General features: G+C 40.1%; 6 protein-coding genes across 27 annotated transcripts; 2 read left to right on the forward strand and 4 right to left on the reverse strand.

Moving 5' to 3' along the window:
- Positions 1–10,744: 10,744 nt before the first annotated feature.
- On the forward strand, positions 10,745–28,613 carry CPB1 (carboxypeptidase B1). Its single transcript, XM_066556709.1, has 11 exons — positions 10,745–10,829; positions 10,925–11,000; positions 12,771–12,895; positions 15,186–15,285; positions 15,848–15,949; positions 16,288–16,389; positions 18,669–18,779; positions 18,862–18,952; positions 19,623–19,825; positions 27,154–27,238; positions 28,426–28,613. The coding sequence occupies exons 1-11, from the start codon at positions 10,759–10,761 to the stop codon at positions 28,611–28,613; spliced, it is 1,254 nt and encodes a 417-aa protein (XP_066412806.1). The 5' UTR covers positions 10,745–10,758.
- Positions 28,614–39,868: 11,255 nt separating this feature from the next.
- NCBP2 (nuclear cap binding protein subunit 2) lies at positions 39,869–49,743 on the reverse strand. 3 transcript variants are annotated; one of them, XM_066556558.1, is made up of 4 exons: positions 49,460–49,743; positions 42,936–43,117; positions 42,082–42,220; positions 39,869–41,495 (listed from the first exon to the last, which is right to left on the reverse strand). In XM_066556558.1, exons 2-4 carry the CDS (start codon positions 42,983–42,985, stop codon positions 41,424–41,426), a joined length of 261 nt encoding a protein of 86 aa, XP_066412655.1. In that variant the 5' UTR covers positions 42,986–43,117; positions 49,460–49,743; the 3' UTR covers positions 39,869–41,423. The 3 variants fall into 3 exon arrangements, with proteins under 3 accessions (XP_066412655.1, XP_066412658.1, XP_066412657.1); XM_066556561.1 differs by lacking the exon at positions 49,460–49,743 and adding an exon at positions 43,197–43,346; XM_066556560.1 differs by lacking the exons at positions 39,869–41,495; positions 49,460–49,743 and adding an exon at positions 43,197–43,346 and having other exon boundaries at positions 41,808–42,220.
- On the forward strand, positions 43,572–44,263 carry NCBP2AS2 (NCBP2 antisense 2 (head to head)). The gene has a single exon (XM_066556771.1). The coding sequence runs from the start codon at positions 43,586–43,588 to the stop codon at positions 43,838–43,840; it is 255 nt and encodes an 84-aa protein (XP_066412868.1). The 5' UTR covers positions 43,572–43,585; the 3' UTR covers positions 43,841–44,263.
- Positions 44,265–48,856, reverse strand: PIGZ (phosphatidylinositol glycan anchor biosynthesis class Z). Its single transcript, XM_066556770.1, has 2 exons — positions 48,727–48,856; positions 44,265–48,305 (listed from the first exon to the last, which is right to left on the reverse strand). The coding sequence occupies exons 1-2, from the start codon at positions 48,842–48,844 to the stop codon at positions 46,744–46,746; spliced, it is 1,680 nt and encodes a 559-aa protein (XP_066412867.1). The 5' UTR covers positions 48,845–48,856; the 3' UTR covers positions 44,265–46,743.
- A 221-nt stretch (positions 49,744–49,964) lies between the features above and the next one.
- Positions 49,965–68,835, reverse strand: MELTF (melanotransferrin). Of its 2 annotated transcripts, XM_066556557.1 has the most exons (15): positions 68,723–68,835; positions 66,064–66,218; positions 62,377–62,476; positions 60,848–61,030; positions 60,381–60,537; positions 59,467–59,534; positions 58,669–58,856; positions 58,309–58,489; positions 57,216–57,367; positions 56,719–56,815; positions 55,668–55,862; positions 54,358–54,514; positions 52,298–52,365; positions 52,015–52,202; positions 49,965–51,210 (listed from the first exon to the last, which is right to left on the reverse strand). In XM_066556557.1, the coding sequence occupies exons 1-15, from the start codon at positions 68,766–68,768 to the stop codon at positions 50,932–50,934; spliced, it is 2,214 nt and encodes a 737-aa protein (XP_066412654.1). In that variant the 5' UTR covers positions 68,769–68,835; the 3' UTR covers positions 49,965–50,931. The 2 variants fall into 2 exon arrangements, with proteins under 2 accessions (XP_066412654.1, XP_066412653.1); XM_066556556.1 differs by lacking the exon at positions 68,723–68,835 and having other exon boundaries at positions 66,064–66,471.
- Positions 68,836–71,616: 2,781 nt separating this feature from the next.
- DLG1 (discs large MAGUK scaffold protein 1) lies at positions 71,617–212,574 on the reverse strand. 19 transcript variants are annotated; one of them, XM_066557020.1, is made up of 26 exons: positions 212,519–212,574; positions 212,127–212,258; positions 197,892–198,058; positions 161,998–162,162; positions 126,822–126,914; positions 123,404–123,457; positions 120,930–120,980; positions 119,840–119,964; positions 118,560–118,729; positions 117,912–118,048; positions 116,330–116,474; positions 110,417–110,543; positions 108,477–108,633; positions 107,281–107,383; positions 97,895–98,009; positions 91,697–91,873; positions 90,848–90,917; positions 85,641–85,674; positions 84,017–84,058; positions 82,444–82,479; positions 80,818–80,868; positions 79,310–79,411; positions 78,898–79,070; positions 75,260–75,369; positions 74,802–74,893; positions 71,617–73,347 (listed from the first exon to the last, which is right to left on the reverse strand). In XM_066557020.1, the coding sequence occupies exons 1-26, from the start codon at positions 212,535–212,537 to the stop codon at positions 73,241–73,243; spliced, it is 2,754 nt and encodes a 917-aa protein (XP_066413117.1). In that variant the 5' UTR covers positions 212,538–212,574; the 3' UTR covers positions 71,617–73,240. The 19 variants fall into 19 exon arrangements, with proteins under 19 accessions (XP_066413117.1, XP_066413115.1, XP_066413125.1 ...); XM_066557018.1 differs by lacking the exon at positions 85,641–85,674 and adding an exon at positions 86,366–86,465; XM_066557028.1 differs by lacking the exon at positions 126,822–126,914.
- Positions 212,575–252,245: the final 39,671 nt, after the last annotated feature.

Here is a 252,245-nt window from a genome sequence, read left to right on the forward strand (position 1 = left end):
CAGCCTGGGCTGTGTCCCAGCCCCAGCAATGCTGATGGACACTGAGCTTTGTCCCAGCCCAGCTCGATCTCCATGGCCCTGCTTGGCCATCCCATGCTGTGCCCCTCCCAGGTGCCCCTCACCAGGGGCTGTGCCCCTCCCAGGTGCCCCTCACCAAGCCCAAGAGAAGAGCACTGAGAGGTTTGAGGTAACTCTGGCAGTGGTCTCTGGGGCCAAGAGGGGCCCATAGCAGAGATCAGGAGTTTTCAGGAATAGAAGTTTTCCACTCAAGCTTACTCAATTGCATCCTCCACAAATCCCACATCAGAATTCATAACGACTGGTTAGAATTGTCAAAATAATTTCAGTCTCATCTTAGCTTCTATCTGTTTTTTAAGACTCAGTCTCACCTGGGGACAAGTTTGAGTTTTGTTGGATATTTAAGGTGATCTAAAGGTTTTTACCAAACCTAGGCAGTCCACCTGACAAGCATTAAAAACCAGGTAGGGAAAAAATGTTCACTGCAGACAGGTCTGGCCTTGTGATAAAACACCTTAGAGGAGGAACGTCAAATGGGTCATTGTATTGGCAGCCTGAACTTGCAGCTACACCCCTTTACCATTTTCTTCTTGGCTCATTGAATGAGAAACCAGACATGGGTTCATTTTAAAGTTCAACCTGTTTAATCCATTCATAAACAGCTTTTTCCCAATATAACCACTTCTTTTTGCAACACAGAAAAGGAGAAATTTTGGCACCTCAGCACTGGAAAATTTTAAGAACAGATAGTTTGGATACCTATCAGGAATGACACAGATTAGCTTTGTGACAAAGCCATGGACTAACTAATTGGTCAGAACTTTCTATGGGTTTAGAGACAATTCTGAGGCAGAGGAGGAGCTGATGGAATCATTCAGCTGTTAGACATCAGCTTCCTCAGTTCTTGCTGCAGTTAAACCAGCAGGCAAAACCCCTGCCTTTCACTACAAACAGTGCTGGCCTTGTGCTAAGGCTACAGTTCATTATACTGACATTAATTTATAGCAGAATACAGCCTGTGATAAGCTTGGAAGAACTAGAAAAGGCCTTGGCAGAGCTTCAGCACAATCCCAGCAGAATGTTTTTTTGTTTTTTGTCCCTTGGGATGGTATTCCTCTACCATAGGTGGTGTTTCACAGGAAATAACTTTAAATCTATGCTCTTGAATTACTTTGACTCTTTCAGAACTTGCAGTCTCTCCCACCAAACCATCTTCAAACACCGATATCAGGATATGCAGTTCAAAGGTGGCAAGAGGATCTGGTTTATTTGTAAATGCTGTTTTTCGTAAATTCTGAAAGAGCCATGAGTGCCTTATATTTATGATGAACCATTTGTACTGTGAAAGTATTGTTTTACAAAGTTCATCACTTTCCCCTTTTGTCAGCACTGGGCTACTTCATAACAAAATTATTACATTTTTCCTAAAAGATCATAATCCTTAAACAGCTATTTAATGAATATGCAATTTTTTACAAATGGAAAAATATTAATAAGTACCTGAAATAATATCAATGCAACCTAAAAAAACCCCAAACTTGTAACATTACACAGCTCCCAGTAATGATCTGCAAAGAGCTCCATATAATTGTATCCCTGTGGCTGTATTGGAGTGTGCCCTCACTTTGAGCACTTCTCAAAAAGGGGTCTCCAGGAAGCAGACACTTCCCTGGCAGTAAAAGTGTCATTTAAACCCTTTGTCCATGTAAGTAATTGGAAAACTACCACTTCTGTAATGCTAGAAAATTATGAAGGGAATGAAGGTTGGCACAATTTCTGAGTGATGGATATGGACTACATGAGGCAGTCCTCCTCTAACCATGTGGCCTTGGCCACAAGCTTAGGGACTCGTGGTGTAAGCCTATTTGAAATGCAGATTTCTATTGGAGTTTTTTAATACTTTGTGCTTGTGAGGTTTTTTATATTTGTTTCCATATATAAGCTTCAATTCTTGCAGTCTCTTAGTCTTCTGCCTGACTGCAGTTCCTCAGGGCAAAGAAAAATTTTATAAATCAAATTTTTTTCTGGATTACACTGCAGGGAAAAAAATAGACAGAAACACAATGCTCTTACTGCCTAACTCTCAATTATAGACAAATAACATCAGTGAGAAAATTACTACTTTCATAATTACTCTTTTCAAGAATTGTTTTTCAAAATTCCATGAAAAGCTCTGAATGCATTTCAAACTTTGAAGCAATGAAGTAGATCAAAGTATATGTATGTCTATTCTCTCTTACTAAGGAAGATGCACAGTATTTGACAGCTACAAGAAATATTTTTGTGGAACTTGTAGGATCAAAATGGCAATAAACTTAAAGCAGTATGTATCTTGACAGATTTAAATACAAAAGATGCATGTTATGTTGCCAGTTAAATGGATGGTGGTGTTTTTCTCTCCTTCTCAGGACAAGCATGGAATGTTTTAGACAAGAATCAAAAGAAAGGAAAATTATATTTCTTTTAGTCATTAAAAGCGTAGCTTTCCTGTATTTTAACAGGAAAGTTTTCCCCCCTCTGTTTGAAGGAGGGAAAAAAGGGTTAGGAAAAAAAAAGGTCTGAATCAAACAGGATATAGGACATAGTTAAATGCATTAGATTGCCTCTGGATCAGAGGTATGTGTATTGCCACATACACCATTGCCAGATCTTCAATACAAAGTACTTCTATGGCTAGGAATAAATCAGAGACAGGATTAAAAATAACAGTATCTTCTTTAACAGAGAGAACAATTCCAGAGAGATTAACAACAAGTTTCCTCTGTCATTCAATACCTTGACCAAAGAGTCCACCAGGATCTCTGTTTCTTCTTTCTTTGCTACATTTCCTAGATCTGTATCTGGAAAGAAAAAGGCCTCTTAGTGTCACTGGGCCAGGTTTGCAATGAAAAGCTCATAGAGGAGCAAAATATTGAGGAAGATACTTTGCTTGGAAACACAAGTTCATCCTCCCAAGCAACATCTACCCTTTGCTTTGTCCATTTTCCAACAGCAGCTGCTGATCATCTGTCATATGAATATGCTTTCAATATACTGGGCTTGAAGCAGCTGCACCAATTTGAAACTCATTTGAAAAACATGTTTATAGAGAAAGACAAAGGAAATGACCTGTAACATTGTAGACAAAATATGTTCCACATGAGAGCTCCATCAGTTGGGCTTTTACCAACTCAGTTATTTTATTGTTATTCAAGATCTTCAGTTTTCATCATGCTGCTTTTGTTAGTAGGTCTGGAATACCTCTTACTTCCAATCTGTGTTCCCATTATTTTCTGTGGTTCTTTGGTCCCAAAGAAAAAGCAGAAGTAAACCAGTCATTTAAGTGGAAGGCTCCACTAGACACTCCTGTGTAACTACAGCAAGGTGCCCAAAGTGGCATCGATGACTAAAGCAAGATTTGCTTTCCTAGCAGGTGTGTGAGGAAAAGGTACAAGCAGGTGCTTCCTATCTTTTGTGGCTATGAAGAGACAAGAATGTGTGTCAAAGGAGAAGTGACACAAAATGGTTTAAAATTAATGGTTTTTCTTCCAAGAAATTCCATGCAAAATCTGCCTTGAACAAAGTGATCCACCTTCCATCCACCTACCACTCAAGCCATTAGAATTTAGTGAAATGTAAGTTAGACCACAAATCTAACTATTGTGGATGTTAGGGTCACATCTTAGAGCATAATGAAGAGAAAGTTGATTAAGAGGGTATTCTCTCACCTTTTATTCTGCAGAAATCCTTGAATTGATCCAGAATTATTTCCAGTAAGCCAAAGTAGTAATTTTTGTTTCATGACAAAATCTCTAAGTCCAAGTTCCAGAAGCTTGTTATTCAGTGACAGGGAGATATTGAACATCGTGACCTGTTCTCATTTTCCTGATTGATAACAAATACCAGTTTCTTCAAACATGAGAGAAGTTTCAGCAATTTGCCTAATTCAGAAAATACACTGGGACAAAAGCAGCATTAATTAAAAACTGTATGAATCAAAACCAAGCAAAATCCCAAACTTCACATATTCTGTTCTAAGACTTCCAGTGAGAAAACAAAGTCAAATGTGAGCAACATACTGAACAAACCAAGAGGCAGCTTTGCTAAGGTAGGAAAATCTTTGGCAGCAAACCAAGAGGAAAAGATTCCCCAACCCTTCTAGAAGCTGCATAGTAGTAAAAATCAGCTAACCACAACAGGGAAGGAACATCACCTTTCACTATGAAACTTCTCAGGGTGAGGTAGGAGTATTATGGAGCTTTAAAGGGGAGAAAATAGTATTTTTATATCTATATCTAAAGACTCTATATTCCATATTTCAATTATTATTTTATCTGGCCAGGCTCTTGGACCAGATTTCTGGTGACTTTTGCACACAAGCAGCAGCTGAGCTGCTCCATGGCTGGAGTCCATAGTCACAGCACACCATGGGTGTGACATACAGGCTGCAGAATACAGCACTGGGCCTTGGGATGGCTTTTCAACCTTTCTATGAAGCACTACTACAGCAACATTTCCACATCAAAATACTTTTCTTTTCTTTTTTTTCCCCAGAATACATTTTAAATAATTCACAGAAAATGTAAGGATTTCAGGTAGCTGTGATGTTTCAGAAGGAAGTGGATCAAAGCATGGTCTCTCCTTTACTCCTCCTTTACCCCTTCCTAGTAGATCTGATTTCAGGGTTGGAAGGTGAAAAGTACACTAAAATATAATTAAGAAGCAGAGAAAAATTAGTAGCAAAAAGCCTGTGTCCAAAACTGGACCTGCTCAGTCCCAGTATTTGTGTATTACAAACTAGTTTTACAAATTGTTTCAAATCAAGTTGGTATAAGGAATATTTTCTCTCTATTGTGCTTTACCAAGCAAAAAAAGGAAATCATTTAAACATCTGGAGTTGCCTGGGTGTAATACAGAAGAATATGGATACTGAATTTAAAACAGTTATCTTATCTGTGATGCCTAACATCTCCATGTGTGCAGGCAAAAGTATTTCCCAAGAATGGTGCACTTTATGCTCTGAAGCTTGCTTCTCTTTTGCTTCATTGAGGCTCTTTTCATACAAGTTTAACAGACATTTCTCTAACTGAATTTATTTTCAGATGAATTCATGGAAATGAAATTTGACTATGGTGACAAGATTAAATTGTTTGCACTCTGTGGTTTCCTTTGTTCCATGAAAACTACTGCTTACTAAAAATAGCAAATTATTGATTTTTTTAAAAGTCCACTGTTACCTTTTGTAGTTGAACTCCTTCTTTGAATAAAAGGAACCTAGAAAAAAATCTTCAGTCAGATTTGGTTCCACACCCCTCAGTAGCATGGATTTGATTTGTTGTTCATTTTTTCCCAGTGATATCTCACAAATAACTAATACACTTGCTTAAGTCAGACAGGTTCTCTGCTCAGTTTGAGTTTTGTTTACTTACATGTTCACAGAGGAACAAAGAGTGCCAAGATTAATTCATTCAACATAATCTGCTACCCCATACTCTTGTAATGAGTGAGCTCTCACTAGTTTTTGCAATTAGTATGTTTTAATAAGGCTGTCAAAGTAGGGATTATTAGTCCAATTAATTGCTTTGAGAAGAGTTTTATGAATACTCGTGATCAATTAATAACTGTCAGTCTGTTTAAGAAGGAATATATTTTTACCTGAACAAATTGATGTGCAGAATCTATCTATTTGAACTTTTTTGTTTGGTATTTTACCATGCTTCTTTGTGTGGGTTTGGGTTTTTTCTTTTTTCTTTTTTTGTAGTATGTTTTTTGAAGTCTAATTCCAAACTCCTCTAGAAAGTAAGAAGGGAACTAATTGTACTGATCTTTTCATGTATGTTTTGTTGGGAAGGAAGCCAGAGAATTAGCCAAAGTTTTATTTGATTATAGCAGAGTTCTACTTTCATCTGTAGCTTATGAATTTGGGTTATTTCAGCAGATGTGAACAGAAAACTTTATTAATTTCCAAATAGTCTTGTTTTTCTGAAATGGTAGGACTCCCTGACCTTTGCTCAGGTCTAACACCAGTTGATATAACCTGTCTCTCAGCAAAGGGCACTGGATTTCAAAATCATCCAGAGCTGAAGGATCTGTCTAAGCACTGGGCTTCAGATTTATCAAGCCTGCAGATGAAATACAAGCTATGCAGGAGAAAAATGTTCATCATTTATATCACCCATGAGGGCCATCACATACAAAAAGCAAAACAGAACAGTAAATTACCCACCAATCTGTGAAAAGGAATTTCAGTTAGGCCCAAGGGTGGACTCAAGCTGCTCAGTCCACTCTCTTCCTTGAACATTTCCTGTTGATGTTTTTTATGCATCCTGGACTCTCCTGATAACTCTCATCTGCCTTTGCTCCCACTTGTGGTGATCCTGCTGTGCTTGGTTAACAGCAATAGAGCATCACTATCTGGATCAGATTTAGGGGGATGAAATGGAGATCCATCTGTCTGTCTAAATCCTTCTGTTGAAACTGGAGGTGTATGAGTGCACACTGACAGTCTGATTTACCTTCAGCCCCTGCAGGGCCCAGAATGGGAATTAGGGCAATACTGAGGAAGACAACATGCTAACAGTCTGAATTACACACCCTGGAGAGGCCTCAGCAGTGGGCAGACACTCCTGGGTCTTGTTACAGAATAATTCTAGCACCATCTCAGCAGCATCGGTTCTGGCATTGTTGGGGATATTTGTAGGTGAGAATGATGTGCTGATCTACCCCAGAAGAGAAACTCCTGAACCCATCAGATAGAACCTGCACAAAGATGGGAGATAAAACTGGCTTCTAATAGTAAGAGCACCGAGTGTCTACTCACTCCTGTACTTTCCTGGAGCAGGAACTTTTTGCTGCAGTTATGATCTCACTTCACACCACATGCTGATCTCAGTGCCTTAAATTTCTAAGAGGAAGAGCCTTATCCTTCTGTGTGTCTTTGAGGTGTCACTGAGTCCTGCCATGGCCCTGCCAGCCTCCCAGAGATCATGGCACAGGAATGATCTCAAGTGTGAGAACTGGCCACAGTCGTGTACACGACAGAAAGCTCAGCCCATGGACCAGCTGATTGAGCAGATGTCCATAACCAATGGCTGGGAGGTCAGTCCTTCTCATTGCTTCATTACACATCTTTTCTCTGTTTGGCACTAAATAGATTCTATTCAACTTCTAGCTAGGGTAATAAAATATTGTCTAAATCCTAAGCAAGCTGTGCATGGATCATACAATGAAGTTGCAATACTACAGTCAATCCTGATTCCTAGAGGCCAATAGTAAAAATATGATACTTATTCCACAGGAGATACATTGGCAAGAATCCACTGACTCTACAAAAAACCAAGTTACAGGTTCATATGTTCCTCCCCTGACAAGTCAATAACAAAAGTACAAACACATCCCAAAGTCATGAGTGCTCCCTCTTTTTTTGCTCCATACCCTTGATCTCATCACTTCCATTCTTTTATCTTCTTATCTAGTACCTGTTCACCTATTAAGTAGCATCGGCAAATGTGAAAAAAAAAATTAAAAATAAGATACCTACACATAGCTACCAAAACAGTAGGATATGAGCATGTCCCAGGGCCCTAAAGTTGAAAAAGTCTTTGATGAATTAAAAGAATATTAATAATATATAAATACAGAGAAAGTACCAAGAAAGCTTGGATCATATGCTGGGTAGCAGCTTCTGCTGATCCTGGCCTCTTCAAAGTACTCTCAAAGGTCTTCAGAATATATTCAATAGTTTTACTCTTCAAAACTAAGGTTAGAATATATTACCTTAGCAAATAAATGATCATAAGAGGGTGCCATACATCAAATACATGCGCCTGGTCTGGGGCACAGGCTAGGGCTTTGCTACATAACACACATAAGCAGTGTTAAAATTTGTACATTGCTGATCTTTTGGAGCATATTAAATATTAAAGAATATTAAGAAGATAAATTTGTCAATCAGGGATTGTAAGAACTGACTATATTTTGTGACTAAAAAATGGCAGACTTTTAAAAAATGTAGATCCACAAACTACTGGATTCAGGAAATCTCTTATCTACAGAAAATCCTATAAAAACAGACCTTATTTATCCTCAGACTTTTGGACTCAGTTTGATAACAAATGGGATGAAAGGCTTTGTAGGATAAAGGATGCTTCTGAAATGCTAACATTGATGTGTATTTTTTCCTTTTATCAGTCTGTGGTTAGCCTTGATATGCTTTTCAAAGTGGAGTACCACAGTAATTCTATTCCAAAAACTGAAATAAGAAATTACTACAAAGATGACTTTCACTGGAATGTAGCCAGTTATTTACAGGGAATATTCTTTGTGAGAGACAGCATCATAGGAGGCTGTATTTTTAATCATCTAAAAAGCAAACAACTACAACAAAATTGCAATTGCTGACACTGTTTTTATCCGCAGTTATGGTAAGTATAGGACAAAACGCCTGTCCTGAAGGAAATTACCACACATTCTCCTTTTGGATTTTATTTCCTTGATTACAAAAAATTAATTTTTCCTTCTGAATCTATTCAGAGATATAGGTAATGCTCTCCTCTCTGTGATAGGCCAAGGCTTACTCAACCACAGCCAACTGATGATGTTGGCTTGTAATCAGAGGCTAAAAAGAACAGATGGCTTAACCAAATCTGATTTGTTCTTTTATTTATCCTTATGCTGCCCCTTTATCAGGTATATATACAAGTATTAAACATTTATGCTATACAGTTAGAAGAACAAGACAATGCTTAGAGCTAATTTATGAACTAACCTGACAAATATCCATCCTGAGATGCAAAATAAATCACTTAAGTAGGATTCCAGGTCAGTGTTTGTTTCTGATGTAGTCTGGGATGGAAACTGCAAAAACTGCTATTACAAATTCTGGTTTTCAGTGATGCTTGCCAACTCAGTAGTCAATGCTGCATCGCTAATTGTTTGGAGAAAAAAAACCCAAACATAAAACCAAAAAAGCCCCCATCATCTCCAACTGCATGAATAAGGAAGAAATTTATTAAAAGTAAATAAACTCAGACTTTGAAATCTGGCAATTTCTATTTCCAAAACGCTTCTCAACAGGGAATGGTGACATCTGCAAATTGTTTGATTACTTCTCATGATCATTTATTCATTGCAAGTTCTGTGCTTGATCATCTCCGCATTATTGTGTTTGCAATTGTCTTTATAGGATCAGACCTTTTTATTTGATATCTGTAATGATGATCTCATCATCATAAAATTAAAACTTCTGGAGACTGTGCAGAATTGTTTTGACACTGTCAGAACAGCTCCTGTTGTCATCTGTCTTCAGAGGCTTGTCTCAGAAAGATTATTACTGGGCAAGAGCTTGTAGTGCTACAAATTAGGCCATTAATTGCCACCTAAGTTTAAATCCTATGGTTTGGCAAAGACAGTTTTCAATAAGTAGGCCCAGTAGACTTTTTGACTCTCCTTTTAGGCAAGTATTAATAATGGGTCATATTTATATGCATGAACATTGATTTAAAATTATATTTCTATCTATTCTGTATCTATGCTTTAGTGAACTGAGTCCAGAGAAGCTTATAAAAAATTAGGTGTCAAGTCTGATGCCAATGCCACATTCATTCTTAAAATGCTCAATGACAATTAAATTTTCTGTACCTTGAAACCATAACTACATCTTTTAATTTGAGATGAATTATACTATTTTTCTTAATAGATTTTCACATATTTGTATTACACATATGTGTAATACACAGTAGAGTTTATTTGTGTCTGAACTCCTTTAATTTGCCTGGTTACTTAGGCATAACAGGAGACAGAACTGAGCCCACAAATTCCATTTTTTGTTTATTTGTTCACTGATTCATTTAGAGGCTCCCTGTCGAAAACATCAGTCACATCAGGACACAGCATCAACAGACAATTAATGTTGCATTCAATGCCAAGTACTCATTAATGAAAACTAAACAGATGCAAGTGCACTGCTGCAAACACACCACTGTTCTTCAGAGTAGGCACAACATGAAAGTTAAAAATGCTTTAGTATCAGTACATTTCATTTGATCTTCTTAGTAAATTCCACAGTATTGCTTAACCTGTAAGATATTTACCTCTGATCCACACATGAAATTAGAGAATGCACAAGAATCAGCAGCTGTATCACATGCAGTATATGTACAACCCTACTGCTACTAGAAATTTCTGCTCTTTCAGTTCTGCAGACTCCTGACAAATTTCAGTGAGGTGTGCACAGAACCAGTTCAGTGTTTTCCTTCTCTGTTGGGGAAAAAAGAAAGCTTATTGGTATATCCCAATTGGTAGATTCCTCTTTGACAATAATAAGTCAAAGTCAAACTTATATTATTAATGAAGAGGAACACTGGGATTAACACCAGGCACACTGCAACAACATCTGATGGACATCTACCATTTCACAAAGTAACAATAAATTATTATAAAATTTATAATTCAGCAACCACCTTATTAAAAATATAAATTCACATAAAACAGAAAATAAAAAAGTAAATTAAATTCACTTTCTCATATCAAGAGTTTTTCCAGCTCAAATAGCAAGATTCTTTAGCCAGGCCTCTGTGAGACCTTCAGCTATTTTCACAGGTGTAGAGGAAAACACATGCTATAAATAGTATGCAAATAAAACAAGGCCAAAAGAGTAAACTATGAGTTGATCAGTGGGTTGTTCTGTGTATAACTGATAAAAAGAAGGAGAAAACAAGTTATAAAAGCAGCACAAAAAGAACAGAAAGCCTGTTTGAGAAAATGTGGGCACTCTTGGTTCTCATAGGTGCTGCATCTGTTTCTGCTCACCTGCAGGATCTTTCCTTTGATGGGTAAGAACAGACATCAAGTTTTATATCTGTGATTTCTTCTGCATGATCAAAAGGCTTTCAACTGTTTCAAATCGAATCTTTTTCTCCCCTTACAGGCAGAAGGTGTTCCGTGTGATTCCACAGAATGATGAGCAGGTGGAAATCCTCAATTTCCTTGCCAGCATCATGGAGGTAAAGGACTTGGGGAAGTGGTTATATTGTAGTTAAAATAAAAATTTCTCCCTTTGCTCTAATAACTGATTTTTTTTTAATTGTGCTACTGAATTAAAGACTTAATCTTGATTTCATTCAAGTCAGCTGTATTGTTTCTCTGGAAGGAATAGGACAAGTTGATAAAACAAGAGCTCTACAAAACATTCAAATACGTTCCAATAAAGTCTGGTTTACCCAATCTGAATGTCAAAGTGCCCATCAGAATTTATTAATAGAATAAATAAATCTTAAATGCTGTATTCAGTGTGAGATGCTTTCAAGAATGTGTTCGATAAATCATGAAAATTCCAACTACCAGAACTTTTACTATTACAGGTGAAACATTTTCCTCATGTAAATAATCTAAAAATTTATACTGCCAGCAAAATGAATTTTCCTTTGGCCTCTAATCTCTCATGTTATCTTTTCTTCTGTTGACTTTCCTTTAAAGCTTCCTTTCTCTCTAAGCTGCATGTTTCTCACTGACCTTGATGTAGATATATGATGACACAATGACACGATGAAAAACAACAAAGACAGCAAATGTGTTTTCAATATTTCTCTTCAGCTTTGATGTTGTAAAATAGCTGTTGGTGAAAAAGACACCATTAGCTGTAGGATGAAAGGATGGTATTTTTAATGAAGTACAGATGTGGAGACCTATCATCAACAGGCTACTACAGCATGCTGGAACAGTTTTCTGTAGAACAACATACTATTGGAGTGGTGCTGCCAATATTAAGGAAATTAATATATACCATGCTTGCTTTTAATTGTGAAGTATCAAAGGATTGTTTGTTTTCTTTTTCTTTTAAGAAAAGATCCCTGAACTACCATTGTTATACAAAGCAGTCAGTCAGGACTGATGTAATTGTATATTCTGAAACAATCACTGAATTTGATGACACATAATCATGAACAACCAACCCAAATTTCTTTTACCTTCGTGAGATGAAAGGGTGAAAAGGCATCAGGCTGGCAAATCATCTTTGTTTCCATTGGCCTTCAACAGAGCACTAAATCCAGAGGCTTGGATGCTTACTTCAGCAAAAATAAGTAAAGTAGTAATAACACTGTTGTTTGTCCACTTGAAATGAAACATCTTCAAAGGCACAAGTTCCTGATATCAACTTCAGTGATCTCTTTTAAAAGCACTTGTACAGACAACAGTCTTCTTCAGTTGATTTATGTAAAATATTCATACAGTTCACCCCTGATATTGAGGTAATTTCTCTCTAACATTTGTAGGCAAAAACCTGAGCAAAAAAAATGAAAGAAGCTGTAAAAATGAAAGAAAATATAAACATAGTTATTAATATAATAGTTATTATAATAAATTTATATAGTAATAAATTATATATATTGTTATATATGTATAAATAATATATTTATTATAATAAATGTAGATATAGTTATGTAAAATAACTATATATGAAATATATATGAAAATGTAAATATAGTTATAATATTCACAATTCTGTATGAACGCAGATACTGGAGACAATTTGTGGAATTGTCGCTGTCATCTCCAGAATTCTGCCATATAAAATGCAGGACCTAAAAAAATCTTAATCAATTTCCAGTTAAAATTTAGGTTGATACTTGTGGGAAGCAATGCTGAATCAGTGTAATAGGATAGGCATGAAATTCAGTATATTAATCACAACCTCACCAGCACACATACACCAATCTAAAAAATCACAGCCACACATATGCATTTGTTTATGTCTTCATTTGCTCTTCTTTCAGGTTGACTTTTGGCAGCCAGACTCTGTCACACTGGTAAGACCAAAAATGCAAGTTGATTTCCGAGTTGAAGCTGAGAAGTCTTTTAAGGTTGAAGACCTTCTGAAAGAAAGTGGAATGGAGTATCGGTAAGTTTGTTCTGACTACTGTACTTTGAATAAAAGGGGACTACATACCACGGAGGATGTGTTTGAGCTCTTCATATTGGTCAACTGAGTTTCCTGTTACAAACTTCATCCCTTCTATGGATGTCTCTACTGGGTTCAGCTTTCCTATGACAGTTCAAATGGACTGTAACTACTCTGCATTAACAGGGTGAGATGAAATATTGATAGAGGCAAGAGATAGGAAGCAGAGATGCAGTCCCAGAAATTTCCCTGAGGTGAAAGCTCACTGCAATACACAAGGCTGGAGTATGGATGGGGATAGAAATATTTCCTACCACAGACAAAATGCAGCAAAGGTCTAGAAAGAGCCAAAAAATACACCAGACGAGGGAAATGGACAGGGAACTGAAGCCAGAAAATAAAATTATGAGCCCCAAGGTTACCATGAGCAGGTCCCCAGTGAGTTGCAGAACAATAGCTAGAGGGCCAAAAAACCCCAACAGGCAACAGACAGAAGACAGCTGCCAGGTGAAAGGCCAAGGAAGCATGGAAAACAGATTCCCAGGATAGCCTTGGGCTGACAGAAGTCACACAGCAGATCCATGGCAAGGATGTCTCCAAAGAGAGAGCCGACCGACTATGACTGCAGCACAAGTGGAGAGAACAGAGCACACTGCCACATTACACACCCCGGGGAACAAAAGCTCTGTGGTGAGGAGCACTAACGGAAGAATAAGGAGAATGAGGAGTTGCCTGACCCTGTTCTTCACTTCATGTCTTCCAATGACTGTGCAAGCATTAACTGAGGATGAGAAATTGACTTTGAGCTGGAGTGGAGTGGGGTTGTCTGTCTTCATTTCTCCTTTCACTCCACTTAAACACTGCAGAATGGATGTGCTCAACTTCATTATCAGGCTTCTTTGATGTGTAAAGTATAGTCTGTCAACATCATGTACTCAGACACTGAAAGTCAGTAGTATTTGATCAAGTTTTTATAATTTCATTTGGCTGAGAGTAGAGTTTTGTCTCTCAGCCCCACTGTTGTTGCTATTAGACCAAACTCCTACATTGGACATCACACAATGCATCACAATGCATCCCTAAATTTACTGGCCTCATGTCAATTGTGTCTGATTTAGATGCCTCTACAGGAACAGAATCTAAAAACGCTCTGGAATAAATGGTTTTCAATAATCCCACAGTGCACATAAAGCACAGGAATCCCATTTCAGTGGAATTTCCTCTTTAGCCAAGGAGTTACTTTAATATGTTAGTTTTCCTATAATATTCATGAACTGCTTCAGGTCCATGCACAAATCTTTTGATTGCAACAAAAGGCCAGAATGTCTGGAAACTGTCCCTGACAAACCAGTGGACTGTCCTTGTGACAACTCAAGCTGTTATAATCCTTTTGAAGTGCAGCTGCAGTGCCATGACATCATGTCACTTGCAATGTTTGCTCTGAAGGCTGCTGGTGCCTCACAAACTGGCCTCCTATTCCTCTATCCAAATCACAAATAATCAAGGACATATCCTGGATGAATAAGATTTGTAAGAGTTTTAAGACAGGCGCTGGAAAAACAAGTGGACTTCATTTTTGATAGCCAAGGATGAAATATAAGCAAAAAGTCCTCAAGAGTATGCTCAGTGATAAGTCGTGCCTTTGTGCTTTGTGTCAGCCCCAGGAGAAAATGAACTGGAGAGATGCAACCAATCCAGACTGGATGTTGAGGTTTCTTTGCAATTGTGTGTTGTATTTAATAGCTCACCTCACATGCAATGAAGTAGCTTGGAGGCTGGATAATGCCACCTGAACAGAGCTGTCAAACCAGATCTAACATTTGGAAGCCTGGTTTTACAGGGAATTTCATCTGGCAAACATCTCTGGGTTGCTGCCTGGTTTTGAAACATTGCTGCAGTCTAGCTGTCCTCCAGCGCCAAAAGTTCAAGAAGGCCCTTTTCCTATTGAGGCAGAAGCAGCTGCCAACATAAGATCAGCCTAAAGCTCATTTTTAAACACACTCTGTCTCAGCATTGCCATTTTTCTGAAACCAAACTGTTGCCACCCTGGTTTGTTAGTGTGGGGGTGAGGCAGCTGCTAATTGGCAGGAGCCTGTTGCTCCCTGGTCCTTTTGTGGCAAGGTTGAGGCAGGAGGTGGAAACTCGATACTAATATATCTTATTTCCAACCTGCCCACCTTTGCTTTCAAAATCTATGCAGCCCAAAAGCTGGGCAGACCCTGAAATGTCTTACTTTCCTGCTGGACTGGTGTATGTTTCTCTTCACACTTTTCATGGTGCCTTCTTGCAGAGTTCTGATTGACAACCTGCAGGCTGCACTGGATGCCCAGTTTGACAGCCAAGCTCGTACTGCCAGCCACAGCTATGTGAAGTACAACAACTGGAACACGGTAAAGTCTAGAATTTACCACATTATCAGCTTGGTACCTTAGTTTCTGAAGTCAAAGTGCTTCCAGCCTTCTTCCCTTTTCATCTTCTGCTCCATCCATGACATGATAATGTCTCAAAACTCTCCTTCCTCTTCATTACTGAGCTAGTTTGTGTAACCTACTTTTATTTCCTCTGCTTTGCTCCCAATGCTGCAAAGAAACTCTGGCAGAAATCCAATGACCAGGCTGAGATGCTTCACTATTAATTTCCTTTCCTTTTCACTACTTCTCCCATCTCCTCTGCTAAACAACTCAACTCCATTCCCTGCTTCAGTTCTAGCTCTTCATGTCCTATCATAAGACCCCTTCCTCCTTTTTTCACAGCCATGCTCATTTTTCCTGGCATGTAATCATGGCCATGTTACTCTTAACATCTTCACAGCAGCTCCTTGGAAATCTACAAATTGTATTAACTATTAGACCACATTAGATGCTTAGAAAGACTGTTCTGGCTTGAAATCTGCAAATTAATCAGTCTGGACCTAAGGAACAGAGATTTAGACTTAATCTCTTTATTAAACAGATAGCTGATTGGACTGCTGATATTGCTGCTCAGAACCCAGACCTTGTCTCTCGTAGTGTAATTGGGAAAACATATGAAGGACGGCCAATGTACCTTCTCAAAGTAAGTGCCTTGATTTCTTCTTTTCCTCTATTTACAGTAATGTATCATTCAAACATACAAGATAAACTTTTAGAGACACTACAGGAAATAATTCAACCATGCAGAGTAATCAAATAATTGGGGGAAGCTTATCAACATTAATAAAAATGAAATTATTAAGAGTATTTTTGTAACTTGATTATCATGCTCAGGTACAGTTGGGAGCACTCCACAGATTTCCATTTAAACAAGGAATGCCATATTTGTATAAATAGGTCAGCAAGCTGACTTGTTCTGCATACAATTTATTTTGTTCAAGCCCTGGGGTGTTGTTTTTGTTTTTTGGGTTTTTTTCCTAGGTGGGAAAAAGCAGTGCAAATAAGAAGGCCATCTTTATGGATTGTGGTTTCCATGCAAGAGAGTGGATCAGCCCTGCTTTCTGCCAGTGGTTTGTGAAAGAGGTCAGTAAGAGTAATAATGAAAAAATATTTTGCAAAACCTACGTTTAAGAAAACCTTAAATTAGCAGCAAGAACTCAGGCCACTGCCTTTCTCCCTCTAAATACTGTCTGCTCATGCCTTCTTCTCACCTCAGAGGATTAAGGTGTAACTACTTAAACCAGATCTTTGTGCTTGGACCTGCAATCTTCAACAGCTTAAGACAATCTGAAACATGTCTAAGAGGTACTGACAACTACAATGGTTGCTCAGTTTGTAAATTCTTTTTGCATCCGTACTCAGAGAAAGGTGAGAAAAACAAATAGCTCAAGTAACACTATAAACATAGCCATGTTCTGCACAGAGATATAAGGAATAAGAAAATTCAAGGGCACATCAGAAGGCACCTGAATGCACTTCAGAACAGCTGACTTGCCAGGTGGTGGGTTCCTTGCAACCAGCTTTATTCAGTAAGGCAACAGGGAGGATGGAAACCTACCCTGAGCTCAGCACTGAGGAAATGTACCCAAGAAAGGAGGAAGACTAAAATTGAAGCTCCCTAAGCTCCAGTCAGGAAGAGGGAAATGCATATACATCCCTTTGAGCTACCACCTGAGGCTGTAGAGAAAGGTGCTAAAATATGAAACCATATTCAAGGGAGAGCTGCATAAGTGAAATTAGCTTTGCTTCAGTCTGGAATACTTTAGGTCTTGAATTAAACAATTTTATGTCCTTTATATTTTCTTTCTCACTACCAGTATAAAGCAGGTGGGGATCATCAAATGCTGCACAGTCATCTTCACAGAGACAGGTATATTACCCCTCATTGGGAGGAGATCAATCAATTTAGCAGAGCAATTTACTGACTGAATCTCAAATTTTGTAATAACTTCTGTTAGAAGATTTAGGAAAAAACACCAACAAAACCAACCAACCAAATAAATAAAACCACACCAGAAGCAGCAGCTGGAATCCAAAACCCAAGAAAAGAAAAGCCAATCTACATAAGCCAGCCATGCTGGCAGAGGCCTTGGTGGCAAGTATAATCTCAGTGTTATCAGACAGGCATGCAGTTTTGTGTAGGGAGCAGTGGAAATTGGAAGTGACATTTTGGTAGAGTCAATGGGAATATGATTTCATTAGTGCCTAATAAGGCTGCAGACAGTATGTGGTACCATTTTTCTCTCAGCAATTCACGTCACTGTAGCTGTCATTTTCACTGTCTGGTCACTTAATTCATGGGTGTACCTGACACCAGCAGTGCCTCTGCTCAGTGTGTCCACAGGCAGAAGTGCTTTAAAAGAGCAGACCTCTGAGCATCATCAGAATTTCACTTGGGATTGCTTCTAGAAATAAAATTTTAAAAAAAATAGAGAAAAACGTGAGCAAGGTGGATTGTTATAGGTATCTCAAAAGAGAAACCCACCCAGACATCAACAACAAAAAAACAAAACAAGCATAAAATAAAACCCAGGAAAAATTATTTCAAGTGATCTGAAACTGCTTTTCTAGATTTTATATCCCACCCTCCCACTTGTCAGTTACAGGACAAAAAATGCCTTTTTCCATTGTATCGGCCTGTGTTGCCCTTTATGGCTGTGTAAACAAAACATGGGTACAACACACTTAGAGAAATTTCTATGATCATTGTATGGTCTCTCAACACTGATATGAATCTGTGTACAAGCATAGCAAGTGCCAGACCATGAACAATCAGGATATAGAGGATATTGCAGGAGTTCCTGTTTGTTATTCAGTATCTGTGTCTGGAAAAGTGCAGGGAAAAATCTGTCTCCCTATGAATAAATGTATCCACAGAATTATGATTGGAAATGTGTTAGGATGTTACTTGGAAATATTCTCTATAATTCTGGTTGTTGATAAAATTTCTGCACAATATATACAAAAAATGGAAATAATGATTTCTCATTCTCACATAAATTAAACCCTAAAGGTGTTGGGATATAGGAATATATATGGACAGCAATATTGTTCTGCCTGTAACCAAGAAGCTAGCAGATGGAAATCTCTTTCCAGTGATTTATTATTCTGTTCAAAATAAACATTCTTTCATCTTATAATTTATCTAGCAGTACAAGATGGTTTTCTAACAGCAGTGTGGTTTGAGTCAGTGCAAATCTAAGCACAGGTCAGAACACGGGTGCCATCTCATGGGCTGGAGTGACCTGGATGAGTTTTCTACCACATTCATTAACCCTGACCCAGACCCAGGCCTTCATATGCACACAGGAGATATACATCTGTGAAGACATCATCAGCTTTTCCTACTTTTCTCCAAGTAGGCTGTGGAGACCTATGGAAAAGATACTGTCATGACCACACTTCTGGACAAGCTGGACTTCTATGTTCTGCCTGTTGTTAACATCGATGGTTATGTTTACACTTGGACAAATGTAAGTACATTTTTCTTTCTTATTGTTGGAAAAGTTGACTGTCAGAACTGACTCTAAGTTTTCACCTGTGATTCTGTTACAGGACCGCATGTGGAGAAAGACGCGCTCTAAAAATGCCGGGACCACTTGCATTGGGACAGATCCCAACAGGAATTTTAATGCTGGCTGGTGCAGTAAGTATCTCCTAATAAGAGCTGCAAGTAATTACACATGAGAGCAATAGCCAATACACTTAACTATTGGATTTCCCCTACCTGATGCTCCAGCTTCAGCTTGAGTGAAGCATTGTGGAGTAGCTTGTGTTTAATTTTTAAATTAGTTTTGGGAAAAAAAAAGCCAAACTTTGGCTCCTAGCATCATCAGCATGGTCACTTCTATGAACATATCTGCACAGACATGTGCATATATATACACATATATACATATAGACATACACACAGCTATGAGTTCAGAACAGAAACCAAAGGAGCTTGCTTTCATTAAAAGCAGTCTCTTTTGAGTGGTTTCCACTTTGTTCCACGGAAGTGCCTTAGAAATGGAGAAGATATGCAAGGAGAGGTCTGTTAAGTACTGAAGCAAATCAATATCCCAAAAAATTCCCATAATATAGGTCTTTACATCCGTATTCATGTTCTTCCAACTATGTACACTGTAAAGGCCATATTTATTCATTGCTATGGGATGTTTTCCAGCATCTTAACTATTCCATAAAATATTCCCTCCTCTGATATGGCATGTGTATTAGCAGGATTTCTAAGGCTTACCTACAAACGTGGTGTAACGTGACTCTCCTAACAATCTACTTCTTCATTAAGTACTCATTATATTCACCTTTCTTCTCAGCTCTTGGGGCCTCAGATTACCCCTGTTCTTCCACTTACTGTGGCTCTGCACCTGAGTCTGAAAAGGAGACCAAGGCTTTGGCTGATTTTATTCGTGAACATCTTTCTACAATCAAGGCATACTTGACAATTCACTCCTATTCCCAGCTCCTACTGTTTCCTTATTCATACACTTACAATTTGCCATCAAATTACCAGGAACTGGTAAGTCTCTTCGTCATTTTGACTTTATAAAAAGAAAAAGCAAAAATCATAACTTGCTATTTAGGTACCTTTAACTTCAGACAGTTTCTTTAATATCTGGAAAGAATCCATATTGCCAGTTTTTGAAAATATTTTAGTCTTAGCAAAAACAAGGGAAACCAATATGGTTTCAAGATAGCTGAAGCATCAGATGAACTCCAGAGCCTTATTTAATTTCCATGTGCACAATGAACTTGACACAAAAGCGTTCTGTCTCCCAGTCATGCCATCCAGAAATCCACTCTGCTGTTCAGCACTGCCTCTAGAGGCTGCCGTATGTGTACCTGTAATATTTTACACAAAAACACTATGGTCTGTAAACCAAGGTAGCAGCTTGACAGATTGTAATAACTATGAAATAACTCAACTGGTATCAACAGCAAGCCAGAATCTCTCTCTACCACTTTCTGCTGAACCTTAGTTCTCACTGACATAAAGTCAATGAGGCAGTTTTTGACTTAAGAATAATTGAAAACAGATACCAAAGACATAAAAAGTTTCAGTTTTGAGGCCTTTTCCAAGAGGCCTGGATTTAAACACAGACATTTTATTTAGAAGAGGAGAGGATGAATGTGGTATTTTAAAGGACAATTCCTCTTTTATCAATTCTAGAGAAAAACCACACTCTAATGCCATTTAAGAGAGATTTTATTTTGATCCTTAAAACCAGATAGAGAGTTTAAAACTATTAAATGTGTATAAAAACCGTAAACACTTCATAGGCCAAGAATCAACAATCATGAATAATAAAATTACTTCAGTTCTCTGGCATATTAGCAACTAGAATCTGTTGGCAGGGAAAACAACACAGCAAGACAAAACAAACACATTTTGATTCCCCCTCTTTCCTCGATGCTGCCAAAAGTCCAAGGCAACAACAATGTGTGTTGCTGTGCAGGTTTGACAGATTTATGAATACTCCCAAATATGTGTCTTGGTTCTGAACAGAAATACAAACTGGGGCCAAGAGTGAAGCTTCTTGTTAGATTTTTTTAAAGCCTAAAAGAGAAGATTAAATTAAAATGAAGATTTTGTTTTCTTAATTTATATCCCAGGAATTTTGTAATTGAAATTATTTCAGGGAGTGGTAGTAATATCTTGCCTTCATATTTTACAAAAGCTTCATAATTCACACATTACTGTTCAGTCTAAAGTAATAAACAGCACTAAACACTTGAATCTGCTTTGTTGTCAAGACCACAAAGTTCTTATTTGTCAAAAATTTGCATGAAGTTCTGCCCCCATTTTTTGAATGAAGAGCACATGTGATGAAATGTAACTAAAAGTACAGTGTGTTTCTCACAATATTAAACAGAGAAAGTACACTGACAACTCATTACTAAAGCAATCCCTAGCAGAAAGAAAGAACCTATCTGCTTTGCTAGGTTTTAAAATTCTTAAATTAGAATTTTATATTGTCACTCTTCTATTCTAATACATGTCTAAAAGTTCTGTCTAAATTTAGAATTTGGAGAAATGCTGAAGAATGAAAATCTTAACTTTTAATGGCTATTGTTTGGGCAAATAAAATAATCATAAATCATTTTTTAAATGAAGAAGCAAAATTTATAGTGCCATTATCTTATCTTAGATGTTATTTTTACCCTGACAGATCGAATAAATTAAAGGAAATATAGCTGCAATTTCTTATCTCTTTCGGTGAGCAACTGGACATGTGTTTAAACAAAACCTCGCATGTCTGCTGCTCATTAATAACATTTTGTTCCATTGTATTTAATGAAAGGTAACATAATACCATGGGGCTTATGTTGCATTCCAGTGTCCAAGATACAGAAAGGTGCAAAAATTGAGTAATCTGAGATTAAGATTTCTGACACTAAGTCTGCAGAAAAGAAAGGTCCAGAGAATGCCTGGACTTTCCTTCCCTGAACATGTAGTGAACAGTGTGTCCTTGGGGCTCAAAAGACTTTTTCTGTTTACAGCCTCAAGAAATCAGCAGAAGGTCTAAAACTGCTTTGGTTTGTCAGATAGAACAGAGCACTCAGAGAACCTCTTCACGTTCCACTGCATTGCTCAGCAAATCAGAACAATTTAAAGTTATTGTAACTGACTTAAAGCCAGGGATTAGAACTATCCTTCAACCATGCCTGGTCTTGGGGTGTAAAATGTGATGAAAGTCATGTATATCCATTCCTTCCCACAACCTCCCACTCTTCCCCTGAGATGCAAGAGGATCTGTGAGGTTATAAATCCCACAGCCCTCAAGGATTTTCCCCAAATTTGTCTCCCTTTATTCAGGGTTGCTGTTTTGTGCCCCTAACCTAGGAGTTGCACAACATTTCCACTGTTATCCAAACAACAAAAATAAAAATACCCAAGATAGGAAAATCTAGGTCAGGAATTTCTCAGAAGTTACACAATATTCTTGTGATGACACCCTTAAAGAAATATGTCCTCCTTTTGGAGAATCACATTTTGTCTGCTTCGCAATCCTCTTGGCTCATGCTTTAATATACCCTGACGTATTGCCCTGAACACAGAATACACACTTGGATCCCTCTCCTACAGGCAACAGAAGCATTAGCTTTTCACAATAACAAAATATGCTTGGCAAGACCAGCATCTCCCCACAACCCAAAAAGTCTACTTTTATCTTTATTTTACTATTCACATTTTGTCCTCCTGCAATAAAGAACTATGTATTTAATCAGACTTTTCATAAACAGTTCAGCCCATATTTATTAATCACTTCATATATTTGCCTTAGCCTCCCATTAGGCTTTCCTCATTTTCAGCAGACAAATCTAGTGTTATCAGTTCTTGTTTGTATTTGAATTGGCTCTGAACTGTAGTTTGAGAGAGCAGAGGAATGTGTATCGTGCCCTTCCTTCCTTTCCAGTTCAATTCCATCTCTCAGTTAAACTCAGCACCAAATACATGTGTGCAGCCAGCTCATATTCAGATTAATGTAGGTGTGTTATTACAGTTTCACAAGCTGCAGAATATTACATTAATTTACAACCCAAGATAATTCCAGTCTGTATTACTTGAATGCACACTGGCTGCATGGGTTGTTGTTTCAACTCACCAAAATTAACCTTCCATATTGGGTTGGTCTAGCATTTCACTTCCTCTTGTGTGCTTAAATAGGACATATTACAAAGTGTTAAAGAGATATACCCAGAGTCTGTGCAGCCTGCAAGAGTGAATTTCAAATACATAGCATGACTGTGAGTATCAGTCTGATTATTTAACTTAGTGCCTAGTTGTGAAGTCCTGAATATGCTTTAGACATAGGAAAACCTATGGGTAAGAATTGTTGGATAGCAAAAATCCTACATCTAAGAGACTCAGACAAGCCTATGAGGAGCTGCCATCTGCTGCTGATGTATCTGTGTTATTGCACAGATTGTATTACTAGGATTGTACTACTTGTTACATTAAATATTGTTAAAGCCAACTGGGAAGCACAACAAACAGCAATGTGGGCAGCAAAGCAGTATTTGAAATTTGCTTCACAGCTCTTCCACAAGAGTTTACCACAATAGAACTGTTCTGTACTGGCAGTCTTAAAATTGTGAAAAGGATGTGTTTAGTAGCAGCATCTTCCAGATGAAGTTGATGAGTGAATTTGGCTGATAGACAAGAGCCTCGAACAGGTGTAGGGCCCAAATGATTTGCAGTGGAAACCCTCTCACCAGGGACTAATTTCTTAAACACTGTAGAAACTGTCACAGAAAAACACACTTGTAAAGGAAAAGAACCATTCCACTGAAGTCCTCACTGGCTGGATTCCCTTGGCTTTTGGAGCATATGAGACACAACAGAACAGTGAACTAAATGACACATCATCATGGACCCTTGAGGGGGGCGTCTGTTTTTACTGGCAAAACAAGAAGGCTCAGAAGTTTCAATTCACTTGGCTAAAGCAAACAGCAAATCCACATTTTCAGCCTTTCATTACAAAGGAAGTTGAGGGTCCCTTTACTTAAAAAGTAAAGCATGAAAGACCAACGTGAAGAGAAAATACCTTGGGCAGATCAGCCTTGGGCAAATCAGTTGGCAGTCCAGTGAGGGAAGAGAGCAAGAGGTCCAGTCAAGCAGTGAAAAGGCTTCTCCAGACCACTTTCAGATTGAGAAGGCAAAGGGAGTTGTCCACAAACAGCAGCTGCATATCAAAATCTGTGGAGAGTTTCTAAATGGTCACAGTTTGCTGGAAAATTCTCCCTGATGATACAAGAGCAAAATGAGGGAAATGAGATGCTCCCATAAAAATTACCTATTAACACATAAAATATGCTTAGCCTGATAATTTATCTTGTTAGTTCAAACTTCCAACGTGGTGAGAAAGTGACACCAGTACCACATCTTTCATTAAAAGTTAATAACTGAAAAAAACCTAGGTTTGAAAGTTGTTAATTATGTCAGATAGTGACAACTGAGAACACAACTCTGCTGTCTCCCTGGCTCACGCACTCTGTACACGGATAAGTGAAATATTGGTAATTGCAGTGTAAACACAGATGGGTGATGAGCACAGGAACTGCTGCCTTCTGCTGAAATGACCAGCTCTGAGAGCTCAGCTGGGAGTCAGAAGCTGAAAAGCCATTTCTGCTCCCAGTTACACAGTATTACTCTGGAGCTATTTCTTCGACTGCAGGGCGCCACTTGTTTCTCTGCTACTATAAAGCTCAGCAACATTTTCCTTGCAAAAGAGGGATTCTTAACAGTATAAAACCCCAAACAAACAAACTCCAAGCAAACCACAACAATTCAGTTAAGCCCATTACATCAAGAGATGTAGAAAATAATTGAACAACAGAGAGTATCCTCAAAGGTCAAAAGGAAAACAATGTTTCTCCTTGCTGGTGTATTCCAAATAATTTACAGGCTTGAAAACCCTTTTGGAAAACTTTGGGCACTATTTATACACCTCTGCATTGACCTCCCTATTATTTCCTTCTTATGGATTGCTTTGAGTAATTGAGCTATTTTGAAAAAACAGCCAAACACATTTTCCTCATATTTTGTACTTATACTCACAAGTGTTTACTTAATGCATATTACTCCTGCTGATTTATATTATATTATTAACAAATTACTTTAGTAATTTGTTAAAAATATAGTTGAAATTTATTTTTCTACCTTTAGGTTTTGGACTGCAAATCTATTAAGAAAGTAAACGTTAGAGATTCACTTAAAGGAAAACAAAAAGATATCAAAACTTCTGTTATGCATGATGAAGTCATAAATGCTTAGGCATGTTTTTCACTTAGACAGGGTCATTTAAAATACCACCTTTATCTCCAACCTGGAGAGCTTGAGGAAGCTGTTTATTTGGATTCTAGGCTCTAAACAGCTGGAAATCTTAACTGCTCCTTCTACAAATTTCTGGTTTTTACAGCTTCCAGGCCAACAATAAAAAATCCCTCAGGTAAAAAGATCTCCTGACATACTTTTTCCGGTATGTGTTCTGGTATGATTTAGAGCCATCATTTGTCTGCTGGGTGGAACAAATGCCCTGGGTCAAACAGCCCCACAGAGCAGCTCTGCTGTTCTATTGTCCCTATTTTGGTTAACCAAAGAGAGCAAATACCAGTTACCAACAGGTCTGCATATTGAACCAGATAATCTTTCCAAATTTTATTTCCGCTTTGCATATATTTGAAGAGAGGAAGAATCAGTTTACATTTAAAAATTCATTTGCTATTGAGAGATTTGACTCAATCTCAGCTGCTGATTAAATGTGTACATTATAAACAACAGATGGCTGAAGAAAACATGGCATTGCTAGCAGACAGCAGACTCCACCTCTACAATTCCCTCAGCATGTGTTAAAAATTATTATGGATTTTAGAAAAATCAATTTATTGAGGGATTAAAAAAGAGAGGCAAAAACCCAAACCAAACAAAAAAGAAGATCAGAGGAGAGAGCTCAGCTACTCCAATTGCCCTGGATCCAAGATTGTGAAATGCAGAGCAACAACATACTTCCTTGCAATTGCTTGTCTTTGTGTGACAGAGAGGCCAGAAACCAAACCCCACATTCAGGCACAGTCAATGTTACAGGTGGAAAGACAAGCTTCAAGTATGCTTTGGTTTGTTTTGTTTAAATATCCTTCATATGCTAAAGAACCAGAATTTTCTAGAGCAAGTGCCCATAATTCTAAAATGTTCAAAGCCAAATATTTGGGAATGGGGAAACACTTGCAATTCTGCTAGAGTAAGCTGCTAGTGAAAATATAAACATGTTGTGATGTTGTTTTTCAGCAGCTGAGAAAGTTCTCTCAGTTTTCTAAATACTTGGTCCAATATGTCTTTTTGAGTAAATCAGAAGAACATTTAAGCATAAGGATGAACAGAGAATATTTTACAATATATCTTCCACTGGGATGTAAGCCAGAGTGTAACCTACAGAGAAGGAAAGGGCTTGAGGAAATTCCTGGAATTGTAAGCCATTCAGCTGCAAGCTATAAAGAAATATATGGCAACCCATTGCTTATACTGAACATATGCTTTCAAATATCGTTCATATTTATCATCTGTTAGTAATAGTTTTCATGTTTTATTACCAACATGTTGTATAATGAAGAACTGGAGAAGCCACACGTTCCAAAGAAAAGTCTGTAATTTTCCTTAATGCAAACATACAAAACTTCATAGTACTATTGATGAGCCTGATCCAACCCTCACTGAATCAGTGGGAGTTGAATGAGTCCCTCTGTGCACAGGAAATGAATTGAAATTAATGAGACTACATATGGTTTCAGGGTAATTTATGCCTTTTTTGGCTGTTGATATTTATAAGACCTTAATCTGCTTCCACTTGTATCAATGTTCAACTCCCCTGGCTGAGCTGACTCTACTCTGAATGTATAGTTGCATGAACAGAAGGAAAAGAAAGGCTATTGTATGTTTGCAACTTACCATTCTCTAAGATTCTCTTATCTCTAAGTAAGGTTCCTTGTTCCTTATTTAGTTTTAACCTTGTACAAGCTTCTTCTAAGTTTATAAAGTGCTGTTACCTCTTATCCCCTTATCTATCCAAATCCCCCTGGACTGTACACCAGGCTGCAACAGACCATACACAGACTAGGGCACACTCCATTAAACCTTTGAGAATAAGTTCTTTGCTGACAAGCTCTTTTCACAGCACCAGGACAAGCTGGGCCTTAGCTACTGACACCTAGTCACACTGAGAGGTCAACAACAGTTTTTCAATAAAAGCTTCTCCAGCATGGCTTTTGAGTTTATACAACAATGTAATGGCTTAGATTCACTCAGAAAGCTTCTGAAAATCTGCATTTATCATTCTTCTTTTCTTACAGAATTCCATAGCTAGAGCTGCTTCCAAAGAGCTGGCCAGTTTGTACAACACAGAATATACATATGGTCCAGGAGCAACAACAATCTGTAAGTATTGACCTAAATGTACTGACAATCTATATTAAGTACTACTAGGACTACAAAATGCATTTTCTAGTGATTCTTGTTCCTCTTCCTAAGTAGTCCCCTTCTTCCTTCACATGCATATACAAAGGGGTATATATGGGACCTGTCATTTCTAAATTATGGGATAATTTATTCCCCAGGGATCCCAGGAAGCGTGTGACCCCCTGGAAAGTCAAGTGATGTAGTAAAATGTTTATGAATTCACATGCATAGCATGAATTCCTAAATCATACACAGCTTAGATTTAAACATAAAAACCTTGACCTGAGATTTTCTGCTTTTCCAGTATCTCCAAGTCAAGGATAATGTGAATCCTTCAACCACTCTAGTGACACCAATTTCTTTTACTTTGCAGTACATTCTGAGATACATACTAATTATAATCCTATTTGCAATTTGTAATGACTAATTATTCTACCCTTCTTGGGAACTCAGCTGTGGATATGGCCTCTGCAGTGCCAAAAGCTTAGTCAAGGTTATCTCAATATCTCCCATATTTAAGATCTCTTAATTACTTAAATATGGAAGCTAATTTCTCTTGCCTGTTTCTCCTTCCTCAAATAGTTAACCACCACGTCCCAAACATTTTAAAAACCAGTTTCTTCCAATTTTTACAATATTTTTGGAGACTCTTCCTTTAGAAATGGCAATTTTGGAGGCTCCTTCCTTAGCAAAAGAGACTGATTTTATCATACCAGCTAATGAAAAGGGAGGGTACTATTTGTCCAGCAGAAAATGATGGAGCTGAAATCCCAGATATACAATTCTTTCTCATCTCTGTGAACCTCAAAAAGCCACTCAGTGAGAGGGCATTTGCTTCTTATACCAAGTGTTTCTAAACACATGCAACCATGCCATTCTCCTGTTCCTTAGACATTTCTCCCACGGTTTCCCCACAATAATAACAAGGAGGGAGCAGTTTAGCTTGTTTACATTTGCTTGCACAAATCAGCTGGAACAAAGCTCATAAAAGGCCTAAAATCACAGCAACTTTCTCATGAGCAGAATAAATCAATCAATTTACCAAATATTTTTTTTTATCTGTCCTTTCTGCCTTCCTAGCTATGTGACTTGACTCCAAAGTATTTCCAATTTGATGTGTAGCCACTCTTTCCCAGTTAAGCTTTGTTTAATTTCTTTACCAACAGACCCTGCTGCAGGGGGCTCTGATGACTGGGCTTATGACCAAGGCATCAAGTACTCTTTCACTTTCGAGCTCCGGGACACCGGGAGATACGGTTTCCTTCTCCCTGAATCTCAGATAAAGCCAACCTGTGAAGAGACTTTCCTTGCTGTTAAATATATTGCCAACTATGTCCTTGAGCACTTGTATTAGAATGGAGTTCTAAAAATTATTAAAGTAGGCTTTATGCAAAGATGCCTTCCCTTTTTTCTTCCCTAAAAATGACTTTTTTATTTCTCTATACTTAATGCACTTAAGTCATATTCTTAGTCCATTACAGGTCACTAGAACTACAAGTTTTTCAAGAGAAATAAAATATTTTTATTGAGGCAACTGGCATAGTTGGAGGGGTTGAAAAAGAAGGAGTACAAGATTAATCAACCTAAGGTACAGGTCACCTTATTGATTAAAATTATCTTTACACAGAGGAGATGGGCTGAGCATTAGGGCGTATACAGCCTGACTGTTAACCAGAATGAAAAGAACCAAGTGATTCACATAGATGGACTTTCACCCAAACATTCATTGCCTCAATGGCAACAGTAGCAAGGAGAAGCTCACATCACATACTTTTAAAATTATTTATCTGTGATGTGCTCTTGTGAATTTTCTCAAAATCCACCTTGGATCTGGCCCATCACTGAAAAATAATTTGGATCTGCAGTCACTGCTAGTCCAATCTGCATTCAGCTATGAAAATTATAATTACTATTAATGGCCAAAACTTGATATAAATCATGCTACCCTGCATTTAAGGCTCTCATGCTTACTACAGTAGCATCTCCCAAAGTGTTCTCAGAGGCCTGGTACTTCCTGGGGCCTCTCATGTTCCTACTGTCATGGGCAGAAGAATCATAAACAGCCCTAAAGACTAAGTCTGGTGATAAATGAGTAACTGTTTCTTTCATGGAAAGCTGTAGAGAATTATCCCCTCCTGATCAATTTTCTGTACAGGTAATGTAGGTCTGATTGGGTCAGAGTGAGTGAAAGTGATAAATTGCCACTCAACATCTTTCCCACAGAGCTGCAGAAAATGTGTTTGGCATCTATTAATGCTGTTTGGAGCTTGGCTAATATGGGACACACTCTGCACAATCATAGGGAAAAACCTTATGTCAACACAGAATCTGGCTGATCTCCCTGCCACTGCTGGAAGCTCTGAACAGAGACTTCCACTGTCCACTGATGGTCCTGGAATTAACCCCATTTCTGGTAGGTCCTTAGCCAATCCACTCAACACAGCCCCAGAAATGCATTTTACAGAAAATGCTTCTCCAAAGAAAATCATCAAATTCAAGACCTGTCAAAACTACATGTTCTGCTTTTTTGTCCCTTTTCAGTGGAAGGAAACAGGAAAACAGGGTCCAATTTAAAATTACACTTTCATTTGCATGTATAAGAGAAAGAAAGGCCACACATCCACTAGCCCACTCCAATTAGCCCAGCAGCACTCAAATTAAACTATTCTTCACACAACTGATCCATCTGGTTTTGATCACTGGTGAAACTGAACCCACGTGTGAAAGTAACACGTACCAATAAAAAGATGTATCATTCTGTTTTGCAGAAGAAGTGGGGGGGAAGAAATATCAACATCACTAAAAATAGCACAGGATGTGAACAGAACATACTGGCCAGAACCAAACATGCCACAAAGGGCAGGAAAATAAATTTATCGGAATATAAAACATTTTGCTAATTTTAACTAAGTGTTAACAACTGTCCAGGGACTATTCTGACTGTAACTATGTTATTTGGGATGATGTAACAGGTTTTACACCAACTGCAATGTGAACTCCTGATACTCAGCACTTTGTACTATGGTGCAGTTGACAAGTTCCATCACCTTGATGAACTTGGAGATCTTTTTCGAATTTAATGATTGTATGATTCCATTCTGTGATTCTATGATCCAGTACTAGGCAGGCACTGGGTAAGACTGCAGGCAGCAAATGCACAGCTACAAATGCAGTTGATGGCCAGGTCACAGCACCCAGCAGTTCCAATAACATTAAAGTTACCCCAATTAACTTAAATGTGTGACTCTGAGGCAGAATATAGCACACATTTGGTGGCTCTGACATTCACAAATCAAGTCACACCAAGGCAGTGATCTGCGGCTTTTCTGTGCCTTCTCCCCAGAAGTTCATATTTTGGCCTTAGCTTCCCATTAGGTCACCTTATGCTTTGCTCATTTTCAGCAGATAAATCTGGCTTTATCAATTAAATTCTCACCAGAAGGCACTCACTAGCACTGCTGATCAAATTACACAGATGCAGAGAAGAGCAATCAAATGTGGTATTACCATCCATGCAGCTTGGAATATAATCCAAAGAATATATGGGAGAATTTTAAGCAGGAAAGGACATTGTGCTAGCAGGTAAGCTTCTAGTGCAGAGACACTGAAAGAAAACATGGAGAGGATGCAAAAGTTCATCAGGAAGTCACATTGCTTCAAACTCTAGCATCACTTTCAAAAAACATGGAAATTTCACATGCAAAACTGATTGGTAACCTGTTCTCAAATTAAAGCACATGAAACTCCATGTGTACACAAGAAAATGCCTTCTTATCACACATGCCCTAAAACCAGAACACATTGCCCAGAAATGTTGTTGAGTCTCCCTCCTTGGAGATGGTGTTCAAAACTTGGCTGGACAAGGCCCTGGGCAACCTGCTTTGCGCTATCCTGTTAATGTCTGCCTGATACAGGTCAACCAAGGACTGAGATAAACAATTTCAGCTTTTCCTCTTTGATTTATACTGCTCCTTTAATCAAATAGAAAGGGAACATTCTGTTTTCTTGATTAAGAATCACTTCAAAAAGTTGCCATCTTTCTCATATGAAGCTATTGTTTAGTCAAATGCATTCAAACAGGCAATTCATTTCAGTGTTCCCAAACTCAAAAGGGATTAAGACCTGATGAAGTGCTTTAAAGACAATGTACTGTCCCTCTGCCAGGTCTCCCAGGAGTGACATTGGAGATACCAGACAATTCACAGAGGAAATGTCCCTCAGTACAGATCACAGCTGCAGAGGCCCATAACAAAGGCAACACTTAGAAATTCTTGATTCTTTAACACAAAAAAATATAGCTCACACACAAAAGTGAATGAAATGCAGTTAAGTCCCAACAGTTGTGTGAGAGTTAAACATGAGCTTCTGGGGACGGTATTTCCAAGTTGGCTCAAAGTTGTCAAACAACTGCTGACATATAATGGTAATTCAGAAAAGGCAACTTTTGCTGTTAATGATCCAGACACAACTGCCTCAAAACCTGTGCTAGAAATTAAACCTGTGCTTACAGTGCAGCCTGCTCTGAACTCTGCTTTGCTGACATACGGCCTCAGCATGCTTCCTGTCACTTTGAATTCTTCCAAGGACAGATGTGGGCTGTGCATTGAAGCAGGTTGTCTCTGTGTTCCCTGCTGCACTCGGAACAGCTGCATTACAGCTGCATACAGCATTTACTACAGGAGGAGAGTAAGCAGCCAAATGCTTTTGATAATGGGACTGTATTCCTGTCCTTTACAGGAAGGATGCCAGGCTACTTGTGGTAAACTTTGCAACCACAGAAAGCAGAAAATTTGCTATCAGTAAGTGAATATATACAGCTTAGCCAAGAAACAGGGAAATAGGGAATTCAACAGTTGGCAAGCACTAAAATCTTCTCTTTCTGCATTTAGCAGGAGACCTAAGATGCTTAACTGGAATTCTTCAAGGAAAGTATGAATCACACTGCTTTAATAAAAAAATCAACTTGCAATTTCCTGGCTTCATGGGGAAAAATAAAAGATTCAGGTTTCTTTTTAATGCATTTGATATGTTAGGGCATAATGGGGAAAAAAAAAAAGATAACAGTTCAGGAATAACAGCTGTCATTCCCACAGATCCCTGTGTTGTAGCTGCTGACTTGAGAGAGTGAAGCCACTGAGTACAGCTCCATACCACAATGACCCACCAGCTCATGTCCAGAAGTGACACAGCCCAGAGCATCTCTGTTCCTACCAGAGTGAGCCCAGAACCTAATCAGCCTTCCACACAAATCAAGAGATGCTAGTGAATGCTATAAATGGCAAACAAAACTCAAAAGACAGATGTGTTGTTATGCAGCACAGCAGTGATGTCATTGCTGACATGTATGTTGCATCAGCACTCATCAATATTGGGCCTTTTTCCCCATTGCAAAGGTGCAACATGCAGATTATGGAGTAGAAGTTAAAAGCTTTTTGTATTTACTGCAAATACAGCAGTAAATGCAAAAAGCTTTTCACTTCTAGGTTTATGTCCCTGTTCATAGGATGCATTTTCTTTATAAAAAAATAACCTCACACATGTGAAGTTTCAGAAGTTCAAGTGCTCATCACACTTAGGAAAAAAATGCTAATGTCACTCACATCTAGAAACCAAGATCCTTTTCTCTTAAAAAACTGTCCCCACATATGACAGCAAAAACTCTGTCTCCCATTCTCTTCCCTGGCCTATATACACAGTATGTGTGTGTATATATATATATATATATATATATATATATGTATATGTATATACACACACACATTACTGTGTATATACATATACACAGTAATGCCATGAAGGTCTCTGAATTAATTCTTCACACCCACTAAAAAAAAATCAAAGAAAAAGTGGGTCCTTGTGCTATATTTTCAAGCCAACTGAAAACAGCTATTTCACTCAAAACCTGAGCTGTGAATACTCTAAAAAAAAATGGAATTTCCAGAGGGTGTTTTATGTAATTTTACACATCGCTTTTATTAATTCTTCAATGATTTTTTAAATGTGCCCAGAAACTGAATTAATAAAAGGTTCAAAAGGATCATTCATTTTGTACAGATTTTCAGAAAACTATTCTGACATTTTTCTCAACAAATGGAAATACTGTTCATGACCTGAGGGCTTTCTTTAAGGATCATAAATAGAACATTTCCTATTTGAATGGAACTAGAATTCCTAATAACATAACGACATTTTATACTTTCCCTCTTTCAATACCCATCTTTGAATCATTTCTGAAAAGCAACAATGTAATCCTTACAAATGCAGAACACCTTTCCTCCATTTAAAAGGAAGGATGAATAGAAATTTATGCTTTACCTCTAGCTTTTGTCACCACTATTCCTTTGCAGTTTCAGTCTCTCACATCTCTTCTGTAAGTTGTACTGTCACTGATAGAAGTTCTGGCAACAACATGTTCAGCAATAAAAAATTGTTTAAAAATAATGAATTATTTTAATATTTTAACAAAAAATGCATTTTTATTATATGCTTTCTAGACTAGAAAATCAATTACATCTTAGAATTTTAAAAAAAATTAAAACTTGATTTTTAAAAAGCCTTATTACACTATACTTACACTTCACTTTGTTCAGGTATTATGTATTTGGAAATCACAAAGCTCATTTCCTAGGATTGCAATGATATGCAGTTAAGAGAGGAGAACTTCCTTGTTAATTGCATAGCCCAGTATAAACTCCTGGCTAATACTGAAAAAGCAATTCTTGATTTTATGTGCACTAGCATATCCACTTAAAATCTATTAAAATGTAAAATATTAAAAACCTGAAATACAGACTCCAGTACTCCCACATGAAGTTCAATCCAGACTAAACTTCATGTGGACATATCTGTAAACCTCCAGTGCAAACCAGCTGTCTGCAGGGCTGCCCAGCCAACTCCACTGTCAGGGCCCATCACAGCCCTGAGCACCTGAAAGCTTTGGTACTGGCAGCACTCAGCTTTGCAAAGGTTTTTTCCTCTCTCGGGACAACTCTGAGTTTGGGAATCATTAATTACCCTCAATTTGTGTGAAGCCCTGGCTCATTCTCTCATTCTCAGTTCCACAGTGTCACTAAGGAGGGAACTGTGCCACTGCTTAGGGAGAGCTCCAGCCTGCCCAGCACTTGGCCAAGGCAGGAGGACAATTCACAGAGCAGAGGAACAGCAGCACTCCTCCACAGACATCAAAGTGATTTGTTTTCTAACAAGGGAATGAGTCACTCTCACGCCTGTTAAAGTTCAATTAAACATCTTTAGGGGAAAATTTATGATTAAACACAGAATCAACACTGTTGATGGATACCACATATTTATCCAGGCTTCTGGGCCTCTTTTAATATTTAATTTTGCTTTAATGACCATTATGTGTCTAGAACCTGAATTACTGACAAATTAGCTAGAATCTTCCCTCGCTTTTCATATCCTTCCAGGTTTCTGCACTCTTCTAAAACAATGTCTTTCCTGTCAGACTCTGTAAACCAAGTAATATTTGCTGGCCATCATGGCCTTGGATTCTGAGAAAAATTCTGTCCTGCACATGATTATGGACAATTATCCTGAGCAATTTCTGGAATCCCTTCGAAAATGCTCTCACTACTTTTTGTGACACTGTTTTGCTCAGCTTCCCTAACTCACATTGAGATGTAACTCAGGAGTCAGTGCTGCTTCCAAAGGCATTTCAAGAATTCTCCTGGCATGCCACCATGTTACATGTTTAGTTCATGGAGAAATAAGTACATAAAGTTCATTAAAACACATTGAGTATTTTAGCACTATGCACACTGAACTCAATGAACTCCTTGGGAGATAAAACTAAGTTACTGATAAGACTGCACCCTATAAAAAATTGAACAAAACATCCACCATGACTTGCAGAGTGAGTGTGAGAGTTCTGAGTAACTGTAAAAAATCTCTGCTGAATCTCCCACTGGCAAGCTCAGACACCAGCACCCACCTGCTCCTGGCATCTGTGCAGGATGGACTTTGTAAGATTGCTACTTGAAGGCTTTTTCACATTAATATGTAGATTCCAAACAGCAAATTCAGCTGGGATTTTAAAGTAGAAGCAAAAGTGCAGATTTAATGGGAAGAAGCTCCTTCCAGTTCATGGAAACATACTCCTCCTCTTACAGGAGTAAATTCAGAGAGGGAAAAAAACCCTATAAACCCCAAACCACAAGCCAGTCCTTTTCCAGCCTGCACAACCTCTCAGTTCTACAGTGCTTGGTGTTGTGAGGTATCCTACATATCAACAACCTTAAGGCTCTCCTAACTACTGCTTCAGGGCATGTAGAAGACCATTTAATCAGTCACCAGACACCTTTGTTTCAAGCAGAATTCTAAGATGCAAGAGTTTCTTCAAGAAACTTTTTCAGACACTGCCTTAGCTGCACAGTGAAATGAGATGTCTTCAGAACACATCATTCCTTCCACAACAGCTCCTCAGCTGCCTGAGAGTCTCAGCAGCCCCCACCCATCCTGGAGCCAGACACGGTTTCTCATGACCCCTTGTGGCAGCAGCACCAGCTGACAGGGCTTTTGTCTTCAAAAAAGTAGCTTAAGATGTGAAACAATGATATTGCAGAAAATCAAACACAAACCAAAAAGCACCAGCTTATAATCAATTAATCTGAAGAATAGCAACAATCTTCAAAACAGGAATATTGCCCATAAAGACACAAAGCATAAAATTACAGAAGCATTATTTTAAAGTAATAAAGTCAGAAAACTGAAACAATCTAATGCAATTTGAAGTGCATGTGAGCGATAGATGTACAACTATAATAATAATGCAAGTATTAATTATTAACACTTAACATACTTAACATATTACATATGTAAACATATTATTACATATTATAAGGTAACTATTTCTTACCTCTTTCTAACTGGAAAATTAGAATTTTCTTCACACTTCCAGGAAATGCTTCAGGAAGAGACTGGTTGAGAAGGGAAAACTTCATTGTCCAGAAACACAAGGACAAACTGACTCAATTAGGCTAATTTATTCTGATATTTATGTTGCATGCAACTGGATAAACAGCAAAATAGTGACTCTTACTTCCCATTTGTTTTCAAATTATGTTTTGAGAAAATGCCTTTTAACTATACCTGAAAAAAAGAAAATTGTGGTTCAATACTATTCTACTGCAAACACGTCAGTCCCAGAAGAATTAATAGATGGCTCACCTTGAAAAGGAATTCAGAGATAGCTCTAATTAAATGAATTAAATCCAACAAAATTATTTACTATATAGTCTTATTTTCACAAATATCCTCATCAAGGCAGACAAGAAGAATGTTTTCTCAGTCATTAACCGAGTAAACACACTGGTTTTTGATGGAAGGTATTTCACTTTCTCTCTATGCAACTTGGTGCCTGAAATCCTGACTCAGCCCCTCATACAGCTTCTGGAACAGTGGCAGTTTTTCCTGTCAGGGCAGAAACAACTGGCTTTGCCTTGACTTGGTTGGAGGTTAACAGAATAAAATACAAACAGATTTTATGTAGTCAGAGATGAGCACTGGAGGACAAAAAGAAAGTTTCTGGGAGGAATATTCAAGCAGAACTGTAACTCTTACTGAACAATCATTAAAGGGTTCTCAAAAGCATTAGCTGTAGCATCCTCAAAGCAATAAAACCCTACACCAGGAATAACTCATATTTGTTCTTCAGATGTAAAAAATAATAATCTATATTTCGCTCATGTCATCTACACTGAGATTACTGCACCTTCTTGTGTGCCTTCCTTACTCTCACCCGTTACTGTGTTGGGAAACACAGTAGAGTTAGCAAAGACAGCCCTGCCAGCAGCAGGATCCACCCCAGGATCACACACAGCATCAGCACCCTATGAATCAGACAAAAAATTCCTAACATTAAAAAAATGGGCATTTTCCCAAAGGGATGCTCAGAAGCAACAGACAGCCTAAGTCTGCAAAGTTCCTGAAGGACTACTGTGACTCCAGAGAAACAAACCAGACATTTTAAGCCCTGCCTAACCTCTTGTCAAGCTGCAGACATTTACTTTGTTTGCAATTCAGAACTTTAATTTATAACCTGCTAGAGACCAAAAACCAGAATTTTGGCCCAAGATTTGTTGGCAGTTAACACCAACTACAATTTATGTGAAGTTGTGAAGTGTGGATGGGCCACCCGAAGCACGGATGGAGTCAAGCCCTCCTCCAGTATCACGGGTGTGCTTTGGCAAGACCCAAAGAGGCTGCTGGGAGCAGGGAGAGAAGGTACCACAGACACTGCAAATGACAATATCCAGTGGAAAAGTTAACCGAGCTAAACAGAGAAACAGCCATGGGCTACAAACCTGCAAATCCTGACCTCCATCCGCCTCCGCTCTGAGAAATGCTCTACAGATTTCTCTTGGAAAATCAGGTTTTTGGTCATTTCTCCAACCAAATCGAGGCAAAGTCTCCACAGCACAACCGCAGCCCCTGCCGGTGGTGGTGTCACCACCAGGGGCCATGGACACCTCACCTGTGCTGCCCCTGGGGGCTCCACGCTGAACTTCATCCTCCTGCTGCAGGAAACATTCACCACATCTCACCTCACCTGTTACTCTGAGCTGCAAGGAAGAGTTTGGCTTCCTTTTTTTTTTTTCTGTAAAGAACCCAAATAGACACTCAAATGGCCTTCAGGTGAAAACTAAAATAACCTTGGAGAATGATATTACCTCAGTGAAGTAAAGAACATCATTGTCTCAGAAAGCAGGTTTGGAAGCAGAGTGGCAGGAAGGTCATCCTTGTAAATTGTGGAACCCTGACACAAGAACTGATCTCTCCTGCTTTGAGAAAGGAGTTTCTAAAGATCAGCAAGCTTTCTTCTCATGTAAGCATCCTCTACTGGCAGGGATGCAATATACTTGTATCTTTGTGCAGTTACACAGTCTTAAATACAAATACTATTATTTGATGGATTCAAAACCACAATGTTTTGAAGCCCAGGACCCTTCTCTCCACCATCTCCACCAATTTTTTGATACACTACCTACAGTGGTAAGGCCCTAGACTTAGCTGAAATTGCCAAACACACTCAGCTAGGAGAGAGCGCAAAGAAAAATGCACACCCTAATTTGTCTTCATTTATATGCTTTGGCATAAAGTACAAGCTGTGCTTTAGAAACTCAAACGCACAAGAGTTTATGAGCAGGTCAGTCCTGCGGACTGCATTCCTTTGACTAAGATTGTCTTTCCTCCACAGATGAAACATGTACAAACCATGTCAATTTTATCCATTTTCATCAATTTTTTTCCTTCACAAGAAGCCTAATCTGACAAGATGTGGAATATGAGGTGCTGGATATTAGCTTAAATAGTTTCAGTATTTTTTTTTTATTCTCTGTGAAGAAAGGATTGTTAACACCAACAGCTCTTGTGCCTGCACCAACCTGAGCAGGAACTTGTCTGCTGCACAGGGCAATGTAGTAACACACAGACCACCTTGGAATGAGCCTGCCCTAGACACTGCTAATGGGATTTTTGTGTCAGTCATTGAAAAGAAATGTCTCTAATGCTTTTACACTCCACTGATTTTACCCTGTAATTCCTTCCCACACTCAAATGTTATGAATACAAATCTTATTTGCAGCCATTGCTGCCTAAGAGAGATATGTAAATCACCCCATGAGCCTGCACCAGTCTGAGGGAGAGACTGAAGCTATCACTGCTTTGATTCCCAACAGCCTGCCCTCCATCAAGGCATATCTAAATTTCCAGTCATATTCTTAGCTGCTGGGTTTTTTAATGGATACAATTCCATAAAAAGTAGGTAATTATGATGGACAAGTACTTAGAAATGCTAACACAGATCTTGAACTTCTATGAAAGTGTTTGTAATTGTGATGAAGTAGCTTGTCCAAGAAGCATGGGAGATTCTGTCCTTCCAAGACAACCTAATCATAATGCACCAGCGTGCCAGAAAGCTGAAGACATCCCCAGAGAACTTTCAAAGACTTGATTCAGTTCTTTCATTACGTACTAGGTTCAGCAGACCCAGATGCAATTTCAATTAGGGAAGGTAACAGTCAAACCATGTTCAATTCCCTCTATACTGAGCTTTTGAGATTCTAAGAGTTCACATGACATACCATGTGGTTTTAAATCCCATTGTGATTGGTATCTCTCAAAACAGAAAATCTTACTTTAAAACTTAAGAAATACTCTTTCCAGACCCATTGCACATAAATAGCAAAGAACAGTGATTGTTGTGACAGACAATCTTATTACCACTTCCATCTCACTTGAGAATAACTTTTTGAGAAGTACTGGCAGTACTTACAATAAAAAACAATTTTAGACCTCATCTTTATGGAAGATCAGCTTGAAAATTACTTCTTACACAGCAAAGACTTTCACATTTACTTCACTATCAAGAAACAATTTCTGTCCTGTAATGCAAAGAAATTCAAACCAGAATGAAGAGCATTAACCAAACACCTTTCAGAATCCAGGTAAAAACAGAACAAGCCAGAAAATCCAGCCAAATGGAAAGAATATTCATTCTTTCTATCTTAAAAGAGACTAAAACAAAGGACCAAGAGTCTGAATACAGCTTCTTTAGTTCACTGATTCTGTTAAAAAAGAAATGTAACAAACCATTTTAATGTTGCAGCTTTATTTAAAAGAAAGTGACTTTAGAATTTTTGGTAACATATTTTTTATACAAAATTGATACAACGAAAAATAAACTTCAGCAGTGTTCTAGAGCAATTACAGGCTGTAAACTCATAGTCAAATGTACTATATTGGAAAAGGTAATTTTGTTCAAAGCTTATTTGCAGACCAGCACCAAGTGATCCCGAAAGCCTAGTTTTACTTGACATGCCAAAAACCTCAAACTCACACTTCTAAGTAAGGAGTTGTTCAATCTCACCTGTCTTCCAATTTACAGTAACAGTTGTGATTAACTCTGTGCAAGAAACACATCAAAACTTCCTACAATACCTTCAGTGAGTGAAGTTCAACTTTTGTACACCTTTGAAAGTTTATAAGGAGTCATGGACAACAAGGTATTTGCCATTTACGTGGAACTCAGAAGTCTATTAAGAAATTTCAAAGCCCTGTAACAGTTCTTTTTAAACTATTTCATTTCAGCAGGTCAATTTCCTTGATCTTGGGATCACATTTTTTAAACCTACGTTTGCAGTACATCAACATTCCAACATATCAACAAGCAGTATGAACAGAATCCAGCATGGAAAGGGAAAAACCAAAACACAAGCTACACAATCCTGAAATCCTTTTACCGTTCTTATCACATGCTCAGTAGAAAGCAAAACTCCTCCCAAAACTCTTTTATTTCTATTTTTATTTTGTCTGAAATCAAGTTTCTCAAATAGAAAACCTGTTTTGGGAAGAAACTTTCTCATTATAAACCCAGTTCCTCAAACATCCCATTTTGGGGTAACTTGGCTTCATGCAATCCTTACAGGCACAGGGAAGATACTGCCCTCAAATATTAAAGCTGTAGAGATCTACTACTCAAACTGGGAAACAACAGTACTGCAATTCTTGTATTTGCTCTTCTCTGTCATGCAATCACAACTGTAATTTGTAGAAGACAGCAGGGGTCTGTTTCCTCTCTCTGCTTCTCACTTCATGATTCCTGAACTCAATCTGATTTGTTTTATTATGGCTGTTCATGTAAACCTTCTAGGAACAGCATCAATGGAAAAGGATGCTAATCCAGTAATGCCAGAAAATCTGCAACTTAGAAGTCTTCTCTTGAGAAATTGAAAAATTTCCTTATAAATTCCACATCCTTTTCAGGCTCCTTGCCTTTTGCTTTCCTCTGTGAAACATCCACCAATCATCCCTTATCACTGATCTCCACCCTGTGATCCCAATGTAAACAAAACCCAGTAGAATAATCAAGTTTTGCCAGAGAACAAAAATAGCACCATAACATTACATCTTTGCTCCTTTCAGTAAGTCATAGCAGCATTTTGAGACCAAAGCCTCAGCATTCTAATGCTTAAAGCCTTGCTCCCAGGTGCTCTGCAATGCTTTGGATCCTGGTATTAAAACGAAGAGGTATTGAACATAGGATGTGCTCACAGGATAGGAGTTTCTGTGAACTGTGTGTAACAGACCTGCTTTGTGCCTGGGGACATTTACTATGCAGATTTGGTTCTCTTGTGAGGCTGAGGAGTCACTGGCACTGAACAGTTTTGCCATAGCCACCTCTTCCAGCATCATAGTCTTGCCGATACTCATCTCGGACCTAACAGAGGAGGGAGAAAGGGAAGTCCAGAAAAGACAAGGAAAAACAATTTCTCAAAAACTGCTGCAGCATTAGAATACAGTCACACTGACATCACAACATCTAAGTGGCTACATGGAGGTGTCTGACCAAACAGAAGGTGAAGTGCATCATGCAGAAGCCCAGAATAGGATAAACCAACTTCTTCTTTCATCATGTCTGGGGACTCTCTAATCACCACAGCCCAAGCAAGGATGGCCAGCCTTGGCCTTTGGCAGTACAAGCCACTGCCACCTACTCCACTTGGGGTAAGCCAACTGCAGTCCTGTGTGTTCCTAACAACCCCTTACATTTTCTGGGCTTACTTAAAAGCATTATTATCTCTCTAGGCATCCAAGAGCTGGTTCTGCAAGTACTTCTAGTGAAATGTAGGAAGGAGTTATTTATTCCTAGTGGATTATACTGCCATTGATCAGATGTCCTCCAGATTTATCTTAAACAATGACTCCTAAGCTGCTATTTCTGAAATTTTTCTGTATTTATTCAAAATCAAGAAGTTTGGCAAAGTCACCATTCCCTTAAAACCCCAGGCTGTACAGCAACCTACCTGCCCTCCTGATCGTCCACGGCCATACTGCCTGCCCTCCTTAAACCCTGCATCCCAGTCTGTCCTTATGATCCTGTCATCCAGTCTGGTCCCGTTGATGTAGCGCATCGCATTTTCGGCATCTCCTCTAGCATAATACCTTAGGAATACGTTAATGAAAGAAACAGACTTCTATTTTCACCACGTGGGAAAATGAACACTGTCAAATGGGCTACAAAACCAAGTCTTTGCCTGAACCACTTTTATGAAGCTACACCATCTAAAAAAACTGCTAGTGAAAGGGTGAAACATGCAATAATTCAAGCATTAAAAAGTTTGTCAATCATTTAACAGAACAAAGCTCTATTGCTAAAGAGTGGGAAGCCCCAAGCATGCTCTGTTCATGCTGCAAACTTTCACCAGTCTGGTGAGTTCACTGGAAGCAGTAGCAGAATGATCCTCAGAAACGTGCACATAATGAAGTCATACGACAGGGATGAAAGATACCAACGGAAACTTTACACGTGTGTTTGTATGAAAAGAAAGATCTTTTTACCTCGGCACGGAGAATATGAATTTACTACAGAGGTCAACTACCCAAGAGGTGTCTGGGTTAAAGTACCAAAGTGAAAGCAATCTGCTAACCCCACTCGACATGCAGTGTATGCTCGAATACAGAATCACGGTTGGAAAAGACCTCTAAGACTATCATGTCTAACCGTGAGCCCAGCATTGCTCTCTCTCGCCAGGGTCTCCCACAGCCGCTTTAGCAAATGATTAATTTTATCCTCGAGGACTCCCCCGTAACTCAGAGCCTGCAGTGCAGAGCAGTTCACCCACACCCTGACGGCTCCTGCCGCGCTGCACAAGGATACTCCACGAAGCAGAAGCCGCAGGCGGTTTTCTTCACTTTGTCCAGCCCCATGATGACCTTCTTAATGTCGCCGCTTTTACCGAAGAGCTCGTGGATCTGCTCCTCCGTGGTGTAGAAGGAGAGGTTCCCCACGTACAGTGTGCAGCTCTTCCTCAGCAGCCGCTCCTGGTCGTACCGCGTCCCCTGGGCCGCAAGGACACAGTGTTACCTCCCGGCCCGGCCCGGCCGGACCACGCGGCGCCCGCCCCCGGCCGCGGCTCACCCGGAAATGCTGGTCTCGGTACTGGCTGAGTTCGGCGTAGGAGTCGCTGCGCAGAATGCTCAGCGTGCCGCCGGAGCTCATGGCGGCGCCGTCCGAGGCCAGGCCAGCCCAACCTCGCACGGCCCGGCCGTGCCCAGCACAGGACAGACCCGCACCGCACCACCCGACCCGACCCGACCCGACCCGACCCGGCTCGGCTCGGCCGCTCCTCGCCGCCTTCCCGCGCCCCACGCACGCGCCCCGCGGCCGCCGGGCGCGCAGCCAATGGCGAGGCGGTGCGCGGCTCTCGTGAGCGCGGCGGGGCGGGGCGTGCGGTACCTCTCGCGAGAACCGCGGCGCGCCCAGCGGGCGGGAGCGCTCAGGCGCGGGGTCTCGCGAGAGCGGCGGCCATGGCGCTGCTGCGGGCGCTGCTGCTGCTGCTCTCCAGCCCGCGGCTCGTGGAGCGGCTCTCGGAGTCGCGGCCCATCCGCGTCGCCGCCCGGGTCACCGCCAGCGCCCTCACCCGCGGCCAGCGCGATCTGGCCCCGCGCCTGCTTCGTCTGCGCGACGCCTTCCTCGCCGAGCTCAAGGACGGCGCCCGCGCGCGGGGGTGGCCGTGGCCGCGCGGGCCGGGCCGCGGCGGCCGCCCCGGGTCAGCGCCGTGATCGCCGCTTGGAGCGGGAGGCAGCTGCAGACAGCGCCGGGGAGGAGACGGGAACTGCTGCCGCCGCTTCCCTGCGCCGAGCGCCCGGAGCGCGCTGGAACCGGCGGGTGAAGGACCCCGGGAGCAGGTGACAGCGGGGCCCCGCAGCCGCTGTGGACACCGGCGGTGGCCGGGATGCGGATGGCGAGCTGCGGACTGGACGGTGCGTTCCTCATCGCGTGGCCTGGAGCGACTCCTCGGGAAAGCATGAACACGGGAAGCTGCTCCGCATCGGTTTCATGGATTTCCATTTCAAAGACAGTATACGCGTCCCACGGTTGTCAGGAACAAGCAGACTCACTTCCTAATCATCCACAATGCTGTGAAGATTGTCACTTTAAGCGCTTCATAAGAAACTTGAAATAAAATCACAATTCTCACAGGAGTACCTGTAACAATGTCTGTGTATACAGGAGTAATACTCTATATTTGATACAGTTTTGTTACAAAAAGGGTTTTCAGTGATGATGATGGACAGGATAACAGACATCTTACAGGAATGTAAAAGAGATTCAGTAGCTATCCTAAATGCACACTTTAAGTCTATTGTAGTAAGAAGGGTTTACAGGGAAAAAAATGACCAATAGAGGCACCCTGCATATAAATGGAAATACAGCTATATAATGGAAAAGGATGTATCCATCATATATAATGCCTAGGGCAGGTTTGCTTAAGACACTGTATCTGATGACATCTATGACACTACAGCAGTTAACCTTCCTTCAGAGCATGTTTCACTGTTTGATCCAGCTGAGTAGAGGCTCAGTTAACTGGGGAGAGTAATTTCCACTCCTTTTATCATCCCAGGTAAGAAGAACCTTGTACTTTGTCCGAGATACAGTTTTCTGCATTGCTGGTAAAGTTAAACCTCCAGCATGGATGGAGAAAGTGCATCTACAGTGTAAATTCAAAGGTCTGGCTGGCAAGACAAAAGCAGTATATTGTTAATCTGAGCTGGTATTTGTAGTCCAGGTTGTGTTTCTGGCTCTCTGCAGGTTACCTGTGCAGTGGTAGAGAAGTCATCATCCCATGGGAATGGTGCTCTGTTGCATCTCCCAAGAGTTTCAAGATATACCCCACTCCGACTGCCAGAATTTGTAAGTTTTATGAAAATAATGTTAAAGATTTAAGTTGTTTAAGAAAGCTGAAAATGGGAAGCAGGACATGGAATAACAGCTGTGGCACACAGTTGTGTCATCCCAGTGTAAGAGCAAAAAGAAAATTAACTTGGAAAATACATTTTCTGTCACAATGCTTTCACAACTACGTTCACTACTTTGTGAGTCACCAGTACAAAGACAGGCACCTTCCCTCTCCTGCCTCCCCCCAAACACACCCCTTTAATTTACAGGCAGGGCAGCAGTGAAGAGTGAAGGATGTGGGATGAACATACAGGCAACACAAGACAAAATGCTTTACAAGAGAGCGAGAGCTATGTTCCTTAAACATCTAGGTCATGCCTATAGCTTGGAAAATACAGGCAAATCATTCATACATTCATTTTTCCTAGGTTCTCCTTAGAGCCTGGCATCAACCTATATTATTCTTGTCTCTGTTGAAAGCCTGGCTCTTAAGACCTTACGTAGGGTTGTGTGGGTGAAGAACTGCCAAAAGCATTACCACCTTTGGGAGTGGAAATAATTCAAGTGTCAGATCTGTTTCAGAGAGAGAGGCTTGATCTACAATGCATGTGCCAAGGCAGGATGTTTTGGATCCAGAAGTACATGTAGGCAAAACCAAATACTGTAGGTCATGCTGTGCTATTGAGCGTGTACATCATTGTCAGCTGAAGCCCAGTTGTTGGTGTCCAGTTTAAAAAGAGGCTGCTCTCCAGTGGAAAGCCAGGATAGGAGCTGTCCTTCCCACTGAACTGATTTCATGGAGAGCAGTTAGTGCACGGGGAGGAGGCGCAGGGGATGCGGCTCCTCCCTCGAGGCTGCCCTCCCTCCGCGGCGGCAGAACCGGGGGTCTCTGCCCTGTGCTGAGCCCATTCAGAGATGCATCTGGTGAATCAAATCCCTCCCAGTTACCGCTGTCTGCGCAGCTCCTCGATCCAGCTCCCGCAGGACCGGCCGCGCGCTCGGCCGGGGTGACAGTGGTGACAGAGCAGCGACAGCCGCGAGAGGAGCGGCGGGAGCGCGCTAGGGAAGGAGAGCCCGACCTGCAGCCGCGGAACACCGCGCACTGCGCTTAATGCCATGGCGGGGCTGCCCCCCCGAGCTGCCCGGGGCGGTTCACCAAGGTGGAACTGTGGCAAGGAAGGCTAAACAGGCAAAGCTTGGATTTTAGGAATTAGCACAAGCACTTAGCCTGAAGCATCCTCCATGTTCTAAATCAGATTCAGCCAGATCAGGGCTGGGGATTTTTCAAGATGGACCCACCCAAGGCAGTGGTGACTGCAGTCTGGTCTAATGAATTTTTAAGAACATAAAAGATTACTGAGTCAGACCAGCTTTTGTCTTAACCCTGTAACCTCTCTCCAGCAGCTGAATTAATGCCTATTATCAGTAAACACCCCACAGTCCCCAAACCCTGTCAGATTATTAGAGCTTTCAAAAATAAATCTCGCATGGAAACAGCTAAGCTTCAATCACAGTTTTGGTGGGCTCTGATTTCATCCTCTCTCATGAGGAGAAGTACAAAAGTTCATATGAAATACCACAGGGCTGAGTAAGTCAAATTTTAAGCAGGTTCTATCCGGAACTGGCTACCCTAAGAGTGTGAGGAATGGGAATAAAGAGATGTGGGAGAGCTCCCAGTGCCATTGCTGATGCTGAAAGGGGGTGTATGAAAGAGAAAGGTCTCACAGCACCATCAGACAGTACCCAAATGAAGTAAAAGACTAAAACTTCGTTCTCCTGAAATCTAAAGGCTCTGATGATCTCTGTTTAGCTCAAGGATGTAAAGTCCTAACTGACTCCTCCAATTTCCACTGGATAGGACAGGTATTTGTGGTGGGTCTTCCATTGATAAGTGAGGAAATATCAAAGTCTCGTTCTTGAATGAGACATCACATTTTGTAATTGTGGCTCTGACAGTACCAGGGATTATAATAAAGATGTGACAGTTGCTGCAGGTGAAATTGCTTGCTTGCTGCTCTACTGTCTGGCAGAGGGTTTCTTCTCCAGCCCCAGCCATGTCAATGACTTCCACATGCACATCTGTCTTCTTGATATTGAGCAGAGACCTCGGAGGCATGTAGGTGTGTGCAAAGAGCAGAGTGTAGTGCTGCGGGTCGCTTGAGGATGCTGGAGAATGGATGAGCTGCTCCAAGTGAAACAAACAGGGAATGAGCCCTCCCTGGTGTAAGCACCCAAACAGAAGCGCCCCCAGAAGGTTGAACAGAACAATGAGGAGCTTCCATTTCACAGCTCTGCTTGGTGACGCGCTGAACAGGACCAATGGCAGGATGAGAGGGATGAGAAACCGAGGCTCCTGGTGACTGAACAGGGAGAGAAATGCCAAAGGAACAAAATAAAACAGCAGCAAAATTGGACTGCCCTCACAATGCACCAAGAGCCCAGGCAGCCCACGGCAACACCATCTGACCAGCATTAACTGATGGACATATTTCTTTAGCATTTTAAAGCCTGCGCCGATGGCCAGAATATGTAAGATACCAAACAGCATCACTCCATTGACTGTAAAATGTGTAACTCGTGGGTGACTTCCATGCAGTACAAGATTATGAGGATTAAGATTATAGCTGAGAAAATTGAAGGGGGTTACTACCATTTTGTCATGTAATTGAACGATTACATCAATTAGGCTGCTCTTGTTAGTGCTGTAGAGGTTGTCTAAGCTCACGGAGGTAAAATAGAAGGTGTCAGCAGTTATGAAAACAAAAGCGGTAAAACATGCACATAGGATAAACTTCAAAAAGTCATTTATAAGAGTTTTAATGCTCTTTTGAGAGTCAACAATTAAACTGGCCCAGTATAGCAGAGGCATTAGAGCAAATGCCAGAAAGGTTGGCCTGTTGAAAAACCCAGCAGCTGTTATGACACCTAAGAGAGAGCTGCTTGTAGGCTCTGCTGAGCGGCCACTGGACTTCCTTGAAGAAACCAGTACCATGAGAAGAGCAAAGAGAAGTCCTTCGAGTGTGTTGGTAAACGTCCTTGTATAAAACACCAGCGTGACATAGGATCCAGCAAGAAGCACCAGCGCTTTCCATGGATCTGCTCCCCAGAAAGGAGCCAATCGATAAATGCTATAGTCGAGAATGAAAGAAAAGATTGTAAAGAGCAGGCGAGGAGATACAAGGAGAGTGTAGCTGTTGATGCAACTTGAACATATGTCCAACTGCTGCAAAGACTTGATCACCCAGTATGTAACTCCTGATGTCATTAATGGGAAAACAACTGTTCTGCAAGGAGAGTTGGAAAGGAACTCCCATGGATAATAGACCTGTAGATTTAAAATATCTCCTACAAAGGAAGAGAAAAATACATATAGATAATAAAAAATACGTATAGATAGTTTATTTTATTTAGTAATTCAGCATTAGGGATATTACTTGGTATAAGAGGTATCACAATACAGAGCAGCTCCTAAACTTTTGAAACTGGTGTCAGCCTTGGGTGTTTTTAGGAGCGTACCATTCATTTTTACAAAACATCGAGAAGCCTGTCACAGTAATGTGATTCGAAGCGCCACTCGCTGTGGCCAGCACAGAGCAGGAACCCACCCACCGGGCCAGCTCTGCGGATCCTCTCCTGCCCGGCTTGCGGGACTCGCTCTGTGACACAGCGGGGATCCCTCGACAATACCCGCCTGGCCGGCGATGCCCGTGGCCGCGCCGCTTCGCGTCCCCTCGAGCCCGCGGGGCCACCCGGTCCCATCCCTTACCTGCCATGACCTCGGGCGCCTGGAAGAACTCGTCGGGGTGCAGGTACCCGCTCTGCGGCAGGAGGCACCAGCCCGCCCGCAGCGCCGCCAGCAGCGCCCACAGCGCCCGCGCCACCATGGCGGCCCCGGCCCCTCACGCCGCACCGCCAGGGGGCGCGCCGCGCACGGACGAGGCGCCGCAGCGGGAGCCCGGCGCGCATGCGCAGCGCCCCCGCCCGCTGCAATTGCCGGGCTCCCGGGATCAATGAGGCTGGAAAAGGCCCCGGGAGCACCGAGCCCGGGCCGCGGCCCAGCCCACCGTGAGAGCCACACCGCCGCACGGAGCGGCACGGCCGGTCCTCCCTTCAATGCCTCCAGGGACGGTGACTCCACCACCTCCCGGGCAATCCATTCCGGTGTCTAATCACCCTTTCTGAGGGTGAATTCCTCCTGCTGTCCATCCTGAACTCCCCTGGCACAGTTTGAGAGTATGAGTTCTATGAGTGTGCTCTCTCGTCCTGTCACGGCCTGGGAGAACAGCCCGACCCGCACCAGGCTGTACCATCCTGTCAGGGAGCTGTAGAGTGGGATAAGGTCACCCTGGAGCCTCCTCCAGGCTAAACACCCAGAGCCCCCTCAGCTGCTCCTCAAGGGACTTGGGCTCCAGACCTTCTCGGGTATATGCCAGCACTTCAATGTCCTTCCTGAACCGAGGGGCCCAGAACGGGACACAGCACTCACGGTGTGGCCTCACCAGTGCCAAGTGCAGGGGACAATCACTGCCCTGATCCTGCTGGCCACACTGTTCCTGATGCAGGCCAGACAGGATGCCACTGGCCACCTGGGCACACGGCAGCTCCTGTTCAGCTGCTGTTTCATAAATGACCAAAAGCACAAGGAGAAGAAACACAGTGGGGCTGCAGCTGGGCACAGCTTGCCCGTAGCCATGGGTTTGAGTGCTGGGCACAGCATCACAGCTCCCTGCACACACACTCACCCCTCTGGGCACAGCCGGGGCTGGGATCAGTCTGTGTCCCACTCCAGCCCCAGGAACTGGGAGCAACGGAACAGTGGGCAGTGAAAGGGAAAGGCAAATGTTCATATCCCAGAAAAGCAGAAGTTTAGCTACCAGGCTGGTTAAAGTGTGAATAAAGTTTTCATGTTTATTTGCTATTTTCACTTATTTATGTGATTGCTATCTGGCTTTACCAGGTTTTTATTACACTACATGTCTGTTCATCCCAGGATCATGAGGGGGTCTCTAAAGTCACAAGGCCAGTGCCTGCCAGCAGCACAGCAACATCTGTGAATAGTGCAGCTATGGATAAAAATAAAACCTGAATACTACAGCCAGTAGAAATGGCTACTCAGAAGTGAAGTATTTTGTTTCCCGTACAGCAAATACAAATTTCAGGCACAAGGCACTCAGGATTGCCCCCTGTGGAAGGAGGACAGTCATGAGGTTCTTGATGAAGGCTGCATCAAACTAAAGATCACAGGACATCTCTGGCCAGCCATGAGAGAACTGGGTGTGGAAAGTCAATAAGCTCAGTGGATGCTCACATTTGGCTTTGTTCTTTTATCTGTCAAAGATGGTAATCCCCCTTCCAGTCTCTCTGGGCTTCTTTTTCATCCAGTGATTTTTGAAATTTCCTGTACTTTCCTCTGCTGGAAGGTAGAAGACTGTCCATGGCAGAAGCTGGACTGGTCTTTATTCACAGCCTGTCCATTCTCTGTGCACTTAACCTCTGTGGCAGCAGAGCTCAGGAGAAACAGAGTGGGATGGGTAAAGCAGGGATGTGGAGTCTGAGCATAGCCAGCCAGGAGGCGACTAGAGAGAGAATTCACTAGACAAGAGTTTTGATATTGCCTTCCAAGAAATTCTTCTACGGGTCAGAAACCCAGAATCCATCTAACAGTTCTTGGGAATCCTGGGTGGTTCAATATCAGCAACAACAGCAGAGATGCTCCAGTTTTAGACTGATCTTGTAAAGCATGTTGATACTGTATTGCTGGTTTCTGCCCCAAATTCCACCCCATCCACACAGACAGGGGCAGCTTCCAGCCCTACCCCACTCCCTGATGAGCAGATGCTGTTGGCACTTGCCCTGCAAAGAGGCAGGAAGAGGCATTCACATGGTAGCACAGCATGTTATCCAGACAGCAGCTTTTCTGAAGAGAAGGTGGCAGGGCAGAGGTGGCCTGGAACTTCCCACTTGGACCATGCTAATCCAGGCCTTGTATCTGACACAGAGCAAGCAGGGGAATGACAGTAGCCATGAGGGAGTACTGTGTTATCCTGTTACCTGCCCCAGAGCACTGGGGTGTTTGCATCCCTTCAAGGGACTCAATATATTCACTCCCCAGCCATTCTGTGTATGTTCTCCTCTCTTTCACTGGCACAATCTCAACAGTAGAATCCTTAAAAATCAAGTCTTTTCCTTGAAAAGCTGAAGAATCAAACATTTTGAATCCATTTCCATTGCTGCTATTTCCAAAGTAGACCTGAAAATAATGAAAAATTCTCAGCATTTTGCAAGATGAAGTGCCATGTTGCTGTCATCCAACATGAAAGATGATAGGAACCGTTTTGTAGATTAAAAATTCATACACAATTGCAGAATCTCTCTTATGCGTTTGCTTTTAGATGCTCCAGTAGATCAGATACAGAATTCTGCCACTGGCAATTACATGAACAGCATTTGTGATTTTGTGTTTTTAGTTACTATCTGGAAAAGGAGCTGTAATTTTTAAAAACTCTCTTGCCCTCAATATTGTTATGCAATACAGGGTTTGGCTGCCCAGGAGTTACAGACATGACTGAAGCCTAGCAGAGATATTGCTCAGTCTTGATTTTGAATTAATTAACTTCAGGATGGAGAAGAAGGAACCTCACTGTGGCAGCCAGGCACACTCTGCCTGCGTGGCTTACCATGGACATGGCTGCAGCATAAACAAACCCAGCAAAGTCCTACTGCATTCCAATGAAAATTCCAGAATGGAAAAGCGTTAGTACAACGCAGAAACGGGGGACAGCCATGGGAAAACACCTTAAGCTCCAGGGAAATTATTACTGCAACCAGTGGCTGGGCAAAAGGTTGAAATCCCTTGAGTACCAGGGTGGTTTTACTGGGTGAGTCCTATGGGTAGTATTTCACTTTCTCTGTCACACTCCCAACAGGACTGTGCACTGTGCACATGCTGCCAGTGCCATGAGGCAGGATATGGCAGTGTGGTCCTGTTGTCTTTATCCTTGGACTGTGTAAGACCATTTATAACTCCCCCCAAAAATAAAAGGATTATTAGTACCTGGGCTCTGTCCAGTAGTCCATATAGAGCAAAAACATTGACATCTGGGTGAACCATAACAGCCTGAGCTGGCACCTGAGCCAGGTGACAATTGGCAAACTGGGTGACTTCAGCACGGGCACCATTTGGACACAGTAACTGGAAATCACTGGACTTCAACTTTTGGGCCCAACTAGCAGTGTTTTTACCTGAAAAAAAGAAACAGATCATTGTCAAGCAATGAATGCTTTAAAGCAAGAAAAAATAATTGAATTATAATAAAGAGACATGTAAAACCAAGTACCATCTGTGTTCTCAAACACTGTAGAGTGCTTCACAAAGGCCACATCCCCAGAATCCTCTACCAGGCACCTAAAGGAAGTCAAAGATAAAAATGCTTTCAATTCAAAGCATCTTTAGGTGAACCACATTTTTTAATAACTCATAGGTTCAGAATGCATTTTTTTTACAGGCATTCCTGCAAGCAAATGTACTGGACCCAAAGTTAGTAAGAAAAACCAGAGAAATCTTGGATGGAGAGAAGAGAAAAAAAATATTAAAAAAATATTCTGAATTACAAATTTCAAGAGTGGAATAGAGTAGAAAAAATTATTAAAAACAGTGTGAAAAACAACAAGAAAGACCAATACTAAATGAGTAAAGAAACAGGAGATCTATTATGTGATATTCAGTGTAGCATTTGCAGCCCTGTACATTGGAGATCTCCAGTTAATCTAAATGCAATTTCCAAAGTTTCTTCTAATTTTCTGAAGCAGAAGTAGCCCAACATGCCAAGAGACCCTAAAACCACCTCCTTTCCTATGTAGTTTATTCTATAAGTGTTTTCAAGAAGCATTTCCTAAAACAAAGTAACGAAACCAATGAAATGGATGTAAAGCTGTAAACTGCATGGCTTATGCAGTACAAAATACTGCATATTAGTTAGTTATGACTGTTATGACTGTTAGTTATGGTTAGGAAAGTTATGACTGGTAACAGTTACCCAAAATACATATATTTCAATTGCACCTAGTTTAACATCAACAGTTCCAATTAAAGGTGATAAGTCACGATGTGGCTGACACTGTCACACAGAGAACAAGGACTCAGTGGGGCTGTTCAGTACATTTCCCCATCAGAAAAAACTTTCCTAACAGATTTTTCAGTACTCTGTGCAGTTTGATTTGCTCCAGCCAGTGGTATATATACAAACTGAATGGCCTCTCACACCTCTATCAAATTAGTCTGAAGACAGCCAGAGTTGAAGGAATCTGGAAATCTGAATTTTAAGTCCATCTGAATCACCTTCCATAATTCATTCTTTTTTCAGAGGGGATCACCTAAGTGGCACAGATAGATCTACCCCTACCTTGTAGAAGACTGCAGTCCTCTGTTTTTTCACCCAAATTCTACCATTTTAAATACTTAAAACTTCCCACATCTCTCAATGAATTAAGCACCTTTTCCCTTAAAAACAAAAAGTGATCTCTATATAAAGTTTGACTGTATGGGCCCTTTTATCAAATGCACAATGTTAGAATTATGAGCAAGGCTCATGCAGCCTGTAACAGCATTTTTTGCTCATCCATCTCCTGACTGGGAGCTGTCTCTTTAATCCATGAAGTACAGCAGAGGATCTGGAGTTTGCCTGCAAGGCTTGTACCCAGCAGAGCAGCTGGACTCAACTAAATAGATTTGCAAAAAGTAGTTATCCAAATCTAACACTTCATTATTTACCAGGCAGCTGCTGTTGAAGTCTCCTCCCTGAAGGGAAAAGGTGGCTTTCTGCCAGCCGTTCCATGCAGCATTACCTTCTGAGGTGAAGGTCAGGAAAAGGAAGTGCTCCTTCCATATCTAAGAGTTTCACAGTCTTTGGGTATAGCCCCATCTGTACATGTACACTATTGCACAAAGTTCCATTTTATATTATTTTCTCCCCTCTATTTTTAACATACTTTGTTTTGAAGAGGATTTGGTAAATCAACATTGGCCACAGCTGTTTGTGCTGTACAGAAATCTACCTTCACCTACAGCCACCAATGAATCAGAGTAGTGAAGACACCCTCCAGGCTCCCTGTCACGAGCCTGTCACTCTCTGCAGGGACTTACAGCAGCCAGATCCTGGCAGCTGTGTACCTGCTTCCCTGCTTTCCCACCTGGCTGTCTGCAAGGCAGCTGGCAAAGGCTGTGACACGAGCCAGTGCAATGCCTTACACCATACCTGCACTGGTGAGGACATCTGGGGACACACATCCCACCTCATTTATAGCAACAATAACCTCTGCCTGCTGACTGGGATGGAAGGCAGGCACTTCCTGCATGTTGCCAGGCTGACACTGAGTCACAGCTGTGGGTACCAGTTACCTGAAGGCTCCACTGTAGCTGTAGTAACGTTCTTGGCTACTTGCACTGCATTTGTTGTTTCCACTCTCATCCCCAATACACAGCTGACAGAGCTTGGCTGGGTAATTGTCCTGCTCAGCTGAAGGGACACAGCTGGCAGAGAAAAACTCACTCACAGCTGGGGAAAGACAAAACCAACATAAGGAATGAAAAGTGTGGGCTCTTCACAAAAAAAGGGCAGACATCATGAAGTTATAACCAAGGCAGGTTTCAGTAGAACACTAGAAATAAAGTTACAGCTGCCTTACTGGAATTCACAAACTAGAACTTCTAAAATATTTTTAGAGCACTATTTAGCTGACTATGTAATGAAAGCAAAGAGCTTCCTAGGTGATAGATAAGAAGGCAAGCAAAATTAGAATGTGGAGTTCCATGTTTACAGATTTTTGTCTTGTTGTGCTGCATGTTTCATTACCTAATGCAGCTGAAAATAAATGCAATAAAATCCTGGACAGAGGCACCAGGATGCATCACCAGTGCTCAGGATAACAGGGTGTGCTGGGGGAGCAGTCAAGGAAGTGAAGGTTCTCCTCTGACATCTGTGGCAAGCTCTGAGCTCACAGTGTTAAAAGGACATGGACAGTCTAGAGCTGATACAGTGGAAGGACAGTAGGATGCTCAGAGGGCTGAAACACAACTTGCATTTACCAGGCTGAGAGCTGGACTTGGTCAGCCTGAAATAAGACAACTAACAGTGTATTGTTATCTTAATCTACATGGTAGGTTTTTCAGGAAGACAGAGCCAGATCCTTCTCAGCGGTGCAGAGCAAAAGGATGAGAAGAAACAAACCATAGTTACGAGAAGGAAAATTCTGATTAGATATAAGAAAAGAAATCCTTTGTACCAAGGATGGTAAGTAGTTGGACAGGGTCTAGAGAGGTTGTGTGTAATCTCTGTCCTAGGACTTTCTCAGAACCTGCCTGGACACAGCCCTGAGCAATATGAACTACCAGACCTTTTATGCAGTTGCTTGGAATAGATGACCTCAAACTGTCCCTTCCAACCTAAATTAGTCAATTATTTTGTGACAAAGAAAGGGAATACTTTCATGTTAGATGTAACATTTTCAGACCCCTCCACTAGTCCACACTGGTGGCAAACTTAAAATTTCAAATCAATATATTAAAAACACAATACCCCTTCACAAATAGGGGTATGATTAATACAGATATTATAAATACAGAGCTATGAAATATCAAAAACACTTCCCTAATTAAAGTTTATCATTAGACTATTACTATCTTTTTGATATGTATTACTGTTTTCTTACCTTGAGGAATATTACAGTTTCTGTTCTTAATAATCCCCCTCTTAATGAGTACACCAATGGGAATATTCCATCCAGCATTTCTCCCCAGTCCTGTGTGGCAGGACTTCTTCCCTCTCAGGTCACTGATGGTGAATGCATTGGACACATTTCGTTTCACTAACACCACAGCATAGTATGCATTGCTGCTGTCATCAGCTTGTAAAATAAACAGAAAAAAACACACAACACATTACAGCTTCTCTTATGCATTCCCACATCTTAGTGATCATCTGTGCATCCATTACACTTATATGGTGGCAACTTCAATTGCACCAACAATCTGCTAGTCAGGCAGCATGGATGTACATGGAATTGCTCTTCACTTCTGCTGCCTCACACTGCTGCATTCACCTCTGGTCTGTAAAATGCTACTGCTTACACCTGAACTGAATAATCCAGAGACAAGATGAAGAAAGTGTTCTTGCTCCCACCAGCTCTTATAAACACATCCCTCTGAAAAACAACATTCAGGGCCATTAGTAACTCAGCAAATCTGCTTCAAGAAGTTATTTTTATGTGAAAACTTCAAACCTGCATTAAAAGTTCTATGAATTTTGCAGCAAATTTGAATTCTGCCTTAGTGACACTGTGGATACAAGCCCTCTTTTAATCAGTGACTGAAGCAGCCACACTGAGAGAAAGAATTTGCTTGTAACTAAAATCTACTGTGCAATTTCTGTATTTTTGCTTCTCTTAAAAATATTTTGACTTTATGAACACTAATTTTTTCCAATGAAAATATTTTTTTTTCAGAATTCAAAAAACAAATGAAGAAGTACAAGACTCAAAATTGCCAAAGACTCAACCTGGTCCTGCAGCAGGACAGATGAAAGTAGCCTCACTGTAGAAGCTCATCTCATATCCTCCTCTATCTATGATGTGAGGGAAATAATTCTTATTTCCTTTGAAAACAGCTTTCCCAGCGGGGCTGGGAACAAGGACTGTGTTTTAGTGTTGTTTTCAAACAACCTGGGAAAATAAAGTCAGTATTTATGTTTTTGGATCTTCTTACCAGAGTAACTTTCTCCAGCAGCTGGTATAAGGCCATATGTCTTCCCAGCTGTGTAAATATCAGCTCCACCCAGAACTACAGCATCACTTTCCTTTTTCTGAAAAATAAAACATAGGATTTCTGTGAAAAAACCCAGCACATCCTTTCCCCACTACAATGATGACACCTTTATGGTCACACCTGTGGCACCCTGAAGGGCAAGGCTTACAGCAGAAGAGCATCACACTGCTAAAGAAAACCTCCCAAATGTGTACAGTGAAACAGGGACAGGAGATTTCACAGACTCAGGCTAGACTTAGCTGGGAAACAGTGCCCTCATCACAGGCAAAGATCATCAGGGTTCAGGCTCATCCAGAGCATCTGAGCTACAGATCATCTCCTTCAAATCCAGTGTTCCTGCCTGTCACCAAAGGGAGTGCACATATTTAACCTCACCTACCCAGCAGAGAGCAGCTTCTGCTCATTTGGTTTATGGCACAAGGATTGTAGCAGCCTACCTGGATCATCTCCATGCACTCTTCCTTTGTCTTGGCTGAAATACACTGAATTGCTGGCTTCAAATTCTTTTTTCTAAAGGCAACGGCCATTTCACCACATTTCCAAATCTCCTCAGTGGACACAACACACCAGTTCAGGCTTTCTGGCATTGCTGCACAAAATTGAAAAGCAAATGCTACATTCACTTTCTCTGCAGTACACAACAAGGATTCACACTGCCCACTGTCCCATGTGTCCCATACGTGTTATTGAAAAATATTTGCTTCCCATCCCTCCAGCTCAGACTTATACCTGACCAGGAACCAGGGCACTCCCTGATGAGCAGTGATGTCTGCACTGCAAATCTCTCCACAGCAAAGGAACAGTTCCTACAATTACTGACCATTAAACCCAGCTTAGTATGTTAGTGGAGTGCAGCAAAAAGCCACCCTGAATACAACCTGTATACACCCTGATACACCCTGTCACATCTGACAGTCACAGAGCAATGCCCAGAAGAGACAAATCAGAAAGGTGAAGGGCTTTGCCACAGCACAGATCACATCTGGGAGGCTCGCTTGCCAGGATTTTTTAGCTTCTTAAGGCAAAGACTCTTGCAACTTGTGTTTCTGACTTTCCCAGAATGTGTATCAAGTAATTTCTAGCTTCTTCTGATTGCAGGAAAGACCATAATGCTTCAATAAAGAGTAACTGAGGGGTTCCGTCAGCTTAGGGGGGAAATCCTCTGCTAGGAATCCATTCATCCATTTTTATAGACTACCTGGGGATTTGTGCAGCAGCACATTATTATTTCCCCTTGTCAGCAGGTAAGAAATTAAGTGCCAGGCAGCAGTAGCAGCTTACCAGATTAATGCCTCTCATACACCAAGAAAGGGTAGAAAATGCCTGCATCTTTTAACAAAGTTGGACAATTTGCACAGGAAAATGTTAATACAGTATTGTCTCTAGGTCAAAAAGTGACCTTTGCCCATGCTCAAAGATCAGACTGGCATCTTGCCATAACCAGAGAAGAAAATAAACCAGAATCAAGATGATCTGTGTTATCAGCTATCTTTTTTCTTGGTTATAAAGAGGAATCTACAGACAACTTACTATTGGGGTTGCAGCTCAGAGCTTGCATGGCACGTAGATACTCATCCCCCAGCCATGCCTGGTAATTCTGAGCTGTGATTGCAACAAGCTCTGTGGTGGCATCTCGGAACAGAAGATTCTGGGCGCCGTAGACGGCAGAGTCGAACATCTGAAACTTGGCACCCACCCCATTAAATCTTTGCTGCAATGTTAAAGAAGAAAGAACCTGTCACACATTGCTCTGTGTGGGATGTGTGACATCCCATACACCTTCAAACCCCACAGAGCCAAAGGAGCTCAGATATCCCATTTTCAGTCTGCTTAGACAGCTGGGAGAGCCCTTCTAAAACACAAAGGAGCAATGAAGAAATGGCCTCCTACTTGTCCCTGGTTGAGGAGCTGGAAGAGAACTGTCCCATCTGTGTCAGGCCGCACAACCACGGCCCGAGCAGGGACTCTGGCCAGGTGGCAGCTCCTCCACTCTGTCACATCAGCTCTGCTGCCATCCCTACACAGCAGCTGGAAGTCCTGGGAGCGCAGCCGCTGGGCCCAGGAGGAAAGGCTTCTCCCTGAAACCACAGGAGGGGGACAGACATCAGCTGGGGCTGATGCTTCTGGCTCCAAGCCCCACTTACACATGTGGAGCAGAACACACATCTCCTCTGAACTATTCCTGACTGCACAGCCTATCCTGTGCATCCTCGTGGTCCTGTAGTCCCATAACATTTGTGAGATTGCACTGAGCTGTGCTGGGGTCTGCAGCACTATCAAGAGCATCCCTAGTTTAGGATCACGTACAACATTTTTTGGGGATTTTTCCCCTGGGCCAGACATATTAAAGCAATGTTATGCTCAAGGTAGTTTTCACATAGTGCCAGATAAGGCAGGTTAATGCTCTTTTAGTCTCCACTGAATCCCTTGGCAGGCTGGAGCAATGTAACAGTCCAGATCTATACAAAAAGAGGTTTCTGCCGTTGAAGGTCTCTTTCCAGAAGCAGCTTAATATTCCACCTTTCACCTTATACTGAAACTATCAAGCATTTAAAAAAATTCTCTATCTCAATCTATTTGCTGATTCCTCAATCCAAAATACATCAAATATTTGATATTGTACTGTTATTACAAACACTGTATTTCAGATCTTGCAGCCATTATTCAACAAGCTTCAGGATTACTCACCATCTGTATATTCAGGCACTGTGCTGTGCTTCACAAAAGCAACTTCTCCAGCATTTTCAGCCAAACACCTAATAAATATAAATCCAACCACAAAGAGGCATTACAAAACCCCTGTGCTCTGGCCACTGCCAGCTGACAGCCCGAGGGCTCTGTGCTCCGTTCCATCAGCCACAGACACTGACCTATTTCCTTGTGCTCAGAGTTTTGCTCAAGGCAGAGACTAGAGGCTGTTGGAGCATGAAGTAAACTATCATTGTCATCTGGTGAATATGAACAACATGTTCAGTGCTGCCTGGGACAAACACCATGACCTTCTTTGTCCAGGACAGCTCTGTGTCTGAGGCAGTCACACAGTCCTTTGGGGAATACACAGAGAGGAGCAAGTGCTTCTCATAAGCAAATTCTGCCCTTGTAAATGCTATGACTTGGGGCCTGGGAGCTGCAACACAGCACACAGATGGGAAGGAGGAAAAAAAGATTAGTGTGCAAAAATGGAGGGCAGAGCAACTCGATAATTCAGAGCAGCTAGGTGGGATAATTGAAATAGCCAAGTAGGGCACCAGTTCAGCTCTCAGGCTCCAAGGATCATCAGGTTTCACTGGGAAAGGTAAGTCAGCAAAGCTTGCTGAAACACTCAGATTGTGTCAAACAGCTGCTGGACAAAGCAAATAGCAGTGGGCTTTCCCTGCCCAGTATATGTGCTAAATATCCATTTGGTTTTAATATTCAGATATTAATACCTGAAATAGTGAGTTAAGAATTACTTTTGATCAGTCAGGTTAAAAGCATGGCTATCCTAACAAAACTATAGACTTCTAACAAGATCAACTGGAAGCTCTGTAGATTCAATTTCTTGTCAGTGAAGCCTGTGTGGAGAGGGTACAGCAATAAAAAAATGGACAGATCATTTTTACCTGAAAGCCCCACTGTAGTCATAGTATTGCTCTTGGGAATTTAGTTCACATTTGTTCTGTCCTTCTGAGTCCCCTTTGCAGAGCTGACAGAGGGATTTGGGATAGTTCACACCATTTGCTCCAGGAACACAGCTTGCATTGAAATAGTCACTTACAGCTAAATGCAAAATTAGAATGAGGCATTTTTAGCAATGAATAAACAAGATCAATTTCATTTTAACACATCCACACAGTACATCTCTAAAAAGATCCAGAAGGCACAAGTTATTTTCTTCTTAAAAGATAGTTTCCAAGTTTAAAACAGCCAAAAACCCTGCAGTCTTCATCAGACCTACATTAGAATCCTACAGGGAGCATCAAAGTCAAAGAACAAAACAGCAGCTGAGTCACATTTCTGTACACACACAGAGGGTCCCAAGATCACTGGGAGAGCATTGCTGAAGGGATGTTTGCCCTGTAAGCCTTGCCTTGTGGAAGGTCACAGCCCATTGGTGCCAGGTGCCCGGTGTCAGTGAGGTGCCCCACGGGCACGTCCCAGCCTGCAGTCCTGTTGATGCCAGTGTGACAGGAGCGCGCTCCCTTCAAGCTCCCCATGGTGATGCTGGAGCTTCTCTTTACCACAGCCACAGCATAATAGGAAGTTCCAATCTCTGCATCATGGGAAGAAAGAGAAACAACCTGAGTAGCCCCACAGTAGCATTACAGTGACATACACTGATTTTTGGACTCCTGTGCCTGCCCTACCCACTATGTTCACATCCTTGCTGAGACCCCGCTGACTGTGAATCAGGGTACCCCGTAACTTTTCAGTGTGAAATGTCTTAGTCCACAGGCAATCTGCTCTAACTTTGGAGGTCACTGCTTTGAAAGTGAGGTTCCTTTCAGAAAGAAATTTTCTATTACTCTCAATATATTTTGATTGAATTGAAACCAATATAATTTATTCCACAGTGGATCCTAATTTTGTTACAGCAGAGTCAACTGATGTCTCTGGAGCATCCCAGCTGATTTCATTATCATTGTTTTACCGTTTAATATAACTCAGAGTCAAGAGCTGAGGGTTTGAAGTGATCATAAGGTCATTCAATCTGACTTTATTTAGATCAGAAATCACTAAATTTCTTCCACATTTCTCTGATTTGAGCTCATAGCCTGACTAATGGCGAAAGTCAGCCTCTGGATCCTGAGGCCCATTTGGTTTTGAGAAGCCAAAGTACAGGTCCCTCACCAGTCATGATGTGTTTAACAGGGTGGGGGCTGCTGGAGATGATCCAGGATCCTATGGACTGACCCCAACAGCCACTTCTGAAGATGCCTTTGGCCAGGTAACACTAAGACCCAGCTACAAAACAAATCCAGCTCCATCTCACAATAGAGTGATGGGACAGCACTGCCAGCAAACTTCTTCAGAGCTCTCCCCTCCCTTGCATCTTAAAGTTAGGGGGGGCATCATCCAGCTCTGAACTACACAAATGTGTTGATACTGAGCTCTTGGTCAGGATGACAAGCCACCACTGAGTTATTGTCTCTGCCTTGAACAGAAATCAAAGCTTAAGGTCACCCAGACAAGAAGCAGAATCTAGTACTTCCTTTCTTCCAGCAGGTTATCATACATTAGTAAAAACAAAATCTAATTATTCCAATGTATAGGACTGAGAGATAAACCTAGTGATTTATGCTTAGCAATTCATTCATCTATAAAGTATGGAACAGAGAACATAGAAAGCAGAGGGACAGTAAACAACAATCAAAAACCAACCCAACAAATTTATTACAGGAACAGCTACTCTGACCTAAATGCTTCAGGACAGGCTTGGCCACAGCCCTGTGTCCTGGTTCCCCAAACAGTCTGTTACAGGCAGGAGCAACCAAGAGGGAACCTGACCCCTACCCACTGCTTAGAGTCTTCAAGAAGACTCCAAATAAAATGCAAGAAGGATACAAGCTTTTTCTTATGCATTTTAAGTAAACTAAAAGGTATTTAGTCAGAATATACCTTGATCATATACTTCCCCAACCACAGGTTTCAGACCATGCTCCCTTCCAGCCTGGAAAATCCCACGGCCATCCAGGGTCACTGCATCTGCCAAGTCATCCTGTGCAGACACAAGGGCAGAATACATGTTAAACCTTAATTATCAGTAGTTATCAACAACCAGAGTGCCCATGCATTTAGAAGAGGCCCTTAGTTAATATGCATTTGTGTTTTCTTTTATCCAATTATTTAAAGGGCGCACAAATTTCTGAACAACTCTTACCAAGAGGGATTTTAGACCTTCAAAACAGCCTTCCTGCAGAAGCCATGCAGAAACCAGCCCTGCACAATGATGGCTTCATCAGTCTTTATACTACAAAGGAACCTTAGAAATGGATGCTGCAGCTCTCAGCTAGATCTTGAAGCCCAGCAATTTTAAGTTTCATTCTGCAGCTAGTGCCCCAAAGCTTGAAGATTTAAATAAAGTAGATACATTTTTAGATCATACACAGATAGTTCAAAATAATATTTTTGGGGCTACAAAATCTGAATGCCAAAGTGCACTCTAAAGCACCCTTAGAGCCTGCTGGCTTGTGGCTCAGCACAAGGCAGACATGCATTTTGTGAGTGGGGGAGCAGGTGGCAATGGCTTCCTGAGAAGGAGGAAAGTATCTAAAAAGACTGCTCAAACTGGGAGGATACAAATCTGAGGCATCCACTTTTGGGAAGGTGCCCAGCAACAGCAGGTGTTTTCTGGTGACTGTAACACCAAGCTTGCTGGGATGCTGCTACAGCTGCAGGATGCTCTGGAGAGCACAGGATGGGGATACCCAGCAGCAGGGCCAGCAGAACTGCTGCACACACCCCTGGCAGCACAATCAGCTCCCTCTGGCTACTGAACCTATGGGAGCCAGGAGAGGCCATTTCACACCCAGACAAGATATTGCTGAGAAAATAATCAGCAGTGGGATATTTTGCATTTCTAAGCTAATTCCAAGTTTCTTATCAGTTTGCTTGACCTCTGCTTTGGCCCTGGAGGGGGTAATTTAGTTTCTCCATGCCTTGGGAGCTTGCAAAGCATTGGCAGGGCAGGGCTAGGACTGCCTAGCACACCACAGCAGCTTCCCACAGGCTGAACCACATAAAGAGCTTGAACATTTTTTAAGGCGTTTTGTGAGAGCACAGGTAATATGCCAATGTTGACATCTAAACCAGATTTGAAGTTGCCATGTTATTTGAAATCTTTTGCTTGTTTGGCTTGAAAAAGAAAAAAGATTATATTCATTAATCAGCTGAAACAATAGTTGTTCTCATGAATGAGAGCTGAACAAATCCAAGGGAACCTGAGGTGGGGTTGGGATTGGGAGATATTTGCATCTTAAAGAACAGACACAATTCTTCTGAATAACTAGATGTAATATTCCACTGGTGAGGGTCAGACCATAGGACAGTGCAGGAATCAAATACAATCTGTGGTTTAGGAGGGACATGACAGGAGAGGAGGGGGGAGTTAGAAGGCTCTTACCCTCAGGGAGAACATAATGAGCTTCTAGAATTGGTGGGGGACCAAAAGTAGAGCAGATAAAATGGAAAGGGCTGCCTCAGAAACCATGAGGTATTATATGGCCATATTTTCATAGGAAATAGCACTTTTTTGACTGCAAAGCAGAAACTTTGAGCTCAGTTTAGACACAGAGTCTCTGATAAATAGCTTTTGTAAAAATAGCACAGGACAATAAAGGTCTATTGTTTTTAACATGAAGTAGTTTTCAGGCTACAGATCTCTCCTTTAAATAACACACAATTATTGCTGAGGTGACATATCAACAGCAGCATGGGCATTTTTATTTTCAGCAAGCATTTGCCAATAAATTTAGCAAAAGCACAGGACTTGGCTACAATTTTTTATTAAGTATACCTGTGATGGTAATCCTCTCTTCATTGTTTTCAGAGGAAGTTTATTTCTGTGTGTCACAACATTTGAGAATTACCTACATAAGTGTTTTAAAGACCTGCTGAAAATCAACTCACATTAAATATTGTCAGGTTCCCTAGTTAAATATTTAGGTATTTCTTAATTTTTACACACCTTCAATCGAAAAGGGTTTTTCCTTTATCCGTGTGCTAACACATACACAGGTCTAAGTCCAAGTTATGCAGTGTTACAAAACAGCATCTGCCCCTTCAGCCACTGTGTCCTGCTCCCTTCTTGGCCTCAAGGATCAGAGTTCAGTGCAGATGCCAACTCAGGGATTCCACACAGTCCTACCCAGAGTAGGCCAGCTTGAATATTTAGTAGATTATCAGCACAAGGGGAGAAAGCAAAAAGGAGATCTAAAGGACAAAGTCTTGTCTGAAGCCTTACAGTCAAAATTCATTTTATCAGAAAGCAACTTACTCATGCTGTCTGCCTGCTTGCTATTTCCAATGGCTTGCAAATGCAATTCTATGAGCTCTATATTTCAGAATCAGACACTCATCAGCCCTTTATATAATCTGCTTTGCAGAATCTAACAGCTTCCTCTGTGCAATGCAGCAATCAAGTGGTTTGGAGAAGATCTGACATTACAATGCCCTGTCTATTCCCAAGGTGAGATCCACATCTGTATCAGTATCTGCTCTCAGATATTCTTCAATACAGTCTGACACCCTTGCTCAAGAACAGCATTTATCAAGAGGCAATGAGGCAGTCTGAGTCGTCAGACAACCATTCTGCTCCACTGACTAAAATTACAAGGTATCAGTTCTTGAAATCTGTTCATTTTTTCTAGCCACATAATCATCAGCCTCATCTCCCTTCAAACTGTTCTTTCAGATCTCCTTTCCTTCCTCTGAACCTCTTGTCCTTGACAGGTTGCATCGCCACAGAAACCTGGTTCCCGGGCATATCTACAAAGAACATTCTTTATTAGCACAGCCAGCCCTCCCTTCCCCCACACCCTGCCAGTGATGACAGCCATGATTACCTGCCTCCACACTTCTTCCAACATCCACTTTTTACTTCCTACCCCCTCCAAAGGAGGAAATTATTTTGCATACATCATTTTGCAAATTCACATGTTCACAGTCTTTAAAGCCTTCCCCAGAAGCACACTCTTTTTGAAAGCTGAGCACACTCTGGGCAGCTGAATTAATGCAGTTTAATACAGAGGTTTGCCCTTTGCTCACCCCACTTACTGCTTTGCCTTTCTCTTGTCTCAGTATTGGAAGATTTGATTTGATTACACTCAGCACATCTGTTTATAAGCAATTTCCATAACAGGACCCTGAAATGGGAGTTTGATCCAGAGTTTATCGAAATACAATCTACTTAGAGGCTAAGCAGCACAGCTTTAACTACTGTCTGCATCTTGTAGCTCCATCCCTTCTTAAATATCTGCTAAATAAATCTGACACAATTCCCAAATCAAAGATTACTACTTGGGAGGAAATATTTAAGACCTTAGCTGTGTTCCTAATGACTGGCCATTCGTGAGCAGCCAAACAGATGACATGGGGTCATTCTGACATTCTAGTTCATATGTATACTTCTGTGCTTTTTTGAACAAAGATATGCCTTGATTTGTCAGAGCCATGAATGCCAGGAAGCAGAGGCTCAGCTGCCTGGAAGGCCACACGCTCACCATAGAACAGTGCAGCTTGCCAGGGGATTATTATTTGGCACATGGAGAAATTAAACTAGTGACACTGGTGTCACTCACAGCTCACCTTGATCATCTGGGTACAGTTAGCAGCTGACCCCCCTGCTGTACACTCCAGAGGGGGAAGGATGCCAGCCTCACTGAAGGCCTTGCTCATGTCATTACACTTGGAAAGTTCTGGTTCAGACACCGTGCACCACCGGACACGCTCCAGGCCGAGAGCTGCAAACACAGCACCAAGAGAAAATATTACAAAACCCATCTGAGCTTTTGGAATAGAGCTTACCATGTAGAGACAAACTTTCGTTCTGCTTTTCTCCCCAAACAGAAAAAAATCAGGGCTCAATTCACTGTGAGTCCTTAGAGGTGATTCCCACTTTCATTCCAATTACATGAATACTGAAATTTTTTTGGACTGACCACAAGATTAGACTCAGATACTGAAATCCAATGGCATTTGTTTCTGACATAAGAAATGCAGGTACCATGGAATAGGTCAGGGCATCCAGACTATTTTAAACACCTCGCAAAACACACCATCGTAATCAAGTTAAAACCATGTTAAACTATTATTTAAAATGATATGCTACAAAACCAAAGAGACTGTCCAAAGACAACTCATGTCTTGAGTATTGCTAGTTATTATCTGGAGTCCGGCATCAGCCCTTATTGGTCTGTATTAAAAAAGCAACCTTAGGTGCTCAAAAGCCTTGCCACTAGGCTTGTTATGAAAACTAGAAAAGTAAACTTGGCCCTTCAAAACAGTCTTTCATAAGAGATCGTAACCACAGTCAGGAAAAGGGGAGGGCAGAGCCATGAATGAAAAGACTGAAGTTGAGTAGTGGAGATTTCCATTAATTAGCAAAGAAAGGTGCCTTTCAGCAGCCCCAGACCTCACCCTCCTAAGTGCCAAAGCTACAAACACTTGGTTGCTTTTGTGGGGAGAGGTCACCGTGCGCAGACAGTGCGGTGAAATGGCAACACAGGCGTGGGACAAACAGGCACGGTCATTTTCGTCAGCAGGGACACAATATTCCACTGCTTGTCTACAATTTCCATTTTTAAGCAGGAGTCTGCTGTAAACCATTTATCATGTGGTTTTCTAATACCTGCAAGTGGCCCTCTACTTCCCCCCCAGTGCCATGGAGCCGAGATGCCACATCTGACTGTGCAAGCTAAAAATGACTCCGCTAGTGCCCGCCAGTGCTCCCTGCACATCTTCTGACTTCCTGGCTGCAGACTAAACAAGACTGTTGATGCCAAAAGATCCAACAGCGAAACTCTGGGTTTGGCTTGCTGCTCCTCTGTGACACAGAGCCAAATCTACTGCTGTCAACAAATACTAAGTCAGACTTGGAAAGCTTACGGGAAGATTTCATGGCAGCATATGCCAGCAAAGGGAGAAACAACTGCCCACCTCTGAGCTGCAGGAATTCTGAGAACCAAGAGGGTTGGGAGAAAGCTACAACAGGTCATAGTAAAAATACACCTCACAAAAACTTCATGTTTGTACTACCTCATCTGTCAGGGTGAAATTTCACCATTAATTCCTTGGGAAGGGAAGAAAACTCCTGTTTTTCATTTTGGGGTTTTCTTTTTATAAACATAAGCAAAGAGAAATTAATCTGGGGACTCAGCCTCTCAGTGTGTATGTATGCTAAGTGCCATTTTTCAGCCTCAGCTTTCTGATTTTACACACAGACACACAGGGGGTAAAGCACAAAAGTATGAAAAAATCATCAGCCATACACCTGAAACATAAAATTCTTTTAGCTCTATATTTCAGCCAGAATAGTGAAACAGCATGAATCCACTGGTTTTTTCCTCACTCATCAAAACCAAGGCTTTATTGGTCCCTTTCGAAATTGCTGAATTTTGTTGTTAGAGGAAAGTCAGATCTGGGCAATATCCTAGCTCCTTCCTTACAAGTTAGCCCATCTGAAATGGGCTTGAGCACAGACAAGGCCTGCAGTTAGCCTCTCTTCCTACTGCCAAAGAAAACCAGCTTTAAACATCAGGTCAGTGTCTGAACCCAAGTTTATTCTCAATTCTGGCCCTTCTGTGTATCAGTAGATTTATAAAGCTTAAAATGGCAGAAGCTGGCAACTTCCATCTGAAATATGCTCAGAATCCTAACACAGCCAGAACTATCACTGACAAACATCCCAATAACTCCTCAAAGTAATGGTACTACATTGTGTAACATCAAATGGTTATTTATACAGCTACTACTACAGCATCAAGGGCTTTCAACAGAAAAAAATGGGGGGAAAAATAATTAACTTGGATCATTTGTTTTCTGAAGAACTGAAGAGTGCTTCAGAAACAGTACTTACACCTCTAGTGAAATTAAAAGCACTCACCAATACAATTTGGGAGTGACAGGAAAAAGCCAACATGTTGCACAGAGCATGAGAAGTGAAATAAAGCAATTATTTCTATTTTTACAAAGTGTCATAGAACTGCTCCTTGTTGTGAAAAACAGACACCACTGAACCAGAAATTGATTTAGTGCGGGGGAAATACAACATTTGACACCAATGAGTCTAGATATATGCATGGTGTTCAATACAGCCTTTTCTACTGCTTTTCTATTACTTCCTTCTGTTTATTTCCTGGCCACATGAGACTAGCTCTGAAGTGGTTCAGTGGTTCTAGTTTCCTTCTGCCCATTCACATCACACAGAGTTCCCGTGGCACAGCAAAAGCTTTTGGAGGACACTTACCAGCGTGAAAGAAGAGAAGATAGAGAACATTTCTGGAGCTCTTCATGGTGAAAATTCTGTGATCTGCAATTTTTTCAGCCTTCAGAACTCCCAGAGATCAAGGCTCCTGCAAGAGTGCTCTCTCCAGCCTGGTCTTAGGTGTAAATCAGCTGCATCCAATTGCTGATGCACTCTGTTCAACAACAAGCCCTGCTCACCTCAGCAGGCGTCACCTTGTAATGACCACAGGAAAAGAAAGCATTCCCCTCCCCACACTGCCTGTACGCTTGGAAAAATACACCAGACCTGGAAATTGCAACATATCTCAGGCACCAATGAGGTCGCTACTGCCTTGGCACCACCCACAGAGTTCATTCAATAAACGGCTACACACCGGCACACAGGGGTGGGGCAGGGCTGTGGAACCACATCCTCACTGACATCTGTGCATTCCCTCTAGCTGGGGCTCAGGAAGCAGGAGGAGATTCAAGGTAAGCAGTTTATCTGGCAGAGTAGACAGCAATTGATGCCACATTCTCAGCATTGTCACAAATTGCTTAAAGCCATCATCAGAAGCCCAGGCTCTAACAACAGCAAAGCCTGTACACTCTACAGGTGGTACAGCACATGCTAAGTGCACATTTCCTGAAATTTAATAGAATTTTAATTCAGCTATAAAACAGCTGAATCATTCTGACTTATTTTAAGGTTTAAGAAAAGGCCCAGGAAGGATTCTCTCCAAGAAAACTGCTGACAGTAGATCTGTTAAAAGCTGGTGTGAATTCTAGTATAACCTTCACAGAGCAACCCTCATTTGTGCTGCCCTTTTATTAATTTCCTATTATTCAATGACCTGCAGCTGCCTGTAACACTTTGTTTAGATAAAAGTCATTGAGGGGTGCTCAGAAACAGAAGGGCTGTGTGGTGTGAGTCCTCACACCCAGGCAGGGCATGAGCCACACAGCTCTGTGCATCCCCACCAGCCTGTATGGCCGGGAGCGTGGCAGGATCCTGCAGCACTCCTCAGCTACCTGACTGCAGGTGGGCAGGATGCTAGCTCTAACTCTCACTAGCACCTGTAAGGCAACAGCTGAGTCAATTCATTGCTATTTCAAGTTTAGAATTTAAAAAAAATATAAAATGATCCCCCCAGACTTTCTTCCCAAACAAAACCTTACGGCTGAACTCTGATTCTTGGCTCCTTAGACAATCTGGAATTAATTGTCCCTTTGTTGTCTTAAGTGTTAAAGAATAACCTGGTGCCACTGGAGTATTTCCAAATGTTCTCAAGGACCCATTGCTCAGATCCTTCCTGTGCCCTTCCTACTGGCCAGATTAACATCTGAAGCCCTCTCTCCCTGATGTTTGCAGTAGGGCTTACATTCATATACAGATGACAAGACCGACAGTCCTAGCATCAGTTGCTTAAGACTGCAAGGGCAGGATTAGTAAGACATGAATCTGGTACCAGGGCTCTCCTGTGGATCCTCTGTGGGAATGGTTCAGAAGGCAGAGGAGCAGCCTTTTTGTACAGGAGGTCTGTTCTAAACACAGCCCCCTCTAAACAATCACAGGAGCACAGATCATCAGAATTTAGATAATTTTCCTATTTCATTCTTAACTCTGAGTATTTGTGCTTTAAGGAGACATTAAATTTCTTAACCTAGTTTTCAGCACAATTCAGCAAAAGTGCCAACAAGGAAATAATATAACTTACAATAATAATAGAGGGTAACAAATACTTCATCAAGCATGTGTCTGTACAGCAATTACAAATAGTTGGGTTATCAGGCAAGAAGAAAACCCACTATGCCTTCACTGGGCCAGCAAAAGAGTGTTAATACATCAGTGTGATGCCATTTGGACTTCCTAATTACTCTAGTTGTTAAATTAGAAGCCTTTAGCAAAATACATGTGTTGTAAAATGTAACTCTAAAATACTGAAAAGCACACCCAAGAATCAAAAGATCTATCAGCACCAGATGCTGGAAAAATAAGAGCCAGAGAAAATCTAAGTAATACAAAACCCTAAGAATTACACAAGATAAGACAAGAAGGAGCATCAGGGCTCTCAAAATCAGCTTTTCTGTCAGTGTTCAAAGGTAACATTGGAAACAAACAAAACTAAAAATGCAAAGCAAATACTCCAGAATCCCATGGGATTTCTTGATCCAAGACTTGTTTTCACTCCCTCATGACAACTTTGCAAGGTAACTGCTGTGGACTTCAGTCAGAGTGGAGTGTTTGGTGACACCTGGCTACTATAGGACAAGTGCCTGGGGGCAAAGTTTGGTGACAGCTACTCAGACACTCCAACATGGGAAAGAGCAATTCCTCACAGACCTACTCAGCTGAACAGGCTCTTTCTGATGGGTTAAAAAAAAAGTAAAAAGAAGGGTATACAATACAGAGATCTCAGATGTGTTTGCAGATTTGATAGAGATTCATATCCTACTGGGGTTTTTTTAGATTTACTCTTTTAAGATGTCTCACAAGACACCTCAAACAATCAGTCACTTTGAAAAAGGGAGACAACAGTACACTTCTAGTTGCCTTAAAAAATTATGACATTATTTATCAAAAGCTGCCTCATCAATCCATTACACCATGCACTTTCATGGGCAGGAATTCTCAGAAAGGCAGCACACCTGATTTCCCAGATCTTGAAAACCAGAAACTCTGCTGGGGCATGCACCAGCAGCTTTAACTTCCTGTAAGCTGCACTAGCATCCCATGTAACATCAGCAATAATTGTGTCACAAGTTTAAATCTGCTTTTAATGCAGTAACTTCAGTAGCCCCAGTGTGGCCACCAATGTTTCTCTAACACCTGATTTTTGTTTACAGTCTTGGTCAATTCTTCTAAAGTGCTACAACACTTGTATTTATCATAATTAAAAACACACTTGACAAATATATTGTACAATAAAGTTTATTAGCTGTTCTCCTCTTTCTAACAAATGGAATGGATAGTGTTGATAATTCTTTACAAACCAAAGCTGATTTGGTTGTGTGACTGCCCCATGGCTGCCATAAGTACATCCCTCTAAAAAACAATCAGTTGCAAACAAGCAATGGCAGGTACCAAATAATACGGGAATTGGAGAATTTCATTATTGAAGGTTTTGGTACAACGTATTCAGAACATTCAGCACAGAAGTTTGTGCATTGCAAATGGAAGATCTTGTGCCTGTGCAATCCGAGACGAACACGTACAGAAAAAAAAAATATATTGTTGGCTCTGAATTCTCCCTTTGGTTAAAACATGCATATTACAAAGGGGAGAGGGGAAGACAAACACCCGGAATTGAGTAGAAAAGAGGAGAACTTGCATGTATTTTTTTCTTGTACTAATATTCCCTGGACTTCATGCCCAGCCATCACAGCCCATTTGATTTTTCCATGATTAAGGAAGGTAAATTCTAATTTGGTTTTTTATTTTTATTCAAAACAAAAAGCTAGGAGTAGGTGGTAAAAGAAAAATATATATTTTATATATATATATTTATACGTGTGCGCAACTATGTAAAGAAAATAATTCCCATAGTTACAGAGTTTAGTTAAAGAAAGTTTAATATATATATATTTATTATAACAAAATAGGCAGTTATTGTGGGTAAAATATTCATTAAAATCTGACCCCTAAGAACACACACATTTTTAGGCTATGAATCATTCTCTCATTGCCCTAATGACCATCTCTGCAGCTGTTTTCTGAATTACTGCCAATGCAAATTTGGCATTCCTCTGAAAAATACAAGGTTTCCTAGCACCTAAACATATTTTTAGGTTCAAAAAGTGTGATGACCATTATCTATAAAGAACTTCTGCAACACACTATAAATAGTGTTTCATGAGGAAGATTAAAAACATTACACATCTTTGTCCCTAGCAATTTTATTGGCAAAAAATGAAAAAATAGATTATAAGAATATCTGTATGAAATTATGAAAATGAATATCCCTTTAAGAGTAGTAATGGGACTTAATGAAAATGCTAACTCAAAATTTAAAAGTTTCTTTCTAACTGCCTGGAAAGAAAAAAAGATACCATGACAATAGGATTGAACTCAGAAAATAAAACCTGAAATTGATTGCCCTGACCAAACCATGCTATTAAAGTTAAGCGTGCAAAGTTACTCATAATTTACAACTTCCTTGAATACAACTTTTCTTTCAATTGTTATGAAATTTTAAAAGAATGTCTATAAAGCTTTTTTGAAAAATCTTTGAAAGTTACTTTCCCTTAAACATTAAGGAATTTTACCCAGCAATTCCCTCCCACCCCCACCCTAAACTAATAGCTGGTCAGGCCATTCCACTGTCATGTTCGAAAAATGGCAAACCAACAACACACAATAATACAAATTATTTAAACTAAGAGAGACACCAAATGTAAAGCATTATGGGAACTGCAGAATGTGATGGTTAGGGTATGAACCACGCTGGAAGAACTAGAGGCAGGCTCCACCGGAAGGGCTTAAGAGTTGTCAGATGTAGTAGGTGATGTCAGTTAGAAAATGGAAAATAAAAATCTGTTTTCATAATTTTTCCTTTGCTGGAACCCAGATGTAAGGACCAGACTGTTCCTCTATGATCTGTTTCACTTGGTTGTAGATTTCTTCCAGAGTGTCTCCCTGGACAATAGCTGCAAAACATAATGTGGCAATCAGCAATCACCCCTCGTCGTTCCGTGCAGGAGCCAGGCTGCTCCTTGCCCTCAGAGTGCCACGAGGATTTCTGACTGCTGAAGGAACAGGCACTCTTGGACACCCCTGGCTTCAGTGCTGAAGCACAGAGTGGTACTGCAGGACACACAAAGCACCTCCTTGGGGACAGGGAACTTCCACTGTCCTACCACGTACATACATGCAACCGAGGGGTTTTTTAACCTTTTCCTAGCTACACGTTCCAATTTGCCTGAGTCAATTCACATCCCCCAGTATTCTTTTTGGCCCAACTTTCATTTGTGTTTCTAACACAAAGCAGGACAGTGCAGGGCTGTGTCCTCACAGGCTGGTGAACTCCTCTGCTCTATCCTGGAGCTGCACAGCAAGGCAGGCTGACCTCGAGATGTCTACCCAGCTCTACCTTTGCTTTTGGCTAAAATAAGGAGGAACTCATGGACTTTGTTGTCCAGACAAGAAATTCCAGTTTTATAGACAAGAGGCTTCCTTACACAGTTAAAAGCACAATCTATACTCATTCCTGTCATGTTGGTTGATGTGTTTTTGCCAATGCTAGAAATTAACTAGAAATGAGCCAATATGGATGTGTTCTAACATATCAGAATAAAATATAGTCTGGTGAAAATGAAGATAAAGTTTGAGCTGCTCTTACCAACACTTCAGCCTGGAAGAGAAATCACTGTGAGATAGCAACTTATTTTTAATTAGTCTCACAATCTCAGCATCAATAATCCAAGTAGTAAAGTTTAGCATGAAAGACAGTTTTGGAGGCAGGTCAGACTCACTCTTCTGTGCTTTAATAGAGTAGTGCTGCATCTGAGCTTTGCTTTCATGTAAACTAGCTTCCTTTTACTCCTACCATTCCATTCTTGTCTCTTAAAACCTTCTCCCCATCTGCAGCTCAATGCTGTACTGCCTGTGGGAGGAGGCTGCTCCATTGTTATAGGCCAAGTATAATGTCCACAGAAGAACAGTGCATGAGAAAGAGTTAGAAATGTCTTTGCAAGGCAAATAGGCCATAAGCTTCAGCATCTTCTCTCCAGCTAAATTCAACCACACCTCTTTCAAACCTCAGTAACCTCAAAGCTGAAGTAGGATGTGCTTTTCATCTACTTCAGTATAAAGTTTAAGTTTGTGGAAACGAACCTGCTGATGAAGTTGGAAAATGGCATTAAGTCCTAAGAGTTTTCAAAACCTAAATTAAGCTCCCAGTAAATTTTTGTTTATTTTTATATTAAATTAACTGATCAAAGTGAAATCAATGTAGAGATACTAAGATGGCTCTATACCTCAAAGTAATCACAGATCATCTGAAAAACAAAGCTCACTATCTCAGTGGTTAGGCAAGAACTATCTTTACAGCAAGCCATAAAATTTCAACTCTGGCAAGTGAGCAGTGACAAGGAGAACACACCTGTGAAGTGTTCAGTAAATTCTTGCTCCAGTTTCGTGGCTCTCTCAAATGTTTTCTTGGCTTGCTCTTCTGTTAAGCGTTTGTTCATTTCCCTGAAAGTGCAAATATTATAGCTTTTTTAAGCCAATACAAAATACTTGGTGTCTTTAAGGTTTTAAACTGTTGTTTGAATATTAATCCTAATAAAAGGATTAAACCCCAAAGACTCCAAGCAAAGACTGTAGTGGAAATGAGCTGTTCTGGCATTATGTTACATGGAATTTAACACAATGACATTTATTTTCAAGCACTTTAGTTTGGATAAGAAGCCCCATCTTAAAGTCCCTAAAAATTAAACTCAGGGAATTAAATATGATTTAAAACACAAACATTACAATTGTCTGCATATAACTTGCAGTTGGCTTTTCAAATACAACAGTCTCAAACAATTTCGCCTGAGGTACTTTACTTTTACTCACATGATATTTTCCACTGTTTTGGGTTTAATAAAAATGGAGATTGGGTACAGCTGGGCAATCTGCAACCTTTTGATCGCATTACCAGAAACATCAAGAATGCAATGTTTACCCTAAAAAGTGAGAGAGAAAGGAAAATGGCACTAAGCAAAGTTTAAGTCACAAGTAGCATAGCATAATAATTTAGAAGAGAAAACATGTCTCCACTGAAACCAAGAAAATGAGAGTATTTGCATCAACAATACTGTGATTTCACCACTTTGGCTCAAGGTCCCCCAATCTCCTCCCCACATCATTTGAGATGTTCCTGACCCTTCTTTCTTCATTCCTTTCTTCATCACAGCTTGCAGCCCAATCAGCAATGCAGAACTGTACAGTGGAACAGCTGGACTTCAACCACATCACCAACATTTTTTATTTTGCTTTGTTTTGGTACTAATTTGAGGATACTTTAGGGAGGTGGCCATGTCACAGATGTGATTTAGAGAAGAGCCAGATGACTTAACTGGCATACCTGAGGGAGTGCCCACCCCTGCTGGCAGGGAAATGTGCCACCATATTCAGGTGGAACTGCAGAAAAGCCCTTTCCTCTCCCAGGTACCAGCCAGTAAAAATACCACACTGGAGATGGTGAAAGCAATTTACTTGTGTTGATTTATCATTCATCTCTTGAGAAACAAATATAACTTGACCATTCCTTGGGCAGCTGGAAGACAGCGTGGTAAAGCTGCTTTCCTCCCACTCTCTATTCTCCCTCTAAAAAGAATTTTCCAGCTTCATCTCAAAGGCTCCTCCTGTTCTCAGCTCCTTTCATCTAAGATATGCTCATTTCCACCTCACACATTTTTATTTCTTTCCTTTCTGAGTAGCATAGGATTAATTTTGCAGACTGTCATTTTAGAAAGCTACAGAGGAAGAGGAACAGAAAACCACTCCTGGGTGACTACATTAAGAAAAGCTTTTTATCAGGACACCAATGTGCATTACAGAAATCTGTGAGCCAGGATACAAACCCACAAGTACCATATAACCAAGGGTTACTCATATCATACAACACCATTCCTGAACTCCTGGGAGATGATTCCTGGAAGAATGTCTGAAATTACTGACATGCTTCTGCTTCCTGGCAGAAGAAATCACTAGGATCATTTACATTTGGTCTCTTTCCTAACAAAATCAGAATTTTAATTCAGGAATTTTTAAAGAGAAGTGTTCTTCCCACATGAACAATATGTATGTCTGTTTGCTTTCAGCTGATGGTAGCTGTTTCCCAGATGCAGTCCATGGGTCTGGATGCCAACTGGTAACATTTAAAAGAGGTGTCTGTATGTCCTAGCAGAGCATTTTACAGGCGCTGATCTGTCCACATCGTTAAATGTGGCACATGCTCCAAGAGCTGAGAATTAAGAGCATTATTTGAAAAAGAAAAAAGGACCAACTAAAACACTATTTGCTGTGTTTGGCCCAACAGTTTAAGCCAGGAGCCAAAGGGTGGAGAGCTAGAGAGCCAGCACAGTACCTGTGCTGGACCTTATGGGATATAACCAAGACAGTTTATTCCAAATCAGCAATGAATATGCATTAACTGTGGCCTCGAGACACATATTTGCAAGCTGCTGATGATTCCAAAGGAAAGAAGATATGAAAAGTCTTTTCAAGTGACGATGTGAAAGACAAGGAAAAGAAACCCAAGTACATTGTGCTACAAACATGTTTTCGTGCAGGGAAGCCACTTTGCTCTTTGCACAGTGCATTTAGAATAATATTTAATACATTTTAGTTCCTTAGTTGCACTGCATCTGATTGAGAAGCACTGCACATCAGCCAGTGCCTTCTACAGCTGAACAAAAAGAAACATCAGAAAGCATCATTAGCTGTGTCCATTGTGGGTAAGGAAATGAGAGAGACAGGGATCAGCTGGAAGCATGGGCAAAGGAACACAACTGAAGGCTATTTTAGGAATACTGTTTCTGGTTCTTTTGGGGTAATAGCAGTCACTTCTGTTCTATCTTCTCCTAAACTGATTGCAGAAAATTTGGAAATGATCTTTTGTATCCCAGCAATAAAACCCACTGAAAAGACTCATCTTTTCAGCAAGATGGAACAGAATACAAGGATGGGAACAATTTCAGATCAACCAGTTTGCAGCCCTGTCATGATTTTGAAGTACAGTTCTGAAGGATAGGCCATTGTTTCCCAGAAAAACAATGTCAGCTGCAACTAAGAAATTGCTGCATCTACCCAAAGTCCCATGGTGCCTATGCAAGAGATTTGACTGCATGGAGACATCTGCTAATACTTTGTTCTTTGTGTCCATTTATGAAAGATTCATAGCAATTTTGTACCTTACTAATCCCCACAGATGGACAAAAGAAGAGAGTCAATTTCAGGTCCAGGATGGAACTGAAGGATTGTATTTGTAAAGCAAATGCCAACAGATTTATAATGTTTAAGCTATTCAATAATTTCATCATTTAACCACAAATTATTGTTTCACAGCTTTGTTCAGCCTCCAATACAAAATGCTGTTCAATTACTTCAACAATTCTGTAATTAATATTATTTTCTTTCCTTTTCTCACTCTGTCCCATGGGCCCAGGTTCCATTTCATATGGTGACAGACAGGAGAAGAAAACATCATTTGCCCCACAGAATCTCACTGTGTTTGCCCTGGTTTTGCTTCCAGTAAATTCAGTTGCCAGAAATAGCAATACTCATCCATTTGGTCAAAATGGGCTACAGAGTTTTCCAGAGGACTGAAGTGCAGCCCTGTGGCACATGGGTTACTACCCACACTTACCCTCTGCATGTCCAGACTGACAGTGCCCCCACTTGGGAGTTCCCACCTAGAAAATAGCTGGCCCTTCTTTCATATAGATCAGAGAACATTGGCTTCTGTAGATGTACTGGATTTGTCACCAGCAGAACGACACTCATCAACTCAACATGGAACATTTGCAAAAAAATTTTCACCACATGATTTTCTTTAAGACAAGCACCTTATTCTCAGAAATACACTTCCCTTTTCCCACTTTTTTTTCAGACAGATCAAGTCAACTTCAGTGAGACTTTAGAAATAATTAGAATTTGCAATAAATAGTTAATTCAAATCACTTTGGGATAGAAACAGCAAGGTTAATATTCAAAATATATGGGTAGTTATAGAAAAAATACTTACAAAATTGAATTCTTTACATTTACTTCTCTTCTTTGTTAGCTAAAACCATGAGGAGCCCAAAGAATAACATTTTTGTAAGTTTTCTTTTGCACAGGTCTATGTCAAGAGGATCCTCATATTAATTAACTGCACCAGCACTACTCTTCATTAGTTAATGATCTGTGTATGTGAGCTAGGCTAATTAGCCTATAATTGCAGTTAATTCTTCTGTATTCTCTCTAAATAAGAGGGTTTACAACATTATGGTTGCTTTTTTCCCACAATTTAACCATGACGCTTTCATTATTCCAAAGCTTCATTATTTCCCTAAATGCATCTGTGAAATACACTTTATTTCTAGCCTTATACAAATTCCTTTAAAAGTCAGAATGCTCCTAATGGCTTCTTGCCATTCTTCTCTTTCTCCCTGTCAGCAAAGGCACATAATCAGCTCAGCAAATGAAAGTAAGTGGCACTGATTTACCTTTTCTGCTACTTCTCGCACTGATTGGACACTTGTTCCATAGAGGTGATTATTGTACTGGCCAGCTTCAATGAATTTGTGATCCTGAATATCCTTCTCCATTTGCTCTCGAGAAGTGACAAAATGGTAATCACGTCCATCCACCTCATAATCTCGTTTTGGTCTAGTAGTATCTTTAAATATAAACCAGTAGTTTTAAAGCAAAACAAAAAACAGTGACTTTTTTTCTTACAATATCCAAAAAGCCTCCCACTTGTACTGCAAAATTGTTACAAAGAGATTGATATTAAGATAGGCCTATAAAGTTTAAACAATATATTAACTTTTTTTTAACCCAACATACAGAGAATTTCTATAAAAAATTAGGAGAAAAATATAATCTAAAATTGCTTTAGTATTTGCTGAGACTTACGTGGAACACATGAGCCAAATTTGTCTGGAAATTCTGAGATCAGGTCATCATTTATTCTGTCTTTCATGGGTCCCAAAACAATCACAGGTCGAGTGTAACTGACTAATAAATATAAAGGAATAATGTCAGTTGTATTTCACATGACTGTTACATTTTAAGAGTTCATCAAAATAAGCTCTCTCACATAGCAATGATTTTAATACTTAGAAGAATATGTACTTCTAAAGAGAATAGAAACACAGTGAAGAACATCAATCATAGTCATAGTAAGATGTTAGACTTTCACTCTCAAATCATCATTCTCAGCTATTGAAAATGAGTCTTAAATTATGAAGCCTTTGGGGAAAAAAAAACCTTCTCACAAAGTAACATCCTAAATTCTAATAGAGAAATGAAAGAGGAGAGGTTTGAAAATCTTTTCAATTCAAAGAGGCACCTAAGCAGCAGCACAGTTCATAAAATTCTGTGTCTGTGTTGAGATAAGCTTCTTTTCCTCTAAGGCCACAATTAAGCACTCACATACAAAATGACTCAAATATAAATAGTTTCTGTAACTATTAACACCCTTATAAAAGTAAGTGTAGTACCTTTTGTAAGTAGTTTAATTATTTATAATAAAGGGATTTTGGTTGAAAAGTAAGTTTAAGCAGATTATGTCTAATCACACTGTAAGAACCTTTAAGACAATAATGCCTAAGTATCTTGCCACCATCATGTAATTTCAGTAGTACAAATTTCAATTTTAGGTTCAATCTGTCTGCACAAGTAAGTACCAATTAATTAAAATCTGGCCTATTAAATATATTTTCATTTGACTTAGAGCTATTTCCTTTCTATTGCATTACTGTATTTGTAAGAGGAATGTCTTGAATCCAGTATCTATTAACTTATTAATTAAATAACAAACATCTCTGCTGTTTCTCCCTTTGTGAGCCCCTCTGATGAGGGGAAACCGTTCCACTGGAAATCAGTAAAAAGCAATTCTTTTAAATGCAAGTGGGAAAAAATATTTTCTCCTAGTGATTTCCATTTTTTCTGAAAAAAATCCCTTGGCAATTATTAACCAAATTAGCCATATAAGAAAGCCATACAGAAATGGGAGACGGATTAGAGACATTTCAATTGAAGTTGGTAAATAGACAAATGAGCTATTCACATGCTTTTTGCTGTGCCAGAAACAGTGAGAATGCTAAAGCACTATGAAACAGAAGGAAACTATCATTTATGAGGTTCTCACTGACAAAGCTGTTAAGCATACTGTACTTTCCTTCCACAATATAAACCACAAGAATTATTGAAGTAGCACACCTTTGGATTCTGCACTAAATAATTCAGAGATTTTATTTAATAATTTATGCCTTTATGATTTATTAATTTGAATAACCATAAGTTTCAACTTTTAAAGGGTGAAGAAGTTTATCCTGGTACTTAGTACATAAGGATGTAATAAGGGCATGCAAAGCATTCTAACAATTCAGATTATTTCTTACTGAGTGAGAGCTACAAACCTTCTTGTTGATTGACCGGTTCATATGACAACACATATTCCTCCTGGCCACCTAAAATGTAAAGGCAAAGACACATCAATGTATTTTTTTCCTAAAGGAACATATTTCAAGGGAGTCATTCCATGGACTATGATGATACAGACACTGCCCAGCAATATGCATTACAATGATGCTGATGAGGGACACCTTTTGAGAGCCATGAATTCTAGACCTCACAAAGCTAAGCCAAACACTGAGCTTTAAAGCATAAGACACAGAGAGTAGAAAGGAGTTCCTGGTGTAGCTGGCATGTCAAGCTGGCATCGAGCACAAGGAGAATTTTCAAGCATTGCTGAGGTGCTGCTCCCCACGAGTCCTGGATGCAATGCATGCATGCTGTCATTCACTGCTAGAGCAAAGCCTCCTGCAGTGGGAATGCTCTCCACACTCTGAGGGCAGCATTTACAAGAACATTTTTCCATATTTATACGTGGCTGGCAAGCATGTATGTCAAGGTGAACAGATCCTCCATTAACTTTATTGTGAATTGGCATATCCATAAACATCTTCAGCCACTATAATTCTACCAAGAAAGCTATGAATGTGTATACTAAACAACTACTATTTTATAAATTAATTTTTAAAGGCAAGGTTGAAAGCAAATAATGCTTTGGATTGTTCTCAGCTCCAGGAAGCACATTAGCAGTGAATGAAACTAAAATAACAGAATCTTGAATTTTGACAGCTGTAGGCTTTTTAAATGTTAGTGAAAGCATTTGAAATATACCTCAGTTGCCATCTCTCTAAAAGACTGCTTCTAGTCTAACATTATATCTCTGAGTAAAATTAATTTTAATGAAATAACTAAAAATTAACTGTGACAGCAGAGAATTTATAATTCTGAAGACACAAGCTCAAATTACATGACATTGCTTTGAACTGAAGAAAATACAGTCCTCCAATATTTCACTTGTCTAATTTTGGAACATCCTTTGATGTTCATAAGCCATACTTAAAACAGGCAAAGGAACATACCAAGGCTACACCACAGTTTATGTAGAAACAGAAGGCAGATGAACGCTTTTATAAATGCATATAGAGCTTCTATATATCTATCCTCTATTTCAAAGCAAATGCAAAAAGATATTTAAAATCTAAAAGCAAATGCAAAAAGATATTTAAAATCTAAATATTACTATTTCATTAACAGAAATATTTTTCTTATTTTGCAATAAATTTGCATTCAAACTGTCCTACAGCAATAGATGAAAGAAGACTTTAATTTCCTAAATTGTTGCAAGTGAGGAATACCTTAAGACAGACACAAAATCATGCAACTTGTACATTTTAATATCTCAAAAAGTTACTCATGCAAATGGATTTTAGGACAGTATATACTTTCAGAACCCTTTTTAGGCTAGGGAGAGGAACAGGGAATCACCAACTATCAACTCATCTATAAAAGATCCAGCTCACTAGAATTAGATCCTTCTTTGGAGAAGTCACATTGCTAAAAGGTCAAAGAATAGTTATGCAAACTACTAAAGAGATAAGAACAAGTAAAAAGCATCCCCTGATTGAGGGCAAAAAGTATATATTGTCACTGCTTTTCAATTCTTTGGAAAAATTAGTATTAATAGAATGAACCTTTTGAACAACCGTACTCATCTGTAATCAAGATAACTTTCATATTAGACAGCAGTAAGAAGAGATTAAAAGAATATTTTAATAAAAAGTGCTCAGAATTACACATTGAGACAAACAAATCCATGACATCCATAATAAAATCATGGCTTCTCAAGTAACAATAAAGTAAAAAATAGTAGTACCAATAACCAGCTTTAAATGTAAATAGCTAGCTCTCAGAAAAACCTTGGAAGTGAGGGAAGGGAGGGACGCAGCAAATTTATGAAGAAACAGACATGGTTAGATAGTTTTAATGGTGTGCCATTAAAAACTATAAAAAATTCTGTTTATCAAAGGCAACTTCCATATGTGCTCAATTCTGTGTTATTCTCAGGGAACACAGATGCCTCCCTCAATTAGTTTCTTTTCAATTACAGTCTGCAACAACACCAGCCTTTTGCATACATGTATACACATTCTCTCCTTCATTGTCATCATCTGGAAGAAAATATGTGGCTCATTACCTCTGAAAAGATCGACAGCCAAACAAATATATCTGTTAATGAACCACCTTCCTTATTATCCTGACATAAATTAGATATTTCTGCAGTGCCCATTACACAGCAGGCAGCCAGGAGCTGAGCACTGAACCATTGCATGACTTTCACTGCTCCTTCTTTTCATGTTTCTCTTCAAATCCTCCACTTTGCTATTGTCCTGCTCTGCTCTACCATGGCTTCCAGCTCTAGACTGCAGCCTTGCTGGGGATCTGCTCACTGGAAATGAATAGTGGGATTCCAGTCCTGGCTGTGGTTCCACACATGGCAAAGCACAGCAGAGCAGCACCATGCAGCCTATTACCCACCATGAGCATGGAGTGCCACTGCAGCTGGGGAAACAGCAACCACTGCTGGAGCTTATGCTAGCAGTAAAAGCAAACTGAGTGTAGTATTTAGAAGACACTATGTCTCCAGGAAGAGAGAACTAGCATGCTGATTTATCAAAACTGACTCCAGCACTGAATGTGTGTCGTATGCTTTGAAGACAGTTCATACTAAGCACCCACACTTGACAAAATAAATGAGCTGAAAGCAAGGGTAAATACATGTTTGCTTATCTGTACTTTCATTGAAGTATATACATATTAAATCTGAGTATCAGTTGTGAAAAACTTTGGATACTTATGGCATTATTTAATGGATTACACAGTTCAGCTACAGTTCCAGTATTAAGGCTCAGCTACATAAAATTATATTTGTCAGCGTTAAATTTACCTTTAAATTTAACAGATTTAGCTAGCTTGTGTAATTTTAAAAAAATTAGTGGATTCAAATTAAACTGAACTAAGAAAATCACGGACAACAATAAAAAATATCCATAAAGGAGGTTTGCAGCGATTCTAGGGAGTTTTTTAAAAACAAAGACATGGAACAATTTGCAGTACTCCACCAAATACACAAATACAGATTTCACCTGAAGCTGACTGGGAAGTTCTATTTAACATGTAAATACCCAGAAAAGACAGACAAACAAAACCAAAGAAAGAGCTGCAAAACAAAGGCTCTGAAGAAACAAATAACTTAAAAACACTTACGGTAACTACTTTCACTATCGCTGGCATTAGAGGTTACATGCTCTGAAATTGCAACACAATGGGAAAAAATAAGGAACATACACCAATGGCATGAGTCAAACAGAAAGAAAATTGACCAAAAATAATCCAGATGAAAGACAATACTGATATCAAAGTACTGAAATCAATACATACTGCATATAAAAGTTTTAACGTACTTCTCATAGCTCTCAGGATCAAGCTTAATTTCATATGAAAGGAATTGATGTTAATAAAAAGAAAAACATTAAATAGCACATAAAATAAGATTACAAGAAGTACACTAATTCATAATTCACATGTAACCCTGCAATTTTTAAGTTTTCACTTCAGGATGAATTTTGTTGTGTAAAAACCATTTCAACTTTTATGCAAGCAATTTATTGATTACATTTAGTCTCTTGTAGAGAAAATGCTGGATTATATTAGAGGAAATATAGTGCAGCATGTAACACAGTTTGCATTAGGTGTGATAAGGCAGTTTTTAGAAGTCCGTGCTGAAAAAAGACAAGAAACATGTTCTGTTTATAGAACAGAATCATCTAGAGATATTTCTGGACCATATTACATAGTTCAAACTAGGCATGATCATAAGGCCATAAAGGCTGCTTATGATTTTATGTTCCAAAGTATAAGGCCATAAATGTTGCTAAAGTTTTCCGGTCTAGACCAGGAATTCCTTTTAAAGTAGCCATTTCAGAATTGAGAAATGAATGTTACAGCTACTAGAATTTCTACTTCATGATTGAGGACAGGTACAGAAGTGCACTGGCCCTTACAAATAATTTCACAAACACTTTACCACCTTACAGTTATGCCTTGGGAAGAAATGCTACCCCTAATGACCCTTAGCCATATCCCCTTAGGGCAGAGACTCCTTTTCCTGTTGCCTAAGTGCCTAACAGTGTATGTATTTAATATCTGTGATAAAAGCAAGGTCTTGGCTTTTTTTATTTGTCATTTTAATACATTTAGTGGTGGGGCATATACACACAAACATTTCTGCCAAGAGTAGGCAGCAATACTTGAATCTGACTGGATTCAAATAGAAATACAAGAAGTGCTTCAAGTCACCCCTATCAGCCCTTCACCTGGTCTAAAAGCATCATAAGTGTTCAAAATAGAAAAACTCTCCTGGCATTTGTTAAGGAAATGTTGTGTTTGCTTTAAGTAGCTGTAAACATCAGTAGCCTAGAGAGAGGAGTGAAAACTGTTACCAGTTAAAGTAGCATGGCAATGGTGGTACTATTACTGTAAAGAGCCATAAGGTTATTTTAAATAAATAAAAATACAAGGACAAGGTATAAGTAACATTAAAAAATAATCACCAAATTAAAAACACAGTACTGTTAAGGACAAACAAGAAAGCACTGGTAAGCTTCTGAAAACAAAACAAAAAAAAATCTAATGTGACAGTCACATAAACTTTACATGTTCCTGAAAGCAAAAACTCCAAAAGATTACAAACTAGGAAAAGCTTATGAACCAGTTTTAGTTAACCTCCTTTTGCCAGTGGAGCACCAATCTCAAAGAGATCTGTCCAAAAAAAAAGTAGTAATTTTTCAGATGGAGGTTAAAATAACTTGGGAGTATTTTGATCACTTACTCAGGCCTTTTGATCCCATGTCGTCAGGGACCTCCTGCAGAGTAGTCCCCAGAGGGCAAGCAATAAAAAGACAATCACAAAGAAAATAATTGTCAGTAATATATAAAATTGGCGCTACGACAGGAGACAGTTCCTAGAGCATCACAGGGAAAAATGAGTCTATAGAATTTGACTTGACTGGCACATGAAGTGCAATCAGTAATGCAAATGGCAGAGAACACAGTTTGTTTTGAACCTGCTCTGAATTAGCAAATTTATGCAACTCTGTTTTGAGAATACACTTTTTTAAACTGCTGGCAAGAACAATGAAAATCAGAGTAACTTCTCTTCATTAGGAAAATCAAATTAGAATGAATGACTTTGATAAACCAGTCTAAAGGGACTGATTTGAGAAGCTGGTAAGCTCCATTATACTTCCATGAATACTGTGCTTTCTCCTCCAAGTCACAAACAGGGCAGCATCACTGACAGCACTGGAAGGCAGCTATCTCCTCCAGTTAGCCAACAGTATTGCCCAGTTTATTCCAAACTGGGATACTCTTGTGTTAAGTTTGATTTTGACAGCAAACAAAGGTTTGCCCTGGTTTTGTAGCCTGGTTTGCCAGTGGCACCAGGAGCTCCTCAGCCTGTTGCAGCTCATGAAACTGTCTCCATGGTAACACCCTAGTGCAGTCTAGCAGGCCCTTCTACTGTGCTTCGCTCTCCATGGAATGCCACATACTTACGGTCAATATCACTGGTTTCCTGCTCACTCTGGTCCTTGTTCTTGTAGAAGGGAAATTTTCGGGAAAAGAGGTTCTTTTTACGCTTGTCATTGAATGACTGCTGAAGAAGAGAAGGAGGGGCAAAACAAAGGATGTCTAATGTCTGTGTGAACAAAGGCCCAGAGCAGCAGCTTTGCGGAAGCTGACTCCTACAACCACATTATGCAGTGCACATCTCAGCTTAACACTCATCTTCCCAGCTCATTAGAAACAGAGACTGGGATCATGGCTTTGCTTGGATCCTCCATGTTTCACATGCTTAGTAGTGAGAAAACTGGTTCATGCTATAGAGCCTGACCTGTATTTCACAAATAGGCGTGCTCTGAGTGTTAAAAAAAGTGGCAAACTAGGCTACTGTAAGATGGCCAAACCATAATGACTCAAAGTCAATTAAATCACTGATATTATCTCATTTAGGGGTTACAGTATTAAAAAAAACAACCAAAAAAACCAAGCTGAGGCTTTTGCAAATGACTGATATTATAACAGAACAACAAAAGTATTGGGCAGTGTTACCATCCAACTAAAAAAAGTCCAAAACTTGTATCAGTGTTTTACTATTTCAATTCATTGCAAATTCACTGAAAGAACTTACTCTGTTCTATGTAATTTTGCATCCTAATACGAATATTAACTTGAAAAGACACCAGCTAATTTCTTTGGTTTATTGAGGCAATTATGTTTTTCAAGAGTGTACTTATAATTACCACATGAAAAACCCTGTATATCAAGGATCATGTTCAGCAATTTTTGACATTAACTGCTTGTGTTGCTGAAGAATTTCTGCATCTCAATTGCTACAAGCATTTCTAGAGTTACTTACATAGACATTTACATCCATATAAATATAAACTATTATTGTGCTGTTTGCTCAAGTGATGGAGAGCATCAATGCATTTTCATTCCTATATGTGTATGTCTATATGTAATTAGCACAGATTTTACTAATAACTGCCATATCTTCAGCTGAAGACATCATGTGACTACAGCGCCTTTAAATTCGTGTTCCAAGTCAATAAAAAACCTTAAAGTATAAATAAATCAGTAATGTTTTAATTGCAATTATGCCCAGAACTAGAGCTAATACAGCTAACTTAAAATCAGCAGAAATTCCCTTCCATCTTTAGGCATGAGTGACTCATCTGACCAGTTTTGGAAAGACATAAAATTTGTTGTATTTTTGTCATTTGGTTAGCAGAAAAAAACTACAGTAAAAAGGATGGTAAAATAGGAAAACACCCAACTTGGTCTTGAGACCCTGTGCCGTAGGGGACTATTTATTTCTGAGCCAAGCAGAGCCTATGTGCAGCAAGAAGTAAGAAAAGCGCCACAGAAACATCTTTTAAAAGGTATGGTAAAATAAAATAATCATGCATTCAAGACTCTGTTAACAAGTGGTTCTAAAATTTGGAGCACGTTACTTTCAAATAATTGTTTGTCTTTCCTCAGCCAATGTGAGCTCACATTCCTCTGTTACAGGCAATAGAGCTGCAGAAGGCATATTATCCTTTCTACCAGCATCAAGTATGGAATGAATGACAGTAACAAGTAGGGGTCAAACAGGACAGAGTTTTTTCAAATGATGGGCCATATTTTTTGGTACAATTGAAAACTAGCACTTGGCCTTCCTAAAGAGAAGGTCTACAGTTGTGCTCCTTTCCTACAGTGCAACACAAAAGCTGCATCCTGCTACAGGACTAACAATCCTTCTGGCCAGATGTGCTTGGCAATAGAAGATACTTAAACTTCCAGTGATATTTTCATTACCAATGTTTTAAAAAAATTACTTAAAATTACAAGGTGTTAAAGAGGCACATGGTACCATGGGAGCACAATCAGTGCCATTGAGCTCTGGAAATAACAATACTGTGCTAAGGAGGAAATCCATAAAACCTTTAATTGCCTTGCATCTGTGTTCGACTAAAACTGTTGTTCCACTGTAAAAATTGGTAAATTATCAGCCTGACACATAGACAAAAGATGAAGTTTCAAGCCAATCATATGCCTGCAGGAACCATACTTGGCACAGGCAGAATTTTATGTTATGGTCCTCCTGACCTTCTCTAACAGAAGTCACTGCAAATGATTTCTCACAACCAGGAAGGGTAATGTAATCTAGAGAATAAGGACAACAAATAAATATGTCCAAAGGAGATCCTTGCTGAGCATACTGAAAAATACTATAATGTGTTCAATTCAAAAAATAAAAGAACTCACATCTATAATTGTTTCATTTGGGCAAGTCTGTCAGTTTGGTAAAAGGAGACAAATGTGATAAAGCTAAAATGGTTCAGTGTAGCTGAGGTGGTGAGAATGGGGAATCTGTACAGTTAAAATTAAAGGACTAGCTGATTTATTGTGCTTCATAAAACATAATCAAGTTCTTCATTATAGTTGTGAAAATATTCCATAAAAGTTATTTTAACTTTCTTACAGTAAGTCTTCCTGAGCTAATATGAAACTTTATATACTGCATGTATAATGGTCAGAGTCAGTTCCATTGCCAAAAAAAAGAGAAAATAAAAGTAATATTATACTGATTTTGCATAAAAGATTAGCCAAAAGATTTCTTTTAAAAGATATAATGATTATAAAAAGAAGGATTTGCTTATTAGGTGAAAACGCATAGTAATTGCATTAAATTTTTCATAAGCCCACTGGCAATCATTCACAGCCATTATAAGCAGGAATATATTAAATCAGAAGCAGCACAGAAAATGAGATAAATGTGTGTATGAAAGGAACAAACAAGAATAAAATGTAACCATTTTTGCTCCAGATTTTTTAGGTTTCTTTACAATGAAAGGAACATGGCTTTTAATGTTAGCCATCACTAGGATTCTTCAAGGTCTTAATGCAGAAATTTTCAGAAACTGTATAAAATTGGTATTTCATCCTGTTTATGGAGAATTAGCACACACAGACACAGGAAGGCACATGGTCCATGAGGACATGTATGGTGCAGTCAACTTACTGGGAAAATACAGAAGGAATATTTCAAGGAGAAACTCTGATGTTAAAACATTTACAGCTGAAGCAAGAGACTGTGAACAGTGTAAGTGTTTGCAAAATGAAATGTTACTACAGAAAAGGAACTGCAGTTCTACATCAATGGCAAGCGTAGTTGCTTTTCCACTCAGTATTCCATGCATTTCTTTGGTGCTCTGTTAGTACACAGGGACTGTGCACCAACTCTGCTTTTGTCAAAAAGCTACTTCAAACACATCAGTAATTAACTGTTTGCAGTTAATTGGTAGACACCCTCTAAAACCATGCAATTATCTTTCAAAGAACATGGTAGCATTTGAAAAATTCCTTAGTGTATTGAAAAGAATCTGAAGTATTTAAGCCTCTCTTTATATGACTTCTAAAAAGCAAACTCAAATTACCATGTCAGTTGATAATATTTTATTCCAATACCAAACTACAAAAGCACCAAAACAGAAAAATACTGCCAATAATAATCCAGTAAATCAACCAGGGCAGTACCATAATTGTGAATCAGAAAGTAGTTAGAGATACTGGTTTTCTTTTAAGCAAATACTTATAGGGGAAAAATGTGACATTTCCTTAATAACTGAAACCTTTGCCATGTAGCAGAGGGATATATATAGGAATTTTAGAGTCTTTATACTTTGCAGTCCTACACTATCAGGATATAATACTGAAGCTTTACTATTTGATGTATGTGATTTCTGAAGTTATGAAAACATTGTATGTGAAATAAATTACTAAAATGCACTTGTGGGATTTACAATAATGAGTAACCAATGCTACAGCATTAGTGCAATTAAAAATATAATCACTATTTCAAAAATAGCTTCCTCAGGAGCTTAAAGCACACTTCAGATTTTTTGAAATGGTAATATATTATTAATTTAAAAGACTCTTACATCTCAAATGCACTGGCCTGAGTCTTGAAATTACTAGTCACATACTACTGGTAGAAATGATAAGGTTGTGGAATTGTTTCTCAAATTTCAGAACAGCCAAAACATTGCAAAAAAGCCTCACCCTCAAAACAATAAAAAAATTTGGCTGCTGTGCCATTATGAAATGGCTATAATTTTGGCTACAAACATTCCTATTTACTACCTAAGTAGCCTCACTTCTTTCTCACTACTCATTCCCATCACATGTACTGTGACAGAAATCACATCTGGTGCAGAGCTGTTAGAAATGGCACATTTCAATACTTGGTAAGGATATAGAGCTCCTGCTGCATTATAGTATTAAGAAGCATAAATATTTGTGTGCTAATCCTTTAAACAATTTGCAGTGTTTTGGCAATTAAAGTCTGCTTTGGTGCTCAGAATTATTTCATTTCTATTTGATAGAATTTACTCTTTTCACTCAAATCTGAAAGTGATTCTCCACACACAAAACCACTGAAAAACGTTACCATACACAATGCCAGGTGTACTTAGCACTAAATTAACTCACCCCTTTATCTCCTCTTGTTTTGGAATTGAATTTCACTGTCTTTAAACGGGCTCGTTCTTTTTTCTCAACTCTGCCACAAAAACACACACAAAAATGTCAGAAATCCGCAAAACTCCAGAACTTCAAGTTAGCTCTTGTTACAGCAGAAGCATACTGGTGTACCTTTTGTTGGACCTATTGTATTGCTTATGACACTTTCAGAAAATGGAAGCCTGCTAATGGAAAACTGTCATTTCTCAAGTGATGCTCTGTGGAATTATTTGTAAGTATATTATTTGGAATTATGTGGAAGTATTTTGTGGCTATACATGTTCAATAAATCCAGAGAGTGCAAAGAGGAAACACAATATAGTAAGTGAACAGCCTCAATTATCAATCAATAGCAGATACTAAGATTCAGAGCACCTAAACTCTTATTTGAGTCTCCAGTATGCCAACAAAAACCTCGTCTCCATTGGCTACCAAAGAATGTTTTTCCAGTTTTCCATGTTCTGGGTAGAAAGAATTCATTATAGTGTCATGACTTGAATAAAATTCATTCACACTTTGCACCTTTTCATACATAAATGGTTAATTATTTGATATTAAACCCACAGCTTACAGTGAGAACAGAGGTGGATGTGGACCACCTTTATTAACTTCAGCACACAACTCCTAGGGCTACATGGGGTTTTAATAAAGGTTTCATTGAGTAAATGAGAATCCTACTACAGATTACTTAAAAACAAAAGAATCAAACAAGTGGCTGATGTGGTACAGAATTAACAAGAAAGAGAAAAGCATATACAATATTTATATTAATCAGATGTTTCATAGCAGACATTTCCAAGTCAATGAAGTAAGCCATACCTCCGTTTGCTTGGGATAACTCCAATTTCATCACTTTCTCCATCTGGAGTTACCTGTCGTGCTTGCCACCATTCATCATCAGAAGCATTAATGACGTGGAGAATATCACCAAATTTGAAGTTCAATCCTTGACTTGGGAGGCCACTGTCTTTAGTCTTGTCATAATCAAAAAGAGCTCTACATTGGAAAGAAAGAATTAAACATATAAAAAAAAAGCAAAAAAAAACAGGAGACATATAAAAAAAGCAAAAACAAAATATGAAGCAAGCTGCCTGTGCTATTCATAAATGATTGCATCATTCTGACAGGTACTTACAAGAAGGCTGAACACACTCTCATACACGCACAGAATGTGTAGTACAGTACCCCCAGACACTTCTGAGCTTTAATCAATGAGAAAAAATTTGATCCAGAGCAAACCTTTAGTGCTTTACAAAAGCTCTACAGGAGACACCTACTGCAATTCAATAAGTACTTTGCACAGAGCAAGTTACATGTCAGCCTAGGATAAAATGACAAGTAAGTATTTAAAGCATAGAGCGCAGTCAAAAGTTCTGTAAAATACACTTCCATATCAAGTTATAAATTTAAATTTAGTAATTTAGTACAGTTTAGTACTGTCTTTAAAATAAAAGTCACTATCGTCAGTTCAGTGGAAAAAGAACCTTAGAAATATATCTGCTCACCACTTTGTACTGTAGTACCCAAAGGCAGAGAACCTTATGCACATTCTTTTAGGAATTTCCTGACCATTTTGAGAGAATATCACCCTTTTTCCTAAGGTAAGCCTGTTTTCAAATAAAAGGCACTCACGATACCTGAGCAGCAGCTGCATGACTACAGTTTTATTAACATTCCCTCTGGCAGCAAGACTGGTTTATGCAACTGACTCCTGTTCCCCTTTTTGCTTAAGAAAGCACAGTTGTCTGGAAAGGCACATGGTCCACCATGATATGGAACTGATCTGGTTTACAAGTCATATCTTTTCTGCCTTTTGGATCATTTTATACCTGGACAAGTTCCCTGAGGAAATGAAGATATCTGCAGTCTGTTTCTCCCTAGCACAGCTGAAGGTTTAATGAGGATGTGGAAATGAAAGATGACAGGAGTCTCTTGGCAAACAACAAGAGATACTGCTCAGGTTCTGCTTTCTGAAGGACTTCTTTTACATTTGAAAATAGTTCATGAACCTCACCTATGTGAAATAAATGCTTGTATGACACAGTCCAAAAAATCCTCAACATTATTTAATCTGCCAGCTCATGTGTTGTCAGTGCTGCACTTTCTGAACAATACCTGAATTCAACTTACTCGATACCAAGCCAAAGTAGTACCAAGAGATCACACTGTGATGATTTAAAAGGGTGTAATTTTCCTTGTCCAAATTCAGCTTGTTTCTTCATTCTGAACACTGGGCTTACATACCTTTTTCTGCTAGATTTTTAATATCACAGAACATCAAAACCTGTTTGCTCCAAAACGTACTTCAGCTTTGTGAATTTTGCTTCCTCAAGCACTGAGTGATCTGTATGTGTTCATAACCAATAACAAGGTTTTTTACAGGGAAAAAACTCAAAATATTCTGTTATACCAATTCATTTTCAGCATCTATTGCAAAACCAGAGCTGCTTAAGACAACATACCTTTCTTAGGCTATAAAATATTTTTTAAAAAAATCCTAAGGATTAAAGGTTTTAATAAAGATTTTTAGAATGTCTAAAAAAAGACAGAAATTTTTAAATGGCTTCAAAATATTGAAGAACCTTATACTTAAATCTGTAGTACCGTTAGTTTAAGTTTATAATGAAATTCAGACCTTCAATTTTGAAATACCTTGGAGGTTGAAATACCACTTTCCTTAGCAGTGCAACCTTCATAGTAAGATATTTTGGGTTAATTCCACAGCATACTTCAGATAGATATCCTGATTATTTTTAAAAAAATCAGAATGCCTTTTTTTTTTTCATAACCAAAATATTGCAGGTAAGAAAAGGATACAGATGGGAAGTAGCTATTATTCCACATTTATTCTGCACGGTTGTTCAAGAAACACTCTGGACAAATATCATTTCATATCTCAAAATAAACTGCACATAATCCAGTATGTACTTTCAATGCAGATTCAAGTTGTATACATTTTCACTGAATTAATTACATACATCGTGACATTTATTTCCTGAGATTTCTTGTTAGCATTCAAGCAATGATTTCTACCAGCTCCACTTTTTACTTCTATTTTTGAGTTTGCATATAAATTTATAAAAGCTGTGAGCTTGGCCTAACAGCATTAACATATATGTTGACTGCATGAGAAAAGATGCTCAGGAGTGAAATGGAAGCAGAAATGGATAAAGCCAGTATTGCCAACATTTGCTTTTCCCACAAGATAAATGGTTACACAGAGCAGGTTTTGCACAATTAAAGGCAGTTTCATCAAACACATTTTCTCTGGTAAAGTCACTTCAAGAAAAATAGTTTTATAGGGCAAAAAAGTCGAAGCTGATGAAAATAGTTGTATAAAAAGATCATTTAGGGTGTCACATAATAGTGACAAAACTATGCAGCTAACATTTATAGGAATACCAGGAACTGCTAATGATCCTATAAATGACCTCAAAAGCAAACAGAATTAACAAGAATTTCTTTTGATTCCAAGTGACTAACATGGCTTTTCCTGTATGCCTGGCACATCATCAACCAAGAAGTCACTTCACAGCCCAGATGATGCATTTATCTACAAGATGGAATATAAAAAATACATTTCTATTAACCTCCTGCATGGGGACTTTCATTACAGATTAAAAATGCCATAACTTACTTATTGTAAGTTATAAACACGAATTAACTTAAAAATAAATTTAGCAATCCTCATCAACTACTGCTTTGAATGCAGATCCATGATATTTACTGTAAAGTTCTATTTAAGTTTAAATGGGAAGTCTTAAAAAATATTTTCTACCGAAAGCACAAAGTCCTCCTCTTTATTTCACTTTGTATTACTCAGGAACCAAAGAGCACTAAAAAGGTATCTCAGCTCCTTCATCCACAAGTCTAGAGAAATTGAAATTAGGTTGCATATTTCATGAGTGTTTATGCTTCAAAGCCAAAAATGTAATGGCTGTGTAACAATGCCAAATTTTCCAGAGTATCTTTTTACCTGCCACACTCATTACTTTCAGTGTCATAGGCTGTTGACCAAATTCTACCAAAGCATTTCTTCAATAAACAAGCAACCAGGAATTCCTTCAGCAAAAGCAGCTCTATGTTTCATTTCATTAAAAAATAATTAATTTTACCACTTCACAATAAATGAAGGTCAGCTTGTAAAGGAGGTTCTCTTTTTCTGAGTTTTTGGGAAAGTTGTTTGAAACTTACTGTTTGAACTCTGAGAATACCATAAAGAAGGCCCAATTAAGCAGCAGACAAGTACACTTAGCCTGCTGCTAATAGCAGGTCTTATTTTTCCAAAGGACTTAGGTAAAATTTCTTAGTCATTGTAAAACTGTTACGTTTCTTCAACTTGGAGACATAATCATTTTTGCTGTGATTCAAGCACAAATCAGTGCCATTGTTTGAATTTGGAATGTATTGTGCTGATCAGAAAAATGCACAGAGGTAAATGTAATTTTTGACTTGGAATGCTGCACACATTGCAGACTGATACTTGCCACAGAAGATGAGATTAAATATGGAACAGATTTACTCTCTCTCCATGTGTTATCACAGAAACTTGGTACCATGAAGGCATCTCACATGTGCTTTTTGAATCTCCAGGTGAGCATATATATCTATATAGATATAGATCAGATGCAAACCCAGAACCATTATGAGAGAATCTATCTCAGAACAAAGACCAGAAGAAATATAAAGCAAAATAAGAGAAGACACATCAGTACATCTGAATGAGAGGGGACAGGGGGAGTGGTGTGGGGGGGGACAGTAGGATGTGCAAATGGAGAGTCAGCTGCTGCTGAATTGCTCTATTTGGATTGCCCTCCAAGGGCTGTTTTCCAAATTGCTGTGCCTTATTTTGTGATATAGATACAATTACAAAGAAAAATCTGCCATTTTACTCCAAATTGTATTTTTGGGCAAACACAATTGCCTTTTCCTTAATATTATGTAATACCAAAAAATGCTGTTTACAGGCAGACTAGTTTTAAAGATATCATGTTTACAGGGATACAATGATCTATCTGATTTTATTTCCTAATTTGATTTTGAGAAAGCAGCAGAGATGATTTTCATGGTATTTTTATTTAATAGCTTTTCTGAAATTGTGATTGAATGCCTATAAACATTTTACTGGTGGATTTACCATTCAATTCAGCATTTTGTTACATAACTGGCATCCTTTAAGGCATATCCAAAACCCAGCACTATTGAAAAAAGATATCTGAAGTTATTAAAGTTGGCTTTGAATTTAATTAAAAGTACAGTATGACTATACCAGAGTGACTTATAATAAGAAATAAAGTGGGTAAGTAACATGTTCTGTCAGTATCTAGCAATATGTGAAAATATTCATAAAAGTTACTTCAATGGGGTCAAAATTACATCAGAAACAAGACAGAACAGATGAGAACCCTTTCTGTGCATACTAAGCTGCCTCCCAGTATTTGGCAGCCTTTGGTGTGATGACACAAGCAGATCCCAAAAGCCCTAGCAGCACCCTCTGTAAAGGGATGTGGGTAGAAAAGTACTTTTGTTGGGAAAGTTTTGCATTTTAGATATTTGCACTGACTTATACCAACACTGAATACTGAGCCTCAAAAACTTTCAGTGAAACCAGTCCCCACATGCCAGCAGCCTGGAGAAGGCTGCAAGTTCTGCAGCAGCTGGCAAAGTCAAAAGCTCAACAACTTCCATCAGTAGAATTAAAGCTACATAAAGAGAAACTGCTTGTCAGTGGGTCAAAATATCAGATGTGTGAACATGAGCAGAAGCAGTTTAGAACCTAATCAGGCTATAGCTAACCAAGACAATAATGAAGATCTTGGCACAATATCTATATGGACATTTATCTACCTGTGGAAATTCAAAGATATGGATAACTGTGGTATCAAGCACTTACCCTTATTATTTAAGGCATTTATTTTTAGAGATTTAAATTTTGACCCCCAAAATATTTAAGGCAAACAGAAGAAAAAAAAAAGTAGGCTGAGATCTGAGAAAACAGAATCCAGCTGCTGAAACAGTAGGTCAAAACACAGAAACTACCTGTTAGAGTCAAGCTAAACAGAAGCCCTGTGAGTATTTAGCTACATTTGTGTCAAGCATTCAGAAATAGTTACAAAGGACAGTGACTTTCCTCAGCATCAGTGCAATTACCAGGAGGCTACTGACTCAATCCAGAGATGAGCTGATTTGAAGAACCCAAAACCCAATTTATTTTTAAAAATGCAATCCTTTTACCCACGTTCCATACTTGAAACATTATGCTTTATCAGTACACGATAAGCAATGTAGGAGTTGAGTGACACATGAATAAGCTGCACCCTGCCATAATTTCCTTGTGAAACCACCTATTTTCTCATCTGCTTCATGCTCTTATGTTTCCACTTCCTTTCAGCCTCCTTAATGTTTAATTTGATATGAATAAATTAATGAGTTATACTCAGTTCATTTGCTTTGCATTTTCTCTCTTGGTTACCATGGAAAAATATTCCACAACAAAATTTAATCAGATAGAGAAGTAAGGTCCTTTATTAAAGCCAAGAAAACAACTAAAGTAAGCTGGAAATAAGGAAGGAAAGAAGGAAATAAGATGGAAATCTGTCAAACCTTAAGAAAGAGAAGACTATAAATTTGAACTCAAGTACTGAACAAGGGAGAATATGAAGACTGCTGTCACAAAACCACAAACTGATCTAAGCAAGTTTTTAAGACTTCACGTACACTGACTTAAAGAAGAAATCTATGTTTTTGCTGAAGGATTATCATCTCTCTCAAATCAAAGGACAAAAAGCAAACAATAGCACCATTCTTCAAAGTTCATATAGAATTCTCAGGGATATTACTACTTTTTCAGCTATATTACATTAATCAGTCTAAATACAGCTTTACTTTTATTATATTTGCATATAAGTATACCTTTATTAATACTTGATAAATAAATGTACGAAAACCAAATACCAAAAGAGTAAGTCTAGAGAAAGCAGAAAAACCCAGGAGCAATGCCATGAAAAAGATGATTACCTGACATAGAGAGATCTCTTCTGGCTGGTTCGCAAAGATCCTGATCCTGAGCTAATGCTACTGTTCATCATCTGCTCCCGTAAATCATGGATTTTAGCTTCAAAACGACTGTATTCTGTAACAAAGACAGGCATGCCAATTAATTTCCTGCCAAACTTCAGCAATTAAACTGAAAGAAAATCTGAAATTATTTTGATTAGACAAAGAAAATATACAGGAATATTATACTTCAAAATTCTGTTATCATAATCTATAGTTCACAGTAACTATTTTTTTCAAATTAAGACAAACATTTCTACTAATAATTATCAACTTCATAGTAATACAAAGGCAGTTACAGATTAATTTTAACCCATGACAGAAAGGAAACTTCGGAACTTATATGTGAAATACACGTTTATAACCAAGAACCACATTTTTTAAATTTTAAATGTTAAGAAATAGAAATGAAAAATGTCTGTACTTCAAAATGACTGGATTTGATTGAGATAAAGAATTTAACACTACAAGGTGGGAAATACGCAAAACATCTTCTGAAATAAGACCATATTCCTCTGGAAGCTCAGGAAAGGAAAAAAAATATCCAGAATTCTGGCATGAATTTCAATCCACTTGTAAATGGCATTAGAGATTCAAATTGCCCCCACAGAATTATGTCCAATGTTAATCCTGGAAAAACGGATTGTGTTCTTAAGCGGCACCGTGTACTAATAAAACTATGCTAAATGCATTTGATTTTAGCTACAAAGGCAGCCAGGAAAACAGTAATTGCTTCTTCAGGCCAAACATCTCCTGAAGTGAGGTACTTACATGCCGTCAGCACAAAATACGAACTCAGAGCAAATAAGTTTTTCCTTCAGCTGAATAGTTTGGACTTCAGGATCAACAAATCCACTTGTAAACCCTTCCTAGTCAAAGGAAATGTTGTGCAGCCACCACCTTCCCCAGGAGACCACGTGATGCCAGATTATAACAAGCCAACACTGGCAGAGCCAGGGCGCGTGTGCCGCGAGCAGCTGCTGGACCGGGCACTGAGCTGCCCTCCTGAGCTGCACCCTCACTCCCTGTGGGCACCAGGTTATTCAGGAAGTGCATGACTGAGAAAGGACTCTAAAATAAAAAATCCTGAGAAAATGTCCAAACTAAGGTTCCTTCAACAGCCATCTAAAAACTGTGAATGTTTTATCATATGTTCTGCAGCCCTTTCTCCCCACATACTCATACAGTGAGCACCGATAGCATCTATAATTAACCCTATCCAGATTATGACAATATGAACAGTCTCTTCAATAACCCTAACTTTTGTCCTTTTTAAGCAAAAGCCAGTAGCTTTTAAGATACCCTAGTTTTTAAAATAGCACCAAGTGTCTGTTTACAAGTGAAGTTCAGATCAAACACTTTACCAGCACTAAACCAAGCTGCTGAGGTTGTTTGGCAAGAGAATCAAAACCATTATTTCCACCACTACTGATGCTATCACTAATAACAAAAGAATGTAAGATAACAGGACAGTAACCAAAGAGGAATGTGAGAAAACAACATTTTTTAGAAAGCAGCATTCTTTAAGGGGAAGGGCTCAGATGCAGTGAGAGAACAGCCCATTCCTGCTGTGCTACTGCTGCCCTGCAGGGCCTTGGGTAAGTCACCTCATTTTACTCATTTGTAACCAAGAAACTATAAACCTAAAAGATTTCTTTATGCCCCTGTGTGAAAGCAAAGTAAGCATGGAAAAGATCAGATAATCCCAGTGTCTTGTGCTACAGCCTGTTCAATACTAAAAATATCTGCAGCCCTTTGTAATAGCTACTGGGAAAAATACAAATTTCTATATCGTGTGATTTTATCGAAGAATCAGACTTCCTCCTATGAAGCACACAGATATAAGAGAGCTACCAGGGAGGCTATTTCCCAGTATTGCTTGACTCTATCCTATATTTCATCTGCAGGTTGCTGGTCTTGTAGCTTCCTGAACTAATTTAATTTTTCTCATCAGAACTCCTGGGAAGTAAGTGCTGAATGAGTGACAGGGACATCTGTAGGAGTAAGGAGGAGAATAATTTCACCACAGAGGCTCCTGCCATATGAATAAAGCAAAAAAAGGAAACTAATGGGCTGGGACTGAGAAGGCTTTATGTTCAAAAAGAAGGAGTGCCAAGAAATTTCATATTTAGGAGAAGCTTAAGCACTGTGCAGTCAGAATCTGGTACGCTTTACTGATGTAGAGCTAGCTAAAATTTGAGTTACTTTCCTCTTAACAGAAGGTTTTGGGAGGAACAGGATGAATAGAAATCTCACCATCATTTGGTTTGGAGCTAAAAAGTACACAGGCTTTTAAAAAAAGAAACCTTAGTATTAGGTATAGTGCTGCTGAAACTAATGCTGGAGACAGAAAATAACACAGCAGCAGGACTCTAGATAGCACCAGAAAAGCAGTGTTAGTCTGAAACCCAAAGGATCAGCACCTGTGCCCTGTTGACAAAGTAGGGTTGGTTCAACATCAGCTTTAGGAAGCCAAGTGTGAGCTCTGCTAATTTATCTAGAAGGGGTTATAATTTGTCTAGGACAGGTTCTATTTCTATCTCTGTGATTAAGAAGAGTTGGATATCAAGTGTCTTTTGCATCTTCAATCTCATACTTTCCTTCAGCTTATCATGCCTAGATTCCCATAAATCTAAAGAACTATTTTCTTTACAATGCCTTTCTTTCTTGGCATAATATATGCATAATAGCCATATATAGTGTATGACAAATTTGATATTTGTTCCCCTAAATCACAATGAACAACACAAGAAACCCTACCTGGCTGTGACAAAATCATACAATGCACATATAAATATTTAACTTTTAAAGAAAATTTTGTCATGTCAACATTCCAGAAATTTAGAGCTGGAACAGGCACAGTGAACAAGATGAAAAGGACACTCTGCTTTCTTGGTCAACAGGAAATGAAGAGCTTGGCAGGGAAGGAATGCATTTGATTTCTGGTGTAGTGTTATCAGGGTAACAGAAAAAGCATAAGCTGTTTAAATGAAAAAGTAAAAGTGATTTTAACCCAAATGAAGCAGGCTGGCCACTGGAAATGAGTGACAGGGACATCTGTAGGAGTAAGGAGGAGAACTCCATCTACAAATATGCGTCCAATTTCCACAGCCATCAAAACAATGAGATTCTGAAATACTGTTTTAATAAGAACTATGGTGGTACATAGAAACACAGACACCCACACAAAAAGAAATTCAAAACCAAAAGAAAACTACACAATCCAACCTCTCAATACTTTCAATAAGAATTTGGTCAGGCTCCAAAACCAGATGTAAATGCAACAGCAGTGAATGAAATCTCACTCAGAATCAACCTTTAAGGTCTCAATTTTAGGAAAGCTGCCACTGATATACATCAAATAAAGGATAACAGGCAGCAAAACTACCACAAAAGACAATAAAATAAGAGCATTAGAGTAAGGGCATCTTTTCTTGACTAGAATTTTCTTAAAGTTCCCAGGAAGTTTAGAGGCAGGGAGGGAACATTATCTACTGACATAACAGCGAGATCGGGGAAACACAGGCACCTCCTGCTTCAATTCATGGCATTTATCCAAGAGAACCCCACCATCACCAAAGGAAAAAACCCAAAGCCTACTCAGGTTGACACATAATCAGTTGTTAAGAACAGAGGATGAATACATCTGGGCTCAAGTTGAAACTTTAAAATTACACTGGATAAGCAGATGGTGCAAAACTAGACTAAATCTGCTCTATATCTGCATGTATTCCACAGCAAGAAACAAAAAGGAGGGAAGATTAGCAAATCCTAGAAGATTACTCTGATTCCAAGCTGCTAAAGTGATTTTACCTACAAGTTTGTAATATTTTTAATGTCAGTATTTACTTGAACAGAAAATCAGAACTCCAGAAAGGATCTGATCACTGAAACTCTCCTGGACTGCCCATCTGATGGGCAACAAAACACAGACCCACAGAAAAATTGTCTGTGCAGGCAGGGGAAGAGGAAAACACAGCTGCAATGGAAATGCATCTGGTCTGGAACACACATTCTAGCAATTGGGCAGGAGAGCAGAAGGCTGCACAAGGGATGGGAACTCAGCACACAGCACAGGAGGAGCAGGGACTGAAGGAAGCAGGGATGTGCACACAGGGAACAGATGGCAGAGACTCTTACATACAGTGAACCCACGTAGAGCTGAGAAAGTTCACTTTCATTAAAAAAGTATGCCCCTTGCTTCCCTCTTCCCATCTGTCTATGGAAAGCCCTCTTTAGCAGGGCCTACTGGATCTGTCTAAGCAGGACTCTTGTGCTGACAATTTTATATAACTACTGATTTATAGTCTATTCTCAACTTGCAGAATATTCAATTTTCCTTTTCATGGTGCCTCCAAAGAGAGAAATGGAGTCTGGTTGTTAGGATGGCCACCATCATACTGATCCTGTATTGACCTTCCATTTTTCTTTTAAAATGCATGGACCACAATAAAAATATCATAAATCATTTTTGAGGAGATATTTTACTGCAATGCTTGGTCATTTGATATGAACATTGCCAGAGACAGACCAGAATGAATTCCACATGCTGTTGGTGACTTTCATATACTCTAATGTTTAATGAGGTTGTATCTCATTAATCACTTGAAATACTGTGCCAAGGAATTTCAAAAGATTAGAAAAACTGCATTTGTATTTAGTTAAGAACACCTCCCACACACCCTGGAAAACTCAGAAAGAGACTAGGTCCAGTCACTGCTGAGGTGAATCCACTAAAAATGTTGCTGAAGGCTTAGCAAGCATTCACAAGCAATTTTATTTAGTATATTAAAGAGTAGGAGTGAGGTTTTAAAAGATTAAAACATGTGTAAGCCGCCTTACAGTGACTATCAGGGCTATATATAGCAAAACCCTTTTCCTAATCTTAATGGGTCCAGTTTTGAAAAGACTCTAATTGACTAATCTAGATTACTTGCAAATGAGTAGAACTAGGTACAAAACAAGCAAGAAGAGAAACCTGGAAAACCAGGGACCAGGGAAACCTGGAAAACCAGGGACCACCCAAAAACAAAAACTTTTTTGAGGTATTTTTTTAAAAGAATTTTTCATGTTATTAAATCAGGATGCACTGATCTTTTGAACCACCTTTATTTAAGAAAATCCATGTCCTCATCTAGATAGCAGGGGAATCTCAGCCTCAATAAAAAACAATTACTGAAAATTAAGTTTTGCACAAGCATTACTGGCTTCATGCTACCCCAGCTAGGCTTTTGCAGACAGAAGATGTACAATATATTTCAAGATTAATGCTCAGAAAACAGTCTTAGCTTATACATACAGAAATAGCACCATTTTCCAGAGCTTAGTTATTCTCTTTTGAATGACATAAATGCAGCATTGCAAATAGAAAAATCAGCCACACACTGGCCAATGAGCAGAGCTCTAACAAAATTTTTCTGTTTCCTCCTTTTTTTTTCTTTTGAGTCATTTGTTTTAAACACAAGAGAGAATGAAGAAAACACAGTTTCCATGAATAAAACTGAAAGAATATGTGTTAACTACCTATAGGAATAATGTAGGTTCAGAAACAGATGCTTTACAAAAATACTTTGAAATCTTCTCTTGATGTTTTGGTTCCACCTTCTCCTCATCTTACACTGATCCACCAGATCACCTAAGAACATGAAACTAATCTGATCACTTAAACATCTTACCACGTTCAGAAAATAAATTATAATTTTATTTTTGGTATGTCAGGTGAATCCTTGGGAAACAGAAAGGGCTGGTATCGTTTTCTTTCATGACAGGCTTATCTGAATTTTGCCCTGCTTTGGGGAAAGATGAGGTGACCAGTGAATGACTGCTGATGCTAACAGACTTGGCCTGCTGCCTTCTTCAAGGCCCTCCAAGAGCAGGCCTCACAGTTTACATAACTGCAGTTAATGTTGTCCACATCAGCTCAGTTCTGATCTTGCAGAGTATAACTACAATAGAAAGCTTAACCCACTAAATAATTTTCTATCCAATTTCAATCAAATATATTTTCATGTTTTTAATATATTTGTTTGGTTATTCTATTATTTTTAAACACTTAAATACACTCAAACTATAATACAGGTATGGCAGCCCACTGGCACCTCATACCTTTTTGGAATGGCAAAATCTAACTTTCCAGAAATTCTGAACTGTGAGGCAACATTATTATTACATTTCAGATGACCTTTTCATTTGAATGAATGTAACAATGGGTATCAATGTGAAACACAGAGCCCTCCCAGAACTGTAATCCTGTGCAGTCCCACACTCCCCCCTTGCTGCTCCTCCCCTCACTACATTCTCTTCAGGCACTCAGGTTGCTGTGTCCCTGCTATGCAGCACCATCACACTGCTGACCATCCTGAATCCCCACTGCCAGGAGATACACATATATCCAAATTGCTCCCTGCTTCCTCTCATTCCTCTGCACCAACATTACAATTCTCCCTTGCCATCCTGGCTCTGCAGGAACCCAGAGACACAGCAGTGTGGCACTGAGGTGTCTGCAGAGCCAGGGAGCAACAGGAAAATTAAATGGATCGGAAGCCACTGAATCAAAATGGCTTAAAAAAACATTTTTGTGTACTGAAGCAACATTTCTTGCTTTGAAACTGCCCCAGGTCACAGTATTTCTTTTCCAGTTGAATTCACAGTAAAGCAAAATCCCTTTTTATTCATGAGTGATGTCTTGAAAGGAGGTAGGAATTTGTAGTACCAGCAAAGGAGTAAGGAAAAGCTTCCAAATAAAGATGAAAATGAGAACAACATCCTGACTTCCCAACCACACTTCTACAGGATAATCCCTGTTTCACAAACTCTTGCTCATCTCCTGCTACAGATCCCCCTGCAGCATCCAGCCCCTACAGGTCCAAACCCACTGATGTGTCCAACAGGGAGATTCTGTATGACACCCATGACATCCATGTACCACAGAAGGATGCACCAGCACAACCCAACAGGTGACCAGTTTCAACATTAGCTCCAGGCAAGCTGCAAGATAAAACCTGGAGTCTACAAGGAGAAAGTCTGAGGTCAACTGAGTGCAGTTATGGGGGTGCCTGATGCCTGAGCCACTTCTGTAAACAGCACAACACACTCACATTCCATGTTTGGCTTTTACCTGTCCCAAATAGTGCTGGCAAGCTGCTGAAATTTAATTCAGGGGAGTAGAACAACTTTTTAAGGCATCCCTCAAATTTACTGAACACTCTTGGAAACTAAAGGGATGCTCAGAAAGACATTTGAAAGAATGTAAAAATGTTTCATAACCAAGGAACATTGTGGAGATTTAAGGGAAAGGAAATTCAGTGGTTACATAATTTAAACCCAAATTCAATAAAATCAATTTCATTCAGTCATAATAGCCTACCCCAAATCCAGTAATTAGGAGTTTAGTTACCATGGATTTGAAGAGAGAGACATGGAAAATTGAAGCCTTTGCATGAGAAGAGTTTTCCAGTGATTCATTTTTCTACAGCCTAACTCAGGCTTTCCTATGGGAGAACTGCTTGCAAAAATCCTCTTTTCTCAAAAATAGGAGGAGAAAGACAAATGGGAATTTATGATGGGAAAATAGGAAATGTGATAGGATGTAAAACCATAAATTAGCATTCCCCACCACATCTATGAACACACAAACTGTCACATACAATAACAGGGAGTGAAGTGAGCCAGTCCCAAGTGTCTTCCAAATGCTCCTATCATACTGAATCTCTTTACTTAGTTATAATAAACTCTGATGGATGTCTAGAATCTCCTTGATCTGTCCTAGCTGTCAGCATCTTTTACAAAATCCTGCTGGATTCATAAATATAAATAAAATACATGTGCAATACAAGCAGTTATAACTGATGCTCTCCATCTTCATGAAGACATTTGAGAAACACCAATAATTAACAACAACTTTATGAATATTTTAATACCTGTTAACCTGGTTCCAAATGGCAGAAATAAAAAATGAGGATAATTATAAAATCACACACATACACGTTTATTCATAAAAAGTTGACAACACTGAAGAGCCATGCAGAGGACAGACCAAATGTGTATCAACAGAAATATTTGAATATTTGACAATTCTAACACAAAGCCAAAGCAAATATTTCAGAGCCAATGCTGACCCTACTGTTCTTTTCAAAAGACAGCCTCAGAGTGAGCACTGTTAGAAAATAAATCCTGGACCACAGCAATGTACAGATGGAATATGTGACCAAGATACAGCCCCTGAGACAATACAGGCATTAGCAACACGGGCTGGCTGCAGGGATTTGACCAGGAAGCAGAAAAAACAATCATTTGGCCTTAGTATGAACAGAGTTCCTGGGTCAGGGCAGAGATGTGATGTTGATGCAGGTGGTGGGGTTGGGGAATATGAAAGCTAATGCTTCAAACATTTGAGTTAGTCAAGATGGAAGAAACATGACAGAAAAGAAGAAATAAAGAACAACTAAAGTGTGCTGCTGTCAGCCACCTAACAGATGAAGGCAGCAGTCCTGCTCCATGTCCACTCCTGATGGACACTGACACTTACCCCTTGACAGTACTGCTAAAGCAAAGTTTCAAACACACAAGTCTCTGCAAAGAAGATGCAGTGCTGGGCCAACCAATTCAGCAAAATTGGAGAAATTTGCTGATCATCACAGTTCAGAAAACAACAAAAATGTCTTAGTATATGTAACACCAATAATAGATGAGTTTACAGACTCAAGCATTTCATTTTAGACTATTAAATTGTTAAAGTTTCAAATAGAGGTATTTGAAATGTGCTGCAGAAATACAAGAGGACAAATATGTCTATTGATGATGTAGTGTTCTGCAGAACACACAAGGATGGTTAATCAGCATCAGCTGCAGTCTAATTTGGACCAGAGGAAACTGCTGGATAAATAGAAATAACATCTCAGTGTGAAACCAAAGAATGAAAACCTGATGGCCTCCAAAGGTCATCTGAATCAACACCACAAAGAAGGAATTAGTCTTCTATCTTCCTACTATTAAAGCATATAAAACCACCATATTAAAGCATGAAGACAATTGGAAATATGAAAGAACAATAGGGTATTTCTATTAAATTCTGGATTTACTGGATTAATTTTCATGTTATGACAGTGGCAATATTTACTGAAGAAACAGAAATTCTGCAATGGTGAAAGCAAGAAATGTAGCAAGCCATGGCAGCAACACTTGCAGATATTCCAACCTGGTCACTTGCAATTATGCTAACATATATGTGACAACATCCATAACATTATTTGTTTCAGAAGAGGTGTTTGCTGGAAGGACACTGTAGATTATCTTTCTCTGAGTTTCAAGTTGTACAAGAGAACTTGAATGTACAAAGCAGCCCTTACCTTCTGGACGGTACTGAGCTACAATAGTCACTGCCTGGCCTGCGTTCTTCAGGGCTGCTGCCGCCTGTTCATGGGTTGCTGATTTTAGATCTACTCCATTTACCTACAAGTAATACAAAAAAGCCCTTTATCAAAATTAATGCTTGTGTTTATCACCACAGAACACACACCTGTGGAAAAAAACTAACTGGATACAAACTAGTTTCCATGCCATGTGTATTTCCCCTGTTCCCAACATTGTTCCTCAAATCAAAAGTCAATAAAATCCTCTCTCACATATACTCCTCTTAAGAATTAACGAGACTATCACAGTATATCAGTGAATATATCAGTGAATGTTCAATTTTCTTCTTAGTTTTAAGAGTGCTTTTTTCCCTTTTACGGAGAAAGGGAGAATGTTACTTTTTGTGATGGTTCAGGGACCCTCTTAGCCAAATAATGCCTACAGACCATGCTGTCACCACACCCAGTGACAGACAACACCCTCTGTGAATCTGGCATTGTTTTCAATGCAGCAGATTTAAAAATAGTATCACCAAAAAAAATGAAGCAGAAATGTGTGTTCCACATTTTATACCAAGAGCAGTTTTCATAGCTCAAACTAAAATAAAGATGTGCTTTAACACCAGTTTTAGTAACAGCTGTAAAAACGACATCATTCCTCTTAAATAACTCCCAAAATACAATGTAATTGTTCAAATAAATGATTCTCTATAAATTAAGTAATTTCACAAAGAAACACAAAATATTTATGACCTTCAATAGTAGTATAGAAGAAGCCCTTAGAGAGGTATGAGATGGAACTTTTTAAGACTAATAGGAGGTTCAGCAGCTACTCCAGGAAGCAAAGACCCCGTTTTAGACACTACAGCCAAGTGTCTCCCTCTCATTAGAAGTGTTATTTCTGAAACCTGTATTCTTTCAAATGAGACACAGCCCTCAGGTACAAGACCAAGATAAGTTCATGTCTTCATTGAATGTCTCAAAGAGGGAAGTGCTATTTTAATCAGGTTTTAGATGAGAAACTGAGGCAGACTAAAGTCCTCAAAGGTAGCTTGGAAGTATATTGGCACCTGTTCCATTATCTCAAATTTAGCTCAGTTAATAACATTTTTTGCATATCATTAATTGCTATTAATATGCAGGGAGGGGGAAACTTTTATTGCTGTTTAAATAAAAGAAACAAAGAATCCTACAGAAATGATACGATCTCCTTTCCTAAGCTCTCCACTCAGGTCAGCTGGCCCTCCTGCAAGGATGAAAGAGATGAAAATTCCTTCTCCATCTTCTCCTCCAACAATGTTGAAACCAAGACCTGTTGATCCTCGATGCAGGACAACCTTTCTAGGCTCCCTGGAGGAAAAGAAAGAAATATGAAATCTTAGTCACTAGATATGAGTAAAAGTAAAATAAACAATTAGAAAAGCTCCTAGATGCAAAACAAAATCCCCTCCCTGTTGTTAGGTGAACTGAACAAATCTGTAAGTATGTACATATGTATAAATAAATATATAAATAAATTCCTATTATGCTACAATCCTATTCAGCACTAAATGTCATTACTTAATATTTTCCATATTGTTTAAGAAGATCAATATAGGTTGTGACATTTCAGATAGAATTTTCAAATTTAGCAAAGCAACTGCAATTGAAGAAGTTAAACTAAACCAAGTTGTTGCACTTTTTTTCACAGGATCCCCTCCTAACTTGGATGAGGGGAGGAAAGAAAAAATATTGATAAAGCCAGTCAAATTCTAATGCAGAAAGACTCCTTCCAAAAATCTATTATCCACTACTCAATTTATTACAAGCAAAGTATAAATGATCTCAGAAAAAGACATTTCGAATAAAGCAGAAAAACTGTGCACTGCATTTCAAAAATCACTAGAGAGCACTAAAGAACAATTAACGGACATTAGGTATTTAGAGGTATTAATTATTGATTTAAAGGATAAAGTAAGAAGCTGCTTTCTTTTCCAAAACAAAAAGTATCCTCTAGTCCAATCTTTAAAAGTCACTCAATTTTTGCACTAACTATTAAATCAGCTTAAGGTCAATTTCTTGAATTTCACCTCCATTAACTATTATATCCATTTTTTTAAGAGTACTATTCTATTACAAATAAATTACATTGTGAAAATCTCTATACATATTGCTCTGGATCACACCAATACATTAACAAAAACAGAAGAGAAAAGAAGAAGATGCAGTATCTTTAATAAAAACACAAAATTTATAAATCTCTTTTTGGGATGAAGAGTGTAATATGAGAAGGTAAGTTAAAGAAAATCTAAACATTTTCTGAATAGGCCTTACATTTCAGAAGAAATCTAAAAGCTGCCTTTTACATTAATTTTAAAGGAAAGCAATAAAACCATAATGATATCAACAGGACAGAATAATTTTGGCTTATATGTCTACCTAACCCTAAGTTTAAAATCAGTACAAAGCCATATCCTACCTTCCACTACACTAAAATCAATTCTCCAGCTTATTATGCCACTTAGGTTCCAATCCTGGGTGGACCCTGCCTCGGAATCTGAGTGACATTAGCCATATCAGATGATGGTGTGACACAGAATTCAGCAACAGCATACTGAAAGTGCAGTGTAACATCCCTATACTTGCAGAACAGAAGGGCAACAAAATTACAAGAGCTTCCCTTTATCATCAATGATGAACAAAAGATTAATGCAATCTACTGAATCAGTGAAGGAATGAAAGGTCTCTTAATGGGGAAGGATTAAGAGCTCTCCAGCCCTTCTGGATTTAGAATCCATCAAAACAAACCCTTGTCTGTGGGGGCAGGGAGGACCCACACACTGCTTACTTTAAAATAAGAAAATCTCTGGTCTGCTCATATTACCATCCTAAAAGTCTCTGTCAATGCATGCAGCATTTCTAGGGCTTTCTGCTTTTAATGCTATTCTTGGACCAATAAATAAAGAGTGCGTGTGTATATATATACACATATAAATATACATAGTTTTATCCTTACAACAATGTTTACAAGAGTTAAAAAACTAACATCTATTTCTTGAAATAAAACATAGCATTCCCTAGTATTTTGCCCACTATCACATTTGGGAGCTCCCCTGGTTAATCAATCTGGCACTTAGCTTTGGTTGTTCATTACCTGGTGATCTCATCATCTCCAAGCATTCCCTTGGGAACTGGTGAGTATCTCCCTGGGGATGCTGGGGGCAGGGCCTGTCCCAGGTAGGCAGATGGGCTGATATGGTTATCCACTGGCTGAGAATAAGCTTCACAGAGGGGGAAGGAAAACAAGAAAAGACATTAGGATAATACCAAAAAAAGAGCTGGAGGAAATGAAACAAAGAGGTGACCTCTTTTACAAACAAACCATAGCAGTTGAAATGATATATTATAAATATCATAGTTCTAAAATAGCGTGTTAAATCTATACATTCTCCAGTCTCCTCATTAAGTCAGAAAGCAATTTTTTCAGTTTCATTGTGTCTCAAATAAAACTTTTTAAAAAACAGTTACTGTGGATAGTTGAAGCCCATAGGAACAGTCTGGAGATTTATCTGTTCTAAAGCTGTTTTTAACTTGACTGAAGCAAAGTTTTAACTGAACCACAACACACATACCAGAAGAAATTTAGCATCTTAATGATTACAATTGATGGAAAATCTTCTACAACACCAGGAGAATTGTTCCAATAAATAATTAAGAAGGTGCATGATATTTCCAAGTTAGGCACATCCATTTTAAGTGCTCATTAAGGCACAGTCATACCCACAGTTTGCTATTACAAAGAATGTTCTACAATTGGAAATGGCTTTTTCCTGGCGTACGTGCTTCAAACTTTGAGGCTTAAACATGAAGGGTGGGGACTCTTCACAGATTCAGTATTATTAAAGCTGCCAGACTCTTTGCCCTTACTTGCTGTATCTGATGGGGTAGCTGACCTTTGAGGATTTATATAAACCCAAAGCTCTTTAACTGAACATACATGACACAGATTGATGAAGCAATCTGCACATTCTCCTTTTGTTTTTTCCTTTTAAGACATTCTACAAAAGTTTGGATCATATACAAACTTATCAAGAGTAGTCTTGATATATATATACACACACACATGATATATTTGCTATTTATATACATATATTCCAAACCACCCAATCTGGGCTAGATTGTGCCTGTATTGTTCTAGATTCCTAGTAAACCTGTGTGCAGTAAATTCTTCACGTGGCATCATATGCATCAGGACAACAATGCCAACATTTCAGCAAGCATTTAAATCCACTATTAACAGCTTCAGCAGTTCAAAAGCACACATGTTTTGCTTAAAACAAAACCACACAAATACAGTTATTTTGTTTTTTCTCAAAAAATTTTAAAGGTAAAGCACAAAAAATTAAATGCGAGACATCATGAGCTCTTTTCCAGCTACAGGAAAATGGGTGTTGATTAAAAAACCTGAACAACTGTTGCAAGTATAGCAGCTCTGTACATTCTGTTCCTGCACTAAATTATCTCATTCCACAAAATGAATTCGAAATTGCTTTTAACAAACCAATGGTATTTGTAATGATGCATATTTTATAGGAAAAGATTAGATACAAATTCTATATTCATTGGCTTACAGTACTTCTCATTTGACTGTTTTTCAGGCTCTTGCAGCTTTTAACTGCACTGTGTTCAGAAACATACACATCACCTATTACATGTCCTTATTTTTTTAATTTTTTTATCCTTTCACCCTATGACTAAAAGTCAGCTATTGATCAATATAACAGTTTATTATTTCAGACCTGTGGACAGTTCCACAACAGCACTGGCTGCATCCTTCCTAAAATTTTACATGTGCTACTTGCTTGGAACAGTCTGGTCCTCTCTCAGTGGTGCTCTCAGTGCTATGAAAGCAAACCTATAAAGGCACAAAGAGGCTGCTCTCTGTGGAGCTCCTGCACTAAACCAAGTCTGCACCTCTCCTGAAACTGGTTCAGATGGAAATTATAGCTGAAGCATTTTCATGAAGAACGTGACAGAAATAAAAGGCAAACCATCACTTTTTGAATCCTAAATGAGGTCTAAACTTCTATTTCCAGGTAAATATTATTACTGATGGAATAGATAAAGGAGCTGTCTTTCGGATGAACAGAAAACTGCATGCATAAAATCAACTTGCTTCGACAGGAAAAGTCAGACTCTTAAGAAAAAATTCCATTTCCAAATCCACCCTCTCCTTTATATAAGACAGTTATAGACAAAAAGAAAAAATGGAAGATTTCCTGTAAACTGAGGACACCAACCACAAGTATAATTTCTAAAATGGGCAATAAAATTAAAACTTTATTGTCTTTTACTGTTATTACATATTCTTCTCTTCCTGTACTTAGGACATTTAAGAAATGATAAGGCATCCATGTCTAGTGAACACACGGATGCCTTATCATCCCTCCCTTGCAATATTTTATTTCCCAATGCAGGGTGGAAATACTGTACCAACACACAAAAGCACAAAAATACTTTGACATTAATTAGGAGTCAAAAAGCATCACTGATAATGTCTTCAAAGGAGGCCTGTATTGGAAGCAGTCCTCTCTCTCAAAAAGCCATTTAGCCACTTTCAAATTCTGAATTTGTACTTTTGAATTAACTACCTAGTCCACAGAAGTTAGCACAGTGAGCAATCTATGGCATGTTCTGCACAGTACCAAGTACTGTGCACTGTGCTTTTAGAGATTTCTGATAAAATGAGAATTTAAAAAAAACCAAAACAAGCAAAAACCAACAAAACAAACAAAAACCACCCCAGAAATAAAATAAGCAAACAAAAAGCCCTCCCAAGCGTTCTGTAAGTGAGCAGTTCACATATAATAGAGTTTCTACCTTAACACCACTTGTAGTAGACATGTTCACAGGCAGCCTCTGTGCACATCTTACTTCTCCTTTGTGGTAGGACTGAATTCCTAAGAACCTGGCTAAAAGGATTCTCATGGACAGAAATAGGAGGGAGGATTGCAAATACATGTCTCAAAAGAGCTGCAGATGAGTAGGTGAAGAAAGAAGCTTGGTAAATGTTTCAACACTGACTCACAATCCAGATGATCCTAGAAAATACCTCTTTAATTTCTGCCAACTGGTAAAAGCACTTCAGAATCCTCAGTCTAAAGCTCTTGAGCCCTGTACTGCTCTGCTAAATGCAGTATAAAATACTACATACAGGTGCCACCACTTTTTGGTAGGAGTTCCATCTAACTGAGCAGTCTCTTGCAGAAAGCAGAGGCTTTCTGGTTGCAAACGCAGAATCAGCCTTTGAGGAGACTGATGTCTCCCTTTGAGATTTCCACTGTAAATGTGCAAATACTGAGAGGTACTGGAAAAGCTTTTGTTCTGCCCTGTATTAGAAAAATAGCATGTAGCTCAGAAACACACAGTTGTGTTTCCTAAGTGAAAGACTGAGGAAAAGACTAAACTGATTTCCTGGAATTAAGTCATTAAACATCTCAGCAAGACTTCTGGGTCTGCTTTGGATTCAAAATTCCAGCAGCAGGTTCAGTCTCCTCACCAGCTGCAATAACAGCCAGCAGCACTTTGATCAACAGAGACAGAAGCTCATAGACCTTTGAGTAGAAAAGGCTTTCCTGTTGTAAGGAAAAGAAACAGACTGAAGTTTCATCAAAGAACCCAGCACTTGGCAGAGGAATGTTCTTTGGTCTACCAGAAACAGTGAAAAACACAGTATCTTCAGATAGAGAACTCAAGGGAACTGTAGCTAAATGAAATAAAACTCAGAAAATCTACTCAAAAGTACAGACAGCCCACAAACCTTGTCAAGGGTCATTAAAAGACAAAGAGAGACAAGATGCTGGGAATCTGAGAAAAACTTCCATGATTTTTTTTCAGAATACTTGAGAATACTTGAGTTGGAGGAGAAAGGTTCCCAGAAGCAGCTGCTGGAGCTTGAGGTACATGACAGGGTCAGGAGACTGGCTTTTCTCTTCTCAGTAAAAGGAAAGAAATACACTTCCCACAAAGGATGGGATACTGGGCTGCACAGAATGCCAGCATCTCTCAAATCATCCTTAGAGGGAGAGCAAACAGAGAGAAACTCTGGAGGAAAGATGGCAATAGGACAAAAGAAGCCACATGTGTGACCAGGCCATTTATCTCTGGTAATGGATGTGACACCAAGTAACACTTACTGAGAAATTAGGACTCATGGCAAGATGGCAGAGGACATCCTCATGGCAGCCATGTGGGATTACCCTTGACAGAACCTCCCTGATCTCTCCAGCCACTGGACATGCTGAGAAGGTATTCTTGAAGAAGGCACTCTCTTACGGATCTGTGTTATCATGCACTTGCCTTCAATGAACTGAGCCTCCAGTTCATCCACCATTTGAGACAAATGAATATCTCTGCATGACAAGAGGTCCAACAACCAACAGCCACCTTTGCCACTGTCATAGATTTATCAGCACTGGGCAAATTACCAGAAGTCAGCTCCTTCTCTGCCTTCCTCCCCTCGAACTTTCTACAGGTTTTGTCTTTGACCCCACAAAAGATTAACATAAATATTCCGATGATTGAGTCAAGGTGCAGTAGTAAGAGATGAGATACTTCAATGTTTGTCACATCCCAATCCACAGCAGTGTAACTGCATTACTGCAACATTACCAGGAACATTAGGTAAAAATCAGATTTCTCTTTTCCAAAAAATATGAATTCTAGATGAAATATATGAAAAGACCAGTTATATGGAGAGAAAGCAGGAAGTCTACTTTCCAAGGAAACAGTGGGAAAGGTTATTGAACAAACTAGATACAGTAAGGGAAAATGGCTGCTCTCTAACCATAAAATATATGAACAGAACTGGGGAAGAATCAGTGGAGGCTGAAAATTAGATATGTCAAAGAATGGAGCCTTCCAGAGCATACCTCTAATAACACAGTGGAGATAAAACCTAATTAGCTCCAAATTGTAATTCAATAACCTTACAAATACATTTTAAGATACTGTAGCTATTGCCAATAAATGATGGGCTTATAAGGTACTTCAGTCTCTGTTGTGCTGCACTTTAGCTTCTTGTTCTTTACATACTGCTATCAATTACATCTGTCAGTCCCAAAGTGTTCCTTTCTTTCATATGAAGTAGTACCTAAACAAATCAGTGCTACATATCAATTGCACATATCTAATGGCAGGAAACAAAGCAATACCTAAAATAAGTCTCCTCTAGAACCATTTCATGTGACAACATGAGTAAAACTGGTCATCCAGAAAAGTCAGCCTATTCAGTCTTGGAAATATGCAGTTATATCATTATCTTCCATTTCTCCAGCCACTAAAACGTAATAACCCTCTTAAGTATACTGATCTCAAATATTTCTTTACATTGTAGTTCAACCCTGAACTTTCTGGATCTGTATATTTGACTTTGAAAATACTCTTGTCAGTAATACCCTTATGTCAAAAAGAAATTCTTGTAACTACTTTTTAATACAGCATTCACTGGTTTTCCATTCAAATTGTCAATAATTATATCAAAACTGAAGTCAGATTTCAAGTAAACTTACTGACATAGAATTTTTTAACACATTCACAGGAAGGCACCAGAGCAAGAACTCCTCCCTGTTCAGTTTATTCAAGTATATGCAAGTTCAAACAAAACCAGGAAAACAGGAAAAACATCAGAGCATCACCAACCTCTTAGTTTACAGGACACTGAATACCCTCACAGTGCACTGCTTTCTACTCTTCACACCCCAAGAGCATAAGACACTTGTTCTCTCCCCTTTTACTCATCAGCAAGTGATGAGTAACACTGAGTGTCTGGGACTGGGCCATGACAGCCACAGAAACACACCTGGAGCCCTGCTGCTGCTGTCTTTTTAGTATATAAGCTATAGGATGTTGTTCTGTATAGTATATAATTTTCCTCATTAATCAACTTATATCAGATTTTTGCCTCATATAATTTTTTTATGCTTGCAACAGGTGAAATACTAAAAATGAGATATGTTAATGCCTTAAAGGGAAAATTAATTAAATCAGAAAGATAAGATGAACTTACAGTTTGTGATGTCAGGAGGGGCATAACTGTCATTCATGAACATGCTGGTGGGTTTTGCAACCTTCAGATAAACAAAGTCAGATGTGTTTTTTAAGGCAGTCACTGCTTCTTCATGAGTAACTTCTTCTAAGCAAACACTGTTGACCTGAAGAGAAAAACAAACATTCTTAACCCAGAAAAATGTACTGTTTTCATAGGACACTCACTGAAGGCTGTTGGAACACTGGCATTGAGAGTCTTTCTTAGGACTCATGTGCCACAGACACACCTGGTTACATGAAATTATAGAAGAGATGCCTTGTTAAGTGTGAGAAGGAAAGGTATTTGTACCAAAGATTATTATAAACTGTATTGACCACAACATGTTAAAGAAGGCACACGTGACTTTGGGGAGGCAATGGGACAAATAGGAAACTCAAAATGCAATAAGTGTGCAGACTTACACAGTGTGTTACTGCAAGCATTACACAGAGAGAAGTTACTTCTAATAAGAATAAACCCCACATCAACTTGTCATGACATAATTATGTCCTAGATCTTATAACAGGACAATATATTCGGGCATGATGTCAAAAAGCAGGGGTCAGAACTTGAGAAAGTCCCAGAATAACTGATTTAAATGCCAAGTAACAAGAACTAGTTCAACTACAAACAGCAACTATTTTAAACTATAGTTATTTGAGTGAAACTCTAGCACTTCCATTAAAAAAATTCCTTATTGTGAAAGGAAAGAAACTTCTGCAGATAATTCCAGGCAACAAAGCAAATAAAGCTTGTTCTGCACTAAACCCAAGGGACTAAAGACACTTTCATAATTTAACTTCAAGTGTAAGAACAACCAGGCTTTCTCAATTGGTAATTGTGGGGGGAAAACTCTATTCTCTGCATCTGTATTCTCTAAGTTTCCTACAAGTTTTCTAAAAGTCTTTTGCTGATATCTTTTTAATAGATTTTAATTCCTACCACTCTTGAAGACTGAAAAGTCATTTTGCAGTATTTGGTAAGTGCAGTACAACTTAAACACAGAGATAAAAAGTTACATTCTGCAATGTATGGCTGTGGCTCTCATTTTTCTATCTGGATAAAAAATTTGTGGATTGAATTTCAGGAAGTTGAGAGGTTTTTTTTTCTTTGTGCATAGAAAAATTCAACTTTGAAGCTATTTTAAGTTTTTAAAAAAAAATAACAATGCCATTCAAAAGCATTACAAACACTGAAATGCAATATAAGCAGCAGCTTCACTACAGGCTGGCTAAAGGCTGGCCAGCCACCAGTACAAGGAGTTCCATTCCATTCTTCTATTTTCAGAAGAGAAACAATCCCATTGTATGCTTGTTTACAATTCTGTCACTCAGATCCCAGAAAAATAATAGCAGGCATCAGAAATAAACATGCTGATTTATACAGGTTTTGCATGGAACATTGGGCTGAGGAATAGATTTCAGATTTCCTGATGGAATGGTGTTGAATGATGCAGATTTAATTTTATCACTGATTTCCAGGCAGCTTAACCACAAATTGAATCATGCCCCTATTGAGTCTAAAAGTGAATGACCATTAAAAAAATGCAGCTCTTACTTACAGCTAAAAGTTTGTCTCCAATCTGAAGTTTGCCATCTTTATGTGCTGCCCCACCTTCAATGATTTTGGTTACATAAATGCTGTTGTCTCCAGGTATATGCTGATTTCCTACACCACCAGCAATACTGAAACCAAGACCTGCTTGAAGATAAAGGCATTACTCAAGAAACCTTTTTTGCAATCATTGGATTCAAATTCTTACATAAATAATAACACTCCTTATAGAACACAAATATATATAATCAGGGTCTGGCTGAAGTAATTCTGATGCCTTTTCAAGTGAACTCCATAGTTTCCTAGAAAATAAAGCTCTAGAAGAGACATAACACATACACAATTCTGAAAACTAAAAGCTAGATCATTTACTTCATGCTTTGTGAAGTATGGGCACAGCAGAGCTATAAGCATCTCCATGCTATAGTATCTATATATTTATAGCCACATTGCCCAGTAATTAATTTCCCTAAATTATTTTTAATCTCTCAAACATCCTTACTAGGTAAGCCAATTAAGTATTTTACTCCAATTTCAATGTACTTCATTACTAGATACAATCAGAAACATTTTATCATTTAAAAGAAACCTTGGCATTCTACAAGAACAGTTTCAATTCTATCCTTGTGAAACAGAAACTAGATTTCCAACATACCTTTGGGGCCTTTCACAAGTTTGATTTCCACTATTTTTTCTGTGACTGGTTTTCTCCTTTTGACATACAATCGTACAATGGATCCTGCTTCTTTCAGCGCCTCCACGGCTTTGCTGTGTGTCACATCCCGAACATCCACCTCGTTTACTCGCAGGATACAATCATTGACCCTGGAGACACCAACAGTCATGCTCAGCTGTTGTGTTACAGCAGAGTGCACACATCAGGAGCCCAATATTTTATCTATAATACACTAACATACATGTTAACACATTAAAATACAGAGATTTATCTTCAAAGTTCTTCTCATTCAAGACAATGCTCTAAAATTAATTATTAGTGCTTAAAAATAAATCAAGGATCACTGGAAAATATTTAAGAGGAATATTTAATTCACGGCTGAAGAGGGCACCTTATTATATGTATCTCATTTTGACAGTGTTTTTAACAGATGTCTGCAAAAATTACCTTTTATTTACAGCTATAAATCAGAATGTAAAAACCCAAAACCTGGAAGGCACACAATGCAAATACACTAGTTTTAAGCCATGATATGAGCAAGTCAATCTTGCTTTTCACAAGCAGTTTAAGGGCTGGCCTTCCAGTCCATTTAACATGTTGCTGCAGTAACACTGAGCCCTCATTACACTAAGTGCAATGGCAGGCCCACCTGTCACCGTGTCCTGCCAGATGTACCTCTGACAATGGCCAACGAGCTAAAATGAAGCCATGAACTAAGCTCATTAGGACTAAAACCCATAATACAGCAGGTATTTGCACATGACATGATGGGCCGAGTTCTTGGCAACACGAGAGAAACAAGTAGTCCTTAAATCAATGTGGATGGCTTTCTTTGAAAAATTAAGACACTGAATAATTACCAAGCATAAAAAAAGGCTGTTAATAAACTCAACTACCTTGTGGATCAGAAAATCCACATATGGATAACCAAGAGTTACCCATCTTACCCGTCTAAGCTTTTTCTTGAATTAAGAACTATGAAACATATGGCATAATAAATTTATACCACAGAATAGAAAAATTTCACTTAATTTTCCAAAACTGCAGATATTATTAGTTTGGGAGACTCATATTGATCCACTCAAATATTCTTCATTATTTACAAAACACCTCCGTAAGGAAAACCCATTTAACATTTACTGCAGGAGGATAAAACCATTAAAAGTAACAGAAAATTTTCTATTCACTTTTTAAAATACAATAACAGCACTTAGTTACTGTATTTTACTGTAACAACCCAAGCCAGAAATCCATCCTACCGTAATCTTCCATCCTGTGCAGCTGCACCCCCGGCTATAATTTTTGTAATGAAAATACTTGCATCATCCCCAATATGTGGGTTGTCTGTACCACCTGCAATACTAAAGCCAAGTCCTGAATTTCCCTAAAGATAGAGGAGGAAAAAAATTTATTGGGAAAAAGGCATTCTGGTGTATTTGATACACTACAGAACCAAATCGACATCATTTTCACTGAAAACAAAAAAATATGCTTTAAATATAAGCAGTATGCTACATATATAATTTATTTATATGAAAATAAGTATAATTACAACTTACTTACATACATGTAAGGAGAACATAAGTCACTGTATAACTGTAAGTGACAGTTCCAGCCCCACAGCTTTCTCACTGAACTTGATAAATTACACAAAATCTCTATCTCTAAAGTGCTAGATATTTCATACAAATATTTGCTCCTCATTAAATTATTAGTGATATATCTTTCCAGAGAAAAGCCTTTAAATAGCTGTGCCCCACCTCTAACATAGTCCCACAGATGTAGAGATTCAGACTGACATTTTTCTCTTCAAGGATTACTTGCCCTTACCATCAACTGCAAGACCTCTTCACCCTCTCAGTAACCACCAGAACTGCACAGGTATAAAATAATTTCTTTCTGTCTTTTTCTGTCTTTTTGTTAACAGTGCATCTCAAGTGAACTGAGCTAGATCTCAACGTAGAAAACCTAACAAAGAAATGCACGTGACAAGATGTCACTTGTAATCTCAATATAAAACTTAATAGTATATAAGCCTATGAGAAAAATAGCAATACAGGAGATTAAATCAGAATCTCTGTTGTTAGTCTCTACAAGTCTAGGTAGCAACATTAAATGCAGGACATCTTAGAAGAGATCACTCCCCCATTTTACTCTCAATTGGCAAGGATATTAATAAAACTTTCAATTCCTGCTTAGCAACTGAATGTACTTTTTTTTAAATTAGGTTAAATAATCTACCTAAAATAAAAAAATAAAGAGTAAGAATTAGTTTGGATTGCCATTTTTCATATTAAAGTATCATAAATTCCATTTCAAACAGAGTACAGAGGACATTTAGCATGTTACCCTTTCAAGAGTAATTTCTTCATACTCGTAGTCTGCATCGGTGCCATTGACCTATTAAAAAAGAGATAAATGAGACTGACAGAGAATCCTACACTTTACACAACCCATTTTGCTTGGTTGGAAGTTCACTCCCATCAAATCTCAGCTGATTCACCGTGATCACTGGGCTCAGAGGGGACATGTGATTTTCCCACCACTCTGTGTTTATGAATCAGACAATCTTTTTGTATGAGTTTAAAAGGTGCCTGTTCAGAGAGCAGACGGCTCCACACAACTACTGTAGGGCACAGGCCCTCTGCTTCTGATTGCCAGAAAGGAAAAATGCTCTGGAGATCCTCAGATGTTCCTCAGGCTATACAGCAACTTGAAACTGAGAATAAAGATAGAGAATGTGGGATAGAGAAGAATTGTAAGGAAGAACAGAGCAGCATTTTCTTCTTATTGTTCCACACCAAGCAGAGAAAAATCAAAGATTGATGCTTTATATAATCTCATGAGAAATAGGCAAGACCCTTCTAAAGTAATATTTAACAACTGTTTGTACTACTATTTATCATGTCACATACAAATTAAAGTTCAGCAATTAAAAATAGGGACAAAAAAGAGTAAAAGACTTTAGAAGAATACTTTATAAAGCTTGATGAAAAACTGAAATGCTAGAAAGAAGCCTTGTCATCCTCCATTTAGAAAGGATACCCACATTCTTTGCTACCTACAGAATAAGGAAAGAATCAAATACCAGAAGCAAAAAAAAATCAAAACTAACCAAAATCAATTAAATAACAAATTCTCAATCATATTTTTATATTCAAGAGTAAGTTTTTTTCCAAGATACCTTGGAACTCAAATTCTTTCCTCCACAGTTACCTACAGCAGTTACAGACAACTCCCTAATCCTAGCCTTTTCAGATGAAATATTTAACAAGGTAAAATATAGCATTTATACTACTACTTTACAAAGGACCTTGTCTACCCTTAAGATACAGAATATCTGGAAAGACTTCTGTAGTCTTAACACACTAAAGATAAAAAACATATATAGAAGAAAGCTTTTTAAAAATCTGACCATTTCCTAGCAGAGACTTTAAAAAAGGAATTTAATTCACCCCAAATAAAATTAAGACGAAGCTACTTCCTTCCTCCTATGTTTATTAAACATATTTAAATGCACCAAAAGCTGGCAATGCCATGACTTCTACAGGCTGTCTAATATCAAGCTCTTTTATCCCTCACTCCCTAATTATATCTCCCCTGACAATAGAAGCCATATCCATTCCACACATAACAGATTCATCTTTGCAAAGTACCTCAAAAATGATTATGTCCTTAGCAGTTTGTTCAGTGGAAAAGATACAGTGGTTTTAACACATGATATTTCTCTATTAAAAAGGGATGAGGTCCTGACCTTCTGAATCCATGAAACTGGATCTATTGCTACACCAACACAAAAGAAGCCACTGTGATCAAGAAGTTTTGATGGTAGCTTAGTCCTTGAGCTATTATCTACAGGAATGACAACATGTGCTAACTGAAGCAGTCATCCAGCATTACAGTACCTGCAAAAGGTTCATGATGATTGATCAGTGTGCAGTGCTCTTTTCTTTTTTATTAAATAAATAACAAGGATGATTAATCATTTCCCTATTCACTGCCATTACACAAAACAAAGCTGATCCTAATATATTTAAGCAGTCTCTTATTTCCATGTACAAAGGTCTTTAATCCAATTTAAAATATCTTCTACATAAACAGGAGCAAAGACCTCCATCACTTTATCTTCTCCTTTGGCTTAGTTCTATACTCTCTCTTTTTTTGAAAAATTACCTTTGAATTTATTCATTTAACAAACCAAACATTAGCAGAGACAGAAGCAAGAATATATCACATTATAAAAATCACTGACCCAGTCTATCTTTTCCAAGTTTTCAAGGGATCTCACACCTATTAAGCTAAGCTTTATTCCCCTAGATAGAAGACTTTATAAGTAAATGTTGTAATTATGCCTGACAAATGAACAGCTCAGCCTCCACATAACTACACTTATTACCTTAACATTTCAAACAGAACCAACTCATTTTTATGAACATTTATAGCACTAAAACCTTAAGTATAGCCACTGCATGAAGAAATGTTTTTATGAGAAGTGCAACAGAAATGGCACATTAAATATTAAAGTATCTGCCTGCACAGTTGAAGAAACAGATTGTTCTCTGAACACTGAACCTCTGGGATCTCAGTTGTGTTTTGCACTGCCATACACTGGTACACAGAAAACTTCCCACCTGAAATCTGCAACATGTTTTTTTTCATGAAACAGCTATTTAAGGAGTTTAAGTGACCATCATGAGAGCTGACAAAATCAAGCATCATTCAGAGAGATAAAATAGGTCTTCTTAAACAGCAACAACAGGTGTACCCAAATACATTCATAAAACATGATTTAAAGTTATAAGTGAAAGCAAGTGTAGACTTACATATGTTGAAGTCTCCAAAGAATCTGTATTCACCAGCACTGGAGGGGGATTTGCCTTTAAAAATGAAAAAAAAAATTACAAAGCATAAGAAAATGTACTATTACTGATAATTTTACAGCATTTAACTTGCTGGCTTTCTCAAAGTTCTGTTAAAAGGCAGCCTGACCTTGAGAATCTCAAAACTGACCTTCTAAAACACTTGTTACTATCCTGGACAAATTGCTTCCCTGACATAAACCTACACCATTAGAGAAGTCTGAGATCATATTTAATATCTAAATTCTGACATTTATTACCTTGTTTTTCAAAAGAAAACCTGAGTCATGCTACCATTTGACATGATGCCAGTTGCCCCAGTACTTGTGGTATGATATGCAGAGGTTGTTTTACCATTCAGTATCTCAAAACCAATTTTCAGTGGATTCAATTTCCCTTTCTTCCCATCAGGAGCAGTGAACCACCACCTTCAAAAACTGCAAAATGGAAACCTGCAGAAATGCAACTTAAGCAAGAAAGGACCTACAGAACTGACTTGCAAAAGCAAACCCACAGCAGACATTCATTTACCCCACAGCAGCATGGGCTTCCATAGAAAATTGTTAGGGATTTACAAGCATAAGCAGTCAGAGATTATTGCCACAGAAAGCTGAAATAATATTAGCATTTTTACAAGCCAGGAACTAGTAGAGTAAGTTTACACTTTTAGTCTCATACACTGAGAATTTTTCTGTGAAAAATGTGGTTTCAACTAAAAGAAAATCCATAGGAACTAATGGCATTTTGTTGAAATGTTTCCAAATAAACAGATTTCCCAATTATCCATCAACTATCTGCCTTTAAAATGTTCCTAGAGCATCTAGCCTGCTCTAGGAACGTAAGTCAAACAAACAAACAGTGTCCAGATATAGAACAGACTCCAAATACTGTTAATTATTAAATTCAGTGGCACTAAACAAAGTTAATCTCCTTATTGCTTTAATTAATCTGAGGGGGGTTTAATATGTATAAAAATACATTATCTTTAAAATTATGACATTCCTTTTTTTAATCTCCTAGGGGGGTGTGTGTGTATGGAAATAAATTTAGGGATAGTTTAATAGGCTGCAAAAGAAGCCAGTATTAAACTCATGCAAAGGCAAAGTTATGACCTGCAAAAACATGACAATTGCATTAACCTATTCATATTCTGCATTTTTGTTTCATTACTATGACAGCAACATACTTCTGAAGAATTTATGATTTTTAAAGGCTCCTAAACCTAGGAAGTGATGATTCAGAAGTGCCTTTCAAAAGGCTGAGATGAATAATCTCCCATCATTAGACAGAAGCCATCAATCTGCTATCGAGTGTCAGAAATTAAGCCTGTGTGACTTAATAAGTACTAAAATCAGGTGGGACCTACACATGTTAACAGAGCAGACAATTAAAAGTAAGAGGAAACAAAAAGGATGACACATATGACTGTCAATATGCAATCAAAAGCCTTTCTCACCCAGCAGTTCTCTCAATAGAGGCACTGGCACATTTCATGCAGTAAAGACATTAAGCACTAGTTATTAATGTCACAATAAAAATCTCTGTCAAAACAACACTATCCTTCACAACCATTTTTTGCCACTAAGTTAAATTTCCTTTTCTGCTTCTTATTCAAGTGCAGGTTCTATCAAAATAAGAGTAAATTAAAATTAAGATCCTGTACTAAAAATCCCAACCTATTATTCATCACCATAATTTATTTTTAAGGTTACAATAAATATAACCATATGTTTTAATAAAAACATATGTTTTTATTGTTTTCCTCAGAAGAAAGCAAGGTTTAATTGCTCAGTCATGTTCTTTCTCTCCATTTTGGAATGTATTTTTATTTAATACCAGGATTCTGTATTATCCAATTATATTCAACATACACAGCTCCAGTGAAAGCTGGTTCCCCATTAATTTTATTTTTGAGGCAGACAAGTGTTCTTATTTTCATGTTAAAAAAAAGGACAACTAAAGGCAAAGTTGCTGTTAGTAGGTGAGCTTTGGTAAACAATATGTTTGAGATACAAATCAGCTAACCAATGTAAAACCCCTTCTGTAAGTTAAATCATTGTTCCTAACACTCCTATATTTATCCAAACTCTCCATCAAGCAGCAGCAATTTACCATCTTTTTCAATGATGAATGAAAACAGCTGTGCCAGGCTTTCCAAAGGTACCATCTGGACATGGTTGCACTGGCCTGTGCACCTCAAATCTTGATGTGGGCAGAACCCCTCTATTAGAAGGGAGTATTTCTAAAACTAATCAAATTTCTGGTCTTCATGGTGGAAGAAGTACAGGTGAGAGATTCAAAAAAACACACATCTACTGGAAATTGTCCTATAAAACAGGGAACTACAAAAAGTTTTTCTAATTATGGATTATGCAAAAAATAAAAACTCAGCAAAGACAAAGATTACCACCTGTTGCAAGGTTAGTCAAATAGCCTAAAAGTAAAAATTAAAAAAAAATACTGATGTCCATACTACAAAAATTTTCCAGTAATATTCTGGATAGCTTAACTTCCTTTTAAAGTTAATAAATATCTGTCATCAAACGATTCCAAAAATTAATCCATCTTTTCAGAAGGTGTGGACTCATCATTTCAGATTTCTGCACTGAAAGTTACAAAAAAAAAAAAGAGCAGGATGACAATCTATTTGCAGCAATGTAACTGCTGGCTATCTTGGGTTGTTGCATAGCTTGCCATGCTGTGGTCTCATATTCCAAATTACATGGAAATACTAACATTAAGTTATGTTACTGCCTTCACTCACCTTGACAGGGTTTGGTTTCTGTTTTGGGGGGTGTTTGGACACTATGGGACCTAAAGGATGAAGGCTCAGAAGGGAAACATTTTACGAGTCAAATATGTTAGGAATGGCGAGGTAAAAAATCTCTTTTGTATTCTAAATGTCCCCCAAAACAGTAATACCAATAAATGGGTGGAGAACATGAGAAACACCATGCAAGTGCAACCAAAGAAAGACATATATGAAGTATTTATAGGAGATGAGAAAACATTTTCTTTAGAAATAAATTAAGCAATAACGCTTTAGTTCGGATGCAATGGCTCTGAAGTTACTATGTGAACACAAAATATCCTATCCCACAAAATATCCAATATATATTGGTTTTTTCCATTCTTCTGGTTATTTTTTCTTTAGTTTTTTTCACAACTTACTAGTCACTTCTATATGAAAATATGAATATTTTAATGTACTAAAAGCTGTCATAAAATGAACAAAAGTTAGGGCGAAATTCTAGTTATTTAACACTTCACCTCAAAACTGAGTGCGGAGTAGCAAAAGGCGTATTTCAGCAAAGCAACAAAACAAATTAAAGAAATAAAAGTTGAACAAGTTTAATAAAACAAAACAAAACAGCATAAAAACCTGTGGTATGGTGGATGGGATGGTCTCAGCAGGGACTGGTGGGACAGGGATCACAGGGACAATGGGAGAAGAGGAAGGAACAGCTTCTGTGGGCTAAAAATCACCAACAAAATGTCAAAAATAAGGAAAACTAGAAAAACAGTTTCAAACAAACAAGACTCAAATGTAACACCATAAATGACTATGAACTAGCATATCCATGGATTTGGGGCCTAACTGCAATGCAGAACAGTCCCCATGAGCCACACTGCTCATGGCAGCACATTCCCAGCACTGCACTGATGGTGAGGAGTCCAAAATAGCTGGACATGCCCAGGTGGTTGCACCATACCCCAAGGGACTCCCCCTGCAGCACTGAGACTTTGGGCTCCAACAAAAAACCTGCTCAGCTCAATGAACAGACTCAGGCTTTTTGTGGGCTGGTTTCACAACAGAATCCCTTCACCAATATACAACACAGTGCAAAAGCAGTGAAATGGGCTGAATAGCACTCAACAAAGCTAATATTCCTCTTTGATAAAGAGGAAAAATCAGAAGTACTTTATGGTTTCTAAATTTAGCAAAAATCAATGAAAACCTTTCAGTCAAATGGGTGGAAGGTGCTAAAACAGCTTCAATTTATCTCTCACAGATCTTCACACAGGTTTACCAAACATCTGCAGACTAGGACAATTTTGGTCTTAAGAATCTTCATTAAAATAATAACCAGGGAACCTAGTGACACTCAAGCTGCAAAGGAATAAGATTCCAAACAGCATTTTGAGCAAAACATTGACTCAAATGTCTTTGAGATGTTCACATACTGCTTGTCAACAAGCTGTCAGCAACACAAACTGCTGGCAACTATCATCAACATTACAAGCTGAACAGCAGATTAAAGCTGTTTAGATGTTCCAAGACATTCTTGTGATCATTAAAAATAATGAAGCATAATGACAAAAGAAAATACTAAATCCCAAAAGTGAACAAAACCCCCAGAACATGAGCATTAAACGTTTTAAAAGTTTGAGATACCTTAAAATACAAAGCACCATACATCAACAGCAGCCACCAAATTAAAGAGTAATAGCAAATAATGCTATTTGCATTAAGAGTCCAAGAACACCAACACATATTAAATGTACATATGGTATTTCTACAGGGTTTTTTCAGCTCAAAGTCAATCCTCCCAAAATGAAAGCTGGTGAAAAACATTGCAATTACTGAAAGATGCAAGAACAAAATAGTTTGGTATCTTGAGAGTTAATCCTAATGTCATAAAGCATTCTTACATCTACAGACTAAAGCACAGTATTTCAAGTGCTTAAAAAGAGGAAGGTAGGGGAGAATCTAAATTGGTCTGGAAAAATATTAATATGCCTTTTGCAAAGGATGCAGGAACTGCTCAGTGCAATTAACCTGTGGCTCCTGAAAGAACAGCATAGGCTTTAGATGACAGATCAAAGTAAACAGCTCAAGCACCAATTTGGCCCTACCCATGCAAAATATGAGACACCCCTTTAAGTCTGCCTTGTTCCAAAGTAAGTGGATTTTTGTGTTTAACCCACACACAGTAAGTCCTTCAGTGTGGAAATACCAACTAATATGTAGGTAAATCAGAGCACCATACACATCCTCAAGGAGGCCAGCTAAGCCAGCAAATTCTGTAAAATTCAGCAAATTCTGTTCTTAGGAAACAACAAAGAGATACACTTTGGAGAGCAAAAATCAAGCAAAATGAAACTTTCAAGAAATTACTGTAAACCCCCATATTGTATAAAGTACAGCAACATTCACTGGAAAACAAGAGAACAAGTATTCCGTTGCCAATCTGATTTCAATAATCACTACTTTGATTTCTAGAAATAAAATACAAAAGAAAAGTTGGTAAGAAAGTCATTAGAAACAGAAGGGATAAAACTACACAAAGAAAAGAATGCAACATACTTCCTACAGTTTGCACAAAAATGCTCATCTCCAAACACACAGGGCAGCACCTACCTTTCCTAAAGAGCAATTCGAGCAGGAGCCATCAGACACCCAACCACTAGCAGCTTTTACTTTTGCTGTGCTTTTTGTAGGGCTCTTTTTTACACTGTCCCGTAGGTTTGTGAATTTCCCTCGGTGTTTGGCAGCTGCTGGCAGCGTGCAGGAGCTGAAAGGTGCCCGCGGCGGGTGCCGCAGCAGCTGCCTTGGCTGCAGAGGAGCAGCTTCGTGTATTTCCAGTCTTGGGCTCCTCATTGCATCAGGGTGCTTGAGCGTTCCCATCTCACCACCATGAGCACTCATCAAAGTCACAACACTGAGAGTCCTTTTTGAAAAGAAAAAAAAACCAACCAAAAAACCCCAAAAAACCAACCCAAATGGAAAAAAAAACAAACCGCCAAACAGCCAACCAAAAACACCCAGCCAAACTATGGAGGGAAAATAAAGGAAAATATTTCTTCCTGAGGAAGTTAAAAATATGTTTTCTAGATTATGGTCATAGGAAGAAGCCCTACATGCTCTGCATTAGCTAGGTCTGCATGTTGTGTGCTCTCTCACTCTATTTAAAGAGCACCATTGAACCACCACACAACAGTCAATTTGCTGGGCACAAATAATCAATGCAATGCACAAATTATTGAATAGAAGGCAAAAGTCATCTGACTATTATAAAGAAGCTCCAAAGGTTATTTCTCCCAAAACCTCCTACAACCCCTTCATTTTTCTCCATTTAACCACCTCAAAACTTTTCCAAGGCTTACATCCAGAAATTTTTTAATCCCTCTGCTGTTCTGAATGCTTCTTGGGGTGGAAAATTAATGAATTTACAAGCAGTTTATGATGGAAAATACATGACTTATGAGTGGGCAGATACATTGTACAAGATTTCAACATTAAAATGTCAAAGAAAATAAATTTTTAATACCATAATAATAACAAGAACTACTTTGTGTTAACAACTTCAAGAGTTGTATTTCCTTGAAATGCAGCAGTACCATGAAACAACAATTTTCAGGCACACACTGTTTAAAATATTTTTTTTTAATTTAAGATATTTAAATGAACATTTAAATGTATATTTAAATGAGGATTTTATTATTAATTCAATTTTTAATGCTAAGGATGTATGACCTCTACATTACATTTTTATTCCAATATTCAAAACAAAAAAAGCTCCAAAATTAATCCTTCCCCCATTCCCCCCAAAAAATACAAAAGGAGGAAACAGCTTGATTTAATCACATTGTTGAATATTAAACTTTACCAGCCTATTTTAAATTCTAGAAAAAGGAAAGGGTCAAAGGTGATTTCCCAGCATCTATATGAAAATTGACAGCTAAATACACCTATATTCCCAGCCTGACAGAGGAAAGAAGTGGGCTCAAATCAGCGGCCACAGAGTTCTCAGCAGGTACCCACAACCAGCACTGGCACAGTGTGCAGCACCTGCCTCTTGCCCAGTGGGTCTTCTCCAGGAATATTCTGTGGATCTGAATTTCTGGTCCTGGATATGATGAGAATGAAGGACACCAGCCCATAGGAAACAACTTGATTAGGTCAGCTGTACTGTATTTAGCTAATATGGAGAGGTTTCATCAGGTCACAGCATTAAAACATGGTTATTCTCCATCTCACATTACACCTTCCTACAGCAAATGTGAATATTTAAATTATGAGTCAGCAGAATTTTTACATGCAGAAAAAAGGAAGAGACATACAGACCTAAGCACAAACATTTCCAGTTATTTATAGCATGAATATTAGGAGATAAATAGGTACTGACAGATGCTCCTCTAATCACCAAGAGCTGCCATGTCTCATCTTCTATCCAGAAGGGATGTAATCAAGAGCTGCCGAACGTTTCATTACTGCAATATTCATAACGCAGAGACAGAAATGTCTCTGGCCAGTGACAGGAAACCAGAAATGTGTTGGCCATGCCAACATTCTCAGACTTGTGCAGGCACACAGCAGGGATGTCTTCGGTCTGTGAAGCATTCAGGAGCTGGAGGACTGGGTCCCCCTAACACATGTGGGCAGGTGCACCCAGGTTGTTCTGTTCCAGAAAGCCCAGGAGCCTGTGGGGTTTGATACTGAAGGGCAAAGGCAGAGATGAAGACAAGCATGTTGTGGATGTGCATGAAGGTAACTAGCTCAAAACCAGCACATCATAACTTCTCCTTTGAGAAATGTCCACAGATGCTTTAATACTGAGCATCTCTGAGGCACACTCTTCAGCCTGCAGCGGTTACTGGGATGGAGCTGTCCTCTGTTGAAGGCCCTGTATCAGAATCCTCTTTGGCAACAGCCTGCTAAATGGCAGATTTTGGAGACCACAAACATTTATTTTCCAGAGACGTTCAAGACTGCTTGAGGTTTAGCAGGGTACATTTATGCCATCCATTTTACTTCCATATCAGTACCCAGCATGACATTGCCTAACTACTAATAGACAATACTAATGTCTATTACATTAAAATGTAGAAAAGAAGCAGAAGAGGGGCTTGGGATATAAGGCTTTTTGTCATGCATACATAATAAAGCCCAAAACATGTGATGTTCCAGATTCAAAAGGAACATTTTATTCCTGGAGACATCAACTTTGTTGAAAACACATAGACCAAGTAGTGTGCTGACTAAAACAAAAATAAATTAAATTTTAAGAGTGCTAAGAAAATTGAGGGTGAGGGGAAGAGATGCTGAATACCACATTCTTGGAAATTCAGCTGTCTGGCTTCCTCTATTCTCCTCCAAAAAGAAAAGGTGAAGACAATGCAAAAGATGAGGCAAAGGAATTCACATATCTGCAGTGTGCTTTCAGACCTTTTGATTTCCGTGGCAAAAGAAGAAACATTATGCAGCAGAAAACTGCTAAGAGCATGATTTTTTTTCTGGCAGTCATCATGCCTTTGGTCCCTGAGGTGATATCAATAAGATATCAACAATTAAAAGAAAACAAAACCTTGAAGGCAATTGTAGTTCCAAAAGCAACAGTCCAAGCACCAAAACACAGTCAAGGAACAGGCAAAAAAGAGGTACAGGCAAAATACTTAATCCATCCTGCATAGTGTGCCTTGAGATCTCCAGTGAAAAAGCTCAGGCTGCACTGAAATTTCAGTGGTAGAAATGTCAGTATAGAAAGGGACTACAGCATAATCAAAGTTTAGTAATGCCTATACAGAACCACTATGGTGTAAACAAAATGAAAACATAATGAAAAAAACCACAAGAAAAGGCAGAGAAGACATGAAGAATGTTATTAAAAGAGATTAATCAGATATTTGAGAGACATGGGGATCAGTCTGCCCAATTATATTCACATGTGAGGTAAAGGCAGAGCCTGCCTTGGAGTCACATTGGTAGAATAAAAAAACTTGCTGATGCCTTGAGAGGCTAGCCAGGACAGAGGCTAGACAGTGTTAAAGGAATAAAGCAGATATTTATTAAAAGGCCTTCTAAGGATACACCTTGGGCAGTACAAGAGCCTGGCCATGGCTACACCCAGGATGGATGAGGGTCACGAATTTTCACACTTTTATAAGTTTTGGTCCATTTCCATATTGGGGTTGATTGTCCCATTACAGCTTTAGGTTATGCAGTCCCATCCTCCCAGATTGCTCTCCTCAATTCCTTGTTTATACTTTTTGGGGCCAAAGCTGCAATGGTGTCCTTGGTTCTCAGGCTGAGGAAGGATTGTTTTGTCTGCCTCAACTCTGAAGAGAACTTGCTAACACTTTATATAAAGTTCAGAGTTATACACTAATGCAGTACAAAATCTGAAAAATATGAAAGCTACAACTTAGACATCATTGCAAAGCAGTGGAACACATGCACAACCCAAAGCCAGAAAATGCAGTTGTGTAACTGAAGCTGCACAGGTTTGGCAGATCACCTTTGACTGCAGAAAGCAAGTGTTCTCCACAGGCTGCTTTGATTAGTAGCATGAGCTGCTCTACTCTAATATCAAGTGCTAAGTGATTTTTCATAACCAGAGAGGGTTCAGGATCAGGTTGTGCTTTCATATTAAATACCAACTCTGAACAATTTGTTGCTAACACAAAGCTGAATCATCAATATTTTATTCTTTAAATTACCGCATCAAATATACAGGGCACACTTTGCAGCAATCTGTTAAAGTACCAGCAATCTTCTCTAAGTAGTTTTTCTTCTTTCCACATTCTCTACCACCCACTCAACAGCTGAGTAACAACAATACTCATAGAAAGGGAAAATAGTACTAATATTTCACCAGCAATGTCTTCTGCAAAGGTCTTTTTTAAAGCTTTGATGACCACTTTCATGACTTCAAAAAGCAATTCTAATAGCCAGAAGAATACTCTAAAAATAATTTTGTACTTCACCCTTCCCACTGCCTTCAAGCAGATACTCCAAAATCAGTAACTTCTGTTAATGTGACTTGACTGATGAAAACAAGTCCATATTCATCATCTCTTCTTGAAAGCAGGAAATAAAATATCTTCCAAAGTGCACAAAAATTCCAAAGTGCTAAGAAACAATTTTTGGTCCGATACCCACTGACAAAGCTGACTTTAAAAGGCATAGATTCTTTCTAGAGATATATAGGTTAAGGTCTGCCAGTGCAGTTTTGTATCTTTTCTCTGAACTACATCCTAGAATGCCACAGGACATGTCACTAGTGAAGTGTGCTATTTCCAGAACTTTGCATCCATCTTCCTCAAAATCACAAAAGTCAAAACTCATCTCAAAATACCTTCAGGCATTTATAGACTGTTTCATGAAGCCTGACAGTGACAAGAACAAAGCACAACTGCCACTCATCCTCATTCCCAATCCATGCTATCCAAGTGTGCTGCCCAAAGGTTCTAACTGAACACACAATTAGCACTAAATTCATGAACCACCTCTGCTCTATTCCTCCCTAAATCAGTGCCAGCCTGTGGCCTTGGCAGGTCCTTAGTACCATGATGTCAGTGACTTGTGCTGTTAAGCTATAAATTTAAAGACATGCATATTTTTCCTGAGTGTATTTCTGCACTACTTCAAACAAAATGCAGCTTCAAGAGCATTTGAAAATGAAACATAACACAAGTACTTTTCTACAGCCCCAACTTTGGAATTCCAAAGAAATCAAATCAAAATTTCCAAGTTTCACAAGATCTAAAACCATGTAGGACTATCTGAACATAAGCAATCATGTTTCAAGTCAGGTATTGAAGAATCTATCTGAATTTTGAGAACTGCACAGACATAAGCCCTAACTCAGGCCAGGCAGGAGTCCTGTCATTGTTGACAAGCCAGTCTTGAGAGCAAAATATGCTGAATACACAGAATGGGAAGCAGAACTGCCAAACAAGACAATAGCATTAACAGAAGAACAATTCACTATTACCTGACCAGGGAAATTATAAGTTTAATCAGGATGGCACCAAGCCTGGGTGGTTAGGATTAAGCCTTCCTAACATTCTTCACTGATGCAAAGATAACTTTGGGGTTCTGATTTGTGTTACTGACTCCTGCCCCTTTCAGGGGCTCTTGTTGCACCTTGCCATGACAGAGCAAAGACCATGGTGTCCCAAGGATGAAGGAATAAAACCCTAGACCTCCACCTGGATAATATCCAGGTCTCTCCAAAGAGAGTTTGGACAGAAAGCACAGCAAGAAAGAAGCTGAGTCTGAAGCCTGTCAGGGTCTGCCCACATAAGGAGGGGTAAGTTAGTACACAATGGTTTAACAATGAGACTTTGAGGACAGTCAAGTTCACCTTGGAGCTGTAACATCAGTTCAAGTTCTGTAATGAAGATATGAAGGTTCAAAGGTTTTTGGATCCCCAAAAGGAAAAGACAAACCCACCCAGACCTTGTGGATTAAAAGTTCTAGTCTGAATGCCTGTGACATTACCTTGGCTCTCATCTTTTTCAGAGTGAACCACAGGCTGTTGAAAATCTTATCTCTGTGAGCAGACTATTTTAAAGACTCACCATTAGCATGCTAGATATTCTAAACTGTAGGGGTTATCTGGTTGCTTGATTTTGTGTTGTTGGGTTTTTTTTAACTCAGTCAACAAATTGATTCTCTAACCTAGTTTCCTCCTCAAACCCCACAGCATTTTACAATGAACTCAAATGAACTTAAATCTCTGAACTAAAAATATAAATAAATAGCTTTGAAGGGGGAAAACAAAGACAGCAGAAGATCAGTAAAATCACAGATGGTGAGGATGACCTGAACTGATTTAAAGACAAACATAATGTGTATTTACTCTTTCAATTCTTCACTGCAATCTTTATCTACAAAAACAACCTAGTGAGGAGCAATGAGCCCCACAATTACCCAAGCCAAAATAAAGCAGCAGTGACAAACAGACTTTTACCTGCTGAGGCAGACTGTAGCTAAACTAGAGTTTTGTGTATGAGACAAATGAACAACCACAGGGCAGAAATTGGCAACCTGGTTCTACAAAACTATCACCAATGCTACCACACAGTATCTTATGGATGTTCAATGAGTAAAATTTTCAGGTGCTAAGAATCTCATGCAAATACAAACAGTCTCAATAGAACAAAAGTTCCAGCAACCAACCTGTTCTCTCTCTGTTAAGATCAAAAACTGGACTCTTGAAGCCTTGCCTTTTTATGTGAGGTATTCAGAAAGACTTTGCTCAAATTAATTTGTCCTGTCACATCTCTCAGGGACTGAGTTTCATCTCAGTCATATTCCAGATCCATAACATAAAAAATGTACACAAAGTCAACATTAGCTTTAGTAAAACTAAGTTGTGCCTTTTGTTTATCAAATACTCAGCAAAAGTCCAATACTGAACCCTTTGCAGCAGGGTCAGTCATCTGTATTCACCAAGCATCTCAATACTCTCAGCTCAAAGCAGAATTGCAAGGCTCCTCATTAAATTCATAAGTGCTATTGAGAATGAATTTAATGCATTTAATTTGCAACTTAAAGCAAGGCCTAGAAAGCTCCTTTTAAATAACATGAGCCTTAAGAATAATAGCTTTCATTATAATGCTAATGCATCCACAAAGAAGCCCAAGCAGGGTTTTAGCATCAAAAAGAGGCAAGACAAAGAAAAAACATATTCTAAGACTTTATTATAGAAAAATAATAGCAGCTCTCAGGTGTCAATATTTTAGTTTTTGATATTCACAGTAGAAAGGGTACACTATGCTAAGAAACTGAGATGTGATAAACTGTTCACTCCTAGGAGCATTATTAAATCAAAATACTTTGTTAAAGGCTGGGTACTGTTTACATGTTTCTCAGAACACATAATTTGCAATCATTTTTCAATTATTCAGGAAATAAGCAAACCTAGAAAGAATCTCATTCTGTTATTTCTAGTTAATTTAAAAATCAAACAAGTCCTATACCTATCTAGCTCTGATACTGAAAAGTGATCTCACTCAATACTAGAAACATGTCAATTACTCGTCAAACTATCTCACTACTCTACTCCAAAAGTTAACAAAACTTAATTAATTGGATTTTTTTAAATTGAGTAAATCTTCAAGAACCATTATTCATAATATATGAAAACTTTGCATGTGAATGTCATCTTAATTTAAGTACAATTAGATAAGAAACATTCAGGTTCACTTACTTACAGCACCCCACCACCCTCAAAGTACTTGAAGGACAGTCTTAAAAGTAGGAGTAGTGAAGTGATCTGAAGCAAGTCAGTGAATCAGAACTAGAGTTTCCAATTTTAAGATAAGTATTTATTATTTTATTGAAAACTGTAATAATCTGTGAACAATCTATTATCTAAAAATATTTTTAGAATAGATGTATTTGCCCTAGAACACTAAGCATGAGCAGAACAGAATTTACCTCACATTAATGAACAGCAAACAGAAAACCACACCAGGAAAGTCATCTGTAACAACCCATTAATTGAAATCCATTAGCTTTCAGGACATAAATATCAATTTTAAAAGGCAAAATAATTACTTGATTTACACTTAAACTGGCTTTATACTAAAGCCACTCCTTCATTTACAAAAGGATTTGCACATATCAGTGACCAAATTTTATCTTGACACATGCTGAATTTTTCACAAACGTGCACTGCTACGCTCACTCCAGCCCTGATGGCACAGCTGCCAGCTCTGCTCCTCAGCTGGTTTCACTCATTCTACACCATGGAGACCCTGCAAGCTGGGATGGCAAACTCAGCCTTTTGTGCTCATATCAAACTGTCCAAAAGATCCATTTTGCATGGCACTTCCTTGACTTATTTACTCTGGATAAAAGGAATATTAACTATACTGACCTGAAAAATATAAAATATATAATATAAAATATATATTATAAAATATATATTATATTTAATATATATATAAAATATATATTAAATATAACTGACCTGAAAAAAGTAGGGAACAATAAATATTACAAGTAGAAGCTTAAGTTTCTCAGACTATCATAAAATACATGAAACAATGCAAGTGTTTCTTGAGCTATGACTTCACTTCCATTAAGTTTTGGACTAATTGTGACAGCATACTAGCTTACACAATCATTTCTGCCTATTTCCATTTAGTTAAGGTAATTAAAGCACATAATCTGTAACACGGTTGAAATTTCAAATTCTTCATTACAAAAAAAAGTCTGTAGAAAGGACTAAGACAAGGGGTTTGACTTCTGAATTTATGATTCAGAAAAAGCAAAACAGGATTAATCAGACCCTCAAGAGTCCCAGCTATTGCAAGAAAATTCTGCAGTTTCCTTTTTTATATCTCTAACACCAACAACACTACACAACACATTTCCACTAATGTTTCAAGTCCTTTAACATTGAGAATCTAATCAATTAAATCTTTCAACAGTTTAAAGGAAAAAAAGAAGTGAGGTTATGGCCTGCATTTATTTACCTCCTCACCACAATTACTGAAAAAGCACTTTCCTGTATCCTCAGAACAAGAAGACACCAACCCTTAGCCACACTGTTGTAACATTGGTGAGCCCATGAGAGGAGTTCTGAGGTTCAGGCTTTGACAAGTGATGCTCCAAAGTTTCCACTCCCAGGCCACTGTCCAAGCTGCTCCTTGCCAAGATGCTCTAAACTGCCCTAGTCCCTGTCTGCCACTATGGAGTAAGGAACTAAAATAAAACAGAGGTAACAACAGAACAGAAAAGACAAATCTGACTCTTCAATCCAAGGGAAGGCTATTTCCTAAAAAAATACACTGAATTCTCTTTCCACCACTGTCTTGCATTTAAAGGAACTTTGAACAAAATGCAGAAGAACAGCTCCCATAACCCCTACTCTGCTCCCCTTCATTAGGCTACAAACAAGCAGAAGCTGCTCTTTGACTGTTGAATCCTTGCCACTAAAACAATGCTTTCCAAGTTCATGAAAACTCATGGATTCAGCATTATGAAACACACAATTCAGCTGCAGCTCTGGAATCCCTGTACTGGAATAGGCAGCAATCTCTGAAAGTTCTCAGAGGAAATATCACAGCTCTTGGCCTGGGTTTATATCCCTCCTCAACCTCTGCTCTGGCTGCTGCTGGAACCAGGGCACCAGCTTGACAGACAGGCCAGTAGCTCTCTTCTGCAGTTTTTCTTTTCCAATAAGCAAAAAAGCAAGTAGAAAATTGTATTTTACAGTACATTCTGCTTCATCTGGTTATGGTTTCTGAAGTAAAAGGACAAAAATTAATTAAAATTGAACACTGCAACAGAGGTAAAAATGAATAGGTGAAGAAATTGGCTGAAACAAGAGAAAAATTAACACTGAAAACTATGAAAGAAGAAAGTGAACTAACAGGCAAAAACAAATTAAGTGATCATGCTATAAATATATAACTACTTACTTGCTTTGAATTTCAAGAACCAGAAAACAAAATGTATCTTTCTGTTCTGGTTTCTGAGGCTCAAAGCCAAATTAGCAATTGTCAATTAAATCTTTCAAGTCCTTCATTACTTGAATTTAAGTGACAGCAGTAATGTATAGTATAAAAATTAACACCAGACAAAACCCAACGTGCCAGCACTCCTGCCACTTCCCAACTGCACCAGAACACAAGATGAACCATCTGTGGTTCCAAGATGGGCAGCATTCTATCTTGTATTGTACATAGGAAAACAACTGTATAGCAAAAAACCCCCAAGATTATTTCTAATTCAGAAATGCCTTAGGGCAGCAGCTGGGAATTCACCTGTTACTTGTATCATTAATCACATTCTCTGAGACTATTAATTTAACCATTAGTCCTTTCCAGATACATTTCAAGATTAATTCCTGCCACTCTGATCATCTCATGACTGACACATAACTCAGGGGATGAATCTAGCAGATTGCATTTCCTTAGGAGACTTGGAGATTTCCAGCTCAGGTGATCATGATTGCTGAGTGACACCTAAAAGCCAGAAACTGAGATTCTATCCCTGCATTTAACTTGCACTCTTGCCAGGCTTCCAAACATCCTCTAGACATTTATTCTCATTCTTTTTTTTTTCCTAGTGTAATTTATTCAAAAACATCAAATAGTACAGTGCTCTACAGAGAGAGATAAATTATTCTGATAGCTCCACACAACCAGTAAAAGTTGCTACACTGGATGAGAGCAAAGGCCCAACTGGTCAAGAATCTTACCAGCAGTAAAAACTGACAGATGGGCAAGTAGGAATTAGACATATGCCCAGTAATTTTCCCAGAAAACCATCTCAGAACCTGACAGTCAAGGGCTTCCTGAGCCACTCTCTGTAACAGCTCTGTGCCACCTGCTCTTTGCAAATCCATTTAACTCTGCTTTTAAGTAATTTTCTTCTTGAGTCTTCAAAAAGAGCATTTTGTCCACAGTGTTTTGTGTCAGTGCCTTTTACAACTTTAGAAGAAATTTTACTGGGCAGATTTAAAATTAGGTATCTAATGCAGAATTTCTAGTTGAGAACCCTCTTAACTTCATTTGCATTTTATGTCTTGATCATATTTTCCCTCAGGCTTTTTCTTCTGGTTTATTTTAAGTTATCTATCCTTATAGATAACTAGATTGTTCTTCTTGATGCTTTGTTACTCTTTTCCTTTTTACTTATGCTATATCCTTCCTAAGACAAGGAAAACAGAACCTCCCCAAAATTAGAATTATACACAATAAATATACTCAGATCATGTTCTATGTTACTTGCTACTACTTCTTTAACAATACCCAACATTTCATTTACCCTTTCCATTATTGCATGGTACTAAGGTGACATTTTCATACAATCATCAGTGATAACTCCAAAGTCTCTTTCTGGAATTGAAATACTTCATTTGTAGCCTATCATATCCCTTTTATCTCATGGCACCATTAATTTTAACAGACTTTGATGCAAGAGCCATAGTTTTCAAAGACTTCTGTAATTATAGAAACATTCTGATGACCACGTGTTCCCATGTAGATTTTGATCTGCATGGTCTCTGTTTTCAAAGATGTCTGGATGATCTGCAAATCCTTATTTTCCTATTATAAAAAGAAACTGACTTGTCTTAAGAATACCTGTTTATCCCTCTACCTGTTAATTATTCTGTAATAATAGAGAATTTCCCAGAGTTCATACAATAAGGAAATCAGACTGCTTAGGTGCAGCCTACAAAGTACAGCTTTGCTCCTTTTTAAAAGAGAATCATATGTGCCTCTTCAAAATTTTTGTTCTAGTAACTAAGTCAGTTTAAACAAAAAGGCCACACAGAACAGACAATTCAGCCACATTAAATGCAAGTATCATAAGAAATCCTGAATAAAGATCAAATCTCCTATTGATTATGTGTTCCTCTTAACACATTAATCTAAGTTCTATTGGCATCTGAATCTAATTTTCTGTACAGTAAAATGACTAATAGGAAATACTCTGAGTTCAAAGCTGGGACTGCCCTAGCTAGTTTGCTGCTTGGAGATAGGCATCTACTTTGGCATTCCACACCTATCTGGGAATATGGTTTTAGGTCTGTACTATCACCACCTTCATCAGAGTATTCCATGGTCTCTTTGCATAGCACTTGATTTAGCATCTAACTGCAAGTGCTGCTCTGCAACGAGGCTTAATGGGCTCAAAGTCTAAAAAGCTTTTCTGTACACAGAATTCTGTGAATTTTCCCTGCATTCATCTTTTTAAATTACAGAGTTTAAAGGGAAATTAAAAGCAGTAGCAAAGGAGTGCAATAAAGAGGACTTTTTAAAAATATATAAATTGCTTTCCAGCAGTTTACAGCTTTCAAAGAGCAGTTTAAAGCTATTATATTAGATGATGGATCAGAGATTGTGATGTATTTTGACATTCTCAAGTAGAAACTTTATTTGTCATTATACTTTTTACATAGGAAACACTAATTTATATACCCTGATTTATCAACTACATCATGTCCCACTAAGCTTCCAAAATGCTGATTATATTAGTACCAATCTTTAAAATTAAGTTTTCTATCTGACTTGGAATACAGATGCCTTTTTCTACTAAATATACAAGCTTTCTAGTTTCTGAAATCAATCCCTACATATTTATAGTCTGTGACAATATCATTTCCTGACTTTCCTTCAGATGAACTAAGCAGAGGCTCTTGAATTTTCATATAAAGCAGGTGCTCCTGAATATCATCTACAGTTATAGAACACTTTTCTGAACACTCCAATCACTTATCATGATTTCAGACTGATTACCCTCACACTACAGAGAGAATCCAGAGTTTCTTCTCTCTCCAATGGGAAAGCTGACTCCCTTCTCACCTGCTACATCACACTGGGTATTCAGATACAGTTAGTTACCTAAGGAAAACAAGTACTATTTACTTAGTAAAATAAATTTGCTTTGAAGTAGAACTGTACTCCAGCAGCACAAGCAATCTTTACTCCCCTCCCTACTTTGTTATGAAAGGCAAACATTACTACCTGAGAGCAATGGAGCACAGGCTCCTCAACTGACTTCTGCAGGCATCAGTCTTAGAGAAGCAATTTAAATAAGCAAATACACACACTGTGAGGGAGCACTGATAAAGAGAAGAGAAGACCAGAAGCCAGCAGACCCATCCAACACATTCCCACGGTACAGCAGTTTCCAGGAAGTACCACACAAAGCAGTGGGAAGAAAGTGAAGATTCCATCATCAATGAAAACTCCTGAATTATACCTGCATCCCATAAAATGTCTGAAGTCCTACTTAGAAGACTGACACAGCTGCATAGATCCTAGTCTCCAATAACAACAATAATATACTAACTTCCATACAGATAAAAAAATGTTGACAACTTACAAAACAACCCAAAACTTAAGCTGATTACAAGGACATGAAAAAAATTAATAAGCAATTCTATTTTACCAGTGTTCTGGTGTACCTTAAACTACTTTGTCCTTTTTCTTTTTTTTTTCCTATGGAAAGTATGCAAAAGGCAATCTGATTTTAAGGAAATCATTGCTTAAATGTATCATTTCCAAAAAGACTGTTGCAAAGGACAAGAATATACAAAGGAAACACTTAATAGAGCAACAGACTGAAAACTCATAAATGCCAAGATCAGCTTACAAGAGACAAAATGAGTCATAAGTGTCTGTTATGTGTCTGGAGAACACGTCAGCTCAACTACATCCTAATGTGCAGTTAAACACCAACAAAAAGAGAAGGGCAGCAAATGCACAACAGAAAACAAGCTGTAGAGCAAGGCTGATGTATTAGACAAGTGGGTTATAGGCAATGAGATGAAATTCAATACTGACAACAAGTCACATGGAACAGCAATAAACGGCACAGAGACACCCTGAGGAATACCAAACAAAAACAAGTCCAGAAGTGCTTTGGTTGGTGGCAAGGGTTTTTTTTTAAATCATACAAGATAGACAGAAGGGAATCCTTGCTCTACTTTCAGAGGATTCTTTTAGTCCTTCTGAATGTGCTCTTTTGATATTGAACCTTGTGTGTGCAGCCACAAAAACCTAGTACATGGAAAGGGGCCTTAGGTCTTTCAAAAGGCAAGGGTCAGAACTGCACCAGTGTGGGCATCTTTGAGTTTCTTAGGGAATGAACCATCATGTGGTCAGGTGACAAGGCTGGTCAAGTGGGGATTAGAACTTAAACAACTTGAGCAGCAGCAGTTTCCAGCAGGTAACGTTGGCAAACCTTAATGAGGTCCAAGAAAACTGCTGTGGCTCAGGAGAGTCAGGAAGCATTATTGGTTTGTCTTGGAGTCCAAGCAGTTCCTGGAAAACTCACAAGAGGTGGCCACTTAAGAGGTCAGTGGATGATCCCAAGTAAACAAAGGTATAGTTTAAAAGATATTGCAGCTGAGTATATCAAAGATTAGGCAATATTTTTTCTCTTTTTTTCATGACAAACTACTTTTAGGGAGAACATTGATGTAATTAATTTTGACCTGTATAGAATTGACTGCTGCTAGTGCTATTTTGGGACAGACCAGAAAAAGTAGATCCTCAAAAGGATTCAGGGACGCCTTGCTAGGTGGTGTGGTATTAACAAGTTGTCAAGTCTCAGTACTAAATTTGGCCTCTGCATAACATTTTCTGAGCTTCCATGGCAGATGGCACATGATTATCAGCCTTTGCTGTGGAACAGGAGTGCTCCTATCCATTCTGTAAGGAATGAAATGGAGGAACAGTGCCAACTGATCAGAAGGATTTCTCCTAAATTCCAACTGGAGAAATCTGTAGAGTGTTCCTGAAATCATCTATAGAACTATGCAATCTTCATTTGAATTGAATTTGGAAAGACATTTTAGAAACAGCTTTAAAGGAAGCATCCACTGGGACCCCTCTGCTACAGAGCCATTACATGATAAGCAAAATGTGAATTATGTGGTTATACCAATAAACAAGAATGAGGCACTTCATTTCAATTGTACATGAGGAGGTTGATGCTTTCCTTGCATTGTCATCTTTTGTGGATCTGTCAAAGTAATTCAAAATTGAACTGTCTGGAAATGCTTCACAGTAGGATTATGCTTGAAGTTTAATAATCAGCAGCATGTTGAAATTAGTTTGAATTCTCTCCCAGGGAGAGGAGTGATGGACACATTCTTCACTCAGGCTATCATGCCCATGTTAAAAAAGGAAAAAAACAAGGGAGTTCAAGAGCCTAAATGCTTCACTGAAAATTTTTTAAAGTAATTGTTAATCATCAGGAGAAATTTAAATTCCTTCTTTGCTTTGGAAAACAGATAAAAGCAGTGGCCCCAGCAGAGGTTCTAGGAAAAGAAACAAATCTTTCTCAAAAGATACTGCATAGCTGGTGTGCACATACTGATTTCAATTTCTCTTTTTTAACAGAACAATTTCTCTCCTTGAGTTACTAGAAATCTCAGAAATGCTGTGGACACAACATTGACCAGGACTCTGAGCTGGGTCTAAACTAGAAGTCTTAAATTGCACAACAGGATACCATGTCAGCCCCCAAACATGGATGCAGAGATCATTCTAAAGGACAAGGTCATGTTTTATAAAAACATCTAAGAAGCTTCTGTTGTATAGTCTTCAAAGTAAAGGAAATATCCTGCCCATCTTAATCATAATTGAGAGTGCTCTTGATGTTGTGGACCAAAATAGAAGAACAGGAAGAAGATGATTTTCACTTTAGATTCAGTGGTTCTGTCAGACAGTAATTTAGCTAATAATTGTATTAACTGAAACATGTGCAGCAGCTTTGGCAGCAAAACAGAAATGCTATACTACAGGAGCCATGCTAGAGCTGTTCAGTAAGCTGACAGCTGGTGAAAGACAGACTGGCCTGCAATTGACTTTCAAAACACTTTGTCAATCAATACAAGCCTCAACTGTGAGGGCAACTATCACAATATAAAATAAATTAGGAAAGTTATATAAGAGCCCTAAAGAGTCCTACCTTTCTCACAGGCTTCCATGCACTGGGCTTCATACAGCAAGACCTTGTTAGTCCACCTGAGTTATCAGCTGAAGACAATGGATTAAGAGGGGATCCAGTGTCTGCCTTGCCTGAGGATTCAGACTCTCGAGCACAATGCAGGCAGAAAGCCCCAGTAGTAGCAGCAGCAGAACTCCAAAAGCAAAAAATTCTGTGTCTCTTTCTTTGTTTACCAGATTTCTGACTCATTCTGGAAAAGTAACTTTCTTGAGATACAATGCAACAGAAATATGCAGAAATTATGTTACCAACTCTGAGTGAGACAGAGCTGTGAGAGAACAGGAAAGAGAAATGGAAGGTGAACCCCTCTGGAAGGAAGCAGTGCCTGCAGGTAGCTGGAGCACGGCTCAGCTCTTATCACCACTCCCTCGGCTCTTATCAGCACTGCCTGCTGCAGGTGATTAGCTGAGGTAACAACGTGCACATGCCAGCACTGCAGGCACACACAGGGCTTGGGGGACACAGCAGAGCCCCATCACTGCACAGGCCTGACCTCAGCAGAGGAGACCGCTGCCCACAGCCGGATGCTGACAAAGTCTACATGGCTTTACATGAGTCATGCCAGATATTCCTAACATTTATTGATACTCTTTGGATTTTAAAATTGCCTATCTCTAAAATGTCAAGCAAATTCCACAGTCTTGAGAAGTTTTCATCTCTACTGTACACAGAAAATGTTTACAAAATGAACCAAAAGTTCCAGGGAAAGTCCTTTGATGCTTTGGTTAAACTACCAAGAACTTCCTGCTTTTTGGCCTATTGACTGGAACACATATTAATGCATTCCTCTAACAGAATAAATTCATACTGCTTTTATCACTGCTACAATGCCATCTTACAGAAAATGCAACCAGTGGCAGAACTAATTTGCAAAATAAACTCATGCTTCTACAAATGTGTGATTGTACATAGCTTAAAATCAAGAATAGGAAGGAAACTTAGTACAATAAAACTCATGCTTCAGTTTCAGAAGGTGCATTGTTATAGAGAAAATCATCCAAAGCACGTACTATTTAAAGCTGCTTTCTTCTGCATTCATCACAATATTAGCAGCAACAATATATAAATACTTTGGTATATATCAAAATACAGGAAGGCTAATAAATATTGCCCTAAGAAATCAGTTTTTCAAGAAATACAGTAAAAGAGGGATTAGGGTGGAGACCTGACTTTTTTTTAAATCATTATCTTCTTAACTGCCTTACAACACCTCTATGTTGTTGTGTGATTAGACATAGCATTTTGTACATGCTAGAACTATGTCCATAATACTCCAATGACTCTGAGAGCAATAGTCTAGGACTAATGACACAGTAAAACTTTTATCAAGGACTTAAAAGGAAGATACACTAAGTCGAGAAATGACTGGGTTCAAGCAACTCACAAAAACAGTTGATAAGCTCTGAAATTTAAAATTAAGTTTTTGAAATGGCTAAGTGGATTTAGGATGATTTTTCTGTCCTGATCCTTTTCATCTTTCCTAAAATATGTCCTAGAAAATAGAAGTAAAAATGAGCCCAGGATATTCAAGGAGCTAAACAATTTTCAGTATCACATGCTGCAAGTGTATGCTCAGTTACATGCTAAGAAAAGCCTCAGTGATTGCTGTTAGAACCAGTTTAATGACATGTGGAATTCAGACAAATCATTCTGCATTTGTAGCACACCATGAGCCAAATACCAACAGTTAAAATGCTTTCTGAGACATGAGAGCTGGATTGACTGGCAAGAATAGGGGCTTCTCAGAGCTCTGGAAAGACTTCAGAGAAAAGCAGTGATCTTGATACAGGTATCATCCTTGATGCACTGGGCATATCTCTTGTTAGGACAGCACTTGAAATCACCCAGTATTTGTCATTTGCATAATGGTATATTTACTAAGCTCATGGCACAGTTATTCACCCTTGTGACACTACAAATTTGTTGTATGCTTGGTTTTACTGTTATCTTCCATTTTATACCACAGATTTGGCTTTTATTAAAGAAATTTTAAAATTTGCTGACAAAAATTGATATATCAGCTCCTAATCGAATTCCTCAATTCTTCTATTTGAGTGACTAACACCACATCACAGAGAATGAGAAAGAAGAAACAATAAAGGCCTCGAATTCCTGAGCATGTTAAATCTGCTTCCAGGACTCATAAAGAAGTCTGGTGTGGTTAGCTGGGCACCATGCACTTAGGCATGTGTGCATTCTTTTGGGCATAAACCAAGGGATAACTACAGCAAAAAGCAGTGCTGCCATATCCATCATCACCTTCAGCCTTAGGATACAAGACCCTACTCAAAAAATACCCTACCTCAAAATCCAAAGTCCTTTTAACCACCTTGCTGGGGCGAGGGTGACCCAAGCAGGTCCCAGAGGACAGGCATGTCCCATCTCCAGAGTCATTTCCCTTTCACTGGAGATGGAAGGAGCTAAGCTAATATGGCCAATTAATGCCATCCAAGAAAGCCAAGGAAATGAAGGGACAGCTAAAACTGGGAGCTTTGTAGCAGATTCACAGGAGAAGCAGGAGACAGCCACTTTAAAAACCATCAAATGATTTTGTATCTGTTGAAAATCACGAAGTCACAACAATAAGACTTGATAAAGCCACGATCACCTGCAGAATTTCTACAGGCCAGGCTAGAGAAGTACTTCACACCTAATTCTTATCTGGACTCTGCAAACAGGATTACATTCAAATGATGGGGATGCATCTCAAACGAACGAATAAAAGGTAAAAAAATGTTCAGAATGCTACAACACAGAACACAAACTGAAGAGAACTGGAAAACAAAATTGCACACAATGAACAACCTCCAAGTGCCTTTTTCTCTCCTGAGGCTAGAACAGCTGCAATGGGTGGATAAGGTGCAAGCACAGTACAGCATCCTTCCAGAGGAAGTGGCTTCAACAAGCTCTCATGTTTTTAGTGCATGACTTCTGAATATGCTCATTAAGGTTTTTTTAACAACCACTTCAAAATATTTTATGTTTTTTCCCCTCCTTCTGGCCATGAACATGTATAAGCAGTTATTTTTAATTATGAACTGTCAGAGCTATGAAAAAATCTGGCAGGCTTTCCCAGAGGTAAGGAATCTTTTCCATAGCAGAAAAATAGAACAAACACTGGGATATTCACAGAATCAATGCTTTGGATTGAAGGGATCTCAGGAACTTGACCTGGTCCAACCCCCACTCAAAACAGAGGGTATTCCGTATTTTATTTATGACCAGCTTTCTAGGCCTGACTAGTCAGTCCAATTGTAAGCTCCACACATTCCAAAATTACTTCCTCAAGCTTTAAACAAATGAGAGCAACTATAATTTTTATTCAGAAGGTTAATACTATATATTTTTAATTTTTAAAACCCCCCAGTATTTAAAAGCTACTGTGTCGACCAAATACATCACTTGGAGTTGAATAATGACCCATTAGGGAAACTACAGGATCCAACTTCCACATCATGTACAAGATGCAACAAGAAAGTCAAAATTCCCCTCTATGCTCTCCTATTCATTGTTTACTCCAAATTCATAGGAAAAAAATAGGTAATAATAGGCAGACTTCAGAGGAAGTGCCAGTTCACCATCTTTGAACTACTAACAGATAGAAATTATCCTCATAAAATTACAGTGTCTGAGGGTAACAATTTTTTCCTTCTTTTGTAAGTTTTTGTAGTATTTCAGGTTAAATCATTCAAGACATCTTGACTAATGATGAATTTCACTTGACAGTAGCAAAACAAACCTAATCTCCCATGTTTAAATAATTCTGACATTTCAGCATTGTTCCATAGGTCTTAGTCATATTTTCCCAAGAGATACTAATTTTCTAATGCCAGTAAGTTTAAACTTCTCTGTGTCAACCTTAAGAAGTCATTCAAACGCTACACAATTAAAATTTAGCTTGCTTGCTTTTACCTGACTTTGAATGATGATTAACACAAACATCACATAGAGCAGATGGACAGCGAAGTTGAAAAATGTCATGTTTCTCTTACAGACTGCACTATTGAATGTATACCCTGTATGTAAGGGAGACATTCCTTCATCTGTGTATTATTAGCAGCCAAAAAACCTAGAAAGCTGTTACAGAATTGAATTTGTTGTGTTACCTAGAGTTAAGGTTTTAAACCATTTAATTCTTTAGATAAAATTCCTGAACCATTAAATACGTAGTCTGTTTGATTTGACATCTTACTAGAGCTATGGAATTGATATTTCTTAACTACGTTATTGCCCTCCAGAGCCAGGCAGCAGAATGCAAACTACATTTTCAATATTTCACTGTTTCATTAGGATATCTCACATTTAAAATTGCTGGAGGCTCATCACTTGCAAAATAAATAAAAATCAGACCTCATTTAGTGTTTCCATTTTCATGCTTTAATGCTAGAAATTATACAGAGCTCTTTAGAATATGAAAATGAAAGCAGACAGAAAACGCCATCCATAAATAAGAGATTATATGAAATCATGCATATATAAATAATTGCTCTTTCTGACTAGCAAGCAACCAGAAAACATGCAGACACAATCACTTGAACATGTGGCATATTACCTGGGAGGAGCTGGCAGCGACAGAAATGCAGTCAATGAAGCCATGTCTGCGAGTGAAAAATGCCACAATCTGCTGCCAGCGGGAAGGCTCAGCCCGTAACTCCTCTGAGGAGCCTTTCTTTGCCCACTGCTTCTGCTTGGGGCCTACCGAGCTGTGGCTGGAGCCAGCGCTGCTGCCTCGACTGGCGCGAGAATAGAGCAGCGTGTTATTTCCGAAAATGTAATTCATCTCTGCAGCTCTGCAGGTGGTTGCCAGGCAGTCTTAATTCCCTACCAGCTGCTGAGTGGTGAATGAGCAAGAAAAAAAAAAAAAAATGCAGATAGAATTACAGCAGCATCGTTTACAAAGCAGGAAAACAAAATTCTTGCTAGCTGATTGCTTACTTGCTTTTCCTCCAAGGATTTCTACCTCTTACATTCCCTCTCTACCTGTGATTACGATGAGGAGTATAATCTTGAGCAATTTAAAAAAAAAAAAAAGGCAGCAAGCAAAGGTTTTCCTTATTTTTCCTTTCGGAACGCACAGGATGAAAGCCTTGCTTTCTCTTCCTAGCTGCCAACAGATATTTAAGGGAAACTGGGTAGCAGGTACAGTACAACGTTACAAATTCACAGCTATGAGGATGGTGGTGGATGATAACAGCTACTGGGTGGAGAAAGCACAGATCAAAAATAACCAAGTTTCAATCACTGCCTGTAGAAATATCCAATAGCATCTTTTCACTTCCTTGCCTGCATAAATTATGAACCTAAAGCAAACAAAACAGGGAATATAAAGCAGAGCTGCACTTTTTACTGATTTGGTCTTTATGAAAACATTCCACAGAGCAAAATTACTTTAACCCCATGTTCAAAATAAATATTTAAGAAACAACTATTTGCCAATTTCTTCTTGGTTTTCCCTGTTCTTTTGTGCATAAAACTATAGAGGGTGTGAATCATAGTGCCACAAAACAATCATTTTGTGTTGTAGATCAGAGGATTCCTAGTGAAGTTGTTCTACTGTGGTTTCGGGCTTGTTTAATCCTCAAGAAAATCAGAGACTAAGATTAAACAGAGTCCACACTCTGTTCTTATTCTGTGAATAATGTGCAACATTCATAACACCTACACCCAAATTTCTGTGCCTGCTGTAAGCATATTATGAAAACAATAAATATATATATATATTTCTGACTCAACATTACTTCTCAAAAGCACAAGAATAATTCAAAACAAAAAAATTCTTATTATTCACTAATGACTTTTCAGTAAGATTATTTTGATCTCCCATGTACATGACGAGTATTACTGTTAGAGGCTTTCTCTGCTTTCTTCGTAGCAAAAAAGTATTCAGAATAACTAGCTGAAAGATTATATGGAACTCAAGTTATCTTACAGAACTCACCATTCAAATTTTGGTAGCAAACTATTTAAAAAAAAAAATCCTCTAGCTCACATCAGAGGGATTATTTTGGAAATCAGTTAAATGTCAAGCTTTCAGTAGCAGCTCATCTCTGGAAAGTTATCCAAACAATTTGTGGTATATTTCTACAGTCGTGATCATAGCACCAGGAAAACATTTTAAACAAAAAGAGAAGTCTTCATATGACAAACAAAGACAGAAAAATTCCTAACAACACAGCCACAACTTACAGCCACATAATTCTAAAAATCCATGCTCCATGATGTGCATTTCAGTGGAGTTACTAAATTTCTTCACATACTTCTTGGGATGCAACATAATCTGCTGTTTAACAATTTCTTACTGACAGCTATCCTATTCTGAGTTACAGTTTTTTTCCTGCAGGCTTCTATTACAAGCAGAAATAAGAAGTACATTAATTGAAATGTGTCATAGTGAGATCAATGCACCATTTACTTCTAGTCACTAGTACAGCTCAATAACACACCACATGCCAATATTCTGAGCACACCTTTCAGACAGCCTTCATTAATATTTATAAAATACAATGGCTTATCACTGTAAGTCATATGAAACTGGATCTGACTTGTGCAGTGTCCTTAAAGCTATGAGCATAAGATAGATAATGGAGGTTGAGAAATGCCTGAGTTACAGTAGATAGGACTTTTCAAATGGACAAGCTTCTCATAATGGGAATTTTTTCACAGGAAGACTGCAGCACTTCCTGAGCCCTGCCTTTTTCCAGACACAAAAAACATACCTAGCCTGAAAAATGCTATGAATTTATTACCAGAGAAATTGATTAATCCCTGGCTATCACTGAAGGTTTTTGGAACAAGGTACAAATGATATGCTAAGAGTACCAAGTCTTTTTTATAAAGAGTCAAGGTGAAAATATTTTCAATCTTTTTCTACACATGGCATTGAATGTCAACACTGCTATACAGTTTATTAGATAGCCTAGAGAACAAGAATTTGTCTAACATTCAAAAGAACTTCTTCAAGAATTCATTTTTCTCTCTGTTTGTCCCCATAGGCTCCAAACAAAGTCATAGAGAAAAATATTGTGCAAAATTCTGGAAGAAAACACCACAATATATGGACAAGAAATGTACCAAGCAGCTTTTTTTTTTACTCTTATATCAACCTGTCTGAAGATAAGAGATGTCTGCTGTGTTTTAAGGCAGTTTCTTTCAAGGCTGATTCCCACACAGCCAAAAATCCAATATGGCATCAATTACAAAGTGATTTTAGAAATCAGCACTTCAGGAAAGCATCACATGGAGAAAAAGCTTCCTGAAAGTGAAGCAATGATGATTTAATTTCAATTGAGAGAGAAATCCAGAAAAGTACTTAAGGAAGAGGTTATGCAATCCTGCTGGTGATGCAAGGCAGCAATCTGTGTCACCTACACTCCATATGGATGCAATGATATCGAGCAAGATCTGCTGACGCCTAAGCAGATACAGTTGCAGTTATTTGCAGAAGGAGCTGGTACTGCGGTGATGAGAAAAACTCTGATTTTTATGTGCTACAAAGCAACCTGAAGATAAAGGCAAAGCACAGCTCTGCAGATGGCACAAAACCAGGATAGCACAAAGGAGTCCAGATTACACAAATGGTCATTTGTACAGTCGAAAAAACAGTAGGAGGTTGTAAAAACAAGGGTTCATTCCAGTCTAAGAGCATTTCAACAGAGGGTCAAACCTACAAGTAGAAACTGGAAAAAGTTCTATTTGCACAGAAGAGGCAATATCCAGAGAAAGGAAAATCATCAACACAGATGTCACAGCTGGAATTGCATCTGTGAATGATTGCCTCCAGAGTCAAAAGGCAGAATAGGGAGGCTCATCTGGAAACTGCAGGAAGTCCTAAAACGACTTCCATCCTAAAGGATTTCCTAAAAGGAATTCCAAAAGAGCTTCCATCACCTCTTTTTCATATTCTGGATATTGAACTGATGGGACTAAAATTAAAAACAAAGCAGACAAAAAACACCACACTAAAACAAAACATAAAACACTATTTACTGTTAGGCAAGAATTGAGAATTTGCAGATTTGAAAAGGTTCCTGCCCCAAAACAAAACAGCACATAATTAAAGATTTCTACATCAGTACACATATCTCTACAGGTTAAGAAATTTACTGCAAAATTCGTCTGCATTTGTAGAGGCTGCAGAGTAACATTATTTGTGTTGTAGCAAGATACAGTAATGACAGTGGTTACTAAATGTAAAAATCAACATCAAATACTTGGACTAGAATTCCTCTGACTTTATATCCAAGCAAATTGGTATCATCAGCTTTCTGAGACAAGTCAAAACATGACATAATGCTGTATTTTAATCTCTCAGATAAAGGTTTCCTGGGCATAACTTTACAAGCAGAATGCATACCTAAAATTAAAAAGGCACAGCAACAAAAATTGTTTGTGAACAGAAAGACCAGTTATATCTCAATTACCCTTTCTAAACAAAAACCAACAGTCCCCCTGAAGCATTTGAAAAGTGTCTTATATTAGTTTTACAACCATTTGGTTAAACAGAGTATTGGCTAAAATAAGCACAGACCCTAAAGGAAAAAAAAACTGATTGTCTTAACAGAGAAAATTCAAGGATCACCTAAAACAATGGCAGGGACTTATTTTATTTTCAATATCAGTTAGGTTTTGACCAAAAACAGAGGCAAAGGAAATGTTCAAACTTGGATATTCAAATATAAGGCTACGCAACTTAAGCTCTTCATGGGAACAAAAGGCATGGGAACAAAAGGCATGGGAACAAAAACAATACTGAAAATTTAGAAACAAACTCATGTTTCTTTCTTACAGTTTTCAGAATTCTAGATTTAACAAACTTTAACTGGCGTAAGTCTAAGTCTCATAAACAAGTATATGCAGCATCCTAAACCAAAGCCCAGGAGTTCAGGACACAAATACTGTGGAAGAAAAAAAATTGTTAACCCTTTCTGCTAAGAGATGCTATAAAGTCTATCTTAACTTTTAGTTCAGATAGGACTGAAGGATAGTTCTTGACCAAATGGCATTTACATAATCAATAAAAAGTACATATCTTACTGCTGCAACCAACTTCTAAGTAAACATCCCAGCACAATTATTCTATAATGAGCTATTTTAGTATAAATATTTAATATAAAAGATCATTACCTTCTTACTCACAATACACCTCAGACAACCTACCAATCTGGGCAGATTAAACTGCCTGGTCTTCCGCACCCTGCTCATGAACCTCCTGCCCATCTTTTTGGCACGCCAGACTGACAAAAACATCTTGTGTTTAATGCAAGTCTCCTTAGGTTTGCTTCAGTCATCAAAATGAACCCTACTGCACCGAGAGCTCAGGGAAAATCTTGGGTGAAAACAGTGCAACCCCTTTCTAGGACGACTTGATGTTGATTACTGCATCGTAGGTTGTTCTAATGTTTGGATTAATCCACAGTCCATCTGTTACAGTTTTTCTTTCTTGTCTCTGTTGACAAGAATTTATTGAGCAGATCCTTACGGAGAACCAGGCAGATTTGGTCAACTGCTCCTTCCTATAAAACACAAACTGACACCTTTGCATGTATTTCCACATTCTTCAATTACAGGAGTTTAAAATCAGTAACCTATCAAGAACTTGGGTAATGCATTTTAATTAAAGACTGCCTAACAGCTCCTCTCAAGTGTGACCACCGAAGTATGATACTAGTCTAAAAATAAGTATGCCTGAGAGTATCTTCAATTTTTTCCTTATGATTCCCAGCATTCTATGTATGTTCCTAACACCAGAAGCACTGACTTTCTGCTGAAGATGGCAAAGCTTTACAAAGTTCTCAATTTAGAAAAAAGTAACAGATTGCAACCTTTTCACAATCATAACCCAACTTGCAAATTACATGTCAACTGATCTTTGATTTCTAAATAGAAACAGTATCTTCATCATCAGGTTAACCTCCCCTACCTGCTCAGACTGGAGCAGGACAAGAAAATCTACTGGGGCAAAGAGGCTGTTAAAATTACTTTGACTGTTGGCTAACCCTGAACCCACACAGCTCAAATCATAAAGACCATTAGCCTTCCTGAGAGCAGAAAAACTCTCCCAATTAACAGAGAAGGCTGGTTTAACAGCAGCTCCAAAGACTTCTGGGGAAGCACTTGAGAAAACAGAACCGATTGGAGAGAAGACACACCCGGAGATAAAAAGAAGGGGACCTATCAATATTATCAGCACAAAATTTGGATTCACGTGGAAAGGAGATTTTTAGCATTGAAGCAAGGATGTGTAAATATGCACATTTATATAACAGCTATTTCCATACAGCTTAATGGGAAGGAGTTAAATAAAGGTGCTTGTTTGCAGTTGAAGAAACAAGCAATGTATGCTGTGATACCTTGGTTGGTATAGCTAGAAACCAAAAGACTACCAGCAGTTGAAAGATTATTTCAAAGTCAGAGGCTGACTGTAGATCACTGTGTTTACAGGCTATAAAACAACTATTACCTGCTATAGTTTTGAATATAAGTTTTAATTTCTAAAATGACCATTCCCTAGTCATGTTCATCATTTTAAACACTCAGCATTACTGACTGTAGCTTCATTGGTATCTCCTGAGTCAACTCTTTACCAAATGGAGGGGTCAAACTAGTTCATTCTTCATTCCACAGCAGCTGCCCTCTATCTCTGACCATTCTTGTTGTTCTTCTTTGAGTATCTAAATTTGCCTTCTTAATCAAGATAATGAATGGTGGAGATTTCTGGAGTGATAAGATAATGCAGTTTTATTCCCATTTGCTTCACTGATTATTCCTTGTATTCCATTTGCCTTTTTGACTGTAAATTGAGTACTGAGATGATTATTCCATTAATCTGTTATAACCCTGAGCTCTTATTCCTCTTAGATGATGCAATGAGAACACAGGTTCTTCCGAGATCCTTCTGGTAACCTCTATCCATGATTAGCAATCTTCCTCCTTACCCTTTACTTTCATTCTGTTGTTGCTTTGGTTTTGGTAGAGAATTTTTGTTTGCTTTGGTTTTTTTTAACAACTAAATCCCAAAATAATTTTTTTTTTTTTATTTCATGACAGTTTAAGTTTCTCCATAATCTTTTTTTGAGTGCATCCATTGTGTACATCTAAGGAAACCTAGAAACCTACATCAACAAGATGATCTTTAAGCCCATGCTTTAAGGGATTTGTGCAGCAGAAATTGTCTTTGCAATGTATTCATTGCTTTCTCATCTCTCATTTCACCACATGCTCATTGATTCTGCTCTTCAGAACAGTTTCACCGTGTTTTGGCAGTACAGAAATGAGAGCAAGTTCCAATTTCCTCTCCCTCCTGGAAGCTATTTTAAGAACAAGTACCACCTTGCCACATCTCATTGCTGTGATACCACAGTCAGGGTAAGTGGGCTATTACACAGCACTGCAGCACTAAGAGATAAGCAGTTTCAAATCAGGGTTAATTTAAAACCATTAAGCTTAAATACCATTAGGTCCTGGAAATACTTTTCCAAAGATGACTAAACATGTGAAAAAAGCAGGCATACACCGAGTGGGCACAAGATATTTATTTCACAGACAGTGCATGCAGTCAGCAGAACTGCTGTGCTAGGATTACCAAGCCTGCCTCTGCAAAGGTTTGGGTAACACACTATTAGACACAATTTGCTGACACACTGTTAGACTTTTTTTTCAAACTATGTGCCCACTTCACAAAGCTCAGGATGTGGGGCACAAAACCACAAGCTGCTGCTTCTAAGCAAGAGGAGAGGAAGGCTGAAGGCCATACTTCTCAGCCTACAGGCACACAGCACTAGGTCAGATAAAACACCCAACTAACCTACTGCTCTCTCAGCAGTGAACTGTGAGGGTGTAGAGTGATCCCTGCTCAATACACCACCACAAGCTCCAACAGAGGTTCACAGAGCCAAAGGAGGTAAATTCTGTCTTACTGCTTTTATTCTAATAAAAGACTACTTGCACTCTAATGCAAACTGAGCCTGAATATTTCCTCCCAGATCTGACACTGCAAGGGGTAAGCAGAGATAAAGCACAGGGGCACTGGCACTGGGCACAGCTACTGCCTCAAGGGTATTCCCTGGGCAAAAAGATTCCTTTGATCAGAATTTGGGGGTAAAACGTTAATCTTTTATTCAATAGGGAACAGCATTTCACCTCAGTTTGAAGCATTTCATTGTTCAGAGACAGGAAAACAGTAACTCATTTGCATTTAATGTCATAATATTATGAAGTCATAGTTTTATTCACTGACATAAGTTTATGTAACCACAAAAGAGTCCTCCAAGTGCTTTAAATGGATAAACAACATTAATACACATGTTCCCTTTGGTAAAGGGAAGTGGGATTTTTACTGCATCACCTGAAGCACAAGTGCTGTAGCAGAATACAACAGCCTCAGCCAGAAGGACAGGTCTGTGCAGGAGGAGAACAGGCAGCCAGCAATGGGAATGCCAATCCCTGCACTGCCCTGTACAGGGATGACCATTCCTGGGAACATCTGAGGACAGGGAAGTGGCCAACTGTGCTGCATGAAATACAGACAAGAGTCTATGATTATGGAACTACAAATTAAAAAGTTCCCCCACTAACCCAAACCTACTTCTCACAATTCCTAGTGTTCTGCTACTTCACTGGGGGTTGCACAAAGCTGTTCTAGAGATACCAAATATTCAACCAGTAGAATGTCTTTAGCTCCTTACAGATGTTCGATTCAGCCAGTAATTAAAGTTTTCATGTATAGCATGAATAAGCAATTTTAGGCCCCTCACTAGACTAAAGCCAGTACAATGTTCCAACTAAAACACTTCTGTTTAGCTGTCCATATCTGTGACACATGAAAGGAAAAAAACAGGTGCAGGCATTTTCCCCATACCCTTGGAAGACTGGTGCTACAGCAAAAATCTCCAGAGACAGATCATTGAAAAAGATTTGATTAAAGGAACAAGAACAGCAGAAACTTTTCCCAACCAGTAAGTCTAGCTTCCTGTTACCACATGCAGCCACATGAGAATATTATTTATAAGCTTATCAACTACTTTGAAAAGTTTTTAAGAACTTATGCAAATTGCAAATGGGAATTATGGATAAAATAGAAATGCACTGAATATTGCAATATTTAGAATTTGTTTCAGAGCAAGATAAAGATTTATCATGCTAGTCATGGTATTTTTTCCAGTACAAGCTATATTTAAGAGCTTATAAATTATTACAGGTTTCCTTTAGAGCTTCTGCACTAACAGTGAAATATCAGCCCCAAATACCAACACACAAACATATTACAGAAGTATATGGAAGCCTCAGTCAGGTTCTACACTTAAATACTGAATTACCATACTACATCATATATATGAAATAAATAATCTGTAATGCCCAGGCTGCTCTAAATAAAGATTACTGGGGTTTTTTGTCTTATTGCACCATGATCCACTATTTTGTAGCCCTGTAAAGACCTGTTATTCAAAGCTTTTTTCCTTTATAGAAAACTTCAGCTTCCACTCCACAGCTTAAAGGCTTGCTTGGTCCCATACCCTCCCTGTGACAGCTCTCCCTGGACGGGAGCTGTTCAATAACGCCGTATTTTAACTGCAAACCGGTCCCTCCGAGGGCTGCGATCTCACCGCGCTGAATGAGGCTCCCGGCGCAGCAGAGCCGGGGCAGCAGCGCCACCTCGCGGCCGATCCGCAGAGCGCAGCGTCCGGAGCTCGGCACCTCCCATGGGAACCCCACACTGAGCAATTCCTGGTGCCAGTGCCGGCCTACCTGAACAGATTCTTCAAAAACTTTGGGACAGAATATTGCTGAAGGATTTGAAGTTTGACCGTTTTCACTATTTCTTCTTGATTCTCTACCATTAAATATTTTTTTAAAAGCTTTTTTACAGCATTAGCGTTGCATTTCACACAGTACTAAAGAACAGAGGACACACAATCTCCCGGGCCAAGTTCACTTCTTTGTCACTTGACACACAGGAAGTAAACATTTCTTCTTAAATGACAAAGCTCTTCTCTAACAAGACAAAACCTGTAAGCCTCACTTAAACTTGAAATCAGAACAGCTAGTCTCTCTTATTTTATGCTTATTGCAAACATGCAATATTTTAATCCAGTCTGAATCTGAGGTAGCCCATTCCTCTGTCAAGAAGATAAATCACCTTCATTTACTGTAATACTTAATATTTGATAAATAGCAATCACATACTCATCCATCTAAAAATTTGGGATACACATTTGTATTTTTGGTCATCCAAAACTACTCTTTGAAATAGCATCCACCTGTTCAAGCAAGTTATAAAAGCTGTTTTAAGTCCTAGAGTATTTGAAAGCTTCTCTCAGGAACAAAATTCTGCTCTTCTTCTGTTCTTTTATATAATTGCTCCATACTGAAGAGACCTTGCTATAGCAGAAGGTATTCCTCAAAATCCAATTCTACTGGCCTCTGCAACATTGCTTATAAAGCAACAAAATAAATCATAATCATAAAACCACTGATTTCTTCAAACTACTAACTCTGTATTTGAAATTTTAAGTGCATTTAACATTTATATTTAAAACAAAAAACAAACTCCTCTTATTATTTTATTCATGTCATAAACAAAACATTCTCTATTATGTTTAGTTTCCTTAATCAATAAACTATTCAAGAAAGCTGATTGAGCCCTTGTATATCAGCCAAGACCTGGTCCTTGCACAGTGCACCAAGCCAACCTACCAAATAAATCACACAAAGCACTCTTAAATCAGAGCTGTTGTTGCTAAATTGATCTTCAGCACAAGCTGTGCTAAAACTATGAACACCTGGCAGATCATCAGACCAAAAGCAGAGCAGACCAGCTATGCTAATAATACAACAGCAACCTTGGGTTTTTTCTTCAGGAGAGAAGCAAGCCAGCAGTCAATTAGCATCAGAATTCAAAATTATACAAAATGCTGGTAAAACAACTGAACACCCACCCCATCAGTTTTCAGATGAACAAAGCTTTGAACAATTTCAATTGACCATACATTGCTTTGAAATTAACAGAGAGCAGTTACCTGAAAATAGTCATGTATATGCTAAAATGGTAATACAAACTGACTGGTAATACTTCCCTTATGAACATTCTTCCCTATTGAATGATAATTTCCCAGCATTTAGCAATGTGAGATACATAATGGTAATCCTCCTCAGAGACCTAAGACACAGAGTATTTTGAAAAGGCCTCACCCTATTTTGTAACTATACTAAACTCTGCCTAATTCTATTTCAAAAATAGTTTTCTTTCTTCCAGACAGTTTTAGAGCTCCCCTCTTTGCCTTTTTGATCCCCTTATGCTTTTTAAAAGGCAAGATTTACTGCTCTAGGAATTAGGAAAAGCTTGAATAAACGGAGTTGTCCTTAAGCCCCCAAAGAGGACTTTTATTTATTTCTAATGGTTGCACATAAAAGGTGTTCCATTGCTTTCTGAACATCAGTAAATTCAGAGAATTAGACACATGAAAGTGTGTTACTGTGTGTCTAACTCCATAAGCAAGAAAAATTTGAAGCTCTAGTCATTCCCAAAAATGAAAGCTTTGTCACATGAGTATTCTCAGAAGGCTCTTCAGAGGGCAATATAGCCCACTTCTAAAAGGTTATTCATTAGGCCTTCAGGAATTCAGCTTGCCTAACTGAAGACTATGGAAAAATACTGAAGAGTTCATTATGGAGATACAAGTAAAGATCACTGGTTCAATACCATCATATACATTTTAAAACTTTTAGAAAAGCTGGAAAACAATTACTAAATGCTCTCACACACTACAGCTGGCTCTTCTACAGAATCCTTACAAGTCAATGACAAAGAGGTGATACATTCAACAAAATTTTTCTTCATAATTGAAAAAAATGGAAATATAACTAGGTTCAAAGCATTTTTTCTTGTCATAGAATGGTTTGGGTTGGAAGGGGCCCTAAAGATCATCTAGATCAAACTCCCTGCCACAGGCTCAAAGACCCTGCACTAGACCAGGCTGCTCAAAGCCCCATCCAATCTGGCCTTGAACACTTGCAGGGATGGGGCAGCCACCCCTTCTCTGGGCAGCCTGTGCCAGGGCCTCAGCACTCACAGGAAAGGATTTCTTATAATACCTAATCTAAATCCACCCTCTTTCAGTTTGAAGCCATTCCCCCTCTTGTCCTACCACTACATGACCTTGGAAAAATTCCCTCTGCAGCTTTTTTGCAGCTGCTTTATGGGGTTCTAAGCTCTCCACGGAGCCTTCTGCTCTCCAGGATGAGCTGCCCCAACTCTCTCAGCCTGTCTTCACAAGAGAGTTGCTCCAGCATTCTGATCATCTTTGTGCCCTCCTCTGGGCCTGTTCCAACAGGTCCACGTCCTCCCTTTGTTAGGGACCCATCCCAGAGCTGGATGCAGCACTGCAGGTGGGGTCTCAGCAGAGCAGAGCAGAGGGGCAGAATCCCCTCTGTCCCTCCCTCCCCTGCTGCCCACTCTGCTTTGGATGCAGCCCAGAGCATGTTTGGCTTTCTAGGCTATGAGTGCACATTGTTGGGTCATGTCCAGCTTCTCATCCAGCAGCACCCCCAGGTTCTTCTCCCCAGGGCTGTTCTCAAGTAACAGCATTTGTTCTTTGCAGCTGCAAAGGACTGTACAGCACACAAACAATTCATGCTAAAAGTACCAAGCTGTAAACCTACCACAATGTAAGCCCATCTCATCACTCTAAAGCACAAACATTCCCCAGTATCAAATAATTTCTCTCCCTTTCCCTCAAAACCAGCCATGAAGACTCAGAGATGTTATAGAAAACAGCATTTAGTCTGACACACAAAAACACTGTGCTATTCAGAACATGATTGAGCTATGTCCGTGTACTAACACTGTACATAAACCTGCCTGTTAATACCCCCTCCCAAACCTCACACTCAGTTTGTTGTCTAAATCTTTAAATCTGTCTTCAAGTAACTGAAGCAATCTTGCAAATAATGGTGCTGCATGCTGAAAAACTCCAGAGACATCTATGGCACTAGGCTTATGACATATTGCACATAGATCCTCAATAAATATTTACTAGAAACAAAGTCAGGATTGATCTACAGGTTTCTGACTGAAAATCCAAAATGAAACCAACAGCCCAAGCTTCAGTGCCCCTCAAAACTACATCCAAAATTTTAGTTACCTTTATTTGTTTTCTGGTCATTTTACTACCATGCACTTCTAGTTAGAATGTGTGGAACTAAAGCAATGCTTTAATGTATACTAAGTAAATTTCACAATTGAGCAGTTCCATAAGAAATAGAAAGAGGTGTTTTGCACACATTTTTTTGTCCCACAAAATTCAGTTCTGGAGGAGCATTCCAAAACAGTTCACTATTTGAAAATGCCTACCTTTACTGGTGAAATATGAGAATGGGAAACAAATCCATGGACATTCTCAATCTGGGACAGATTCTTCTCTGATACATGAACCAGCTCTGGACCTGTCACCTCATTGGCAATGTGTGGAGAGCTGTGTTCCTGGGGGGGTGTGTCTTCATCCTGATAGCGGTATTTCTGAAAAAAAATTATAGGAAAAGATCAGCAGAACTCACCACAGAAATGAGAAAAGAATCCAGAAAACCTAAGTCAGACAGAAATAGTTGTTTTTCTGACCTTGCTAACTTCAAAGCAATAAAATCTATAAATAAAAATTTTAATTAGCATTTTTATTTTAAAACTGGTCCCATCCAAAAATGTTCCAGCCCTTTTAGTCCCACCTGGGATTACTATAAAGCTACCTAAACCCCAGCAGGGTTCACTGTGTCCATAAGAAACATCCCAACATTTTCTAAGCACATCCACTTTCACACATTACTATACTCCCAAGTACATAAATAGTTAATAATAGTTTATAGGGAAAGCATGTCATATTATTAAAGGTACAGAAAAACTTTCTAAACACATACTCATTTTAATGGAGTTTAAAAAAGTTATTCCTGTTATTGAAGCATATTTAAGATAGAAGCTATTTCCTTAGGGTCTCTTTTAAACAAAATTCCAAGATCTACATACTACAGCCAAAGTCAAAATAGACATTTTCCTGGTAATTCTTTTATGTATCATAACCCAGTAGATAACTGCATGTAACCCATTTCTCTGTAAGCACAGGAACACTACAGCAAGGCAGTATCTGACAAACAGTGCATAACTTCTAACCCCCTCAAGAGTTACATGCAATTTCTATTTCAGGTTACCACAAAGATCCATTCCCTCCATCAGAAACACCTACAACATTACAAAGTTAAGATATACAGGATAAACTACAAAGAAACTGCTTGAAATGATCTCTCAGTTATCAGCTCCTTAACACACCCTTAAGCCAACTGTAAAGTAGAAGCAATTCAAGTGTATTTTCTCTAAAAATACTAATTAGCAGAGAAGCACAAGACTTAATAGCTCACTACTACAGAATGTAGGACTTCAGTGAGCTTAAAGCAGCCTGCTCCACTAATGAAGGCTGTACTTGGCTGTACTTGTGATCCAAAATATGCCTAGCAGACCTTGAGCTTTGATTTAAAAACATTTAACACATACTTCTGACAGAGACACTGCCCCAGAGGATTCTGTTGCGTAATACAGGTGTGTCAAAATTAATTTAAAACATTTCTTTTCTGATGCAACATAGTTAACAGGATATTTTCAGGCTAAATTATACCCTCAACAAGTTTTGAAATGTCACCAAACTCTATGTTCACTGGTGTAAACTACTGAAAAATCCATTTACTTTAATAAATCAGTGCTAGTTTTCATGAGATGAAACTCAGAAATGAACCCAATTCACCACAGTGAAATAATTTTTCAGGCCCCCAACATCCTTGCTTCAACTCTCAGGCCTAGTAAAGTTGGACAAAAAATAAGTAGAAACAAAGTATCTGAAACAATATGCAGGAAAAACAAGGATTTTCTGTCCATTTTATAGTGCCATTTATCAAAACAGAGAACACCTGTTCATAGGAAAAGCACAGAAAAGTTTTAGGAAACCCATTCTAAGAGATTCACTTGAGTCTTCCTAGTCTCTTCTCTATATTTTTAAAAGAAAATATTTCAAACTCCCTTCCTTCTCCAGACTTTAGTCCTCCCCACCCACCAGCCATACAAGTCCCAAGTCACTGCTCACTTCCAACAACAATGCAACAAATCCCAGGAAAGCACAGTCTGACTTACAGTCTGTCCCTGGGGAAAGTTTTCATTTTCCCTGTACAGGTCCAACCATGGTTACAAAGAGGTTAAGAATAGAAGAAGACTGGAATAAGTAAATCTAACAATTTGAATTTGATAAATATGCAGAAGCTCACAGGGCCAGACCCTTTCTGAGGCAGTATGAATAGGCAGCATGATGAAACCAAGTAGTTTTAGATCATTTGCACACAATTCCCCTAGTTTAAATACTTGGTTTTTTTAATCATTTCTCCATTGTACCAGTTAAACTAAATCTGAAAGGACCCTTCCAAGGATCATTCCAGCAACTGAAGTTACTGTGAAGCACCGTTTGACATGAAACACTCCCACTCCTGCAAAAAATGACCTGGATGCAATGTCAAAAACAAACAGGTAGAGAGGACTGAATAGCTACAGCTCTCACATCTCCCCAGCTTCCACAACTCTTGTCACCATTCAGCAGAAAATAACTTCCAACAACTCTAATAACAAAAGCAACAATAGAGAAAATTTTACATACCTTGCTAAACAAAATTAATCAAAAATTAATAATATATTAAAGATGCTAATGCATGTTGTAGAAGTCTTTCCTGTAGTCTAGTGCTAAACTAGAGACTAGTGCTTAGAAAAATAGTAGTGCCTTCCACCCAAAGGAAAAAAAGGAAACAAAACTAAAGGCATGCCCCACTATTGCAGAACTGAAGCCAACTTGAAAACTTCTTATTTGTAAAAAAAAAAAAAGAAGACTATGAAAGCCAAATAAAATATCTTTGCAGGTAAACAGCAATTCAGACTGGTAAGTTAAAAGGCTGTGAAAAACAAAGGAAACTTAATAAAAGAAAAATTTTAGTGTTCCTGTCTTTTTAGAACTTCTTCACTGATCATGGAATAGGACATTCAGTATTATTTTCCACTTAGGCATCAACAAATGATAAACTGAATGATCTGCAATATTGGAAGAAGGTGTTTGATCTTTGGGTTTGCTTTTTCAAACATAAGTTCAGTATTTGGAGTAACTAACTGCTTCATTCTCAAACAAAAGCACTAAGTTTCTCTAGTAACTAGAGCTATGACAAAGACATAAGGCATTTCACCCTTCTTGAATAGTGTCAGTTTGACATTGTATCTTGAATATAAGTGCTCATAACATGGTTATTTAGGTCACAGTGTTCCATCATATGTCAAAATGCACAGCTACTGTTAAACTTATTTATGTAATGCTTCATGTCATGGACATCCAGAAACAATAAAACAGTTGAAGATTAGTATATACATTTACCAAAACTCTGAAATATTTGTAATAAAGTTCACCTATTCCAGAAGGCTGAGGAAAAGAGAATAAAGAAGGAACCCTCAGATTGTGAATGTTCTTTTCATGTGGCCAAAAGGGAAAATTGAAAACACTATTTTGTGTGATTACTTGTGTGAGATTGCTACATTACGTGAAGGACTGGTACAGGTACCCTGCATTACTATTTCACATTGAATACTAAGTAAATATTTAGATGACAAAGGCTGTATCTTCTCAGAGGACAAGAACATTTTATCTTAGTACTATCCAGCCCTACAACTTTTATTCAAAACTTGCCAAGTGCCTGGTGCAGTATCTCCCTGTCCCTGTTCAAACAGAAACCCTTCGTTCTCTGGGATGCGGGCAGTGCAGAGGAACGATGGAGGCAGCACGCAGGGAGCGCGGGCACGCACTGGGGATGGGCAGCGAGCCGTGTTTATCCGCAGGTGCCTCGGCCTGGGCACCAACAGCCCAGGGCACTCCAAGAGGCCCCTGGGGAGCGCTCCCCGCTCGGGAGGCCGCGGCCGCCCTGCCCCTGCCCCGTGCCTCGTGCCCGCGGCCGGCGCGCAGCCCAAGGACGCCGTGAAGGCGAACACGGCGCCTGCAGCGCCCCCCGGCGGCCGCCCCCGCCCGGGCAGGGGGGGCGCGCAAGGCGGGGACGGGGGGGCGCCGCCATCGCTCGGCCCCGCCGCTCCATGCCCCAAGTGCTGCCTGCGTGCTCGCTGGATATTTTTAGTTTGCTCTTAAAGTGAACAGCATCCCTGCTCTGCAGCTCAACGGGCAAAATCCAGCCCCGGAGGATTTTCATCCCACGCCTTTCTTCCCAAGTTCACTGTTTAAACATGAGCATATTGTAGAAATAAGGAGTGTGCAGTTCCACAAAAAGAAAAGAAATCTTAGTGTTATATGAAGTAGTTTCCAAATGGCAGCAATAAATAGGTACATATTTCCAACTTAAAAATGCTTGGGACACAGGAAGAAAAAGCAAACTCACAACAAGGCAAAGTCTCCTTCCTGGAAACAAAGCATTCAACTTGAAGTTCTCTAATATTTATACTATCAAAAGAGCCATAAAAATTAAATTCCTCCCTCCTGACATTTATTCAGCATCGAGATTTTGTGATACGTATATGTATATATACATGTGAATATAAATGCATCACACATGCATATATGTGAGTATATATGTACACACAGAACTGATCCCACTTCATAAAATAAAATCTAGTTGAAATATTCTTTGTTAAAAATAATAAATATGACTTGGAAACCCTGAATATATAAATAAAGTTTTAGAGACAAAGATTTCCTAATTTCTACCTCAAAAGTAACTTCATACATGTATCCCTTTAATTTTCAAGTGGCTTTCCAGTACTTAACAGTCTCCTCATATCCTTGACATTGCGTGTTAATTTTACTGAAAAGAAATTTTTAAAAAAGATTTTTGACACAACACTGAATATAAGCTGTTTACCATTCTGGTGATTACCAAATTATGTATGTTTTATTCTTCTGAAACCTAAACAGTTGATGTCGTCCTAAAATGACTAAATGCCCGAGGGCACTGTTAAACCCAAACCTGCCACTAACAATTGCTTCCATCAAAATGATGTCAGGAGGCATTTCCAGCCCTGTATCTCAGTGCAAGTCTCTTGTGTATTTAATTCTCTACAGCTGAAGAAAATGAAAGCCAAGTGCAATAAACTGATTACATGATGATTAATGCTGATTAATGAAGAATGACGACATTTTACATGCGGCATTCAGTAAATTCAAAATGTTGTTCAAAGGGATCTTTAAACAGTAGGCATGATAATTCATTACTTATGTCTCCATCACTAAGAGCTCGGATAATTGAGTAAGGCATGGAACAAAACACACACTTATTTAACCAGAAATTTAAGGTACAGTTACATTAGACACAAAGGCAATCATTCATTAAATGCAGCTTACATTTCCAGGAAAGTCCTTTTATAGACCCACCTTACATCCAAACATTAAAGATATTGTGTTGTTGGTACACGCTACTTTACAGTGGCATAGCATCGGAGAAAAACAATCCAAGTTTTTTATGCTAGGAGACATTTTTTCAGACCCTGTGCACTTCAATCGATCCGTGACTGAGATTCCAGAAAAATGCCTCTGTAAGCGCTGCTTGCTGCCTGTCTTTGACATTTAATCTAGGTCCATAGTGTTCAAAAATAAGCCTTTATATAAATAGGTTGAATCCTTCAGGAAAAATGTTGCTTCACGTTAGAAACCAGACCTTATAAAAAAAGCAAAGCAAAAATCCTGTGTCCATTTTTAAAATTTTTGAGTCAGCTTTAAATTTAATTACGTTAGCGCCAGCTTGAAGCGACAACTGTCTCCCGGCCCAAAGTAACACTCAGATGCTCTCAGCCAGAAGCCCGGGTTCGATCCAAGGCAGCTCCACCTGCTGCAGTGCAAGGATTGCTATCTCCTCCATGAAAACAGAGCAACTCCAGCAGAGCCCCTGCTCTCTGTGCGCTGCTTGCTTAGGGGAGGGGCGAGATGGTGCAGCAAGGGACTCGTTACACGGCCCGATGGAGAGAAAGCCAATGCTTCCTGCAAGGTGCTTTCGCACTGCACCAATGAGCATGTGAAAGCCCATTTTGAAATCAGCTGGGTGCAATTATAAAACCAGGGACGTTGTAAGATTAACAGCAGGGAATTTGCTGATCTGCAATTTACACTAGCTTTTTCAAGGAAGTGTCAGCAGACCACAAAATGAATGGCTCTGGGATATTTAATCCTCATTTTCAAACATTAAAAATTCAAGGTTATTTGACACATCAAACAAATGGTCTTTAACCTGCTGAGTAAAATTCCTAATGGTCTACCAAATGTTATAAAGAAACAGTACAGAAATACATGAATACTCTCCAACTTCAACACAATAAAATCAGAAACTGCTATTTTTACCCAGTAGCATTGTGAAATCACAAACAATCTGGACTATGCATCCACTTGATTATAAAGAACCCTTGGTAAAGCATTTCAAACAACTGTACATGGGAACACTTAAAAGAGTTCAAGTAAAAAGCTTTTTCCTTAGAACTGAGGTAAATACAGTCATAGTCTCCTTAGAGAGAGAACAACTCCTAAGAACAACAAAAAGAATTTGTTGTTCTTTGTTGTGTGCTAACAAATTTAAGATGCAAAAATTTTTAATGGGTTGTTTGGGGCTTGTTTTTTAATCAAGCCCTATAAGATTCAAACTTTATTTCCCTTTTTACACGTCCAGGGGTCTCTGCAAGATGTCAATCTATTCATGTATTTTTAATAAACTGCATTACAGAAATTGATGAAATTGATCCAAAACATGCCCTCTGCAATTATGCTGCTCTTGTAGCATAAGCTAACATGCCTTTGCAAAAAACTTCAATAAAATAACAATAGCCATCATTTCTATTTTATATTGCATTAAGCAGTATTGTAAAGAACTCTCTTTAGGACATAACTGTTCACTTAAGTTTTCACCTGTAGCAGCCTTTTGTCATCTCCCTTTTACTTCCTTTGGTTTACCTGATAAGCACCCCTGAGGTAGCAAGTTTAGTGTAGTGTAAAACTGCATCCACACTTCCAGCTCACAAACTAGTAACTTCATGAATTATACTGAGACAGTGTTCTTCATATAAATGTGCAGATTGACGAAACCAAAACTAAGGCAAGATGTCTGGAGAAAAAATGTGTAACTCAGCCCACAGTAAACCTCAAAATAAACTTCATTTGCATGAGGACCTCGTTGTTGGTAGACTCTCCAAGGATTACCAATGACAGTATTTCCACATTAATAAGCATAGTTTTCTTTCCATTGTGTGCTGTGACCTAAAATTTTTCACCACAAAGCCTTAGACATGATTTCCCACTGCAGATCATCTTCTGCATGTGAGTGCAGCAATATAGGCAGGACCAAAGGAAAAAAATCCAACCCTGAACTTAAGTGTCACAAAAAAAAAGAAACAAAGAGTGTAAAGAAACCAGAAATGTACCTCCTTTGTTAGAATAGTCTAAGTTAGATTATGGTTTTGTTGCAAGAATATCCAAAGGTAGCCCTACGTAGAAAGGCTGACAGAGGAACCTAAAACCCCTTTATGTCCCTTTTGCTGGCTGGGGGTCCCAGTAAATGGACTCCTGACTGAACAAACAGGGCAGAGCACAACTGAGCTCATACTCAAACACCACACGTGGAACACTTGCAAGGGCAAGGAACTCAGGCACAGAGTGCTGTCTCCTGCCAAACACAACAATGTTCCTATCCCACAAAACAACCTTTTCCATGCACTTTGGAACAACAATCCATCTTACTTCCATACCTCTAATCACATTGTAATAACATAATTTCTCACTGAAATAACACACAGCCAAATGCATGGCAATTTCATGACAACAAATAAAGTCAAAGAGCCAAAAGCAGTTCTTGAATGTTGCAGAAATAGCTTTTTGTGATGCAGAAAATATAAGCTCTAATGTGCCGTGGGCATAGAAGAATCAATAAGAGGAAGATACAAGCTACACATCCACAAAGGATTCCATCAGTAAGATACAATAAGGAAGAGAAAGCTTAAGTAACTTCAGGCAATTACATCTACATTGTTGATGAAGACCAAATAAAACATCTGAATCTTTCAGCCATATATTTGCAGCTGTAGATAAATAAATTGGTTACACTAGAAAATCATTTTGGCCTTCATACAAAGATGAAATTTTTACACATTTGCCTGCCCACAAGCTTAAAAATACAATGTTTAAACTTATAAAATTAAAATATATTCTCACATATTTTGCTGACTAAATCCTGAGATTTAACTGTAATGGTTTCACTTGTTCAAAACAATTATTTGTGCCCAAAAGCTTTAAAAAAAGTTGTTAGCATAAATCTTTCTGAAATATGAACATACAGTATGTTCTCATATGGAGAAACATATGAAACAGAAGATTTCCAAGTCTACTTTTGAGCTCTACAGAAACATATCCACACTTAATTATTGCTCTGACTCAAATGGAAGGTTGAATTAACATTTCAAAACACAAAAAATAATGTATTAACACAATGACTAAGCCATTAATTAGAAGAATATGGCCTTAACTACCTATCACTTCTCATTGCCAATTCATTAGTCTGTATTTTGTATTATCACATAAAAGCTCCTACAGTCAGAGTTCACCATTTCCATGTTTCCTCAGAAGTGTTCTGAGTGAAAATAACTGGTTTCATCCTTACAAAAACACTACCTAAAATGAATTTTCTTTATTTCAGGCTTTGTTTGAATGTTTACTTGACAATAACCTATCTTTATGTATGGCTCCCACATGCATAATAAAAATACCCACATCATTATGATCTTCATTTAGTGAGCAAGACTAATTTTGTTGTCTTAATATAAGAAAGCTCCCTGAGCGCTAAGAATATTGGATAGAGAGAAACAAGAGCTATATAGCATCAAAAAACCACACTATGAGACTTTCATAGAGACTTAATGCTTCAGTTCAGCACTTGCCAACTATTCTTGAGGGAACACAAGTAGCACCAATTTCATTGATCCATGTGTTCCACCTGTATCCAACACAGGTTAGGAAACAGCAATCTCATAAGCAACAAGGCCAGGAGCTTTCAATGAAATGAGTAGTGAAGGTCTAACTTGACAAATGTACCAACTGTTCAGACTGCCAAACCAAAGGGGAAAAGGCTTCATAAGTCTTCAGACAGAGCATGTCCTCAAATACCACTGCAGGCACCTGTCAGGCTGCTGGGACTCAAGCTTAGGTGCCCTTCCCCAGAAGCCTGAGCTGGTACACTTCTGGGATATGTAATACAAACCAATTGTTTTTAAAATGCACTTCTTATCATTAGAATTACTTAAATCTAAGAAACTTATTTTATCCTGTTTTCTGCATAATAGTAGTCTGTAAGGTCTTCAAAGGGTACACAGAATTCCAAAATGATAAAGAGCTCTGCAGAACAGCTTGGATGCTGGTTTAAGATTACCCCATACTAGCACAGAGCTCTAATGTAATGCCTGTACTTATTTCTTACTCAAGGAATAGTAATTTTATAAGCAATTTCTATAAGGCAAATGAAATTTGAGCACTAGTTTGAGAACAACTGATGTCTGGTGCAAAATGCATCCATCAGCACCGAGGAAGCTCTTTGGCTCTGCAGTTCTTGCTCCCTTGAAGTATCAGATGACCATCCAAGCCATTTTTCAGAGTAGCCAAAAAATGTACTGCTTGTTCCTGCATGCTCCTGACCTGCCAAAAAATCATTTGCACCATTCTTTCAGGCAAAGGGGTTTATAAACTCAAAACACTGTGAGCTGAAATTCTCCATCTAAAGGGCATCTTTAACAGGTCTCCATCATTTAGAAACATGTTTTTGTCAGCTTAGCAGGTTTTAAACCAGCAGGAGTTAAACCAGCAGCCACTACTGCACATCCAGTTCAGAATGCTGATGTGTATATGTTCTTTTCAAGCTTAACACTCATATAAAAATTTGCAGAATACACCTGTCTGTGTATTAAGTTTCCAAAACCTTGAAGAATACCACAGCCTTATTAACTTCAGAAGGAATGTGAAATGTTACTTTGGAAAGAGGAAGCTGAATAATAGTTGCCTTTTTTGTTTTTAAACTTGCCCTGCAATGGCATTTAAGCCCAGAATAGGTCCTATGAATAGAAACTTTTCAGTGGGTGTTTGTGATTCTTCTCCCAGTTTATTCCAAGTCTTAAATTGTTACATATAAGACAGATCTGGGACATCACTCCAATGAGGTCCTTCAAAGGCTTGATAAGCCAAGCCAAAAAAGAGACAAGACTGTCTCCCTTCCCAGCTGAGTGACCATCACTATGGGCATTTGTATAAGCTTGCTTTAGGAGTTTTCAGTCCAAAACAGAGAAGGAAAATATAATGCCATACTGGAGATAGAACCAAGAGGTGTCTTCATTATCATGTCCTCTATATGCAAAAATAATCAGACTTCAAAATATGTGGTGACAGACTGAGGAGTGTTCAGAAGCAAAACTTCATGAAAAACAGACTTTCCTGACAATTACCACTGAATAAAGGTCCTACATATTCCAAGTGTGATTTCAAAGATATTTAGTCATATCATTCATCTGTCAGTTCCTGCCTCTTAGTAATTCTAACATTACAGTTTAACTTCAGCCAAACTGACTGGAGGAATAGAGGTCTCTGAGGATATCAATCATGTGCAAGTTTCTCAGAAGTAGGTTGCAAGCATAGAATAAACACCAAGAAATCCCCACCACAGGAACAGGAAACAAGTGAGAGGGTAAGGCTACCTAAGCAAGAACAAGCAGAACGTATATAATGAGAAAAAGAAAGGATTAAGAATATCAAAGGGGAGAAAGTCTAGCAAAATGCTATATGTTTCTATTAAAACAGCATACCTTGGCAGAAAGTTACAGGTAGTCCTGTTTTCTAAGACAGGCATGAAGCCATTGCATGTTTTGGAATTAAAAATGCCCTGAGTGAAACATCTTTCTTTTCTTCTGATGTTTTCAAAGTATTTTAGCACTACTGGAGCATGCTTTACATCTTTGGTTTTCACACAAGAAGTTCCTGAGAATGAGAGAGGTCACAGAATTGGATAGTATGACTTCTATGAAAGCCAAAAGTCAATGTTATTTTTTCCTAGATGGAAACCACCACAGTCAGGAGAACATCTTCAATACAGACTAGGAAATGAGTGAAAAGAAATGGTTCCTTTTACCATACTTGAAGCTTGATCCAATAAATACACTGTACATGCAGCAGATAGACACCTATCTGACCTTCTGTTAAATTCACTGCAGACAATTATTTCATTGGCAACATCTCAATGAGGAAAAAAAGCAAAAACATTACTCTATCTTGAATAAACTGTACTGTGATTAGAATAGAACTCAATTAGAAAATTCCTAAAATCAGAATGTACTACATTGCTTCAAACATATTTAACATGTCCAGAAACAGTCTGTGGTAGGTTGATGACAGGTAAGGATCTAACCAGCCACTCACTCACTCTCTCCCAGAGTAATGAGGGAGAGAATCAGAAAGGCAAAAATCAAGAGGAGAAACCTCATAGGTCAAGATAAATAAGTGAAAGGGGAAATAATTAAAAAAAAAACCCAACCAACCACACATACAAGTAAGGCAAGCCAAATCACTAACCACCAGAAGATTAATGGCCAACCTCAGCAACAGCCACTTCCTCCTAAATTATTGCTGAGCAAGAGATTTTAATATATGGAGCATCTTTTCAGTCAGTTTGGGTCAGAGGCTCCAGCTGTATCCCCTCACAACCTCTTGCCCACCCCCAGCCTACTTGCCAGGGCAGGAGAGTGAGAAAGTGAGAGGCCCTGACATGGTGTGAGTGCTACTCAGCAATAGCTAAAACACTGGCATCTTCATCAACAGTTTGTCACAATCCAAAACACAGCACCATATGGGCTGCTGAGAGGAAAATTAACTCCATCCCAGCCAAACCTGCTACCAGTCTGACCTGAAAAGTCCTTTAGTATTAAAAACTATGAGATCTTCGCATTCAAAAAAACACTACTACTGAAATCATTCTGAGTCAAAGCATGTGATTAATCTAAAGCTGCCTTTGATGTGTTGGTTCCATCTGTCCATACAGGAGAAAAAGTATTGATATATAGCCCTAAATGGTTCCATGGGACTCTCAAAAAGATTTCTAGTGAGCAACAGACACTGAATCACAAAGATAAAACTGCTAAACTATAAAAGCCCTCCTGAAAGACCCAAAAGCTTTGCAGCCTTGCCTCATCCCTTCCCCACACCTTCAATGAAGATTTCACCCATTCACTATGTGATGTGGATGGACTCTAATCTTGAGTGGCAATTATCAGCCAAGCAAGGTTATATTCTCAAGGCTATACTCAGTGGGAAAGATTAAATCCAGCAGGGTGTGATTAGCTGGAACTGCTCTCCACAGTGTCAAGACCAGGCTGGAGCAAGGATGTGATTCCACTCTGGATTGTTCCCTGTAGGGCCCAGGCTGACTAGGCTAAGCATAGCCTCCAAAACATGGTTTTCCTTCTGCACCTATTGGGTTTTAACAGAGGGCTAGTTTGATTAAGACTGTCCTGCAGAACTCTTGGAGGGGGAGTGTGATGGGAGGAAAGAGGGACAACACCTTTGAGATTTATTCCAGTATGGATAACATGTAAAGATCCTTCAGTTATTGTAGAATTGCTCAGAATCTGATTCATCCCATCCTATCTGTTTGAACAAGTCCCTTCAGGAGAAGCAGTTTTCAGTAGTGGAATACTTTCTAAATGGTCCGTGCAAAGTAGCCACAAAAAGTAGATCTGCTGCTGAATAATTCACAAAGAATTAACAAAGCATCTGTGCCTCCCCTGAAAAAATAAGGGCAGACTGGTAAAAAAACAAGTGAAAATGAGTGAGAGAAAATATATTAATAATACATGTCTTTTATCTGGTGAAGCCTCAAACTACTCCAGATTCATCTCAACTGCTGTTGGGCTTCTTAACACCACATCAAGAAGAGACTGTGATTTGACATATTTGGTGCTACATCAAAGCAGCAGAGCAGAAAAGAGATGAGTCTAACAACCACTCATAGCCAGGAGATGCAGTGCTTGCACAATACTCGTACCAGTGGGGGTTTCCCCCCCTGCAGACAGTGAGAAGGTTCTTCCCAGAGACAAATGCAACTCAGTCCTTCAGTCCTGCTGTTTTAAAAACAGTGAAAGCTGATCACATCTCAATTATAAAATAATCTGCTGAGATCAGGACTGAATCTCAACAGCAGTGCTGTTCTGTGGATGCTCAAATACTTGCCATCCATTTCTGAATACACAGAAGACTGTCTTAGGTTTAGAACAATTGTTTTCAAAAAGACTTTTTCATACAACAAAGTTGGTACAATGCTTAAAGCAGAAATGCCAATGGTTTATTTCTTACATCATTCTAATGAATCTAAACATTTCAAAACCAGAAATGTTTAGATTTCTTCCTCTGAATGGGAAACAATTCATAATGCTACTTTTTGACTCCAATGGAAAAAAGCATTTGCTAGCTTACAGTTTTAATTCACTGCAACTCTATCACTTTCCCCATCTTAAAATGCAAATCCTCTTATGGGCAAGGAGTACAATTGTCATCTCTATCCAATCCAGATGCTAAGGGTGCTGGTGATTTACACTTTGTAATTAACTGATAACAGGTAAGGAGGGCTGCTATTGCCTGCAGGTCACTGACTCTACTGCCACTTCCTGGGAAACTACAAAGTAAAGAGGAGAGCTGAGGAGAAGTCATAAGCAGTTCAGTGTAGCACTGACACTGCTAATAAGTGAGTATCACTTGTCTCCAATTCTTCAAAAGTACTTTTCAAAGTATTTCTGCTACTTTTAGCAGATTCATTCTCCTATGGAGTGTTCACTAATACAGTAACCAGTACAGTAACAGTTTCAGAACTTACAAATAAGGACGAAATACCTTAATTAACAGACTGAAAAATAGAGTTGGGGGGTGAAAGTTATTACTTAAAAAAATTGAAACCACAAATTACAACTGAATCACCATGACAGAACAGCTTAAGCAAGAAGTGTGAGGACTGTTACTTGATCTGAACTTGAGCTCCACAAAGGAATCTCAAATCACATTTTCTTATAGCAGGTTGAATTATCTAAATGCTCATTAACATAATGAGCATTTAGATAATTACAGTGAAAATTACTGTCAAATTAGAGCCAAACTTTGCTAAGAATTCAAGCAATGATGTATTCAATACTATATTATTACCAAGTGCCATTTCCCTGACCACAAGCAAAGTTTCAAAATATTGATCCTGGACTCAGTGTTACTTATTGACCCCGGAGCTTCTGTGTATTAATACAGATTTCTAAATCACAGCATTTCAGCAGGAATCTAGGGCAACAGTCCTGGCAAGCACCAGTCCTTAAAAAACACCAGCAGCTGTTGGTAAACTAATTGCACAACTGTTCAAAACAGAGTATTTCTTCTTAGTATGTTTTAGCAAGATGCTACAGAAAATAACACCCTACTTCAGCTTTGAAATTTCTTCAGTTAGGACCCAAATACCTGAGTGAATGTGACAGCATGTTATAGCTAATGTAGGTCATTCTCCACTTCTTCCTCCCCTCTGTTGCCTTTAAAACACCTAGAAAATAGAACCTCAACTAAAATTATAGAAGGTTTTAAACCACCAAGTGGAACAAAACTACTAGCTTAGAAAAAAAGAAAGAAAAGCAGAAAGCATTACTTTTCTGTATAATTTTGAGAGAATCATAAATCTTGCTAGTTGAAACATTTCTGATCATCTCATCTGATAAAAGCCACAAAAATAAAAAAATTATAGGGAATAACATCAAGGATAAAGATACTCAGTGGCTTCTATTTGAGAAGCTTAACTGACAAAGCTCTTCATCTTATAAAAAGCAAGCAGCTGAGTTGGGAATATGACATTCAATCTTTGAAAAGATGAATGGCATAGAAAAGGCACATAAAAGGCAACTACTAACTATTTAAGACAACACAGGCATTAGCAGACAATTAAGTTACCCAGCAGATGTTGGAAAGCAAAGAAAAGAAAGTACTGCAGAACTCATTGCCAAAAATATAAAATCAAAAAGGAACAGAGCAAATCAACAAGCCAGGGTCTAATAAAAATATGTAATCACTATCTCAGGAGTGGGACAGCAACCGAGGTGGGCACTTGTCCTTCATTTACAATCATCAAATACAATCACTAGAGCTGCAAAAGACCTCAAGGTTCATCAGGTCCAACCATGAGCGAGGCTCTGCCATATTCAGCACTAAACCACATCCCCAAATGCAACATCCACGTGCCTTTTGAACACTTTGAGGGATGGGGACTTCACCACTTCCCCAGGCTCCCTATTCCAATGCCCAGCTGTCCTTTCAGTGAAGAATTATTTCCTAATGTCTAACCTAAGCCCCACCTTAAGATGAATTACCAGTCATAGTTGGAAAGGATCCACAAAGCTTACCCACAAGTCCAACTCCATTTTTAATGAGTACCTATACACTGAAGAATTCAATTTGCATCAGCTACTAACAGAGCATCAGAGATTCAGATCAACTCAAGGCTTCCCCTGGGCATCTTAACTACTGGTTAAAGAAAGGCTGATATAACAACAAACAGAAAGGGGAAAGGCAAAGGGAATGGAAACAACAAAAAACTTAATGCCCTTGTACACTGCAGTGCTGGGCAGCATCCTTGTTGGATGCCATACAACACCAAATGGAGGCAAGAAAGTTTTCACATTCCTTTTATGTTTATTTCATGCTCTAAGGGAAGTCATCACAGACAGCTGAAGTCATAGCACTTGGATTGCTGAGGACACACAAGTTTAAATTAAGAAAGAAAGAGCTACAACCAATACTTGCCAGAGTTCTCAAAAGCCCTTTAAGACATTTCATGAAAAAAACAGAGAACACCAAAATAAAAATGGTTTAGTGTTGCCCATTCTCTTATTACAGAAACCATTAACTAAGCTAATGAAGGCTGGGATAATCCAATTTTAATGAAAATTACCACATGCATATATTTGTATGAGGGATGTGGATGAATATTAACTTTATAAAGGAATTTCCAAAATAATACAGGACTGTAGAAAAAATACATAATACCAACAAAATTTTACAGCTTCATGATCAGCAAGTCAACAAATTACCATCAGCTCTGTAACCTGTAGTTAACCCTTCATTTCTTCCTACCGTTCAAAAGAGCATCCTCACATACTCCAGAAGTGAGAGGGGCAGGGCAGCGCTGCAGATCTGGGCAGCAGATCCCGCATGCATTGTCCCGGCTGCCGCCCTGCGCAGAGCACTCTGAGCACAGCAGAGGGCAGCAGCTCTCCACCGCCACGGCTGCCTCTCCCTGCTGGCAGCAGCAGCCTTGGCAGGCAATGCCAAGCACTAAAAAGGAGAGTATATTCCTGCTTCCGAAGTCCTCCTTTTACAGAAGCACACTTCACTCTCTACAATGACAGAAGAAAAATCACTCTGATATGCAAGCAGCAGATCTGAACTAAAAACAAAACCAGAGAAGAAACAAGTTGACTCTATCAGAAAGGTTTCATTTCCTTCGTTGCAGTCACAATCTGCTGCCCAAGTTGTTTCAATGTGCCGTTTATAAATTGCAGAACACTGGTGAGCCAATGCACAGAACCTAAATTTTATTTGAGTCCCTGAATGAACAGATGAAGAAACATTTTAATTAGTGGTAGAAAAGGTAAAGGTTTTCAGATTGCCAGTTAGCAGTCACTGAGTTGAAACAATCCTATTTTAAAATTAACTTTCCTATTTAGAGTTACCAGATATGTACTTTTACAATCCCTTTGACAGCAGAGATACATTAGAATATGCTACAAATGGTGCTTAAAGGATTTGAGATGACTAAAAATCCTTCTTTTTGGATCCAACCCAATCTGATGCTTTTTGTTCAAAATGCCAAGTGAGACATTTTTCTGCTAGGTCTCTCACACAACCTAACACATAATGAACAACTTAATATGATCTTTAAAATCATCTAGCTACATCATAATGAGCTTGTGTTATGTACATTATTGTTATAAAAGTCTTTAACTAATTACTTTAGCAGCAAGGATCCTTTTGATTTCCAGCTTTAATTTATTTTGGCTTGATTCTTATTGTTCCCATTTCAGCATCATCTCATTTGAAAAGTCACTACCATCTTTTGAATTTGGAAACATATTCCCTAAGCCATCAAGACGAACCCTTCAAACTTTTTTATCCTGCCCCTCCCTCCCAGACAGTACTTCCCTCACCAGTACTTCCAGCTGTGTATGTGCAATTTGCAGCGGCCCTTATATAACACACTGTAAAACAGAACTTTTCCACCTCCTCAGAATACCCTGATGCCCTCCAAAGAGTATTTCAATCAATCAAAATAAGATCAGGAACAAAGTTATAGAGACCATGCAGCTTCTAGCCCACCTACAGATTTCTTTCCAGTCACCTGAATTATAGCTCCTGGCCTAAAACCAGCTGTGTACATCAGATCCTGTAAACAACCTATTAGGAAGTTAGGAAATAAATAAATGGATTCATTTTTCACCATACAAGTGACATTTCTTTCCAGGAAATTTTCTACAAACAGCTTTCAAGATGCATTTAATCATAACAGATCACTTAGTTAAACCCTAAGTTAAGTACTTAGATCACTAAGTTAACTAAGTACTCCCTTGCCATTTCCTTAGCCTGAAGAAAGATGAAACCCAGCAGGTAAGAAAGATTTCATGTAATAAACAGTTCTCCTTTTGCCTTCTAGAGTAACTGTTACTATACAATTTAATTACAAATAGCAGCAGAAAGGTGGTTTGGTTGGGGATTCTTTTTAAAATGAACTGCAACATCATCACCTCAGACTGCAGAATTATTAAAATTATTTCAATTTCTTCTTCATTTTGAGTCCAAAGTTCTTTTGAGGAGAACTGTACCTGAATTAACTGAACTAAAGCTAAAGCAACCAAAGCAGTAGATTTTTCAGACTCAGTCATGTGATATACTTGCATTTTACCACATATGAATGGGTTTTGGTTTTGTTTTTTTTCAAAGTAGAAAAACAGCAGACTGAACAATCAGACAGAGGTCTCTTTCAGGGTAAAACATTTACAAAAACATACAGGAACATACGAGATGTCAAATGTGTACAGTTTTGAATTGCTACATATTTTCAAAGAAATAATAAGCATACAAAAGTGAAAGGCCATCTTTTAATTACAGGAGAAAAATGGACCAAGTTCATCATTATAATACACTATCTACAGAGTGTTAGCAAAGTCCAAGAACCCTGCAAGAATGCAAGAAGTGACTGTTCCATTCTGGATTCAGTGCTACCACATTTGGTCAGCCCACCCCAGCAGCTGGAAAGGAAGAAGAGCCTTTGGAGTTTGCTTAAGAGAAAAGCTCTGGAGATACAAGATGTGCAAGTGGTGTGTCACCTACACAATATGCAAAGCACTCCTCAGCAGTGGTGTCCTCACCATGTAACCAAGGCACCCCAAATGCAGGTGGTGGCTAAATGCAACCATCACACAATTTTTCCAAAAGGCAAGAAAGAACAGCCAGAGGAGTGAGAATTCTCTGCAGTGGTTCTCCATCTCAAAGGAACATTTCAGAGAACTGTGAATGAAGGCTGGCACAGGCAGCCCCACCAAGGCAAGAGCAAAAATGTCTCAACAAATCTTATTTGAGGCACAAGTAAATTCACTGTTAGAGCACAAAGATTGAAAGAAGGAAGTAATTATTGTTCTAATGCTTTCACAGCATGGAGGGTAGGGAATCATTCTTCCAGGCAATATGGGTTTGTCACTAAAACCCCCTAAGGTCTGTTCATTCTTTGTTGGGCATTTAGATGAATTCAGAAAATGCTGATGATTCCTGCCCACACTGACCTTTAAGACAGCAGCTCTCAGTTATATTTTAAGTATGCATTAGAATTTAATTAAAGAATGTCCTTCCCTCCTCCAAACCAAGATATGGCAGTATATGGTCTTCAAAGAACATATCTTACAAACACACTAACCTAACAAGGTTGAATATCCCTTAAATACTGATGTTCTGCACCTGAATATGTTTTCAAAGTTTTACTTTTTCTGGTCTGGTAAATACCAGTCCTAGGAATGAGATTCAAGTAATGTTATTCCCACTTATGAAAGTATGAGTAATACCCCCTGACAAAACATCAGACTATGATTAAGCCTCAAATAAAGTGTAAAAACACCCCTCATGTTAACAAAGCCCCGGTGCAATGCACTGCATTGACAAAAGAAGTGATCAAGCACAGTGCTGGCTGGCTAGTAAAACAAATCTGACTAGCAGCATACCAGATAATCAGCCAGTGAGCTCAGCCATCCTAAAATCTCACTTCAAATAAGAGAGGAAGCCTTTTGGGGTTTTTGCCATCAAGAAATCCAAATAGCTCTGTCTCCTGAAGGAATCGTGTTGGAGACCATATGCCCAATGATGAACAACCCTACATTTATTCACCCACTGTTTTCTCCCACTGTTTTCATTACAACAGGAAACTATGCCAAAGTTGTTCACTCAGAGGGTCCAGTTCCATGAGCAGCAGCCAAACTGAGCAAACAGTTTGATTCTGCTGCAGAGAGAATCTCTGCTCTTCTCACCTTCTCCTTCCTAAAGCGTTGAGCTGTTAAGTCTTACCATTTTACCTGCCTTTCCCCAGGCATCTGAATCACTTCAACTGCTCAACAGTTAACAGCTCCCCATCCCAGCAGCTATCTTCCAATTGGTTTAGTGCTTGTTGGACTTTTCCATGAGCTGTTTTCACTCAGTAGCCAGCAGAAAAGCATACAGAGTTCTAGCAGGTTCCTAGCAGGTGGGCAGTGAACAAAAAGGGGTAGAAGCATTCTCAGCAGCACCAGCAACTGGGTTTCACAGTCACTCGTGCAGCCACAGATTGAATTCTTTTCCCAAAGTAAACAAGGTCAGCAAAGCAGAAGGGATCAGGAATGAATGCTTCACCACTCTGCCGCCATTAATACCTGGAAAATTACTCAGGCTATGATGATCAGCTCCTTTGAAATAAATCCACACAGTTCCAGGTAGGCAAACAGAGTTACAAAGATGCTTTGAAGGGGTCTTATTTGTAGGATTGATTTCAAAAAGTTATTCTCCTTTTTTACTATGGTTTTCGGCATCTCCATTCTCAACACGTTCCACACCACGTTCTCAGAGTCAGTCCAACTCCCTGGTGCAATAAGCAAATATAACCCATTTGTCATTTATTTCTAGTATTAATTAGCAGCTTTTTCATTTAAAGCAGAAGGAGAAATAAGTACAAACACACACAATAACACAAGAGCTTCATGTTAAATTCATCAGCTTCATATAAACATCTCAGGAGCCTGATATTCAGTTTCTTGGAGCACACAAATTCCAATAAATACCAACATCACTGATGCCAGCATGAATAACTACACAATCCTATTAACTTCTGGGTTAAACAACCCTGTATGCTTGCAGCCATTTAGAGAGAGCAAGCAAACACAAGTAAACCAGGATTAACTTAGAAGATGTTCTGTATAAAAAGCAAACACCAAAGATTTATACCTTTGGTCTGTATTCTATGTACATTTTGATGAGACTAGATAATCCACCTAAGGGAAAGCCAAAGAACACTACAGAGCAAGTGCCTCTGGCTCAGGAAGTTCGAGTCTTAAACTGCTTAAACTCCCAACTGTCATTTGGGAGAATACCAAATACCATGTTAACAGAAAGAGAACTCTGAAATCCAGAGAACTCCCTTAGAAAGAAGTTAAATGCAGACAGCTTATTATATCCTTGTAATCCATATACAGTAAGAATGTAAACTTCTACTAATGATTTGCTTTAAGTTAGTCAAATTTTTCTCCTACTTCCCTATACAGCTTTTCAGATTTTTGCATATCAGGTCCCTTCATCATTTCCTCCATCATCACTCTATGCCACCTGCATCACTCTTGGTGTCATCAATAATCACCTTGAAACATATTCATCTTCAAAACTCTGAGAAAGCACTTTCAGTTCCATCCATAGAATCCCAAACATAATATTTCTTAATTTCTTTAGCTACAACCACCAGCAATCTGATGTTGCACTGGGTTTCTTTATTTGCCCTGCAGAGATTAGAAGCATAACCCTCTGCCTAAGTTCATTCTGTATATTAAAACTTCAAACTTTTTAAAGGGCTGTTCCCAACCACAAATACAGGCAGCTGGGACATCGTTTCTCCTGGCATGACCACCAGGTCAGTGTTCTCAGCATGTATTCCTCACTGATTTTAGCAAATACCCCTTAAACCCAACATGGCAAACATTTCTCACACTTGGTCTCCTATTCCACATGAAAGCTGGCCAATCCTTTAGATTGCAGACAACCATCCTTGATTTTGACACTTCCCAACAATCTAGTAGGCAGCTGCTTCTTTAGCATTGCATTATACATCAAGCTTACATGCAAGAGCAGTATCATACCATCTGCAGATGCTGCCAACATTAGAGCTGCACCATTTTTTCACTTCCCAAAGCTTTTATGACTGATTCTGCACTCTTTTTTTCAACACTGTAACCAGATGACATAGCAAAAGCAAATGATTTATTATTAGTATTATTCAACTGGCTCACCAGGTAACTATGATTTATCCAATCAAATATGTTTGGAAAGCAATTTGCTTTTTAGTGAGGATATGGAATGTCAGCAAAATTAAGTCCTTGGCCAAAACCCATTCTGACATATCATTCACATGTGCCAACTTGGCAGAGCTGTTGTGTACTACTAAGTACTGAAAGTATTTCTTAAGCTTTCAGTCTAAAAATTGCCCATATAACTCATTCACATCTTATCAACAATTTTAAATTCAAAATTCTGTATTTTGCTCCTCCACTTAAGAAAACAAATTCCTTTGGGCCCACCAAGTAATTTCTCCATCAAGTTTATACATAAAAGCTTAGCTTTTATTTCTGTTTTCACACAATTTCCTCTCACATTTTATTTCCTACCAACATTGAAGTTTTCAGGTTTTATGCAGACAGTACATAACACAGAAGGCTAAAACTTGCATTGCAACCTCTCTATGTTTCTTGAAACACTCGTTAGACCTGAAATATAGGATCAAGTACAGTGGAAAATCACCAAGATGGTCACTTGGCTTACGCACAATGAAGAAAGGTTCAGGGAACTGGGCTTGTTCACCCAGAGTAGTGAGCTGGAGCTGGTAACAGCCTTCTCATGCCTAAGAGGAGACACTAAGAAAACAAAACTGGGCCCATGTTGTGCACAGCAGGAAAACAAAACCAAATCAAAGCCCTGAGTGACCTGGTCTAAGTTGATGCTGCCCTTCTTTAAGCAGACGGTCGGACAAGATCACTTTCAGTGCAAATTCCATTATGCACAAAATCATTTAAGCTGAGGCAAATTCCAAAAACTGACTGTAACAACAATGGGACTGAACTACAGTGAAAGGCACAGCCAAGGAGGAAAGCTGCAGGAATCACACAAACTCAGTGTCACCTTTCCCACTTGAGCCATGCCAGCAGTAACTGTGCTCCTGTGGTCAGGCTCCTTGCAGCCACATCATGAGCTCAGACCCCCACTTTATGAGGTCTCACAGCTTAGGTTTTACAGCTTAGGAAAAAACCCTTCACCTTTGTCCTCTAGTAACAGGTTGATGCATTATACATTTCTCCTCTCCTGAAATACTGGAGTTTGGTTACTGTCAGAAACAAGGACTGCACCACACTGATACTGCTCTGGAGCAGTCCAAGCAGGATGCTTCTTAGGATTTTGAAATAAAAATGGTACAAAACAATTGTTTTTTCACACTTGTCAGGCTAGATATATTATTTAAAGCCATTCTAGATCATTGTCATTTTAAATTCAACTCCTTCACTGGAAGTATACTATGGAACAAAGTTAAGAATGACTGCTAAAAATTGTTTTTTCTGGAAGAATCAACGAATTTTCATATTCTGTATTTTTAAGTGCCATGAACTCATTTAAAACTGTGACTTAAATAAAAATCATTACTGTAAGCTCAGCCCACGTGCCTGCTCTTAATAGTATCCATGGTTGCAGTGATGCAAATTTGCCTACCTACATCAAGCCAATGTGCCCACATAAGGAGGAAAAAATACTGTATTAATCAGTATTCTTTGCACTAGATTTGGGAAAGTAAACCAGCTAGAACCTTTGAAGACAGGACAGAAATTAGTTTTACGACCTGTTCATCTATTGTGACTAGATCTGAATTTTGAACTAAGCAGAACAGAAATATCAAAGACCAAATTACAAAAGACTTTTGAAATCCACTAGAAAATTCATCTCACTGGCCAAATTCTTCTCTTTCCTACTCAGAAAAGAGTAACACTGAATTGTTTCAAATATGCATCCACTCAAGGTAGAGAAAGGGGAAGAATTTAACATTTTTACTAATCCTATCATACATTACATTAATGCTGATTTCAAAATTGCCTTACATGCATTGATTTTTCTTGAGATTTGAAATACAGGTTTATGTACAAAATCAAGGAATGTACTCTTCATTAGGCTACAACTTCTGAATAATTAGATACACACAGGTACACAGGGAAGCCCACAGTTCTGTTCTAAGCCCTACTTTAAATAAACTACTTTCGTTGAAGCTACAAGGTATTACAGTATCATTTAGTTAAATGAGGCCAAGACTTCACAAGAAGCAGGCAGGAAGGATGAAGTGCTGATAACTCCAGGTGGAAATGCACCAGTCTAACCCTTGTAAGTCTGTGCTGTGCAGAGCTGATCTCTCCCTCTCCTGTGCAACATTTCTGTGAGCAGTCTTACTTTCTTAGCAGCACAGAGCTAAACTAATCAGACTAAAAAACAACTCTCTTTTTTCACAGAATGTTTTCTGTTGGCTTAACTTTCCATATAAATTGTCTTTCTGCTCTTAGACAAGTAGATATGTGAAGGTGAACAAACACACAAAATAAAACTAAAGGTAAGCACTTTAGTCATAAAAATGACAGCTCTACCTCTGCCTTTTTTAAAATAAGTACAGTAAAATTAAGGTACATATCAATATAACTAAAATGAAGCAATCAATATCCAATCCCACTCTCACTGTACAAAAGAGAATATTCCAAAATAAATAAAGCCAAAATGCCACAAATTAATATCACTCAAAAGTGATTTTAAAGGGTATATTTAACTTCCAAAAGAACTGTGACAGTTCAGACACCAGAAAGACTCCTTGGCTAGTGAGAGACAAGATAATTTCATTCATTCCAGTCAGCCTTTGCTTCCTTGTGTCAAAAAACCTGGAAAGCATCTTTTCTTTTCTAAAAGCTATCATTAAATTCACCTAATATTCTTAAAGATGTTCAATTTCATTCTACTTCTTGAGAAGGAGAAGTTTGTATAAGCAAGTTTTAGGGTTTCAAATTATCCAGAAGAATGCTAGAAGTTAAATCAGTTTGTCAAGAAAAAAAATTAAACTAGCAACTATCTCAACATCCAAGGAAAGGAGAGCAATACAAAACAATTTTACTACTTAAAGAAAGATAAGAGCCTACAAAAAACTGAGCTCAGCAAGTCCATATTTCACAAGCACAGAACTAATATATTACGTTTATGCATCAGATTTTATCTTTAGCAGTTACAAGTGGACTGCATTAAAAACAAACTTACATAAAACTTTATCCTAGCACAGAAGTAATGACTCTAAGTTATCTGGGTGTCTTCATCTCAAAGCAGCAAGATGTCAAAATAATAAAGCATCTTGAAATATATCCATCCCTAGCACAACTTGCCAGATTCATCTTCTCTTTGATGATTATTTTAAACATGTCCTGATAAAGGTTACGTAAAATATCATTTGGAATTTCTTATTCTAGAATAAAAAGCAAACTACTATTTTGGCACATTTAAAGACAGTGAATTTTTACAAAAGAGTGCCTTACTGCAGAATGAGAGGGAAAAAAAAAAAATCATTCTACTACACTTTTCAGTATGTGCATAATTAGCTCTTCAAAGCATTAACATCTATGATTGTTCTTAGCAACAACTACAGAATTTATTTTGACGATCTGTGCAGTTTAAAGTTTAAAAAAGATCAACACTAGAAAACCATCAAGGCATTTTCATTACAGGCAGTAAAAACTGGAATAAAGATTCAATAAGAACTTCCAAGATGTAGGCATTAATCAAAAGCTTTATCGTCTTACCTTTGTTGTTACAATGCATAAGCAATCCATCCTTTCAGCATAGCAGGTATATTTCCAAACATTTAAAAGGTTTATTTTCAGTCACAGCTAAACACCATCTCAACAGAATGAGAAAAAGCACACTTATTTAATAGTCAAAACATCTGAGTGACTGCCAGCTTTCCCTTTGGATTCATTCAGAGGTAGAAACACCATGGAGAAAAAGCAGCAGGCTAAAATACAAATGCTTTAACTTTCATGAAAAATTCTTAAACCTATTTTGGTTATCTATGTCTGAAAAAGTTAAATATATCCTTGCAAATATTCCACAAAAGATGTCAAATCCTGTTCCATACCAGTTAAGTACCTCTTCGTATTCTATTTCAAATACTCCTCTGTCAGGATTACCTAACACATGAGCATCACAGGGAATCATTTGATGAAATGCAATACAAAACTATTTTACAGCAAAAAAATCTCAATTCAGCTTTTCTTAGCTGGCTAGAATTTCTAAAATGAAGCGTTTGTTCAAAAATAGTTTTGGTTGCAAACAAGTATTTCTCCCCTAACGTCATTTCAGCATTTGCAGACTGCAAAATAACTGATTTCCTAAGCAGCAATGAATGGAATATTCCATGTAGATCAGGGAGAGGAGAAAGTGGCAAGGAAAGAGTAATGCATATTGCAAGAGAAATGCTATTTTGAGCCTTGAATTAACCTAGAATTTCATTTCCTTTTGTAAGGCTGTAATGCTGTGACAAGGCAAAGTTTGAATGCGCAGGCATTGTCTTCTGTGCCTAATTAGCACAGCTGGGAAAAGTCTAACTCTTGGGCACAGAACAACCTCCTGTGCACTCTGAAACACTAACCTGACAGTTCCATCATTGGTAAGAACCTTATTACATTAATTTCCCACAAGAGGCATTGAAAGCAGCTTGTAAACTCAGCTCCCACTGTCTTGTCCTATTAGGTCCCCCACTAACACCTTTGCTGCAAACACCATGAAGTATATATTGAAAAAACTCAATGACTAATTTCAAGCCATTAAATCTCATCTGTATCATTCTGCTTTTATCCCAAGATGTACAACTGACTGTATTTTGCACCAAAACACTCTAGAATATACTGTGTATCTGGAGCACTCCCTTTAAACTTTCTGCAACTTGGCTCCCAGCTCTTCCATACATACTGGGAGAAGTGGTGGGGTAGGGGGGGCTATTAGAAGGGGGGAAGGGGGTATATAAGGAAACTAATCTTTCCAAAATCACACATTTTGTTTTATGGGTTGATGATATCTTTATAGGACAAACTTGAATGGAATTTTAAGATAAATCTTACACCATTCAATCACTAAGATGATGATTTTCACCTTGTATGTTCAAGTCAAACCAGAGATATTTTTCATTTTTACACTGTCTATAAAATCTGTGCAAATTTTCTGCTATGACCACCTAGGTGAAATTCTCACTGCTACAAAGCATCAGAGGAAAAAATATGCATCTTTCAGACTGCTGAAACTGGCTGAACCCAGGCAGAAGGCTAGAAATTCTAACTTCAAAAAACAAAAAAGAACAAATTAGGCTGATGAAACATTCCTGTGTCAGAAAACAGAGGGAGGGATTACCTTCATAGCTGAATGCACACAAGGTATCTCACAAAGAAATTCTTGCATTTCCCAAGTACTCTACTAGGAAGACTATAAGGTTCAGAGAAATTAACAAAGTGCAAGTATCCAAAAAGTTAAGGAAATGCATTTTTAGGTAACTTGGCACATGTCCAGTGTCTAGGCCAGAAACATCTTCAATGACTAACACAAGACATGCAGTCAGTCCAAATGTACATTTCTTGCACAAACAGCTCTAGGAACGCCAATAGCACACGGAAACTTGGCTTGTCCCTCATGCTCTGTCCATGAAGGACAAAGATTAACAATCCTGCTCAGCACTGAAATTTCTCTCAGCCACCTTGGCACAAGATGAAGCTTTTGCAGATTAATCCTGGCTACAATTAGCTTATGTCGAGAATCAATCACTTTTAGTCTCAATTTTTTGTTCTCTTGCCTTCTTTGGGACACTTTTAGAACTAAGGGTCATTATAATTTCATTTTTCTCCTCTCCCACTTGCCACCACCCTTCCAACAAGACCCAGGACCCATTAGTCCCATTAGACCCATTAGTCCAAAACAAGCAAGTAACTTCCTTCAAGTTCCAATGCAGACTATGAGATGTAGAAGAGACATATCCAGAGAGGTGAGGAAAAGGCATTTCTTTGCTCAGGATCTGTCATCAAGCTGCTCATCATGAACAGAGACCCAAAACACTCCAGAGCAGACAGAAAGTCATCCCATAACAAGTGTGTTTGAAATGTAGTAATGCATGCACTGCACAAATCAGAGCAGGATGCACAACCAAGGTACATTAGAGCCCTTTACCAAGCACTGCACCACTATGATGGATTAAAAATCCTCCTGGTAACTGTACATGCTTCTCTCAAGACCCATCTTCAGCTAACAATGTCCACACACAGGGGAAAAAAATCCATACCAGTAGACCAAAAGATTTTGTGGCAAACACCAATACACATTTTCATAAGTATAGTGTACAGAGAGATAAGCACTCCAAGATAAGAGCACTATGCATTAAAAAAAAGAATTTCCTAGCCCAAAAGCAGTTTCTGCAGCCCTTTCACTGGAAATACTGTATATAGAAGAAATAAATGTTCAAAAAATATTGACCAATACTCAAACATTCAGGAGGGTTATCATTTTCATAAGAAAAAAACAATACAGCTTCTTGAAAACAAATCATAAAACTCCTTGAATAAGCAAGTATGTGTAAATTTTGGAGATGAGAAGAAAGTTTTTCAAAATGAGATATAGGTTAAAAATCCAGAAGTAAAACTACTGTAATTAAACAATTTCATGAAATAACTTTGAACCTTCTTTCAATTGTATTGTGAGAAGGAACAAAAAGGTATTAAAGAACACACCAAAACCTGAATCATAATCATGAAATGCATGAAGAGTCATCCTTTCATGCACCAAAAAGACGTTTTCACATAGTGCTGTTAGTCACTAAAATAACTATTATTCTACTGAATTTGTGAGAAACATTGTGATTTCTTCAATGTCATTCATTCTTATTAAAAATAAATCTTTCTGTCCTGTCAGCTCCAAGTGATCTCAGTAAAAACCAGTAACAACTGTTCTATACAGCTTGGCCAGAAGGCAAAAATGCATTTCCATTCACCACTATTCACAGCATTAATATTAAAAACAACAAAGGATGATTCTTTCTCACACAAAGGTAAGAGATGGGTTTTTCTTTCCTTGAATTACTTATGAATTCTTTCAGGTTATGTTTGGCAGTCACTTTTTGTGCCTTCAGAGGCTTATTCTTTTTCCAGTGTGGCAGATTCTATCTACAAAGCCACCAGATAACTAAATAAAGGAAAATTCATGCACAGATAAACTATGCATAGAAATAAATCATGCAAATGAGAACAATGCGTTGGAAAATACTGATTTTGCAGATAAATAATTTCTTCATCTATCCACAAATCTAAAAGTACATGTGGTTATTTAAATGCTAATTTGCTCATGGATTCTATAAGAAAAGCCACACAAAGCAGAGCTGTCACAGGTGTGACCAGAGAAGCAGGCTCAGCTCAGCCTCACAAGGGAATGTCAAATGCTCAACCTCAGCATATTTGAGGAGACATATCAAAGACTTAGTAAAGATCAAGTACTATCATATCTGCAAGCATTTTCTCAGCTACTTTAGTAATGAAAGCACTAGAAGTGTAAGATGTCATAATTTATATAGCTGCCTTTGAATCTGGCTGCAAGACGTAATTATTACAAGTTTATAAAAAACAATTCGATTTTTTAAAAGTGAATTTGTAAGTCGTCTATTTACTTCTAAATTGAGAAATTTAGAAACAGCAGGGTTTTATTGCTTGTGTATACATCCTGAACTGAGCATCTGGATGTCATTTATTTGCTTTTGAATTCACTTTGCCCAGGAGCCTGCCCCGGAAGACTTTTTCAGCTTTGGTTCAAGACTTACATTCTTTTCCTTGTACAAACAGTCTGGATTTCAAGTATTGAAGGCAAAATACATAGCAAGCCAAATACCATTTCCTCACTGTAAAGTTAACAGAGAGAAAGCCATGAAGCTCCTGAGTAACCCAGGACTATGCTAGCTGCTGAAATAAAACAAGCACATCATGTGTGCAGAGAAGGAATTGATATAAGTAATGGGCAATACGCACATGCAGCTAGAGGCACAAAGGACCAGTGCAATATCAAGAAGCACAACAGTCAGACATAGCATATCAGCAAGCTAACCAGCATTGAATCTTTATAAATATTAAAGCAAAGAAGGTATTTGAACATAGTACAACAGTCAGGGATTTTCATCGGAACAGCTTGTTAATACAACAGGTAAGAATGACTTTGTAAAGTGAAGGTGAAGATAATGGAGTTGAAACAGAAAAACAGAACCAGAGCATCTTGCACTTTAAAATTCACTCTACATATGCAGGTATCTCCTTACAAGACTTCCACTAAGATCCTGATAAACTGCTTGAGGTACCATTCCATTCTGAATACAAACTGCTACTGATTCAACACAGATTTTTTTCACTGCACTAGGAACCAGACATCCAAAATTCTTTCCTCCAGACTACATCAGCTTATCTTATAAGAAGTCATACAAAATTATCACAATTTTTAAAAGGTTATGAAGACATTAGTGGTTGCTTTGTAAACAAAGACAATTTCCATATTGTAGGTTAAATTTAGATTAGTTTAATTTTACCTATTTTCAAAATATTCACATTGACAGATATTGAGCAAAGTGAACACAAGCCTGCAGCAGACCTTAACAGCAAAGGAGGTGAACAGGAGCTGCAATAACAGAAACACAGCCAGTAGTAACATGTAACTATGATTACCCTTTGCTTGACACTTTAATTAGGGCATCTGGAACACTGCATTCCATTTTGGAGCCTCAATATAAGGATTTTGATAACCTGGAGCAAGGGCCATTAAGATGGTGAGAGGGTTTTCAGAAGCCTTGACCCTTAAAGAGAAGATGAGGGTACAGGGCTTGTTTAAGCTTAGATAAAGAGTTCAGAACCTAAAAGCAGCCCTCCAGTACCTACACTGGGGTTAGCCAGAAGACAAAGCCACGTGCATGTTGCATGATGGAAAACCCCTGGAAACTACAAATGAATTGAAACAGAAATTTCAATCAAAGACAGGGTGAAGTTTTTTCACCATAAGGATAGTCAAGCATTGGAACAGACTGACCAGAAAAGTTTTGCATTTCCAGTTTTTGAGATTTTCAAGACTTAGCTGGTCAAAATCCTTCACACCTCATAGGTAATACTGAGCTATTTTGTAATTGCAAGATGTTTAGTGAGTTTCCTTTCCACTCTGCCTTGGCATCAAATTTTAGCTGAAATTGCAGACATATCAGCTGTTTCCTTACTTCCTCTTTTGCTTTCTTTGTACGGAGAAAAAATTTGGCAAAAGGCCCTAGAAGAGAGTGAGCTAGCCAGTCTCTACATGTCAGACACTAAACACACAGGCATGTGCAGATAGATGGGAAAACCATAGGTCGGACCAAAGTCCTTCAGAAACCATTACCCACTAAATACAAAGGTCTCCTCATCCAACTGTAAGAGACTCCAGATTGAGTTCCATGTCCTAAAGCAAAAAATGTCCTTTGAGACATTGTTCAGTGGGTTTCTTTCCAACATCTAAAATCAAATTATTGTGGCTATTGTTAAATTCAAGCTAAACAGCAAACTTCTCTGGTTTAAAACAATTAAAATACTAAAACAGATCCTATACAGATTTAAAGATAAAAAAGAATGCCACAAGGCTATTTCCTTAGCAACACACTACTCAATGAGGTGAGAGGTTTCTTCCAGCGATTCGAGTTCCACCGTGTATTTGTCGAACCCGAGTGTCGCACCTACAGATGGCAGCACAGATCACAGCAAGCGGCTCCCGGGGCCGCTCCCGGCGCGGCTCCGCTCGCACACAGCGCCCGGATCCTGTTTCACATCTGCTCGCTTTGCCAGGCACACTTGAGCCCAGTCTTTAATGTACACAAGGAAAGGGATGAACCATTCGTCCTTTTCAGATTGCATACATTTGGTTTTTTAAACTAGTTCCGAGTACTGAAAGGATTAACATTCCTTTCCTGCTCTATCACTGTCTTGAATCACTCTTTTTTTTTTTTTTAGTGGTTTTTTTCCCCCCATCATTTTGTACTGGAGATTGAAACAAAACTGTTAAATAATGTTCCAAGAAATATAGAGCATGGAAAAGAAAACAGATTGCTGTGAGCAGGAAAACTTGTAATCTGTATTTCCAACTTTCTCTAATACTCAGCCTATGGGGATTTCAAACTCCAGTCCTTGGATTCAGGAGCAGGAAGGGAAAAACAGAAGTAGGCTACGTGCCATGAGAAGTCCTCAGGCAACCTAAGCTTGTATACCACTATTCTATGTATATACACAAGCACACATTGCTAAAAAGTCATTCCTAAAGTCAGCTGTGTAGAAAGTTCTTGTAATTCAATCCTTAATCTCTTTAGGGGGGCATTATATTCCCACTCTCAAGCAACTCTCACATGCACCATCGAAGTGTCAGCTGGAATATTCATTTGGCCCACAGTAACAACAGCAAAACAATATCAGCAAGGTAAAAGAAATGGGATTGAAATACATTAATTCAAAGGCTAACAATGTCTGAGCAAGAAAAAAGCCATTCCATTCATATCACTTGTGACCTCACCAGCCTGGCAAGACACAGAATAGATTTAAAATAATCTCAAAGTGCATACAATCTTCTTGTGTCTAGTTAATGAACTAACACTGAACTGGGCAGCAGCCTTGAAAGTCTGAAAAGTGAGAATTTATTTTTTAAAAGGTAGCTATGAACAAAATCCAATATACTAAGTCCCCCCAGTCTCTAGTAAATTTCAGCAAGCAAAACAAATCACTCGATTAAACACATGCTGTACTGGAATTATTATGCCCTTGGGTTTATTAAAACCAAATACAAAATCAATTTTTTTTTAATATTCTAAGTAGCTAAAAAAAGCATTACTGAAACCAAAATGCATTAAGCATTAAAACATAAATTTTCACATAATATACATAGCAAGTATGTGGAATATAAACTGTGAATACATAAGAATTTCTCCTTGTAATTTTAAATAAATTTTGAAATATTGAAGGAAAAGTATTGCCTAGCAGGCATAAAATGAAAAAAAAAAACAGTCATTGAAGAAGAAAGAATTAAGGTTGATAAAAACATACGTATGCTTATGTAACAATTTTCATATTTACTTGAAAGCTAAACTAAGACATTCAGATATATTAGAAACACGAAAATGAAACCAACACCAAACTAACATTTTTCACCTTCCAATTTGTTCTCCTTCCAATTTAACATGGAAACAGTAGTCTAACTAATGAAATACAAGGTAACATTTACTGTAAGTGTCAGAGACTGGGAGAAAAGCTTGCTTTCAGTTTCACACGAACTGGGATCAACACCAATACATGCAGCTATGTTTTTAAATACTGGAAGCAAATCTAAAACCTGACCTTCATATACTGAAGGTCAAACAACTGATTTTCACATTATACTCAAGACAAAAAATATGAAGGAAGACAGGCAACTTTGTCTTAAATGTTCAAGTCCAGGCCACTTGGGAACATAACAAAGTAATCCACACCATATCAGGTTCTGTTAGGTAACACCAGCATGGCCACCAGACTGGACTGGAGAAGCCCACAGTGCAGCTGACAACAGACACTCACATCCCTGGTGAGCTTTCCCAAATCAGGCAATTCTTCCTTTCAATGCATCAGTGACAGTGCCATGATAATGTGCCTGCTGTCATTGGTGCAGTGTCAAGGACAGGGCCTTGTGCTCCTGGCAGTGCAACTGCACATGAGGAAAAAAACTGAAGATTTAACTTAATTACAAAGTTACACCTTCATCTACAATACAGAAAGATCCAAGGACAACACTACATTTGTATAGGGCTTGAAACAGTTTCTACAGGGGGCTGTCAGTGAATAATCACAAAGCCTGGATTTAACATCACACACTATTCCCCACTTCAGATATTCATTTCTCTACAGGGGAGCACAAACATCCTACAATGGCAACATCATAAGACAAATCTCATAGCAACAAATATGTGCTTCAAGCCCAGTCTGCTAGAATTTGGAGTAAATTTACTAATAACAAAATGTTTTGGTAGGGACATGAATCCTCAATTCCATTACACTGTTCTTAGGTGCGTTACAGGGATGAAAAAAAACCGCAAAATATTTTAGACCACTATGCTGCCTCAAAAGACCTTCAGTAAGGGAGACTGGCCATGTACTATGCTATTCTGGTGCTCAGGAAAATATTCAAAATGCTTTTGTAAGTCTATTTCCATAGTGTACGTCTAGCACACCTTGTAAAAAAGCAAAATATTATATTTTTCACATTCTGTAAATACAGGAAAAACTTTTCTTTCCCAATTAAGTGTTCAATCCCTTCAAGCAGCACCAAACCTTCCCCATCTTCACTTCTTTCCAGGCTTTAGATCCTCCATGTCAATCTCTTCTAAGCACTGAAATTAAACATCTTTTTCACACCATGGTACCTCGAATTTGACAATATCTCCAGCAAAGCCTTATGCAGACCAAGTAGAGGAGAAGAGTTTTATACCATACTTATGTCAATAATGTGTTTTTTTCATCTATTAACATGCCATGGTTGACTCACCTTAAGATTCTAAAATTACCTAGACCTTTTCTGAGAAACCAGTTGTTAACTATTCAAGCTCCATTAGTTTAGCCAAAATGTAGGACATTAATTACTTCATGAATTATTTCAACTGCCCAAGGCTTCATTCTACTCTTAGCTGGTGAAGTAGAAACATACTGTTCTCTTCCCATGGTTCAATTTCTAATTTAACAGAATGTTTTCACTAATAACCCAAACTAGGATGCATTTTTTGAAAATTTTAACGATATATTATCTCAAAAGACAAATAAGTTTTTGACCTCTTAAACCATGCCAAAAGCTCTACTCAAGTCAGAAGTATCACATTTATGTTTTTTTCCTACCACAAGAATTATTACCACAGTAGAAAGAAACTGTTAGACAAAACTGTCATCAATAACTATGACAGCTATTATTTGGCTCATTTATGACTTTCAAGAAGCTACCAAAAAACTGTAGAATCATTCCCTGTACCAGTTAAACCTAAATCCGCCTCTCAGGGCTTACTCTTATATATTCTGTTTTTAAAATATAGCATTTGGCCATTTGCCATTTTCAGGAACTTCATCCATCCACCATGACTAAGGGCAACTGCAATGACTCTCAATTTGTCTCATTAAGTTCTCTGCACATGCAGACATGAAGTACATTAAGACCAACTTATTTCAAAACAGCTCAGTAGACAAAATAAGCCTTGCCTCTCCTTGCCTGCCCTCGTGTCTACAGCTCCTTTTTCCTCCTGCTTCTAAGAGATGCCATTCCCACCATACCTGCAGGAAGGGACATTCCAGAGCCCTAAGCCTTAGATGTAGATGATGGCATACAGGCAAATACCACCATAGCCTTTTCCATGCTATTTCTCATACACCCTAGCATTGCCCCATTTCCTCCAAACATGACAATTCATTAAGGTGATTGTGATGACAGTGGCCCTCTCCATGCAATTTCAGGTAATAGATTCCACAGAGACATACAATTTTAATAATAATCTTGTGTTACCAAGATTCACAAATAATCAAAGAAAATAATCTATTCCCACATTGCAAGTTCAACTAGAATTTTAATTCGTCAGTGTTCAATTACTTACAAACCTGAAAAATACAGTATGCTTAGGCTGCTCAGTTTTTTCATGTAAAGATACTTCAATGGCTGTTCTTTGTAATATGTAACTCATGCCCCTGGCTTGACTGACCTTTAATCCACTGGCCACTTTTTATTTTCCAAAAGAATACAAGTTTTGGATTTCATCTACAGTTTCCTTTAAAGCATTTCTGATGCATTTCATACTAGCTTCAATATGACAGATTTGAAAGCTAGAATGAGCACATGCATTTTCTTTTAGCTGTACAAACTCATTAGCACATCACACACACATGATCTGCAGCTAAGTGAACCTTCTTCCACAGTCCCAACAGCCCCTGATAAAGATTCACTCATTAAGGCATCCCAGCCCCTTTATCTTGCTGAGCAGTGCAAGTTCCTGAGCTTCCCTACAGGCTCCAGTCCTTCAGCTGATCTCTCCCAGTCCTCCTCCTGAGCTCTACAATCATTTCATGAAAATGGATCAGCAAAGCACACTGCCTTCAGTTACTGAGAAATCTGCACTTTTTCCAGGGCACACTTCAAACTAGGTTCACCTCTCTGGGGACAAATAATAGCTGTAATGAAAAAATACTCAAGGAACATTTTAAGTTTAAACTGAGCAGGGAGATTTTGTTTTAGTCAAAAATGTACATGAATGTGCATTTTCCTGATCAGTTTTCTCACCACTCACTAGTGACAACTGGCTGCATATACTTTTCAAAAACAAGTCCTTCCAGAACATAGATAAAGAAGTAACAGAGAACTTCTTGTGACCAGACTGAAAAGGTTACTAATCAGAAAGACACAGCCTCAGATTTCCCAAATAATTAATGAAGTAATGACTCGAGAGTCACAAGTATGGATAAGTAGAAGCATACTAAACCTGTCAGCGAGGTTCCAAAATCAAAGCACAAATCCATTTTAATGGTCACTTAATGGTACATTTGACAAATGAGTTTATAAATTTTTGACTAAGCAAAATGCATACGTGTTATTAAACATTTCAATAATTAAATCCCCTATGACTATTGATCTTAATAATGTACATTTTCTTAGAAAATTAATATTTTATAAAATAAAGGAAACTTAGAGAACAATGTTGAACTAATAGTCTCAACAAGAAAAGAAGATTTCTATCTCATACCTCTACACTGGGGCTAAGGCTGCTCGGCAATGTTTCTGATGTCACTGTTGTGCTTGGAAGGCTGGAGAAGTCCCAGGTATTCACAGGCTGTATTGGTTCAGATGGCTGAGAGTGATCAATGCATTTTGGATTGTCCAATAAGGTCACTTCATAAAATTCTTGAATATCTAAACATGTAAAAAAATTGTTGTTAGGCATGATAGTTACTCTAACATTCTGATTTTAACTACATCTTCCTCTTGCAAAACAAATGAGATATGGCTTCATCTGTCATGAGTAAATTCATAGAGATCACCACAATCACATGAACCTCCCCCACTGCACACACAACCCACTCTGTCCCCACTCACTCTGGGCTTCTGCCACAGACCCCAGGAGCACAGGCTGCAGCAGCAACAGCAGAAGTACATGAAATAACTGCAGTGGAATAGTGGAAGGGATGGGTGCCTATGTTTCAAGTTCTGGTATACATAATTTTAACTAATGTAGCCCCCTTTGGTTAGCTGAAATCTACTGTTCAAGGGCAATATTAGAAGGTCTATTTTGTACAGGTTTCAATTAAATGGCCACAGAAATAGAAGTACACTGATGAAATCAGCAAGAGAGAGAGAGGCTGCAAGAAGTTAGGAAAGGGAAAATTGATTAGGATAGGTCATCATCTGCTTTTTCACTCTAAGTACCAGAAATAGGATAAAACTTAACAGTATGAATTACCAGTCATAGTTATGAACTAATTAACAGCTTTCTCTATAACCCTGAAGACTCCGCTGGAAACTTCTGGGAAACAAAAATTTGGCTGTATTATATTGTTTATTGACATCCTACTCACTCCATGAAGCATCAATAAAAATAACACACTATAAAGTAGCACCAAAGGTGTTCCTATGAAGTATAGGTGTATCAAAGTTGCTACCACAACTGCAATCACATCCATAAACATATACATTAAAAAAAAATCAGAAAAGGTATAGGCTAAGGGAAGGGCAAGAAGTTGTCCTGTAAAGCTTATAGTCTCTTATTCAAAGCAAAAATCTGCTAAACAGATTTGCAAATTCCTGATTTTTAATCGCACCAACTTCATAGAAGATAAACATACAAGCACAGTAAGCCAAAGGAAATAAGACCCAGCCATGAGTAAGGAGTCTAAGCTGCAGTTTTGTAGCTTTCCAGCAACAGCCCAGAGTTAGTAACAGAGGCACCATAACCAATTCCTTTATAGAGCCACCCCACAAAAGAAAGGCCACACAACTAAGAGTTGCAACTACTGATGCTGGCATTACAGTCCTATGTGTTTTTATAGTCACTGCACTTCTGCTCTCTACCAGTTCAGAAAACTGAAATTCTCAAATTCCATTTGTATCTTTCCTCTGAGCAAGAGTCAAATTCCTACCAACAGCTTACATTAATTTTTAAAGTTATACTTGCTCTTAGAGCTGCTGATTGGAAGAGCGAGCAGCGAGGGCTGCAGAAGACGTTAAGTGACCTAGATATACAGGAGCAAAGCAGCCTAAGAGATACAAATTGCCTTTAAATCTATCTTTCACATTAGCTCCCTCAGTTGCAAATTTGTCTTGTAGCTGCATTAACATCAATACATCAATCAAGCACACCCAGTAAAGATTTCCCCCCCCCCGACAGAGAGTACTTTGTGTATTAAAATAGGCAGTGGTTTAAGTTGATTCTATAGCTGCAATCCACAGCAACCAAGCCAGGAAGATCACTACATTATTTATGGGAAGGGGTTATTTGTGCAACTGTTTTGCAACAGAAATCTAGGACACTGATTTTCAATTCTGCTACTACTCTTTTAAGTCCCTGCCAGAGGAGGTAGCCATTTATTCCTCCTGCACAACTCTCATTTCAAAAAGCACACCATTTCCCATACCTCACCTCCACTCCTCCACAGAGGACACCACAATAGATTTGCTATTGAAAGATGGCAAGACATAATATGCACCACTTAATGAGGGGATTAGTTTATGTTTATCCTGGAGTTGCTCCAAATCCACAAAGTTTCTAGAAACTTGGTGTCTATATGATAATATCTACCTTCTTAAAAAAAAGTTTCCATTTTTACTACTCAGAATGCAAACATTAAGTATGTACAAGTATAGGCAAGCCACCTAGGAACCCTAAACAGATTAGGTCCACAAGAATAAAACCTGACAGTTACACTCCATAAAGCCAGAAAGCTAGACCCTACTAAATTAAACCTAAAAATTTCTTCCTATTGTCTACAGCTATATATCAGCTCACCAAAATATTTCAACACACTTGAATATGTACTTAGCACACATTAATGATGTGAGAATGCGTTAGCACATGACAAGTTCCAACATTTTTCTGATTATTACAAATAGCAGGTAGTAAAATACTAAGTTTTAGTTGTATTTATGGTCAGATTCCCTCTTCAAGTTAGGATGTGCTATTTTTATATTACAGCATTTTTCTTACATATTAATTCCAAGAGAGATTATATCTCAAACTAAATTAAAGAAAACTGATTCAAACGAGGTATCACACAACACTAAAAGGAAACACAGATGGGGAACATTTAGAAACTAGAGGGGAACATTAAAAGGAGCATTGAAAAATAGGAGCACAGGGTTTTAGGAACCCAAAGTGACAACAAGTGATGAATGGTAGGCAACAGAGAAAACCATCCTGGAATTTGGTCTGCCTACAAGTAAAACCACATTAAATAGCCAAATCAGAAATAAGTTTGACAGCACAAAGAATAAAAGCCTATACAAAGCAAGTGACAGACCACCAGTTCTGCAATGGAGAACTCCTACACAAAAGAAAATTCTATTTCTTGGCCTATTAGTAGTGTGAAGAGCTAAGGAATGGTGACAAACTGCAGTTTTTTAATCTAAAAGAAATTCGCTGGTGTATTGTTCACCCCTTCTCATATTCTCCACTCATCTTAATTCTGCTCTTTGAACAGGCTTGTTCACCAGTAACATGATACACCAGAAGCTAAAACTGCTCACTTTTAAAGCAAACAAGAGTTATCTGCCAAATACAAACTGAAACCCAGATCCACTTTACAGGGGAGATCTAGCTTCACTAAAAACCACAACACAGTAATTAAAAGAAGAGCATAACTGCAAAACCAAATCCTTTTCTTTTCTAAAGTACATTTGAGGGCACTTCAAGAGACTACATCAATTCTGTCTAAAGAATCTGCCTCCAAGGACAAGGATTCCAACAAGCAACATGACACCACTCTAAGATCAATTTCTTCCCTCCTCCTTAGAAATCAAACATCAGGCCTCTGCTTATCATTTGTACAGGTATGTGCAGTGTCTGCTACTTTTTCCTATAGATTCAGTGGGAAGTACTTGTAATCAGGATAACTTAAGATCAGTGCATGTTCTAAAAAATCTCATTGTGTTCACTTATGCATGAACCTTTTGGTAACTGTAACTTTGCAAGTGAAAGATGGGATACCTCTAACAGCATTTTCTTAAGGGAATGGTGTAAACCTACATACAAGGCATTGCTGCTAACAGGCCACTGTTCACTGAATAACCAGATCTCTGCACTTGTCCTGGCCTGCCCAGAGCTTTGTTTTAGCTTGTCCAACTCTACCACCAACTATCTAAAGACCAGATGATTGGTGACTCATCTAACTTGCATGGCTTTTATTTAGCTTCAGACAATTGTGTGAGCTAACACCTATTTCTATAAATATTTTTATATATAACACACAAATAAATATCTGCTACATATGATCCATAAATAGTATACATAAATAGATGTGAAATAATTCAGTGTTACATCACACAATTGTCCAAAGCTAACTAAAAGCTGTACATGAATACAAGTACACCTACATATACAGACTGAATGTACAAATTGACATTTGTGTGTGTAACAGCTAATACATACCAATAAAAATGGGTTATTCTGTAGGGAATGGATTACCTATGATCCCAGAACAAAAAGCTGCATAGAAGAGCAACAGCATAGCATGACGAGAGAGGCCTTGCAAACAAAGACACAGGATGGTATCAGAGGCTTTAAGTCTACAAACAACTCAGCAACTGCTAATTACTGGTTAAAGGAAGGCAACCTGAGAACTGGGCAAAAAAAGTTCAGTGTAACAGAAAAAAGAACATCCAGTATATATAAAATACACAGTATATATAAGAAATTCAAATGCAACTGCAAAGTAAGAAGAAAGAGTGAAGCACAGAATGTCAGCAAACAACAATAACTTCAACAAAACATAACAGTGAGGAGAAAGAAACAGTCAGTACTGCACACCTCCATGGGAAAGATTCCCTTTACTCAGTCTCCCACTCCCTGTTCTTTTCTGACCAACTTTTAATATGTTCTGGTTTTCAAACAAGCATCAAGCAACTCCATGTAATTTTTCTATATTATGTTAGTTTCAGACCTGATACTGAACCTTTGTATTATGGTATAGAGGGAACCAATTAAATGTCATTGGCATTTACTATTTACCTGAAACAAGGTTGTAGTTGAGATGAGTGTCTGCCTCAAAGTAACGAGCAATAGGACAAGAGGAAACGACCAAGTGGTGCCAGGGGAGGTTTAGATTGGAAACAATGAAAAATTTCTTCTCTGAAAGGGCTGTCAAGCATTGGAACAGGAAAAATCCAGGAGAATGTTAGAGTCCCAAGAGGTGTTTAAAAGACTTTAAAAGACTTGTAGGTGCAGTGCTTAGGGATATGGTTTAATGGTAGTGCTGTGTTAAAGGTTGGACTCAATGATCATAAAGGTCCTTTGCACCTTAAATGATTCTGTGGTTTATTCTTTTTTACATTGAAAGCATTCCTCTAATGATCACAGTAACCTACTGGGTTTGGGCTTTGCATTTTTACAGTTTAAGCATTTTGACCATTTGTGGGTTATAGATGGTTTTTCTTAAATAAATGCCAGGAAATTCCACACAAGCTTAGCATTTCATGAACTTAAACAGTAACACATTTACTATAACAGACTGCTTTGGACACTGTCCATGTAAACCAGTGAACTGTTGTCCTTACATCATGCACCACACAAAGGTATAAACTGCTACCAAAATATATGTGATTTAACAATCCCATTTGTGTATGCTGTATTAATTGTATCCTGATCTGAAGGTTCTCAGCTTTGCTTATGAGCAAGAATTAATTTAGGAAGTTATGTTTCTTTTCTGTTTGTTCATTTTTCTTATAAAATCTAAATTCATATTTTGCATTCTAAGATGCAAAGTGGGGGGGTTTACCTGCTGGCAATTCTAATGCTGGCTGTGTAATGCAGCCCAGGAGACTATTCACCACCTTTGCCCCAAGGCACACTTATAGTTCATGGTCAACTTTTTGTCACCAGGCCGGCCACATCCCTTCTTGCAGCACTGCTTTCCACCTGGGTGACACACAGTATGTATTAGTATATAGCATTGTTCCTAGCCAGGTGCTGGACTCTGCATTTCTACTTCTTGAACTCCATGAGGTTCCCATTTCCTCAGTTTGTCAAGGTCCTTCTGCATGGCAGGCAGCATGGCCAGGTTTTACATGCTTCAGCTACTTAGTAAATCCTGCACTCTACAGGTGTTCCTTTTCTTCAACAGCAGAACAAACCATTACAGCCAAAGGTAACAAAACACTAGATAACTCTGCCTCACCATACAGTCTTTACCACACAAAGTTTTTCAATACCAGCTTTGTTCAGGAGAATCTCTCAAAGCCACTGCCCTCCCTCAGACTTGCAAGCAATGAAGGAGCTTATGAATTCCATTAGAAATTGACCTATTTCTGTTTAGTCCATGTAAGCAATTCCTTTGTCATCTCTCATTGGTCTGCCTCTTCTCAGACATTTGTTCATCTAAATGGAGCACATGCAAATGCCTGGTTTTGTTTATGATGTTACCCATATTTGAAGAAATAGGTTTGTTAAGAACTTGACTACCTGTGTGTTGTCCAGGAAAAGGTGCAATCCCATTATAAATGAAGTCCTTCTCTAAATCAAGGAGGGGACAGAAAGACAGCTTTATTTCTTAGGGCTTCCTGCCAAAGCACCCAAAGCACTTCAAAACTTAAGTCTTAAAACTACTAGAACGAAAACAAAGGTCAACCTGCTATTTCAGTTCAGAGCAATTTGAGATAAATGGTATCTGCCAAATTCTTAACAGCCCAACATAATGAATATATAGACAAAACAGAGTCATGATCACTGTCAGAACAGGCAAAGGAGTCTGCCAACACTACAGACTTTCATTCTTCAGTCATAAAGCAACTCCTACTAACTCCAAGGAAGGCTCAATCATGCATGCTTACTTCATCTGCTATGTCAAGCTAAGAATATCCATTTAATACAAGTAAAGCTCAGCCCGAAAACTGCATAATTAGTGATCAACAAAAAAATACAAAGACCAAGAAAAGCTTCATGTCCATTTACCAAGCCAATGACCACAGTTAAGTAAGCATTCTCTTTGTGTATTTAATGGTTGTGTTGTCATGGTGTGTGTCTGATCAAAAATAAATGTTTGCATTTGTACTATGAGAAGTGAAAAACAGCCTCATCACAACCCCTGTAAAGCCCCTTTCAGGGTTGGCTGTTTGGAGATCTGTTTCTTCTTTAAAAGATGATTGCTGCACACAATCAAGACCTCTTAAAAATTTGAGGAGCAACTCATGGTGCAGCTTTCTCACTACACATTCTGTTTCACAAGATCCTTTGCCACAAGCTGCAGCACTCAGCTACTGATCCCCAGCTCTTTCAGCAGCTTCAGTAAGTGTGTCCTACCCTTTGAACATCCTTTCTGCACACACTTCTTTGCTTAACTCAAATTCCAGATGTTATTTTCCACTTCTCACTTCCAGTTCTCATTAATTGGTGCTTATCTAATTATTTGCTTTTATTCCTCTAGCTGCTTTTTACACTCAGACAAATTCAACTCTTTACCAGTCTGACCACTTATACTTCCCAAACTACTCATTCATATTTTCCTCTTTGGTTACTAACACCTCTTTCACCATAATTTCACAGAATCAATTGGTAAAAAGAACTCTGAGATTAAGTCCAATCTATGACCTAACACCACCATGTCAACTATACCATGTGTCACATCCAGTCTTTCCTTAGAAAGTGCTCCACATTGCCTCTATCCAATTTTCCTTCAGAAACCCACAGCATCTTCTATGTCCAGAATTAAAGTAGGAAAAACTGACACACAGATGAAAGCTGACAGAATATTCTGCTGTCTAAACTTTCTGATTTAATATTGCCTCATGCACACTTAGTCACCAGCCTAAGCCTAGAAAAAAAACCCCAAGAACCTCCCAACCCCCCCAAACAAACAAGTATCCAAACTAAAAATGAACTCCCAACTGTCCACCCTCCCCAAATATCTCAACACCAGTTGCAAACCAGCAGCCACTAGAACAGTGTAATTTTTTCTTAAAGGAATGCATTTACTACTGTTTTCAGTGGCAACAAAAACCTCACTATTAAGCTTGCAGTATGTCCCCTAGATAATGGCAGTATATAGGACTGATGATGTTTCTCACCAGATAAATGTATTAAAAAAAAATCAAACAAGTTTTGGGATGAGTTGACTTAACCCTTCAAGCTGAGCTTCCATACAGGGGGACAGCTTTCCTCACATGAGACTGCACAAGCACTGGTTTCTTCTACCTGCAGCAAGCTCAGGCTCCAAGGAAATTACGTGGCAGTGGTGGCAACACAAGGCTGGATGTGCCACAGAGCAGCATCTCCTCCAGCACTACTAACACTTGTGTGTCTCCTGCAGCCAAATTTTAACCCAAGTTTCTGAAAACCACCTAAAGCCGCAGCGCTTTTACAATTTGCTCACATGCTGTCCTTGCAGCTCCTCTGTCTTAGGCTGACTTTTTCATTTCAAGCCAAAATAAGTCAGCTGTTTTGAGGGCATGGCTGGGAAGATATCACACATGACAAGATTCCTATAAAAGCTTTACCAAAGAACTCTAGAGCCTCCCCTAACTTGGGGAAAGAACATGAAGCTAAGGAGGTTATTCTAGTGTCAGCCCTACACCTTCCGCAGTCTTTTAACAATCTTGCAAATTTGGCCTAGTTATAATTCAGGAAACCATCTGTGCCAGGAGACTCCTAGTCAGCTGCTACAGTTCAGTTTCCTTGAATATTCTTTCCCCCTGCACCAAAACAAGCTCCATCTCTCAAAACACAGGCAAAGCAGATGCACAGGGGGCACATGGCATTCCAGCTGCAGAGCTGAACAAGGTGTTCTGCCCTTGCTGCTAGGACCACCATGGAAGCAGGACTAAGATCAGGACAAATATCCTCTCTCATGCTTTCCCCCTTCCCCTACACTGTACCCAGCACTGAAGGAAATGATGAGGGAAATGAGGAGCAAATCCAGGAACACAGACAGAAGCAGGGGAGGAGTAAGCAGCACACCTAGGGAAAAGAGGTGAAATAACATGGAAATAAAGCAAGGACAGGCCAGAGGGCAAACTTTCCCAGAACCTGGAAACTACACCAATTATTCAAAATTTATACTGTCTTTTCAGCCGCTGGATGAACAGTAGATTTATTGAAAATGGGTTTTTTTGTCAGCAGATCCTTTCAATGGTAACCCTGGGAAGAGAAAACTGCAATTGATATATTCTACAGTGCAGCAATTCAACACTGAATACACAGTCAGTGAAATACCACAAGGATAAACTTTTGCCACAATACTATTTATCTGCATACCAGTAGCTACTCAACTTACTACTTACTTGCTATTTTAGGCTACCAAAAGCAGCACCTAATCCCAAAAATTCAATACATTGCCCTGTCACACACACATGCAATACAGGGTGGAAAAAACTTTAAAAAGCAAGCTAGCCATCAAACTGAGCTACATACAAAACAGTAAGTAATTCTTAAAAAAAATTTTTAAAAAGAGGAGCAATGAGACTGCCTCACTTATTATTAGGTTTCTTGAAGTGTAAGACATGAAGTTCTTCCAAAGACTGGGACATTCAGACAAACTGCACTGAAACATACTAACAATGACTGAACTAACATTCCAGTCATCTGGACACCAACTAAAATATTTATCCTCCCTCCAGCTGGATGAAAGTAATCAAGAACTTAACAACCTTTGTAAACACAACCCTAAGTCAAATTTCTGTCAAACTGACCAACTTCTGTGTATTCAAAGGAGACCAAAGCAAGCATAACCACAGTATAAGCCTTAGGAAACTTGTCCAGAAGTTGATGAACATCTCAAAGTTGCAAGGATTATACTGTATGGATGCTTCAGCTTCAAACATGAATAAAGATATTGTATCACAGAAGCTGCAGTCTGGGAAAAAAGTCACAAAAATGCAGCAAGGATAAGATTTTGAGGTGAGAATAACCTATTTAGCACCTGCAGCAATTTCAGTACTATGTAATGTTACAGAAGATCCAATTGTCCCTAAACCTTCCTCTAATAAAAACATAATAATAAACCCCAGCAATATTCACTGACTATAACAAGATCCTCAACTTACTGTCTAGAATTTCTGCATTCTTGATGTAAATCTTACTCAGCAGAGTCTGAAAGGCTCTAAGGCTTCAGTAACCTCTGAAATGGGAAGGCCTGAGCTGACTGGCAGAGTTAACTGTGCCATCATGGCACGTGCTCTATTAACATACTGCTGAGATAGAAGTTCTAACTGAGGCTTCCCCAAAAGCAAGTACTTTTGGTTTCAGTTCAGAAGAGGAGTTTGTGTTTAACTGTGTTTGATTTCCAGTTAGCCAGCAAGTAGAGGAAATATCGCCAAGGTGGCTTAGTGAGGAGTGAGAAGGGCTCCAGAGCTGCCACACACAGGTGAGCTGAGACCACACTCCAGGCAGCAGGAATGTGGTCAGTCCACTCCAAAGTGGACCAGCTTTGAGGAGTGTTGATCCAATCCAATCTACTTCATTCTAAAATCTAGGGTTGTTTTCCTAATTTAGTTCAGAAAGCCAATGTAGGCAGAGATGAGAAATCTGCAGACTGAGTTTTATATTCCTAGAATTTTCAGTCTGAATCACACTGCTGAGAAACATGAACAAAGAGCTTTCATGGAATCATGAACTTTTTTCAAAATTTTCAGAGACAGGACTTACTTTTCTAAGGTGTAAAAATGTATTAACAGCATTTGTAATATGTTTTGTTCAATTAATAAGGCTCATCCAAACTATGGTTAAAAGTATCCTCATGTTCACTGGGAGAAGCTGCTCTTTGGTTTAGTAAGGATTACTGAAAAAACTACATTTTTTTAAATTTAAAATTTCCTACACTGGATGTTTAGTGCTAGGAAGAGCCAGCACATAAGCACAATTTTCAAGGCAGGTCTTCATGCAAAAGGACTATAAGTGAAAAAATTGAGACTGCTTACACAAGAAAATTCAACACATTGAACCTTCCCTGGTCAGATTTGCCATTTTATACCAAAAAGCCTGTATATTCACAGTTACAAAATTAGATAGATAGATTAGATAGATAGACAGAGAACCACCCTACTTTAGGCAAGAAGGGTAGCACAGCCAACTGCATTACCAGCATATGTAGAGACTCTGCTAGAATTCCCTTTTTCTGGCACCAGTGCACATGGAGTTAGTTCTTGTCAAGAAAATGAATGCTTCTGAAGTAGCAAACTACCTTATGTCTCTAGCTATAGCTGTAATATTTTTAATTTTAGAAGTCTATTTTAATATGGTAAACCTCAACATGACACCCATTAAAAGCAGATCTTAATTAAGCAAAATATTATGTGTATAAACAGAAGTCTGCTTCATATGTTTTTATGTCAGAAGTGTTACTTTTGCATGGAAGGGTTTTTCTTCCTATATTTTCAAAAAGATAAATATAACTGTACCTTTTCAAGAACCTGTAGCTTCTGAAAAGGTAAAAGAGTATCTAAGCTGAGAGGAAAACTCACCTGCAGAATAATTATCTCCCTATTTGAAGAGAAATATCAAATGCCTTACCAAAGTGAAATAAGTCTAAGATATTTTCCATTTATAGAACCATGGGGTCTCTTCATAATTTGGCTCACCAATGATCAGAATATTGGGAACAAGCTGTTTTAACTGAAAACAAGAAATCAACAACTAGAAAAGATACCACACGTTTTTGAGCCTGTACTAAAGGAAATTGACTTGAAACTGACACAATTCTCAAATTGATTTCAATTACAGGCCCTTGGTATTCATTTAATTAAAGTTCTAGACATTATTATACATAGTTGGTTGAAGCAATGGAAAATAGCACATTATGGAAGATAGAAAATATAAAAATTTTTCAGAGACTGTTTTAAGGAGGTCACATGTGGTTACAACTTTTGTTACAGATTCAAAGTTCTTACAGTTACATCACTTAAAATGTAACACTTGCAATGTGGATCCAGTGACACTGGCTGTTCACACTGCCTGGTTACTGATCTAATTCAAACCATTTAAAGTCATAATTTAAGAACAAGGTCAAACTTGTAGATTGCTAAACTAAAACTTTACTGAGAGGACTAAAAGGAGATGGTAAGATAAAGCTTCAAATTAAAAATTAATATTACTTACTCTTCAGTACCCAAATGGACATCATTAAAAAAACCCTTTTAATCATGAAAACCTTTTAATATCTAAAAACATGAAACACTGCTAAAATCTGTAGTTTTCAGGAATATTTAATTTCCTCCATTATAAACTCAAAGATGTATTTCTGTGCATAATGCTATTTATTGCGTGAAAGAACAGCATTTGATTGCCAAGTCAAAAATTATACTAAAAAAGATACATGAAGTTGACAGCAGATCCTGACTACAACCTTCACAAACCTACCTACTATGGGCAAACAAGTCTTGGATATAGTGCAGTAACTTGGCAGAAAAAGCAGAAAATAAATAGATGAAGTTTGGTGGGGATTTTTTTTAGGGTTGTTCAATTAAAAAAAAAAAAAGGACCCAAACCAGAAACTAAAAGTAAAAACACTTTCTGGAAGAAGCATCTATAAGAGCAGTAACTTGGTATAGCTGAGCCTGAAACTTGCTGCCAGAACAGCACTGGCTATTTCAGTTGGGAGCACATCACAACTTCTATAAAATGCACACTTCAAATTCAGCCATAAAGCAATGACCAAGAGAGAATTCCAGGTAAGTCTAACCCCCAGCACAACTGAACACTTCATCCAGCCTGCTCCCAGATCTTCATGGAAACAAGAGAAGCAGGAGCCAGCTCCAGGCCTTCCCAGTAACTGCAGCCATGCTCCAGATCACATCTTTCCAGGGAGTCTCCCCACCCCTTAAGCCCCTCCTGCAGCAATCACACCATAAAAGAAAGCAGGAAAACAGCAGCCAGGAGCAGCCTGCCAGGAACAAGAACCCCCCTGACATTTGCACAGAAAGTAGCAGGTTAAAGGAGAAAGACCCAAGTTGACAGCATAAATGGCTTGGCAAGTACCAGCCTTCTGCCAGATGGTTTGGGAACATATGTATGCAACCTAATAAACCATCATACAGGGACCCAGGAAATGCAAAGTGAATGCAACATGCCCAAGAAGCACCTGGTGTGCATGCACAGATGAATTGAACTCAACAAGAACAAGGGTCCTGTGGTTGCAAAGTGCAGCTTCTTACAAGCCCAGAAAACAGGTCACACAGCCCAGCCAGGCAACAACCCACTCCTCCTTTCTGCTCTTGCAGAACAAAGCCAGCAGACAGGAGGCTGCCTGCTGCTTCAAGTCCTCTACACTACTAGGTGTAGAGTTATAAACAATGAAGATTCATACAGGGATTTGAGGAGAAACTACATCTTGCAGTTTGAATATCAAAGGCTAACAGATTGGTATCTTTTCAATGAAGGGGAGAAAACAGAGTACTGCATGGACCTTGTAGAGTTTTAAAATAAAGAACTCACACATACACACTCTCAGAACAAGAAAAATGGCAGTCAACACTGAAGTTTTCTGGGTGAAAATAAAAAGTGCTGCTGCTGTACATTAAATATTTGACACAAGATTTCAGCATTCTGATCTGCCAGAGTGAATCTGTCTACACGTGTCCCACAAGGATTATGTTTAGCTTTTCATCATGGAGTTGATCAGCATCAGCTATGTAGTAAAGGGAAATGCAGACTTCCCATAAGGAAAAGTCTTTTAAGTGACCTATTTGCACAACTACCCTTCATATAGTCACATGTTAAGAAAAGAAACCAGCACAACTACTGTCTTTGAAAATCTACACAAGATGAAATAAATACTCCAGAAGAAAGCGTTCAGCATGTTTATGTTTTACCAGTCCCCATGCTTTCACCACAACAGAGGTTCAAAGAAGCTGCAGCCCTGTGAAGGAAGATGTGCACCCTGGCACAGTAACCATGTAGTAAGTGCAGTAACAAATATAGCTACAATGTTTGCCATTAGTCCAATTCAGACACTGGTTACTATTAAAAGACAAGGATGCAGAACAAATTTTATTCTTGAGGGTAAACTAACAGTAGCTGTCATAAAGATAGTGACAATCAATCAAGAAGAAACCACTTCTCACTGTTGCTCTGCAGAAGTTTCCAAATAAAGACAGGATTCTGCAAGTTCTATTTATGCTCAGGGGTTTTTTTCCAAACAGACTGGCAGGAAATTCAAAATTACATGCAAGTGCTTCTAAGAACTTATGGGAACATATCAAGTCAAGCACTATAAGGACTATAATCTGAGATTTAATAGTGCTTTCACTATACTTTAAAATGCAACAAAGGAGAAGAGATGACTGTAGTACTCCCTGAAGCATTAGAGGCTTCTTCTCATTTACTTTAGGTTAAATCTGCACTTGAGTTATACACTTTGTGATGTTTGTAGAGACTCTTCAACAGGAATTGCCTGATTCCTTATACTAAACACATTTCAAGTAATTCACTAACCTGTTACATACAGACAGAAAAAAACCCCACCCTCCTTAGAAATTTATCAGGTGAACAAAGATGCACGGAAAAACAATCTAAAGAAATCCAGGACAACGTGTCACAACTAAAAACTATTCCACAGTTTTAAGCAGTTTGGACCAGTTAATAGCCTCAAATAAAGAAAGTACGTGTAACAAGTGAACTGTTGATCTGTAACAACACGTGTGTTACTATGCAAAACAAAAACACAACGACAAGAAGCACATGGCTTCTAACTCACGGGTAAAACACCTTTTGCCCTTAGCACCACAAGTGACAGCATCGGCAAGACCCGACCGGCTCGCGCACAAACTGAAAGGAGCCGAGCTTTACCTATCAAAGCCTGGAAAAGGTTACTTTGGAAGATGCTGATGACACGCTCGATGGAGTTCCGCAGCTGCCGATCCTCTGCCTGGCTCAGCTTGGAGCGGTATTCCTCCAGGAGGCGCAGGGCTCGCTGGGTATCTGCAAGCGGAGAGCAGACACACGACTGACCGGGGCGCACCGGGCACAGCACCGGGGATGCAACAAGCCCCCGGGGCCGGGACCGCCCCGGCGCGGCGGCTCCTTTGTTCGCAGCCGGGAGAGCGCGGGCGGGACGGTGCCCTCGGCGCGCCCGCGGCCCCGCGGCTCCCGCCGGCCGCCCCCCCGCCCGTCCAGCCGCGGCGGCGGCGGCTGTCAGCCGGCAGCCCCGGCGGCTCCGTTCCCGGCCGTGCGGCGCTCACCTTGCTTCCTGACGGGCATCGCGCCCCGCGCCCCCGCCCGGGGCTGCCCCGGGGCTCCGCCGCGCGGGCCGGGAGCGCGGCCCGGGGCAGCGCGGGGGGCGGCGCCCCCTGCCGGCCGGGCGCGGGGGGGCGGCGGCCGCCCCGCCGGACCGACCCCACCGCCCGGCGAGCGAGCGGCTCCGCGCGGGGCTCCCGCCGGCGCCGCCGCGGCGCCTCGGGGCGACGCGGGGCAAGCCGGGCCGGGCGGCGCCGGGCCGGACCGGGCGGGCGGGACAGCGCGGTGCAGGCGGCGCGGCGGACCGGAGCCGGGCCGGACGGGGCTGGGGCACTCCCGCCGCCTCCCGCCCGCACTGCTCGGAAATTCCAAACTTTCCAGCCAAAATGGCGGCCTGGAGGCTGGGGGAGCGCGCCCCCCCCACGTGACCGGGCCCGGCGGGCGCCCAATCAGGGCCCGGCGCGGGGCCGGTACCTTGGCGGGGGGGGGAGGAGGCAGGTGAGAGCTCCCCGCCTTAAAGGGGCCGCCCCGCCCCGCCCGCCGCGCCCGCACCGCGGGGCTCCAGCGCCGGACACCGGCACCGGGCACCGACACCGGGAACGCAATGGGAACCGGCCCCGGCGGAACCCGCCCCGAGCGTCCCCGCAGCCGATCGCCGCCGTCCCCGGCGCGCCGCTGGCGGTGCCCGGCGTGGGCTGCGGGAGGGCGGGGCGGTTCCAGGTGTGCCGGGTACCTGCGGTACCGCTTGTCCCTGTTCCACCGCGGGAGATTGTGGGCAACTCGCACCAAAAGCCCGTGATGGGACTGTGGGAGTGCCGGGCACGGAGCGGTCCTGCCCTGGAGAAGGGCGGATAGAGCCGTGCCCGGCTGCGGGGAGCCCGGAGCCGCGTTACGGCAGGGCAAGGGACAGACAGGAGGACAGAGATACCTCCTCCATGAGTAACACACGGAGCACTGGCACCCACCTGTTGCTGGGGCTTTTTTTCCCTCAGTCATCCTGGTGAAGACTAGGATGAGGAGGAAGGACTCGAGGAAAGATAAAGAAATAGGTTTGCCTCAGTTAACAGAGAGCATAAGGTCAGCATAAGGACATAATGGGAGAAAACATGAAAAGCCTTGCTTCCTGGAAAGTTTCAGCAATGGGCTGTATAGGCTGACATCGGAGACTGGTCAGAATCATGATAGTTCCTTTCTCAAAACTGGCATGGAAATGGCAAGGAGTTACCTCCAAAGGAAAACAGCTTGTTTCTTTGTAAGATGGCAAAGAGCTAACAGAGCATAGAAATGGGTGCCTTGAGTAGAAACATGAGCTAAATGGTCTTTGCAGCATATTCTATATACCCATTAAAAGGAAATGTATATTAAGGCTGGTGGATGTAGAGGTAACTCTTGTTCTAAGAGGGAATGTTAACTTATCTCTCAATCAGACGGGCAGAGCCTCTGATCTGATACACTTCAAGCCCTGTATGTATACACATATGAGAGGCAGAAAGAGACTTGAAAGTTCAAGGCAAATACTGCTGATATGATTTTTTTTTTTTTTTTTTTTGATCCAAGCTCACATTTCCATTTACACTTTTTAGACTGAAGCACAACTCAAAGTTTTCAAGAACTTACCCAAAGAACCTAAAAAGAGTCTCTGGGCAACTCTCACAAATTTGAAGTCAAAAATCAGAACCAGGTTTCTCTTTGGCAAAAACCTAATCTTAAGAAAACTTACACCATGACAGATCTAACCCAGATCTAGAAAAGGCCTCTCTCTTTCTCCCTCCCAATTGTCCTGTGTTTTGTTCTTTGATTTATGCCAGGAGTTTCTCCTGCTCCCAGAGCTATGTACTGTGAAAGTGTTCACACATCTCATTGAAGCAAGCAGAACATACATTTAGTGCTCACACACATTGCCCATTTTCCTCCTTTCTTGTTGTATTTTCATATCTCAGAATTTTGGCACCAGCTGGTACCAGTTCAGATATTTTGAAATGAAAGCAGGCTAAGAAGGGACATTGGCAGAAGCCTCCATCATCTGGCCTCATCAGTTTTCAGTGTTTACAACAGCAATAAATGTGCTGTAAAGGGGCAATAGCCCTCTTGATGTCAGAGGAATATATATACAGAGGGAGAGGAAGAACAATCTAAATTTAGCTAGCAGAAAAGAAACATCTGCAGCATTTTGGTTGGTTTTGCTGACTGACAAAAATGTATTATTACAAAACAAAAATAAAAGGTTGTTTTGGCTTTTTTTACTATTAAAGGAACCACCATAAAGAAACTACTTTTTCATACACAATATTTGATGTTTCCAAGTCTTTTTTTATTTTAAATAAGAGATAATCCCATTACATACGGTCACTGTGCTGGGGATAGAGAAATAATCCCATATATAACACCCTGAGACAGCATTTCTCACTTGTTACTAATGCTCTAGAAAAAAAAAAAAAGAAAACATCAAAGAGGGGGTCAGGGTGATGGATCAGCAAGTCAGGAAGCAATTAGGTGAGCTTTATTGTACCTCAGAGAAACGATGCTGGTTCCTGGCACTTCTGTTTCTGTTCTAGGAGTGTATTTGCTGATTGAAAGCAGTTGAACCAGAAAGCACAGAATTAAACTTCAGAATGAAAAGTAGGCTTGAAATTCCAGCACATATAGAAAATATCCCATGAATGGCAAATTACTTTCCTACTAGCAACATTGCAGCTACAGCCAGTGTTGCAAAACCATCCTGTGTTACACATTGTCTTTTTCAGGCTCCAGCTTTCAGGAAATTGTGTAGTTCCCTTGGAGGAAGGGAAAACTGAGTATGAAGCAGAGCATCATTTGTGCCACAACTTGAACGATATCATTTAAATCAAACCACTACAGGCAGCATACAGAAAAGCTTGTACTTAAATTGTGACTGATGTGGTCAGTGTAGAAGACAGCATCATGCTGTGCTTAACACGCCCTGGCTGTGCTCCAAAATGACCCTTGGCAGAGGAGCTCCAGGACAATTACACAAGGCAGCAGCCCATTGCCACTTTAGTCCTCAGGTGCATCTGAGGATGTGACCAATGGCCTTTTCTCGCTGCCCTCAGATTTCCCTTTAAAATCCCCTTTGCAGCTGCTGCCAGGAGCGTGTCTGGGGTGTTCTGCCTGGGGTGGTCTCTGGCAGGGACAGGCAGCTTGTTACAGCACTCGTACTGCTCAGGGGGATGTGTGATACAGGACCAGGCAGCTCTTGGCAGCAGGGAGGCCAGCACAGCACAAGCTTTTTCCCTGGAAAACCTTCTGTAACAGCCACCTGATCCTAGCCCATGCCATTTGTACATGGGGAAAAAGCAGCTTTGTGTCAGAGCCTCAGAACCCCAGTTTCATAAACTGTAGTGAAACAGAAACGATGTTTTCCCACTTGGGGAAACTGTGCCAGAACTTGTTGGCAGCTGCCTGCTCTGGCAAGTGATCATAGCAGTGAGCCCTGCCACAGATTTGTACCTGATCCCACAGCAGCTCCTACTCCTCAAAGCACTCCAGCTGCCACTTTGAAAATGGCTCTTTCTGCTTTAGAAATATCACCTGGCCAGCTGGCACCACACCACAGAGAACAAGAATGCTGTCAGGCTTCTTATGTTTTGGGGCAGTCACACTTTGGCCACAGGCAGGGCAGCAGGACATGGAGGGGTTTGACTTCATGCCAGCTACCTGGTGAACCCCTAAATCCCACTGGAGGCAGCTGACAACGTGGACTTCTCAAACTGGCAATGGCAGTGGATGTGTGGCAGATGATGTCCCACACAGTAACTGCAGAAGGATAATGAACTCAGAACAGGAGACTTCAAAAAACATTCCCTAGATTCACACACAATGTCAATCAACACAAGAACACCAAGAAAAAAAGGACTGCAGACATCATCACATGGCAAGAATTTACAGTTATTAGTATGGCCAAAAAAATACAGTAGTTACAAGCTGAGACAAATTCCATTACAACAGAAGGTGAAAAGATTATTAAATAAATACAGGTACATCTGTTCATAATTAAAGATGGACACTGGTGTATAAGGTGGAATGTTTCTAGAATACTATAATTATAGTATTAATTTTAGTAAAAAGAAATGCTGACTGTTGAAGAATAATGAGTAAAACTCAAGACTTTTTTATGTTGGGCTTACTAATGAAAGAAAACATAAGAACAATAAAATTGGTGATCTCTTAATTGTCAGATTTAGTGTCCAAAGTTACCAAATACTACTAGCAGCCGCCATATAAAGTAGATGATTTCCCTTATTCATTCAGAACGGAGAGTTGATGCTCATGAAAGGATCTCTGACAGCTGCAGAAAAGCTTTCACCTCCCTGCAAACTCAGTGCAATGCTTCACAGCTAACTGGGGAAGCAATGAAACTAATGAAGCCTCATTTCCCCTGCTTAACAAGGAATGAAGCCTGAGTGAAGTTAGCTTGCTCATTATGCCTCCACTCATCTGCATTCTCGGATATCTGATAAGTTTGTATCGTGTGCCACAGCCTCACCTTCCCGGAGCTGTCCTTTCAGAAGAGCACCTTTTCCTTATCATCTGTAATTTTGTGGGTTATCAGAGATGCAAACAACTTCTTGTGGAAGCATTCTACTTGAATGAAAACATGGAATGGTAAAGTGTCCTTTTTTCCCTGCAAAAGCTATTATATATGGAAAATTTTCATGAGGCCACAAAGACTGAAGGTACTCTGTGCAATACAGTCTGCAGTTACTCTGTCCCACAAGCCAATGAGACACGTGCCTGTCATAGGTGCTGCTAACAGCTGAAATACCAGCTCACTTGTGTCTATCAGCTTCACTCTCATAAATTAAAATAAGGTAAAATAAGTTGCTGCCTATTACATGGGGAAGGATCTGATCTTCAGTTGTTAAAATCAAAGTTTTATTTTAAAAAAACACTGTTCAGCAAATTTAATTAAGCCTACTCAATGGAATTCTTATGGGATCCTCTTACACATCTCTCCTTATTTAATTTTAATCTTTTTATTTTTTAGTACAGAGAAGTCAGTTTCCCCAGTAATACAATCTTCATAATTTTCATTTGTGAACTGTGTATCCAGTTTGTCCTCATAACTGAAACTTGTCTTAGGTTAATTTGATCTCCATCAGAACACAAGGATGCCTTTATTCTTAGCATTAGAGAGTCCAGCTGGGCATGGCTAGTAGATGAACGTGTTCCTATTTACAGGGAGAGTAAGAGAAAACTGGACTTCTTTTTGTCTAAAAGCCTATGTTTTTCCCCCATCATTGTGCAGTTTGTGGGTGCTGATGTTGTTTGAGCTCTTGTTCAATTAGGGATTGTATGCCACGTGTATACAGCAAATTCTTCTTTCTTTTGCTCTATTAATAACATTTATCTATTGGGTTTGGGACAGTTCACAATCCTACAGAAGAGTGAGTTTTACAACTCAGTCTCCAGTAACCTCAAGAACTAGAGCATTATGAGAAATATGAGACTTCTATTTCCTTATTTAGAATGTTTTCTTTAAATATATTTACCTAATGTATAGAAGAGTGCAATTACAATTTTTATAAACAATTAAAATTCAGTGCCTGTCTGCTAATGCTCCAACACCTTCTGGAAGGCTGCAAAACATCAAAAACAAAAGCATACAAAACAATATTAATTACAATTGTTAACAATTACTGCCAATATAACATGCATAAACCTAGACCATCTTCCTCCACACTTTCTATAATCAGGGCTGTGTTATATAATATCAGCTTAACAGCTTCTTAGTTGACTTCCTGATGTAAAGATAAACATCATTATATAACCTGCCTATTTTAACTTTCCCAGTCAAATTAAGCAGAGAGGTTGGTGTGTTGTATGAAGTGACTTTGTCTGTGTGAAAACCTGATGCAAGAAATAAACCTTCAAAGAGCACCTTAGAGGCCCTTGAGAAGTGTTTTCCTGGGAAGAAGGCAGCAGTTGCTGTGGGGTTTACCTTACCAAATGCTAAGGAGAGTGTTAAGAAAGTAAATGTGTGGATTTTTGTATGATCACATTACCCGATTAAAACAACAGCTACTAAAAATAAATTAAACTCCTCACATCCTATGAAAGTGTAACAGATGCCCCCAAAATAGCAAGGCACTCCAGACAAAGAACAAGAAAGGGCTATTAAACCTCACTGTGGGATTCAGACACAGGCTGTGTTTTCCTTTCTCCCAAAAAGGGCAGAAGCCCTTTCTATGGAAATAGAGTAAATAACATGCTTTTTCTTTATTTCTGTGGCACAGTCCCAGCACGCCTTGAAACAGAGCTGCTATCCATGGCTTGGTTTACTCTGCTGATTTTCACCACCCCTGGAGTACAAACTGTGTGCCTGAACCACGGGATCCAGCAGCCCAGCAAATGACATCACAGCATATCACATCAGGACACTTTTGTTTTCCCACCCCAAACAATGCAGTGTTTGTGGCAGGAAGAAAGGGACTGTGCCCAGCCTTGTGCCTCTTGCACAAGGGTGAGAGGTACGTGCTTTGCTCCCACCACATTGTTCATCATTTGTGCACCTGAAAAGACAAAGTCTTTGTATTTTGGGATTACAGACATGTGTACCTAGATTAGGTGAATGTGAAAAATAAAAAGGGAGTTAGGCAGTGATTTTTATAGGAATCAAAATCATACTTGTCAGAAAGTACCTTGTTTCAAAGCTAAAAGTCTCTCTCCAAATAAACTGTTTTACTGCAATGTATTGACGTTCTACTTCACACCAAACACTGAGTATTTCTGAACACTGCAGAAACACATGGAGTATGTGGAGCTCTTATAGTAACCCCTCTCTCTCCTGGAATGACAGACAGCTAAACTTGTTTAAAATTCCTTCTTCCTGTGCTAACACCTACATTTGAGCTCACCCAATAACTGGAGAAATACATTTCTGAGGATGATTAGCAGGGGCACAACCAGCAGACTGCTGGCTTGCCCTTCACAGATCGTGCCTCCATCTGTGGCATTGTCCCTGTTACTGGCTACAAGCTGGGCTATGGGTACACAGGGCCCAAGCCTCCCATTTCCTGCCCTGCCACACTCCCTGCTCCTTGAGACTGTGGAAGTTTTCTGCAGAGATCACTTGAGAGGAGGAGTTACTGGAGTCAGCATAAATTTGCCCTCCTGGCTCACTGGTGGTGAGCAGGTAATTGAATTATCAGGCACACCTTCCCTTTAATGGGTTTTTTCTCCTTGTTTGTGTAGAAGCTTTGGGAGGATAAAAGCAAATATGTACCACAGATATGTGAAGGAAAAGAGTGGTGTTGAAATGGAATCCAGCTGGAAAATTCAAGAAAAAAAGTTAGCCTTGTTTAGAATTTTATGAATAATTAAAGGGAGAGGCTGCCAGTGACTGAAGCTGAGGGGTGAGTCCTCCAGTGTCCCACTGAACAACTGCAGAGCTGGAACAGTGGAGAAGCCTGGGAAACTGTCCACTTGCAGGGCTCTGCTGATAAAGAGGACCTAGGGGCTGCAGGAGCTGCCCACAGTTAATGGATCCTGCCCTTCACTCCAGGAGTGAGCATTCAGTGGTGCTGAGATCCTGCAGTGTCCACACAGCTTTTCTGACATATTTTATTATGTGTTTAGGTGAAGAATATCTTCGTAAACCTGCCCTTTTTTCACAAAAGGCCTCTGTGCCTACTCTTACTGACTCTAAAAGAAGTTATCAGAGTTCAAAGTCCTGTTATTGGCTCACAAGCAGATTCTTGTTTGTCCTTTCAGTAAATTCTCTGCAATAGATAACTCATTTAAGCTTTGTTGCTTCTATATCACTTATCTTGCCCCAATTTCTTGATCAAACACTGTTGCAAATTGAGGTCAATGAAAATTTTTACATTTGCTGGTTGTAAGTTCCCAAGGAGCTTACACTAGATTCACAGAATCAGAACTACTTCTGAATACACTGAATGTTCTGCTGCTGCTGGCAAAGCTGCATGGACAGCTTGACTTCTCCAGATGAGTCTAAGGGTTCAGCTAGATGCTCCAGAAAGCTACAGGGAGGCTGGCTGCAATAATCAAACATGCACACTCAGAGACAACATGTACTGTAAGGCTATTTACTATTGATATTCCAGTGCTTCTATTCCTTTTGTTTGCTTTTTGTCCTCAAAATACAGCATTTCTGGAAGCAATCCATGAACCTTCCTTATTTTCAGATTTTCATTACTGGGGGAATCACAACTGTGATTTTTGGAAGGTAAGAAGTGTCACCACCAGAGGCTGTACCCCATTCCTGCTCAGAGCTGCTCCAACAGCAGAGAGGTTTGGGTAACGAGTCTGTCTGATACCAAAACTGACTCATAAGGACAAGGAAAGCTGGAAGACAGGTCTATGCTTGCAATTCTTGTCCCATTTTCCTGATAATTAGGAAATGTGGCCAAATAAAACATTAACTTGGTGGTGTGCAGGCCTCTGTCCTGGAATGGTTTGTATTTATGTATTTACTTAATGCTGAAATCAGCAAAGTTTCTTTAAATGAATGCAGAGACTATGTGGACTAAGAGGTAAAATATTTTCCTTTTTCTTTCACCAGTAAATATTTTATACTTCACAGAGACAGGCTTATAGAAGAAGCATGGGATGACATGAAAAGCTACGGCAAAAAGAAACACTGTGAAGTTGGAATAGTGTAGAGATCAAAGTCATACCAGGCAGAAGAGAGAGGCAAGAAACAAAAACAGTCAACAAAGGACAACTGTGAGCCCTTCCTAAGGCCATGAAAGGGGAAGATAATTGACAGGGAGCTCAGCAGTGAGATTTACAGCAGACAGGGCTGTACTAATAGCCCTGCACAAAACCTTAGTGAGACCTCACCTAGAGCTTCACATAACCATGGCCATCTGTGTTCAGCTAAGGTGAATTTGCAGAAGGTGGCAGAGCAGGAAATCTGGGGTTTCCAGAGTGGACAACCTCACAGGTACCTTCAGGTCAGAAAAGCTATTGAGCAAAAAAGAACAAAGGTTTCCCAGAAAGCTTCCTGGGACAAGAGCAGTGAGGTTTGGGGCTGCTTCCAACCAGAAAAGTGAAGACAAGTCACTGAGCTGGTTTCAAGGTAGGACTTGATGCAGTCACACATCACTATAGAGTGAACAGAGTAAAATGTTCCTCCCTGAGCACTTGGTGTCCTTTCACTTCCATCTCCTGGAGGCTTGGTGCCTTTCATCTCAGGTATTCACAGACTGGGCCATGTATTTAAACAGAAAAGCCAATTTCACAGCCAGATTTGGGCTGCATTTACATTGAAATTGTCCTATAATGAAGGAAAACGGTGTACAAAGACTTAGATTTTTGGGTTTGCTTCATTCCAGCACATTCTTTTTCATAAGGAGTTTCTCTTGGGCCTTTATTCTTGGCATTTCTGGGGTCCTCTGGTAGGTGGTTTGGACAGTGTTGTAGCAGCTTCAAGACAACTTGTTGAAAGTCAGGGGTCCTGAGGACATCTCTAACATATAAAACACTAGATAAGCTCCTCCAAGGTGAATGGGAGGGGACAGGATAAACCTTCTGATAGGTTTGGGCTTGGTTTTTTACTTCTTTATATTTAGTCCTATCAAAGATAGAACAGAAATCAGCTACTGACAAAGAACAGTATTCTGCTCACCAAAGCTGCTGAATTTACATTTCTGCTTTAGGACAGCTGAGAAATTCCAGGCTTCTGCACTAAGGGTAGGCTTAAGAGAAGAACTCAGTCCACCATCACTGGTCTGGATTCAAGGCAACTTCTCAGCTTCCTAATCAGAAACAGCTCAGTATTCTCACAGATCTCCTGGCATCATGCAGATGTAGAGCATGCCTCCTATTTCAAAAACTCACTAAGGATTTATTCAATTATTAATTAAAATCTCATTTGGTTACGATTATTGCATGCTGGAGGAAGCATCCAGTTTCATTGCAAACAGTTCCTTTAATCTCTCTGAAGACATTCCATCATGGAAAACAAAACTAGCAGTCCAAAGAAAGAAAACCTTATCATTATGTATGGCATTACAATACAATTCAGAAGGGATTATCTCTGTTTCTACTCTCTAACAATACTATGAAACATGCTGGCTGTGTTAATTATTGTTTGCTAAGGCTATTTATGCAGGGTACAACTTCAGTGTCGTTCCAGTGAATTTCTGATGCATCTTTGCCTCGGCAGATTTTATTTTTGCCTGCTTTGGCTAAATGTAACTAAAATGAAAATTTTGTGGCTAGTCTCTGCAGAGCAAGCCACATGCTCATATTTACATCAGAAGCAGCCCATACCTTCAAGGAATTAGCAATTGAGGTGCGCTAGTTTTTGTATCTGTGGCTAGAATTAGCTGCTAGATACCCATTGTGTTTATGTACAGGCCCAGAGAACTGGAAGCATCAAAGCAATGTTGCATGAGTACAAAGCAACCTCAGCTCTCACTTGATTCCTTAGGTGAACTCCTTGGAGTTTCTGCAGTTATTCAGGAAGAATTCAGTTCTGCTGCTCCCCTGCTCCTCACTGCCCCAGCACTGTGCTGTCCATGCAGGGCCACAGCCACAGGGAGGGACAGGAGGGCATCCAGCCCTCAGTCCTCCCTGTGCTGCACAAATGTCACTCCCCAAGCAGGATGGTGAGCAAACTATGTGGTCTAGCTCCCTGTAAGTTTAACTTTTCCACACAATACAAACACTTGCCGCTTTTTAAAATTTTGCAGAAGGTTATTTCTGTAAACTCTTTGGATGGGTGCAAAGTACTTTTGAGACTGTGGAAAACATAACACTCCCCTGCAGATTTTACCATCCCACACATGGACCAACTCCATTTCATTGCTGGTGGCTGCAGGGGAAAGCAGACTTCAGGCCCAGGCAGCCAGAATCCAATGCTTCACAAAGCATCTCTGCTAAAGAGAATAACTCCAGGAAAATCACTCCACAGCACCACAGTCAGAGTGAAATCATCAGCCTTGGTCCATGACAGTTTCAGCAGTGATATATATTGAAACCAGGACCATGGTTTTCATTTTATAGACCCCTAAAATCTTTTCAATATCTGTGCAGACCTGGGGAGTCATCTCTAAGGTCATTAAACAACAGGTTTGGTTTCTTAGTGCACTTTTATCATAAAAAATTTACAAAAGCAGTCCACCCTACAGAGGTCCACAGAGTGTTTGAGGAACACCACTCAGCTAGAAGGAAAGATGAGGTGGCATTTAGGAAGTGCAAATGAGTCCCTGCTGGTCTGTGGATGGGGTAGCACAAGCCAGCAGGGATCCAGAGTGCCCAGCCTTATCATTTCTATCTCAAGCTCGCTGCTCCTGGTAGCCTCTTCACCTTGGAAAACTGTAAGGAGACACCACCATTCCCCAGGAGTTACTGAGAGGCTCAGCCGGAGACCAAGCTCCCCTAAATAGCCAAGATCAGTTAAGCTCTGGGCTGACCAAGAAGCAGCTTCAGGAGTGCCCCTGAGGCACAGGAACAGCTGGGCAGGGAGCAGGTACTGAGATGTGCTGGGTGACACAGCTGGGAGCAGCTGGGCAGGGCACAGGTACTGAGATGACTCAGACACAGCTGGGCAGGGCACAGGTACTGAGATGACACAGACACAGCTGGGCACAGCTGGGCAGGGCACAGGTACTGAGATGACACAGACACAGCTGGGCAGGGAGCAGGTACTGAGATGACACAGACACAGCTGGGCACAGCTGGGCAGGGCGCAGGTGCTGAGATAACACAGACACAGCTGGGCACATCTGGGCACAGCTGGGCAGGGCGCAGGTGCTGAGATGACACAGGCACAGCTGGGCACAGCTGGGCACAGCTGGGCAGGGCGCAGGTGCTGAGATGACACAGACACAGCTGGGCAGGGAGCAGGTACTGAGATGACACAGACACAGCTGGGCACAGCTGGGCAGGGCGCAGGTGCTGAGATAACACAGACACAGCTGGGCACATCTGGGCACAGCTGGGCAGGGCGCAGGTGCTGAGATGACACAGGCACAGCTGGGCACAGCTGGGCACAGCTGGGCAGGGCGCAGGTGCTGAGATGACACAGACACAGCTGGGCAGGGAGCAGGTACTGAGATGACACAGACACAGCTGACACAGAGCTGCCCCAGGGCTGGCAGGGCAGCAGGGGCTCTTGGGAACTGCCAGAGGCTTGCTGGGACACAGGCAGCCACCAGAGCATTCCTTTTGCTCTAAGCAGCAACAGACTCTGCCAGAAACAACCTCTAAACTTTCTTCTTCTCACTAAGGAGTACATTACATGGGCTTAGATCTGTCATACTGATCCTTCCAGCAGCCCTTGCAGAACAAACCTTCCTAAGAACAACCACTCAGCTCGTTTCTGTTGCTTGTGCAAAAACATACATTCAGATAGGAAATTTTGTCTCTACTTATTCATCTTCTTATTCCTCCTCTTATCAGCTAGCACACTGCTGCCAGGATTTCCAGCAGCTGCCTTTTCAGTGGTGAGTTTCCATCTGCAGGCAGAACAGCAGTGCTGTGTCAGGGGCTCACCACCCCAGAATCCCGAAGTAGCTTCCAGTGAAGCCTTCTCTTGAAGCTCTCCTGTCCTCTCATGCTCCTTTAGCTCTGCTCTTCACATTCCTGACCTATTTCTATGGAACACACCTCCTACATTTTGCATACATACACGTGTATACATATACATGCTGCATACACTACCTACCAGTATATATACCTTGTAGCTCACTGAAATATTATTAAAACTCATATTTTACCAATAGTGTTTGACTAAACACTATACAGCAAGTTATCCAGGTTTACTATTTTGAAAATATCATGGGGTTCTTTTGTTATTCTATAGAGTGAATTTTTTTAAACAGAACCAGTCAGAATGAAGGGTGGGAGGGGTATAAATTAGCAGTGCTTTTGTTTGCAGCTTTCCAGGTCACACATGCTTCTCAACAATGCAGAAGCAGGAACATCCCTGCCTGTACAGAGCAGCATTTTGGGATGGGTGAATAAAGCAGCACATTCTCTCACAGAGGGTGAAGTGTCCTGATTGTTTGTTTTAATGAACATTATGGGCAATTTTACTAAGGTAAATTACAACAAGAAGTTCTCTACAAACTCACAAGCTTCCAGCTGTACAAAACACTCATATGTACCTCTGGCAATTGTTCTGGCTCTACAAGGCCACAGAATCACCATTTGGTTGCAGAATACTTCCAAAGAGACATAGATGTTTTTAGTGCAAACAGCCAGCTCACACACTCCATGGCAGAACAGCCAATCTACACATTCCTTCCCCTTCAACTGCTTGTGAGATTATTCTGTTAAACACCCAACACTGCCTGCATTTGGGCTACAGCTGCAAAAGTAGCTGTTTCAGGCAGGCTGGTTACATCATTCCATGCTGCTGCAGCAAGCCTTGGGGCTGCTGTTTTTAATTTGGGCTATAATGCATCTTCAGGGCTGGCCCATCACAGAGGAAAGAGAAAGAACTGTCTTTTCTCTACTTTTGTCAGCAAAAGCAATAGGCAAAGTTTACACATCACCTGTGCTGTCCTGAGGCAGCAAAATCATCTTGTCACGAGATGGATAAAGGGCAGATAGACTTGTCTGAGGCTGGATCCCTGCAGCTGAGGAGCTGAAGGCACACGAAGGCAGACATCTATCCTGAGCCCTTCTGCCCTGGGTCAGCCCCCAGAACCCCTGAGTGACCCAAGTGTGCTCCCTCTGTGCCATTCCTCAGTGCTGCCAAGTCTTGTCAGGGGCCCCCAAAGTCCTCCCATCCCACTGGAGGCAGCACTGCAGCTGCCCTTGGACACAGAAACAGCCCAAGGTCAGCAGTGATCAGGTATGGCCCTGCCAGAGCAGAAAAAAGGGTGGAAGCCCAAGTGTGTTGGACTTCCTGCTCCTAAAGCCCTTCTTTCAAAAGGGTCTCACATTTTCAGTTTAATCCCATCCCCAGACAGCTGCAGCCAGTGCTCTGCTCTCATCAAGATTCAATTTCCTTCAAAATAAGAAGTGTCAGTGTATTACCACCCATGAAACTAAAAACAGACTTGAAAAAAAATTACATATGTAAATCCTCATATATAACTGTCTAAAGTTCTTAAGAGATTGCATGGGAAAGAGAGGTGGAAATTTCACAGATTTTCAGATGACTCAAGGGGCATCCAAACAGTGAATGTGACTCATGGAGTGCGTGGGCACTCCAGGTATGTGGGAAGGACTCTGGGAGCCATATGGTTTCCTGCAGGAGCTGAATATCAGCACAAGCAGTGCTGGGGAGAAAAAAAAAAAAAGTGATGTTTTATCACATAACAAGCTACTTAGGCACTGTCTGTCCAAGAATTGCTAATGCAGGGGAGCCTGGGGAGGGCTGGCTCCCACCAGCACTGCAGAGTGGCATGGCTCCTTTAAAGAGTGGGATCTGCTTACAGGAAACTCTTTAGAACACAATGAAATTTAAGGGGGTGAGAGGCAATTATATTCCAAAATAATTTGATTTTGTTGAAACTGGTCTTTGAAGACCTCTCTATAGGAGGCCACAATCTGGCAGGAAAGGAGCATTATATGGGACCCTGGCAATATTTAGGCTTTGTGAAAGCAGCTGGAAGCAATTCCATCTGAACTCTAATAATGTTTAAAAATGCACAGCCGAGCTTGGAACCAGAGCAGGACACCTACCCCACAGAGCCAAAGGAGCTGTACCTGCTTAGCTGTGTCTAAATGTGCAATTCTACAATTAAATACTCAGGTGAGCTCCTCCAGCCCAAGAAGGGACATGCTGCAGTTGTCCCTTCCTGGCACTGCACAGCACAGACCCCCTCTCTGCTGAGGGTGAGGGAAGTATGGAAAGCTGCTACACCACCAGGGAGGTCAGTACCCACCTCCCACCTCTCCCAAGAGCCACAAGAATTTACAAGGTTGTTTCCCTTCAGGGGAGAGGAACAAGGAGGTAAAGCAGAGACTTTGTGGATTTTGTGGCTTTACGCAAGGAGCATGAGCAGAGCAGAACCTTGACAACCATAAGTGTGAAAGAGTGAGTGTGTCTGAGTGAGTGTGATTGTGTGAAAGTGTGTCTGAGTGTGTTTCAGAGTGTGTGTGAGTGTCATGTTGACAGCTGCAGCCTGTCATTCATTTCCAGCAAGGCAAAAGGAAATTGAAGAAAAAGAGTGGATATTTTTCCCAATATTGTTCCTATAGCAAATTCTTCCCCCATTCTGGAGCCCAAAAAGAAACTGAAAAGGAGGGGTTAAATACCAGCTATGGTTATGACACTCAAAAAGGAGACTATTTTTAGTTAACAGTCAGTTTCAATGCAGCACAGAATCTGGTGGACATGGTGCATTTGCTCATACAGCTTCAGTCTCACTTCTGACATGAGCAGGAGAGAGGTGAGAAAACCAGAATGAATTCATGTTTATTTTGTCAGCCAAAGGTACCTGGGGCCTGAATCCTGCTTTGGATCTAATGGCATTGAGTGCCAGGAGATGGGACATCCTTACTGATGCTCACAGCAAACCTGATCTCTGCAGAGCTGGGGTCACACCTTCCCTGCACAGCACAGGTCCTTGGAGTCCCTCTCCAAAGAAAACTCCCACAAAACATGGGGCCTGTTCTACCTGGAAGCTTGAAAAGCTTGGGGAAAGCCTGTGGAGGGATGGAAATTGCCTTTTGAGATCTGTGCTAAAGAGAAAATCAGCCTGTGGCATTTACCCAGGGCATGAGCATCTCTGTGGCTTTCAAAGTGGAAAACCTCACCAAAGTGGAGGAAACCCAGAGAGCATAAAGTAATGCTCTGTTCTGGGAGTGAGAATATTCCTGATAAACACATGTAGAGGAGGTGAGTGCTGCTTTTACATTATAGCAGCTTCAGTGAAGTAAAAGACAGAGACAACCATCTTGATCTAATAATACATGGGGAAAACTGGAATGACAGAAATAAAACACCAGTCTCTGGGCTGTCAGAATATCTATGCTGATATGGGAACAGGCAGGAAGACAGCAGAGAGGGAGAACAGGCTACAGAAACTGTGATCAACCATGAAAATCTCCTTCCAGAAGCTGTTCAGAAAGTACAGACACTGAGTAGTGAGCTCCATGTTCAGAGGCTGATTTGGATGCCTATCCACTACATCCTGTTGGCCTCTGCAGGAGCAGCATTCTCTACTTTGAGATTCATTGCTGATACTGCACTGGCAGGAGTCTTTCAGAGCATTGCTGCTCCATCTTTAATTAGTGGATGTAGAGAACATGGATTAGGGGGTCTCTCTTCCAGCTACCTGGACAACTAACTATGGCACCTTAAAACCTTGAAATTACTGGACAATTAAGGTAAAAATGGAGACATTTTCTCACAGATCTGCTTGGACCTGACCTGTCTCCCAGCAGTGGGCAGGGAGGGATGAGGGAAATACTCTGGTGTGGGAAAGAGATATTGTGCCATGTATTACCCCTTGTCCTGTCCCAAAAGGAGCTGCCTCCTGGCTGCCTTTCTCTGGCACATCACAGATGCCCTTGTCATCTGCCATCTGGGCCAGTTTATATCCAGGACACTTCAGGCACACCAGCAAAAACAAGGCAGTTGCCAGCAGTGTGTGCAGTGAGCACAAGCTCAGGTGCTACATGCAGTTCACTGGTAGTGAATGCACTTTATGCTTCATTCTTGACTTGGCAAGATCAAGCGTTGTGGAAGCAAGTCAAGCACTACTAAATAGACAAGCCCTGAAAGTCTTGTGTAGCTTTTAGATGTTAATCTTTTCCCAGAATAAGCAATTAATTAATTTGAATTTAACAAGGTAAAGATGTCTGTGTAAGAGCTTGAACATAACTGATCATGAAATAAATGTAATCTAATTCTGTCTCACTGATACTGCAATTATGTGCACAAGCAGCTGGCTGGTCAGCTGGATCCCTGCCTGCACTGGAGGGGCAGAGCACTGAGCTCTGCTCCAGGGGTGCCACATTCCCTAAGCAGAACCTGGAATCCCAGAGACGTCCCCAGTGCAATGAGGATCAGCTGGAGGGGTTTCACTACAGCAGCACAGCCCAGGAAGGGCAGAAGTGGAGGGTGAGAAGGGATGTCAGATCTTTGTAAGGGAAAATTCAACTGAAGTTTAGTAGGTCCCTGGATGGAGGCTCAGGTGCTCTAGGTGATTCCAGGTGCTCTTTCTATCATGAGGAAAAGTGAGAGAAATGCCAGGTTGGGGTAGAAAGGCAGTGGGCATGCTGTGATCCTCCCTGGGGATCTGTGGGGGGGTCAGGCCGGCCTGCACCTCACTGCTGGGAGCAGCCCAGGAGCACCCACCTTGCAGCTGGTCAGGCTGGCACAGGGGTCACACATGGACAGATGGCAGCACACAGAGCAGGTTTCTGTGGGACACCAGGACCTCTGGGCTGTCTTCTTCTGCACTCCCAGTGGTGACTTTGCCTTGGGGAACAAGCCCTGCAGACACCCCAAGCCTGCTGCTGCACAGAAAAGTGCTCTCTGTGTGTCTGTGCAAGACATTGCTACTGTGGCTTTGGGTGCTGTGAAAAAGATCAGAGGAGCCTGTGATGTGGGCAAAAGATTTCTCTTGCAACCTCTGTGGCAAGTTAATTGCTGTTGATTACAAACCCAGTGCCATCCTGTTAATTTGCAACACAGGACAACAGCCATTAAAGAGAGCAGTGCTCCCCAAGCACAAAATTCTCACATTATTGAACAGCATGGGATGGAGCTGTTTAAGAAACAAATAGCATGCACACCTGGTAAGAGCCAGGAGGACTGGAGAGACAGATAACAGCTACTTGATTAGAAACAGGAGGTGTTACACTCCATCAGATCTTCTGCAGCAGCAGCTTGCTCTCACAAAGGCCAGGTCCCTGCTGCTCTGGGCAGTGCAGGCAGAAGAGCTGTGCCCTGCTCAGGAGCCCATGGTGCAGCTGAACCTCTGGGCTGTCTCTCATCTGTACTGCAGGAGCAGGCCTGTCCCTGTATGTTGGCAAGGCAAGGAGCAGGAAGGAGGTGACCTGAGTGAAAAAGTGATTGGAGCAAGGCCAGCAGCAGAGCCACTTGCCAGGCTCCATTGGATGCATGACCAAGACCTGGACACAGTGCCCCAGGTTTCCTCCAGGGCAGGGACAGTTCACTTGTAGCTGGGCAAAAGTTTCCAGCCTTTATGCAAAACATCCTTTCAGGTAACACCCTTCAAAATTCTGTCAGAGCAAGAGAAAATGCTGCAACTCCTGAGTTAGAGCCTCCAATAGCTCTGCCAGAAGGACAAAAAAGGGGAATGGGATAAATGCAAGCTGCATCAAAGGAGGACAGGAGACATACATTGTCTATAAGTTTTGATACCCTGGACATATGCTCAGGCAAGCTTGACAAGTTCTCTTTCACCTCATCTTGTGAACAGGGACATTTCCTACTGCTGAGAGAAAAACAATCACATCTATACAGGCTGGCTGACAGCTCCTTATTCTAACACCACAATAAAGGATTGCTTTATATAACACTCATATACTCAAAGGTGGGGTTTGTAGCAAATGAGTTTTACATTATTTTCTGTGATTCAAATTCATTACATCACATATGCAGCTCTGCAGCATGCCTGCCTTCTCCCTAAACTTAGACTGTCCCTTTCCAGAGGAATGTGGGCAAGAGCAGCTCTACTGATCTGCAGATTGCTTTGTGGCTGTCCCTGATGGATGATGGTGACATAAGCTGCCTGTCTTGGGGATTTCACAAAGCTGAAGCTTGGAAGGCTGAGCCACACAGAGGAAGCGTCAAAGCACCCAGGAGCCCAAAATAGGAAGGAGAAGGAGGCGCGTGGACTGAAGTGGCTCAGAAGCACCAGATCTGGACAGCAGATTAAATATAAATTGCTGTGAATGTAAGGTTGGTCTGAACCAGCTCCAGCAAGACAGGAATGAGGTGACCTGCAGAATACTGCAGGCACAGAGAGCAGAGTGCTCATAAGTAAAAATACCTCCCCCCTCTTTCCCCTGCAACCAAAGCAAGAAATCCCAAAGCAAAGTCTCGTTCAGTTGAAAGCTATTGTACTGAAAATATTTTGGAGCAATTGGAAAAAGTAAGTTTTGAAGCAGTAAAACACAGGGAACAGTAACCAGACAGGAAAGAAGCCAAGTGAGTAGGAAGGGTCCTGATGTATTCTGAAAGCACTGATTGCTACGTTCTACACAATCAAAGGGATCTGGAGTGACACCCAGATACAAACAAGGCTTGCACAGCTCCAGTGGGAATCAAAGTACAGTTTCATCCTCAGTTACAGACATTGCTAAGATTACTGCAGCTGGGAGTGAGGGCGTGCAGCTGCAGAACCCCTGTAGGGATGGATCATCAACCTGTTCAGGTTGACATTCAGAAAAAAAACAGAAATATAAAAAACCAGAACATCCAGATATCAAAATTCAATATTGCTACTATATTCTCACATGAAGCTGGGGCGACAGCATGCAGGTGTGTTTTATGGATGTGTGTGAAAAGGGCAGGGAAGAAATCACTGAACTGCTGTTGTCACGTTCAGGGATGACTGACAGAGTTCAGGAAGAGGAAGTGCTCATCATCCCTGCCAAGCTGTATGTGAACAGCAGTGAGAAATGCTGTCATTCCAATGCTAAATCCAAAACAACACATTCACCTTTAATCTACTGCATTTTAAAAAGCATTAGTCAGATTGGCACATGACGCTGGTTACCCCAGGAGGAACAGTAAGTAAAGCTTAGAGGCTTCTAAGCAGTTTATGGGCTGCACGTTATGCTCCAGTGCCTCCTCCAAGTAAAAACCCACAGAACCCTTCATCCCCAGCACCTGCAGGAACAGAACTGACAAGAAACCTCTAAATAAAAACCCACAGAACCCTTCATCCCCAGCACCTGCAGGAGCAGAACTGACAAGAAGCCACGCAAGGAGCTGACACAAGTCACAGGGTCAGCACCCAGCCCAGAGGCAGTGCCTGGCAGCAGAGCAGATGTCCCTGCCAGGCTGTCCCACCACCACCACAGGCACTTTAACACCTTGCTTGCTGACTCTGCTCCTGCATCAGCATGTGACACCTCCAGGACTGTACATCTATCCCTGCCCCACACACCACAGTCACTCTGGACTCTGTGGTTCACTGCCCCTGAGATCAAGGGAGTTCATATCTGTGTGAGATCCTGGGTAAGTAGGTAGAAGTGCACAGTCACAAAAGCATGGTGGAGAAAATAATCCCAGTAGGAACTGGGGGAGACTCCCAGCATGGAACCAGCTCCTGCCTGGCTCCTCTGTTGGGGATGACTGGACACAATTCCCTTTGCAGATCAATGTTATTCATATGTAAATCAAAAGCTGTTCAAAGGCTTCTGTTGAATTCCTGATTCCCCCTGACTCTGGCTTTCACTTTTTCCTCTTTATGCCAAGAGCTTAGTCAGAAGTCTTTTAAATCACTGGAAACATCTCAATTAAGTTATTAACCAGAATGTGAATGTCTGCAAACTGCAGCAAGGGAAGGCTTTGGCTGTCCAGGTTTGAGGTAGCTGGTGTGCTATTAATTTTTGGCTAAAGCTGACAAGAGAGGAGGCTAAAACCAGCTGTGATCCTCTCTGCCAGCCCTTCCAAGGACACAGCAGCCACTAAGGTTGCACTGTGCCCACATAATCACAGACACCACATGGCTGTGTGGGGAGGCTTGAATTCCCTCTGTTAAGGGAAGGAATTACACAGGAGGTGGTTTTTACATCCTTAGAGGCAACTTGGCAAGCCCCAAAAACGCTTTGTTCTGCAGGCAAGGCTTTGTAGGAGTGCCCCATCACCTGATCCGCATGAATGGGCCTTTTCCTCCTTAAGCTTCACTCCCAGCTGCTGGACCATGAACTGCTGAGCCCTGGCTGAAGGGGCAGGGCTGATGGAGGCAGGAGAGCCAAGGACTTAAGCTGTCACCAGTCAGTGAACAGGAGAGCAGAGATTTATCTGCCTCTGAAACAGAGACAAAGGGAGGATGATTACAGAGTGAAGGGAGTGCAGAGAGACAGAGACAGGAGATTGCAGTGCCATGGGATACATGGAACCCTTCAGAGACACACATGGTGATGTATGCTCCAGCATACCCTGGCAGAGCTTGTGAAAAGGCTGTGGATAGCAATAAATTACCATCAATTGAGCACAAACTAATTTACAACAAACCTCTAAGAAACATGGTCCCAGATTCCCAATTCCAAAAGGCAAATTGATCATCTCTAGGAAATGAGAGATCAGCTAAGCTGAGGAATTCAAGACCAAAAGTGGAAGAAGAGCTATTATTAAGCTGCTGTGGTACTTGTATCTCATGCAAAAGAGGTAAAGGGTCTGAAGCAGCACAGCAGCCAAAGGCACACTTAACCCCCTCAGAAGAGCAGTTGGAGCATGCAGAAATTCCAGTGGAATAGGGAGTAAGAGCAAAGGCACCAATACACAGGGCAGGTCAAAAGCATCTGGCTATCACCTCCGGCAATCCTCAGACCAAATGACACCTCACAGGAGGTAATACACAAACAGACAAGTTTAGTCAGCTACATGAGAAAAAGTAGATCAAAGGAAGGAGGAGGGAGGGTCTTTCTACAGAGAAAATGGAGTAAATGCTAATTTCAGGATGGCCCCAAGCTAAGTTAACTCTTTGCCTTACTATTCAATATAGAACCAATAATGTTGGATATGATGTAAGAAGCAAGATGGATAATGTGATAAACACTCATTCACCATTTTTCAGCCCATTTTCAGGGGGAAATAAACATAGTTTTGCTTACTGGAGTGGACTGACATAAGAGGCTGCAGAAAGAGCAAGGTTTGAGCACATCTGGGACATTGGGATGCGATTAAGGAAACGCAAAACAATATCTGATCTTAAGAAGGGAGAAGTGATAAGGAAAGGTTGAGGCTTGGTAGTTGAACTGCAGTAGAAAGCCAGACCTTAAAACAAATTTTGAAATAGTACAAGATAATGAAGCACACAGTAGCAATAAATGTGGACTTTGCAAAGAGGAATTTTGTCAGACTTTGTTCTTTCTTCCTTTGAAAGTCAAATGAAGACTTGGAGCTCATCTCTTTGGACTTCAGAGAAGCAGCTGACATGGCGTCAAAGGAGGATTAACAAACTGAAGAGGCTTCTGCTAAAAGGCAAAGAACAGAAATGAACTGGCTACAAGGGAGGAAACAGAAACAAGTGTTGAGAGAGGCAGGATGAGCCTGAAGAGGAATCACTGTCGCAGGTCCATAAGGGTCTGCTGTCAAGTCTGATATGTGGTTTGTGTCTCTGGCACAAGAGAAGTCTGCTCTTGCTGCTCACATTCAGGAGAGCTGGATTACTTTCAGCAGACATGAAAGAGCACACCAGCAGGAAACCAGCCTGCTCTAGCAAGGACTACATGACTGGACAGTTCTGCAAAACACAACAGGAGAGACCTCATTCCTCTGTAGAACACACCAGAGAGGAAACAGTTCAGCCACCAGGAGCAGCAGCAGCCAGGCTGGCTGGGGTGCACAGCAGCCCTCCCAGCACTGGGACAGCAGGGCAAGAAGCCAAACTCGTTTCCAGATCAAAAGGGATTCACTTGTGAGGAGCAGCAGACAGGGCAGGATAATGGGTGCAGTCCAAGACACCCACACCAGCAAAGCCCTCCCTCTCCCTAGAAACGCCACTCCTCTCCTGCTGCCTGCTTCTCTCCTCCTCTGGAGCTCCACTTCAGACTGTGCCAAGTGCTTGTATGGCCACAGTACCTGCAGCACTGCCAGGAAGAGCTGGGAGCTGGCAGAGGTGCCCTGGTGCTGCCAGGACAGACCCCTGGTGACAGCAGGTGCCCCAGGAGCAGCAGCTCAGGGTAATTCAGGAGCATTTCTAGCAGCATTAGTCACCACCCTTGTCCTGACATATTCTGGCTGTCTGGCCAAGTTAATGACACAGACATTGCTTCATGGTGGTCAAATCTCTTGGCTCATAAAACAGTAGTTGGAGAGTTGGAGTTTCCTGCCTTTCATAAAAGCCAGGAGCCCTTCACCCTCCAGCTCATTCATGGAAGATAAAAATCTTTGGCACAAACTCTTGCCTCACTTGGAGGGTAATTACATTGTTCAGGCTCTGCAGAGCACTCGATACATCTCTGCCCTGTTAATCTCCAGCAAAGGCTGTGACTGATGTGGCTGAGTACCAGCCAGGCACTGCCAGCTCAGGTGGAGAGGAGGCTCTTCACCCATGTGTTCTTTTTCTCTGCCATCTCCACAGCCAGCAACATGCAGTGAAATTTAACAAACCCAGCCTGTCATTCTGCCTCTTGCATCTCTACCCTGTCTCCTCACCACTGGAGGCATGCCCAGAGTTCTGCAGCACCGAGGAAGGCCGTGACTTCTTCAGCAAGGGTGGGAAAAGCAATGGGACCCAAAGGTGCCTTGGCTGGGTGCAGAAGGTGAAATGAGCATGTATCAGGGAACTGTTCCCAGAAACACCAGTGCCTGTAAGCACTAAAAGTGCCTGGACCCCCTGGTTTTCCTTGGGGACTGCACACAGCCATGGTGAGAGCCAGCCAGAATCAGGTGTGTCCCTCTGTTCTGTGAGATAATGGCACCACGCCACTGAAGTCAGTACAGTTCAAAGAAATTAAGCAGCACAATTTTAATTAAAATTGTAAACTAATTAACTAATGAACTAATGTTCCCAAGGGACATGGTAAAATATCTATTGCTGAGGCTTCACAGCAAGGCTAATTGCATAGCCAGAAAATTAAAAATCCTTGGTTTGAAACAACTGTGGGAACTGTGCAGAGAACTCTGTGTCTCCTTCAGACACCAGACTTCCCAACACATTTACCCACCCAGTCCTTTTTCCTCACAGCTTGCTGCAGATATTCACCAGCCATTCCCCCATCACTATTTAACTAATGAGCTCATAGAGTCTGTCCAGCCCTCATCCTAAAGCTATATCCCCTTTGGAGCCATCACCTTGTCCCTGGGAGTCTGCAGAGTTCATTTTAAGCTGCTGCTGCCTGCTAGTGGTGCAGTGCTTTGTGTCAGGCCAGCAGCAAAAAAGACTTTTGCTATCACAATATTTAGAAGTGTAGTCAGTCATGACTGTGCCTTTGTGATTCAGAATTACCAAAATGAGCAGAAAAGCAGAGTTCTACAAAAAAACCTCAGATATTCAGAAAGGGATTTGATCTAAGCAGGGCCATTCTGGGTGTCCCCACACAGTCCTATAGCCACCCCAGCAGTGCCACAATGAGAGCAGGAGCACCAGCCCCTTGGGTTTTTGCTCCACCAACACTGGTCCTTTCAGAGGCTGAACAGTGCAATTCACTGCTGGTAATAACGATGAAAACATCAGCACCTCTGCTCTATTAGACAGCCACAAGGACACCAAGTACTGCTCAGCCAGTGTGGCTTTTGTCAGGGTAGCAAAGAACTCCTGCACTTCTCCTACAACGTTGAGTTCTCAGTGTCTGCAGCTCAGCCAGCCTGGGCAGCAATACTGGCACCACCACATGCCCAGGGAGGGGAGCTGAGCTTCCCCAGCCTTCCCTGGTGCTGCCCACACCAGCTTTCTTCAGCTCTTGAAGGCACAGGACATAAATGGAGAGGCTGCATTCAGCTCATGAAGCTGGTGGGAGGTTACCCACAGGGTCTGAGCACCAGGACATTTTGCCCTTGCAGTGGGGCAGCTCAGCAGAGGAAGCTCTGGTCACCACCTGTATGTGCCTGTGGCACTTGGCCTTCAGTTATTCCGGGCCTTCAAGCCCTTCAGTTCAAGCAGCAGCCCCAAGCTGTGTCCCCCAAAGCTCTCAACATCTGCCAAAGCTCTCCATGCCTGTGATACCACTCAGCTTCAGCTCTTCCAGGTAAAAGAATGAAGCCACAGTGAAATCCATAAATGAATGCTGCTCACAGTCTATAAACCCAACAATCTGGAACAACTTTCCTACCTCCCAAATCCTGTCTCTTGGTAAAGCCCCAGCTCCTGCAGGCTAGCAGTCTCCATCCTTCACAGTCACTGTGAAACTGCCAAACAACAGTTTTGGAAAGGTTGCAGCAGGGATCAGAGGAACCCAACAGGGACACTACAACCAGTGTTGATAAAGTGGCAGCTGGACATCCAGGGACATATCAGAGGAGAGACACCTCTGTCCCAGCCATTACTGCAGAGCAACACCCACCCTGCAGGAACAGTCCTTGGAAAGGCAGAGGGGAGCTCAGGCATGCCAAAAGGCTTCCACAGGGGAAAAAAAACACCCTATCTGCATTTCTGTTGTGTACTTGTTGTTGCCTGTCATGGATCAAGGGTTGGAGCGTCCCACCTGCTCCATCTGGACTCCCTGGGGACAGGACTGGAGGAGGGGAAGATGAGCATTATTGCAGCAACAGCCAGAAACCAAAGCAATCTGGTCCCCTGCTCCCCAAACAGGACGGAATTTTTCTCACAGAAGGCTAGGGCAGGAGGGAACTGGAAATTACAATTTTGGTTCTAAATCCATGATGAGATTTCTTTCACTTAGAGGAGCAATTACATAAACACTTCTCAGAAAAGACTAATTTGCTGCTCTTTTCAGGAGCCAGTAGAGAGATGCATGTGCAGCATTTGGGGCAGAGCAAGGGTTTGTCCTGGCTCATCATCCTCCCCTGCAAGCACCACAGCCTTTCTCTGTTCTGCTGCCCATTAATTCCCTGCAGCACCTGCCTTGCACTCAGCAGGAATGACCTCAACAGAGACCTCTGGAAACATCTGGGTAGCAAAATGACACATGGTTGTTCTTTTTGGTAAAAGAACAATCTTGAGAAATAATAAACACTCAATTTAATTGAGAAGCTTAGTTTTATATTCATGTCTCCTCTAGTAATTGTGTTCACAGAATTGCATATCTCAAAGCATCTTTGTTCTTCTATTTCCCTTCTTGTGCATGTACTTCAGCCATGGTTATAACTCACTGCAGTGCCAGCTGAATTAACACTGAAATATTTGCACAGTGTCAAAACAGCAAACCTCCTGGAGAAGCAGAAAAATATTCAAATGGGTGATTTTTTCAAGTGACCTATTTATCCAGTAAAAAATTTTTGTGATGTGGAAAGTTATTAAAAACAAGTTTTCATATGTAAATTCACATTAATAACTTCAAGTTTTACCCCCAATTCTCTTTTTAATTTTTGTCTGAAGCAGCAATTCCTTGGCATAATCAGTACAACTTGATTCTGGTCTGTCATCTACATGAGAAGGGAACAGGTAGAGAAACAGCTTTGAGTGAATCACCAAAAGCTTCCTGATTTACCTCCTACCAGAAACACAAAGAAAAACCAAGGACATCATGAGCACATGCAAAAACTTTTCTACCAGTTGACTTTAAAAAACACAACAGGATCATACTGGTTCAGTGGGACAGATCTTAAAAGTAGAACCTAGAAAATACCCTTTAAATACATGCTAATAATACTTGAAATATGAGTCAGTGTACCAAGCAGTAAAAAAAAAATCTCAAAACAACCACATTTGAAGGCAACAGGAGCTGAGGGTTTATCATCTCTGAAGGTGGATGCTTTTTGAGACTACCAAGTGGGTACACAAAGCCAGCTGGGGACCCAGGTTAGGAGATGGTGCCAACTGGCACAGTCTCCAACCAGATAAATCTGAATCAAGACTTAGCTTCACCCCATAGTCAGCATAACCTCATCTTTTTCATATAAAACATCTCCCCCCTCCAGCCTTGGCTCTCCAGGGCCAAGAGCAGCGGCAGATTGTTCACCTGCACTCCTACAGCAGCATCATTTGGGTGTTTACTGCCCACCTCAGCCCCCTCCCCATCTGACTTCCAGAAGTGAAGGCTTTCTTCTAAAAAGTCAGAGCATCTGAACAAGGTTTTCCTTCTATTGGAAATCCATAAGCATCACATCTCTTTTCAGGAAGCAAAGAGGTGGGGACAGATCTTCCAACAAAATGTCCTGCTACAAGACTGTCAGCATTCCTGCTCCTGGAATTTGGCCTCATGATCCCACATCTTAAAACTGTTTTCCAGATGACATGCATTTGCTGAACTGCTTTATATTGTGAGTAAAACAGGTTTACTCAGCTGTTCTGAGTACAGAAAGTAGCTGTAGAATTATCTCTTAGAAATCTCTGATATGGCTTTTTCATTAAAAAATGAGTTTTTGCAATCCACAGCAAGGGCTTTTTTCTGGGTTACCCAAGCCATAGCCAATAGTATAAACCCTGGCTGAAGAAAAACATCAGCAAAAATTCACATATACAATATTATCTTATTCTTACTCATATTGAAATTTGTTTGCTGCTGTACCTTTGCGTATTTATGCAGAAACCATCACATTCCTCCAGGTATGAACACACAGAGAAGCAACTGAGGTGGTGTAAAGAATTTTCACAAAAGTCTCCATTGGAGTCAGGTTTTCCAGGGTTAGGTTTGAACAGAACCTTCTGGACTGCAAGTCAGTCACCTTTCTTTTTTGTCTGTGTCCATACAGCTGTGCTGCCTGCAGAACCCTCAGCACTGCTGTGCTGATGGAAGGACAGGTCCTGCTGCCCATCGGTGCCTGTGGCCATGCAGCAGGTCAGGACAGCCCTGGATTTTGGGATGCTCTCCCCAGGGCTGCCCCCAGCAGCTGGGGCTGCTGCAGTGCTGTGAGCCTGGCACCATGAATGGGGGCAATAACGAGTGCGATCACGCAGGAACTAGAAGGAGGCAGAAAGAGAAGCTTTGTGTGGGTGGTGCGAGAGAAAAGAGGCTGATTAAGGAGACAAGGATCAGAATCTGCAAATCACGCAAAACCAGTTCTGTGTCAAGCAAGGAATAATTAACTTGCTCTTTTTTCACTCCAGACAAGCAGCACTGATGTTGATTTAAAAACTCCCCTTCCAGCACCAGGTGAAACTGGACACCCTTCAGGATGTTTTGCTTTGAATTTTCAGTGCTGTTCATGGACAGTTTTGCCATTCACTGTATATTAATATGGCACTGGAGAGGGATGGGAGGGGCTGCCTCCATTCAAATCCAAACCTGCTGGCAAAGACACAAGGCCTTGGAGAGGGTCAGTGCCTGGGAAATGGCTCAAGCCAGCTCTAGAGACAGACACCAGCCCCAGTGACACCCAGGGTTGTTCTGTGAGTTTAAGAATGCATGAGAGTTACTCCCAAGAAATATCTTACTACAAAGATTTAGTGGAGTTCCTGCTACCTTATTCATTACTTGGATTTTTTCTTTCACAAAAGTCTTTTGAACTATTACACCTGTGTAACTTTGAGGTGGGATCCAGGAACCAGACATGAGGGAGGGAAATATCAGGAGCAAATACCTGCCATGGCAAAGCACAAGCTAAACCCAGCCTGCTGGCAGGTGAGCTCCCTTTTTATGGATCAATACAGACCTGTTGTTTCTGCATTACTGCCTAGGGCTCTTTCTTGGTAGGATGAGGCATTTTCTGAGGCTGCAGTTACACCCCACAAGAACATTGTCAGTGCAGGCTGGAGTGTTGTGCAGATCATACCTGCCCTTTATGAGCCTGGGTCCCCCAGGCCATGGCCAGGCTGCAGCCAGCTGTGTTCTGCTGGCTGTAGCACTGGGAAGGAGAGTTGGCTCTGTTCATCAAGTTTTAAAATACAATCTCACTGTTAGGAAGCAGAAGGCTGCACCTCACACTGCACACTGCCAGCATCAGCTCTGAACACAGCACCTGGGCTCTGCTGGAGCAGCCCCATTCTGCCTGGGCTCCCACACCACCACCAGGACAAGAGAGCAGCAGCTGCTTGCTCTTTATGCCTGCAGCACAGGAACCCCAGCTTCTGCAGGGCTGCTTTAGGACATGAGCAAAGTAGGCAACTGTCCCAGGCATAAACAGGCCCAAAAAAGGACTAGAGGACTTAGCTATGTAATCTCTGCAGAAGTCAAAATCCAGGAGCCTTTCCACCCTGCCCTGCATGCTAGGAGTGGAGGTGGAATGACTCTTTGCATGTCTTCACACACCAGAGAGGACAGAATAATCCTGCATGTAGAAAAGGCAAAGACATTCAGAGCTGTTCTGAGAAATAAATTGTTCCAACTCAGGGAAGGGAAGAGGGAAAAAAAAAGCCAAACCAGAAAAGCCCCACAGGCAGCCATTATTCTGTCTGCACAGGACTTATTTAATAATCCAGTGTCTGCAAACCATAAGTTGAAAATTTTCCCTGTCATACAGCATGCCAGACCACAGCTGCATAAAACAGAGAAAACCTGTTATAAGTGACCAGAGAAATTGGAAAACTGTGGAAATATTGCCTCAGGCTGCAAGGCCCTTTCCTGTGGAAAGAATATTTTGCAATTGTCTGTTCCTTGCTGACAGCTAGCACTCATACATTCTGGGTTTCATCAAAAAGGCTGTTCAAAACTCTCAACTGCAAGTAGACAAAAATTTCTTGCTCATTATTCTGATTTATTCATCTCTCCCCCTTCTCTCCTACATCACACATCAGATACTGAAGAGAATGAAAACTCAAAAGCATGGGAAAAAATGAATGTGCAGGAACAGGATGCCACATGTGACAGAGGCACCAGCACTGGATGCTCCACGTCATTGATTTTTAACTAGCATGTGTCAGCTGATGCTGGAACAATTTTGTCACTATTACATCAATACTTATTCTTCAAGCAAAACAGCACTCCATATAATATTTCTTTTCCTCAATAGCTTCTAAGATATCAAGTGAATGAACACTCATCTCTGACTGAATATCAGAGCTGCAAAATCCTCAAACCCTGTAAAGTTTAAGCCTCTATTCAGGGCTCCACTCATCCCTCCTTCCCAGACTGCTCCCTTGAGGGCTCCAACCCAGCACTCCTTCAGTATGAAGTGTGAAGAAGCTGCCCTCTCCTCCTGCCTCCCAGTCTCACCTGGGATGCTCTGCCACCCTCTGCTCTGGCCATGAGCTGGTGTTTGCCAGGAGCCAAGGTTTGAGCTGCCAGAAGGGTGCTGAGGAGCTCCTGGCACACATGGCACAGCTTTGCCTTGCAGTAAACAATTCCCCTGCATTCAAAATAATGTGAATTCCCAGGACAGGTCGTGGAGGGTGTCAGCACCAATGGTTTCCATGGAAAGGTTTCTGGTGGCAGGTTACAGTGGTCAGGGTGGAAAGATTCCAGGACCAAAGAGAAAAACATGACCAAAGGCTTTAAAGGGCAGAACTATTTCCAGAGCATATCCTAGCCACTGTTTCCATGTGCCTTGCTTGTCAGATCAGAGCAGGATTAAAGAAGCAGAGTGGGAAAAAGCAGCAGGGGACCAAAGCTAATGAGTCTGATTAACTGGGCTGGGAGGGGATGGCTAACCTGAAAGTAACAGAGCATTTTGAAGGGTGAGAGCTGTAACAAAGCCAAAAGAGTATCAGGGCACATAGGAGTCTTCACCAGGGCAGGAAAAAGAACAAAACAAAACATTGTGCAGAAGGTAACACCTGTGACAGCTCAAGGTGGTTGCACAACAAGCCACCCACTACAATATACCCTCGAGAGAGTTCTTGTGCTGCCATCAGGGACAGGTTTTCCTGCTTGCAGGACAGCACCTACAGCCATATAGGACTGCAGAGAGAAAGAGGAAAAGTCCTTTGACAGTACCTTATGTCAGTAAAATCTGAATAAAGCTGATGTTTTCACAGGTCCATTGCTACACAGTGTAGATTTGCAGAATTCTTTAATTTGTTGTTATTTTGAACCCCAGCTGTGTCCTCCCATCCTTCTTGCTGTCAGCCTGGCTGCTCTTGTGAGCCAGACTTCTGATGGAGCCCCAGACCTAGGGCAGTGCTCCCCCTCACCAACACAGAGCAATGCTTCACACCTGGGCAGCAGCAGCAGCATTTGCAACATCTGAAAGCTTTCAAACACTTCAGCAAAACACAGCCTCCAACAGCTCATCAGAAATTGAAACACAAGTCCACAAAGTGCAGAGAAATCACAATGACCTAGAGATTTTGATTAAAAGGCTTAAAAAAGGGAACACTCACTAGTGTGGGCTGCCAAAGGGGTGGCCAGCAATAAAACACATCCTAGCCCAGAGCCCCTCACTTATCTGCTCCCAGCAAACCTCCACCCTGGAGCTGCCTTATCCAGCTCATTCACAGGCCACAGTCAGCCCCAGCACACAGCTGGGCCACCACTGTCCTGCTTCCTGGGACCAGAGGGAAGCCTCTTGCTTCCCCAGGCAAGGGAGGCTCCTGGCAAAGCAGCAGGAGCTGGGAAAATTCAGAGTAATTCAGGGGAAATTCAGGATGTGAGGAAACCTCACACAGCAGAATGGCAGGCAGCTCCAGACCACAGGGACAGCTTGCAGCACCACCAGCAGCCAAGCAGCTCTGTGCTGCACAGCCCAGGGAAAGCTGAACCACACACAGAGAAAAACAGACTTGCTGGTAGCACAAGAAAATCCACACAGCCTCTTCCAGCTCCTGGGGGAGGGAGCCCTGAGAAGCTGCTCAGCCCAGGGCCAGATGGAGAGGTGGAGCAGTGGGAAGTGACAGCTAATCAGTAATTAACACCAGGAGTTTTGGCCATGCAAGTGAATGAGAGCAAGGAAAAAAGTGATGCTGTGCCACACTGATGCTGGGGCAGCACTAGGAATCTTCAAAGTCCCTGAGAAGGAAGCATTTTAAATTACTTTTTCTCTAAAACAACAGTGGTATGTGTGGGAAACAGCACAGGCTGTTGAGCAAGGAGATGATCTCACTGGAGGCAGAAGGAAAGCCCTGTGGTTCAGCTTGCTAGAGCAGGGAAGGCCAAACAGCAGCTGTTCTGGACAGCTAGAAGCCAGAACATTGAATCACAAGTCAAACAGCAAAGATTTCCAGCAGAAGCATGAACATGAATCCCCTCAGAGGGCTGGGAAAGCATCATTCCAGGCTAAAAGACAGGATAAAGTCAGGATCATGGTGGATGAGTGTCTTCCAACAAAAAGCCTGCATTACCCTGAAGTTCCCAAGATCTGTGGCTGGGGATTAGCACAGATGGTGCTAATCCAATGGCTGGGCTGTTCTGCACCTCCCTAACCCCTCTGCTTCCCCAGCAGGACTGGGGCAGAGCTGTCACAGAGGCAGCCCCAGGACAGGGACTGGAGGAGGCCAGGGAGGCACAGGGGCACCACGGGGTTGGGCAGGGCAGGATGAGCCCCTGCTGGCCCGGGGAGGTGCAGAAGAGGCTCAGGGAAGGGGGACAACCCTGGCACTAGAGCACAGCTCTGCCCACAGCCTGCAGCTGCACATTCCACAAAAGCAGATAAACAGTATGGGGGGGATGCAGTCCCTGGGACACAGGGGCTTCACCAGCACTGCTGGGAGAGGCAGCCCTGCCCTGGAGAGGAGCTGAGCCCTTCAGCCTCAGAAAGCTTTCAGGATGAACACAGAGCAGGCAGAGAGTCAGCTGTACAATCTCCCAACTCATGATTTGGTTTAGGAGACCCTGAGGAAGAAGGTAACACTCACAGCATAAAACAACCAAACCCTTCCCTAAATATGGAGCAGGAAAGATATTTTCTAGAGAGCCAGAGAGCTTATTTCAGAGTTCTTGCAACATCAGAGGACAACCCAAAATCTACTGAAGTTGAAAGCAAGACTGGGGTTTAATTGCCTTCTACCATCACTCAGGACACAACAAGATGTGATAAATCAAATAACAAGGTCTAAAATGAATTTGCTCATGCAGGAGATCTGTATTGATACTGTTTGAAGGACAGCCTCACCCTGGTTACCACAAAGCACTGGTTCTGGGACAGAAAGCTTTTGCCACATTCCCATTACACACAGCCACCCCCAGCTGGTACAGAGACCTCTCTCCCATGGTACTTACAGCATGGCATGATGCTGCTGTCAGCCTACCACACAGGCACACAGACAGCAAACCAGGAGTCCAGAGAAAACCCCACTAACCTCATATCCTCACTTATAAAAAAGCAGAGGAGAGCAGAAGTGATTATATATTGACAGGAACCTGATGAGCTGGGAGTGAGAGCAGCTGCCTAGGCTGGTGCTGCCACAAATTGATATCAATTGGCCACAATTAAAGCTTGGGCTGTACTTTTGGGTACTTTTCTAAAACAAGTTTTCTATCCATCAGAACAGTGGGTGTCCGCAGCAGCTTCCATGTAAGAGGAGTGCAGTCCCACTGTTTATGAAGGTGATTACAGTATCTGGTTGGGTGAGATAACAAGCTATCAGATTGGAAGATCCATGAATTTCCTCCTGACCTATTTTCTGTGATCCAAGGAGAGGATGGTTTTGCCTTCCTTTTCAGAACTGCATAATTCAGAGAACACCTGTAAAGAGACCAAAGAAACCTCTCCATCTGTAAAGTCACTTGTGCTGGCTCCTGGACTGGAACAAGGGTTGTGCAAAAATGCTGCAGAAAGTCCTGAGCAGCACCTAGCAGGTGCCAGGTACATAGGAAGGGAGAGCTCCATCCTTCCCATGGCTTCTGCACATGGAAAGCATAAAAACCCCATGCTCAGAGTGAATAATTCATTACTGATGCTGCAAAGCCCTAGACCAAATAGATGAAATCAGCTGGCAGTGGACAAGGCATCCAAACATCTGCTTGTACACGTATGGGGTGTGGAAACAGGGCTGTGTGTTCTAACATCTTAATGGTGTGACACTAGAGCAAAACCACATGTGAACAGTTAAAAGGTGCTTTTAGCTTATGGAGAAATTTAAACATATCCATGGCTCTTGTGTACAGGAAGAATCTGTAAGTCCCTAGAAATTATAGAAAACACACTTGAATGAAAGAGCCATTTTGGTTTTAATCTTTAGATTGCAAGTTTAATTGAGAGATCAGTGCTGACCTTCTGTGCACTCTGCATCTCCCTGTGCCTGCTGGATCTGACAATGAGCCTGATGCTTTATTTCACACTCATACACTTCATGGCCCAGGCAAACTTGGGGTGCTGCTGTCACTGGGCTGAACCAGGTGGTCAGGAGGGGGGAAGGTTCCCTGCTGAGGTCTCAGCACTGCCCAAAACAGTTTGCATCTTCTCCCTGCCCAGGCAGATACAGGCACTGCCTTCCTCAGGGTTGTTTTGATATGATCAGGCAACAAATTATTTTTATTCCACCAAAATAAAGCCTTTTCCTTGAAGCTGTTGCAAGGGTGGCTGCGATCAAAGGTGACTGGGAGTGCTGCTGGTGGGGACAGCCATCAGCAGTTTGCATGACCCAGGGGTGCTGTAGACTAGGGAGAAGATAAAGAAGGTCCTGCAGCACCTCCTGTGCTCTATTGTTCAGGACTTCAAAGAGCCCAGGATCTGTAATAGCTGTTATCTTCCAGCAACAGTAATTAGGGACTGAAGGAGACTCTGAGACAGTGACTATAAAAAGCCAATAAAGCTACACCTTTTCTGCTTCATTTACTTGATTACTCCTGTTCTCATTATATTCACCCCTCTAGGATGTGGCTTTTAATCCTCCAAGCTGATCTATCCCTATGAATATTCACTGTCAATGATACACATATTGCTGCTGTCTGAATATCCTGAAGCTGCTATCAGTCATGCATTAATCTGACATGCAGCTCCTTGGGCTTCATCTAAATTGCAAGTACAAAATGAGCAAAATGTAAATAACTGGGAGAAGAAAATGCTAAAGTCAGTAAAAGATGATTTATGGTTTTCCAGTTCAACTTCATATTAATTTTGCCATGCCAGATTTTTGAGCATTTGTTTAAAGTCCACATATAAGTTATGCAAGAACCTATAAATTTCACACATATGTTGGTCAAAGGTATGTGGAAACAGTGAGTCAGACTGGCAGAACCTCTCCCCAGTGTGTGCCAAGGGGAGGGTGAATGTCCAGGGGAGCTTGCAAACATCACCCCTGCATCTCCTCCCCACATATAGTGACATTTGCTTCAAGGAATTCCTAATTGAGGGGTTGTAGTTGAAGTAGTGAGCACCACATATTATTTTTTCTTAATACAATGAATCACTTTTTAAATCCTTGTGAAATTTTCATGGCCTCTCTGCTGCGCAACAGACAACAACTTAAATACAAACTTTGTTAAGTTTTAGTTTTTCCTCATTTGTTGTGAACATATTTCTGCTAGTTTCACCTGATGCCCTCAAACCTCATTTGACAAGAGGCAGAGGATCACCACTCCCTGTTGGTCACAGCACTGGGGTTTTAGCAGACCTCACAGATTCTGTATTCTGCAGAGCTGCCCAAATCCCAGCTCCCGTTCTCAGGGCGAGGCCCAAACCCCTGCGTGAAGGGGACACTGGGGTGTGTCTCCAGGGCGCTGGGTGACACACACACACACACACACACACACACACACACACACACACACACACAGCGGCAGGGACTCGCTGATGGCTCCGCAGGAGCAACTGGCGTGGCACTGCCTGCGTGGGCTCACACGGACCGAGCCAGCCCTGTCCCTTCTGAGCCCGGGCCAGCCCCAGCCCACGCGTGCCTTGAGCTGCTCCTGGCACCGGCAGAGCAGCGACCCTGGCAGGAGAGGGGCAGAGAGCCCATGGTGCAGAGACCCCGGCAGGAGAGGGGCAGAGAGCCCATGGTGCAGAGACCCCGGCAGGAGAGGGGCAGAGAGCCCATGGTGCAGAGACCCCGGCAGGAGAGGGGCAGGGACCGCACGGCTGCTGGCACAGCAAGGCGCCCTGCGTGCAGCGCAGGCTGAGAGCCAGAGCTGCTCCCGGGAGCAGGGACATCGCTCATCCCTGTTTTACACATCACTCTGTTCATATCTCTTCCTCTACAATGAGAGGGGCAAGAACACTTTTGTGATCAGCTGGTGGGGAGAAACAATGGCTCTGCTCACGCTGCCACCGCCCCGCAGGGCTGAATCACCGTCACAAGGCGAATTCGCCTCTCGCCTGTTGCTCACTCGGCTCCGTCATCCCGGTGACTCATTCTGGAGCGGGGACGGGAGCGAAAGGCGGACGCCAGAACCTCCTCCCCTACACCAAACCGGGAACCCAAGAGGAATCTGTGGCTGGGATCATCTCGGGGCAGGCGAGGAGGGCCCGGGAGGCAGCGCGGGGCTCAGGGCGGAGGGCGCAGGAGCTGCTGCCGCGGCCCCGGGCACGCCGGTTCTGCTGCTCTGCAGCCCCTCGGGGGTGGCTTCCTCCTTGTAAACCCAAGCAGGGCACGAGAGCTTGGCTTTCCTTGCTCAACAAAGGTTCCCCTTAAGCAGCGACGTTTCTTCTGCTTTCCCTGGGCGAAGAAAGGGAGATGTTTGGTTTCCTGTACCCGGCGTCAGCAGAGCACCCGAGCCTGAGGGATGCTCCGCTCCGCAGACCAATTCATACAGGTTTAAATGGGCTGTAGGTGCCCACAAGGGGAAATGTGCAGTGTCCCGGTGCGGCACAGCTCTCACAGCCCGTTCTGGAGCATGCAAGCCCCGTGTGCCCCTGTGGGCTGTGGGGCTCGGGCTGGACCCCAGGCTCAGCTCGCCCCTCATCCCTGGGCACATCCATCCGCCCACAGAGCCGGAGCGGCCGCATCTCACCTGCCGCGAGAGGCTTTGTAAAACGAGTGCTGGGGACTTCAAGAAAGCGCAAAACAGCCTGGAAACGTCTCCGGGAACAGGGCACCATATGTGCCTGCCAAGCAGGGCGGCTCTCGCCGCCGCAGCGAGGCTCCTCGCGTTACTCAGCGGCAGCGAACGCGCTGCCGGGCTGGCGGCGGGGACCAGTGTTACCAAGATTAGACACAAAATGTATTTTACAAGAGGGGTAAAACTAGTCTTAAGGTAATGAATCTTACAGCATGCTGCCTTTTGGAACAAGAGGCAATTAGAGGGCAAATCCTCCTTTCTGGGGCTTTGCCGTTGTCAAGGGAGTCCCGAGATGGAGATGCTGCAGGGATTGTGTGGCCACCTGGTCCCCCCAGGGTTCAGGTGAGCAAAAGCACCCTTGCAACAGGGTGAGGAGGGTGCAGCCCTCTCTGGCCTGTGCTGAGCAGCTGCAGCACCTCCTCTCCCTGCCAGGGAGCCCCTAAACACCAGCCCATGGGCGCTTTATCACTCTCTGAGTGGGTCACTGTGGCAGAGGAATTCACGCTGGTTTAACTCTTCATGTTTATGTCTCCCCTGTACTGCTGCTTGCCTCCCCAGTCCCCACAGCCGCTCCTCCCATCCATCACCACCCACAGCACAGCCCTGCAGTCCGTGCCATGCCTTGGGGAGCCTCACAGGACAGTCAGCAAATGCCCTTTCCTGAGCACACAGAGCTGCTGCACACAGGTGCTATAAGCTGCTATGGAATAATTATCTGTTGAGGCAAGAATTATCTCACTGCTAACAAAAATGATCAGGTAATTAAGCTTTAAGACACATTGGAGTTACTAGCAGTGATTATAATTGTCAGACAAATATTTTTTGGCAATAAATAACACATGAACACAGATTTTTATCAGGCTTTTTAAGCTTGGGGAAAAAGAAGATAATTTTTTCCTACAAGCCTCCCCTCTGCAAGGGTAGTCAGTAAATCCCATGTACAAGTATTTGCTGGGAAGGAGAATCTCTTCAGCTTGCACCCCTGTGTAGGTTCCTCTGTGTACCATTCTATCTTTAATCATGCCTTTTGTGCCTAGATATCACCCATGTTTTCATACAAACCATAAGGCACAGGGATTCCAGGTGCTGCTGAGGAGCAGAGAGGGTTCTGCAGGCAACATTTCCATTACAAACTGACTATTCCATGGCTCGTGCCAAGTGCTGTGTGTGTCAGACCAGCTGGTGCAGAGGGGTGCAGGACCCAGCTGCCAAAACCAGGACACCCCAGGGCGCAAGGGCAGAGAGGAGCATCCCTAGTGGCCCAGCTGTGCCCCCCAGCAGGGCCCAGGAGCTGGCACAGGGGCTGCAACACGGACTGTGCTGCTGTGAGGGCAGGGCTCAAGGTGCTCCACCCAGGAAGGTTACCTGGGATCACTCCTGTGGGGAACCACAGAGGGTCAAGGAGCTCCCTGAATACCCATAAGGTGTTGATGAGCTTTTGACCTCACTCTGCACAGCACAGCTGCTGCTGCAGGGAAAAGCTCAGTGGCAAAGACTCTGCCAGGCAAGAAGGGACTCCCTGCAGGATGGCTGGTGCCACTGGAAAAGCCCACAGCATGGCCCAGCTAATGTGCCTTGAGCTGCAGAGCAGTCCTGCACCATCTTTGAGTATTTTCTGAGGAGGAAAAGCTTCCCCCAGAGCAGGGGGAACCTCTCTATGGCATTGCCAGCATTACTGCAATGCTCCATCAGGAATATCATGTTTGTGAGGCCGCCTGCCCCCGCTCCCATGGGGACTAATGGCACCCACACAGGCTGGTGAATCACTCAGCCCAGGTTCTCCTGCAGCAATTGTCTTCCCCTTGCATAGTGATGTCTGCAAATAGTACTGACAGCCTTCACTGTGCCTCAGTGCCTCAGTGTCAGAGTTAGAAAATGGTGTTAATGTTCCTCCTGACCCTGGGCAGCCTTCAGTTGTCTGGGTAGCCAATTTTATACCAATAAATAATGGTATAATTGATAAGAGATATTGCAGACAGACTGATAGGTGAGCACAAATGACAGGGCTGCTGTTACACCAGAGGCTTATGTTGATGCTGTGAACTGATGCTGCAGCTGCTTTAAACCATGGTGCTGGAGCCAGTGGGTTCTCAGGCAGGACACTGGTGGTGCCCATTGTGGATATGCACCCTGAGACCCTTCATACTCTTTTGGGATGTGTTTCCAAAGCTGTTCATTGACAGTTCTTCCAACCTATTTCTAGTACAAACTAAATAACATTTGTTCTACACAAAAGACAGCTCCCAAAATTTACAGCTGCTGCAAGGCTCTGTAAGCCTTTGAGTACTAAGTGGGACATTATCAGCATTTCTGAAGGTTGGGAACAGCCTTGGATGGTGCAGAAGCCTTGGTGAAGGTGGCAGGAATCTGAGCAGGGAGCTCAGGAGAGCCCAAGATGCCCGAGCTGCAGCCCAGGGAGGAGGCTCACACAGGGTGAGGGGAGAGGAAAGACAAGGAGAGTTACAAATGAGAGGGTGAGGGATGTCTGGGTCCTGCACAGTCACTGCCTGCTGCAGAGCTGGGAGGTGCTGCAAACACTGCAGGGCCCAGACACAGCCACACCTGAGCAATCTCCAGCTGAGAGCCTGTCTGGAGCAGCTGCCTCTGGAAGCAGCAGGATCCATCAGAGGCATGAGACACGTGGTGCTCAAACACGTGCCTGTCATGGTTGAGGAGAGGAGTGAGCAGAGGACATGTCTGGTGCCTGTTCCCAGCAGCTGAGCTGTGGGTCCCCACCTTGGGGCAGCTCTGTGCCCTCCCCACGCAGCACATCACATGAAAAGCAGCAGTGATGAGAAATTCCCTCCCTGAAATGCTCCTTGACTGCAGCCCAGTTAGGTTTCCCTTCACCTCCCAGATGTTATGTGACCTCTGGAGCAACACTGCACCTAAAATGCTGCTGCTGTTCCCATCTGACAGGGAAAGGTTCTCCTATCTGTCACTTGCCCATGTCCCCAGCTGTAACACTCAGTTTAATTAAAAACCCACCCCTCCTTGCAAACCAGGCACATCAGGAACTCCTGCTGGCAGAGAGCAGCAAGTTGGGCAGGTCTCTGTGCTCCCAGGAAAGACAAGAAGCTCTGCTTGCCTCAGGGATAGGAAAGGGAGCATGGCAGGCACCAAGTCCAGGCCCACAGGAGCAGATCCCCCTTCACTGAGGATCTCTGGGAAGTCCAGCCTCCCCATCACCCATCTCTGGGGTCACTTATCCCCAAAAAAGATGAAAGAGCTCCAGAATAATACTTGGCACTCTTAGTTGCTTCC

This window comes from Molothrus aeneus, chromosome 10 (assembly GCF_037042795.1).
Source record: "Molothrus aeneus isolate 106 chromosome 10, BPBGC_Maene_1.0, whole genome shotgun sequence".
In the NCBI taxonomy this organism is placed as follows: domain Eukaryota; kingdom Metazoa; phylum Chordata; class Aves; order Passeriformes; family Icteridae; genus Molothrus; species Molothrus aeneus.

What these genes read in the sequence shown, in the direction of transcription:
- CPB1 (XM_066556709.1), top strand. Translation starts at nt 10,759, where the DNA reads ATGTGGGCACTCTTGGTTCTCATAGGTGCTGCATCTGTTTCTGCTCAC. An exon ending in TCCTTGCCAGCATCATGGAG is followed by an intron (nt 11,001 to 12,770) that starts GTAAAGGACTTG and finishes CTCTTCTTTCAG; the next exon opens with GTTGACTTTTGGCAGCCAGA. An exon ending in GGCCAATGTACCTTCTCAAA is followed by an intron (nt 15,950 to 16,287) that starts GTAAGTGCCTTG and finishes TTTTTTTCCTAG; the next exon opens with GTGGGAAAAAGCAGTGCAAA.
- NCBP2 (XM_066556560.1), bottom strand. Translation starts at nt 43,277, where the DNA reads ATGAGCTCCGGCGGCACGCTGAGCATTCTGCGCAGCGACTCCTACGCC. An exon ending in ACCGAGACCAGCATTTCCGG is followed by an intron (nt 43,118 to 43,196) that starts GTGAGCCGCGGC and finishes CTTGCGGCCCAG; the next exon opens with GGGACGCGGTACGACCAGGA. An exon ending in TGCGGCTTCTGCTTCGTGGA is followed by an intron (nt 42,221 to 42,935) that starts GTATCCTTGTGC and finishes CGTATTCCTAAG; the next exon opens with GTATTATGCTAGAGGAGATG.
- NCBP2AS2 (XM_066556771.1), top strand. Translation starts at nt 43,586, where the DNA reads ATGGCGCTGCTGCGGGCGCTGCTGCTGCTGCTCTCCAGCCCGCGGCTC.
- PIGZ (XM_066556770.1), bottom strand. Translation starts at nt 48,844, where the DNA reads ATGGTGGCGCGGGCGCTGTGGGCGCTGCTGGCGGCGCTGCGGGCGGGC. An exon ending in GGCGCCCGAGGTCATGGCAG is followed by an intron (nt 48,306 to 48,726) that starts GTAAGGGATGGG and finishes CTTCCTTTGTAG; the next exon opens with GAGATATTTTAAATCTACAG.
- MELTF (XM_066556556.1), bottom strand. Translation starts at nt 66,285, where the DNA reads ATGGTAAGCTCTATTCCAAAAGCTCAGATGGGTTTTGTAATATTTTCT. An exon ending in AGCTCCTCAACCAGGGACAA is followed by an intron (nt 58,490 to 58,668) that starts GTAGGAGGCCAT and finishes TTAACATTGCAG; the next exon opens with CAAAGATTTAATGGGGTGGG. An exon ending in TGCTGGAGAAAGTTACTCTG is followed by an intron (nt 55,863 to 56,718) that starts GTAAGAAGATCC and finishes TTATTTTACAAG; the next exon opens with CTGATGACAGCAGCAATGCA.
- DLG1 (XM_066557018.1), bottom strand. An exon ending in TTGGAGACAAACTTTTAGCT is followed by an intron (nt 116,475 to 117,911) that starts GTAAGTAAGAGC and finishes TTTTCTCTTCAG; the next exon opens with GTCAACAGTGTTTGCTTAGA. An exon ending in ATTTACTGAACACTTCACAG is followed by an intron (nt 73,348 to 74,801) that starts GTGTGTTCTCCT and finishes TATGTTTTGCAG; the next exon opens with CTATTGTCCAGGGAGACACT.